Source organism: Monodelphis domestica, chromosome 3, assembly GCF_027887165.1.
Source record: "Monodelphis domestica isolate mMonDom1 chromosome 3, mMonDom1.pri, whole genome shotgun sequence".
Classification (NCBI taxonomy): Eukaryota; Metazoa; Chordata; class Mammalia; order Didelphimorphia; family Didelphidae; genus Monodelphis; species Monodelphis domestica.
In genome coordinates this window covers 163,790,717-164,079,074 of record NC_077229.1, presented here as the reverse complement: position 1 = coordinate 164,079,074, position 288,358 = coordinate 163,790,717, and positions in this window count along the sequence as shown.

Below are 288,358 nucleotides of genomic sequence, written 5' to 3'. Positions count from 1 at the left end.
TAATCTGGAAAAAAGCAAAAATTTATTATTAAAATGATTTGCTCTTTCTGCAACACTGTTCTGCAACAGTCTTTCTATTATCAATGTCTGAACTGATATAATTCTGATTCTAGAGCTGGAAAGCACAGATGAGGAGGATGGAAAAACTCACAAAAACAGGATAGAAGTCAAGAAGATGGCTGTAGTGAAGATTTTTCATTCATTGATTCCATAATTAATAAATTCTATTGTGGTAGGTTAAAAAGAGAAGACATGATGAATATAGAAGTCAGAGTCTCTCCTTCAAAAGTTTGTGATCCATTTGGAGAACACATTCATGAAGCAACCAGAAAACAAATCCCTTAGTTTACAATATTTCACATTTGTATAACATTAAAATTTATAGTTAGTTAACTGGAATACTGGTAGATATGGTTGTTGTTATGAATATTGTCTTTTCTTACCTAATTATTTTTTTCTAGAGATTTAATCAACCACACCTTATTACAACAATTAACTCATTATTTTTCTAGCCTAAGGACAAAATAGTGGCTCTTCTGGTTTGTGTATTTTCTTCCTCTGCTATATTACTGAGTTCATATTAGACAAAAAAATAAGAATACAATCATAATCATAATAATTTCTCAGAGCCTCCAGTTAGAAAAAAAAAGACCTAACATTCTGGCAGAGCATTGGCTATTTGCCTTAATTTAAATATATATTTATATTTTGCTAGCCTCTGGCCTTTTTATGGTTGAGCAAGAAATTATGTTACTGGAAATGTTTGGATAAAGATAATATGCTACATTATCTGTTAATAGACAGGTAGTGGGGGTATTTGAAGAAAGAGCAGATCATTTCTTAAAATTTCTTTCAATTGAAGAGGTAGGAATAACTGGTGGCCTCAGTCCAAGTCTTCCTTCCATCCATTCCACATCCAATGTGCCAATAGAATCAATGACTCCCCTTAAAGATCTCCCTCGTTCCTGCCAAAGCTTAGTCATACTTGTTCTTTTTCTTTTCACCTATTGTCACTCTTTTGCTAATTCTTTCTTACTCAGCTTTTTTGGTGCCCACTCATTCCTCTCAATTAGTAGGTTACTCTCCAATGTTTTATCTCTCTTCAACTTCTTCTCCCTATTCCCCTTTGGCACTTGGCTGGAACTTCTTTCTCTCCTGGCTTGCCACCAGGTTTTGACCAGGTTTTGAGTGACTTTCTATTTTATACAAACCCATTAAGTGTGAGTGTGCATATATTAATGTAATGCCTTTGACTGGTGGATTCATTCAATAGAAGCATTCTCACCCAATGTAGGTATTAGGACAAGAGTTAGTTACTTAAATGGGGGAGAGATGATTGGTTGACTCTCCCAATGGCCCCCTTTAGTATCATTGTTCTGAGTTTAATATGTGGAAGCTGAGGGTCATTATAAGGGGTTATCTGCTTAACATCCTGATGTAATTTGGTACCAGGTATAGGTTCTGACCCCAGGTCTTTCATCCCTAATTAGAAGGCCCTTTCTACTGCACTTCCTATACTGTAGAAAAAAATAGAAACTGTCTGCCATAATATTTTCCACTAATCTCCTTTACCTGGTAGAAGATCCTTCAATAACAAGGATAATGTATGTGCTGTTTGGTGATGAACATTTTGATGTTACTTCTATGACTTATTAGACCAGTTTTAATACCAATTGTAAAGAACCTGTCCTGTTTTGCTTCTTTTAAAATATTGCTATGCTTTGTTGGGTTTTATGCATTCAAAAATGTCCAACAACTCACAGAAGAGAAATCTCCCTGAAGAAGCATGCTGAGGTTCCAAATAAAGCTGTTAGCAAGGTTTATAGGCAAGAACACTAGACTATCAGTCAGTGAAACTAGATTCTTACCTTTAGTTGTCCACTAAGTGACAAATTGGTTGGCCTTGAGTATCACTTCATGGTGTTGGGTCTCAGTTTCTTCAGCTATAAAATGAAGTGGTTGACTAGATGAATTCTGAGATCCCTCTGATTTCTAATACTCTCAACAAGAATACAGTTTCCTTTATCTTTTGATGTGTAGATTTATAGGGAAAAAAGGAAAGGAAAAAGCATTTTTATATAGCCAACAATGTGCTGTGCACTGTGCTAACACTTTTTTATTACAATAATTTTTTCCAGATTACATGTCAATACACTTTGAAAATATTTGTTTTCTGATATTTTGTGATTTATGTTCTATCTCCCTTCTTCCCCTCCATCCCCCCCTAAGAAGGTGGGTGATATTACATGGGTTTTGCATATATTATATTTCCATATTCAACATGTTATGGAAGAAGATACATGCTTATGCTAGAGAAAAGTTCATAGAGGAAATAAAGTAAAGAATGGTATATTTCAAATTGTATTCAAATTCCATCTATTCTTTCTATGGCAGTGGATATACTTTTTGTCATCATGAGCCTTCTTGGAGTTGATCTGGATCCTGCGCTAAACACTAAAAAAATTATTATTATCTCATTTGATCCTCACAATAGCACTGTGATGTAGATACTGTTATCATTCTTATTTTACAGTTGAGGAAACTGACACAAACATATGAGTAATTTGCCCAGGTTCACATAGCTATCAAGTATCTAAGATGGGATTTTAACTCAGGTCTTCCTCATTGCAGACTCAGCACTCTATCCACTTTGCTATAAGCTGTCTTTATAGAGTTGGAAATGGGAATGGGATGCTAAATCATAGGGCAAAAGATGAGAAAGATGGGAAAGGAGGTTATGGAACTTCATGCTTTTATTCAAGAAACACAAACCAGATTTTCTTCAATAAGGCAAGTGTTCTTATGGAAACTGGCAGGAGATATAGAGCTGCCATATTTCAAATGATCAGTAAAACCTCCTAATGATTAAAGTTGATCATGGACTTCTCTGTTTTACAAAGTAGTGAGTACCCCATCACTAGAGATGGTTACGAGGAGGTTGGATGGGGTGCTTGTTGGCCTAATATATATATATATATATATATATATACATATATATATATATATATATGTTATTGGTTGGAGTAGGTGGCCTTTGAGATCCCTTCCAACTCTGAAGTTCTATAATTCTAGAATTCAAACATCTTTCTGTCCATAAAACTGGTAATTAAGTACATAGGCAACTAAAGAGAGAGGGATGGTCTTACTTCATCAAAGGCTCTTCACTAAATGCAGCAAACATTTACAAAGATGAAGGTAAATACACCAGCTTGACCATTTGGACATTTTCTTCACCTAATGGCCCATGTTACAGCAAATGCTGTTGCTCAGCAGCTGAACAGGGGACACAGTACTGGGCAGAATAAATGAATTTGATGGTTGCTGACCAGAAGGGATAAACTAGTGTAAGCAGCACTCTTTAGAGATAAGGTAAATATTAGGGATTTATTCAGAGGAAATTGAGTCAGATAATTCAAGAATTATCTACTTCTTTATTGGTTACATATTTTGGTAGACCTCTGATGTCCCTGGTGTAGATATTCACTCCATTGGTAAAGACGACAATCCATCCCTGCCTTCTAATCCAGTGTGATTCTTTCTTTTCTATAAATCCTCTACTGAAATTTGTTCCAATGTAGTGAAGGCCTTCTTTAGTCTTCCTGAGATTGCCCAGATAGATGATAAAAGGGAAAGGTTTATAGGATCATAGATCTAGAGCTGTAAGGGACCTCAGAGGACATCTACATGAAGTCTTTAATTTACAAATGAGGAAATAGAGGCTCAAGAAAGATAAATGACCTTCCTAAGATCACATAAATGCTGAGCATGCTAGGAGACCAGATAGGGCATCCAATTTTACAATATGACTGGACCAGGCTTTTGGTTACATAATTATATTTAAATAAAGATCTACTTTTCTAGGTATTATTTGAGAACAATTTCAAATTCTTGTTTTTTCCTAACTGAATACATTAATAACATAAACTGTTGTAGTGGAAAGAAATCTGGGCTTAGTATCCATATGGTCAATGATCAAGTTTCACTCCTGTTTATTTTTATAACATTTGGTAAATCTTTTTCACTCATTGAATTTCAGTGTCATTATCTATAAAATAAGGTAATCACTTCACAACTCTTATGACTGGAGTATCAAGCAAGATAGTATTCAAATAAATTTTTTGTTGTTTTGGGACAGTAATAGACTATGAAAAATGTAAGGTATTAGTATTTACAATGAAAGACAGAAATATCAACAATATGTTCATATTGAATTGGCTCCTCATTCAGGAAAATTTGGATTCAGGTCATGCCTCTCATGCATATTGACTGTATATCCCTGAGGAAGTCACTTAATTCCTTAGTTCCCCAGGAAATTCTTTAGGCTAAGTTGTATGTACACAAAATAGATCCAGAATAAATCCAAAGTAGATTTTTGATGGAGGGTACTAGCTAAAGGGTGGCAGGGATTAGGAAAGATTTTAGTGTAGACATAGTATTTGAACTGAGTCCTAAAGGAATAAATGGATAATAACCAGGGAAAGGCACAGACCCAGGAGTGTCATGTATGAAGACCATCTGCTGTCCTTTGATAGAATGATAAGTCCTCATGGTCAGGTATTAGTTTGTCTCTGATTTCCTAGAGCCTAGTATTGTGATTGACATAGAGTAGAATCTTTTTAATTGTTAATATTTTAAAACCTTTAGCTTCCTTTTTGGAATTAATACTAAGTTTTGATTCCAAGGCAGAAGAGCAGTAAGTACTCGGCAATTGGGGATAAAGTGACTTGCCCAGGACCACACAGCTAGGAAGTGTCCAAGGCCAGTTTTGAACCCAGGTCCTCCCATCTCTAGACCTACTTCTTTATTTAGTGAGCCACCTAGCATCCCCAACATAGTAGAACCTTAATAAATGCTTGTTGATTATTGATTAGTAATTATAGCTACGTTTAACCAGTTCAACTATTTGCTACTTTCATCTTATTGGCTATCTTGGTAAAATGAGCACAAGTTTAGGAGTCAGAGGACTTGTGTGCGAATACTTAGCCCTACCTCTGGCTATCTTTGTAAGTAATGTCCCCTTCCTGGAGATTTGGACTTGCTTTCTAAGTAGCCTCGAGTCAAGTCTAGAAATCAGTAGGAATAATGTGACTGTTTCCGTGCAGTCACTTTCCTGCACTGCCCTTGTTACAGTGGCCAAACTACCATGAAGTGGTCCTCTTCACATTTTAGATGGGGAACACAAGTTCAGGATATGAGAATTCTTTATCCTTGAAATCAGGGAAGAAGAGTCATTATCTCAAAGGCTGAGTTATTTCCATGCAGAATGCTATCAAAGTTAGCTAAAAATTGTTGGTAACCTTCTTGCACTGCTAGACTTGGACTTTATAATTACTTGTGATATGTTTTTTTCTTTGTCTCTTTTTACAGCCTTAGCATTTTTAAAAATGTTCATCTTGTGTGCAAATGAGAGAAGCAAGAGTTAAGGAATAGGACTTCGATGCCTGGCCACAGCTGTTCAGAGCAATTCAGCATGTCAAGCTGAGGTCAAATGGATAGGGAATGTCATTACTAAATGGTAACATTTCTGAGGGCTTTAAAAAATTCAAGTCCTTTTTAATCTGCATTTATTTTATCTTTTTTCCCCCGGGGTGATAGGTTGCACTTCCAGTTCTTGTCAGGCATTTGTACACTGAATGATTTTTTAAATGACTATGTTAGAAATCAACTTTCAAAATAGTTGTTGATAGAGACTCCGGGAATGTGCATCCTGTGTTAATTGGGACTCAGATCTGTCTTCCCTATTGTTTCTTATATGTACTCTTGATAGATTAGATTTGTTTTCTCGTAATACAGGGTTTCACTCATAGACACTCGTTGGGATGCTAACTACGACTAAATCCAGAGATGCTTCTGGGTTCTATAAGCTTACAGGACTACAGCTGTCAATTCTGTCCTCTCAGACATTCAATGGAAACTGCTGTAGTGCCTGGGAAGTTAGTTCTCATAACTACTAAGTAGGTATGGCCTGCAAATCTATAAAAGGAACAATAATTTGTGTGGATTTTGTGCAATGTATGTAGACATTTGGAGAGGACAGAATAAATCCCTCTATGAAGTAAAGTGTGCGTATCTTCATCATGTAACAATAAATTCCAGTTGTTGAATATATAGTGTAAAGAGACAGGAATGAGCTTCTGGATTCTAGTCTCAGATATTATGCTTTCCAAGAGTGTAGCCACTTAAATATGTTGTTTATCTTCTTTGAGCCTCAGTTTTCTTATCTGTCAGTTGGGCAAAAGTCTTAAGTATCTCCTAGGATTGTTGTGAGAACCCAATGAATGATGGCTGAGTCAAATGTAAATAATAAAGGAAAATGCTTTCCTTTTCTTCTTTCTCATTTTGAGGAGTACAAAACCCATTTGATCAACAAAAGTCTAGTAGATGGAGGTGCTGGGCTTGGATTCCAGAGGAACTCTGACCACTAGGTCAAGGACTGAGCAAATCCATTGTCTTCCCCAAGTCTGTTTCATTACATGGGAAGAATAACCCACTGATGGAATTTACTTCAGAAAGAGCTGCAAAGCTCAAATGACATCATCTACAAACTTTAAAGAACTCTAGACCAGTTATTGTGGTCAGCATTATTATATGCTATAACGTTTATTTTGTTTGCAAATATGGGTTCAGGACAAAATTTGATAATTAAGGCAAAACTGTTAGCTGCTCTTATTCTATTTATTAAGAAATGAAGACTCCTCACCTAAGGATAACAGTAGGTAATAATAATAGCTAACATTTATATGATTCTAGAGCTTTATAATTTTTATTTCACAACCCTGGAAGATAGCTACTATTATCATCCTTAATTACAGATTAGGAAACTGAGGCAGAGTGGTAAAGTGAATTGCATGGGGGGTCACCCAGCTAGTAAGTATATGAGGGGAGATTTGAATTTGTCTTCTTGACTCCAAGCCCAGCAACCTATCCATTGGATAGTTACTGCCCCCAACAAAATATAGTTAGCTTTTAATTATTTGTATTAATGAAGATAAGCAGGGCGAGTCCCAAAGAGGAACTGATAAAGAACAACTTATTTCTTATGTGTACTTTTGCATTTGCTTTTAAATGTACGTATGTCTGATATGTTAGTAAATTCAAATAAAGCCTAAGAAAAAATATGTTTCTCTTGTAGAGATCTGCCTCAAATCAACCCCTTGAAGTGTCTATATTCTGATTCCTCTTAGCTCTTATCTACTGGCTTTGAGTCTCTGGTTCTGTCACTGACTAACTCTCTGGCCCGCAGGCAAGTATGTACCACAGTGAATGGAGTCAGGAAGATCTCAATTCAAATAAGGCCTCAGATACTCACTAGTTATGTCAGCCTGGGCAAAGTCACTTAATCCCTATCTGCCTCGATTTCTTCAAATGTAAAATGGGAATATTAATAATAACTACTTCATAGAGTTCTTATGAGGATCAGATGAGATAATATTTATAAAACATGTTAGAACAACAACTGGCACATAGTAGGCATTATGTAAATGCTTATATCTCCATTCTCTTTCCTTTGCCGAGTCACTGATTCTTTCTTAATCTTTCAGCCGTCTTCTCTGTAAACTGATGTGATTTGTCTTGGTACTCTAAAAGAATCATTTTAGATTTATGATTATGTAACAAAATGATTTCCTGTGTTCATTTTCAGCTCAAAAATTTTGATTTTAGTTTGTCTAGGGTGAATATAAAAAGCAAGGACAAGAAGGTAGCAAAGTAGCTAAATACTGAGTCTCAAGTCAGAAACACTCATCTTCATGAGATCAAACCTGGCTTTAGACATCTACTAGCCGTGTGACCATGGATAAGTTATATAAAACCACTTGTCTCAGTTTACTCTTTTGTAAAATGAAGTGCAGAAGAAAAAGGCAAACCATTCCAGCATCTTTGCCAAGAAAATCCTAAATGGGCTCACCAAGAGACAGGCATAACCGAAGACAACTGAACAACAACAATAACAATAACTATATATATATATACATATACATATATATATATAATTATTCTTTGCTATAAGAATATTCTGTATAATATTAATAATATATTATTATAAGTATGTACATATATATAATAGCTACTGTCTGCTGTTCTGTGCTAAGTCCTTTTAAAAACAAACATTATTTCACTCAATCCTCAGAACCCTGGGAGGTAGGTGCTATAATTACCCCCATTTTACAATCAAGAAAACTGAGGCAAATGGAGTAATTTGCCCAGTGCCACACAGCTAGAAAATGTCTTAGACTAAAATTGCATTCAAGTCTTGAATTCAGTTACCTAGATGGTGAAGTCAATAAAATTCCAGGGATAGTTAGAAAGATTCATCTTCCTATGTTCAAATTGGGCCTCGATCCTTCCTAGTTGTGTGACCATGGGCAAGTCACTTTATCCTGTTTCCAACTGTAATGGAGAAGGAAATGCCAAACTACTCTGGTATCTTTGCTAAGAAATTCTCAAAAGGAGTGACAAAAAGTTAGAAGCAATTCAAAAACTACTGATCAACTTCTTGACTTTGGGCTTAGTACTCTATTGTGCCACCTCGCTGCAATGAGCAGACATTTAATAAATGGTGAACATATAAATGAAGAGGCTCCCTATCTACTTCTCAGCAAGAAATCTACTTTTTTATTGTATACTATATGGGAGGGACAATTGATTGTTTCTCAAGGTTATTTATCAGAGAATCATACTGATGATACTTAGAGTAGTCATTATTACAAAGTTCTTAATCCAGAGCAACATTATGCCTTCTTTGATTCAAAAAAGTAATCACTTAGGTTGAATGGATTAAATAGAAAGAAATATGCAATGTAGAAACATTGCTCTCCCTTGAAAATTTATGAAGATTTAAGGGAAACTATCACTAATTTTGTGATGTCAATTAACATATATATATATATATATATATATATATATATAATTGCATCCAATGCCATTCAATGAATATTTATAAATGCCTTTGAAGAACAAGGCACTCTGGTAAGCACTGAAGACAAAAAAGGGAAAATAAGAAATAGTTACTAAATTTTGGGGTCTATTCTATTTGTTTTGTAATTGAATGAGATTGTACAAATTTATCTGAGGGGGAAGAGAACATTAATACCCAAGGGATAGGAACAATTTCTTACAGAGGGTCACCCATGAACTGAACCTTGAGGGAAGTCAGTGTTAATTCTAAGAGATTTAGTTGAGGAGAGAGTGCCTTCCAAACATAAAAGAGCATCTGTGTAAAGGCTTGGAGGTCTTTGATAGAATGTTAAGTTTGGGAAACAGCAAGGAGGTAGGTTGGCTAAACTGTAGAATATTTGAAAAAGAGCAATATTCAATAAACCTGGGAAATTAAGATGGAGACTCAGACTGTGAAGAGCTTTAAATTATTAGATGGAGAGGTTGTGTTCCATTCTCTTGGTCAGAGGAAGTTACTGAAGATTCTTGAGCAGGCTAGGAGGCATAAATAGATGAATGTTTTACAAAATTTTTTTTGACAATTGTGTTGAATAGATTAAAAATTAATAATCAAATTTCAGTTATTTAATTAGTGAGGTTATTTAATTAGTTCAATGAGAGATAATAAGGATCTATACCAGAAAAATGGCCATATGAATGAAGAGAATGTATTGGATGGGAGAAACCATGAAGAAAAAATATGGAAGATTTCCAAAATATTAGATATATTAAATGAGGGAAAATGTCATCAAATTTATGAAGGCATGAAACTGAGTGACAGAAAGGATGAAAGTATCCTCAAGAGATATAGGAAAAATTGGAGAATGAATGGATTTTTTCTTCATGGAAGAGAATGATGAATTCTTTTTTAAAGTTACTGAATTTAAGATGTTTATAGAGCAGGTAGAGTTTTCTAGCAGGAAGCTGGGGATGTGGGACTAGAATTAAGGAGAGAAATTAGTCCTAGGCATATGGATCTCATATTTGTCTACATAGAGATCATACCTAAAATATAGATGGTTATAAGATCTTTAAGGGAGGATGTAGAAACAAATGTCCAAGTTAGAGCTATGGACAAAACCCTGGATTAAAGCACAAATCTTGGTTGATGATTTACCCATGGAAACTGAGAAGTAGAAGTCAGTTGGGGAGGAGAAAAACTGAAAAGGGGTAGTGTCACAAAACCAATGGAAAAGAGAGTCTAGGAGCAGATGGGCAACAATGCCAAATGTAATAGAAAGATGAGGATGAATGAAGACAAAGAATATCAGATTTAGTAAGTAAAAGATCATTTGTAACCAGAGAGAGAGAGAATCATCAGTAGAGTGGTGAGGTGAGAAGCTTCACAATCTGTTTTGGAACAAAAACTAAAAAAAAATATGGAATTTTAGCCTTCTTTGTTGGGCATTAAAACATGGATGACAGAGTGATATAAACAATGATAGATATAGTTTGAAAGGACCGATATTTGGGTTCACATCTTGGCTTTGTAACTTCAGTAAATCACTTAATATCCCTCTACCTCAGGTGTCTCATCTGCAAAATGATGTTTGATTAGAAGACCTTTTAAAGTTTTTATTGCTGTTTTAAATCTAAAATTGTATTTATATGAAGAGTGAATAGAGAGATGAGCAAAGGTAAATAAGACAATGTAAACAATGAAATAGAGAACAGCTTGTTTAATTTCAAAAGTGATAGTTGTTATAGAGTTAATTATACCAGATAACTCAATGCTGCCCTAAACCTTTTCTTATCTTTCTTTCATGAAATCTCAGTAAGGATTCTAAACTTTCACAAAGTAATACAACTTTACATAAGTCTAGCAGGAAATGGGGAGGGGGGGAAGAGGCAACATTGGTCTTGCTTTTATAAGCAGTCCATATTTATTATTTGTATGTAATTTTTTTCTTAATATTAACAATAAAATATATTTGAATGATATGGAGGTCAAGTTTAGGAATCAGGGACACATATTTTTGGGGTACTTCAGTTTGGGTCTTTTGTTTTTGTCATTTTATCAATTCAAAGTATAGTATAATGAAGAGAAAAGAAAAGAGAAGGAAACAGCATGGTAGGGAGAGAAAGTGGGCAAGAGGGAAAAACAACACAGAGACTTATGATGAGGTGTATTTTTTACAATGTGAAAATTGTTGGGAAAATACTACCTTTTCCAAGGAGCTGTCCACAGCTAAAACTGAAGATCAATGACAGACAGCATTAGCCTTAATATTAGAGATCCAAAAAATGGTAGGTGCCAAGTGAATGAAATTTGACTCTAAACATTTTGGGGTATGAATTTAAACTCACTTGATTACCACTTTCTGACCTTACATTTGCCTATTTATCATTTTGAAGTCTTCCACTCTTGCATTACCAACCTATATCTCCAGACCTTGGACTTTTCTTGCCCCTCTGCCTTCTGTTACCTGCTTCTCATTGGTGATAAGCAAACTTTTGGCCTTGTACAATCATAATTGTTTTAAATACTTAATTTTACAAGCTGGACTAAGTTGTCTATTGAGAGTAGTTGATCACTTTGTTTAAGATTTTCTGCTTCAGTGTCTTTCTGGTCTTGATATTCTTAAAAAAAATAGGATAAGCATATTATTGAGAGATAGAAATGAATGTAAAAGTCACCAGAGTAGGAGTCAGAAGGCTTCCGTTTTAGTCATGGCCTTATCACTATTTGTGAAATGTTCAGCAAGTCCCTTAACTTCCTCAAACCTAATCTTTCCTCATGGAAAAAAATCACAATGTTAGCTAATTTTTTCATGATTCTAACTTATCTAATGAGTATGGAAAAGAAAATATACAATTAGCTAAAGTTGGACCCAGAAAATTACATGTCCTTTTTAAGAAGTAAATTTTGTGGAATTGAAGATGAAAATGCTTGGGATAAAATGAAGTAAAAATGATTTGTGAGACAGTTATGGTTTAGTAAGCATTGGGTTCAATTTTGCAAGTGATCTCCAAAATAATATCTCTGATTAGTTTTGTCTCATTCCAGACTTTCTTCTGGGAATGAGGAACTATAACTCTTATCTAGATTTCCACAGATGTAGATAAAAAGACAAACCAGGTCCTTTGCAAGTACTTAAGTTAACAAAGCATATCAGATATAGGACAGTCTTAATTTTATAACATAGGAATTCAAGAAAATAAAAAAAGGATTTATAAAAACTAGTACATCAATGATTGGTACAGCTCTCTTTCCTCTCTAGTGACTAGCCCAATGTATACTTTCACTGCAGTTTTGATTTCTTTCAGAAAGTAAAATAGCTTGAAGCTTCTAGAGAGACATTCCATTCAACATCCCAGTGAATCTCTTTTTATATGCCTTTTACCCCTACATCTATATGAATGGGTTCAAAAATCCCAAAGTTCAGAAATTTCTCCTTCTTTAGACTTGTAGGTGAGATTATATGCAATTTCATTGTATCTCTCTTCCAAGACTGACACCAAAAGCCACTTAGAGTGGTGAAGAATGAGGTTAGGGAGTGCAAATTTATAAATTTTCAATTCCTCCAATCCCTGGGCCAAGTTCTACTCAGAGTTTTGGTTTCTTGTTAATCTTCAGGTTGAGGGAGATGGAGAGAGACAGATATACATATAGATAGACAGAAAAGGAGAAACAGGGAGAGCACCCTTAATCAGACATTGGGCCAAAGGCTGGTAATACCAAAACCAACAAGAGCTTCTTAAGAGCTTATATTCTAATGGAAAGGGAAAAGGAAATCTGGAAATCTGGGTGGGGGACAGAGGCAATATGGCACCTATGGAGAAAGAGAGGTCTGGGTAGACTCCAGGTATAAGTGAGGTGATTCATAACTGGAGACTTTTCTAAAATGGTGGTCTTAGGGAGCCACCAATCAGGAAAGAAGGCTCTTATGTTGGAAGGTTTCCCAGGGTGTCTATTCAATATGCATGCTATATATTTAGCAAGTCCAGATGTATTTCCTGAAAAATTCAAGACATAGTTATAAATTACAAAAATCTGTCAATTGATTTGTCCCTATTCTATCCATAATGATTGATTCATCCTCAACATCTGAGCCTACAGAAAAACATATTTCTCTGTAGTCTCATCAAGCTGATCAGGGAATTCCTTTGATTAGCCCTCTGTGATGGTTAAAATCCTAAGAATTTTTTTTTACATTTAGTAACAAAATACTGAACATATTATCCCTTCTGCCTTAATATAAGTGGTACTCATTGAGTTGTATCTTTAAACCAGCATGCTTAGGTATGCTGTTGGCTCACATTTTTTTTTTGTTTATTTTTGTACTTTTTTATAAAACTGTTCTCAAACATACAGAAATCCAATACATCATTAATTAATAAAAAATAATTGTCTTTATACAATGTTTATGGTCATAGCTTGATCTTTGTTACACATAAAGCTGTTACCTCTTTAAAAATATTTTTAACTTTTTCTGATAAATTTTACTTCCCAATGACATGTTTGGGAACCCAATGTTTGCTTTTACCTGCCACCAACTCTTACTCTTCAGAGATCATATTTCTTGTTCATATCTCCCTGCTGGTCATAACTCTGGTCTGCAGACCTATTGGTTTTTCTCCCTTCTTTCTCAAATAATAGTCTCCATTTTCCTCCTTCTATTCCTAGGGTGTTTTGTTTTTTCTGTACTCATGATATCAGTATTTAGTTTTTGATGGAGCACTCTCAATCTCTCAGCAATATCCCACATTTGTGTGCAATGTATGGCAGTTGAAAAAAAACTTAATGATATCTCTACTGGGGAGGTACACTAATGTAATGGAAAGACAACTACACTTGGAGTCATGAAGATCTAGGTTTAAATCCTACTCCATACATTTATTAGCTAAATAACCATGTCCAAATCACAATCTCTCTGAACTTCATTTTCCTCATTTACAAAATGGAAGCAATAATACTTACAATATCAACCTTAGAGGCATGTTGGGAGTTCCCAGTGAAATAATACATGTAAAGCATTTTGCAAACTTGATATTAGTATAGAGATTCAAATGATTATTTATTTATTCTTGACCTCTGCTTTCATTAGTAAAAATGACTTTACCAATGTATATATAACCCATCTTAACAAAAGCTTACAAGCATCCTCAATAATTTTAAAGAATCTAAACAGAGGTCACAAGACCAAAAAGTTTGAGAACCCATTGTGCAACTTATGGTCATAAAGAGTTGCCTGGAGTATTTTAAGACAAAATGATTTACCCTTGAGTCACTTGGTAAATATGCATAGGTCTTGAACTTAGATGGTTCTCTATTTGCTTAGCTACTTTGCATCTCAAAAAAATAAAAAAGTGAGCTTTTTATTAAGCACTACCACTATGCTTAGGGCAGAGGATACAAATTGAAAAAAATAAGTCTCAGCCTCTCAAGAAGCTCATACTAAAAGACAAGAAAATACTTTTAGAGGAGTTTTTTGCTGGAGCTGGGGTTAGTAAACATAAACTAGGACACATTTCAAAGCTTAATCTGTGTTTTGAATACTTTCCTAGGCCTAGACAATAAAAAAAGAATCAAGATCAGATTTGTAACATTATCTAGTTTCCAAGGTGTAAGAGCTCACATTGAAAATTTAACAATTGATTCTGCTGGTACTTTTAAGATTGTTTCAGCATATCCCCTTGGGGCTAGAAGGAAGATAAAATGCTGGAGGGTCCTTTGGGTGCTGACATAGGGTAGGTGGCATAGTCTAGATGTCAATTATTATTTAATAATAATAATACTGCACTTATAATCTCGATCTTGAAGATGATCAAAGAATCAGCAATATTAAAATCATTTTCCCCTAAGGTTCCACAGCTGAGAGGTAGAAGAGCCAGGTCCCAAGCCAGTCTTCTAACTTTTTCAAACCCAGTGCACTTCATGCGTCCCATGAGATTTCATTTACAGAATTTAATATAAAGTGATTTCATACTGGCCCAACTAGATGTCTATGCCATGACAGGCTGATTCCAAAGTCTAAGTTATTACCTTTTCCGGTGGATGAAGTAATTGAGAACAACCTGCTTGCTTTAGACCTTGAGGGCAATGGAGGTAAAGACAAAAATAAATGTTGAATATGAAAAAGACTCCATCTTAAACATTTATTTATTTTATCCAAATGGAAGTCTTGTTCTGCATGTGTTGCTTGGCTAGTCGGCAGTGGGCTGCCTTGGGTTTCCTGGGCACCTGCTGCTCCACAGTCTGTCTTCCTGGCAGCCAGAAATGCTTTTGAATTCCATGTGTTTGTTTTCTTTTGCTTGCAGCTATTCTTGGTGGAGAACTATCCATGTGAATAGATCGAGTTCTCTTTGCAGAGCCATATGGGGCCAATATAGCATCACTGTCATGGAGAAGGGGCTTCCTGCAGAAGGACTGTCATTGGTAGTGTTTTTCAGGTGGATTAACTCGGTTTATCGGGGCTTTGGCATCTAGAGCCTCAGGAGCATAGTGACTGCAACAGACATCTTGCAGTCCAAATGAATGTACTAATGTATGTGGATATTTTATTAGATCGACAGCTTGGCTCTGGAAATAGGAAAATATCACCTGCAGATATGGGAATATAATTGGGATTCCTAAAGGGAAGTCAGGATATACCAGCAAGAAGACACATGGAACTCCCTGACCCTCCAGGGGAAAAGAGACATGCACTTGATATCAGCAATGTTTCCAGTTCTGGGGGTAATCCTTCCCCTACTCCAGTTTCATGACTTTCTGAGCCATATGAGAGATGCATATACTAAATAAACCCCTGGTTAATTGTCCTCAGTTAATTCAATTCAATTCATTAAATATTTATTAAGTACCTACTGGGTGCCACGTACTTTGCTAAGCAATAGGGATACTAAAAGGGGCAGAAACTTCCTTTGTCCTGATGTCTTTTAATTTTACTGCCATTGGAGAAGGCTTCCTGTATCAGATGGGATTTGAGTTGGAACTGAAAGCAAGCCAGGGAAATCAGTAATTAGAAAGGAAGAAGGAGAGCAATCCAGGCTTGGGAGATCAGCCAGAGACAATGTCCTGAACTAAGAAATGGATTGTCTTGTTTCTAAAATAGCCAGGAGGTCAGAGAAATCCGAGTCATTGTTGGGAGTAATATGTAAGAAGACTGGAAAGGTAGGAAGGGATAGAAGAGCTTTGGATGCCAAACAGAACATTTTGTATTTGCCCCTGGAGACAATAGTAAGCTACTGGAATTTATTGAGTATGTGGGTGACCAGATCAGACTTTCCCTTTAGGAAAGAACTTCAGTGGTTGAAAAAAATGGATTGTAGTAGGAAGACGCTTGAGGTAGTCAGGACCCACTAGGAGGTTATTGTAGTAATCAAATTGTGAGGAGATGAGAGCCTACCTTAGCTATTTGGAAGATTGTTTCAAAGATAAAATTGACAGGCTTTGGTAAATGCTTGGATGTGGTGGAGTTCACTCAGAGGTAGCACCTGTTATATTGGAAATCCTTTGAAGCTTAAGTGCTTTAGTTAAGAAAGGGCAAGGGACAGTTTCAGACTGAGGGGATTTTTCTGAGTCTTGACCATGTCAGATTTTTAGAAGTTCTATGGGCTCTGATGCTACCTCAAGTTCTGGGGAAGTGCTTCAGGAGAAGGACATATAACCTGTCCATACCATTTGTGCTATAGGTCACAATAAAAAGTCTCATATTTTTCTGTACATTGGCTATGTATGAATGCAAGAGACTATGAAGCAGTTGAAAAAGGGGATACCATCAAAAATTTTCATGAGAAAGGGAAACAAACCATTTTAACAGTTTGTTACTATGAACAAAAGCATAGAGAAATTTACCTGTAGGAAGAGGAAAAGAACAGATACTATCAAATAAAATATTTGTTTTTGTAAAAAAAAAATAGAATTGTATTGGTATCATTTGTTTTTATATAATTTATATTTCCCTTATTCATGGAGAAATTTTTTTAATAAAAAGAGAAAGAAAATAGCATCAAAAACCGATTAATCAAAAAAAAAAGAAATATGATTTTATATGTGATGTCCTACCTCTGCAGGTGAATGAGAGGTGTTTTCTCATATCTCTTCTTTTGTGCTGATTTTTTCAACTAATTTTATCAACTTCTTTTCTATTTTAAGTCTCCCTGTACGTATCAAATAAAAGCCAGAAGAAACCACACTTCTGGGATGTTATTTCAAATTTGACTCAAATATCAAGTTGATGTTCTGGAAGAAGGGAAAGGAGGAGGAGTTTCTTCTAGCGTATCTTGCCTAGAATATTTTCCTTATGCCTTTGTGTTTGTGAACTCTGTGTTGTGTGTTCCTAGGAAATTCTTAATCATTGGTCTTTGCCGACCAATTGATAAACTGCTTAAAACTTTAAGCATAAAGCATAGGAAAAGAATGGACAGCGATAGCTTGGTGTTAGGAAGTCATTAACATCTGAGTACTTGATAATACCTTGTCATGTACAATCCCAAGATGGATCAAAGTGGAATCCTTACTGGTGGCATAAATGGCAGCAGCTGATATGCCAGATCCACAAGAGATAGATGACTCACTGCAGGTAATCTGCAGTGTAGAGGATCTTTGGTTAAACTGAACAGGGAAGTTAGCTGTAAATCAGAAAGTTTAGAAACTGCAAGAATATGCTGAAGATTTTGAAACTAAAATAGAGGGAACACATACTCTTTCCAAAATTATTAATGGTCATAATTGTCAACTCTAATGGCTTTTTTTCTTAGTTCTTAACTTTCTTGACTTCTCTGCACCCTTTGATGATACCAGGCACTCTCTTCTTGATTCTGTTTTCTCTCTACATTTTTTGTGGCACTACTTTCTCCTAGTTCTTTTCCTATTTGTTTGACTCATCCTTTTCAGTCTCCAGTGTTAGAATGTGGTTATGCCCACTAACCATGGAAATACCCCAAGACTCTATGCTAGGCCCTCTTTTCTTCTCTTGTACTGTTTTTCTTGGTGATCTCATCAACTGCCATGGAATCACTTACCTTTTTTTATGTAGGTTATTCTCTGATCTAGCCTAACCTCTCTTCTGACCTTCAATTTAACATCTTCAAGTGCCTGTTGGTATATTAGAAACTGTATGCCACATTCATAGATGCAAATTCTGGGAAAAATTGAAGACAAATGGAGAAAGGGATGGGTAAGATGAGAGAGATAGAAAGATTCATGGAAGCGATGAACATAAACTTGGACAGATTCTGGGAAATAGTAGAGAATAGTAGAGTCTGATCCATGGAGTTACAAAAGAATTAGTCATAACTGCATGACTGAACAACAACAAATACTACCGTCATTTTAAACTGACCATGTAAAAATACCTCATTCTATTCTCTTTTTAAAAATTTTATTTTATTTTTCTTATATGTAAAAACAGTTGTTTAATATTTTCTTTTTTTTAATATATTTTATTTGATCATTTCCAAGCATTATTCGTTAAAGGCATAGATCATTTTCTTTTCCTCCCCCCCACCCCCCATAGCCGACGCGTAAGTCCACTGGGCATTAGATGTTTTCTTGATTTGAACCCATTGCTTTGTTGATAGTATTTGCATTAGAGTGTTCATTTAGAGTCTATCCTCTGTCATGTCCCCTCAACCTCTGTATTCAGGCAGTTGCTTTTTCTCGGTGTTTCCACTCCCATAGTTTATCCTTTGCTTATGAATGGTGTTTTTTTCTCCTGGATCCCTGCAAGTTGTTCAGGGACATTACACCGCCACTAATGGAGAAGTCCATTACGTTCGATTATACCACAGTGTATTAGTCTCTGTGTACAATGTTCTCCTGGTTCTGCTCCTCTCGCTCTGCATCACTTCCTGGAGGTTGTTCCAGTCTCCATGGAACTTCTCCACTTTATTATTCCTTTTAGCACAATAGTACTCCATCACCAACATATACCACAGTTTGTTCAGCCATTCCCCAATTGATGGGCATCCCCTCGTTTTCCAGTTTTGGGCCACCACAAAGAGCGCAGCTATGAATATTTTTGTACAAGTCTTTGTGTCCATTATCTCTTTGGGGTACAGACCCAGCAGTGCTATGGCTGGGTCAAAGGGTAAATATTCTTTTGTCGCCCTTTGGGCATAGTTCCAAATTGCCCTCCAGAATGGTTGGATCAATTCACAACTCCACCAGCAATGAATTAATGTCCCTACTTTGCCACATCCCCTCCAGCATTCATTACTTTCCTTTGCTGTAATGTTAGCCAATCTGCTAGGTGTGAGGTGATACCTCAGAGTTGTTTTGATTTGCATCTCTCTGATTATAAGAGATGTAGAGCACTTCTTCATGTGCTTGTTAATAGTTTTGATTTCTTTATCTGAGAACTGCCTATCCATTTCCCTTGCCCATTTATCAATTGGAGAATGGCTTGATTTTTTGTACAATTGATTTAGCTCATTATAAATATGAGTAATTAAACCTTTGTCAGAGGTTTCTATGAAGATTTTTTCCCAATTTGTTGTTTCCCTTCTGATTTTAGTTATATTGGTTTTGTTTGTACAAAAGCTTTTTAGTTTGATGTAGTCAAAATTATTTATTTTACATTTTGTGATTCTTTCTATATCTTGCTTGGTTTTAAAGCCTTTCCCCTCCCAAAGGTCTGACATGTATACTATTTTGTGTTTACCCAATTTACTTATGGTTTCCTTCTTTATGTTTAAGTCACTCACCCATTTTGAATTTATCTTGGTGTAGGGTGTGAGGTGTTGATCTATTCCTAGTCTCTCCCACAGTGTCTTCCAATTTTCCCAGCAGTTTTTATCGAATAGTGGATTTTTGTCCCAAAAGCTGGGATCTTTGGGTTTATCGTATACTGTCTTGCTGAGGTCGCTTTCCCCCAGTCTATTCCACTGATCTTCCTTTCTGTTTCTTAGCCAGTACCAAATTGTTTTGATGACTGCTGCTTTGTAATATAGTTTTAGGTCAGGGACTGCAAGGCCCCCATCGTATGTGTTTTTTTTTCATTATTTCCCTGGATATCCTTGATCTTTTGTTCTTCCAAATGAACTTTGTTATGGTTTTTTCTAAATCAGTGAAGAAGTATTTTGGTAGTTCAATGGGTATGGCACTAAATAGATAAATAAGTTTGTGTAGGATGGTCATTTTTATTATATTGGCTCGTCCTATCCATGAGCAGTTAATGTTTTTCCATTTGTTCAGGTCTAGTTTTAGTTGTGTGGCGAGTGTTTTGTAGTTGTGTTCATATAGTTCCTGTGTTTGTCTTGGGAGATAGATTCCTAGGTATTTTATTTTGTCTAAGGTGATTTTGAATGGGATTTCTCTTTCTAGTTCTTGCTGCTGAGCTGTGTTGGAGATATATAGAAAAGCTGATGATTTATGTGGGTTTATTTTGTATCCTGCAACTTTGCTAAAGTTGTTGATTATTTCAATTAGCTTTTTGGTTGAATCTCTAGGATTCTTTAAGTAGACCATCATGTCATCCGCAAAGAGTGATAACTTGGTCTCCTCCTTGCCTATTTTGATGCCTTCAATTCCTTTATCTTCTCTAATTGCTACTGCTAGTGTTTCTAGTACAATGTCAAATAGTAGAGGTGATAATGGGCATCCTTGTTTCACTCCTGATCTTATTGGGAATGCATCTAGTTTATCCCCATTGCAGATGATATTAGCTGTTGGTTTTAGATATATACTGTTTATTATTTTTAGGAATGACCCTTCTATTCCTATGCTTTCTAGTGTTTTTAATAGGAATGGGTGTTGTATTTTATCAAAGGCTTTTTCTGCATCTATTGAGATAATCATGTGGTTCTTGCTAGTTTGCTTGTTGATGTGGTCAATTATGTGGATGGTTTTCCTAATGTTAAACCAGCCCTGCATCCCTGGTATGAATCCTACTTGATCATGGTGAATGATCCTTCTGATCACTTGCTGGAGTCTTTTTGCTAGTATCCTATTTAAGATTTTTGCATCTATATTCATTAGGGAGATTGGCCTATAGTTTTCTTTCTCTGTTTTTGACCTTCCTGGTTTTGGAATCAGTACCATGTTTGTGTCGTAAAAGGAGTTTGGTAGAACTCCCTCTTTGCTTATTATGTCAAATAGTTTGTATAGTATTGGGATTAACTGTTCTCTGAATGTTTGATAGAATTCACAGGTGAATCCATCAGGCCCTGGGGATTTTTTCTTAGGAAGTTCTTTGATGGCTTGATGGATTTCAATTTCTGATATGGGATTATTTAAGAATTCTATTTCCTCTTCTGTTAGTCTAGGCAGTTTGTATTTTTGTATATATTCATCCATTTCTCCTAAATTGGTGTATTTATTGCCATATAATTGGGCAAAGTAATTTCTAATGATTGCCTTAATTTCCTCCTCATTGGAGGTGCTGTCCCCCTTTTCATCTTTAATGCTGTGAATTTGCTTTTCTTCCTTCCTTTTTTTAATTAGATTGACCAGTACTTTGTCTATTTTGTTTGTTTTTTCAAAGTACCAGCTTCTTGTCTTATTTATTAAGTCAATAGTTCTATCACTTTCGATTTTATTAATTTCTCCCTTAATTTTTAGGATTTCTAATTTGGTTTTCTGCTGGGGGTTTTTAATTTGATCGCTTTCGAGTTTTTTCAATTGCATTTCCAATTGATTGATCTCTGCTCTCCCTTGTTTGTTAATATAAGCTTTCAGGGATATGAATTTGCCTCTGATTACCGCTTTGGCTGCATCCCAAAAGGTTTGAAAGGATGTTTCGCCATTGTCATTTTCCTTGATGAAATTATTAATTGTTTCTATGATTTCTTCTTTGACTAAACGGTTTTGGAGTATCATATTGTTTAATTTCCAATTGGTTTTAGATTTGGTTTTCCATGTACCATTACTAATCATTATTTTTATTGCCTTGTGATCTGAGAAGGCTGCATTCATTATTTCTGCTTTTTTGCATTTGTGTGCTATGTTTCTGTGACCTAATATATGGTCAATTTTTGTGAATGTGCCATGTGGTGCTGAGAAGAAGGTGTATTCCTTTTTATCCCTATTTATTTTTCTCCATATGTCTATTAATTCTAATTTTTCTAAGATTTCATTCACTTCTTTTACCTCTTTCTTATTTATTTTTTGATTTGATTTATCTAAATTTGATAATGGTTGGTTTAAGTCTCCCACTAGTATGGTTTTATTGTCTATTTCTTCCTTCAATTCGCCTAGTTTCTCCATTAGAAATTTGGGTGCTATATTATTTGGTGCATACATGTTGATTAATGATATTTCCTCATTGTCTAGAGTCCCTTTTATCAAAATATAATTACCTTCCCTATCCCTTTTGATCAGGTCTATTTTTGCATTGGCTTTATCAGATATCATGATTACCACTCCTGCCTTCTTTCTATCAGTTGAGGCCCAGAAGGTCTTACTCCATCCTTTAATTCTGACCTTGTGGGTGTCAACCCGCCTCATGTGTGTTTCTTGAAGACAACATATGGTAGGGTTTTGGATTCTAATCCATTCTGCTATTCGTCTATGTTTTATGGGTGAGTTCATCCCATTCACATTCAAAGTTATGATTGTCATTTGTGGACTCCCTGGCATTTTGATTGCCTTCCCTAATTCTAACCTTTTCTTCTTCGGCTCTACCTTTTAGTCCAGTGATTTACTTTGAATCAGTGCCCCTTGTCTCCTCCCTTGATGTTTCCCTTTTTAGTCCCTCCCTTTTTCTTCCTTCCCCCTCCCCCCTCTCTTTCCCTCCCTTTTTGTTCTCCCTCTCCCCCTCCCCCCCTTGATTTTCCCTTCTCCTTACCCTTGTTGGGTAAGATAGAATTCAAGATCCCAATGGATCTGGATGTTTTTCCCTCTCAGAGTTGATTTCCCTGAGATTGAGGTTTAAGTAAACGCCCCACCCCTCTCTTCCTCTCCTTCTTATAGGAGTTTTCTTCCCCTCCCCTTCCCATGTGAATCTTTGTGTGAGAACCATTATTCTATTTGGTCTTTCTTTACCCCCTATTTATACATTACATTTTCCCCACATGTTAGTATACATAGATTGATATAAATGTAGTCCTTATAGAAGAGAGTTTGAGTAAAAGAAGAAGATAACATTTTTCCCCTTTCCTTAATATTTACCTTTTCAGGTATTCCTTGCTCTTTGATTTTCGGTATCAAACTTTACACAGAGCTCTGGTCTTTTCTTTGCAAAAAGTTGGAAGTCTTCTATTTTGTTGAATGCCCATACTTTCCCTTGGAAGTATATAGTCAGTTTTGCTGGGTAGCTGATTCTTGGTTGGAGACCCAGCTCTCTTGCCTTTCTGAAGATCATGTTCCATGCCTTACGATCATTCAGAGTAGAACTTGCAAGGTCTTGTGTGACCCTGATTGGCATTCCTTTATATCTAAATTGTCTTTTTCTGGCTTCCTGTAGGATTTTTTCTTTTGTTTGATAGCTTTGGAATTTGGCAATTACATTCCTGGGAGTTGTCTTTTGGGGGTTTAGTGTAGAAGGTGTTCTGTGAGCTCTGTCAGTGGCTGTATTGCCCCCTTGTTCTAGAATCTCTGGGCAATTTTCTTTGATTATATCTTGTATCACCATGTCCAGTTTGGTGTTTATTTCTGGCTTTTCTGGGAGTCCAATTATTCTTAAATTTTCTCTTTTCCCTCTATTTTCCAGATCTATCACCTTGTCGGTGAGATATTTTATGTTCTCTTCTAATTTCTTGGTGTTTTGGCTTTGCTTTATTAGTTCTTGCTTTAAAGCCTGGTTTTCTTTTACAGTTTGGTCAAACTGGTTTGTAGATGCGTGAATTTCTTTTGCATTATTTCCCACTTTTCCTCCCAGAGGGCTTCCATCTTTTTGGTCATTTCTGATTCAAATTCTTCATGGGTTTGTGGAGAGTTTCTATTTCCTTTGGAAGATTTTGGAGAATTTTCTTGTATATCTTCTTCTATCTGCTCTGTATTTTGTATTTTGGCTCCATAGAATGTGTCCAAAGTCGCCCCTTTCTTCTTATTTTTCTTGGTATTTTGGGGCTTCTGTGCTTCTGTGGAGTTTGCCATCTCTGAATGTGGAGGATTAGCTTTTCTTATCTCTGTCTGGTGTTCAGAGGCTTTAGTCCTGGGCAGATGTTGGTTCTATGAGCTTTCCCTGGGTTAAACTGAATATGCCTCACTGGAACTGGAATGGAAGGGTTGGACCACGAGGCCACACTCCCCCCCCCCCCCCCCCCCCCCCCCCCCGCTCGCTTTCCGGAAGTTGCCTTCAGAATCGCTGGCCGTGAGGCTGTTTTGTTGGCCTGCGGGGGGATGGGCTGCAGCTTCCCCAAGCTCCGAGGGCGAGGACTTTCACTGAGACTTGGATAGCAGGATCCAGCCCGTGAGGCTGTCTTTCCCGCCCTGAGGGTTGCTGTTGTTTCGACCAGCTCTCTGCAGCGGAAGCCCCAGGCAGTAACTTTCACTGGGACTTGGGTAGAAGGCCCTGGGGGTTGTTGTTCTGAGGACCCTGCTCTCTGAGCCCGGCCGGGCTGTGGCTTCCGGGAGCCTTGGACTCTGCGCTCCTACCCCTGAGGTCCGAGTGATCTCGGGTTCTGGCTTTTGAGGGGAGCCGTACCTTTTGAACCGGGTCCAGGTCCAGGAGGAGGGTTCCCAGGGTCTGTGCTGTTGATCGTTTTGAATTTCGGCGCCTTAGTTGCTTATAGTTTGAGATCAGCCGGGAAGGATTTTCCGGAGATCTGAACTTTAGCTTTCTCTAAGCCGCCATCTTAACCGGAAGTTTGTTTAATATTTTCAAAGAATATTGAGTCTCAAATTCTTTCCCTCCCTCACTCCCTCCCCTCTCCCCTTACCCACATCACTCTGATGAGATGGTAAGTAATCTAATGTAGATGTTACATGTAAAATCATGTAAAACATTTTTCAATATTAATCCTTTTGGTGAAGGGAACTCAAACAAAAAAAAGCTAAGAAAGAAGGTGAAGAAACTTTTCTTTAGTCTATATTCAGACTCCATTAATTCTTTATGTGGTGTGGCAGTAGATGACATTTTGATCATGAGTCCTTTGAGATTCTTTTGGATCATTGTATTGCTGGGAAAAACTAAGTTAGTCATAGTTGTTCATTGTATACAATATTTCTGCCACTATGTACAATATTCTCCTGGTTCTGCCCATTCTATTCTGTTTCAGTTCAGATAAGCCTTTCCAGTTTTTTTCTGAACTCCTTCTTGTCACTTATTACAGTACAATAATATTCCAATGTAATCATATGCTATAGCTTAGTTTTTCATTCCCCAGTTGATGATTATCTCCTCACTTTCTGATTCTTTGCTCCCACAAAAAGAGCCACTTAATTATTTCTGAACATTAAGATCCTTTCCTTTTTTGGTTTTGTTTTATCCCTCTGGATACAAACCTAGTAATGGTATTGCTGGTTCAAAGGGTATAAACTTTTATAGACATTTGAGCATAGGTCCAAATTCCTCTCCAAAATGATTGGATCAGTTCACAACTCCCCCAACAATAGTGCACCAGTGTCTCAATTTTCCCATATTCCTTCAAAGTTTTGTCACTTTCCTATTCTGGCCAATAGTCAATGATAGGTGTGGGTTGGTACCTCAGAGTTGCTTTAGCATGCATTTTTCTAATTAATACTGATTTTGAACATTTTTTGCATGACTATTGGGAGCTTTAATTACTTTGAGAATTTCCTGTTCATGTCTTTGAACAATTTATCAATTGGGAAATAAAGTATTCTTATATCTTCAGCTATTTTTCTATGTATTTGAGAAATGAGACTTTCATTAGAGACCTGTAAAGACTGTTTTGCACTATTATGATTACTGTGTATTACTCTCCATCCTATTTTCCCCATTTTTGCTTCTGACCACCACCTCCCCCAATTTGTCCTCTTTTCTATCAGCCCTATACCCCTTCTCTTTTGTCTTTCATTCCTATTTTCCTGTAGGTTAAGATATATTTCTATACTCAATTGATAATGTCTATTCTTCCCTCATTGATCCAATTCTCAGAAAAGTAAAGTTCATGTCCTCTCCTCCTCCTCTTCCACATATCCCTCTGCACTGTAAATGCTCTTTAATGTCTCTTTTATGTGCAATATTTTATCCCATTCTATTTTTCCCTTCCCCTCCTACTTCATTCCTCTGTTATATGCCTTAATTTTATTTTTTATGTTATCTCATATTATTAAATTCATGCTCTTGCTCTCTGTATATGAATACTCCTAACTTCCCTAATAATGATGTTCTTAAGATTCATGACTCATCTTCCCATGCAGGAACATAACAGTTTAACCTTATTGAATGTCTTGGTTTCTCTTTCCTGTTTATCTTTTTATACTTTTATTGAGTTTTATATTTGAGTCATATTTTTTATTCAGATTTAATCTTTTCACAAGGAATGTTTGAAAGCCCTCTATTTCTTTGAATACTCATTTTCTCTGAAGGATTATGCTTAATTTTTCTGGGTAAGAGCTTTTTGGTTGTAGTCCTAGCTCCTTTGCTGCCTGCAATACCCTCCATTCTCTTAATATAGAAACTGCTAAATCTTGTGTTATCCTGACTGTGGCTCTAAAATATTTGCATTGTTTCTTTTTGGATACTTGCAATATGCCATAGCTCCTTTTTGCCCATGGATTTTAGGTAGTTCAATTTTCTTAGATTATCTCTTCTGGATTTATTTTCTATAGCAGTTGCTTTTTTGAGATATTTCACATTTTATTCTCTTTTTCATTCTTTTCACATTGATTATTTCTTCATATGTAATTAACTTCCACTTCTCCAGTTATAATTTTTAGTACATTATTTTCTTGAGTGAGTTTTTGTACTTCTTTTCCATTTGGCCAATTTTACTTTTTAAAAAGTTCCTTTTTTCAAATAATTTTTATATCTCTTTTCCCATAAGGCTTATTCTGACTTTTAAGATATTGTTTTCTTCAGTGAATTTTGTATATATTTTTACATTTGCCCAATTATGCTTTTTGAAGAGTTTTTCTCAACCAGGAGAACATTATACACAGAGATGGATACATTGTGGTACAACCTAATGTAATGGACTTTTCTACTAGCAGCAATGCAGTGATCCAGGACAATTTTGAGGGACTAATGAGCAAGAACATTATCCACACTTCGAGGAAGAATTGTGGGATTAGAAACAGAGAAGAAAAACAACTGCTTTATCACATGGGTTCATGAGTTTATCAGCTCTAAACAATCACTCTAGTGCAAATATCAATAATATGAAATAGGTCTTGATCAAAGACACACGTAAAACACAGTGGAATTGCAAGTGAGCTATAGGAGGTGAAGGTGGAGGGGACGAAAAGAACAGGAATCATGTAACCATTGAAAATATTCTAAATTATTTAATTAAATAAAATTTTCCAAATTGAAAAAAATAGAGTTCTCATTAGATTTTCTTTTCCTTTTTTTACCAAGTGACCTACTCTATTTTTTATTTTAATTTTTTTTCAATATTTTTATGCCTCTTTTACCAAGCTGTTGACTCTTTTTTTCATGATTTTTCTCCCTTTCATTTCTTTTCCAAAATTTTCTTCTATCTCTCTTATTTGGTTTTTAAAATCCTTTTTGAGTTCCTCCATTAGTCATTTTTGGGCTTGAAACCAATTGATATTTTCTTTGGAGGCTTTGAGTAAAGCAGTATTTACTTTGCTGTGTTTTCCCAAGTTTGCGTTTTTGTCTTCCCTATTATCAAAATAATTTTCTATGTTAAGTTTCCTTTTTGTTGCTCATTTTAAGTCTTTTTTTCTTGTAATTTAAAATAAACCATGAAAGTTGGGCTCTGTACCTGTAGTGAAAAGGAGCACTGTTCCTGCTTCAGGTTTTTGTGTGTGTGTGTGTGTGTGTGTGTGTGTGTGTGTGTGTAGCTTCCTTTAGAGCTAACTCTGGGGATCTATCTGCTTTCAATTCTTTCAAGGTGGTATGATATGAGGAGATGTATGTTTAATATGCTCCCAGCCTGTGCTCTGTTCTGTGAGTAGCCACAAACACTCTTTTTCCCTCTTGGAACTGTGACTAGTCCCCTGTCCACCCCCACCCCGCATAGCCACAAATGCTGGGGTATGCTGGGATTTCAACCTAGTTCTGTGTAGGGTAGTACAACAAGAATCTTTTACTCAGAGCCAACAAAGGGACCTTATTATTTCCTTCTCAGCAGTTATCCATCCTTTAACACTTGTGGCTGGCAGCTCCAGGAATGTCTGTTGCCCATTCAGTTGCATCCCAAGTATATTGCTGCATTGGGGTCTACTTTAATCCACTTCCTTCCTGGTCCATTAGATTTTTTGCCAGCTTTTTAAGATTTTGGGGGGATGAAAAGTATTTAACCCATTTTTATATGGATTATGCTCCTCCAAAATTTGTTTTGAAATTTCATATTACAATTTTAGGAAGGTAATTTGTTACATATCAGGTTGGTGTCTGTATCTTCTCCATCATCTTGCCTCCACCTTCTACCTCATTATATTTTTGTTCAAAATTTTCTTCTCTTCCCAAATTTCAATAAATATATTTTACTCAAAATGATTTAAAATTTCAAATGTTAAGTAAAACTTAAAAATAACAAAACCCTCAAATTTCTGAAACATGACTTTGGCTCCACTATAATGCTAAACTTGTATACTTAAAGGTATTCATTGAACTTCTTGTCTTATTCAGTGACCTTTTTTCAGTCCATTTTCCTTTACTTTTCAGGTTTACTCACTTCTTGAAAATACCTTCTTTTTTGACTTATGTGAATTAAAATTCTTTTTTCTTCTGTTCCCTATCTCTCATGCTGTTCTTTCCTGATCCCTCCTCCAAGTTCTCTTGACTTCTAGTTCTTTGCTTTCTCTTAGACTCAGTTTTTAACTTTCTATTCTTCACCCCCTAAATTTTCTCTTGATGATCTGCTGTCACTTCTATGCTGTTAATTCAAACCATTATATCTATTTTGGAACCCTATAAAGGGAGTTTTAGTCTCATGCTACCTTAATGATTTTGGTCATCTTAAATTTAACATATTAAAACTGAATAATTCACCCCCCCAAAAAACCAACCAAACAAAAAACAATGAACCAAATAAACCTTGCTGTCTCTTCAGATTACCTTTTCCATCAAAATGTATGTGACATTCTACTTACCCAGGCTCAAAATCTTAGTGTCATCTATGAGTCTTTTCATTCTCTAATTATATGTACCCAGTTATTGAATCCTGTCAACTATTCCTTTGAAATTCCTTTTAAACTTGCCTAGTGTCTTCTAAAATCCATTCTACTATCCAAAGGTACTTATTTCATTCTCAGACTATAATTTTAAACTCTTCTCCCTGCCTCTAGTATCTTCTAGCTCTCAAATCTATCCCATTTCCTTAGAACTTGATAGATCATCTGAACGCATTCTTTAAAAAAAAAAATCCTTACCTTTGTCTTGTAATCAATACTGTGGTTTGGTTCCAAGGAAAAAGAATGATAAAGGCTAGACAATGGGGGTTGAGTGACTTGCCCAGGGTCACAGAGCTAGGAAGTGTCTCCACTGCTTAGAGACAAAAATAATTGACTTGCTGCCAAGTCTCTCCTTATATAGGTTGAATAGACTTGATTCCTTCAGTAAATCTTCATATAGTATGAACATGAAACCCTTCATTCCTTGTGGCTCTCTTCCATGCTCTCTGTAACATAGAAAAATCTAATCTAAAATGAGCCAATAAGAATTGAGAGCAGTCCTTAAAATATTTTCTGACTAGGGTATAGTTCAAGTATATGTTTTAATCCATTTGTGAAACCTCTTGGGAGATGATTATTAAATTTTCAGTGGGAGCATTAATATCTCAAAAATAAGTAAATACTGTGAATCATGGTTTGGTTTATTGCTTGGTTGATTGTCTAGATTTAAGAAAAGCAGTAAATAAAATCGTAATAATATAGATTAAATTAAAAAATTAGTAGTGTATATAGTTTTCCACTTTGGTGAACTGGTTGTTGAACATTTACCAGTATACCTTATTCCTGGAAGCAACGCCTCTCTTTTAAAAAAATGAATTATTCTTTCCTCCATAAATTATTTTTATTTATTTTAAAAATTGATAATTTCTAAATATTCAAATGAAATATGCAAAGTATTTTTACATATTAGCTATTTTGCACCTAACTGTACTATACTCTCTTATCTAGTCCACATATTACCAACTTCTTCACAAGACAAATAGAAGTCTTAGAAGTCAGGAAGATGTAAGTCCAAATACTGCCTTAGTCATTTACTAGCTGTTAAACCCTTATTAAGCTCTACTTGATAATAGTTAAGCTCTCTCAGTTATAGTTTCTTCATCTGTAATGCAGAACACAATCTCTCAGGGTTCTTGTGAGGATCAAATGAAGTAATATGTGAAGTTCTTTGAAGACCTTATAGCTTTCTCTATAGGTTAACTGATATTTAAAGAACAACATGGGAGATTTTGTGAAATATTTTGCTTAGATGTAGGAAAACTTTTCCTATAGTATTCTCCTGAGAGAATCTAATTAATCTATAGGAGAGGGAAGAAGGTTAGCCATGAATGACCCTTTCTTGAAGTCATTCAAATTATTGGAATCACTTTTTTAAGCCAACATATTTATTAATTATCCCTTTTGGAATATTTTCTAGAATCTTGCCAGGAATTTATGGTCAAGCTGATTGGCCTATTGTGTTTTATGTCTAAAATCTTCCCAATTTTGAGGGAAACACTAGGATAGCATTTTTTTTTGGTAATCCTATATTTCCTCTCTCATTCTTGTTTTTTTTTAGTTATCTCATTCTCTAGAATTTTTCTGACATAGTGGATCATGATCAGAAGGAACCACATATGCCAATTCATTGGGTTCTAGAGGATGTAATTTATCTGAGTACAATAACCCAAATGCATCAAAGGCAACTCAGTGGTCTCTAACCATATTTCTACTTGCCTCAGGTTTTAGTTCTCTAGTAGCTATCTTTGCTATGTGTAATATGGGCAGATAGCTTAGGGATTTAACTTGGGTTTTCTAGAGAAGCTTTAGTTGGCCTATGGTAGAGCTACCATTCATCTTTGATGTTAAGAAGTTAGGAACTGAGAAGGTGACAGCTGTCTCTTGGAGGAAGTTGGGGGGGTATCAGCTGCATAAAGAACCTGATGTTGGACCACAGAAAAAGAAACTGTATGCAGAGAATGTACGTGGAATCAGAATCAAATAGCATATTCAACTCAAGTAGTGAAGGGTTCCAGAATCATGTGGGGAGAGTTGTATATACCTGAACAACTGAGTACACATAATTTGGGGAATGACTAAAACAATTTTTAGCATATGATTGGGTTGGAGTACAATTTTGCTATAAGAAATGATGAGAAGAGTAGTTTTGGGGGAGAAATCATAACATGACCTAAGTTAATTGATGTGATGAGAAATGAGAAAAAGTGGAAGATCATTGTGCTTAGTAAGGGTGATGTTATAATGATGATGACCTGTAAAAGACTTGGATACTTTGATTTAAAAAAATGATCCAAGACAATTCCAAATGACTCATGATGAAAAAATGCTTTCCCTCTCCAGAGAGAAAATTGATGAACTCAGTGCAAATTGGATTATAATTTTAAAATTTTATATATTTTTGATGTTGCTAATATAGAGATGTTTTGCATTATTTCATATACATGATTAATATCATATTGTTTGCCTTCTCAGTTGGTGGGGGAAATAATAGGGAGGAAGACAATATGAAACTCAAAATTCAAAAATAAAAGAATGTTAAAAATAAACAACTTTATTTTTTTCTTTTTTGGATGATATTTTGTTTTACCACTTACATGCAATAACAATTCTCCACATAAGTTTCCTGAAGTTATATGATCCAAATTGTTTCCTTCTCCCCTTTCATTACCCCTTTCCAGAACTGGTAAGCAATTTGATATGGGTTATACATATATTATTATGAAAACATATTTCTGTATTGTTCTTTTTTGTAAGAGAATATTCATAAAAACCAAAACCTGATATTAAAACCCAAATAAATTAAAGTGAAAAATCATATACTTTGATCTGCATTTGTACTCCAACAGTTCTTTCTCTGGAGGTGAATTTTATCCTTTGTTATATGTCCCTCAGAACTGTCCTGGACCATTGCATTGCTGTGAAGAGCTAAATCTTTCACAGTTGATCATTCCACAATATTGCTATTACTATGTACAATGTTTTCTTGGTTCTGCTTATTTCACTGCATCAATTCATATAGGCCTTCCTAGCTCTTTCTGAAAACACCCTGTTCATCATTTCTTACAACACAATAATACTCCATCACCATGATATGCACCACAATTTGTTCAGACATTTTCCAATTGATGTACATACCCTCAATTTCTAATTCTTTGCTACCACAACCATGACAAAAAGAGGTGCTATAAACATTTTGTACAAGTAGGTACTTCTCCCCTTTTATTTTATCTCTTTGGGATACAGACCCAGTAGTGGTATTACTGGTACAAAAAAATTACAAAATTGTTTAATAGTCCTTTGGGCATAGCTCCAAATTGTCCTCTAGAATTGTTGACATCAGTTAACAACTCCACCAATAATGCATTAGTATCACAATTTTGCCATACCCCCTCCAACATTTATCATTTGCCTTTACTGCCATATTGGCCAATCTGATAGGTGTGAGGTGTTACCTCAGAGTTATTTTAATTTATATTTTCCTAATCAAGAATTATTTTGAACATTTTATATGATTATTGATAGCTTTGATTTCTTTATCTGAAAACTGTTTATATACTTTGACGATTTTTCAATTGGGAAATGTCTTGTATTTGTATCAATTTGATTTTGTTCAATATTTGAGAAATAAGACTATTACAGAAATTTGTTATAAAAATTTCCCACTTTCTTGTTTTCTTCAAATAATAATTTAGAAATTGTTTGTCATGGATTACCCTGGACAAACTACAGTGGCCTCTTTAGATGGCTCCAGAACCTCTTTTTCTCCTCTTAAGAATTAATACTCTTTGGGTATTCAGAATTTCATTTCTAGCTCTCCTCATATGACTTTTTCTTTAGTCTATAATATGAATGGAAGAGAATGGATAGGTGGATGGGTGGATGAAGATATGGATGGTAGCATATCTGAACAACTGAATGAAAAGTATATATTTAATCACTTATTATATACAAAACATTGTTATATGCAATTGGAATATGAAGAGAAATGTAAGATAGTCCCTGTTTTCCACTAGTTGATGTCCTAATCTATAGTAAACATCAAATGAAGACTTTCCTCTTCTTTATCAAAATTCTAATATATTACAGTTACTTCCCCACACATATCTTTATTTTTCGCCCAAATTATTAGTTTTTAAATAATAAAATCAGAAAGGACATTAAAAATTCCAGAATCATGGATTTGGACCTAGAAGGATTTAAATGTTATCAAGCTAAATCCATTTTACTTATGAGGAAACATAGGTTACAAGAAGTTAAGTGACTTGCCTAGCCTAATACGGATAATAATTATCTGAGAACAGATTGAAACCTAGATCATCCTCACTCCAAGAATAGTACTCTATTCATTATACCATCCTAAATATATATTATTTTTCCAATAAATGGTTATTCATCCTATAGTGATCTCAATAAGGGAGGCTTTAGTGCTCTGTTTTACTTGAATTATACACTGAAGAGTTTCACTGCATTCTGTTGTTTGGTTGTTGTTGTTTTCTCAGAGAAAACGGCACTAGGAGACCCCCCAGTCAGTGGATGAGCACATTTCCAAGTCCCTCACCATTTGATTAATCATACCTTATTGAAAGAGTTAGAATAAAAAAGTAGAGTTAGAATAAAAAAGTAGAAGTAGCAAGATTTATTACATTAGATTAAACTTTTTCCTTATAAAATATAATTACCAGAGTTCTATTAGTATTACTGTAATTCTGTTAATCACTAATCAACCACTGTCCCAGATTAATCAGTTCATTTGCATATATACTGATTGATTGTGATGACTGGAATCTTATTTAGAGGGGTCAGGAATTCTTATTCTCTTCAACTGGTTTCTATGGGACATTGGAGAAGACAGGACATAGTTTATGAAATTGAACACAATCTCATAAAACATTCAATGATCAACAATCATTTTTAAACATGTCTTTTTTGTATAAAATAAGACATTTTATTTCTAGATAGCTTAAATAGGAAGTTCTTTTTAGTTACAGTCTTCTGCACTATGAATGCTTTATCTTGATGCAACTTCTATATTCTCAAGGCACAAAAAATAAATTGAACCTTTTTTTCACATACAACCATCAATAGTTTGTTATCATTTCTATCTGCTCTTCAAATCTCTATATCAGTTAATATTTTCAGTCCTTTCAGCTGCTCATATGTCATGATCTGTTTTGCTTTCTTCCTTATTTTCTCTTTCAAAAATATTTTCATTTTCATATTTTATTTTTATCACATAAATCTTACCTTATAACCCTTACCTTTGTGTCCTTTAGAGAATTGTCCCATATAAGAAATACTTCAAGAAAAATCAAGGACAAAAAAACCCAGCAATTTTTTTAAAAATTAAAAAACATTAAAAATCTGAACTATATTAATTATTACACTTTCATGCAAAATTATTCCCTGTTCTATCCTGTACCTCTCCAAAGGAGGTAGAAGATATCTCTTCATATTATATTCTGGGAGTATTTTTGTTTAAAATTTAAAAAATAATTTCTTACTGTTTTATGATTATTGTTTCCATTTATATTATTGTAATCATGCTGTTTTCTTGACTCTACTTACTGTACTTTGCTTCAGTTCTTATAAATATTTCCATGCTTCTTTACATTTATCCCATTAGTGACTTCTTACAGAATAGGAAGTTCATGTGACATGACCTATAGCCCTTCTCCCACCTACCTTGTTAGTCTTTTGGATGCTTTATTTATAATCCTTCTAAAATATGACTATCTCTCTCAGCCTCTAATATTAATTATTAATAATCCTCAAACTTAGTATCCCAGAGGTGATCCATTCAACATTTGGTTGGATATCTCTAATTAATAGAAATTTCCCCCCCTAAAACCAAGCACAGATCTGTATTTTTTCAACTTCCATATATTGTACCTAGTTCCATGCTTTGGATCCAATCTGAATAAGACACATGCTTTTTCGTTTTAACAACTCTTCAAACATTTGAAGACAACTTAGTGATTATTATCCTGACAGGTTTTTAATTGAGGTGGAGGAATGAATCTGAGTAATCCCATGCTTGGTTACAGATGGAAGAAGGAAAAGAGTACAGAGGGAGAGCCTGAAATGACTGAATAGAAGATGGTTCTTAGGATGGTGGACATCTGTCATGATGTTATTGCCACATGCATAAGGGTTGGAGAAGAGACAAAACTAGCAAATGATTTTCCATTGAGTAACAGAACTAAAGGGTCCTCAAAGTGGATTGGATATGGGAAATTGCCTGTACCATTGCTTTCTCCCTGTGTCTTTTGGCTCTAAGAAAATAATATCGATGCCCTGACTTATTCCCATTTGATTGGTCAAAAATCCTCATAGAATCTGTTCTAGGAGCAGAACAGACTCATTCTCGACAGAGATGTCATAGATTGACTAGGCACTTAGACTGCATGGTAAAGTTGATTTTCCAGAGCTGCTAGCCAGGAAAATACAGTTCAGTGCCATTACTCATGGTGGGAAATCTCACATTATCCATGCCTTAATGCATCCTAGTTTTGGATATCAGTAGAAGATTCTTGTTACTCAACCTATCAATCAGTCCTATTACACCAGTTTACATTTACTAAAAAGAGTGTCTCACTAGTTGAAATAGATAGCTTGGCCAGTCTTAAAAATGTATGTGTGTGTGTGTACATACATATATGTATGTAATACAAATTATTGAATATGCATACACTTATGTAAATTCCCCATTGAAATGCATTTTAGTATTGGTCCATCTCTTTGACAAGAGGTCATGATTTTATTAGTAAAAGGACAGAAAAGCAAGGTTATATTTTGACACAATAGATATATAGAATAGATATATGCTTCCTGGCTCAATGGCTTAAACCACAAAGACCTATTTAACTGGAAAAATTGATGCTCATTACCTCTGGAGTTAAACCCTACAAAAGAAAACAATTCTTTTGAAAATGATTGTGAAAGTGCTAAAATATTTCACTATAGTACTAAATCATTTGTGAAAACTCATGAAAAGAATTTCAAAACATGAAGGTCTTTGAGTTCTTGCTTCCATTCTAATAAATGAGGGTCACTCAGAGTCCAATATGATGCCCTCATGACATTTCCTATATTATAGTTTTGGGAAAAGAAAAAAAATAGCCAACAAACATATTTTCTTCTCTCTCTCTCTCTCTCTCTCTCTCTCTCTCTCTCTCTCTCTCTCTATATATATATATATATATATATATATATACTGAGGTCCTTTTAGGTAAACATACTTATAATTTCTTATTGCCTTTTTTCTTCTATAAATGCCTACTAAATCTGATCACATCACATTGTGCAAAATAACTTAAGGATGTTTTAGATTATGACTTCCACTATATTTAATTTTACATCCTATCCTAAATAGTTCTTTGAAAAATAAGCAGTGAAGATGCATATTTTTGTTATATATGTATAGTGAGTTTTTCAAGTAATTAGTGATTAGACCTTGGCAAATATATCAACTCTGCCATTAAATATTTTGAACTATTATCTATCAATGATTAGTAAATTAGTATATTATTTTTCGTCTATAACCATTATTATCATTTAATGACCATTTAACTGATAATGACTGATTTTCTTATATCTATTAGTAGAGTAAAATAATATTTGATCAGTTTGACCAAATGATAAATTGTGCTAATATTTACCCTGTTTTCCCCAAAGCTAATTGTCTTTTGAACATTCTTATTCATGTTCTCAGAAGCTTTATTGAAAGTAGTTGTAAGGAAGGCTGATAGGTGATTTAGTAGAGAGCCAGGCCTAAAGATGGAATGTCATGGATTCAAATCTGACCTTAAACTTGTGAAGATTGGATTTGGCTCTCCCCAGATTGTAACAATTGTGGAAGAGGCATGAAGAAAGAGAACTTCATGCTTGCAAAACAAAGTGAGGGACATCATCTGTCAATCAAGGTGAAGATTCCAAATGGAATGTTCCCAGGAAAGGCAGTTGGAGCCTGGCCAGAGGAAATGAACTGCGAGACTTCTTCTCTGGGGTTCTGGATTTGGCTCTCCCCAGATTGCAACAATGAAGGTACTTAGCTCTTCCTTTATTGTGAAGATTAAATTGTAATCCCCTGACTACTTTTATATTTTAATCCCTAAAGTGTAAACCCAGTACTTAAAGCAGATCTACCCATTTTAACCACAAAAAAAGTATGAACTAACCACAAAAGGTGTAAACTAACCACAAAAAGGTATTAAACACTCATTTCATACATTGAGTGGGAAGTCTGTGACCCATGTGTGAAAGAGTGGACAGTCCTGGAGAGGAGCATCTGCTGTGATTGGTAGACATAAAATTTAGGGGAGGTAACACAAGAGAAAAAGGTCTTTAAATAGTGGAAACAGAGACACAAAGAAATACTGGGGCACTTGGAGTTGGATTGGAAGATGATCAGTCACTCGAACTGGACTGGAAGATAGACTCTCTGGATGGAGTAAAGAGAAAGAGTAAAGAGAGACTCTTGGACTTGGAGTGAAAGAGGCAGTCACTTGGGCTTGGAGTGAAGAGAGTCACTCAGAGTTGGAGTGGAGAGAGACACTTGAGGGGAGACTGGAAGACAGACACTCAGACTTGGAGTGAAGACACTTGGCTGTGGAACTGGACCCCTGGAGGAGCACACGCAGGAGACCTCAGACTGCTTTCCTGTTAGATGGTTATTTTGGTGAGTGAAAAGGCTGACTTTTTTCCTTGCCCTTTTTGGAGGTGTGAACCTCTGAGGAAGGTCCATCGACTTGAGACTTCTTTCCCCTGAATGATACCTTAGAATTTCTAACTGGTTCAGAGGAAACAGGAGCGTGCTCACTCTCTCTCTCTCTCTCTCTCTCTCTCTCTCTCTCTCTCTCTCCTTTTTCTCTCTTCCTTAATATCTTCACTCTATTGTAAAATAAACTACAATAATTCCATTTACTTGAGTAATTCATTTTGGGATTTAGAAATTAAATACATGGTGACCACCAATTAACTATTCAGTCCAACCATATAAAACTAACAGACTCTTCCTAGGTCTGTGACCATGGATAAGTCAATTAACCCTAATTGGATAGCTCTTACTCTTCTTCTGCCTTAGAACTGATACTTAACATCAAGACTAAGATAGTAGATAAGGGTTTACAAAAAAGAAAGTAGTGATGAGGTTCTTCCTTGTTATTGATCTTATTTTCAATCCCGAGTTCCTTACTTAGAGCACACATATCTTTAGTTCCTGTATAGGTCTCATGCCTTTATAAGTTGTTCCACCCGAAAGTGTTTTCTTATCTCCAAATTTGCTCCCCTTCCTTATTGCCTTGATACCACAGTATGAATTAGAGGAAAGAGGGTTGAATTTGGAGTCAGGAGATTCCTCTATGTGTGACCATAGACAAGTCACTTCACTTAGCCTTAGAGTCCATGTCTGTATTTAACCACTAGATGGCACTGATGGTGACTCAATCAATTCTGTTTAAACAAGAAAGATCAGGGGACACAGGGAGTCTCACAGCTTGGAAGACTGGTTGCTTGAGATGCCCCTCTACACTACATAGTTAGCTCTTAGCATTGTGTCCAAACAGAAGAGGCCAAAGAAGAGACTGATTCCAGAGCATAAATTAACTCTGGGCAGACGAAGACTTGCTGTTGATAATGTGATACCACTGTCTCTCCTCCCTCTTCTGTTCAGCATCTTCCCCTCATGGTCTCACAAGAGAAAATATGCCACAGCCAACTATATAGCTGGAATAATAAAGAATTACCAGCTTTTATTCACCCTGTGCAATCTAATGCAACCTTGTTGATTTGGACAGAGATATTTTCAAATTTAAAAAGTTCTAACCTAAATCAGAATTGTTGTCCTCAATTTTTAGCTGAAAGTTTAAACAATTGAGAGTAGTTGCAAGGATCCAAGATAGGGTGGACTTCATAATACCAAGAGCACTTATGCTTAGGAATTAAGAGCTGAGGGACCTTAGCGTCTAATTCCTTTATTTTACATATAATAAAACTGAAGCCTCAAATCATCACATAGGTGATAAGTTGCAAAGTGACAATGTGAATCTAGGTACTTTGAGACTCTCTCTGTCTCTGTCTCTCTGTCTGTTTCTCTCTCTCTCTCTCTCTCTCTCTCTCTCTCTCTCTCTCTCTCTCTCTCTCTCTCTCTCTCTCTCTTTCTCTTTCTCTCTCCTTCTCTCCCTTATCCCTTTGATTTCATTGATATAGAGATCTTCTGGAAATGAAAGGAAGGGAATAAGCACTTATTTATATAACATCTACCACATACCAGGCACCATCACAAACACTTTATAAATTACAAATATTATTTCATTTGATCCTTACAAAAACTTTTCAAGATTGAAATTTGCTTTGTAAACTTACAATATTGTAGAGATGCCTGGGCATTAAAAAATTAAGTAATACACCACAATTCAGTAACAGAGCTCAAAAGTGGGACTTGAATGTAGGTCTTCCTATTTCTTATACTGTCCACAACCATACAAAGTAGCTCAAATTTATATAGTCCTTTATTGTTTACAAAACACTTTACCCACAGCCTGGGGCGGGGGGGGGGGGCATTTCATTATTTCCTAATTGCTTTCCTGGACTTCATCAAGATCTCCAGAAACTTTGGGTACAAGCTCAGTACCCCATGGCCCTGATAATCCTAGCCCCACCTAATTAGAGAAAGTAGAAGGTAAACAATGGAGAGTTTTTCTTCAATCCTCCATTTAAGAAGAGTGCCCAGGCCATTGTCCATCTCCTCCCTTGCTGCAGGACTTCATCAAACCTCACCTGGGTTCCTCCACCTTGTCTACTTTTCAGATTCTTTTTAATACATTAGCTTTCACTTTTAGCCTGTGAGCTCCTTGAGGGTCTGTGCTATCTTCTGTTTTTCTTTGTTGACCAGAATTTATACAATACCTAGGACATATAGGTGCTTAATAAATATTTATTGACTGATTTTCTAGATGAGTGGAGGACAATTAAAAATTACAAAAATTTATGACTCTATAAAGATGTTAAAATCTCTTTCCAATTTCAATTTAATAACTTTGAGGTAGATAATATACATACCATACATTTTACAGATGAAAAAATAAACTCTGAGAGCTTCAACCATATGTTTATCTAGGGGGACAGAGATAGTAACTAGAGATCTGGCACCTATATAGCACCTATGTCAAGGGGTTTATGTGTGGATTAAATGAGTTAATATATGTTGTACATTGGCAGACTTAAAGCATTATATAAATATCACTTACTGTTAAAATGGCTATAATAAGTGGCAGATACAGGACTGGAACTCAGGTAACTTTCTACTAAGAGGTATTGGCATCCAGATTATTGTATCATAAGAAATGACATACAAGATCATAATTAAAAAAATCAAAACTTGAAAAAATAGTTATAAAATAATGCAAAATGAAATGAGCCAAACCAGAAGAACATTGTACAGAATAACAACAATAAAATAAAATAGTCAGCTGTCAGTGACTTAACTATTATCAGCAATGCAAGGATCCAGGACAACTCTAAGGGACTCATGATGAAAAAGGTTGTCTATCCACTGCTACAGAAGGAATTTGTAAATTTTAAATTTACTCCACCCTGCTTAGTCTAACAAAAGAGGAATGTCTACACTCCTACTTAAGGATTAAGTATTGAGGAGGATGGTCTATGACAGAAATGTGCTAGCAAATGACAAATCAAAAACAACTGACAGACCTCTGGGCTGTCCTAAGTCAAGCTTAAGCTACCATTGGTACATGTGAGATGCAGGAAAGTGATGTAAAAATGGTCTATATATTTCGCGTCACTTCCTCTCTCTGGCCTCTTTCCATGGAGAGGTGGTTCTGGTAGCAGCTTGCTGAGTATCTTGGCATCTTGGCATAGCAGAAGCTGTTGTCCAGGTTTGGCAGTGAGTTTTCTGTGATACTATACTGGAAGAAGGTTATGAGGTATCATCACTGAGCTCTCTTGGAGTTTAGGCTGATTCTTTTCTTCTTTACCTTCCAAACACTGTCCTCTTAGGAAAGCCTCTAATCTTCTTCAAAGACCTCTTGGTGGAGGTCTTTGAACTCCCTCTGGCAAAGGCCAGGTGGGAGAAATCCTATACCCCCCCTCTCTCTCCCTCTCTCTCTCTCTCTCTCCCTCTCTCTCTCTCTCTCTCTCTCTCTCTCTCTCTCTCTCTCTCTCTCTCTCTCTCTCTCTCTCTCTCTCTCTCTCTCTCTCTCTCTCTCTCTTTCTCTCTTCTCCATAATTCCTTCCCTCTATATTAATTAAAATCACCATAAATTTCCAACTGACTTGTGTATTTTATTTGGGATTTTCTCTAGTGACCAAATTAATTTAGATTAAGTCACAACCCTATAATTACCCTTTACAAATTGCAAAATGGAGCATGCCTTTCTTCACTTTATTTCCTCCATAATTTTTTTCTCTAGTGTAAGAGATATATATTTTTTCACAATATGATGAACATATGTTTCTTATTCCACATGATTGCAGTATGTATTATATAATAACATATGTATAACCTATATAACATTACCTACCCTTTTGGGTGTAAAGAATAATTTTAGCTTTGTGACTTGAAATCTAAATAATTGGTCACCAGGGAAAATTCCCAAATAATAAAATACCCAAGTCAGCTGAGAATTATGGTGATTTTAATTAATATAGAGAGAAGGAATTAAAGGAGAGAGAGAGAGAGAGAGAGAGAGAGAGAGAGAGAGAGAGAGAGAGAGAGAGAGAGAGAGAGAGAGAGAGAGAGAGAGAGAGAGAGAGAGAGAGAGAATTAATTTTAAACTGCTCTGGCTCAGGCTGAGCCAGGCAGTAGTTAAAGGCCTTGGACAAAATGGCATCCCTGAGCCTAAGGGAAAGGGAGTCAGTCTTATCACTCATCATGAAACCATCTCCAAGGAAGCTGTCTTAGTAAGATCCTCCATGCTGGGCTCCAGTCCTGAACTGAACTCCCAATCTAATTGCACTCTGAACTGAATTCAAATGCCTGAACTGAATTTTTAGCCTCCTTTTAAAGAAATTTTCTCTTATGCCACCTCCCCTAAATTTTCACATCTACCAATCACAGTAGACACTTTTTCCAGGGCTGCCTATTCTTTAGTTCTCACATTCTTTGATTAGATTTTCTCCAGGACTGTCCACTCTTTATTTCTGACCTTCTCTGGTTAAATTATATCTTCTGAGCTACTTCACACTTCTTTGTTAAGCTTACCTTTTGTGAGTTACTTGACCTTTTTGTGATTAATTTATCCTTTATAGGTACTTAACACCTTTTTATATTATATCTAAAAATAGACTTAGCTTAAAGTTCTAGCTTCACTATAAAGTATGAGTTAAGAATCTTCATTGTTCAATCAGGAGTTTAAAACTGTATCTTCCCCTAAAGTATGTCTAATTAGGGTGGAGTAATTTTAAAATTCACATGGGGGTAGGAGAGAGGGAGAGAACATAGATTACAAATTTACCCTTGATTTGGGACAAAGAGATATCCTATGTTCTTAGCATTTGCCCACACCTCCCAAGAAGCCATTTGCGTTAATCCAATTTTTAAATGCTATTATGAAAGATTTTTGTTAAATGAACCCACTGATAGAATTATACAATCAGATTTCTAATTTGTAATTGTCCCAATCACAGGGAAAGCAGAATTTAAAAATGGTTGCCCTCATTTAAACTTACTAATGAAAAGGAATATCCCTTTTAGATTTTGAGTGCCTTAATTCACATAATTTAATCAAGGATCAGATACGGCACAATATTACCCTCAGGATTTAGGTATGTAACCAAATGGGGTCTTATTGACATCCATATAGCATAATAATCTATAGTACAACAAAGATCTTCCTATTTTTCTTGCAAAGATACACTTATTGTCCCCAGATGGAGGAAGTGCATAAGGTTTTAGGGGTTCTGTGAGGTCTAAGAAGCCAAAAGAAGAAGAATGGGCCTTATAATGCTTCTTAACATGCCCTTCCCTCTCAGCTGATGTTTATAGACAGTCCTACTCCTGTGCCTTAGGTCATCTTTCTGGAGAGGGTTCCTTATTGCTTGCCTCAGTATCATCTTGCTTATTTTCTAACTATATCATTCATATCTTAAATCAGTTCAAGATAGAAGGAACAGAAGATCATTTTATACTTTGGAGAGCCTAAGTTCTTTGATAATTTAATGTAACAAATTAATAATTAATAAAAGTAAACAAATTAATAAAAAATAATAAAAAATAAAATTGAATAGGAATGATGATCATACCCCCTTTGGCTCAGTCATTCAATGTTATTTAAGCATCTACTTTGTGCAGGTCCAAACAGGAGACAGATTAGGGCAATAGCAGGAACACTGACCTCAGGATGGTTAAATTAAAAAAAAACTATGTACATACCAAGCTATGTGGAGACAGAAGTTCCTAGCAGCTGGAGGGTGTGGAGGTGGGAAGACAATTTTATGGAAAGTGGGATTTCAGCTAATTTTTGAAACTGGAATTGCCTTTGAACCAAGTATATTTCTTTATTATTAGTCCATGTATTTACTTAATCACTTAAAGAGATTTAGAATTTAAAAAATAAAGCCACCTCTAACCACAGGACTATCTGGAAAATTGCAGGCAAATTATTATTTGATTTGTAACCTAGCCTAAAAAGAAAATTTGTGGAGTGTATTGGACTTCTTATCATAAGCTAGGATCATATGTTTGAGTGAAGTAACCAAGGTAGAAAGAAAGGGCTAAGTGTAAAAGCATTAGCTATTGGAATGACCCTTCTCTTTGGTCTAAAGAGAGTGGTGCTTGAAGTTAAAAATATCCTGATCTAGAAATGGGAGGCCTCAGAACCCAGTTTCTAGGGACAGAAAATAGAAGATGTTTTTACTCTTCCTGGAGTTATGTTTCTTATTCATTCTAAAAGAGTACCTTTACTAAGGATTTCAGCAAAACCAGAAGCTGGAGTCAAAGGAAATGATAGTCAAGCAATTCCAAGCAGCCAACAGGAGACAGCAAATAGCAGGAGGAGGACAAAGACAACATGGGCCCTGAATATCAGAAGCACTAGTTTTTCCTCCTTGGAATTTTTTTTACTACAGCCCTTTCTGTGTGCTATGACTGTATATATTACCTAAACGTGAGTCTCGAGGTATGTGACCACTTTTCTTGATGATGCTATGTATACTTAGGAGAGAATGGACCCTAGGTTTATGGGGAAAATATTTGGTTATTTTCTTAATATATAATTTCAATCAATGTCTTTGCTTTGACATAATTGTATTTTCTGGAGAACTATTGAAGGTGGACATAATAATGTGGGTCTTATGAACAAATTATTTGGATTGTATACCTAGAGAGTACTTTGAACTTAGAAAACTGTCCTCTGCAAGTTGTTGGCCTTTATTCCTAGATATTATCTTAGCATTGTAAATGCAACCAGAGGACACCAGAAAGTGCTTGAGGAGCTGGTTCCACGAGCTTTGTGGATATCAGTTATCCTAGGTCTTCCCAGGAGACACAATTATGTTCCCTTTTTTCATTTTGAAATGTGGACACCATATCAGAACCCCACTCAGTATGCATATAGGCACATCTTAAATTGTTTTCTGTCATGAATTGAACCTTGCTGTTTCAGATGCTGTAACTAATCTCTTTCTGAAATCTCCAGTATATGTCTCTTTGAAGCTGAATAACAAATACATTTAAAAAAATAAATTTAGTTTCAGCAAAAGAAGTCAAAATAATTTCCAAAATACATTGTAATTTCATATTGGAAAATAATTTGATTGAATGCTTCATGCTCCATTGGTTGACAAGTCTATATTAAAGTGCTATAAAGTGGAGAAGAGCATTACATTTATGAATAGGGAGTTTGAGGATTCAATTTTTGCAAATGCTTTTCATCACATATTTTTATTTTAAATTTGAAATAGTGGGTTGATCAGTAGCCTTAGTGAAACATCTTAGAGCAGTTTGATTGTTCAGATTTTTTCAAGATACATGTGTATCTTTTACTTAATACAATAGATGAATGCCCATGAAGTTTATTGTAAATTAATTTTTTGTAAAGCAAATCAGATTGTATCATGAATTTCTATTATAAAATTTGAAATACATCCTTTTAGTGGGGATTCCTGGGTTGATGAAGGTGAAATTAACAATTCTTTTGGACTTAGTGGTATGGATGGTGATCTATCCTTTGGAATATCTATAAGGCACCAGTAGCCAAATTTTAAAGTTTTGTCTTTATTTAGTGCTGCATAATATATAAAGTATTTTGACTCCCTTTGATTCTTACAGTCATGAACGATGGGTAATAACAATGATCATACATTTCTAGTGCACTGTATGGTTTACAAAATACTAGCACTATAACATTGTGAGATAGACAAAGCAAGTATTATTGTTTTCATTTTAAAGATCAAGAAGCTGAGGTTCAAGGACTTGCCAATAAATAGTACATGGAGGAGTTTGGTTTTGAAGCTTGGTCAATGGAGTGCAAGTGCCATGTCATTTTCCCCATACTTTGCTTCCTCTCTGTTCAGATGATATATTTGTGGTTTTATCTGGGGGCTTGTTTTCCCTCTAGAGTATTGACTTGACTTCTTGACTTGATTTGGATCTCCATTTTGCTAAATAGTCACCTGCTATTTCTTTACTCCCACTTCTGCTACCTCACCATAAATATTTTTCTTCTGCCTTGTGAGCAGGCTTTGATTTCATATCCACACCTGTTGTGTGGTAGCTTTCCTTTCCTTTCTGTTTAGGTTAGCTATTTACAATATTAAATAAATTTGGGCAATGACATTTTGCTTGGAAATAAGTTTTATACCTTCTCAGATTAACACAGTGTCTGATACATAGCTGGTTCTTAAAAAAATCTGACTAACCTTTAGTATATGCATACCTCCATAAGATAATTAGGTTCAAGGCTCACCTACATCAAACAAATGAGTTTATTACTTCATCCATTTCATAAGTCTAAATTTTGTTACAAGATTTATTTGCATAGACCCCTATTCTTACAAATAGTACCATTGGAGAATTGTAAAAAATTTGAACTTTCTAACATTACAAATAGCTTTTATTCTGTGCTTTTTAGTGTCTTAGTGATGCTCTTAGCTGAGTGTTCAATGGTGCCCTCATTCCAACTAGCTAGCTAGTTCTTCCCCCTTTCTAATATTTTATATCCCGCCTTTTGCCTTCATACACATGATGCCCTTTGTCTAGAATGTTTTCTCTCCTCACCTCTGCTTTCTGGAATTCCTAATATCCTTTGAAGCACATCTTTGGTGCCACAAGGGCTTTTTTGATTCCTGCCTCTTGGGATAGTTTAGGCTGGAAAAGATAAGACTGTGAGTATGAGTCTTACAAATAAAGGCTCATAGATAGCTTCCATTCTCATAGTTAGCTCTCTTTAAGTTGTTGAGCCTAGCCCTTACTACTCTTCTGCCTTGGAACCAATACACAGTATTGATTCCAAGATGGAAGATAAGGGTTTAAAAAAAAGTTATTGAATAGTTATCATGTGGAAAAAGGTCTTAGGCTTTAGCTTGGCCCCAGAAAACAGAATCAGGAGTAATGGGAGTAAGTTGATAATAGATAAATCCAGGTTTTCTCTAAAAAAAGATATTCTTCTAGCATGGTTAGAAATAAGGAAAATTGCCTAATAATTTAAATGATCTAAAAGTGGAATAGATTACTTAAACAGGTGATGAGTTCATTGGAGGTACTCAAGAAAGACTAGATGTTCACTCATTGAGTGTTCTCTAGAATTGCTTCTTTTTCATTTAGGAATTGGATCAGATAGCCATGAGATCCCATCCAACTACGAAACTATCTGATTCATTAAGAATTAACATGCATATATATAAATTTAAGGAATTGAAAAACAACTAACATTTTGTTCTTACATAACCTCTCTTGCTTACGTGTCCTTCCCCTTTCCAGAGATATATCTCCCAGAGAATAAATGGGGGAGGGAATAAATAGTCCAGTAAACCCCAATAATAGAATGAAAATGTTTTGCAGTATACGCAGTATTCTATACCGAGAGTCATTTAGCTCATCAAAGAAACAAGAGAATGCACCAGACAACATTCTAAGACTATAAGCTGTACATAAATTGGTGATCTATATAGTTGGAAGGAGAGTCCATACTAAGATTTCTCCCCAAACAATAAACTCACCAGATCTGTCCATTCTTGCTTCTTTCTGCAAGGAAGAATCATGTGAAAAGGATTATTAAGTTTATTGTTATACTTATTAGCATAGGGATTACATATGTACAAATATTCTCATATGTACTTGACAAAACAGATTCTTAGCTCCTTAGATAGACCATACTTACTTGGGCACATACATCATCATCCTGTAGAATGTAAGCTCCTTGAGGTTAAAGGATGTTTCATTTTGTCTTTGTAACCTTAAACTTAATGAATTGTTTAATAAATATGAATTGATTTGAATGGAACTAAGAAAACTAGTTTTCCACTAGTAGTTCCACTAGAGTGGAACCAGGAAACCAGAACTAAGGAACTAAGTTCTTTATTTTCTGAGGGTCACCTGCTGTTTTTTTCCATGAAGGAGGCCTGATAATGGCCTAGGGACCATTCTGTCAGAATGCGGAGCTGGTACATTGAAGTCAACAGCTCTGCATTTCAAAGGTAATTTGCTTCGGGCTTCAAACATGAAATGTACCAAAGGTTTAAACAGCATCAACTAAATTGTAAATGGGAGAAATGTTAGGGCATAGATCAAGACCGAAGAATTACACACGAGGAAACAAAAACTAATGGCCCTAGAACAAATATTAAATCACAGTTAAAATAATTTTTGTATATAGAGGGAAGAATTGAATTCAAATAGGTTGTTGAAAAAGCAAGGGTCAAAGTTGAAATAACTTATTATTTTAATGGACAATGGCGTGAAATCATGTTGAATTCCATAGTTGCAATGGCATGAAGGGGAAGGACAAGTTTCCAGACAGCTGTTATTGAAAAGGAAAGCTGTAACTTAACTAAAGAATAAGGAAAATGCCAACAGAAATGAAGGACCCTGAATCTAGGGGACAGCTACCGAAACTGTATATACTCTCCCACACAAATTGAAGCAATCAAAATAAATGCCAAGGACACCAAGAAAATGAAAGTAACTTATCAGAGGTTAATGCCTTTTATGCTTTGTTCATATGGCAACTTGCTCTGGTAGTTAGATAAAAAGGATTGGGGACCAAGAAAGGGCATAAGGTTTTTCTAATCCACACTGAGCTGCTGGCTTTGGATGACCTGACAACTCACTGGAGTTTCTCGTGCTTCACTCAGCCTTGCTATAGGTTGATAAAAGAAAGCACAGCTTTAAGGGGGAAAAACATATGAGGAAGAGAAGATGACTTATTCCCAGTTCAGAAGCCCAGGTATTAAAAAAAATAATCACTGAGTGGAGAATGATGTTATTAAAAAGTTGAATCAGGATATCAGATTGAATTTGATATCTTGTTTGTGACAATTTAGAATCATCTTTGGTGGTAAGAGAGAGAAAGGACCAAGAAACGTGCCTGAATTTCTATGTGAAATTGAAGATTCATTTCTTTGTTTTTAGCACAAAAAATCCTAACTGAAGAAAATGGATTAATTGACTTCAATTTAAAAAGTATTTATTAAATATCTTCTACATGCCTGATCCTGTGACATATATTGGGAACACAAAGACAAGCTCAAAACTGACATAAGGCAATGAGGGCCTGCACTAATTTATTAAAGTACATCATTATTGTATTTCCATTTCCTCAGTTAGTCAAAAACATTTCATGAATGTCCACTGTGAACATCCCATTAGACTGAGCTGTGAATGTTTAAATGTCATGAACATACAGATTTGATCTACTTGGGGGCTACTGACTCTATGGAACTATCTAGAACAACAACAAATGGTTCTGTCTTTTGCCCCCTTCCTTTTTTTCTGTATATCTTTCTAAAACCCTACTTAGGCATTCTCTGCTCAAGTTTTGACCCCTAGTTATCTATCTGGTACTATGAAGGTGAAAATTAATGGTTGGACAATAATTTTATGAAATTATGTGGTCACCAATATTTATTATATCTCAAATCAGAAATTTATTTACAAATAGAGAGGAAACAATAAAGTAGAGAAAAGTGTAGGGGAGAGAAAAGTTATCTATCCTATCTTAATCCAGTCAGAGATTAATTAGCTCTCAACCAGGTAGGCCTATAGTGAGTAATCATTAGGCCTCCTCCAAGATGGAAGCTAGTCTCTCCAGAAACTAGGAAAGGAGTCAGTCTTTCACTCAACCCACAAAGTAGTCCAAGAGTCAAAGTTCAAGTTGAAGCTGAGCTCCAAGCTCACAGTCCAAGCCTTAGTCTCCAGCTAAGCTCCCTTGAAGACTCTCCAGTCAGGAGACTATCTCTACAAGACTAACTCAAACTTCAGAATTCGTGGCTTTTTATAGTGATTTCTTGTCCCTACCCCTCTTCACAGGGACCAACCATAGTTTCCAATTTGTCTAGCACTGCCCAGGGGGCATTGTTTATGGGAACCAGTTCTCACTTTCTGGAGTGGTGAATACTCATTAAAAGGGTTCACAGATTCCTGACTGACTGAGTTTCTAAGGGTACAAACTCTGATCATAGGATTCACAAGTTTGGGACTGAGGTAAAAGAGTGGAGCTCTCTAAGTAAGTGACTTGTGAGATCTCTAAGTATATAGCTAGCTTCTCACCTAGTACTAAGTAGGGTGTTCAATCTTTTGTTGATTCAATTCTAAAATAGACAAAGGAAAATTAATCCTGTCTTCACAATCTAAGTAGGAATACTTAGGTTAGTTTTAACTAAAGATAGACAAAGGTAATAAAAGATTCCCTTTCACAACTGTAAACTCAGAGAGAACAAAGAATTCCCTTTTGCAATATTCAGATCTGTTGAGAATTGTGTTATTTTTTTGTGGGGGGGATACAAGTTTTCTGACTGTTCTTCCAATTCATTTATGGTAGAGACTGTTTTACCAAGGGGAGGGGCTGTTGAGATAGGGAAGGGAAATGAGTCTAGTCAGTGCAAGGGTGGTGCCTGGGAGTGGGAAAAAGCCCCCACAACTAAGAGGTAGAAAGAATTTGTAACTCATTTGTTAGGCTATTAGTGTTGAGCTTCTCCATATTTAGTTATGTGGATTTTCAGTAGCAAACTCATATGTTCACTTAGACTACATTAGAAAGTGTGAACTTTAGATTTACTCCACCCTGCTTAGCCTAGCAATCAGGAATGTATACACCCCTACTTAAGGATTAAGTGTTGAGAAGGAGGGCCTACGACAGACATGTGCTAGCAAGTGATAAATCAGAAACAACTGACAGATCCCCTGGGCTGTCCTGTCAAGCTTAAGCTACCATTGGTACATCTGAGACACAGGAAATGATATAAAAAATGGTCTATATATTTTGTGTCACTTGCTCTTTCCAACCTCTTTTCACAGAGAGGTGGCTCTGACTCTCTTTTTTTTTGCAGTGGAGATGTGGCTGGTGGCAGCATGCTGGGCATCTTGGCATTTTGGCATGCTTGCAGCTCTTGTCCAGGATTGGTGTGAGCATGCTAGGTGAATGAATTTAGACTGATTCTTTTTTTCCTTTACCTTCCAAAGCACTATCCTTTTAGGAGACCTCTCATCTCAGAGGAGACTTTGTGGCTGAAAGCCGAGTTAGTTTTAATCTTGGAGGAGTCCTTGTAGCTGAGGTTTCTGAACTTCCCTTAGCTTAGATGAGGCCAGAAAATTCTTATACCTCTTTCGCTCTTCTTCTTAATTCCTTCCCTCTATATTAATTAAACCACCATAAAATTCCCAAGCTGACTTGAGTATTTTTATTGAGATTTGAATTAATCTCTGGTGACCAGTTAAATTTATATTCAGTTAAAAAAACCCTAAATTTACTCCTTACAAAAGATCTAGGATGTACAGTGGATAAAGCATGAGGTTTACAATCATGAAGACCACAGAGTTTAAACACTTACTCAGATACTAACTGTGGAACCCTGAGCAATTCACTTAACTTCCATTTGCCTTAGTTTCCTTATCTTCAAAATGGGTATAATTATAGCATATAACTCCAAGGATTGTTAGGATAAAATGAGATAATATTTGGAAAGTGTTTGTCAAACCTTAAAAGCACTACATAAATGCTACTACTAGCCTTTTCAATCTAACAGAACCTGTCAAAGCTTGTACTCCAGTTCTTTAACTACCAAAAGTTCAATCATCTCTCTAAGTATCCACATCACATAAAGGTATTAAAAACAAATGAACTTAATGTTTTTAATGTTCGTTGACCCTTTTAAAATATAATTTAGCTCAATAAAATGAAATATAGGCTAAAATCTCTCCTATAATAAGGTGTCTAGCATGAATATGTTAAGACCACAAAACATTTATTGATACCATTCAAGATCCTTTGTTTCAAAATTGAGGGATATATTCAAAGGGAGATGCATGATCATTAAAAGGGTTTACCATTGTCATGGAGCTTAATAAGGACAAAGTCTAGATGGAAGATTAATTCTCTATTGATGCTATCATTATTATCATCAAAAACAGCAATATTATACATTCATTTGGAACTTTGAGGCTTGCAAATAACTTTACATATTGAATCAAATTGATTATATTGATGGTGTGGTTTTCTTAATGTTGTTTTTTCCCAAGATTTTGAGGATCATATCAAATAATATTTACAAAAGTCTTTGCAAACCTTGAAGTGCTACTACATAAGTGACAGTAAGCAGCATCAGTATCATTATTATTATTTTGTGGCTGATGGACTGATTGGATAAATCCCAGAATATTTTAGTCTCTTTCATTAAAAAGACTTCAGTTTTTTTAAAGGAGGGAGGAATCTTCCAAGCTATCTAGTCTAATCCTTCATTTTTCAGATAAATAAAGAAGGATCAGAGAAGTTCAATGATAAATCAAATATTAAAGTTAAATGCCAGATAAGGGTTTTGAACTCAAATCTGCTGATTTCAAAACTATGTACATTTATCACCATATTATACTGACTACCACATCAGTAATTCATGCCAAGTACTTAGGTAGGCATCCCATTGAGTTAGCCTATAAGTAAATGAATAAACAAAGAAACAAACAAATAAAAAGCATAAATACATATTGCTATTGTTCAATCATTTCAGTTGTGTTTGACTTTTTGGGACCCCATTTGATATTTTCTTGGCAAAGATACTTCTTGAGGGGTTGCCATTCCCTTCCCCAGATTGTTTCATAGATGAGGAAACTAAGGTAAACAGGGTTAAGTGACTTACCAGGATCAGATAGTTAGTAAATGTCTGAGGCCAGATTTGAACTCAGGAAGATGAATCTTCTTAACTTCAGGCTTGTAACTGTGTTAGTTACACATACATGCATACATACATACATACATACATATATACATACACACATAAACAGATATACATATACATCTATGGAGATATGGAAAGATAGATAAATAGGTAGGTAGACAGATAAACATAGAGGGTCTATTGTGCTTACTGAAATTCATTATGTTTTCCCATGTCCAGTTTCAATCTGCTCTCCTTTTTATTTTCAGTTCTGGATGCAGTTAATTGTCCACCCAGGCTTTGTCCAATCTGTCTCTATCTCTGTCTCTGTCTCTGTCTCTGTCTCTGTCTCTGTCTCTGTCTGTCTGTCTGTCTCTCTCTCTCTCTCTTTGTCTGTCTATCTCTCTCTCTCATTCTATCTATGTCTTGAACAGCATTTATCTATGTCTTGGACAAACTCTGAATATGGATAATTAAGCTGAGTTGAGAGTTGAAAAAGAAAGGGGAGAGAGAACAGATTGGATTGCTTGTTGGAAAATGTGAAGCATTCTCAGCAAGCCCAACATGCTTCCTGAAACAAAAATCTATTGTTTTAACACGCATTAAAAAAAATGTTGGCAAAGCTATATGACTGCAAAACCTAGAACATCAGAAGTCCTGAAAAAATATGAATTTTAAGTGATCCTTGAGGTCATTTAAATTGAATTCATCTCAATTTAGCCAGCATTTATTAAGCATCTACTAGTGCGACTGGTGCTATGAATATGTAGACAAATAAGAAAGTCATCCATGTTCTTAAAGAACTTCCATTTTATTGGGAAATGAGAAGACATATGGTGGATGTCAGTAAGCTGCAATATATTGTCACTAATATTTAGGTTTGAAAAGTACCATAAAATAGATTCCATGAAACCCATTACTAACCCCATTACTAACAAATAAAGTGGACAAATACTGTAGTTAGAATTAGGACTGTCTAAGTGAGGCATTCGTTAGGAAATATTAAAAGAACAACCAAAAAGTCTTCAGTGTATTTCCTGAGTCCTTATTTTGAATATTGATAGAAAAACATGGTCAAGAATCATAGATAATGTGAAGGTGTGGATCAGGTACAGTCTGCACCAATGGAGAGAATACTATCCATATTAATTAAATCAGAACCATCAAAGTATTAGTGTTTAGAATAAAAATGGCAGGACCTGCATAAAGAAAGACTACCTCTTTTATCTGAACTAACAAAAATAGGATAGAAATTGAACCTCTGTCTGACTGAAAATTAATATGAGATGAAGAATTTACATGTGGTTTCACAGATATGTCTACATTTAAAGCTAGGAAAGGTATTGTGACATATTGAATAAAGAACTAGTCTTAAGTCTAGGAAGACTTAGATTCTAGTCATGCTTTTTAACAGATATTTATTATGTGACTCTGAATAAGTAACTTAACCTCTGAGTGCCCTGGCAAATCTCTACGAGTTGCAGAGAAGGTATTATCCTATAATAGTAGAGAGTTTCCTAAGTCCATGAAACTGTAGGTCTAGTATCTGTCTCTTAAAGTTGAAGCCTGTGAAATGAAAGAAATCTGAAGATGGTAAGAAAGTGTAAGAGGCTCCTTGCACCTATTGCCCTGGTCTAAGAACTTATAAAGATTCCAAAGTTACTAATGTTCTCATGAAAAGAAAAGTAGATATTGAACAAAACAAGATGTTTGCAAATCTAGGAGAAACAGGAAAGCATGACTGCCAACCACTCTGACTTGCCAGAGCCCAGTAAAATCTACTACAGGTGATGAATCAAAGGGTTAAGAAAGTGGGAAGATTTCTTAGAGCATAGGGAAGAAACCTTTTCCCAGTAAATCTGATGATATGCCTGTAATTAAGTCAAATAGGTTAAAGGCTTGTTATGCTAGCATTAACACGTAATTCATCCATTGAATTACAATGAGATTCATGTAAGGATTACACGTAAAATTCCATGTAATGAGATGTATTCATCATCAAAAAGCTTTTTGCCCTTTAAGAAAATGTTACAATAATTATCCCATGAACGTGAAAAGTCAATAGAGGTGAAAATGCATGTCTTTTTATACCATCATTCTGATTGTATTTATATTGGCAAGGCCAAACCCTGCTGACATTTAGCTATCCAGAGAGAGAACTGGCTATGCTGCTTTCTCCTCTCATCTTACCCTTTCCTCTTGGGGTACCCAAGAGATGCTCTTTGCCCTCATATTCATCCTTTCTACTAATGCTGCAGAAATGAGAATTTTGTTTCCAAAGATGTTCTCTCCATTATATTTGGTTGTTAGCTTCTCACACTTATTATTTCCTATAACTGTGGAGGAGGTAGTGGAAGTATCTTTAATTAAAATATGTTTTTCTTGATATCAGTGTCCACCAGGAGTGAGGAGTTCAAATTCTAAGGAAACTTTTCTTTTGTTATTGTGTATTGAAATCTCTTTCTCTTTCTCTTTCAATACACAGGTTGTGTATTGAAATCTCCATTTGTCCCCACATAAGTTTGGGAGTATATGCAGGAATTCTCTTCTTGCCAAATATAGATACTCTTTATCCAAGATGAACTATCTCTCAAATATATTAATTTATAGATAACTTCAATTTCTTTACCATTCACCTGATGGGATAGATAACAATGCAGTAACTTCCTTCCAACATTTGTCAAAGTTTATTTTGTCACAGCAGCCAAAAGACAATGAATTGAAAACATGAAGGTTCTTCTCTTACTATTGAAATTCCTGGAGTGGAGGAAGTGTGTCTACTCTAAAGGGGCAAGGGATAGATGATTTTTCTTTGTTTTCACTCATTTATCAATTATTAGAGTTTTTTCTATTCTGGTAATGGTCAGTGAAAGATATTCAAGGAAAGTACATGTATCAATAGCAATTTTTATTAAATTTTTGAATGAATAAATGAAAAATGAAATATTTATAGATTTTCCCTTCTTTTTATGAGGAATAAAAACTTTAGAGATATTTATCCATGCCAATAGTATTGTTACCATTGAAGAGGAATAACATTTGAGCTGTGAGAGCAGAAAGCAGCAACAGCTGTCAGTAACCTTAATAGTTTTACATCCATACTTATGTTGCTTAAAGGTATTAGATAAAAGTAGGGTCTATACTGGACACGTGATTGTAAACTGATTCTTGAAGTGGGAATGTTAGGCTTACTGCATAGACAGGAGAGGGAGCAAGAGAGCTAGGTCTGTGTCTCCTTTGAAGAGCAGTATAATTCTTTAGTAAGAGGTAGGGCATGGGCATGATGTTCTTAAGTGGATTTCCCAATGGGTTTGTGTTTGAGTTTCTTTGTATTGTGTGTGGTCCAAGGGAAGTCTGTGTAACAGGCTGCACTTTAAACTGCTTGAAGTGTTGGAAGCAGAAAAATTGATGAGTATTGGGAATAATACTGTTTAAAGTTAATGAAAGCTGTGTCATTGATAAAACTCTCTTACTCCTTTCTTATTCTATTAGTTGTGCCTTTGGTTGAGATCACATATTATCTAGTAATCTAATTTGACTTGAATATTGAGTGTTTAAAGAATAATTTTTATGAAATAAGAATAGAAAGTTAGGCTAGAGGGGATTGCTAGGCTAAGGAGTTTGTATTTTGTATTGATCTTTCCTTCTCTCAGCATAGGCTTTCCACCATCCCAAATTACTTTATATTTACTTTGTACATATTTTGTATTTACTTACTTGGGTACATTTTGTTTCTCCCCAAGATTATAAATTGCCTGAAGGCAGGGATAGATGAATCTTTTGTTTTTGTATCTCAGTTCTTGACATATAGTTTCTGCTTGATAAAAACTTATTTAACTGAACTGAGATCCACCAAAAAGTTTTTGAGCCTGTGGAAGATATAAAGAACTATGTTTTAGAAAGGTTATTTTGATACTGTGATATGGATGCATTCCAGATGGCAGAAGCAAGAGGTAGGGAGACTAATTAGAAAACTATTACAATAGTTTCCATGAGATCCTAGATCCCAAGTTGAGTAATAGAAGGAAACTTAGTCATCTTGCCCAATCCACTCATTTTATAGATCAGACAATTAAGATACAGAAGGGTTGAACCTTGATTAAATTCAAGGATATAATAAATAGTAGATTTGGGTTTCAAAGTCAATAATTCCCACTCTACATTGTCCTACTCCAATCGCAAATGAAATATAGTGCTTTGTATCAAGTATAATACGAAGAATGATAGATTAAAACACTGTCCATAGTAGGGAAATTGGAGTGCTGAGGAGCATTGAATCTGGGACATTTGAGGATCTGTTTGAGGAAATGGGCTGTTTAGTTTATAGAAAAGAGAACTCAGCAGGAACATACTGTCTTCAAATACCTGAGAGAGGCATTAGACTTGCTGAGAAGAGAAATGTAAGCTTTATTATCTCTGTATACTACTAAGGTGGGTCCTTTCCAATATATTAATACTTGTCTGACTTTTTGTGCTGTTCTTGTATTCACTGTGAATATTATTGTTTTTATGCTTTCTTCCTCCTGTATCACATTTTCCCATGTTTCTCTGACTTCTTCACATTCATCATATCTTAAAATAAATATTCTATTACCTTAATTTCATGCAATGTGTTCATACATACCTTCAATGAATACATATCCATTCTCATTCAGTTTTTGCTTCCACAAAAATGTTTGTTGTATTTAAAATAATTTGTACCACTGAAATCCTGGGATTATAGGTTCAGTAGTGACTTTCATCATACTGTGCTTCTCTGAATTTCTTCATAGGTCTCATCCTAATAATCCAGTGTCTAAGACCCTGGCTGCTCAATTGTTAGCATCTAGGCATGTTCTCACTTTGAATCTACCAGATGCCTAATGAATTGGAGAGTCCATAAGGATACTCTGGCCAACAGGATGAGAACCCAGCAATAGGGATTGATAATCCTGATTTTGAAGGCATTTCAGAGGACTCTGGAAGCAGCTATAAAAAACCCTCATTCTTATAATTGACCCTCTGAAGTAATAAGTAATCTGGTCTAGATATTATCCTGCCTTTACTAAGGAGAAGGGTGGAGTGTCCTACTATTTTGGGCCAGGACCCAGTCTCTTATTTATACTCCCCAACACATACACTTCACTTCGTCCCATCAATTAGCAATCTCTGCTTAGCCCTTAGAGCTAGATTTGGGTCTGGATTTTCCTTGGGCCATCTGCTACCCCATCATAAGATGGGCACATGCTTTGCTTTGTGTTTTTTTTAAAGATTGTTTTGTACTTTCATATTATTTCTTTCAGAAAGGAGATTATTCTGAATTACTTCCTGTTTGTCTGAATGTTTACATTAAAAGCAATTTTTAAAACTTTGAAAAAACCCTATCAGATGTTAACTGTCTATGACTTACCTATTATCAACAAGGCAAGGATCAAAGACCACTCCAAAAGATTCACATGATAAAAAAAAAAATACCCACACCAAAGAAGGTACAGATGGAGTCTGAATGCAGATTAAAACAAATCATCATTTCTTCCATGAATTTTTCTCTAATGTAAGCAATATATGTCTTCTTCCATAAAATTATGATCATGGAAATAATATTATATGAAAATATATGTACAAGTCTGCCTTCTTATGGAGGATGGGAGTTGGGAGGAATATTGGATTGCAAAATATCAGAAAAATATGAAAAAATTACATTGATTTGTAATTTAGAATATATATTCAGCTATAAGTAGATTTATATCTATCTATCTAGTAATTGTGAAAGTTTTATGATCTGCTGCCTTCCTAATTTTTTATAGTTTGATCATTAATCACATGGCCAATTAGAATAGATTATAGAATTTAATTTAAAGTGTTGGTCTAAGCATAAATTTCTGCTAGACAGATTTCCAGTTTTCCTAATAATTTTTTTATCAAATAAGGAATGTTTTCCTAAAAAAATATTTCCCAGTTCATCAAAGATGAGATTATATCATTTTTTTGTTTTTGGTTCTTTCATAGCTAGTCTGTACCACTAATCTTCTTTTTCTTATATTACTCGACTTTTCTCATGACTATTTTCTAAAATAGAATTTGATCTAAAAGTTCTAATTCTCTTTGTTCTCACTTCTTGTTGTTTACCTTGATATCTGCTATATCTTTTTAAAAATAAATTTTGTTATTTTATCAAATTTTGTAAGGTATCCCTTTGATATTACTATACTTTATGGCATTAAAACTATAAATTAATTTGAGGAGTATTGCCATTTCTATTTTGGCTGGACCTAGTCATGAACACTAATTATTAATCCAGGTATTAAAATTAGTCATTTCTTTCAAGGAATATTTTGAAATTGAATCTATTAAAAATTTCTTACACTTTGGTAAATTTAGTCCACAGATATATTTTGAATTTCATAGCAGTTCAGTGGTGTATAAGATAGAATCCCATGCTGGAGTTAAGAAGACATCTTCCTGGGTTGAAATCTGTCCTCAGACACTTACTAGCTGTGTAGTCCTGAGCAAGTTCCCTATCTCTGTTTCTTGTCTGTAAAGTGAACTGGAGAAGAAAACGAAAAACCACTTCAGTATCTTTGCCAAGAAAACCCTACATTGCATCACAAAGTGTTGGGCATGACTGAAAAACAACAAATTGAATTAATTGGAATGAAATTTCACATTCTATTAAAGCTTTTTTGGATTTTGTAATTATTATATAGAAATGAAGTTGATTTTTGAGGGTTTGCTATGTAGCCTAGAAGTTTCCTGAATCTATTAATTATCTAACTTGCAATTTAAGTGATTACCTTGGATTTTCAAGCAAGTCATCATATTACCAGAAAATGAGGACAGTTTAATGTCCTTTTTACCTACCCTTAAATATTTAATTTTTCCTAATGTTATTGGCATAGGTAGCCTCTCCAGTAGTAGATAAAATAATAGTATGGAGACTGAACAGCCTCTCTTCACTCTTTTATTTATTGGGAGTTTGTGTATTTATTTAAATTTCCATGCTTACATGTGTAAGGAAAGGTACAAGAGGGAAAGGTGGAATTTTGCAAGAGGAGCTTGAGTGACAGCGGTGTGGGTTGGAAAGCAAGGCATCCTGAGAGAGGAGGAGAGACCTGGGAGAGATCTGTATGGAATTCTTGGTTTTTTGAACTAGGACCTCAACCTAGCAGGGACTGATTTCCTTGCTGAGGACCTCACCAAGAGCCATAAGGAGACTTAGCTGTTCAACAGTCAAAATTTCTTCTGTCTAATGATATCACCAGTCTGATACCTCAAGGAACATCACAAAAGAGGATCAGATCCCTCCGACCGAGGAAGTCGTGGGCTTCTGGTCAAAAAGAGCCGGCACCCCCCTTGCAGCCCTCGTGCACCTGTTCTAGCATTCCCTAGGCTAAATATATAATAGATAGTTGAGGAAAATTTAGTTGGGTTCCGGACGGTGAAACTCAGGCTGGTGATACAGCTACCTGAGCGAAAGACCATGGTTAGGAAATAAATTAGGGTCACCAAGTCCCTCTTTCCATCTCCCCTACCTGCTTGTATTCAAGCCATTAAGCTTTTGTTTTGCAGTCAGATTTTCTATCAAGTGATTTAGTTTGGGAACCTTGGAAAGGGTTTCTGAAACCAACTTTAACACGGAGCAATCAAAAGCTTCTCCTGCTGAGTCAGGGGAAGGTTTGTTTACAGATCCTCTCAGTGCCAGGGAATCTGGAGTTACCTTCGGGTCTATCGGTTTGGAGAAATCTCCCTTCAACTCGCCATCACCCTTTCACATCAGGGAAGCCCTTAGTACCTGTGCAGCCCCTTAGCAGCCTCACTCAGGGGAGGTGAAGAGAGAGTAGAGCCAACTCATCTACAAGCTCCCTTTTGAAATCCACTGAAGTACCATCAAAATATAGTGAGAAAGTACCTTTATTCCACGTTTTGACCTTTTATTGCTTAGATGATTTTTAAAGTAACTAAAAAGTCAAAATACTTTGTTTACAGCAGAAGAGAGGGAAAATTACAACTTTAAAAAGACCCCAAAATTAGAGGCAAATGAAAGGAAACATAACCCTAACTTTCATGTCTTTTAATCTATATTGATTAAAAATTTTGATAAAATTAAAAAGTCCCAAGAGTGGATAAGAAAACAAAAGCTCACAATCTATAGCCTACAATATTTTTTTTAAACAAAGAAACAATAAAAATGAGGGGCTGGAAAAAGTTACAAGTAAATTTATAGTATGAATCCAAAGAAACAAGTTGTACTCATGCTATCCAACAAAGAAAATATTCAAAAAAGAAGAAAACTACATTATGCTGAAACCATTAGCCATCAGTATTAAACTTATATAGTCCAATTATCTTAGAACCCAAATTAATAAAGGAAATATTAACAAAGCTATAAGAATATATAAACAATAACAGAATCTTAACAGGAAGATTTCAGTGTCTTCTCTGTTTTTAATAAGTCTAACAAAAAGATAAGAAAAAGAAAAATACAGAACTGAACCGATTGTTGAAGTAAATTGAACTAAAAGCTTTATGATATCTTCCAAATAGGACTGCAAAATTATATATATGTATATATATGTACCTATGTATTTCAGTATCGCAAAGAACTTTTGTGAAAGATTGATCATGAACAGAGACATTTGAAACAAATGTAAAAAGTCAAAAATGCCTATTATTGTTCCTGGACTGGAAAAGAAAGTCTCAGATGTTTCTCCTTACCCAGAGATGCTTTGTTTCTGTGACTCCAAATCCAGTGCTCTTCCATTGTCTTTCAGCTCAACTCACCTAATAACAAATGACCTTTACCAAACATCTTGTCTTTTCTAGTTCTGACCATGACCTAAGATCCACACATCTATCTGCTCCATTGCAGTTTCCTAGCTATTGATAGATCTAGATTAATGATCCTTCTGAAATATTCCTGCCAGTCATCCTAGGAGTGTTCTAGCCTACCAGACTAGAAAGAACTCTGACTTGAACAAACACTAATTTAATCTCCAATCTGAATAGATGGTTATAAAACCTTTTTCCAGAGCCATTCTCTACTCTCTAAGCTTTATTTGTGAATATTCATTTTCAAAAACTTTCATGTAAGAAAGGGAAATGATGCCCTATTTTGGAATATGACATTGAAATTAATCCCATCCAAACCATAACATCCAAACCTAACAATGGGGGCCCATTAGGGTTGGTCCTAATACTATGAGATCATCAGAAGACAGAGCTAGGCTGGAGTAGTAGTTCCAGTTTGCAAATATAAATAGTCTTTAGGCTAGACCTTCAGAGTAGTGAACTTTTTTTTTCCTTTTAGGATATCCCATAACATAGAGTGTCAATCTAGATCTACTAGGTAACAAGAATAGTCAAGGCCACGTATTTCTAAAACATGAATTGGAATTAAAGGGCTTAAGTGATTTCATTTGATACATTACAGAGTAAAGGTACAAGGCATGCCACTACACATTACAAAAATGAATAAGTATCTGGGTAGGTAGATAAGGAAAAACATAACACAAACAACAAAAAATGTTTTCCTTATAATCAACCCAAGGGTTCATAATCAGGATATTGCAGTTTCTGTTAAACAGGATGTTGAGAAACCGGATGCTGTGAATAGTTTTCAAGGCAGGATTCTTTAATTACATTAGAAATCCTTGCATAGAACAACCTCATCCCACAATCACCTCTGTCCCTCTAGGAAGTAGAGTGCATGGTACAGAGGGAACACAAATTTTGTATTTTCCATTAACCTCTCACAAGCTTCATTGGCCATTTGATTCACTGGAGGGTAAAGCACCAGTAGCAGGAAGTCCAATGTAACCTTAGCATCTCTTCAAGTAAACTCAAAAAGCATCAGAAATCAAGAGAGGAACTCTTTTAGTTGAGAATCTTGGCCATGAAGTTAAAACGTTCTTTAGTCTTTATTTCAAAGACAAAATTAATTCTGAGTTTGATAGATATCACTCCCCAGGCAACTTTTGGTGACCTAGGACATTTTTTAAAATTTAAATTTATTCATATATTTATTTGTTACATTAAAATACCTGGGGAACTTTCTTGCTCTCTCCCTTCCCTTTAACCCATTAGAGAAATAAAAAGATATGTGTAAATATAAAACAGTATCTTGATTATTTATATTTATCAGTTTCTTTCTCTGAAGGTGGATACACATGCGTCATTCTTTAAACAATACTTGCAGATCCAACTGAGGACTTTTAACACTACTCAGGGCTTAGTACATTGAGATCAGGGGGTGCTGTGGACTAGACCTGCTCAGGTAGTTTAGGTTTGAAAATTCAATGAAATTAAACACTCAAAATATCTTTAACAGAAAAAAGGACATTTACTTAAACAGAGCAGGGAAAAGATACTCAGAACAAGGAAGGAAAATTCATCCACAATATAGCTTTGAACTAACTGGGCATAGCTATTCAGTGTTGACATTTGTTGTCTGGCTAGTCTGAAGTCATTGGTGTATTTAAGGATCTCTAACTGTCCCCAAGTGACCAGGAAGCTATAACAAGGTTCATAATCTTAGTTTTCTGAATCAATAAAGTCTCCAGCAAAACTTCAATATCTCTAAAGGAAAAAAGTTAGCATAATTTAAGAGAGGGGATTGTTAAAGTAGTACACTTCCTACAGTTAGTATGAAATAATCAATTTAATTGGAAATCAACAGTGAAAAATGTGTTAGCCTAAAAGTGGAATTTTAAAACAGGAAAAAGTTTACATCTTTATAAACTGAGGAATTATCATGGCAATTCTTTTTATTTGTGTTCTAAGTGGATGATATTTTTAGTGTCCCACTATTTTTTCCTTAAATTATTCTATGAAACTTAAGATACATGAGAATGATTTCCACAAAGAAAAGTTTCTTTGGACATTGGTCAAGAAACAATCTGGGCTTTCTAAGAAGAATTGATTACCCTCTCCCAGAGGCATCTTAAACGAACAAACAGTCAACTGGAATATCATATACTCTCTCTCCACCTCCCTGCCTTCAAAAACCTCCTACTCACAGCATATACAGTGGTTAGTACATAGAACTACATAAAAACAGACAGTATCAACTTACTGACATAAAATGATCCAGAATACATCCATGGAACTTGGAAGACAAATTTACTTTCAGAAGACTTTTAAACTAGAAAACTTTCCACCTTTCCTATTTCTCTCTATATTAAAAAAAAAAACTTGACTAATAGATGGATAGAAATAGATAAAAATCAAGGCTATTTTATGGAAATTCAAAAGATAATGGCTATTTCAGGTTTGGAGAATGAGGGAAGGCATTATGTAGGAATTGAAGAAGATAAGGGAGAAGAAGACTGAGGCCAGATTTTGTTGGACATTAAATGCTATGCTAGAGATTTTAAACTTTATTCTAGTGGAAAAGAAAAATTATTTAAAAAATTTTAATCAGGTAAAAGAAAACATTTAAAGAGAATTTTAGAAATGTTAATCTTGTAGTGCTGCATAGGATGGGTTAAATAGGGGAAAATTTAGGGAAGGGAAGAAAATTATCTATCACCAATGAATACTAGCAGATTGCTTATGATATGTGATGCATAGTGAAAAGTCTCTGGGGAGAAATTTTCAATTCATCTGTGAAGACAGGGCATGCATACAAAATAACAAAAATATTGTTAATAAAATAAAAATATATGATAATATTAAATTATAATTTCAATTAGTTAAATTAAAAACAATAAAATAAAATAAGAAAAATTAATACAAATGAAACTAAAACATGAGATAAAAATAATAAATATAATTCATTGTATTCATAATAAATAAAAATTAAAAAAAATTAAAATCACAAAATGTCAAAAGTGCCACAGAAAGAAGTGCCACAGAAATCCAAGTTCTGGTATTTACTCTGTGTGTGTGTGTGTGTGTGTGTGTGTGTGTGTGTGTGTGTGTGTGTGTATGTGTGTCCACGTAAGACAGACAGATAGAGAGAGACAGAGAGAGATGAAGAGACAGAGGACTCTGGACAAATTGCTCAACTTCATTTTAATTTATTTTCTGTAGAATTAGAGTGTCTGTTTTCTATTTCTGCATCTATAAAATGAATGTATCCATTTCCTTCTTCTCCTCCCAGCTGTAAGTAAACATTGTCCAAAGTTCCCTCTTGGATTTTTCTTTGGTGCTACATTCTACCCTCTTAAACTTACCCGAGAATTAACTGAGCTTGGCTAGAAACATTTCCATTGTCATCTCTCCAATAAGTCTAACTTGAAGTTATAAAAAAGGCTATGATACATAAAAGTAGTTGAGCTTTGTCCTGGAGGAAATTTGAAGCCAAGATTTTGAGCCTCCAGCACAGGAAACTGTTATCATTGAAAGAAAAATGGAAATCAAGGTCAAGATCCAGTTTTGGAAGTAGATGTTAGATTGCAAATAAAGGCTTTATAATCATGTGGAAATGGGAAGCTTGTAATTTGAGTTAATGGTGTTTAGGAAAGAAGATATAGTCAGAATCTTCTTCTGTAGTTGTAAATATTTCCTGAATGAAGGAATTTTCATCTACTATTTCTTTTGCTAGATATAGACAGAAAAATTAGGAAAAAGAAATCATGATACATGGTTTTGATAAAATGTGAAAATTAAATATATTCTAACTGGTATGGCGACATGTGGTGTGGGAAGGAGAAATGGAAGTGGACATTTTCTCCTTAAAGTTACACTTTTCATCCATTTCATTTGAGTAGTCTCTCTCATCTTAATTGGGAAGTTCATTTAATTTCTATTTTTGATCTAAAATATTAAATAACTAAAAATTCTGTTCCTTGCTGTCAGTGTTATATTAAGCTTAACTATGATCTTTTGTCTGGAAGTTTAAAATTCCAGGGTTATAGTCCTGCCTGGAAATGCAGCTGCCTTTTATGGAATTTAAAAATAGGCCAAGTTTTATCAAGGGTTTTCCTTTCATGCTCTTTGATTGTTAAGCTACATAAGTTAACCAAAAGATAACTACGCATTAACCCATGTTGCAGTTTTTTTTTATCTTCTTTGGCAATCCCATGGGTTTAGTAAAGTACATTAAATAGAGCATAAATCTTTACGTTGTTTTCATTAAGTCACATATTTAGAATACATCTCCCAGTTTATTTGATCAATTGTAAAATATTAGCTGTGGCCTCGAAGATCTGTGACATAGTCTGAAGCAAGTGAACAAACATTTCAAGGGCTTACTGAGATGGGTGTGCTGGAATGTAAGGATATATTACAGTGATAATTAGAGTTTGGAAGTGTCATATTATTAATTTTATTCCAAATATACATCTAGAAGAAAAATATATTCAATTTTAAAGATAATTTAAAGAATTAATTATCCTTTCTGTTTGTATCACTGTTCTATTCCATAACTTTTCCATCACTTTATTAGCTGTGTGATACTGGCCAAGTCACTACTCCAGTTTATTCATCTATAAAATGAGGGCAAAATGGCATCAAATTAATAAATTTTATGAGGACAAAGTGTAAAATACTTTGTAAACCATATATAAGTGCCATATATAAATATGGGCAATTATTTTTATAGTAATATTCTTTCACTTCCTCTTACCTGAATCTAAGAATGCCACTTAACAAAATCACACACTGAGAGTATCAGACATAGAAGCCAATTTTCAAGAACCTAAGAGGATAGTTCTGGGTTTAATTAGTATTCTGTAAGCTCCTTACAGAAAAGGGATGTCTTATTTTCATCTTTGTATATCCATAACTTTGCAAAATACCCTTTTCATAGTAGGCATTTTAAAATGTTTGTTAATTTACATAAGTTGAATTATTTCATTCTAAGGTGATGTAGTATTGTTATAAAAGCTATAAACTTATTCCATATCATCTTCTCAATGTGATTCTTCAAAAAAATTTACTTTAAGAGACATAGGTTTTAAACAAATCCTTGCCTTCTGTCTTAGAAATCAATACTGTGTATTGGTTCCAAGGCAGAAGGTTGGTAAAGGCTAGGCAATGGGAGTCACATAGTTAATAAGTGTCTGAAGTCAAATTTGAACTCAGGACCTTCCATCTTAGGGCTGGCTTTCAATTCACCAAGCCTCTTAAGTTATATTTTTCTACATAGCTAATGTGAGAATCTATTTCTCTTGGATAATATTATTTATTATAGTTTATTAAATATTGATAACAAACCATATATATTATATATTTATGTTATATATTACATGGTTATATATAAAATAAATATATATGTTATAAGAATTATCATGAGAGATATATAAAAGAGCAATCTATAAATAGGTGCCACATTTTGAGCTATAGGACTCAGAACTGGTTAATTTTTTCTCCTTCTACTGAGTTCTATGAAGTGTTGAAGTGATTCATTTAAAATTATTCATTTCTTTTTTCATTCGTGATTGAGAAACTATTGTATAAAGAATGTTGTGCTAAAGTCTGAGAAAGAGAGGAAATTGAGATAACCCATGATCCCTACCCTATTGGTTCTTGCTGTAGGGATTCACAAAATATGACTACTCAGTGTTCTTATTCCCTGAACACAAACAACATAAACATTTAGCTGAACCTCAATGTGATTTGGGGAGTGGGGAGGGAATAGTAGAGGTGGGGTGGGGAAGAGAGGAAAGAAAAGGAAGAGAGATGGAGAAAGATAGATGGAGGGAAAGGAGAGGACAAGAGAGAACAAGGCAGGGGAGAGGATAGAAGATGAATTTTTACTCCAGATATTTGAGGCAAATTCTCTCATTAAGGATCAAATGAGATTAGTGATGAAATATCTATATTTAGACAAAAAGAAATGGGCAGCTAGGTAATATAGTGGATAGAGTTTGGAGCCTGGATTCAGGAAGACTTATTTTACTGAGTTCAAATCTAGCCTCAAACAGCTGTATGATCCTGAGAAATCGTTTAATCTTCTTTGCCTTCATTTTCTCATCTGTAAAATGAGCTGAGAAGGAAATGTCAAACTACTCCAGTATTTTTGCCAAGAAAATCCCACATGGAAACATGAAAAGTGATAAAACAACTAAACAACAAAATATGGAAATATTGATTTTGATGTTTATTGAGTGCTTAATGCCCATTTCCTCATTCTCATTCTCAACTTCCTATAAGGTAATTTTAACCATTATTACTTGAGTACAGATGAGGAAGCTAGAGATCTGAGAAGATAAATGACTTGTTTTGGATCATATGCTATAAGTGTCAGAGGAAATTTTTAAGCTCTGGATGTCCTGACCCAAAGTTCATTGCTCTATCTGCTATGGCACATAGTCTTTTAATGTGTGTAATATATTTTGTAGATTCCAAAGCCCTATCTAAATGTCAGCTGTTCTTATAATTATTGTATAGTAGATCGAGAGCCAGCCTTGGAGTCAGGAAAACTTGGGTTCCAGCCCTGTCTCTGACATGTGCTAAGTCTGTGAGCTTGAGCCAATTATTTTACCTTTCAGTGACACTATACAACTTCCTTAAGAATAAAAGTTATAAAAATTGCTGATTAAGATTGATTGAAGAAGCTGCCATCCTGAAAGTTCCCTACTGAGATGATATCACTGACTTAGTCATATGCATATTACTATTTTAAACATTTCTGTTTAAATGTTACAGATTCAATTTCCTAGCCCCTTCATTCTTAATAATTATTGAAGTAAAGGAGAGGAAAAACCCAAATTGGGATGTTGAATTTGCCTCCCTGGATAGGTAGGAGGTTTCACACTTGGTGGTAGATTAGGGATTTTTATTGAAATATTCACATTGTAGTTTATAGCTTTCTGATTCTGTTCTTCATTTCAGGGATAGGTTTTGGCCTGATGAGAACCCCCTGCCAGGAAAGCCCTCCTATTGTCATCAAAGGAATGAGTAAAAACAATCATCATAGAACCTGAAGGTAACTGGGATTCTTAAACCTCTGGAACTTGAATTAATTGCCATAGTTCTATGAAATTGAACTAGGGGTTCATTGGGGAAGAGGGAACTATTCCACTGACAAAATGACACTTTAGGCTAAAAATAATTCCTTTTAAAAATAATTCCTCAATCTGTTCCTAAGACTACTACTAAAATGTAATGTTAGACACATTTCTCAGAATGTTCCTTGTCAATGAAACTCAGCTCAGTTCATGCTTTGAATGGATTTGACAGTAAACTCAGACCCCATTTTCTGGTTAGATTTAAAACTTGGGGGTCTTTGTTTTGAAGTAGTTAGAGTGGTCAGTGAAATACATTTTGTCATTTTCACCAAGAAACCTTCTTGATTTTGCCTTAGTGTGGTTCTGACATCTACTAAAAAGAAGACACTCAAAAAATGGTTGTTAAAGGAATGAATGACACTTATGTCTAACCCTCACTGAGACCTAAGGAAAGTTATTTTACTATTTTCTCCATAGTTTAAGAAAATTATATAAACATTCCTGGAAGCTCAGTAGTAATCAATGGTAATGCTACAGATAAAAATACATTTAGCTAGGCTAGTAGAAATTAGCATTTAGTTGGCATAATGTAGAGAGTGCTAGACATGGAGTCGAGAAGGCTCAAAATAGAATCCTACCTCAGACATTTATTAGCAATATGATCCTGGGCAAGGCATTTAATTCCTCTGTGCCTCAGTTTCCTCAAGTGTAAAATGCAGATAATAATTTCACTATTAAAAAGAACACTTTTCAGGGTGGTTTTGAAGATCAAATGAGTTAACATGGAAAGCAAGTTGCAACCTTAGGATTCTATGTAAATGCTTACTATCATTCTTATCGCATTATAGTGTCTAGAGTACAAGAAATGGTAGTCTTGCTGTGTTCTACCCATGTTACGCCACAGCTAGAGTTCTACATAAGGTTCTGGTTACAAATTTCAAGAGGGACTTTGATGATCTGGATCATGTTGGAAGGAGAGTGACCAACAGTGGGAGAATTTACATCAACATCATGTGAACACATATGAACATTGACAGAAGGAATTAGGTTTATTTAATCTGAAGAATAGAAGGCATTTAGGACATGATGGGTATCTTCAAGGATATGGAGGGTGGCTATATAAAAAAGGGAGATTTTTCACATCCCACTTGGCCCCAGTGTAATAGAAGGATTGGGAGGGGATCAGGGAGAATGGAAGGAGAGAGAGGAAAATGGAGAGAAAGGGTGAATGAAGAGATTCTTCTGCCCCTCTCTTTTCTGGGATAGAGGTAGCCAAGTCTTGTCTCCCTGACAGAGGGAATGTCTCCTCAGAAGATAGTTCTGGGAGGTGGAAGACAAGATCTGGAAAGATTAGCTTTGGTAAGATGACCCACTGCCGCCCCTTTGGTCCCAGATATTGCAGAGGGGCAGGATGGATTCTTCTGCCTCTGGTCTCCATAGAGATACCCACTGTCACTTCCCTTCAGAAACCTGGGGTCACCCCACTATCAAGGAGAGATGTTTTTCCTTGGGTTAGGCAGTTTGGATCACTGGGATCCTAAGCTAACCTTCCCTTTTTGGGGAGAGATGTGATTCTCCCCAAATCTTCTGCTCCCTTTCCTAGTATCAGAAACCAGCCAGACCTAATTCTAACGTAGTAAACAATTTATTTGGGTTCACACAGGGAAGGAGAGGTAAAGGTGTCAGGCAAGGAAAGTAGGGAAGTAGGAAACCCTAACACTTGTCCCCTCTGGTGGACTGGACCCCCAAGTTTTCAGGGTTCAAGGCTAAGTGCTGCTGATTGATCCCTATTCCTCAGCTAACTAGCTTTTACTTCAGGAGTCCAGGAACAGGTCAGGGAGAGAGAGAAATCTCAGGGGAAGATCTGGATGGCTCTGGCCAGAGTGAGTCCAAATCCAACCCCCCCTTGAGAATTCAGGTAGCTGTTCTTGAAGAGTCTTAGTGGAGGTCATTTTGGGTCCCAGAAAGTAATAACAGATCCCAAACAGATGGGCTCTTTCTCAGCTTCCAGGAAAACCACCCTCTTCCTTCACTTCCCAGACTGGAAGACAGTTGACAGTTGGCTTCAGAGTTCTAACCCCTTTAGAACGCCCAGGCTTCTCTCTCTGCCCCTCCTCTGCTGCTCTTTAGCTGCTCTCTCCTTCATCCTGGCCTCTCATTGCAACCCCCTCAATCTCTCATTCCTACATTAAAAATCCCCCTTTTCCTCTTGTGCATTGTTAACCAGACAATGCACCAGGGTTTAACAAGTAACTCAATATGTTGGTTCTTAACCCTAGTTTAACTATCTGTTTATCTATCCCACCCCCAAAAGAAAAAAAATCTCTTTTCCCTCAACTATAGCTTACTCTTATCTTACCTTAGCTATCTAAGCCTATACTAAGACGAGGTTCTGGGAAAATATTCAGAATAGGTGTGGTTTTGTTACAAGGAGTTGATACAATTGAATAACATATTTTGGACTTGCAGTGTCCCAGAACAATATGCAACAATATTGGCTTGAAACTACTTGGCAACAATATCTTAATGATCTCTAAACTATGGTAACATTTTTCTAACTCTTATATTATCCTATGTTTTCTTAACTTCTCTAGCTATTACAAATTCTTTAATATTTAAAGATATTTAAGTTGCCTATATTATGTGCCCTATTCTTTCCCTGTCACTGGCTCTCTAAGCTTTGAACTACCCTTTTCAGTTCTAACTATTCTCTTTCCCTGATCTAAGTAATGTTAAGATTGTTAGTTGATTCCTTCCCTATGTTAATATGTTAGTGCTCTAAAATTTACATTATATACATGTATTTTTACTGTACAATCATTACATATGATACATATATACATGCTTATTACATATGTACATGAATTCTGCTTTGGAGTCAAGCAGAAAGAAAAGGTTTTTTTAGTTCGTTTCTACCTGTTTGAGTCTTGCAAGAACTTTATTTACCACCATATACATTTTTCATTACCATGGGCCTCGCTTATTCATGACAAGGCCCCTAAATCAGTGTGTTTTGTGGTTGTGTTCTAAATATGTTGTGTGGCATGTACTTACTCCCTGCTGTAGTAGATACCCCTATTAGGGGAATTATGGTAATAGGGAAATGTTAGAGCAGTAACACCAGGAAGTAAGTTAGGGGAAAGACTGGATCTTGGGCTCCTCCCCCTACACTACTTCCTGTTTCCTTTCAAATGTCTTGAAATGTTCTTCTCAAAAATGGTAAGCTTGAAGATTTCCCCTAATAACTCAATCCCACAATCAAATCTTTAACTAAGAGGTCTTTTATTCTTTTGGATAGAGGAGGTAAGAAGAGGGAGGGGGTGAGGGGAAACTAGGTCTCCCTAAATTTTCTAAGTTATCCCCATTGATTGAAGATTTCAAGATGTATTCAAATTCAGGAAACAAAGTTATCTTTCCCTAAGGAGAGATATTGATAGCAAATGCTGACAGATTTCTTCTGAACTAAATCCGAAAGTCTTCTCAGCACTCAGTCTTATGGATAAGCAATGACCAAAGAAAGAGTTTGTCTTCCACCTTCTCATCCAAAAGCCAGAGAAGGAAGTGAAGTTCAAACAGCTGGACTTTTCCTAAGTGCTCCCTTCAAAGTTCCATTGGAACACAGTCTCTCCTCCTCTGCGGATTGGCGTTCCAAGAGTTGTGAGCTTCTTGCTTTTTCTGCAGATTCATTTTTTTTATTGCCATATCTCCATTTACACTGCCAATGGATCCTCTTCCCATGTTGACTGGCATCTCTATCTTCTTTTTAGTCTGGGTTTAGGTGTATGTTGCATGCATGTCCTTAATGTGAAGCTAATAGGTATAGCACTTCATCTTATGTGACATGTTCCTTAAATTTATTTGTTCTACATAGTTAATGAGTTAAGGTTCTTTTGTCTGCCTCTTACTGTTCATTTAAAGTCCATGATGGTCCTAGAAGGATTCTTTCTGGTTGGTCTTTGTTGAACTCTTCATCTGTGCATGAAACATGCTTGACTGTCATCTCACCTTCATTGTAGATTCTTCTATCTTCTTTTACAGGAACATGTATATGGGTAAGATTTGTGTCCAGTATGGTAAATGTCTGTGTAAGATTGGTCAAGATTGTGTGAATGTTTGTATGCTATATTTCTTGTCATAGAGAGATAGTGAGTGTGAGTGAGAGATAGAGAGATAGTGAGAGATTCTCTTTTAGGTTTATAATCAGTCTGTCCTGTCATTATTTATGTTTCAGCATCCCTTTGTTCTGGATTCACAGTAGCTTGTTTTTCCCTATTCATGTCAATTTCACTTTGGGTCTGTATATCTTGTGTATGGTCTGGGATGGTTTCTGATCTCATTTCATCTGGGCTAGTTGAGGCATGATATCTATTTTTGTGTTTATCCCTCTTTTTCTTGAAACAGTGGACAAAGTCTGATTTCCTAGGCATTGGTTCTTGAGGGCAGCTTTTGTCCTCCTCTTTGGAAGCAGTTTGCAATGATGTTTCTGATATCAAAGGATGGGGCTTTTCTTTCTCAAGAGTCTTGAACTGCCTCAATGGGCACCTTGCGGATGGATGTTGCATTCATTTGGCTTTCCCTTTAAGCTTGGCCGAGAAGCTACAAGCTGTATTTTGCAGATCCTTCATTCCTATATGTGGAGGTTGCTGGGCCTATATCTTGATGGGGTGCCATCCCTCCCTTCCTCCACCTGAGGAGAATTTATTCTGGATGGAGGATAAGGGAAATTGGTTACATTTGTGGTGATTTTTTGTATTCCCCTGGGTGAACTGTTCAGAGTGCCCCTTGGAGTATTTGAGGTTACTGCAGGGATGCTAGGTTGGAGTCTGGCAGCTCCCTTTTGGAAAGGAATCTTCTAGGTACCTCAGGCTGCAGTGTCAGAAATGTTAAGGATTTGTGATTATATTTCTTTCTGACCTTTGCCTTGGCTTGGCTTTATTTTTGCTTTTCCCTTTTCCTATCCCAATGTCTTAGTTCTTTTCCCTTGGGTGCCCTAGAACTTCTCAGATAGTATTGTGCTGGTCTGATTTTCTTTGCTGACAACATGGGTTCTCAGATCATTGGTACAGTGCAATGAAGAAATCATATTGTTTTCAGACACAAAGTCATGTTTTAAACTTTGCCCTCTTCATACTTATAGAAGTTGTAATCGTTTATCTATGCTCCAATGCCATCTTTAGTGTTGTTTGACTTTAGTGTTTGAGGACTGAGTGAGGTAAGTGATCATTCTTATCCTTTCTGGTCACACTTGTCTCTTAATGTCTGAAAAACAGTCGACTTGCTGGAGATTTAAGGACACAGCTTAATCTTAGCAGCCAGGGTTTGTTAACATGGACTCTGGGGTTGCAGTCAACAGCAACCCCCTGGATCTCTATTTCTTATATTACACTGGCTAAAGAGAAAGTATGGGTGGATGTTACAGGGGGAAAAAGTTTTTAGCTAAGCATGAGGAATAATTTGTAATAATTGTTGTTGTTATTGTTTAGTCATTTTTCAGTAACATTTGTCCCTTCATAACTACATTTCCTTCTCCAGATGATTTATAGATGAGGAAACCGAGGCAAAAAGGGTTAAGTGACCTGTTTAAAGTCCTACACCTAAGAAGTCTGATGCTGGATTTAAACTCAAGAAGATTCCTCTTCCTCTCTCTAGGACTGGCATTCTATCCACTGTTCCAACTAGTTGCCCCCTCTTAACACTAGAGCCATCCAAATTTAGAATGGGTAACGTCATAAAATAGTGAGTTCCCCATCACTAGAGGTATTTAGGATGAACATTTATTGGAAATTTTGTTGAAAGACTTCATGTTTTAGGTAGGATTTTAACGAGATGACTTCAAAGATCTCTTGAAAATTTAAGATACTATGAATTTCCAAAATATTCTGCCTGAACTAAGAGCCTCCTCTTCTTTCTACTGGAGGGTGGACCCCCAGCCTCTGAGAGATGAGTTTTTATCTTATCTTGTCTAAAATGTGTTCCCTTTCATTCTACTTCCCAGGCATCTCCAAACCATTCTACTTCCTCCACCTTTTTTACTTTAGCTCCTTTGTTAGGATGTAAGTTCCTTGAGGTAGGAACAGTCTTATATAGATATATAGATATATATCTTCATACCTAATACTGAAATGGACAAATAATAAATGCTTAATAAGTGCCTTTTTCCTTCATTCATGGTCCTCTTCAAGGTATTGTCAGACAAACTTTTGAAGTGGCCTCCATGCACAAGATAAATAGAGCAGAGGAGCAATGCCGGGGTGGATTTCTGGAGGTTCATAGCAAACAAGGACATAGGTTGCTGGACAAGGGCTGAAAGGTTGATAACGTAAAATATTTACTAGTTGAAAATTCTAGTGCATTTGAAATATGGCTATTATAACAGCAAAAAAATAAAAATAAAAATAAAAGTCAGGCAACCCTCTGTGGGGTCCATCATCCCAATGGAGGATTTACAAAAGGGATTTATCAAAGTTGAATAAACTGCATTTATATTACTACATTAAGGAAAGCCAGGGCAGCTAAGCTGTGAGGCCAGCAAGCAATGTCTGTGGGCAGTGACCCTGAGGACTACATCAGCTTTTCTTTCACTCTGAGCCTGCCTACTGGCAGAAGATAAAAACAGGAAGAGAGAGAACATCTGTGTTGGCATTTGTTGTAAGTTGGTCTATTATATTGTAGTTGCATAGCATATTTTCTTGGAAGTAAGTATAACAGGAGAACCAGTGATGACCTCCTTAGAGTGAAGTAGGGCTGTTTTGCCAGTCTGTCATTTATGGGCAACTTTTTTTTCTTGTTTTTCTGTGTTGTGTTTATCTCTGTCGTCTTGTGTGCTGTGCTTGTATGCTTATGTGACCAGATACCTGTGGTTGTAAGTTCAGAGAGTACCATTCAATTTGGGGATAGTGACTCCTTGTCACAAGGTCAATGACAACTAAATCTTTACTAGGTACTTAGGTACTTCCTCTTAGATATGCCAATGGCAGAGGTATAGGTACTCTGGTAGTAAGATCCCAGAACTCTGGCAATTTGTGTGAAAGGAAATTTTTTCAGGTGACCTTTGCTACCTAGTGATTGAGGATCAGTTTTCAAGCTAGGCATATGACTCCAAGTCTCTGGAGAGCTAGATTAAGCAGAAACATTATCATCTAAAGGCAATTTATCCATCCCAATATCACTGTGAAAGAAGAGAGGGAATTTAAAAGATGGAAAAGGTATTTCAAACATAGATGATGACTTTCACAAAAGCAAAAGATGGAAGCACTTAAGATAAGAACAAAAGTTGATGGACAATCTAGTGTTATTGGAACACAGAATTTCATGAAGAAATAAGACTCAAAAGCTACATTAGCACTGGATTGTAGAAAACTTTGAATTCCAGAAATTTAAACTTTATACAATAAGCCCAAGAGACTTAGGAGTAGAGAAAAGATATGATAAGAAAGTAATAGGTTAAAACAAGAATGTAATTGGCAAATATTTAACAATTAGCTCCTTGAGAAAAACAATATATGCATTACATACTTTTAATTTAATCTATATTATTAACATTTTATCCATCATATTCCTACATATGGAAGATACACAAAATAAATAATTAATTTGTAGAGTTTCCTGATTTGGTGAAAATGATCACAACTAAAATTGAATAATTGGTTCTCACTAGCCAATTTAACATGATTTCAGCATATCCCTGTTGGAAAGATTATATGAACAACAGTGTGAATGATGAACTGGAGATAACATAAAGAAAAGCATCAGTTAGAAAGCTATTAAAATAGTCTGGGTGACAAGTGATAGTGGTAGTATTTTCCAGAGAAAGGAAGGTAAAAGTGAGAGACTTAGTAGAGATAGAATTCTTAGAATATGGCATTTGGTACGTTGTGGAGGGTAAAAGAGAAGAACCAATTTAATTCAACAAACATTAGTTAAATGTCTACCATATTCAAGGTACTACATTGCATAGTGAGGATCCAAAGTAAATATTAAGCAATCTCTAATTTCAGACTTTATATTCTTCTATGGGAGCAAAGGAAGTAGTAGAAATATTTATAAACTTTCCAGCCTGAATTGAATGGATAGATGGTGCTACTAACAACAGAAATGCTGAAACAAGGGAAAGGGGCATGTATTCTGAAGAAGATGACGAGTTCAATTTTGTATTACTGTTCTAGCCAGATGGTACACTTGCTATTTGAAAGTCCTAATTACATGAAAACACATTCCCCTTGAGCTTTTGCCCACATATCACAAATCCATAAGAAGTATAATTAAGTAGTATAATATTTATTCTTTCTCCAACTGTGGAATTTTCCATTCTTAAAGTTGTACCCTTAAATAATGCTGGGAAAAAAATCCATCTTTTGTTAATGTGCTGTCCTTTAAGCCCTCAAACAGAATGATTATAGCTGAATTGTTTTATAATCAGTAACATACCATTTGGGAATCAGTAACACACAGTTAATAAATTGTGTACTGCTGTCTTTTGTTGGAACTGCAATAACCCTTTTGTGCTAACACACACTGTGGCACTGTTTGTTTTAAGTGCGTCATACATTAGGAAGATAGGAAAAGTTGGTCTTCCTTGATGAATTATGTGCGTTGATTAGTAATCTGAAATCTGCATGAGTCTTCAATATGTTTTTTCATGAATGCTATGGCTAAAAAGTGCTCCTTAGATAAAAAACATAAGACATGAAAGGAAGTGAAGACTGATAACCTTCCTTAAAAAGAGCCAAGCCATTAGTAAGTACCATTGCTTAGCTGTCTAGTAAACACTTGAATTGCTTTTGATTGCTATTAGCTTATCCAGTGACAGTTTTAAAAAATGACATGCAGGATGGGGTGTGTGCACTTGTAATATTGCCACACAAGTGATCTGCTAGCAGGTTTAAGCTTATTGAATGCTCTTCAAGCCCTCAAATTTAAATTCAGTAATGTCCTCTGATTTTCACTGAACTGATCACAAAAGAATACCATAGTGCTAAAAAAGAAATTTGAAAGGTAATCAGGTCTAGTTCTACAGTATTTATAGAATCACCAAATGTTAGTTAGAATCTACCCTAGAGATATTGTTTATCCCCTTAATTTTACAGATGAGGAAACTAAGGTTTGTAATGGTGAAATGATATTATCAAAGTCACATAATTAGTAAATGTGATCTTTTGGACATTAATCCTGTTTTCTGACTAAGGCTTTTTAAAGTTTCATCCTGTTTCCTTGACAATTCCTTTTGGCATAGGTAGACTATCACTTTCTTTGTAGTCTGTGAATGGATGTTCCAAGATACACTAATTCATAGTGGTTAAATGAGTGACAGGCAGAGCTGAACAACTGATAAAAGAGTTGAAGGTAGGGTTTGAGTGTCCAGAAAAAGTGAATAAATGGAGGTTCAAATAAAAGAGTTACCGAGAAATGAAGTAAATAGATGCTTAAAGTTCTGTAGATGTTGAGAACTAAGGTGAGAAAATTTAAGCTACTGCCCAGGAGTATAGTTTGTTCCATTGAGGAGAATGGGAAGGATAAACAATAAGAGTTGTCTCTTTCTAAAGGGACAGGATGGGTTGCTTCCTCTAAAACTATTTTTTAAAATACCTGACCTAAGAGGGTAGGAAAGCATACATTTAGAATTAGAAAGAAACCTTGAGGTCACCAAGTCAGACCCCTTCACTTTGCAGATAAGGCATCTCAAGCCAGGAGAGGCTCTAATTAAGTGACTTATCCAAAGTGACAATTCAAACTAAGCCTAAATCAAGATAGGCAGAGTAGCCAGGATTAGGACAGATTGGTCTGTTGTACTCTGTCCTAGTCAGACAAGCTGGTGGAAATATATGTTTGGTACTTGGAACCATACTTTTAAAAGTGTATAGATTAGCTAGAAAACATCCAAAGGAGAATAAACAGGAAGGTGAAGATTCCCTAAACTATACCATAGGAAGGTGGGTTGACTTGATTCCTTGCACAGCACTCCCAGGTGCCTACTAGTGAAGGAGAGTTCAAACAGAACAATCAGAGAGAAGTATCTAGAAGTAGGGGACCTCAAAATGTGACAGTTTCTAAGCTAAAAAAAAAGATGGATCTCTGAAACCATCCTGGGCGCCTATAATTGAGGGTCTGTATAGTCAAGAAGCTTTTATGGGTATTAGCATATTGAGGAGATCAAGGAGGGAAGGCTTTGGTTCCAAGAATTTCCAAAGGAGAAACCCCAGTGTCTTTCATAGAGACTATGAAATTAAGGAGAGCAGGATTTGATTACTGTTTATAAATGTAGGCTCATGGTCAATAGGTACATTTTCAGAGGACCAAATATTCTAAAATTTCATTATCTTTTAGAGCAAAATGGGAATTTGGGAATTTGTGTGTAGGAAAGAGCCAGGGCATTTCTGATTTCCAGGCACCTTCATTACCCCTGAGTATGTGTTGCTTCCTGCTCTCACCAAAATCACAGCATCTCAGGTTCTCACATCAATTTTCATTTAACATGGAATACCTTCAACAGCATTCCCCTTGGATATTCCTTTCACTTTTATTTACAGACTGCCAATGAGAGGGGGTCCACAATGACAGGGAGTCTACCAAGGCAGCCCTTTCCAATTTTAGATAGTTTTAATTTTAAGTTATTTGCTTCTTACGGCCAGACTGAATCTCTCTTTTTGCAGTTTCTACCTGAAGTTCCCAGTTCTGCCTTTGGGCCCAAATAGGAAAGCTTTAATTTCTTTACATTCTTGAAAATAACAAATAACACTACTTTATCTTTATTTGTTTCTTCAATCCATATTTCTAAAGTGAGGTTTGGAATGCTCTCACCTTCTTGGGTATTCTCCTTTGGGTGATTTTAAGCTTATTCTAACTTATCCTTTATCTTTTTAATTTTTTAATTTTTATCTTCATTTTATTTTAATAACAAATTTACACATGAGTTTTTCAAAGTTATTTGATTCATGTTGTCTCCCTCTCTTCTTTCCTCCTGCTTCCTAGAGTCGACAAGCAATTCAATTTAAGTTGTAAATATATTATCACTTAAAACCTATTTCCATATTATTCATGTTTATATAGATTATCCTTTTAAAAGAATAACTTCAAGAACTGAACATATTTCCACCATTGTGGTCTGACTATGACAGAGTTCAGCAGATGAATCTCTTTCCTAATCCTGGATACATGCCCCCTCTTTATTCCAGAATCATATCCCCCTTTTTAAGGATTGACATATTGTTCTTTGACTTCATATGGTACTTGAAGTTCACCAAACTCCAATATCTTTTTCATGCATACAACTGTTTAGTCACCCTACCACCTTACAGTTGTGAAGTTCATTTTTTGGACCTATATCAAATGTTTTATTTACCTCTATTAAATTTTGTACTATAAGATTTAACTCACAATGCTAGCTTGTGAGGATCATTTCTGGATACTGATTCATCCTTTCCATATCTAAACTGAACTTCTCAGCACTATGTTTGAAAGTTGAACCTATTATTACTTGGAGTGAAATTCATTCAGAGTAATTTACTTGAACTCATCAGAATAGATTAGGTTTCAATTCTTCATTAACTATTTTTTTTAATTTTCCCCCCAGGGGTAGTATGATAATCTTGACCTGGAAAACAATAAAAAAATCCAAGGAATTTTTGTCTACTCTCCAAGATCCATTATCACTTCCCAGCCACCTACAGTATCCAACATATCTCCTTGATTGTCTTTGTTTCCAATTTTAATAGGAAATGATTTTTTAAGATTTTTGTTATCACTAATGTTACTACTGGCACAATTCTTAGAGGACTAACCATATCATGCTTTTTGTATTCATCCCCGACTATCTAACTTTCCTTCCATCATATACCTGTTAAAATGTACCTGTTAAAAATGTCTGTTGACAAATGAATTCCCTAGGTAAATACATTATTCTCTTCTGACAAGTTCACTTTTTCTGAATATTTCTTATTCTTCTTTTGCTGGCTTCTCTTTCATAATTTTAGGTCATAATAGAAAGGTCAAATTTTCCTTATGCCCTTTGAAATGAGCTCTTTTGGAATTTTGGAAACAAGTCAGATAATGCCTTGATTTACTATCTTTCCTCATTGTAGATTTTGATATTCAGAAATTACTAACAAAGATTTCCATCCCCTCAACTTGTGTAACAGGTTGATGGAAATTTGGTCTAATTCCCCAAGTCATTTTCACTATTTTCTGAAGGCTGTAATTATCTTTTTTAAACCCCTTACCTTCCATCCTAGAATCAATATTGTGTCTTGGTTCAAAGGCAAAAAAGATTTAAAGCATCTGAACTATTGCCTATCTATGTCTTCGGTCCATGTACTGTATAGTACATTCTCTTAACATAATCATTTTTCCCTCTTTGCATCTACAGCTAGATATTATGTACCTCTTCCCTCACTTTTTCCTTATATTAATGTCTTTTTTAAGACAGAAAAATTATTATTGTCTTACTTTTCTCTATTATTTTCTAATTAAATATATTTCTGCAGTCATTTCCCATCAATGGTGGTCAAATTTCCCTAATTCCATCAAGTTCTTCATGGAGTTAGTTTTTCTTATTACCTATGCTGAGTGATTTTGTTGACAAAAACCATTTGAGGCTATGCATTTTATTCCTGGCTCCTCTAGGATTTTGTCCTTTAATAGTTATATAGTACTTTAAGGATAATAATAGGATATATGTATGTATGTAGGTTGTATATATATATATATATATATATTTGTTTATATATGTCTATATATATGCACACATGTCTGCACACATTTATGCATGTGTGCATATATACATGTAGGTATGTGAGAATAGGTGTGTGCCTATGTATATGTACATATACATATGTATGCTGTATTTATTTTAATATGTGCATAATATATAATATAATATATAAATTTCCTTGATACCTACAACTTACCTTTGAGGTGGGTGCTAAGCATATATTTGTATTATTATACAGATGGTTGAAAGAATGAATAAATACATGCATGAATGAATAAAAATAAAATATTCAGTGCCCTTTAAGTATCAAGAATGGTCCTAAGCACCATGAATATAAATGGAAAAGAGAAATACACCTTGTCTTTCAGGATCTTACATTCCAATGAGGGAGACAACTCAAATAGGGAAATGGTGAACAGAGAAAGAGGTTTTGGTAAGCATTTTTACTTACAAGTCCTTTGAATTATCTTGGATCATTGTATTGCCAAGAATAGCTAAATCATTCATAGCTGATAATCATACAATATTGCTTTTACTGTGTACACTGTTTTCTTTTTTTGTCCATTTCACTTTTTATCAGTCCATGTAAATGTTTTCAGGTTTTTTTTTTTTAAAACATACTGCTCATCATTTCTTATGAGCAAAATATTATTCTGTTAATCATATGCCACAACTTGTTCATTTATTCCTCAGGTGAGGAATAGTCACCACAAAAAGAGCTACTATATTTTTGTAAATGTAGATCCTTCCTCTCTCCTTTTTCAAAACCAACTTCTTTGGCATAAAGAGCTTCTTTTGTTATTGCTATATTAAAGGACAGGTATGGTTTCATAGCCCTTTGGTCTTATTTCCAAACTGCTTTCAAGCACAGTCAGATCAGGTCACAATTGTTTTGGTTTCTTTTTCTGGTGGGAAAGAATTAGAAATTCAGTTTTCCTTAATTTCTTGAAAGATGATGTCAATGATGTTTAGGCTCTTTTTTATGATGGCTTTTAGGTAACCTAATAATCCTTAGTCTATCTTTCCTAGAATCTATTTTTGTGTCAATTGTTTTTCCAATGAGATATTTCATTTAATCTTCTATTTTTTTCATTCTTTTGATTTTGTTCTATTTTTTCTTGGTGTCTTATGTAGCCATTAGCTTTAACTTCTCCAATTCTTTCTTCAGTGAGCTTTCTATCTTTTTTTTTGCATTTGACTAATTCTACTTTTTAAAGAGTTCTCTTCAGTGAATTTTTTGATATTTCACCCCCCACATTTGTCTTATTGATTTTTGTATCCATTTTGGCATTTAACCTATTCTGGTTTTTAAGATGTTGTTTTTTAAAGTATTTGTTGTGTCTCCTTTACTATGATGTTGACTGTCTACCCCACCCCACCCCACCCCCATAATTTTCTTGCATTACTCTAATTTCTTTTTCCAATTTTTCTTCTATCTCTCTTATTTGGTTTTTACAATTCCATTTGAGCTCTTCCAGAAATTAATTTGGACCAGAAACCAGTTCATATTTTTGGAAGAAGATTTGGATGTAATTGTTTTGGCTTTGTTGTTTTCTTCTGAGTTTGTTTCTTGATCTTCCCTGTCATTATGTTAAGATTCTGTGGTCAAGTAATTTTTTGTTGTTTGCTCATTTTTATGCCTTCTTTCTTGAATTTTAACTTTATGTTAAATTTGAGTTCTGCTCCCAGGTTGGAGCAGTCACTATCATCCCAAGATTCTCACCTTTCTTGTTGCTTTTTTCAAAGTTATTTCTGTGGGTCTGTAAATTTTTAGTTCTTCCAAGGTGGCATGATCTAAAGAAATATGTGGTCATTGCTCTCCTGACCTGTGCTTTGGTCTGTGAATGACCCACAAGTATTTTTTCTATTCTGGAACTAAGACTAGAATTTCTACTCCCTTGTTGCTATACTCTCTAGTCTGCTAGTGCTTCTTCTTGCCCTGGGAATGAAACCATGGAATAGCACATGAGCAACACAAGAGAGTCCTGAATACAGTGCCATCAAAGAGTTTCTTGCAAACTCTTTCTGGACATTTGTCCAACACCCTTATTAGCTGTTGGATGAATTGTAAATTATTGACTAATTAATTTTAGTTAATAAATAGTTACTTTGATATTCCACTGCAATGACTTATCAGTCACCATTATTCATCCATCCTTCATAGAGCACTTATGAAATAATCTCTCCTAAGGACACATTGTTCATTCATATTATTCTTCCTTAGAGTATGAAAAATAGCATTTCTTCTGTATAGGAAGTTGTATATACATTATTTATCTCAAAATATTCATTCAGGTGCTTCTTCCCTTTGCCATCTGCGTCACATCTTTTCTACCACAGAATTTCCTGGCATGTCATGATACCTTTCTATCTCTTCAGTTCCTTTTTCTTCATTGTTCTTTATAACTTTAAAAATGTATATCCTAAATAAAACAAATAAGATAAAAACATTTTTAAATAAAATATAAGAGTGATAAAATACCACAAATGCCAAATAAAATAACATAATCATTTCTGTATACAAATAAGAACAGAGGATTATACATAAAACTGAGAATTAGTATCATGCTTTTAATATTTTTATTTTACATTAAAAATAAATTTGCCTTCAAATTTTCAAAGGCTTTTCTACTTATCTATGTTTCTTTATAGCCACCATTCTATTCTTTTGTTCATTTAAAATGTTCAACAACCATCCTTTCTTCCTTTCCTTTCTTTTTTTTTTGACCAATCTATGAACAACCTTCTCTCTACTCCTCAAAGAAAAATAAAGAAAAACAAAACAACTATTCTATGTACTGACATTGATGCTCATGTCCCATTTTTTTCATTCTTCCTAATAAAATGTATTGTGGGTAATTGGCCTTCTTCCTAAGAACATACCTTGCGAAACTAACTGTATTCAGTTTTTGATAGTATAACTTCAACTTGGCCAGGTTTTTTTTTCCCCTCTGCTTTTACCCGCTATATTTAGGTACCAGAGAAAGATAAAGAAGATGGAGTTTGTTTGCCCAGGATATTTAGAATAAAAGCAGTTTCCTATGTTTGTCCTTACTTCTTGATACCATACCTTATCATTACTTTCTTTTTTAAAATGCTTATAAACAATTTGTTGAATAATTAAAATAGAATGTTGCTGGAGATTAATATTGAGCTTGTTGGTTGTTCATTCCTGGAGATCTACATTTTTATCCTTTATAAAATTAAAGCAATAGTTTTTATGGTATGTCTCCCATTATCTATCATTCTTATAAAATTAAAGCAATAGTTTTTATGGTATGTCTCCCATTATCTATCATTCTTAAGCTTCCTAATAATCATTGTAAATTTTTTAGTAAACTTTATGAAATTAATATGAGTTTACAGACATGAACATTAAGTTTTTTCTTATCATCTTATGTAATTTAATTATTTCTTAATTAAATGGTTTAGGGTTCCTTCCAAACTGCTTCAATCCCATGAAGCATACTCAGTTCCCATTCCTGTTTCCAGGAGACTTTGTGGAATCTTTTAGTGGGTGGTGGGTGGAGGGGCTACTTCTGGCCAGGTACAACTCATGGTTAAAGGACTGTCAATGTGAGACGATGAAGAGCCATCACATTGGCATATGGATATGAGAAAATCTGATGATTCAGAAGATGTGTAACTCTCCCCTCTGCCTTTTCCTGGCTGTAATTCTTCTGATGTCATCATGTTACCCAAGTGACAGATGGAAAAGAATGGTTCCTCTCCTATCCTGGTATCATGGCTATCTCACATATGCCTACACCTCAAGTGGAGAGTGGACTAAACTAGGCTTGTGACTCCAAAACAGAGAACTTAACAATGTGAATAGAAACCCTCTTTCTTTTTTTCCCAGAGGTGAGCTCCCCAGGTTTGGACCACTTCAAACCCTAGAGCTGGGCATAGGACAAAAGATGGTGAGTATCTAAGCCCTGTTGGGACCAGCTGAGTAACCTAAATAGGAAACATGTTTTTCCTACCATTTGTAGCCTGAAGATAATTTTCCTTGATGGATAATATGGGACTTGAGAAGGTCTGCTTTTTTCTACCATTTGTTAACAGTATCCAGCCTGCTCTGAGCAATGGACCCATGCTTGCTTTTTATTTGCTCCACAAGGTCCATTAATAAAAAGGTGGCCTTTCTGACACTATTTTCACAGATTTTTTGTTGCATTTTGATATTTATGCTTGGTTATACATTTCCCTTCCATTTTTTCTACATGCCATTTTAAAGTCAGAGCATACTTGCCTACCCAGTCACAGTAGGTTCTTTACATATTATACCTTTTATTTCTCATTGTGATCATTTGAGATGATATTGGCAGAATTTAATTTTTTAAGATTCTCCAAATTCTCTGAAGCCATGATCTTTTTAACAAGCTTTGGTCATTTGGTTATATATACCCAAGTTTTTCCTCTGAAAATTTTGGAATCTTCCTCCTGAAGTCATAGATTATGACTGACTAAATCAAATGTTATCCATTCTAGAGCTCTAAAAAGATATTGATTTCCTCTGCCCTTTTTTTTCATGTCCACTGTAATCACCCCCAACTCGTTTTGTATAGACTATTTTAATGGTCTATAAATTGTTCTTCCTATTTCCATTTCTTCCCCCCTCTTATCCATTCTTAGTACCAGCAATCTTCTCAGCTCTTCTCTGATCATCTCACTCTTTTACCCAAATATTTTCAATGGTTCCCCAATGCCCACCAAATAAATGCCTTCCTGACCCCAGCAATCAAGGCCTTCTACAATCTCACTCTGTTGACATTTCCAGCATTACTTGAAGCAATTCTTCTCTTTTACATCCAGTTTAACTAGACATTTTAACCCCTCTGTTCTCATCCTGCCCAATCTTATTTTTTTAACTCATGCCTCTCTATTTGAAATTAGCTTTCTAATAATTTCCATCTATGAATAATCCCCAGTTTTTTCAAGGCCCAATTCAGCTGCCATATCCATAAAATTCCATCTACAGGCAAAAGTGACATCTCTTTCTTCAAAAATGATATGCTTCCCTGGAACTCTGCTTTGTATTCTATCTTATACCTTATTTTTATCTATTTCTTTCTGCTCATCAATTGTTAAATTTATGGTTGAATTAAAAATTTAATTTTTGGTCACCAGGGATTTAATTTCTAAATCCCAAAATGGAATTAATGGTAGTTTATTTTTACAATAGAGGGAATATATTAAGGAAGAGATAAAAGGGGGGAGAGAGAGAAAGCTCTGGCTTCCTCTGAGCCAGGTAGAAATTCTAAGGCATGGTCAGGGGAAAGGAGTCTCAAGACAATGGACCTTTCTTAGAGCTTCACACCTCCAGAAAGGGCAAGGAAGGAGGTCAGCCTTTACACTCACCACACTGACTGTCTAAAAGGAAAGCAGTCTGAGGTGTCCTGCAGGAGCTCCCCCAGGGGTCCAGTTTCACAGCCAAGTGTCTTCACTCCAAGTCTGAGTGTCTGTCTTCCAGTCTCTCCTCAATCTGGAGTCTTCATTCCAGTTCTGAGTGACTGTGTTTCACTCCAACTCTGAGTGACTGAATGATGAATCCAACTCCGAGTGCTGTTCTCCAGTCCAACTCTGAGTGACTAAATGAATGAATCTCTGTGTGTCTCTGTTTCCACTATATTTAAAGACTCTTTCTCTTTTGTCACCTCCCCTAAATTTTATGTCTACCAATCACAGAAGATGCTACTCTCCAGGACTGCCCACTCTTTCACATGTGGGTCACAGACCTCCTACTCAATGTATGAAATGGGTGTTCACACCTTTTGTGGTTAGTTCACAACTTTCTTGATCAATTCATACTTTTTGTGGTTAGAATGGGTAGATCTACTTTAAATACTGGATTTACACTTTGGGGATTAAAATCTAAAAATATATAGGGGATTACAATTTAATCTTCACAATTAAGGAAGAGCTAAGTACCTTCATTGTTACAATCAGGGGAGAGCTAAATCCAATCTTCATACAATATACCTCCAAATAAGTTCTAAGATTCTTCTGAGCAATATCTATGCCCTATATATCTTTATATCTCCAGTGTCTAGCAGAGTACGTTCTATAATGTAGGCATTTAATAAATTTTTCAAATAATTTAATTGAAGAAAGAAAATATAGTAAATGAAAATATAAGGCTATCTGTCCCTCCAGCTTTACTATTCTAAGAATATCATCATTTTATCTCATTTGTATTCACCTTTTTCATATTACCAAGCTGTCTATTTTATTGGTCTGAAATATATCCAGAATAACAGTTCCTCTCACCATTTTTTTACCATCTGAGAAGTGCCATTGTCATCAAGGCAATTTAAGAATTAATTAGAAGTCATGATCTTTAAAGAAGGAGAAATTCAGGAAATGTCTACAGTTAGAATTCCCTTTCATTATTATCACTTACTTTTATCCCAAATGTTTCAAGCAAGCATCATCCATACCTTTGTGTGAATCATTTTATTTGCTTTTGCCTAGAGGTTAGGAGATTTTTCTCACACAGCTATATGTTTTATTGACATACAATGCAAATTTGTTGCATCTTTGACTAGATCTCATAGAAGCAGAGAATATTAAATTTTGATGGTATTTTTGAGATCATCTAGTCCTCACTCTTCATTTTACAAGTGAGAAGAGGGTAGCTTAAGGGAACTATGACTTGCCCAGGGCCACAATATTATGGAAAAATTAGAATTAAATTTCAGGTTTCCTTGCTCCTAATTTGTTTTTGTTTTTTGCTCTGCTGCTGCATCCTCTTATGTTTTCTCACATGTTCAGGGCTTGTACAAAACTACATACTCACATGTTAAAACAGATCTGTGATCTCATCCATTTGGAACTTCCCTTCAACAACAAAAAATGTCACCCACAGATAAGCCTGCCCATCCTGTATCATTCATTTTCAAATAGTATGTGTGCCTAATAATCTGGAGGGTTTCCTTGCCATTTCCTAATGTCATATAAATACCAGAAGAACATTTTGACTGCTCACAGTCATCCTTCATCCTCTCTATATGACTGACCTATTCATTTCCCCCAATTTTACAATATGCTCCTTGAGAACAGGAATGCTTTTTGTTTCTTCTGTTTTTGTTTTATTTTGCTTTTCTTCATATCTTTGTTGATTAGTACAGTTCCTGGAAATATTAAGTACGGAATAATTTTTTTAAATCACTAGTTTTTTCTTCTCATACTCTCAAAATATGATCCTTTACTCCTTTTAAAATTTCTCACTGGTCTTATTTCTCAGACTGCTTATACCCATTGTGCATCTCTCTCATGTGACCTACTTAATCCATTTAATTCTTCAGAGACTGTTGTATTCCTGCATACAGCAATATAATTAAAATATTGATATAAAATGGACCTTTGTTTCTGAGAGAACCCTGTCAAATGAAAGAACTTTACAATTTCCTAAAGGGAATCCAGTCTGATTGCTTACTTCTATTGAACTTGAGTCCAACTTGCTGCCCATTTGCACTGTCTATCCTGGATATACATACTGATGGAAAAGTTCTACTGATTCTCCATCTAAATACTTGTCATAATCTGGACAAAAGGATTATTTATTGGCTTAGTCTTTAGGATGTGAGTGGTTAGGCCAAACTCTTATTAGTGGTTATGCAATTCTTCTAGGAGGCTCTTCAGTGCTTTGGAATTTAATGCAAATAGTCCAATGTTATGGGCAAATAGAAATATCAAGAGGACATAGCTATCCATGGAGAATCTTTCTTCAACTTGGATTTAACCTGTTCTCTAATATGCAGTCTAGCATAATAGATAGAGTGCTGTGCTTTGAGTCTGGGAGACCTAGTTTCATATCCTGCCTCTAAGTCTTTTCAGTTCTCTAAGTGTTAGTTTCCATTTTGGGCTCAATCATCTTAAAAGTTGTTTTTTCCTCTCTCTAAATCCACAACCTTACAATTCATCACAGTTGCAAATATGCTGAGGCTCCAGGAAATTTGAACCTTTTTTGACTATTGGTTTATTAAACTGATTTTAAACAAATGAATTAACTTGAATGATTTGACAATGAATATTTATTTGCTGCCTTCAATTCAGAGTCTTTCATATGACCTTTCAAGTTGGGAAGTCTCCTCTTTCATTTTCACCTTCCATTCTTCATTTCTTTTCATTCGTATCTCTTTTAATAACATTCCTCTTTCCTTCATCCTTTCCTTTTTTTCTGCTTGAGCATTCAAGTCTATGAAATGTTTTCAAAGAACTTGATATGAACTTGTAGGCTTGAACTCTGGCAATTCTATCTTATCAAATTACCTGGATGATTTCTTTTTTTAGGTCAAAAAGTAACTTATAAGGCCAATGCTATCTTCATTCATTTACAAGTGAAGTTTGGCAACCAACAAATTCATTTTTATTTAAAAAAACTGATGAGGTGAAAGGGACACATATTAGATTAGAAAGTGTCAACCATTAATCAGGAAGGCGAATTGTTGGCAGAATACCCAATATCTGAAAGTCAGCATTTCAGAAATCCTTGTCATAAGTGCCATATGCTTTAGCATTTGGGATACTTTCAGAACATCCAGATTATTGTCAAAGACAAATGATATATGTGGTCAACAGAGACAATAGGTCAGAGCACGGCTAATTACTATAAAATAGGCAACCACATATTAAAAAATGAACCCAGGGCTTGAAAAAAAATAGTGGGGATATTTAGTTGGAAAATCATTTAGATAGTTCCATTAGAGAGTATCTGTGATCTTAAAACAATGATTTGGGTTTATTAAAGGATTAATATCATTTGTCTAATATTTTAAAATTTGAGAGTCCTTTACAAATATTATTTCTAGTCTCATATTTATAGCATCAAGTGCCACAAAAGGCTGTCTAGTCCAACCCATTCAAATTACCTGGATTTAATTACCATCTTTATGTTGATGATTTTCAAATCTACCTATCCTGCCTTAACTTTTCTGGTGACTTTTAATATCTTATCTCTAATTGCCTTTCAGACATCTCAAACTGGATGTCTAGTGGACATCTTAAACTTGACAAGTGCAAAACAGAATTCATTATCTTTCTCCATGTTCCTGTCTTCATAATTTCCCTGTACTATTAAGGACATGATTATATTCCCAGTTCCTCAGACTCTCCACTTTGGTTCTGTCATCCTCACTATCTCTCACCAACTCTGATCATATCGATCTGTTGCCAAGGCTAACCATTTAAACTTTGAAACATATCCTACATATTCCCCCTTCTCTCTTCTGATACTACCACCACCCTCATTACCTCACCTTTAGCTCCCATCCTTCCTCTCAATGCACTAGAGTGACTCCTTATCATCTCCAGGTTCAAATACAAAACCCTCTCTTTGGCATTCAAAGCTCTTCATAACCTTCTCTCGTCCTACCTTTCCAATCTTCTTACCTTCTTACTCACTACCACATAGCCTTTGACACTGGTCTCCTGGATATTTTACAAACAAGACACCCCATCTTTCAACTTTAGACCTTTTCTCTGGCTTCAGTCCTCCAAGATTGGATTGGTGTCTCTCCTCATTTCCACCTACTGACTTTCCTAGCTTCCTTTAGGTGCCAACTAAAATACATTCTCTTAATGCCTTCCCTCTGTTAAATATTTCCATTTGTTCTACATATAGCTGAGTTGTACACATTGATTTGTTTACTGTCTCCTTCACTAAATTGTGAGTTCCTTCAGGGTAGGGACTATCTTTTGCCTCTTTTTGTATCTCTAACACTTAGAATATTGCCTGGCTTATGGAAGGTATTTACTAAATATTTATTGATCAATTGATTATTTCTGGAAGACTGAATTTTCATACTGGTTTTACGCTATCATTTTCAATTATCTTGTAATATATTAAGTCCATTAGAACTTCTCAGCTTCTTCATTAATTGGCTTAAATAAAAAATGGACAGTTGTTATCTTTATTGTGTTGACTGGGAAGGCAATAGCTGAGAAATGTTGACACATTAATTCACATCATAGGATCTAGAAATTAAATTTGTGAGTAATGAATCATTGGTCTTATGCCTAATTCACTAAGTTGTGTTGATTCCTTTATCTTTACATATTTTCTCAGTTTAATTTAGTAACTTTTTCAAAAGTTATGTTCTTACCTTTGATCAGTATTAATGGAACAACTTTATCAATTAATAGAGGCTGGTTACTTCTTTAGTTTTTTATTGTGATATCTATTTCCTTAAGGTGTGTATATGTATGTATATATACCTATATATGTGTATAAATATATATTCATAATTTAGTAACATGATATTGTGAATAGAGGGCCAGTCTTAAGCTCAGAAACATTTGAATTTGAGCCATACCTCTGACATATACTGGCTTTCTTACCCTATGAAGAATTATGGCAGGAATACAGCTGATTTTTCTAAGGTGAGCGTCATGAATGGGTTGCATATGGTTCTTTCAAGAGAGTAAATACATCATTCATGAGATGGCTGATATATTGCAGTATTATAGCAGTGATATATATATATACACAATATAATATATAAATATATAGTTAATGTATGTATATGTTACACATATACATATACATGTATATACATATGGTCTACACAGGTTTTATTTTTGTGTATATAGTCATAAACACACAACCATGTATATGTTCACACATGCATGTGTGTGTGTGTGTGTATGTATGTGTGTGTGTGAAATTATGAGAGGCAGCATAACCTAGTAGATAGAGGCCTGGCCTAAAAGTCAAGATAACTTGTTTTCAAAGTTCTCCTCATAAATATTAGGTGCATGATCAACATGTAACCATTTCTCTGTGCCTTCGAAAACTCTCTGAAATTTCAAGTTATAGTCTAGTTGCCAAGCTGTATCAGTTTAAGAAATTTCCATACTGGAAATTCCCCATACCAATGAAATGTTTATACATCCATCTCTGTCTGTCTGTCTGTCTGTCTGTCTCTCTCTCTCTCTCTCTCTCTCTCTGTCTCTCTCTCTCTCTCTCTTTCTCTCTCTCTCCCTCTCCTCTTCCCCCACTGTCTCTCTCTATTTCTCTGTCTCTCTCTGCTCATCTGTATCTCTTTGTCTCTGATTATGTCTATCTGTCTCTCACACATACGAACACTCAATTCCAGTGGCTACCAATTACCTCAAGAAACAAATAATCAAATATAAAAGTCTGATTTTTTTAAGTTCTTCAAAATCTTCTCATTCCCCATTTTTTACCAATCTTCTTATCCTTTGCGTCTTTCTATGTAACTCTCCAATGTAGGTATACTATTTCTTTTGCTGTTTATGACACATGATGTTCTATTTCTCTACTATACTTTTTCATGGTTTTGACCCTTTGCTGTAATACTCCTGTTTGCCTCTACTTTCTGACTTCCCTCGCTTCCTTTAAGGTTACTCAGCCTCAATTCCATCTTCTATAGACAATCTTCTCAACTCTATTTACCCTCAGGACTCTTCCCCTGAGATTTCTCTCCTACTTATTATGTTTGTTTCTTGGTGTATATTTATATAGACACACAATTCTTTGTTATTCTCTTCCTTCCTTAGATTGTGAGCCACTTGAAGGCAAAGACTTTATTTTTTTTCTTTCTTTGTAGTCACAGTGCACACCACCACTATAGCACATATCTCTATAATATATTTTTCTATATAGTGACACACCTATATGAAAACAGACATTTCTTGATGTGAAAGCTAGAAAAATACCACATGGTAGGGGAATCATTCCCAGTCACCATAGAACTCCTTATAGACTAGAGGTTGGTGAATGCCGTGTGCGTTCGATTTGCTAATACTGACTCTGCTGTGAAATAGCACCAGGCAGCTGACATGAGACCTTCAACATAAACTTTAGGGAGGAATTCTGAAGGAATGAACTGTGCTCCCATTGTGGGTACCATAAACTTAGTAATGAATAACATTCCTTTGAAAGTCTGTACAAGAAAAGACAGCTCACTCCAGGAGGGATGTTTTCCTTTCTATAACTAAACTGTGCTCAGCCGATATTTGAAGCCTGACTTAACGCTTCTTGGAGTTATCTTTGATCCAGTACGGTTTAGTCAAATTGACCATGATATGTTTGTAGACTGGGCATGGGGCCTAAAAGATTGTGAGAATGTATGTGCTGGGGGAGGGGTAGGAAAGTAGTAATGGAGGTATGGCCCCATGTGTTTCTCTTGAATTGGGAATTTGCCAGCATTTCTCCAAAAAAGGCAGCAAAATTTCTTCCCACCCTCTACCTTTGCCCTTTAGCGATCAATGGTAAGAAGGGTTTTAAATATCCATGTTGGTTATTAGAGAGGCCTCGTGTTACAGTCAAAGAATTTTTGACTTTCAATAGTATTTGAGAAGTCTTATTTCTGATACTTGCTAAATGATCATGGAAAGTTTTCTAAATCTTCCTATGTGTCAGTGCCTGGATCATAGTGGGTACTTTAATAATGCCTTATTCATTCATTCATTCATTCATTCATTCATTCATTCATTCACTCATTCATTCAGGGTTAGTCTCAATTTCCTCACAAGGAGAATAATGAAGATAATGCTTATAGTACCTCTTTCACCAGGTTATTAGGAGGATCAAGTGTGATAATATGAATAAATAATTTTGCAATCTTAAATCATCACTTTGATTTTGACTATTTTCCCCAAATATTTTGGAGAAGGCTCAGAAGTTAGCTCCTAGATTTATGGAAGATATTGAAAATAAGACATATAAAAGGAGGTGGAAAGAATTAGCCTCAAGAAGAAGCACTTAAGTAGAGATTATTCATCAAATAAAGGAAGAGAAGGGGGAAAACAGTTCTTCATATTTCTGGACGACAAAACAAGAAAAAAATTAATGATCTCTGACAATGCATTTCAATCGGGTATGAGAAAAAATGTATTGTCAGTAAAGCATCTCAATGCTGGGAAAAGATGATCAACTGAGAATCTCTTATTTTGAGTTTTAAAAAATGGATAGATTCTCATTTCTTGTCTGTCAAATAGTTTTGGTTACTCTGAATAATGATAGAGGGAAAGACTCTGGTAAGAACACTTTGCTTACAGTAGGTGATTAGTAAATGCTTATTGAATAAGTATTTACGGATTATTTATGTGGAACTGGCCAATCATATATGATGACAACGATCATTGTTGGCATATATAGTGCTTTAAGTCAGCAACAATAATGATGAAGTTATGGTTACAGTTAACAAACAGAGTTCCTATCCATTATGTTATAGTAGTAAGAGGATAAACCATGTAGTCATAGGATTAGAATTCAAATTTCACTCCTGGCACCAACTACCTTGGAATTCACAAAGTATTTTATGTACGTTGCCTCATTTTATCTTCATAGCAAGAAGCATACAAAATTTTGAAAAAAAAATGATGCATAGAGGCTCTTCAAAACTTAATTTTAAAAGACTAAAATATATTTTGATGAATTGTCAACATAAATATGGAGAGTTGGTAGCTAAGGTCAATTTTTATACACATTATTAATCTATGGTGTATGCTATGACATGCATTTATTATCAAAGGATGCAAAGGAACAATGCTTTTTTTTTTAGTGAAGGGAACTAGAGAGTGGAAAACATGGCAGATCTGCCACCCATTTATGACTTTGTTGATGAATTCTAGAGGATTGTTTGAAGCACAAAGTATTTAAATGACTTTTCTAAGGTCTTACAGCTAGTAAGTATCTGAAATGGGATTTAAAGTTGGGACCATTTGACTCTAAGCTCAGCAATGTGTATAACACAAGACTCTCCCTCTATGTATTCCAGCCACAGTGCCTTAAATGTGTAAATTTACTCATAGTTTCATTGATATAGAATTATTTTTTGTTCTTTCTGAAATAAAGTATTTAGAAGCTAGGTTTCAGTTATTCAGTTATTGACTGTGTCTTTTGTATGGTGTTTGTGTGTACACAACCAATTTTATAGATTCTTCAATGATTAGCAGAAGAGATTTCTAACTATGAAATGAAGCTGAAAAAATTGTTTAATTGAAGAGATCAGACAGAATAAAGTCACAGATAGTACTTTGAAGAAACCTACATTGTATAATTGTTAGGAGAAGTATTGAAACCCATCAGACAAAAGGGATTGAGTTTGGAAAATGGCAAGAGGAGCAAGGACTAAGCAGAAAGCTCCTATTTCAGTCCTAGAAATGATTATGACATAGGCTAAGGTTGTGATTTTAAAAGAAATCAAGGTTGAACCTGGCTTCTGTTGACAAAGGGAAAGTCTTTTGAGAATACTGAGTTGCCATGTAGCTTTTAAGATTTCTGAAGTGTTTTATATATACTATCTCATTTGATACTCAACCCCTATTTTGTACCAATTTGACAGATGTGGAATGGGGTCTTTAAGTGTTTAAGTGACTTTACTTAAGGGTCACATGGCCACCAGAAATCAAAAGTAGGGCTTGAGCCCAGTTGTTCCTGACTTCAGGGTAAACTCTGAACTTGTGTTTCACTCTCTAGCATCATTCCCTAACAACGCAGTTTTGTGGAAGAAAGTAGGTACAAGAAAGCAATAACTTTAGATCACGAATTCTAACAAATGCTGCACTATATTACTTTTAATGTACCCAAGTTTGGCAAAAGCTTTGTCTAGTAAGTCTATGCTAAGGTGCATTTGGAAGTGAAAGGGGAAGGGGTGTAAGAACCAGTGTGAGAATCCTTTGCCTTTTTTTTTTTGGACCAAACTGGAGAATTGTAGAGCCTCTACTTCTGATCTCAGAGTTACAGCTGACACAAAGCATGTAGCATTCGAAGCATCACAAATATGTTCTCTGACTCAAATCTTCCCCTTCTGAGTTCTTTTCTTTCTACATAAATGCTTTGGCATGTTTGGAGAATGTCTGTTTTTTCTTTGTTACTTTCCCCATGTCAAAAGCAGCCCTTGGCCGAAGGGTTGTTTTCGGGATTTCTCCTTTTCACAGAGTCCTCAGAAAAGTTTGAGAATGACTTTCAGTGAGACATTTTTAATTGTTTCAAATTTATCTAAAAACAGGCTAAAAAGTTTAATTAACAAGCTCTGAGTAATAGTTCTACCATTTTTCCTCTGCTATCAGCTTTCACTTTTATTTACGATGGGTGTCCCCCTCGTAGCTCCTTTCCCACCGGACTTACTATCACTAATATTTCTGTGATCTGCGAATAAGCCAAAACTTAAAGTTAGCCCTTGCAATCAATGCAAATTAATGATTTTTTTAAAAAAAATTTTCAATCAGGAAAAGCAGCTTTGTAGTTGAAAATCCCATGCTGGCCTTAGAGTGGGAGTTTTTCCAGCCTCTGCTTAAATCCAAAAAATACTGCAATCTTCTGGCACAGGCTCACTGTAATGCTTTAAAAACAATTTAGCAACTGTCATTGCTGTAATTACAGTAACTAATTACCATCCTTAGCAAACAAATAGCTTAACATAATACGCAAGCCGAATCAATTTTGAAGAAATGCAAATTCCAAAAGCGAAAAAGGGCATTTTGGCAAACCTGAAAGAGAAGCGGGAAAATAATACACTTTGTTTTATCTGCACATAATTCCCAGGGAATATCATATCATAAATATTTGCATTCAGTTCTTATCAGGACATTTGCATTTGCTTCTTATCAGTCTGCAGGCCGGACTCTGCCAGATAGAGAGTGGAGCTCTACACCATGCACATATTTCTAATGAATCACGTCTCAGGCCCAGAGAATATTTTGGCTGGAACTTTATCACCCAGATGAAGAGGTCATTTACTCTGCGAGTTGGTTCATCTTGGAATTGTCTTGAGATTTTGATGTGATTCACCCGACCTGCTCATTTATTTATTTATTTGTTTTTAAAGACAAACACCAGGATTCTGTTGATTACTGGAGTGTTCTTTTCCAAAAGCAGCTGTTGAAAGGACCCTTCCTCCCTGGCTCCCCTCGTCAACGCCTCCCAAACCCCCAACACCAATGAAATCATATGTAAATAATGCTGATTCCAATTATTTCAAATGCTATAACAGGCCTTTCCATCTTTATTTTGTGGGAATCAATAAAGAGAATAAAAGCAGGACAAAGGATAAATCAAGCCCCACTCGACAATCATTATCGCAAAATTTAGTGCCAAATCCAGTTGTAGTTCTTCTGGAACACATTTGATTAGTGTCAGTTTCTTCCATAATAGGAAGGCCATGTTTATGGCAAGGCAGCAACCTCACTAATGAGATCATCAGATTTCCCTAACAGTTTACCAAGATAAATTAATTTTTCAATCTTATTATAAGTACCAGGACATCTTCCCCTTGAGAAAGAAAAAAAAAAGAAAAAAAAGATGATAAACATGGGGATAGGGGTTTCTTCCTTTCAGATGCAGGCAATAGTTCAATCCCTTTTTAACCCTTGAATTTCACTTCTGATAGGGCACCTCACATAGCCTTCATTTGTCTGGACAGAAAATATGGAAGGAGACTATTTCTATGGGAGAGAAAGGCAAGGATATTTTTCACATTGATTGGAGTCGTTCTGTTGGGTCTCAGCGGCTTAATTAAACTCAATCTGTATTTTAGTTCTTTGGTTACAGGCAGGTTTGAATAGTGTTAGATATATTATAATAAAGGGAGTCAGATTGGTATCCCCAAACCTCAGTATTTCATTCAAAGATTCCTAAATTCATACCATTATTACATCTTTTTTTCCCAGTGTAATTTTATCTTCCACTTGATATTGTTGTGGAAATTTTAGAGTCAAATTTAAAAGTAAAATTCTGGGAGGCATCAATATCTGGACCCAGGATTTCAATTTCCAATTATAAATTAAAATTCTGGTATAATGGTGAGAAATAGTCATTTGTGTTAGTGTCAAAATACATCTAATTACTATATGGTGATTTTATTCATGGAGAGGATTGCTTAAACTTAGTTTCACCTCCTACCCAAATAGAATTCCATTTTGGTTTATTGGTTTAGTGCAAAGCACAGTTTCTGGTTTATTATTATTCAAATGATTGACACAACTCTATTTGGACCCAGAAAATACTGTTTCCAATATCAGAAGAACTTTAAATACCTTATGAAACTTTATTCCTAAGCCTGAAAGTGTTTCTGCCAGAAATACCTCTCAAGCTTTTCACAGTTTTGGATTCTTAGCATTTCCCCCACATAATGTAGCATTAGCAATAAATAGCAAAATATAGGCCCACACTCCATGTTTTTTGAAATTTTGAAAACATTGCAATGATTGGCACATTGATATGTAACTCTGATTTAGGACACACTATGCAGGGAAATTTGCTAGACTTGGAACATCATATAGGCAGGAATTTTGTCTTTTCTTTTGTGTCCCCTAAAGCACCAATAGCAGTCCTCAATATGTGGTACTCAAATATGGCATGTATTCAGTAGGATCATATGGTGACTAGGCAATGAATGAATGAATGAATGAATGAATGAAATGATTGGTGGTGGCATTGATAATTCCACATACCAGGAGTAGTTCTGATATAACCATGTAAGATATTTCAAGAAATGCTGGGATAGTAAACATGATAACTTTGTGACATTTCATTGTTATGAACTTTGAATGAATTTGAAGCCTCCATATTTTCATAAAGTTTTCTTTTAATATTCAGTTGTTGTATATATTCACATTAGAAAAAGATGTAGCATAGCCAAGATTTTATAAATGTGTCATATACAACTGTAAAATTATAGGTCCAGTCTGAAATAATGTAATATTATTCATGTTTACTATTATATGGTTTACAAATTGCATTATTTAAGTATATAGATATATTTAAAACAATGGCCTTTGGTAGAAAGGAACTTGATTCTAATGAAATTTTAAAACGTGAAAAGAAATCAAATCTATCTTTTATGTCTTATCATTGTTTTTAGCCTTTTCTTTGAGGTGAAGAGGAGTTACAGTTAAGAGCCTATTATCAGGGTGAAGGATGCAGGAAACCCAAAATATTTATGTTTATTCATGGCACACAGACAAAAGACAGTACTCAGGAAAAGGGTTTTGTGATTAAGTGATTGAAAACACTCTGGTGTATTTTAATAGCTTCTTCTGTCCAAGAGATAACATCATATTCTTCCTTATCGCCATTCTTAAACTTATTTTAAACATTCTCCAATGCTCTTCCAATTAGATACTTTGCTCTCTTGGCATCCTGCTTCCCAACTGCAACCCATATCATTTGTTTGCTTTCTAACTTTTGTCAGCAGGTTGAGTGTCAAACTAGGCATTTAATAGATAATTGAAGTGAAATTCTTTCTGGGTTAAAATTCATTTCTGTGGTCCCCAGTTATATAGTCTTTCAGGAAGAAGCCTCAAGAATATTTTTTAAATCAACTTTCATTTTCACAAAGCCCAAACTAATGGGTGAAGAGCAGCATAAAATAAATCAAAGAAGGTATAATCATTATTAATTAAGAACATATGGCATTCAATAAGATAAAAATCAATTCACATCCTAGCCTTGTAGTTGGGGAAAATCTAGGAAAAAATCAGAGCTGTATCATTGAATTAGGCACACATTGCTTAAGAGAATAGTCCTTGTCAGGAAAATTATAGAATTAGACTCGATTGTATTCAAGGACTCATCCAATTCTAAATTTTATGATGCTCTATACTTAAATATGTGTGCATATTTTAATATAAGAAGGCAAGATGATGCTTCTGGGAAGAGGGGCAACTGTTGCAACAAAATAACTATGTCATTTCTCTTTCCTTATTTGAAGGCATACATCCTTTCAAACTGGGATCCCCCAGTAGGGGGGAAATGATAGATATATAGATGCTTTGGGGAAATCACCTGAGAGCTAAGCCTTAGCATAGAGGGTCCTATGTCATCCCAATAAAACAGAAATACTATGATTTGTCCTCTTGGTAAGAATAAGAGGAGAAAATTGAAATGAGAATATAGAAAAAAAAGAAAAAGAATATAGGAAGAACCTTGTATAACTGTCTAAATGAGATATGGATAATGTTTTGCATATTTATTGGATATCTACTAAGAGCAAAACCAAAAATAAACAGGACAGAGATAAAAACGTCTTTAATTACAAAACATTTTATTGAATCAATATTTCTTTAAGGACAGAGTATCTTGATAAAATATTTGTAAATTTTTGCAAACTTAGCAATCAACAAATTTTTAAAAATCCCTTCAATTCACAAAGAAAAAGAAAGCCTTTTATAAGAAAAGGTAGATTTCTATTATATACAATTTTAAATATACATGTATAGAAATATATACACATGCCATTTAATCAGGTAGTAACCAAAATGTTCTACTTATGTCTCACTCTTTTTAAGTTTTTGATGTATATTTTAAAGAGATGTTTAATTGATTCTTTTTTTTTCATATCTAACACTACTTTCTAATTCACAATTTCCTCAATAGGGAAACTAAGCAACATAAATATCAAAAAAGTATTATAAAAGAAAAATGGACAATCTCAGTTATGCCTTATTAATTTTTGACTTGTTATCAATTTGTTTTGTTAACAATTTCATCTCTCAGAAGGCAGAAAAAGTACTGTGACAACTGAAATATTGAGAGGTAGTATTTCTGGGTATTAAATTAATTTATTAATTGACTAGAGAAGACAAAAATCTGGTCAAATTATTCTCTTGATAATCAAAGACCTCTGGTACAGATCCCTAAATAAAATTTTGTGACCTCATTATTCAGCACCTCCCTTTAATATCTCAAGACATCTTTAATTGTTGACTAGTTAATTGAGAGATGGTCCATCCAAACTCTCAACCCCAACTTACCCCATAGGTGATTGTGTGTGGTTATGTAGTTAGTTATTAGGAAGGGCATCATTGTCTCCTTTATCTATTAATCAGATTTTATTGATGGGAAATATTCCTTGGACTTCATAAGGACAAAAGAATTGTAAAAGCCAGGGATAGGGATAATATTGTATATGAAAAATAAATTCTCACAGGACCAAAGTTAACTTATATTTAATTTAGACCAACAAGGAAGAGAACTAAGGGAAGGAAGAAATTCAGAAAACTGTTCCAATCTTGTTTATCAAATTGAAGGAAGGAAAAACTGGGTTTTATGAGATATAACATTCAGTAGACACAATGGATGTTTAATTAAATTGGCCTATGTGTTTAATGGCAGTGCTACTGATGAAAGAATCAGGGGATTTTTAGTTGATTAGAATAAAAACTATAATAGCTAACATATATAAACTGTTTTAAACTTTGCAAAGTGGTTTACTTATATTACTGTACTTGATCCTCAAATGCTGCAAGGAGATGCTATTATCCCCATTATACAGATGGAGAAACTAAAGCTGAGGAAGGTCAAGTGACTCAGGCCAACACAGCTAATATATTCTGAGGCAGGTTTTGAATTCAAATTTTCCTAAGTCCAAGTTAAACGTCCTATTCCCTATACCACTTATTTGCCTAAAAGTTCCATGATAGTCAATATTGATGGAGTTGTTTAAATAAAAGCTATGTAATTCTTGTAACCAAGGAATAATGTTCTAAATTGACTAAATATATTAATTTTTAAAAATATCTTCATCAATAAAAATTAAATTTGTCAGTACAGACACCATAGACTTAGACATTGCCTTTATCATTCTTCAAAAGCAATCTTAGAGTAATGACTTTTACTGAGTTCTTTAAAAGCACTTCTATAATAATAAACTTTATCTGGAAAAACAAAAAATCAAGAATATCAAGAGAATCAATATAAAAAAGTAAAAGAAGGTGGATTAATAGTACTAGAGTTTAACTGGATTACAAAGTGATAATTATGAAAATAATCTAGTACTGACTAATAAATAGAGTAGTATATCAGTGGAATAGATTAAGTATACACTATATCATATTTAATGTCCTTAGTATTCTAGTGTTTGATAAACCCAAAGATTCAGGCTCTTTTTTTAAAATAAGAACTTACTATATCACAGAAATGATGGGAAAATTAAAAATCAGTTAAATGGAAACAAGAATAGCTCAAATATCTCACATTGTATATACCAAGGTAAGGTCAAAATTAGTACATGATTTAGACATAAATGGTGATATCAAAAACAATTGAGGGGATCATGGAAAATGTATCTGTATATGAATATGGAAAAGAATAATAATTAAATAATAAAGAGAACCACAGGTAGTTAAATGATAATTTTGATTACAAAAAAATGCACAAACAAAACCAATGCAACTAAGATTACAAGTTTCTCTGATAAAGGACTCATTTTTCAATATATAGAAAAGTGAGTCAACTTTATAGGAATACATGTCATTTCCTAATTGGTCAAAAATATGAAGAGGAATTTTTTCAGGTGAAGAAATCAAAGTTACTTATAGTCATATGAAAAATGCTTCAAGTCATGATTGATTAGAAAAATTAAAGCTAAAATAATTTTGAGATACCACTTCATGCCTAACAGATTAGCTGAAATGACAGAAAGGAATAATGACACATTTTGGAGGGGATGTGGGAAATTTGTGGTACTAATGAACTGCTGGTGTAGTTGTGAACTGATCAAGCCATTCTGTAGAGCAATTTAGAACTAAGCCCCAAAAACTACAATGCAGTGCATATTCTTTGATTCAGATATACCACTAGTTGGTCTGTATCCCAAAGAGGTTAAAGAAAAAAGAAAAATATCTATATACACAAAAATATTTATGACAGCTCTTTTTCTGATGGCAAAAATTAGAAATTGAAGGGATCCCTCTCAATTGGGGAATGGCTGACTTAGTTATGGTATATGATTATTATGGAATACTGAACACTGTACACCATAATAGCAATATTCTATGATGATCAACTCTTAATGACTTAGCTATTCTAATCAATATAATTATTCAAGAAAATCTTCAAGGACTTATAATGAAAAATTTGTCCATTTATAGAATGAACTGTTGGAATCTCAATGCAGATTGAAGCATATTTTTTTACTTCATTTTTCTTTTTTTTTTGACATGATTAAAATGTAAATATATTTGGCATTATTTCACATGCATTATTGAATTTTTGGAACTTAAAATGTTTAAAATGGACATTAAAAATAAATGAGTCTATTTAGAAAAAAAATATGGCTGGTACATACCATATATCCGAACTGACAATACTACAAATGAATGATGGAAGTCATATGGAAAATATTGACTAATTCTATGATGTATAACAATATTGACTAAAGAAAGTTATTGCTTTACATGTCCATAATTTAAAAAGAAATTTTCTAAGGACCAAGCACAGGTTAATATCTTTAATGTAGAATAATTAGCAAGTCACAAATCAGGATCCATTTTATATTTTTAATATAAAGGGTAGTTTGACAGTGACCTAGTAGATAGAGCTCTGGGCCTACAGTCAAAAGACCTAAGTTTAAATCTTATCTCACACATTTAGTAGCACTATGACCCTGGGGAAACAATATCACCTCTATCTGATTCAGTTTCCTCACCTGTAAAATGAAAATAATAACAGCACTTTCTTCACAAAATTGATATGAGGTTCAAATGAAATAATAATTATAAAGCACTTAGCATAGATAGTGTCTGGCAAATAATATATAAATATTGTTTATAATGATGGTGATGATTAATGATATTATTATAGAATGAGGATAATTATAATACTTTTCACACAAAGTTGTGAAAATTAAATTGTTAATATTTGTGTAGTTATTTACTAAGGTTTATATAGGGCTTTCTAACTTTATAAGGTACCCACTATGATGCTTCTTGATAGGTGCTTTATAAAAGCCAATTTCTTTCCTTCTTTAAATTAAATTAAAATTTAGGTTGGTAGCACAAGGGAAAACCAATGGGAAGTCCATGTGTTCTGAAGATGCCTTTAAGAGGTTGGAAAAAGCATGACAGGTGATTTCCTGCATCTTCTCCAGGGCCAAACATGTATGAAAGCTACACAGGATAGATGTATGAAGGATTTAAGATTTGAATATCTGGAGAGAATATCCACATCAATGAGATCATCGGTCCATTTGATTATTACCTGGTTGTGAAGGATAATCATTGGTATATACAATCAAAATCACTGATTAGTTTTTACCTTCCATCCTTACTTTAACTACTTTCTTACAGGTTGTTTACACTCTAACCAGACTCAACTACTTGCTGCTTCCCAGCCCTACTACACAATTTTTTGCTTCTGTGTCTTTGTTGTAATATGTTTTATGACTAAAGGGCTCTCTACATTTAAGACATTCGTTGAATTCCTTAACAACTTTCCAATGACCAACTTAAATACAACCTTACTAGATTAGTAGGTTACTAGATCACCCCAATTGATGATGATTCCCTCATATTGTACTGTGTGACTTTCCTACCAATTCAGATGTCATTTTGTATTATAGGACAATAAGGCAGCTAAGAGGTACAGTGAACAAAGCATAGAATATGGAGTCAGGTAGCTCCAATTTCAAATCAGTTCTAAGACTTACTAGTGGTGTGCCTCTAAGTAAGTAACAACCTCTATTTACCCAATAAAATGAGGATTATAAAAGCACCTGTTTCCCAGAGTTGTGGCATATATCAAAATAAATAACATTTATAAAATAGACTTTGAATCTTTTTAGGGCCCAAAGTATTTTTTTTCTTGCTAGTCCCATTGTCTAGAGAGGCAGTGTGAAAATAGGGATAGAAAGCTGACCTTGATTCCAAGAAGATTGGGGTTCAAGCCCCATTTTTTCTACCTCCTAACTGTATGGACCTGGGCAAAAAACATATTTCAGTTCTGTTAATGTTACATTCATATTTCAAAAATTTTTCAGCTATTCTTGAATTAGTGAGTATCTACTTTGTTTACCTTTTTATCCTAATAAAAATTCTTATTAGTATTTTGAGACATGTGGGCCTATTGCTGCTGTCTTTGTCTTCGTATTGGTTGTGATTTCTCAATGCTCATGGACCTCTCTTCAGCTATATGATGCAGTAGATAGAATACTTGACCTGGAGTCAGGAAGATTCATCTTCTTGAATTCAGTTATGGTCTCAGCCACTTCCTAGTTATGTGACCCTGGACAAATCACTTTACCCTGTTTACCTTACTTTCCTCAGCTGTGAAATGAGCTGGAGAACTAAATGGTAAACCATTCTAGTATCTCAACCAAGAAAACCCCGAACTGGGATTACAAAGAGGCAGAAAACTGAAAAATGACTGAGCAACAACAGTTGTCCAACCTACATTGGTGGAGGGATGTTGCTTATCAGAGAATCCCCAAACCATATAATCACAGATAGACAGCTCATTCCTATCCCCACTCTCTACCATAGTACCTTAGAGGGAAGTGAGAAAATGTGGTAGAATGAGCATTGGATTTGGAGTGAGAGAACTGAGTTTCAAATGCTGGTTCTGCTGCTTCCTAGCTATGTGATGATAGGCAAATGTTTTAACCTCCCTGAGATGTTTGTCATATAGAAAATGCAGAGGTTGAAGAAGATGAACTTCAGGATATCTTGGATCTCTTTTAGTTCTAAATCTATTATTCTATCAATATAATATATACTATAGAATTATTACTACTACTTTTTTTGTAGCATGTTGCTGTTGTTGAGTCATTTCAGTCATGTCTGACTCTTCATGACACCATTTGGGAGTTTTGTTGGCAAAGTTACTGAAGTAGTTTGCCATTTCCTTCTCCAGCTCCTTTTACAGAGGAGGAACTAAGGCAAACAGGGTTACATGATTTGTCCAGTATCACACAGTTATTAAGTGTCTGAGGCCAGAATTGATCTTACGAAGATGAGTTTTCAGGATTCCAAGCCCAGTGCTCTCTCTATCCACTGTGCCACCTAGCTATCTCTTGTAAGTGCCATACCCTTTAACTAAATTATAAGCTTCAGAGGGGCAAAGACTATGTATGTCACTTTATATAGGGCCCTGCTTTCTATAGACAACAAATAGATGTTTCTTGAATTTATCTTATTTAGATGAAAAATAAACAATATTTCTCTTTTTAAAATCAAGGCAGTTTCTTTTGATTATGTCCTTGTTAGAGAAGAGCTTATTTGTGTTCACTTAACAGAAACCTTTAATATATTTAAATATGGTCATTGAAATATCCTTTCCTCAGAGATGTTATTCACTTGCTGTTATTAGCAATAGTCTCTTATTTTCTCATATAATTTAAAAATTATTTCATAAAAAATTATTAATTTATTTTGTTTTTCTTCAGTAACTTTGCATTATATCCCATTAGGTTCCTGCTTACTAATAAAAATAAAATATAAATTTGTTGATTAACTGATATATCCCATTTGGTTCCTGCTTACTAATAAAAGTAAAATATAAATTTGTTGATTAACTGACTTGGCATTATATGCAACAATCAACTCTGTATCCGTCTCTTTTGAGAGGAGTGAGGCATACCAACTCATTTGTTCTCCAGAATCAAAACTGCTCTTTGAAATTAATCAGAATTCTCTCATCTTTTAGCATGGTTTCATTTGTGGTATTATACCATTTAGGTACTACTATGCCCCAGCTCTTCATCCTGTCATTCCAGTCCCAGAATTCACACGATGAAAATAAATCTTCATTAGATGGCTTCTCCCAAAACCTCTATTTAAGGAGTATGCTTAGACTAGTCAAATTTCATTCCCCTCCAATGTATACTCTGGGTTTCCTATACTGTGCCCCACAGCTGGGTACTTTTGGCTACTTCCTCTTCTTGCTTTTCAGTTTCCTTTTCAAATTACAACCCCCCTTTTAGATTAAGCTTATTGAAGGCAAGTAGTGTCTTTCATTATTTTTTGTGGTATTTTGCACAGTGCCTGACAAATAGCAAGCATTTAATAAATACTTATTGAATGACATCTTGACTGACTGAGATATTTTGTTCTTCTAATGTATTTATTTTGCATCAATTCATATGAGTCTTGTCTTGCTTCTTTTGATCCTTTTTTATGCTTTAAGTTGCTTAAACCCCAATTGATTTTAGGAAACCCTAAGCTGTTAATTTGAAAAGCAAGTGATATGCAAAATAGACAGAGGAGATCTCCTTGCTTACAAGTTCCCTAAATGAGCGAATTCCCCAGGCTAGTTTAATACCCCTATTTTCTATCCTTTATGGCACAATATTTTGTTATATCTATGTAGTTGTATATTCATCATCATAATAATAGTATATTCAATGCATCCATACTTTGAAATATAGTATATTATATAATATATCATAAATAATATCATAGAATATATTAATTAATTATTTTAATAAATAATATATAGTTTATATAATATATAATTTAATAATAAATAACTAATTAATATATAATGTTTAGTATTTTTAGTAGAGTATGACATTAGCAGAGGAAAAAATAAGGTAGAAGGAAAAATAAATTATACAAGAGAGTTGGAAGAGATGATGAGAAGAGAAAGAGATCAAGAGAAGAAAAAAGATTTTAAAAAACCCCAAGATGGGGAGGTTTTATTTCCCCAAAATTGCCTATGCCATATTGGCAGTACCATACCAGTCTTACCAGTGCCATCTTTGGGTAGCCCAATATAGGGTCTAATAATAAGTATATTATCTATGTCAAAAAGATTTGATAAAAACAGAGTCTAGCACACAAAGTAACTGATGCTATTGGTTATCTTTTGGTATTGGTGACTAAATAGATTGGGCAGGAAGGTATTGACCCCAATCTTACTATAATATTACAACTCTTAGAGGGTGCTATTTAATTAGGAGGTAGATGAATTTACCTGAGGTGTCCACTGGATTAGAAGTCGCTAAAGTCAATGCTCACTAACAGTTATAAGTATTTTAAGATGATGCAATAATTGTATAGAAGGAGACTTTATGTTCTCTGAGCCTATGCCTTCTGGGCATTGTGTGGTATGGTAGAATAAAAGCATTTTGCCATCTCAGGACCCAACAGTTTATAAGAGTTTCAAATTTCTAAGAACTCTGGTCTGGGTTTTGAAAAAAAAAAAAAAAGTTGAAGCCTGTCCCAAATATCACTTGATTCCCCAATGGGCAATGAATTTTTTTCCTTTGGACTATCTACTTTAGATAGATTAAACTGAACAATTACTACATTCCTACTCTACAAATAAGGGACCATATTCTGAGATATAAAGACATAAAGGAAGAAATCCCTACCTTTGAGGCAGTTATATTTTATATTTTTATATTCACAGAACACTTTACACCTCTTTGAGGAAGTTAGTCAGTAAAAAATTTATATGTTCCAGGCACTGTGCTAAGCAATCGGCATACAAAGAAGGATTGTCTATATTATATTGACACAATAATTTGTGTGTGTTTTGTCTATCCCCTTCCAATCTGTAAATTCTGTGAAATTTGAAGCCCTGTCTTATCTAAGATTTGCTTCTCACCCAATACCTTGCAAAGGTGCTCTGGACCCAGAAGGTACCTGATAAATATTTGGTAACTGAATTTTACTAAATGGTAAGGTAGATGCCACAAAATTTCTAGTCTTTTTAGTCTCTTTTTCTTAACTCTTTAGAGATGGTGATATTTAGAAATCTTCTTGAATTGAGAATCAAAGACCAGACCTGAATTGGACTACAAGCAAGCATGTTTTCAGAGAGCTAGACTCAGAGCCAGGAAGGCATAGGTCCAAGGACTGACTCTGATCCACACTGGGTTATACTCTCAGTGTTTCAGGAAATTCTTTATTATGATAAGTTACAGATGTATTGTCTATCTGTATTATCAGAAGGAGTTTCTTTTACCAGAGAAATCCCATGACTCTTCCCATTTTCCTATACTGTAGAAAATCGAGTATAGCTATCTCAACCAATGGATCTCAAGGGCTATATCAAAGCATATTAACCTGGAGGTGCACTTCAAATTGTATGTGACCTACATTTGGGACACAGTTGTGTGTGTAAGTATGCCAACTATGCTTTACTATGATGTGAGCAAAGACATTTGTAAACCTCTGATCTAGTTGGACCTCTTCATCCTATTTGAAAATTTTATCCTTCTGGCTATAGAGACCTGTGATGTTAAGATACTTTTTCATTAAAAGTTGATGCAGAACCCACATTTATTGCTATTTTGCTTGTTCTGAGTAGATAGTAAGGCCATGTTGGAATGTTCATCAAAGCACCTCCAAAAAAGTGATATAGAGATATAACAGAAAAGGTTGCTAATTTATAGTCCAGAAGACCCGAGAGTTCAGATCCTGTCTCAGACACTTATTACCAACTGACCCCTTTCCTCACCTACTAAATTGGGATAATAATATCTAACTCACAGTGATGTTAGTGGAGTACAAGTGTCATAAGATATAAAAGTGCTTTGTAAACCCTAAAGTGTTATGTATCATCATCATCATTATTATTTGCTAGCTCTCCATTGGTTATAAGACTGAGGTCATCTTTGTTTTTAAGTAATGCTACAGAGGTATGTCCATGGCTATTCAAATACTGTATATTTGGCTCCTTTCACCTTTTTATGATGCTAGTTTCAGCAAATTGTCAGCAAATTGCCACCTCAGATGATGAGCATATTTATGCTTAAAAGGCCACAATTTGCTTTTGGTATGTTTCAGCATTTATTCTGAAGAATAATTCATTAAACAGTCTGAATGAGGACTCAGTGGAAGATCCATGAGTGAGGCTGAGGTGTATTTCACAGAAAAGTTTTCATTTTTGGTTCTGAAAATGACAATATATATGCATTGGCTCATGGTCCCTCTCCATGCACATGCACCGTTACCCCTATCAGTTTCAACAGCACTAGAAGTTGTCCTATTTCCTACAGTCTGAAATAATGAAAGAGGGAGAAAAGAGGGCTCTTTGCATCCAGAAAATATACTGATTGAAATATCATCTTTTGGAAGTTGTTTCTAAAGACACTAATTGATATCGTTGGAGGAAGTGGAAGTGTCTGTCATGAAAACCATTCTAACAGGCAACTTGTTTTCCTCTTTAGTTTGCTTAAACTTGGCACTGTGTTAACTTCCCCTTTAGAAAACCTCCTGTTTTGATTTATGAATGTTTTCAAAATTTTAAGATTCTCCAAACCGTTGTTTCACCTGTAAGTAGAGAGATAGCTTGTTTGGCTAAATGCCTTTCGTGACTCAGTGCCAGGCCATGAATAATGCCGTGTTCAATATTCTAAATTTGCGTTCCAAATTCTGAATTTCGAATGAGCTGCATGGAACTCAACTGATAAGTGACTGATTTTTTTTTTCTCCTGCAAGGATTGTCTTATTTCAAACTTCAAATTTAGTTGCTTGCCTTTATTCAAAGTAATTTGGAATGTAAGTAAATAAAGTAAGGCTAAAGACCTTCCATACTTTTCTAAGTGTAGAAAGGTAACAAAGTAAACTAATGAAGAAGGACGTTTAATATAGGTGAAATACATGTCTTCAAAGCAGAATACCATGACCTCCTCTTCCTTGATAATTAAATCTCTTCCTTTAGACAGCAATTAAAAATTTTTTTTCTTTCATTATGGATCACTTTAGCAGTTTGGTAAAATCTATGGACTCATTCTCAGAATAATGTTTTTAAATGCATAATTTGAAACATAGAATTGCATTGAAATAATATTTTTACCATTCAGTTTCAGACTCCCTGAAATCTGTCCATGGACCTCTAGGTAAAAAATTACTGCTTTAAGTAAAAATTGCTTATTAAAAGAATTACCAAACACATTAGTATCCGCCCTAGCTAGAATTTACCAAGTGCACCTAAAAATGTTCATTGATTAATTGAATGAAGTCTTAGTTCAAGTGCCATCTTTTATTGGAAGCTTTTCTGGATATCTCTATTTAATGGTATTTAAACTATTGTGGTTGTTCCGTATCCCCCTCTTCCTCATGTTGAATGTAATCTACATGAAGGCAATTACTTATTTTGTATATCCAAGTGCCATGTACATAATAGATGCTGAATAAATATTGCTGGGTTTTGATTTGCTTATATGGGATTCACTTTAGTGCATTCTTAAATATATTTAACTGATATTATAAAAAGTCAGGGATGGGAGTGGGTTATGGATCAAGAAAGGACTCATAGAAATGAATCAAAGTATTTATATTCAAAATAAAACTAGACTACCTTTGGAAATCAAGAATTCTGATGAACCTATTTTTTTTTCCTTTTTCTCTTTACCTGCAGTTTTCCAGCTAACATAGCACACATAAGTACCAGGATTATGTGAAATATATTTTCTCATAGATTTTCTAGCTTAAATGAAAAGACAGAATTACAGCAATCTTTAAGGTTCAGCTCTGTGATATTTCCCAACCAATATCGTACTTCCATATGAATTGCTATTACTTCTTTTTTTTTAACAAGACTACTGTGCTGTGAAGCCATGTCCATGCTGGGCCCTAAAAGGGCCTAAGTTTGCTAGTGCATCTAGTTTATTTCGATGACTTTAGGTGGACTAAGGACAAGGACTGAAGTAATTCACAAAGCTGTCCAGACTGACCCGAGTTCACTGGAAATCACCTCCATTTCCCTTTGGCTCTGAAAACCTGTTAAGAAAGTGAGTAGGGCTGGCCAGATTAATTTCATTATTCATTTGTGAAAGGTGTTTGATATCATTAAAAGTATTTCTTTGCTTATTTCATGCATAGTATGTGTCTATGTATCATTTTAAAGCTGAAAGATATTACATTGATATGAATTGCATTCAAATTAGATTTAGAGACCACTTTAAGAGAAAAGATTGGTGATCGGCAATTTATTTTCTGCCAACAAAAAAGCAAGTGAGGGTGCAATCCCTTTGTAGCAAGATCTATAACTGTAGAACTTGGATTTCTTCCAGAGTCTACATCATGACCAGGAAGGGCCTTATAGGAAATGGCACTGGTATGTGATATTTGTAAATAATGTTAAGGGAGAAAACAAATAACACAGACAGCTTTGGTTTTGTGGTTTTTAAATGGAAAATGACTAGGAGTAATAGTATCAATTCCACAGCCATTTATTAAATAAGCAGCATTGAATCTGGCCTCAGATACAACTGAGCTGTGTGACCCTGGGCAAGTCACTTAACCCTGTTTGCTCAGCTAATGCCTTTTGGCTTGGGGGGGGGGGGTACTAAGAAAATAAGGCTCCTGAAACCAGCTATGTTATATACCAAGTAACATACAAGACTCTGGGCAGACAAAGACAGAAATAAAATCATTTCTGCCCTCAAATGACTTTACATTCTAAAATGACAATAAATCTCTAGTGTAACTGAGAAGAAAGTGAAAAATTGGGTTGTGACAGGGACTATCTTGGATTGAGACAATGTAGAGTCCATTTCTCCAGATAACGGAATGCTTCTTCATAAGTCTGTCACAGTTGTCACCAAATTCTAGGATTTTCTAGAATTCTAGAATTACCTTTTTGTTTTGTGGAGTTTTGAGCAGTTTCGTGAAATCTATGGATCTACATCCCATAATATTTATTTATAAAAATGCACAGAGGCCAGGGCAGCTAGGTAGATTAGTGGATAGAGAGCTGGGTCTGAAGATGGGACATCTTGGGATCAAATATGACTTCAGACACAACTGAGCAGAGTGATTCTGGGCAAGTCACAATCCCAAATGTCTAACTTTTGCCTCTCTTCTGCCTTAGGGCAATTACTTCACATCAGTTCTAAAATAGAAGGTGAGTTTTAAAAAGATACATGGAGGCCAAGGAAAAGGTTTGCACAAGTCAGTGCCTGACACATAGTATATACTTAACAAATACTTATTGATTTGTTTGACTGAAGTTTCTGTTCATCCTTAGTCTGACTTGGTTTAGGATGAGATGATCAAATTAATGCTATATTATTAGTGTATTATGATATAAGATAAATAATGCTTTCAGAAATTTGAAGTAAATGACAAATAGATCCATAATTAGTAATTTTTGAGGCAGAAGAAATGGGAGTGAAATGGTATCTGAGCTGTTCCAAGGAGGAACTGTCTGCTTTCATATTTCCTAGGTAAGAAGCTCTTAGAGCTTCTAGTTTGAATAAATTATCCTTGCTAACTAGATACCAAGCTCAGCTATTTCTATATTGCTGAAGGACTGTATAGGTACGGTTACTACTAAGTTCTAAGATGTTAGAGCAAAGTTCCAATCCCTTCTCAGCTGCCACTATTGCAGATCTGGTTATAGAGGGGAAAAGTGTTAATGGACTCAACAAGTCTGATTGAAATCCATTGGAAATCCAATACTCCACTTCAGCCAATCATTTCAACCTCCACACCCACCAATCCTTTTACTGAATTACTACTAAGGAGGAGGGAAATGGACCAAATTGGAATTATTGGTGTTTAATTTATTTCACTTCCCATGCCTACCCTCTGGTGGAGGTGCAAAAGTAGTCAAGAGCTATCAGAACACTCAGAAATTTCCAAGTCCTTATCTCAGGATTTAGTGGAGTTAAAGCACTGCTCTGCTGTGAATGAGATGGTCAGTGTGGAAGCATCCCTTGTAATGCAGATATGTAAATCATATCTTAAACATGATGAATAATCCAGATGTGTATATATAACAAATTCATGAATTTTGGATTAAGAATATATATATAAATGTATGTGTGTTTCTATGCATATACACATATACATAACCTATAAAGATATATATTTATTTCAAGATAATTATTTTCTTTTGTAATTTTTAACATTTTAGTTTATGCATTTAAAGAGTTTTGTGAGAAGAGATCTATGCTTCACCAGATTGCTAAAGGTGTCCATGAAATGACAAAAAAGGATTTAGGCTCCTTGATCAAACCTTGAAGTGGAAAGGTGATTTATTAAGTAAAAGAAAGATATCTAGTGGTTTTTAAAAGACATAAACTTGGAGTTTTATCCCCATTTCTGAGTTCCTCTGCTCTTTAAGAAGCTCTGTGACAAAGAAGGCATTTTTTTACCCATGTGCATTTATTAATATGGCTCTGTGCTTGTTCTTTCATCCAGAATTTAAGCTCATTGATCAAAGTATAAGCTGAATTTGTTATCTTATCAAGAGTCATCTAAAAGCCAATTTCAAGGAGGTGGGGGTGAGAGAATGGAAAGAACTCACAGAGATAAGATCAGTAATTTTCATTACTGTCATCAAAAAGTCAGTACCCACTGTAGACCTGACAGACAGAATTATGCTGCTCCAGGGTTTTCAGAGACAACATATGTTGTCCCTTCCCACTGGGTACTTCCCATCCAAGGGGCAGATAGGACAAACAAAAGCATATTGTGGGCATGGGAAAATGTTCTCGTATGACAAGTGCTAAGTCTCTGTGAGCAAGGTTGGTGGCTTGGTCTGGACTCCTTTGTCAGGTGAGTTCAAGAAGCCTTCTTGTAAGAGGAAGTATTTAAATCATATTCTTGATGATTAGAGGAATATAGACACTATGAGGCAGAATTTTTTTTCCTAAAGGATAGGACAACTATTTCTAAGGTTCAGATGTAGCAACAATGACAGATAGTAAGAGAGAATTCAGGAAACTGGGTTTCTTTAACTAATTAAGTAGTTGTAAACACTGCAGCAAATTAAAGACTGCATTCATCCAAAAGATAGCATCATCTCAGGGAAAGGAAAAAAAAACCCAGCAGATGGAGTAGAACATTCAGGGAAGTTAAGGGGGTTCTGAGAGGGCAGGGAAAGCCATAAAGAGGAATTTAGAGTAGTGTCCTGTTGAGAAGCAGTGTAGTGGAGATGACATCAGACTTAAAGTTCCCATAACTCGGGTTTAAATTCCACTCTTACTGGTTAAATGACCTAGGCAAGTGGATTAACTTATTCGTGATGATATTCTCCCTGATAAAATGAGGGTGTGTGGAAGAGATGCCCTCTAACGTAGGGGTTCTTAACCATTTTTGAATGTCCTGGATTCCTTTGTCAGTCTGGTGAAACCCAAGGAATCATTATCTTGGAATAATGTTCATAAATGCCTAAAATAAAATACACGGAATTAGAAAGGAAACCAATTACAATGATCTCTTCCATATTGCAGCTCTCCTCATGCTAGTTTTGATATATCATAGGTTAACAGAAGAAATTAAATGAGAATTTTGAGGGAGTTTTGTGGAAGCTATAGGTGACATGTAAAAGCCAGCAGATATCACACACACACAAAAATTAGAAACTCAAAAATGTGTACTTAACTCAAAATTTCAAAAAGGTACTCTAAACACCCCATTAAAGAAACAGAAAAAATTCTGACTTCTTCTCTGATAAGAAGGGAGGGCTAAAAAAATTTTACATGGATTTTCCAGATCATAGAGGGTTTGCATCCCTAACTCCCATGATGAAGAAGGGATAACTGTATATGGGGCATCCTCAAACATCTTAGTACAATGTTAAATTAAAGCTTAAAACTGCATGTAGACTTTTGGGATATCTTATATTGAAATAGTTAATGAAACAATTATAGTGATAAAACAAGTTCATGGACCCCAGGTTATAAACCTCTGCTCTATAGTCTTTTCCAGATCCATGTCTAAGAGCCTATTAATAAGATAAAGAATGAAGACAGTGCAAAAGACCCTTGATAAACCTTTGTTAAAGGCATGGTGATAGCATGTGAGGACAAGAACACAGAACATGGGGTGAAAACACATGTGAGGACAAGAACACAGAACATGGGGTGAAAATACTTTGGTTGGGGCTCCATTTCTCTGTCCCAAGTCTAAATCAAAATGATAAGCTAACTCCTTTACCCAAGAAGCCTGCTTTATCCAACTCAGTTTTTAACTTTCTGTTGAATTAACTTTTTTTCTCATTTTCTGCCTTTTGGTTCCCACTTCCCATTTCCTTTTAGACCTATTGTCTTCTTGAACCCATCCTCCTCTAGTCAACCCTGAACAGGTACAGAACCATGTGAGATTTTCTAAATAACAATCATTCACACATTGCACAGAGAAGGCATTCACAAGAAGGATTACAATGCTGGGCTGACTTCACCAGGAGCACCTATTATAGTTTTTGCTGTGATGACAGCACTAGATCTCAGCTTCATATTCTCTCCCCACCTCCTCACCCTCCCACTTAGGATCTGGTTTAGTTGAATATGAATCTTCATTCACTATCAAAGGGAATATAGCATGTTATTGATTTGCTATCTTTTTCAGGGACTGGAGATCTCAAGGTAAGTAGCTTGTCTCACATCAGATTTCACTTCTCAGAATTCTGGATAGGTGTTTTGCCTTTGTTTGGGAAGCCTGTCAGGGGTGGGAGAAAGATGCATCTTGTGAGTTTTTGATAGGTGAAATATTTCATCTCATTCTGCTTGGGACATTTGCATTCTGGTTTGGGTTTAGATCCTTTTAAAAATTGCTCTGTTGTGTAACTTTTGGTTGCTATGACAGCGAATCGATTCATTTCACGTGCTGTTAATGAGTAGATTGACTTATTCTGCTTTCCTCACTGGATGGTATTCTAGTACAATAGGCAAAATGTCAACAATGACCAACAGAAGTCCAGTTAGGGAAAAAATGGTAGAGTAGTCTGGAAAGAAATGATACAAGTTATGATTCATTAAGCCTTTTGGCATTTAGGAGCTGAGACAGGTTAATTCATTTTCACAGTCATGTACCTGAAAATCTCAGGTTTTAGAATGCTGATTAGAGCAGGTCCTGCTTCATTTTGGTCTTTGTACCTGAAACATTTAGCACATGCCTGAAAAATATATGTTAGTCTAATGAATGAGTTAATTATAATCAGGTCAAGTTTGGTGAAAGTGATGCCATTACATAAGATATACTTAGTGTTAGAGGCATTGTTTAACACATTTAAGTAGCAACGATGCAAATTTTATAGTAGAGTCAGGAGATGCAGGCTCAATTCTTGGCTCTGTAGTTTGAAGATGGACTCAGAGACCATTGGATGTATGTCCCTGGAAAAGTCACTGAACCTCTTTTAGTCTCATACTCATAGTCAATGGAGAGATTTAGAATAGCTGGCGTCTCAAGTCAACCAAATTTAACAAACATTTATTAAGTATTCATTTTATACAAGTGCTTAGAGTACACTAGGTACCCCATGTACAATGGCACTTTTTAAAAAATTCAATGATAAATTGAGGAATATTTGGAGAAATTTAATAGGGATGGTGAGGACTTGAGTTCATGTCAATGAGTATTTTTTCAAGGGCTGTTAGCCTGGAAAAGAGAACAGTTAGGGAGGATATGATGGCTATCTTTTAGAATTTGAAGGGCTGTCACACAGAAGAGGGATTAAGATTGTTCAGCCAGGACCCAGAAGGCAGAACCAGGAACAATGTGTAGAAGTCGTGAAGAGAAAAATTTAGGTTTGATGTAAGGGAAACATAGGGGCAGTTAGGTGGTACAATGGATAGAGCCCTGGATCTGGAGTCAGAAAGGCCTGAGTTCAAATATGACCCTAGACACTTTTTAGCTATGTGGCCTTGGCCATTTTCTTCATCTGTTAAATGATCTGGAGAAAGAAATGGCAATCATTGTAAAGAAAATCCCAAAAGGTTATGAAGAGTCTGATACAGATGAAAAATGAAAGCAACAATAAGAAAGGGAAATATTTGTAACAGAGAGCAATCCAGAAGTGATTCCCTTCCATCTCCCTCTTCCTTTTTGAACTGCCTTCTTATGAAATTTCACTGTAATTCAGCCGGTAGATTTTACATTCCTTCTTTCCCTCTCCCTACCCTGACATCCTAGGAATTGTCAAATCCTGTTGGTTTTATTCCCAAAATATTTCTTGGAATTCTTTCTTCATTTCCATTCCTTTTGCCACTCAAGTGCCTTAGACTCCTATTACTGCAAACTTGGAAAGCTGTATTAGCTTCCTACCTGATTTTCCATTCTTCTTGCTTCTTCATTAGTCAGTTAATCTATAACACTACTGTCAAAGTAAATTTCCTAATTAAAGGTCTGATTACATCCTTCCATTGGTCAAAAACCAGAGGGTCTCAATTTGCTGCTGGAAAAAAATAAGAAAAATCCTTAGGCTGGCATTCAAGGCCTTCTAAAACTTCACCTTAAACTCTCTTGCTATCCTTATTTAATAATGTTCTTTTTCATTCATTCAGCACTGTAGCCAAAAGGGTTGTTTACTATATCCCAGCATTGTCTTTCTCCACCCATGTCTGCTTCTTTACATTCCATCCACCGTACCTGTGATACATTTCCACCTACTTCACTCCACATTTTGGCCTAGGCTCATTACACTAAAATTCACTCCACACAAAGAATTTACAGTCTCTTTCAACCCAAACAAAGCTTAGAGAATACTCTATCCACCCAGCCATTTTGTAACAATTTAGTCAACTCTGGAAAGTTTTCTTTATTGAGATTGATCCTTGAATAGAATGTCTAATTTTTTATTATTGTTTCCTCTCTTTCCCTTATTGCTCCCATACTTATTTGAATCTTCAATTTCCCCTTATCTACTTTTGCTTTAGGCCTTTTATAATTTGGCTCTAATTTCCTTTATTCTATCATACTATACACAACTCCCCTTTATATATACTAGCTGTGTGACTTGGGTAAATTACTTAATTCTGTTTCCCTCAGTTTCTTCATCTGTAAAATGAGCTGGAGAAGGACATGGCAAACTACTCCAGTATCTTTGTTAGGAAAACTCCAAAAGGTAATGAAGAGTCAGATATAGCTGAAAAATGACTAAACAACAAAGGGGAATATTTCTAATAGAGCTATCTAAAAGTGATTCTCTCCTAGTTCCTTCTTCCTTTTGGCACTGCCTTCTTATGAAACTTCATTGTAATTCAGCCTAGTCATGTCTAGCCAAACTGGACTTTTATTTGTCCCTTATACACTACATCTCCCATCACTATGCCTTTGTATTAGCTGTGCCCTGTGTCTGGAATAGACCCTTCCTCATCTCCACCTTCACATCTTAGGATCCCTAGCTTCATTCTAGGTTCAGTAGCAACTCTATCTTATCCATGATTCCTTACATGATCCTACTCAGATAGATACTTCCCTCCTTGAAATTCTCTTGTGAGCTTACTTGATTTCATCTTTTATTCATCTGTTGTAATAATTTTAATATGTATCTAATTCCTTTAGTAGAATATAAACCCCTTAAGGACACAAACTATATAATTTTTCTACCTAGCACCCAGCACAGAACTTTAAACATGGGAGAAGATTAATAAATGTTTGTTGAATTAAAATTAGTGTGTTATTCCAGGTAGTAGCTAATATTATGTGCCCTATGGATATTTTTTTACTTTATATAAGTAATGATTGTTGAAATTAACATATTACTTATGATGATAGGTGGTTCTTCACAGAATCATATAATTTGAAATTTGCCCTTTAATCATTCAAACAGAATGCCCATGATAACATATTCTACATATGGTTGTAGAGCCTTTCCTTGAAGACTTCCAAAAGGCAGAGCCCTTCTTCCCTGGAGGTGGTCTAAGTATTTTTTCCCTTGATATACAAGACTAAATTTCCTCCCTTTAACCTTTTCTTCATTGCCTATGTTTCTGATTTTGGGGGCAAAATAGACTAAGGCTAAGACATCTTCCACACAATAGCTATTCAAACAATTGGAGACAGATGTCATGTCTCCCTGAGTCTTCTTTTCATCAGATTAAACATACCCAGTGCCTTTAACCAATTCTCATATTTCATCAATTCAAGGCTCTTCACTCTATAGTTGCCCTCCTCTTGGTATTCCAGCTTTTCAGGATATTTGTTAAAATATGATTTCATAAAATAATACAATCCTCTTGATAAGATTTAGTAAGGTCAGAGGATAGTGGGATAATCATCTTCCATTCCTAGAAGCTATAATCTTTTTAATACATTCTAATATCATACTCTATTTGTGGACTCCCATATGAGTCTTCTGGTTGATATTGAATTTTGTACTCCTCTAAAATACTTTAATATTTTTCAGAACCTCTACTATGTCTTCTTTGTCTTAGATCTAAATTAATTGGTTTGTACCACAAGCACACAAGTCAACATTTATCCCTTTTAAATTTAATTTAATTAGTGCATCAATATGATGAATCAAGTTCCTAACCTGTCAATATCCTTTTGGATTCTGATGGTTCACTACTGATTTAGATGTTCCTCCCAGCTTTCTTCCATCTGAGCATTTGATGGCTAATGTTTTCTATCTACTCTTCCTTGCTGTGGTTTTACAATGCAAAGCTGAATGTATTCTGAATATATGGAGGGGTAGGAAATGGAGATAGTGGAGTCATCAATTAATGATGGAGAAAACAACAATCCTTTAAGAATAAAATAGTTATGTGTAAAACTGAAAAGACTTCCTAATCCCTTTTAATGTAACAAAGCTGATAAACCCTCTTCATCTGGGGGTAGAGGGCATTTATAGCATAAGTAGTGGAATCAACACAAAGCAGCTCAATTCTCTTTTAGCTTCTGATTTCTAGGTCTTCTTTCATTAGACTGTTTACATGATTGCTTTAAGTAACAATGTTGGCTGATTTTTGAGTTCCTTCCTTCCCAATTTCACACCCCAGGGGACATGGTAAGCACAATAAAGCAGTTGAAATCAGGCAGCAGGAAGGAGTAAGAGGAATGAGGGGTCTGAAGAATCCAGAAACTAGACAATCAAATTTCAAGTAACTCAGAGTTGAATAAAGATAATTCTCTCTAATGATAATGGATTGATCTCATTCTAAATGAGAGGGAAGTGGCTCACTCTTAATCATGCTAGACTTTACAGAAGCAAAATCTTAAAGAGGAAGAATGAAAGGCATAAAAGATCTTGTGATTTTCAAGGGCATGGCCATGTTTCTTTCTCATCATGGAACTATCCAAGGAAAATGACACAAAACTTCATATTAGATTGCAAGGAGAGCCAATTCCTTTACTAATTTCTAAACATATAATAGAGTTCTATCCTTCTCCACTGTATGGTAAAAGGTGAAAGAGGTAAAGAGAGAGAAAAAACTAAATGAAATATTTTGAGAATTTGCATTGGTATTTTAACTCCAATCTACTGAGCCACCCTTTCTCATTGCCATGGAGTTCTAAAGTCTCCTCTGACTTGGACAATTCTAATCTTGCTGGAAGATGCCTTTCAATATTCCCAATGGGAACTAGAAACCACAATCCATCTTCCTGCCTATGTAGGTTGAAGTGGCCAGGAGCTACTGAGACCTTCCCATCATATGCTCATTTCCTACTCCACATTTCCATTTTGGCCTATGCCCATTACACTAAAATTCGCTCCACACAAAGAATTCTTTGTGTTGACATTCTCTTTCAACCTAAACAAAGCCTAAAGAATTCTCTATACACCCAACCACCTTGCAACAATCTAGTCAACTCTGGAAAGTTTTCATTATTGAGATTGATCCTTGAGTAGAATGTCTAATTTTTTATTGTTTCCTCTCTTTGCCCTTATCATTACCATAGTCATTCTAACCTTCAGTTTCCCCTTATCTACCAAATCCTTCTCTGATTCTTGTACACATCCACAGATATCTCCCATCTTACAAAAATTATTAATTGTTCTGACGGTACTTTTTCAATCTTTTCAAAATATTGCAAAGTAGTTCTAATGAAAACTACCTGGTAGTGGACAAAAAAGAGAGAAATGAATCAAAGGAATAGAATAACTAGAAGAATCCAAAAATATATTTGAAAGATTAATGTTGGATAAAACACAAAATTAAAAAATAGACAAATTCAGAAACCATGCCACATGATTTTTTAGGAAATGGCAGTTATTATTTGAAGAAGAACTCAAAGAAGAGTCAAATGGATCTGTGGTTTTATCCATATGGGTAAATTTTACAATGATGTATAGTTCTCTACCCATCCTAACTTGCTTATCTAAGAAGATTATTGTCTGTATTTACTCTTGACACTGTGAATAAACCAATGGATTACATGTTCTCTGGTTATCCCTTGGCCTCTCTTCCTAATCAATCTACCATCATTTTTGCTCATATGATCTGTGTGACTATGTGTATGTTTGAGTGTGTTGATGGATGAGTTCCATAGTTTGTCTATCCAGTTTCATATCATAAACCCAGACAATATATATGTATCCATTTCATTTTCCTGCATGAAAAATTAAGGCAAACCTTTCAGAAATTAAATGTTTTGTTGAGAAGACTTTGTCATGCACCAAATTTTAATGAAATCAGCAAAAATTCATTCACAAACATCTGGAACATCTTTAAGTCCTCATCATTTATTTAAAAATATATTTCATCTTGGACTATATTTTGGATTATCTCTGGTTAGCATATTTTATCTCTGTTTTATCTCTCATTTAATTTTAATGATAAGAGTCGTCAAAAAGAATCTGTTATGCCTTAAAGAATCATATATGATTTTCAAATATATGAGAGATACCTTGTTGAAGGGGAACCTGGAAGTTACACTCTATCAAAACAAATGTTTTTTGATAGGGACCAAACAAGTAGAGATTCATATTCTCGACAGCTACATGACTGTAAAGATAGAGAATATAACTTATTAAAACTTATTACCTTTCATAGCAACCCTGTTATGCTTACTCTCTCAACTACCACCATCTATTGGCAAGCTGGACCCCTAAAAGGCAAAGCCTACTGTTTTATTACCCTGCAATATTTGTATTTCTAGTACTAACACTCATGAGCCCTTGTCATGTGTCATTCCCATTGTTCATTAGCTTAACTTAGCTTGTTAATTTTGAAAAATTAATTTTTATTTTTCAAGCAATAAAAATCTTTGTCTAACCTTCTATGAAATCCAACAAACTGCCTCCTAAGTCAGCGGTTAAATGCTTGTTTAAAAATACTATGAGTTTGTTTTCTCAGTATACTAAAAGGTTCTCATTAAAATAGCTTGTGTTTAGATATCCACTTGGCCCACAGAGACATTATGCTTTATGCATGAACTGATGCTTCTCCCCATCTTGGCTTGGAAAAAATATAAAATAGTTAGATTTTCTATAGCATTTGAAAATTTTTACAAGGTACATTCTATATGTTAGCTCATTTGCTACTCACAAAACCCTATGAGATTATCCACATTTGTTTTGGTGTGGAAACTTGGGCATAGAGTGGTTAAATGTCCACAGTCACATAGCTAGTAAAGATTTGAGATTGGATTTGAACTCAAATCTTCTGATTACAAGTCCAATACTCCATCTACTCCAACTAACTAGTTGCTTATACTCTATACAGAAAACAAAACCATTTACTGGCATATTTTAAAAGGTAGTAAAATAGGTTTCCTTGCTATGAGTTTTTACAATATAATTTTTTCACAATATAACTTGGTGTTTATTATGTCCAATTCTCCCAGTTCTTTTCTCAATGTATTTGCTATTCAGAAATAAAGCAAATGTGTAGTCTACAGATTTTTTACCTTCTACTACATATTTTATAATTTTTGCCATTTTTTTCTGATTCCTACCTGTACATTGAAGTTACCAGGTGACAAAGCACATGTTAATTGAAATTGGTGGATCTCATTGAGTTTCTAAAATTTATCTCTCTCTTTTTGTTTTCTGCAAAAGATGTTAGTATATTAGCTAAAATTATTTTCTTTGTGGACTTTTTCTAAATAGTTATCATGAACATGTTACCATCCTTTTTAATATCAAGGAAACCACCATTCTTCTAGAAGTTTATAAGGGCTTGAACATTTGAAATCATCCTGTACACATTTGTCAGACTCACTCTACATATCCAATTTGTTGCCAAGTCTTATCAGTCCAACTTTTACAACAGGTCTCCTATATGTCCCCTGTTCACTATTTACACAGCCACCAACTTAGCTCAGCCTCATGGCTTGTTATCTCAATCCTGAAGTATTGCAATACTTTGTTGATTGGTTTCCCTGACTTGTCTCTTTCCATTCCATTCTATCTTGCACTCAGCTTTCAAATTGATCTTCCCAAATCACAGTTCTGACCATAATAAAATCTAGTGACTTCCTATCACTTCCAGGGTTAGAAATAAAATCCTTTCTTTGGTACTTAAGGACCTTCACAACCTTCCCCACAGCCTTCCTACCTTGGCAGTTTTCTTGTATTTTATTCCCCTACACATACTCGCTATTAAGAATACAATATTTTTCAACTCAGGAGATCAAATTCTTTCTGTTATGAAACACATTAATCTTGAATTTTATTTTACTTTTAGGGAAAACAAAGCAACAATGAACAATGGAACAATGTTGCATACATCTAGGGATGGATGAGGGACAATATAATCATTACATCATTTCATGATATAGTGTATATTATTCCTATACACTTATGAATTCAGCATATTCCAAAAGTCAAAGAACAATTTTAAATTTTAATAGTTCTAAAGCTTTAATAACTTAAAAGTATGTTAAGGCTTTTGAAACACCCTGCATACAGGTTCAGGAAACATTTTTATTTATTTGTTTTTTTTATTTTCCACTCTCACTACAAGAAGTTGGGCTGTCTTATATCAACTAGGCACAGAAAAGGGCAATCCATTGGTGCTATAACTGGAATTGTCTGCTTTTAATTTTTAGGATTATTATTTACAATTCGTTTTACTTTATGTAGGGAATATAATGATGACCTATTGCTACTGAGTAAAAAAAAAAAATTCCCCAAAATTCATGTGCTTGATTAGTTTCAACTTGTTAGGATTTTTTAAAATGGATAATTCTGACTCTTTCTGAGAGGGACAGAGAAAGAGAGAGAGACTCAGAGAGAGAGACAAAGAGACAAAGAGAGAGACAGACAAATAGACAGAGAGAGGGACCTAGAGATAAAGAAACAGAAACAGAGAGATAATTATGATGGTCAGTGTCTTCCTTAAAATCTCATCTGTAAAAAGAGGGGATTAGATTAAATAACCTCTAAGGTTCCTTTCAACTGTAAATCCTTTTATCCAATGAATTTTGGATATCCAGAAGAGTGGTCTGCTAAGTAGAAGTAATTAATCTATAGAAATCATGTTAATTTAGAACAATCATCTGAATAGTAAACCATCATAAATGTTTTTATTCTCAATAAAGTTCTAGTCCATGCCTAAACCAGTGTTTCAAGTACATTTAATTTGCCAAGGTTTTCCTTCACAATCTAAAGATAAGCTTGTATTGTCCCAGACTTCACACACCTAGTCTAGGTTCTGCATTATTAATTCTGAGGGAATGGAATCCAAATTAATGGGTTGTGATTGCACAATATTTTAGTAGCATGATTATTTGGGGTTACTAGTCTAAGGGTTCAACATTTTGGTGGTTTGATGCTTCATTATCAAAGAAATTGCTTTAATGAATATTGTGTTTCTTGAAGATAGGAATATTAGGATCTGTTGATTTTTAGTAAAAACTGGGCAGAAAATAATACTTTGGAGAACAAAATTTCTATTCTTGGACAAACAAAAACTAATATTTTAAATATTTCAAATGCAATGACGAAAGCCAATAAAGCTTTAGGAAATTAGAATCTGGAAGTCATAGTATAGGACAAGAAACCAGTTCCAGTATGCAGCCCAGGTAGAGAAAAAATAACTGACTTGTGATTGAAATCTAAGGATCCACCACCAACATGTGTTCCACAGCTGGAACACTTTGCCATTTATTGAATGTTTTTCTTAAAACTCCCACATTTAGATAATTCTGTAGTTGTGACACGGGCTGGCAAAGTCTGTGATTAGCCTCAAGGTCAAGGCTGAACAAGAACAAAGAGGATCTTTTATCAGGTCTTGTAAACTTATTTTGATTCCCCCTAGACACCAGAACATCCTGGAAACATCCAATTTTGACTTTTAAAATGGGTGTCATGTACAATCTCCATGCAGCCACTTAATCTTGACCTATTTATATGCAGACAGAGAAATGTTAACTAAATAGGGCAGAAATTTGGGTTGTGAATTGTTAACTCTGCAGGTGCAGGGGAAGTTTAAGATTTCAATTTCTTTCAGTATTATTTAAAAGGCAATAATACACAACCCATATTGATTGTGGGCTTTCATTCCTAAAATGAACTTTTGAAGAACAAAAAAATCTGTTTAAAATTAGCTTTAAAAATGGGGCAAGAACTGTGACTCATTGGTAAGCTCCAATTGAAGAAATCCAGAGTGAACTTTTAAGGCTGAGCTATTTTTAAATGCTTGAAAATAAGGGAACTATAAATGGAAATTTGAACACAGCTTAACCTGAAGCCATACAAACAGTCCCCTATGAAACCAGATAAGTCCCTAAATTCCACAATGCATTCAAGGCTTTTTACTCTTTATTTTGCTGAAATGATAATCCCAGATGTATTGGTCAGTCTTTGGTTAAGGAGCCACAAAAAAAATGCATACTTAACTGAACTGGGTGGGTGACACTGATAGAAAGGGATGAATGGCATATAGACAAACCATATCTCTAGAATATTGAGATTTCCTTGGTGGGCACAAGTAAGTTTACATAAACATACACATTACTTAGGAGTTTGCTTCTACCTTTTCCCCCCAAGCTCTTTCTAGTCAATGTCACTCCAAAGATGGTCTTGTCTTGGACTGCATCACATTTTAAATCTTGGCATGTCAGAAACTCTTGCTGTTGCCATCTTCCTGGTTGAAAGTGCTAAAAAAAAAGTTACCAGGTTTTCTTTGGGGATTTTGTCAGGTTGAAAAATGAATATCCTTGGCTATCTTGCCTTTCTTCCTTTTTGCATGTCAAAATAGTTTTCCATATTGTCTATGTTTCCTGTCCACTCTCCCCCACCTTTTGACCCTGTGTGTCTCCTTTACTTCCTCCATTTTCTGCCATCTTCCCCTCACTCACATGCTTACTCCTTTTTTTTCCTAATAAAATCCCAAGTGCTACAGCTATACAAATGTCAAAGGAGTTAGCAAAGCAAAACTACTTAGAAAAACAGAAATACTTCAAGTGCCCAAGTTCAAATAAGCATAGCACTTGAGATTTAGAGGATGATAACAGAATTGATGAAAGAAACAAAAACATTTTAATGCAATTATATATGTATCTGGTACTCATTTAATGTTCATCTGTTGTATTTTCTATGGGTATTATACCATAAGTGAATAAATTTCATTAAAAATGTATTTCATCCAAGAAGTTATAAATATTAGATCCAATTTAATAATAATTTATTAAGCACCTATTATGCATGAAGCACTCTTCTTATAGGCAATACAAAAACAAATGAAATAATCCATACCTTTAAATAACTTATATTCTACTGTAGGAAAAACAATATGTGCCTTGATAAGTATATATGTATAAAATATGTGTATACATGTAGAAATGTATATATATATATGTGTGTGTGTGTGTGTGTGTATGTGTGTGTACATATATCTTTTAAAAACAGATTATATGGGAAAACACTAACAACTGGGGTGGGGGGGATTAGGAAAGTCACTAGGACTTTAGCTGGGCCTTGAAAGAAGGGAGAGTTTCAGGGGCAGAACCAAGATGGCATAATAGAAGAAGGAAGTTTAGCTGCAAAAGATGATTCTTATTTGGAAGATCAAGTTAAAATATCACATTGAGTCATACTTCCAATCCAAGTCAACATAGAGAGACCAATAGAGAAGTCATGAGTCCCTTGGAGTTGTTCTGGATTCTTGCATTGCTTATAATAGCTAGCTTATTTGCAATTGATCATCACACATTATTACCATTACTGTGTACAATTCTCCTCCTCCTGGTTCTGCTCCATTCATTTTGTATCATTTTGTATAAGTCTTTCCAGGCATTTTTGGGATCATCTTGTTCATCATTTCTTTCTTTTCCTCTACTTTTGTAACAGTATCATCCCTCTACTTTGGCTCTTAACCTTAAATGTTTTTACCATTATTGAACTAAACTCACCCCATGTAAAATTCTAGTAAAAGTCCAGTCAATAAGCCTTCATTGAATGACTACTATGTGCCAGAGACAGGTGTTAAGTTCTGAAAATACAAATACAAAGAGAAAGACAATCCCTACCCTCAAAGAGCTAGATATTGAAAAGTAGAGGGTGGGTGGAGGAGGTGGAGGGGCAATGATGCTGCTGAACATGGTGGAAAAGTATAAATGCCAAGAGTAGAGCCAGGAGAGAGTGAAGAAGTGAACATGGCTAACTTGGGAACTTTCTTAAATTGGAGGTTCCAGAGGAAACTCATCAATCAAGAGAAGTCCTACTAGGGCAGAGGGATCTTTCAGGTAAGGAACCAACAGGGTAGAGGCATCTGTCAGGGTGAGAAAGCCTCTGAAATATGGCAGAGAAGTCTTGAGAATTGAGTGGTCTTTCAGTATTTTTGTTATTCTTGCCAGTTTGGCAATAAATGAATACTATATCAGATTATTTCATCTATGGTTGAGGGGAAGCAGAACATCAGTGTAATAATGATGACAAGCATTAATTATCTCAAATGGTTTCTTGGGGTTAGACTAAGTATTTAGTCATTCTCATTCAGTAATATTTCCATAAAAGGAATAATTAAGAAATAGTCAAATACCATCTTCATGGCTCTCTCTCTCTCCTAACTAGAAAAAATGGTGCAGTGAATTAAAGAGAAAAGGAAGAATTGTTTTAACTGTTGGGAAATGAACATTTGCCTAATGCTTTCTTACCATTTCATCCAAAGGAAGACACAGTACTCATATTGTCCTGAGAATGAAACATCAAGATAAAGCTCTATAAATAATATAGATATATGTTTATATATCTATATGGCACTTAATTGGGTGTTATTTTTTCTTTTTGAAAACCCTTTTTGTTTTAATATTACCTTTATTTTCCAAAGGTAAAGTCACATCACAATATTCCTTGCCCTTCTCTGTTGGTTTTAGAAAATGTATTGCCATTATTCAGCAACCTTACCTAATTTGAGGTTTCTACTATCCAAATATACCTGATCAAGATCCTGGTGGCTCTTACCTACCAACCCCCAGGCATTCTTTTTCAATGACTTCACTACCTGCCTCATACTTTCCTGCTGAGAAAGAAACTTCAATAATAAGGTTATGTTTACTTCAAAATAGATTTTTCTCTTTGGATTATTGTATGTGGTGACAGTATAATAGAAGTGACTCTCCTTATCACCATATCTGCCTTCCTCTGAAAAGACTTTAAAATATGTTGATTGTCTCTCAAATATGTCAACTTTCCCATTTTCCAAGATACTTAACTGCCATTACCTCCTCCTCTCCTGTACCTCAAACAAAGGAATTATCAGACCTTTACCTTATCATCCCTCATAAGTGGTCATGGCCATGAGCAAAAATTTAAAAAAATACTATATCTGAGTAAAATTTCTATTATTCTACTTCTTGTGTCTTTGTCCTCTTCTTTATTCTTTATCCTTACTTTGAGCATCAATACCTCCACCTGTCAGTACTTTGCCAGGCCATCCCCACTGTTCTGGGTGTCCTCCCTTCCTTTCTTCCCAAATTTGATCACTTATTGAACCAGTACAAATCTACCTAATCCTCAATTTTTAAAATTCTTTGCTCCTTAGTCCTATCACCACTCACATATTGCCAAATTATAATTTTGATGACTCCCACCCTATGCCTCCTTTGCTCCTAATATTATATTCATAAATGAACCTGAAAGATGTCACACTAATGTGTGTCCACTGCAAAGTTCTTCTATCTAATCTTAACTGGACCTTCTCTTCAGCAAATCAATCATTTTATTCCTCTCTAATTGATTCCCAAACTCATTCTCCTTAATGGTTATTCCAAATCTGTTTCTCTCTCTTAAAGCCTCCCAAAGTATCATCTTACCCCACTTCTCAGCTGAGGAGTTTACTTTCAAAGTGTTACAAGAAAATCAAGACCATTGGCCCAAAACTCTCTTCTGCCTTGTTCTTTTCCTCCCAACCAAAAGAGATAATAATAAAAAAAACAGCTAATGTTTACATAAAAATTAAAGTCTGCAAAGTGCTTTCCATAAGGTGGATGTGTATTGTGTAGAAAGGTTATGTGTGTCCATATAGGTCTGTCTAGATGTGGCTTAGAGAGAGGCATAAATAGATATCTTTATAGGTTCCTCCACACACTCTTCTCCAGGGGAGATTTTTATTCCTTCCAGTCAAGAGTATTGAAACTGCTAATATTTATAATCTCATTTGAATCCTCACCTAAAGTAATTGTTATTACAACATTTAATAAGATATTTTTTTTGTTTATTTTGTTTTCACAAAATTATTGAGTTGGAAGGGACATCAGAGAGCAGAACAGAATTCTCTCCTATAATTCTTTACAAGTCTTTATTAGGGTAAGTAGGTGGCTCAGTTGAGAGAGGCAGGCCTGGAGATGGAAAGCCCTAGGTTCAAATCTGGCCTCACACACTTCCTATTCATATGACTGGGCAAATCGCTTAACCTCAATTGCCCATCCTTTGCAACTCTTTTGCTTTGCAACTGATACTTAGTAATCAGGAAAAGATGGGAGGTAAGGGCTTTAAAAAAGAAGGGGTGGGGGGGCTTCTGCTTGAAGTCCTCCAGTAAAGGGAAACAGATCATTTCCCATTGCAACCTTCTCTGTGTATATCTCTAATAATTAGAAAGTTTTGCCTTCTAACAAGTCTAAATCTTCCTTTCTGTAATTTCCACCCATTGCTTTGAGTTATATCATCTGTTAGTAAATGTAATAAGTAGATTCCTTCTTCCATATGACAGACTTCAAAAACGTGAATGACATTATCATGTACTCCACCCCGTCTTCTTTTTTCCCTTTCTAAAGATCCCCAGTTCTCCTAATTGATTCTTACCCAGCATTACCTGTAACTATCTTACCATCTTGATTATATCTTTTGGACATTCTCAAGTTTGTCAATGTTATTCCTAAAAATGAAGTTCTCAAAGCCTAAGGCAATATTCCAAACAGGGTATGACTGTATGACTGGGTGCTTTCCTCCCCAAACATGCCAAGTTTCTTCTAAAATAATTACAAGCACATTTTGAGATGGCACCAACTATTTCATCATAAGTTTCAACATTTTGCATGGATCATGCATTTATGTAATCAATACTCTATAAGATACAGAACATTTCACTGAATATATGAAGAAAAGATTTATTAGACCTAATCAAAGTCACCAAAACAAAATATATGCAAGAATATGAAAAAAATAATGATTTAGAGTGTACAAAATGGTAAAGTATTATTGCAATTGATCTATTAAATGACTACACCATTTGTGAGCCAAATCTAATGTAGGTCATATAAATGTAGGTATGTTTTAGTGACTAGTTGCCAAATGTCATATATTGTTACCAATTAAATTTCATAAATATACATGGAAATTTTTGCCTCTGCAAAATTATCCATGCCATTGACTTCTATTCTTACTGAAAACAGCTTGTTCCAGAGAATTAGGACAAGTTTAGGAATATCAGTTCTCATGGCACAATGACATATTAAGGTCATAAGACAGAAAGACAGGATGATTGTCCAAGAAAATGTTTCTGTTAGTTCAAGAACATAATGAGAAACACATACTTTTTCTTTTAACTTCATCTATATTATATCATTATTAATGAATGGAGCTGATACTACAATTTTTGGAGTTTTGAGAATATCACTGAAACATACCATTTTCACTTAACCTTCACAAACCAAAAAAATAAAGATATGGAAGTACAGAACATTAAATCTAGAAAAAACATCAGAGGCCATCAAGTCCAATAAATTTCTGAAAGAATAATTGCTATGGCATATCAATTTTTTTAGCATGAACAATTTTTTTATATTTTCCTGGTTTAGGAAGTAGGACTATATTTGTCATATAAAAGGATACTAGTAGGGTATTTTGTTATCTCAAATTTTAAATAATTTGTGAAGCACTGTTACTAATAGCTCTTTAATATTTGATAGGGGGACTCCATCAGAACCATGATCTTTTTTCCTTTGGTAGTTTCATTACTTTTTTAAATTCTATTTTACTTTTTTGATATTGAATTACTGATCTCTATCTAGCTTCCTGAAGATTTTTGCTATTTTATATTTTTGTTCCTTTTCTTAGGCTTTAAAAATATATAACTGTGTGTAATATGATACTCATTCTTTTTATATATTCTAGTTTTGTTGTGGTTTCATCTTGCATTTTTGCTATTTTATTGATTTTATATTCTGCTCTTTGTTAAACACAGTAGCTAAAGGTTATTAATTTTATTAGTATTTTTAAAGAATGAACTTTTAGCCTGATCATTTCTATGCTATTTTGGTTTGTAATTTATCTACTTCTAATCTAATTTTAACAGCTCCATTTTTGCTCAATAGCTTTCATTTTATTTTATGTATTTTAGGTTCATTTATTTGTTGGATTTCTATTTTTAAATTCATATTCAATTCATTGATCCTCCCTTTTCTATTTTGTTAATGTATATTTGTACTATGATTTTTTTTTTACCTTAGTACTATTTTAGATGCCTCCCCAAAGGGTCATGTTGTTTTATCATCATTTTCTTTCTCCTTATTACTTGTTTCTATAATATCTTATTGAATTTTATTGGCAAGCCTCCATTTCAGTGTGTGTGTATAGATTCTGAACTAGTAACCATTTTAATTGTGTTATGATATGCAAATGATTATTAATTATTTCTTCTTTTTGGCATTGGTTTGCGATCTCTGAGCTCTAATATAAGGTCAATTTTTGTAAAAATTCCTTGTAGTTTTGTGAAATATTTATGTTTTTTGCCATCCCTTTCAGAAAATTCTATAATTCATTCAACTCTAGTTTCTCTAAAAAATTTTAGTTTCAGATTTTCTCTTTTGTGCATGTAGTTTTTTCAAATGTGTTTTTGTAAGCAACAAATTGTCTGTTTATTCTTTTTATTTTCTTTTTAACCCTTACCTTCCATCTTGGAGTCAATACTATGTATTGGTTCCAAGGCAGAAGAGTGGTAAGGGCTAGGCAATGAGGATTAAGTGACTTGCCCAGGGTCACACAGCTGGTGGCTGAGGCCAAATTTGAACCTAGGACCTCCTGTCTGACTCTCAATCCACCGAGCCACCCAGCTGCCCCTGTTTATTTTTGTAGTTCAGTTAATGTTTCCTTTGTGAATTTGGATATTACAGTATTTAAAGGCTATACAGTTATTACTAATACTGGGTTGTTTTTAATAGTCCCTTTCACCATAATGTAGTTTGTTTATCTCTTTGTATTTTTTAATGTTTGTTTTTGCTTTGTCAGATAGTATGACTACAACACCTGTTTTCCTTTTTCCTCTTGATTCATAATATTTTTTCTATACTCTCAGTTATTTTTGTGTATGTAAGTTTTTTCAAATACATATTTTTATAAACAACATACTGTAAAGTTTTATGTTTATGTCCAATTTGAAACTCTTTTTTTGTTTGTTTTTCTGGACCATTTGATCCATTTACATGTAAAGTCATGGGAATTATATTTATGTTTTCCTCCAATTATTCCTAAAATTGGTTTTTTAATTTAAAATTATTATTTCTCCCCCACTTCTGCTGTAAATATCACTATGTTCCTTTGTTTCTTTTGCTACTTCTTTTTAAGGCACCTCCATTTTCCAAGGTTTCATACCCTTACCCTTGACCTCTCCAAGTATTTTATTTTTACATTTTGCATATTGTATTCTTTTTCTTATCCACTTTTTTCTGGTTATCTAATTCTTACTTTGTATTTACCTCTGAGGGAAGGAGATTTTTTCTTTCCTCCCATTCAGCTAGTTCTGATCATTAGTATTTAAATTTTATTTTTGTACCATTTTCCAGAAAAATGTTTCTTTTATTCTCTTCATTACCCATATTATGTTTCTATCTATTTTTGACCCTCATTCTCTTGTTTGTGGCCCCTAGAATTATTCATTTTCCTTCTATTTTCTGGATTCCTATATATATAGTATATCTATGAAGGATCATTGAACCCACTGGAAAAAAATATCAGAAAGGGATATAATACAGATTGAAAAGAAGTCTCAGAAAAAGATATTTGGGAGACATAACTGATATATCAGCAAAGAAGACTGAAAAGAAGTAGAGTAAGAGAATGAAATCTGAGAAAGAAGATTGTCACACAAAGTAAGGGAAGATAGAGCATCTGGGAGGGGTTGGTCAATAGTGTTAAAAGCTTCAGAAAGATTAAAGAAGATGCCAAAGGAGAAAACATTTGATTTAGCAGTAGAGAGATCTTTGATAACCTTGAAATGATCAGTTAGAGTAGAATTTAGAGGTCAGAAGCTAGTAAGGAAAGGGTTGAAAAATGAGTTGTTGGTGAGGAAATGGTGGATGCAAGCACACATTCATCTCTTTAGGAATTTTACTTGTTAAACAATAAAGAACAGGAGACTAACAGTATGATAATTTGATGAGATGCCAGGTTCAGGTGAAGGTCTTATAAGACTGTGGAAAATTTGGGGAATTTATAGACTGGGAAAAGAAAGATTCATGATGAAAAAGAAGAAAAGATTAATCTGTGATCTAGTGTTTTTTATAATCATTGACATGGCCAACTACAAGAAAATTGATAGATAGGGTTGGGAATAGGATCAAAGGTACAAAATATTGGGTTAGCCTTTTCAATCAATTTTTTTTTTAAATTAGAGCAGGCAGTTGACAGCTGAAGTTGTGAATTAAGTGAAGTATGGAGTAAAAGAAGTGGAAAGATACAAAATGGATAACCTGCTTTTTTGGGGAGAGGAGGGCAAAATAGGAAATAGTCCATATGTTTAAATTGTCTTATTCTGGTTCCCTGACCACCCCACCTTCTATTTCATATAGTAAGTTTCTAAGTGGCCAGATAGTGATAATAGCAGGAAATAAAATTACAAAGGAGCATAATTACAATTCTATCATATATTTGCCTAAATTCACATCCTGGTAATATTACTGAATCAGTACTTTTGTCAGGGCCTTCTCATCCTATGACATATAGATTCTGGACAAATCCCAGACCTCCACAGTAAAAACCAATAACCCCCCCACCAATGGTGTTGATCTGTTTGAAATGACATGGACAAATTTCCTTTAAAATTTTACTGACAACTTTAAATGATTTGGATATGTTTATGAACTAAACCCAAAGTAGCACAGATAAAAGTTAGTCGATTCCCTACTTCCCCTAAAAATATCCCCAAACTACAAATGAGATCTTATACTCCTGTCCCCTGAGCAAACTTCCAACTGCCAAAGGTCCATGGAGCTGCCATGCTCCCAAAGCTAATCTGTGGTTACATAGGTGACTTCTCACCCTGCCTTCCTTCATCTACCCTAATGCAGTCTGCCACGCTGCTCCTTTTGCCACTTGTCTCCATATTTTCCCCACATCCTCTGTATCTAATTAAAGTGTGATTGCCATCATATTTCCCACTTCTAGTCATGACCTTACCTAAAGAACAAGCCATGCCTGCTACTATTTCATAACTTACCTGAAAGAAAGAGAGAGAGAGACAGATAGACAGACAGACAGACAGACAGACAGACAGACAGAGAGAAAGAGACAGAGAGAGAAAAAGAGAGAGAGACAGAGACAGAGAGAGGGAGGGAGAGAGATGTAACTTGAGGAAATGTCTATAAATAGGCTGCCTCAGTGAGCATGACAAAGTCAGTTATAGGAGAGTAAAGACTTGCCGTGCAAGAGTAAGAGCCCTATTATGATTAGATAATGAATTCATATTAGCATATATTTTAATAATTTTCAAGCTGAGAAAAAGTAAGGAAGAAGGCATATGAAAAAAGTGATACAAATGACTCCAAACTGAAGACTGACTAGGGGCATGCAGCATAGAGAAATGTAAAGGATGCTACCACCAAGAGGGTTGTGGAAAGGAAATAAGACTGACAGTTTGTGGGGAAAGGGGCAATTGGGAGTGGCAGTTGGGTCTTGTGACTAGCACTTTCTTCTTGCCATGGGACTTGTTTCAGGATGTTCAAGGAAAGGGAGGCTTGTTCAGCCCAGTCTGGTTTGGTGTGCCACCTCTTCTTGGTTCAGCCTGAAGATTCAGGCCCAATCACTTCTGAAGGTTAGACCTGTTCTTGTTTGCTTTCTATCTACTGCTAAGATTCTGAATTCTGAAGCAAGACTGATAAAGAGTAGATGGGAGTGGGAGAACCCTCCAACAGCCTCTGGCCTGGCCTCAACACTGAAGCTGAGGAAAGAACTCCAATCCCAACTGGTTATTAAACTTTATATTATTTGAATTCGCAGTCAGGTAAGTGGACTATCTTTTCTGGTCATAGAGGGAGCTGAACTTCAGTTCAGTCATTCAGCGACAAACAGTCCTTATCGGACCCCTGCTGCTTCCTCTCAGCAGGGGGAATCTCCCTCCCTTGCCACACCAAGCTATATTCCCTCTCTCCCTTTTACTCCTCCATACCCCTGCTACACACCTCCCATTATCCCCCTGTTTTCCAATTCCCATTTCCTTTCCCAATAAATATTACAGGGTCCTACTTTTTTCTTTTCCTTTATTTGGGATGTTCTAATGATTATGCTGTCTGAAAAAGATTAAAGTCAATAATTCCTTTCTTTCTGAGGAGATGGAAATCCACCAAAACTTACTCTTTGTCCACCATCTTCCCTGTCCCCATTATCTGTAGTTCTCTCTCATTAATTCTCCCACCATTGCACATTTTTACTAATTCAAGTATCTCTTGTTCTAAGTGCTGAAATGTTAGGTCTTCTGGATCTTTCCATTTGAACTTTCTTTTATGTCTTTATCTCCCCTCAATTAGATTGAGCTTAATGAGAGTGAAGAGTAAAATTTTTCAACTATGTGCTTAGTATAGTATTTTACATATAGTACGGATTTAATTTTCATTCATTTATTCTGTTTTCATAGCACTCAAGTTTCACACTTGCCTTGTGAGGTCGATACAGTAGGCATTTTATACCTGCATGACACATAATAAGCACTTAATAAATGCTTCTTCCATCCTCCTACCTCCATTTTATAGATGAGGAAACTGAGACCCAGAGGGGCTAAGACTTGCCCATAGTCACACAGCTACTAAATTTGAGATTGTTGTTCAGTCATTTTCAGCTGTGTCTAATTCTTCTTGACTCCATGTAGGATTTTCTTGGGGAAGATACTGGAATTGTTTGCCATTTCCTCCTCTAACTAATTTTACAGATGAGGAAACTGAGGCAAACAGGGTTAAATGACTTTCCCCAGAATCAAACAGCTACTAAGTATTTGAGGACAAATTTAAACTCACATCTTCCTGACTCCAGACTCAGCACTCTATCCAGTAAGCCAACTATTTGCCCTTTAGAAAAGCCTTATAGAAGTACAAAATTCAAGATAGAGGGGGATTCAGATACCATCTAGTCCAAAGCATAGATGGACAGGACTCTTTTCTGCAACACTTGTTGATATAGTCTCTCTCTGTTTGAACATGTTCATCTAATAGAAACCCTCACCTCCTACAACATCCTATTCCATCTGGACATTTTCAGTTGGAAAGTTTCCTTATTTTATTTTTTTACAACAAGCCCAGGTTAGCCTCCCTACAGAGAGAGTCAACTTATTCTCCTAGTTCTCCTACCCAAGTTTAAACTCCTTCATATGGCAATCTTTCAAACCCACAAAATCAGCTACCATGCCTTCCCCAACCGAACTAAAACATGTTTACTTTCTTTCCTCAGTCTTGGAATGACATGGGTTGTGAGACTTCCTATGTTTCCCCATCCATGTTGGTGTCATGTTTAACAATGGACAGCAGATGCTTTCTCAATTGTTTAGATCCTAGTAATGAATTGTACAACTCACAGTATATTATCTCATCTGAATGGGAGTGGGAGTCATTGATAAAAATCTTAAATAGCAGAGTGTCAAGCATTGATCCCCAGGTCACTTCACTGAAGATCTTCTTCCAAGATGGCTTCAAACTATTTGTAACTACTCTTTGGTTCCAGCCATTCAAATGGTCTTAAATATGCTATCTAATCCATTTTTTCCATATTTCCCCCAAGAATAGCATGACAGACTTTGGCAAGTGTTTTGCTAAAAACTAGAAAAGCTTTATGTATTTATTGAATATTTCTCTGCTTGATCTAGTCACCTTGTCCAAAAGGGGGGTGGTGAGGGAGAAATATGCTTTTATTTCCCATGTTCATATTTGTTTACTAATATATTATCTTGACGTTGCTATCATTTTACATTATACTCCTCCTTTCTCCACTTACAAACTCTCATTTTTAAAACCTTTATATTCTATCTTATTGATTCTAAAGCAGAAGAATGGTAAGTGCTACACAATGGGGGTTAAGTGACTTGCCCAGAGTCACACAGCTAGGGAGTGTCTGAGGCCAGATTTGAACCCAGGACCTTCCATCTCTAGGCCTGACTCTCAATCCATTGAGCCACCCAGCTTCCCCCAAAAAACTCTCACTTTTAAACAAGGACATAGAATTAAATGGGGTAAGGTGACACGATGACTAGGCCTGGTGGCATATGCTTTATTACCCACACATAGTCTGCCATCTCTCTCCTATAAGGATAGAGTCCTGTTTTGTTGTCAATCTACAGAAATCAAGATTCATGAGAAAATTTGAATCCAGCTTCCATTTGATAGTAATGGCACATAGACTATTTTCTGTTAGGCATCTTCTCGAAATATATATATATATATACATATATATATATATATATATATATTGAATTATAGAATAAGAGCTGGAAGGGACCTTGTAATCCACCAAGACCAAATATGTCACCTGAAATATGAGAAACTGAAGTCCAAAGAGATGAATTGATATGTCCAACATTGATTTGTCCATAGTATGAGGCAGATTGAGGACTCTAAGCTAGTTCCTCTGGCTCTAAATTTAGCACACTGTACCAAACCACCAATTTTGTACATCCTCAAATTCTTTCCTTATCCCTGACCCGTTCCTCTGTTATTATAAAAAAACATTTTAATCCTTCTCAGCATATATAATTAACTATTAACATATGACCTTGCTTCTGGGTATCAAAAAGCCCCCATATTGGATGATCTCTTAGCTTTTCCTACTTAGTGCATTGAGGCAGTTGTCTTCCCTTCTCTTGGTATAATTCTGAATACCTCAGGTCAAATTCAGGCAGGTTCAATTCTCTTTAATGTAACAATAAGTAACATCCATCATCTTTGCCTAAGTCATGTTTCCTTCCTTTTAATCAGTGAATACACAATAACTTTATCTTCCTCAAAATTCAGTTTCCTTAAAAGGGTTCTGAGACAGTTAGTTTATATTGTTCAACTGTTTTTATTGCATTTTTTTTAGCCCCAAGATAAAGGAGATCAAAATTCTAGTCCTAATATTAAATCCTCCTTAGTGCTCATGGTGTAAGGACCTAATTCTATCCTAAATCTGGCATGAAGAATGTTATACTGGCTGAAAATCTTGAATGAGTGCTGTAGACCTGGGCTCAGGTCCAGGGACATAAAAACCTGATCAAAAGCTTGTGGTTTACAGAAATTGTTAGAGCTTCTCTCTCCTTTCTCACCTTGTCTTTGCTTATGGAGGTCTGAAGAAGAGAGAGGGAGAAAAAGGTTGTTCTAGTCATGGAAGCATAGACTCTTTAATTTGCTACTGCAGTATTATATTGTTGCCTAAGTAAATACCATATTTCTTCCCATACTATTGGTACCATGCCCTCTAACTGTCATCTATATCCTCCAAACAGTGTTACAACTCTTTCAGAGTGAGCTAAGCAAAGCCCGCATGCCTTTGGACTAATTAACAAAATTCCAGTGAAGAACCTAGTCATTCCAAATCAGCATGGAAAAAAGTTAAGTGGGCAACAGGACAATTGAAGATATTTCTTGAAGACATCTTAATTCTTCTTTTTCCTCTAAAGGTCCTTAGCCCTAATACCTAGCTGAGTTAGGGCAAATAGATTCTTTCATTTTTAGTGGTGCAATGCAGAGAGTACTGAATCTGGAGACAAGAAGACCTAAGTAGAAAATCCTAGTTGAATTTGTCAAGTTACTTAATCTCTGTCCACCTCAGTTTATCTGCGAAATGGGGATCAAAATAATTCTTAACATCCCATGTTTTTGTGAGGACAAATTGAGATTTAAAAGGGGTTTTGAAACCTCAAAACATTATATGAATGCTATCCTTGTTCCTGTTGGTTTTGTTCTTCCCCTCTTCTGCTTCCTTCTCTTTCTCCTTTTCCTCCTCTGTTTTGTTTTCCTTACTTCCATTGTGTGTGTGTGTGTGTGTGTGTGTGTGTGTGTGTGTGTGTGTGTGTGTTTATCTATCTTCCTCATGTGTGTTTCTTGTAGACACCATATGGTAGGATTTTGGCTTCTAATCCACTCTGCTATTTGCTTGCATTTTATAGGTGAGTTCATTCCATTCACATTCAGAGTTATGATTACAAGTTGTGTTTTTCTGAACATTTTGATTTCCACTCCTAGGCCTGCCCTTTCTTCTTTCACTATTTCCTTCTACACCAGTGTTTTGTTTTTAATCAGTCTCCCTAATTCCTACCCTTATTTTATTTCCCTTTCTACCCCCTCCTCCCTTCTTATTCCCCTCTTATTTTCTTTACGGTCTTTTTAAACTACCCTCCCAACCTCTCCCTTCCTTGTATTGCTTCCCTCCCCACCAGTCCATTTATTATGCTTCTACTTCTCTATAGGACGCAAATCAATTCTCTGCCCCAATGGATCTAATTATTCTTCCCTCTTTGAGTCAATTTCAATGCACATAAGAATTAAGTAGTTTCTATCTCCAACCTCTTTACCCTTCCAGTGTATTGGTGTTCCCCACTCTTGCCATGTGCTTCTTTATGACATATAAATTTACCCCATTTTGTTTCTTTTCCCATTTCTCTTAGTGTTAACCTCTTTTTCTACCTCTACCACACACACACACACACACACGCATATATATATTTATGCATACATATGCCTATATACATATTTATGTCTTGACATTTCATCCTATACAGTTTGACACTGTTCCTTCTAAGTATGATTTCCTTCCTTTCCTTCTTCTTCTTAATTATTATTATTTCCTGCTTCAATATACAGTGTGCCTTTAGATCCTCACGTGGTCAGGACTTCCTGCTGGTTCTTTTTGAGATTTGGGTAAAATACTTGTTCTTCCCATTTGCCTTTCCAACTTTAAGTTGCTTTTTTATCTCTTGGGTCCATGATTATGACAAATATTGACTCTACCCTTGACATTAACTTGTAATTCATGATTGTTCTTATAACAATCATTCATCTCTCCTCACTCCAACCAAGATTTACTAACCTAAAAGTAATGATAAGAAAGATATTTGATAGTTATGTAGTCTAACATTTGTATTCTAGGCAATACTGTTACTAAATGATGCTAGCCCATATATATGAATCCATCCCAATATGTTATGAAAGGCAACATGGTGGAATAGATTAATTAGTGAATAATTTCAAAGAAAAGACAGGATTTTAACTCTATACTTAGGAGGAGAGGAAATGGTTGTTGGAAATAAGCATATATAGTTCCTACTGTAAATCCAGTCATTGTGCTCAGTGCTTTAAAAATATTACCTCATTTGATCCTTACACCAACAACTCTGGAAGGTAGTTCTTGTTATTATCTCTTTTACAATTGAAGAAACTGAGATAGAGGGAATTAGTGACTAGCACAAGATCACACAGAGAGTATCTGAGGTAGGATTTGAATGTATATCTTCCTGACCCCCAAACAAGTCCTCTAACTATTCAGATATCTATAGAGAGGGCCATTGTGGTGGAGTGAAAAGAATATATGCTTTGTAGCCAGAAGATCTATGTTTCAATTCTTTCTCTGATGCTTACTATTTGAATGACTTTGGATAAGTCACTGAAGTTCTCTGATCTTGGATCTCTGGATCTTGGTTTCATCATTTGTAAAGTAGGAGAGTTGAATGAGATAGTCTCTGAAGCTTCTTTCATTGAGTATCCTACACTGTATGACTGTGGATAAGTTACTTAAGTTTTCTAAGCCTGTCTCCTCATCTGTAAAAGATTAATAATGGCACATAACTCCCAGTGTTTTGTGAATATGAGAAATATGGATAATGAAGTGTCTAAATTGCTTTGTAAACTTTAAAGAGTTGTATAAATGTCATTTATTATTCGAATGGAAAGAATCACTTTAAAGCAAAGCATTTGACCAATACTAATGAAAGTGATGCCATGAACTATCTTAGGATTTAGTTCTAATATTTAGCACTCTGCACTTTGGGGAATTTCACTAAGTCTGGGGAGCTGCTTGTCAAGTCCTCTCTTCCAGCATATTTATTGGTTTGCCATCAGTATGGCATAATTGTGCCTTGGCAAAAGTCACAGGCTTTTCTGAATTTACCCAGATGATGGTTTGCTATTTTTGCAAGGAAACATTGCCATTTTGCCAAAAGGCCAGCTTCCCGTGGGGAAATAGGGTTTCATTTGAGCCTTCTGTTTTTTTTTTTCTACAACAAATGTATAAAACTGCTTGGGTCTAGAAAATGGGCAAATAATGGAGATATGCATGAAGTGGAAATTAGAGAAGTTCATTCAGACTGAGTCCCTACTGTCTGAATGCCTATTAGTATCTCCGGGGTTTTCAGAACCAGGTTGGGTGTCTTGCAATAACAGGTTGCCAACCCTGTTTTCTTGGGCTGCAAATAGGGCAACAGCTGTCCCTTTTATACCAGACTGCAGCTAGGAGGTTGCCAGAGAAGCATTGTTGTGTAGACTTGGATGCTGTGATAATAAGCACATCAGAAATGGATCCATGGATGGATAATCTTCAGTGTTTTCTCTTTGGGGGAACAGGACAACATGAAGAAATAAAACATAAATGATTATAAAATTTTAAAGAATTTTTATACTTCAACATTCCTTTTTGTAAAAGTTTCAATAGGAATGTGGAATCTTACCTTAAAAGTTTATAATGTGGACATGCAATATCAAAGAATCAAGAATGTAGAGATTTAGGGTCCAGTTTTGTCTTTGCTTCTAACTTGCTTTCTGACCTCATTGTAAATCAATGGACCTCTTCTCATTGGATGTCACTGAACAATCTGTCAGGTAATTTCTGGTTCTAAAAATCTGTGATTCTGTGAATGGCTGCATCCAACTTTGGAAAAATGCAATCTTCATTTTTTCCCTGGGTTTCCCCAGAACTAAAGGTTGAAAACTTGCTAATTCATATAATAAATCCTACTTCAAGCAGAATTCAATCACTGATATGAAAATATACATTTTATTAGTAGAATATCCAATAATAATAGTTTAATTTGGTATTAATTCATATTTTTCCTCATTCTTATTTGGATGGAAAATTGTGTGCTCAATGTGGAGTATCTTCTTCCAACAAAGGCATCTGTCTCTTTGGCACAAGTTCTCTCAAATTCTCTTTCTCCTTTTGTGTCTCACTCCTAAATCAATTCTGCAATTTTGACATTTGTGCATATGGATTTTGGGGGTCCCAATTGGTGCCTCCAATAATTGTCACATGTAATATTTTGAGGGTGAAGGAGGTTCTAGCTGGGGATCATATGAAATATCTCTATGTGCATTCATGAATCTTGGATGGAGAATCTAAGTCATTATAGTCATTGAAAAAGTATGTTCTTGTTTACTACTCTAAGCCAGTAAAAGTTCCAGATGGGCAAGGGTCCAATGTGAAACCTTGCCCATGCTAACATTGTGTGTCTCTGCCCAAAATCTGTGCACTCACTTACTTGCACACTCATTAGGCTGAAGGATAGCCTTATCCTGCAACAACAACAGCACAGGAGTCTAATTTGTGCGAATTCTATTCTGTCTGCATAAGTCTGAAATTTTTGTTATTATTGAGTGGAAGAATGAAGGAAGAAGAGCGGGAGGTTTTTATGTTGTTCCCATAAACTCAAGGGATGTCCTTTGGAGTCAGATTTAGTAAGTTTGCTTACCCAAATGCCAAAGAATACATAAAATAACAATGTTTTATAAGCCTCTGGGGGTGCTTTTTAGAAGTTAAACTATAGTATTATTTCTGGATCCCCCCCCAAAAGTAATAATATTTTCTGTGTTTTTCTTCCTTTATGTGTCTTGTTGCTTTAACACATTGCATGTTATAATGTAATCTTCGAGATAGAAACAATACCAGGAGTCCTAATTAAATTAAAAGTAATTACCAGTTGTACAGATACGACTTCCAATTGAGCAGCAGGAAGTTGATATTTTGTCATCCCTAGTTTATCTCCATGCACTGGGCACGATTCTTTGTACCAGTTATTAATGGCATTTTCTCTCTGGTCATGAAGAGTGTGGGAAATGAGGAAGGAGAAGAGAACAAAAGAAAGAGAGGAATTAGAAGAGGCTGAGATGGAGACAGAGACGGAATTTATACTTTCCATTGCTGTTTCTCAACATGGATCCTCGGAAATTTGTCATGCACCACAGGGTTTATTGCTGTCCCTCACTCACCTATAAAAGAAATATTAGCCCAACCCATTTCTGGAGCATATACTAATTTTTCTTGACTATAAATGGATTCTTTTTTAAAAAAGAATCTAACACTTTAAAGGCTTGAGATTTGGTTTATGATGTGACAGATTTTCCATTTTCAGAGCAGGAAAAATATTTCAAGCTCCTAACTGGGATTTTTATTTGAGAGAAGGGATAAAGGCAATCTGTAAAGATATCCTCCTCTTCTATTTCTTTTCTGCCTGCCTTGCTGCTTGCCATCTTTCCCCAACTAGAAACAACTTCTGTCCATGTACAAAATACTCGGTACAGCTATTTAAGGGCATAGCAGAGGGATGTCCATTTGATTGACCATTATCTTTCTGGCATGTTCCTGCTGCAAACATGAGCAATTATTTGGAAAGCAGTCAAATTAAATTTTCATAACTATAAAACTGCTTTTTACCTCAGGGTACTGCTTGCTGCCTATGTCTTCAGCCTTTTCTCTGCTCTATATTAAATCTAAACAAATGAATTGTTTACCAACATTAATATTTTAGCATATCATGCCAGTGTCTGCCCTTTTTCCAGACACGTTTTTCTCCTTCTTTATTGGGAATGTTTTACATTAGAGTTGAAATTTCCCCACAATAGATAGATCACAACTAACCAGTATCTCCAGGAGTATGTGGACAAATATTTAACAACCAGCTTTCAGAAAATTCAGGACACACTTTTGTTTAAGCTGCATTATTATTAACATATTCTCCATGTCTTTTCTCCATCATCTTTGTGACATTTATATCCTTTTTATTCCTAATACAAGACACTATCTCTCAATATTTCTATTATCTGTCCCCCATGTATGGAAGATTCTCCCTCCTCATCTCTGCTTTCTGGCTTCTTGACTTCCTTCAAGTCTCAGACAAAACCTCGCCTCCTACAGGGAGCCTTTACCATTCCTTAATAATTATAGTGTCTTATGTCTACGTATAATTTCAAAATTATATTATATATAGATTTTGAACACTTGTTTGCCCTTAAATAACAAATTCCTCTAAGGCAATAACTTTTTGTTTTTCTTTGTATCCTCAGGAATTAGCACTGTGCCTGGCACATCATAACCATGTTATAAATATTTACTGACCAAATGAATGACATTTTCTTAAGTCTAAACAATCAATAAAGCAAGAAATCAAACCCTGACTTAATTTGCTGATTTCAGAAATGCTTACATTAAAAATGATCATTTGAGTCTCTGAGTAGATTTGAGTAGGACTAGCACAGTTTTGAGTAATATCCACAAAAACTGTACCTTTAATGGTTTCTTTCAAAACTTTTAGATTTTTTTCAATTTGATTTGATTCAGTTCAATAGATATTTTTATGCACCAATCATGTGCTAAGCTTTGAGGCTTCAAATAAGGCAAAAACCCATCTTAAGTGAAAACTAGTTCTATTATAATTGTAACTCATCACAGGAAAGTTCTTAATTCTTGAAAATCTCCCAAGTATATTCTAATAGATCCTACTGTTTTCCCTCTGTTTTTTCCTAGAATGTCCTCTCCTCTCTTGTGCTACTCAACTATATCACTGCTCTCCCATGTTCCTCAAGACTACCCTCCTGTAGAAAGTGTTACCACCTCTACTTTCTACTAGTTCAACTTACCCATCATACTGCTAACCTACTAATCCCTCAGAGGTATATGAATATGATCATTTCCATCCTCTTTTCAATAGAACCGACACTCTAATGACTCACCAAATTATATTCAAGCTGCTTTTGCCTGACATTCAAGAATCTCTGTAATCTGGTCCTGCCCTACTTTTCTATTTTCATTCTACTCCTCTTCATGTCTTCTCTGCCCCAAGAAAACCACATTTCTTTGTGTTTTTCAAGTGCACTCTGCATTTTTCCATGTCCTTATCTTTGCTCAAATAATTCCCTATGCTTAGAATTTCTATATTTCCATTCATTTCTTACAGAACCTTTGAAGCCCAATGCAGAAGTCACTTCATTTATTCAATTGTATTTATTTTGTCAAGCATTTATTAAGCATCTACTCTGTGCCAGACATTCTATAGACCATAAAGATCCTTTTCCCATTGGTGTTTCAAATAATATAATTCTTCATATTTCACTAACATACTTGTATTTTTGGTATTATAGTCCTCTGTGGAGTTCTTTTTTGCATTATACTTTTCTGTGCAATTTTCTCTTTTTATCTTTAAGATGTTTAAAGAAATGTAAGAAGGTCTCTAGAACTTTAGAGAACCCTTAGTGGAAAACATTTGGGTGTTTTAAAATCATATGAGAGGAGCTGAGATGAATGAATTATAAACTGCATATGGAAGGGACTTCCAGATGATAAACTCGTAGGCCAATTTGAATATTTCAGGCTAGTTCTTTATACATAGGTTCTATATCTCTACTAGACTCTGAGCTAGACTACCTAGATAAAGCATCAGGCTTGAAATCAAGAAGACCTGAGTTCAAATTTGACCTCAGTTATGTGACCCTGGGCAAATCACTTAACCATTTTTGCCTCAGTTGCTCATTTGTAAAATGAAATGGAGAAAGAAATGGCAAATCATTCCAGTGTCTCTGGCCAGAAAAATTCCAAATTAGTTCATGAAGAATTGCACATAACTGAAGTGACTCAACAGCAAGATTTTCAGTTCCATCTGGGCAACTTACATGTCTTATGTAAACTTACTGTCTCCCCTACTACTATGAAAAGAAGATTGTTAATTATTTTTAAATCAAATATTAATTGCTTCAAATTGTATCTTTGACAAAGCCACTCAATCTATTGGTAAAATTATCTGAAAATTAGCTAATTTGTCTTATTGAGCCTGACCATCTATTTAACCCAAGGCTTTCTTTCTCACTTAGCAAATGGGATTTTGCACAATACCTATTTTTAATTAGGTAATTGTAAGCCTTATTTACTTATATTATTTGATTATGGTTTTCAGAAAGCTACAGGAAACTCTCATTTATCTGTAGCACCAGCTCACTCTCTTTTATTTAGGGGGTAAGCTATTTAAATTGTGAATTTGGACAAACCTTGAGACAGTTTTAAGAACTTTTTATGTCATTTTCCCCACCTTTCTTATTCCTTGAAATACCTGGGAACTTCTTGCCAGCCAAGAAGGAAGTGAGGTATGAGTTTGGGGAGATATTCCTCATTTGAATTAGCCTAGAACCAAGTTGTATGCAAAAGAACAGATTCTAGGAAGTGAGATGGATGTTGGCATGGGGCCAATTAGGGTCTCATCCAAAGAACTGGCAGCTCAGACTGACTCCATCCTGAGGGAACAGAATATACCAATACATTAGCTTGTAAAAGAAGCAAGTAAGTAAGAGAGATAAGTAAGGTAAGATAAGGAGGGTGGTAGGGTAAGGTGGTAAGGAGGTAGGGAGGCTAGGTAAGGGTTTTTCAGAAATACTTTTTATATTGATTAGTTACTAAGGAAGGAATCATTTGTTTGGTTGTTGCTCTGTTGTTCTCAAAGAAATGATGTCACTTTATCCATGTCCCACTATGATCCATGTGACTTTATTCATGATTTATCCTGTTTGCCCACAATGAAAGTAGGAGGCCGGTGATATGTTAAATACACAAGGGCACCTTTAGATCAAATTTGGCTCTTTTCTGCACAGACTCTTAGGAAGGCAGAGATTGTAGAAGCTCGGCATTGTTTGAACCTAGTCCTGTGTGCCTACGAATCTGAACCCCCTTAAACAAAGAGTTAGGTGATATGATGTAAAAAGTTTTGTCATAATTGTAGATCTAAGAAACCCACATGTCTTATTTGAAAGGTGGCCCAAACTAATCAACTAGTTATTGTTTCCATGCTATTTTTATTATTTACAGCTAGTTGGCAGGGTTTGTGGGACATTGCAACTCACATCAAGACTTTTCGTGATTTGGGAAGTTCTGCAGTCTTTAGGCCCCATTTATATAGCTTGGTTTCAGTGAACATGTTTAGAAGAGAGTAGAAGAAATTAATGGGGGGGATGCAAAGCAACATATTATTTTTACTTCAACAATCAGAGGGACCAACAAAATGCTCCTTTGCAAAACTGAGCATTAATTATTGAGGTAAATTTTTTATTTTCTCTGCATTCTGACTTTAAATATTGGATATTTTCAAGTTGAGAAACGCATGCTGGACAGAGAGGTTGATAATATTCAGTTGTAAATTACCATGGTTGGTCACATGTATCCTTCATTCTGCATCTGATTTTCTGAATTAAGATTTCCTACTGGGAACTGGGATCTAGAAGACATCTGTGAAGCTCAGGGGATAAAGCCCTGGAGTTAAAAAGACCTGAGTTCAAATACAGCTTCAGAAACTCTTTAATGTGTGTCTTTGAAGAAATCACAACCTCTGTTTACCACTGGGGAAGTAAATGATAAACTAGGCTCATGAAGAATTGGAAATGACTGAACAACAAATGGGAACTGGGCCACTATTTGAAGATCAATAGGTATAGGGAAGGGAACAACTATTTGCTAAGCATTTACTATGTGTCAGACACTGGGTTAAGTGCTTCACAAATATCTCATTTTAGCCTCATAATAAGCCTAAGAGAGAGGTGCAATTATTCCTGTTTTACAAGTGAGAAAACTGAAACCTGCAGGAGTTAAATCTCATGTCCAGGATCATACAACTAGCATCCGAGGTTGGGTTTGAACATGGGATTCCAGACCCATTGTTTTATCCACTGACTGCCATTACAAAGAATCTTTATTAAGTGCTTATCCTGTGCCTGACATCATGCTAAGTAAAGCTGCTGACCTGCACTGATAAAGAAGAATGTCTTCATAGTCACCAAATCACCAGTCTGTTCCATCAATAGCCACATGTGACTCCTGAATAATAAGCTTTGTTTTTTTTAGGGGATCCAAACATAAACAGGAACAAGAAAGAAATTTTACAAATTTGCTGTAGCTTTTGTTGAGTCACCAGTAGCTTCTGAGGTTTTGCTGATAAAATTGCAATAGAGACATTTGAATCCTAAAACTCCTTTGTAGTATATTTTTAGAAATCAATAGGCCCAACAGCTTTCTGCTTTGACTTGCCAAGCGCCAGGTCATCAGTTGCCTTGCAGCCATTTCCAAGCCATACTTCCTATCCCTATCCTAATTCTAGATCATCTTTTTGAGCTGTGTTTTGCTATTAGAAGGTAAGCCCTTTGAAGTCAGGGAACCTGAGCTTTAAATGAAAATATATGTGAATCTCTTTCTCTCTCTTTATATATATATATATATATATATATATATATATATGTGTGTGTGTGTGTGTGTGTGTGTGTATACATAAACACATAACCACATGTAAATATGTAGAGGTATATACATACTTGTATTTATAGATATATATGCATACACAAACATACTCACAAACATATTTGTCAGAATTATTTATTTTGATTCATTGAAAGATTCATTATTTCATTTTCTTGGAGAAGAGAAAGAATGAAGAAATAGAGAAAGAATTTGGGAAACATAAATGTAAAACAGAGGTATGCCAGCTGCTCTCCTCTCCTCTCCTTCTTTTCCGTCTGTTCAGACATCTTCTCTTCAAAATCTTTGCCTGTAGACCAGAATACATTCTTCAGATGATTTTATCCTTTTACATCCTAAAAATCAAACCCTGTGATCCTACTGTCCCTAGTGGTGGTTGCTTCAGGCTCCCATTACATTCAGGCAACTAGATGCGTATTCAGGTTTGTTTCACTTCACTCCTGGCAATCTTCTCATCAGCCCTCTTGCATACCTTCAGTATTTCTATCCCATACCCTCCTTTTCAGGTCTTCAGTTATCATAACAACACTATAATTATTCTTGGAAAAGGTGTAGTATTCTTCTCTTCTGTGGATTTACTCACTATCTTTTATGTTTCCTACTTAAAATATCCCTCCCTGGTCACTACTTCTTTATATATGCTTTCTCTGCCTTGAAATAAGGTATTATCTTTGCTTTTGTACTTGTTGAGGCACTAAGGATTTGTTAAGCACTACTATGTGGCAGGCATTTTGCTACATCCTGGAAATACAAATACAAATGGAGAGAAAGAGAGTTACTACCCCGAAACAACTTACATCATAATAGGGGAAACAACACAAGAAATGAAGTTTTTAAACTTGAGATAGAGGAATGAAGGTACCCAGTACAGGTACATGGTAGACAAGGTACAAATAATCTGGAGTGAAGGCTAGAGAGAAATGATGATAGATCTTGAATCTCCTGAAAATATTAGCTCTGTTCATAATAATTAACATTTATAAAACATTTATTCTGTTCCAGGCACTAGGCTAAGCATTTTACAATTGTAATCTCATTTGATTTGCGTAACAACCATGCAAAGTAGGTACTAATATTATCCAAATTTTATAGATGAGGAAACTGAGGCAGGAGTTACATGTTTTGCCCAAAGTCACACAGCCAGTATATGGTGGGGATGGATTTGAGGCTAAGTCTTCCTTTTGAGCCTGACATCCTGTCAGAAGGAGAATCTACAGGGGCAGAGGATATTTCAATGTTAGAAGCAATTCAGGGGTGGAGTAAGAGGAGAAAACATATCTATGGCATAGTAGAGAAAATCCTGTGGATGTGAATCAGGGGCTCAGTCTAGATAGGAAATAATGAAGCCCCATAACTTACTTAGCACAGTACTTGATATATAGTAAGTACCTAATAAATTTGGCTTTTAAAATGACTCATTCACTTATTCATTCATTCAGGAGAAGAAAGAGAAGGAAAGTTAAATAGAGCATTAGTATGGACTCCACATTGAGTTACATTCTGAGAGCTAAGATAGTGGGTGGAATAAGGACTCTATGGTCTCCCAATCCCTCCAAAAAAAGAAAATAAATCACCAGAAAACAAAGGAAAACCAGAGGAAAATGTCTCACTGGAGTAAGAGGAGAAAGGAGCATCTATGAGAAACAGTAGAACATGGAACAGCCCACAACTCTGTCAGAGGCAACAGAGTTGCAGAATGTGAAAGGACCCAAATGGAGCCACTCCATACAGGTAGAAAAGGCAGAAAACCTATAAACTCTCATGTGTCACTAGAAGCCTGAAGCTGCAAGAGAGAGTGGAAACTGGAACTATGCGAAGTAACCTGCTCACTCCCATATGGTGGCAGAGTGCCTAGCGTAACAACCCAAAACAGGGAGCCTGCCCAGTCCAGGCCAGTTGGTAGGGGCATGGATGCAGCAGAGTGGGGACCAGCCCAGCCCAAAAAACAATGGAGTAACTGATAGCACAGGGTGCTGAATATACTTGGACAAAATAGCTGCAAACCTCCCAAGAGGAAGCCAACAGTCAACCCCCTTGACTGACATTCTGTGAGAAACAAGGGAAGCTAGTCCTACTTCAAGTACCAAGAAGAGTGATTTGGAAGCTTGGAGCAGAGTGCTTCTCTCCCCCAAGGAGAGAGAAGAACCTCAATATATAGAAAATGTAATGGAGGGACAACTAGAAAAATGAGCTAAAAATTACAAAAAAAAAAATTAAAACATGTGAAGCTTCAAAGGAAAATGTGAAAGGATGATAGACCTCAAAAAACTCCCTTCATAAACTTGAAAAAGGTTTAAAAAAACAAATAATGAGATAATTGACAGAAAAACTCAACAGTAGGAGGAAAAATCCATTGAAGAAAACAACTTCCTAAGGAATAAAATTGGTCAAACAGAAATAGAAGCAAAACAACAACAACAACACTGAAGGAAAACCATTCTTTCAAGAGTAGGATTAGCAAGATGGAAAAGGAAACACACAAACTGAAAAAAAACCTCCCCCAAATTTAGAATTGGACAAATAGAAGCCAATGAAATCATAAGAAAGCAGGAAATAATAAAACAAAATTTAAAATGTAAAAAATAGTAGAAAATCTAAAATATCTCACTAGAAAAATGTTCAACCTTAAAAACAAATGCAGAAGAAATAAATTAAGAATCATCAGTATACCGAAATACTATAATGAAAAAGATCCTGAACACCACATTTTAAGAAATGATCAGAGAAAACTGCCCTCATATCCTTGAACAAGAGGGGAAAATAGAAATAGAGATCATTCTCTGATTACCTCCTAAAAGGGATCCAAGAATAAAATACTCCAGAACGATTGTAGCCAAATTCCAAAAACATACTAGAAGCTGCTAAACATCAAAGAACCACAGTCAGGATTACATGGGACCTAAAAACTTCTCCATTAAAGAACCAGAAGAGATAGTATATAGCATTCTTCAAAGCAAAGGATCTAGGAGTACAACTAAGAATTAAACACCTACCAAAACTGTATATAATTCTCCAGTGGAAAAATTGCTTTTTAATGAAAAATCAAAGCCTAAAAGAAAATTTGCTGAAGAAATTTGACACTCAAGAGAAGCATAAAAATACAAAGTGAAAACTTTAAGTTTTTATTAAGATTGAACTGAGCACATTCATACCTGGGAAGGTGCTAATTGAAATAAATATAATATCTATAACATTGGAGAATTGGAAGGTACTTAAAGTAGATAAGATACTTAAGAACTTTATCACTATTGGAGCAATGAAAAAGAAAGAAGGAAGAAAGCAAAATAAGATGGGCTGACATAAAGAAAAGGGATGGGAAAGAGGAACATATGGGAAGAAGAAAAAAGGTGAAATCAAAGGGGCCAAACAATCTTTCATTAAGAGGTGCATAAGTGGCAACTGCACTGGCAGAGAAGATGATATGGTGGTGACAGTGATTAAGCCTTACTATCATTTGAACTTACTCAGAGTAGCAATAATATCCACACTCAGTCATCAATAGAAACCTATCTAATTCTCCAGGGAAATAGTAGGGTTTGGAGAATAAGGGAATGTGTGTGGGTGAACAAAAAGGAGAGCAAATTCAGTAAGTAGCCATCAAAAATGAAACATCTGAGAACAAGAAAAGGTAAAAAGGTGAGAAAGTGTAGAATAAACAGGGGAAATTAATTTGGAGGGATGCACACAATTAGTAATCAACTATGTAATTGGGCATAAAAACCTCCTATCCAAATGTAGAACAGGAAATATATTAAACACATAGTTATCATGCCATAATGCAACAAAAATCACACTTGAGTAAGGGCAACAGAAATAAATACTAAAAATTAATTGGAAAGTTAATAATCTTATCATAATAAATGGGTCAAAGAACAAATCATAGAAACCATCAATAAGATCATGAGGTTACAATATATAAAATTCATAGGATGCAACCAAAGCAGTACTTAGAGGGGAAATTCCCATCTTAGTGCTTATATCAGTAAATTAGGGGACAAGTAGATAATTGACTTAGGCATGAAACTAAAAAACAAACAAACAAAAAAAACCTGAACAAAAACAATTGAAAACACTCAATTATGCATGAAATTAGGAATCCTGAAAATCAAGGGAGAGATTAGTAAAATAAAAAAAATTTGAGCTAATAAATAAGGAAAAGAGTTGATTTATTAAAAAATAAATAAAATATTTAAAACATTTGTTAACTAGATTAAAAAAAGAAAACAAAATTTCTAATATTAAAAAAGAAAAAAAGGTGAAATCACAACTAAAGAAGAAGAAATTAAAACAATTATTGGAAGTTTTTTGCCCAACTACATACAAATAAATCTGACAATCTAAGTGAAATACCTGAATACTTACAAATATATAAGCTACCTAGATTAGCACAAAAGGAAATAGAATAACCCCATAAAAGAAAAATGAATTAAGAAGACCATCAAAGAACTACTTAAGAAAAAGCCCCAGGGCCAGATGAATTCACAAGCAAATTTTACCAAACATTCAGCATATATTCCATATTTGGAGACATATATTAAAGGAATCATAAAAAGGAAAAGTAACATTCCAAAGAGCAAGGCTTTACAGAAATAACACAAGGGAGATGAAAAAGGTAAGGGAAATAGCCAGTGAAACTGTTAAGGAAGTTAAGTTTCTCTAGATCAGAGACAACACATAAAGGGAATTAAGATAAGAGTAACAGGGGGAGAGGAATAGAAGCAGATTATGAAGTGCTTTAAAAGCCAAAAAGAAGATTTTTTATTTGATCCTGGAGGAGATAGGAAGATAATTAAATAGGGGGGTGACATAAGTCAAGTCTGTACTTTAAGAAGACCACTTTTGATAAGTGAATGAAGAATGCATTGGATTAGGGAGACACTTGAAGTATTCAGACCAACCAGAAAGATATTCTAGTAAACCAATAATCATGAAGTAATGAGGCCTTGCATAAGGATGATATCAGTGTCCGAGGAGGGAAGGGAGTATAGATGAGAGTAGTTGCAAAGATAATATCAATAGAACTTTGGAAGTTATTTGGTAGGAAAGAAGATAGGAGTGGAGAGTTGATAACACCTAGGTTGTGAAAGTGAGTGCCTTGTAGAATGAGTGTACCTTCAACAGCAATATGGCAGTTAAGAAGAGAGGAATATTTATGGGCAAGAGAGCAAAATCAATTTAAGATGCTTTTAGGACATCTAGCTAGAAATATCCAATAAACTGTTGGAAATAAGACATTGGAGGTCAGGAGAGGTACTGGAAAAGCAGATCTGAAGATCATCTTAACTAACAGGATTACCGGATCATTTAGCAAAGGCTTCTTTGGTGTTTACTTGATCCAATTCAATCCAACACCTTTTATAAGCTATTAAAAAAAACTGTCTTTAGAATCATTTCCATACTTCCTCCAGTGGCAGCATACTCAGAACTGTAGTTCTACAGTCCTTGATGGTGAAAAGTTTGTTGTAGAAATCCCTACAGGTATTTTCAACCTTTAATTTGTTAGTGTCCTTACAAATTCAACCATAAATGTCCTTGGAATGATTTTGCTCTATTAGATGTCTTGTCAATCCTCTTTAAACTGATTTTTCTCTCCACTGCTTTTTTTTTCTTTTATAAGCTGATACAGCTCATGATATTCCATCATCATCCTATACAAAATTTTATAAATTGGCAAGAAGACCAAGTGTTTTCCATCACAATATTTTTAGGGTTTTCTTGGTCTCATAATGGTTTTTTATTTGTTTTCTTTAAGCTTCAGTATGAGATTCTTGTAATCAGTGTCAATGTCCTTTATGCAATCCATGTACCATTTCTCAGTATTAATTCATTTAAATCGGTCAGGTAGTTATTTTCTTTGCATGCTCTATATTTTCTTCATTTTTATTCTCAGTTTTTCTGTGATTTTGATCTTTTTAATAATAAATTGGTAATCTAATTATATAGACAACTAATTCAGAATTAGCTCCCACATTAATAAGGCATTGTTTTCTGTATCATTTTTACTTAGTGTTTTGGAATATTTTGTGCTTGCCATATATAGCACCTTTAAATTCTTTTTCTTAATGAAACAATATTCAAATTATGAACCTGACAGGGCTTTTATATAGTTATTTCAAGTCTTTAGAATTCATTCCTTACTACTTAACTATATTTTCCAGCATTCTTTTTAATATTATCCTTTGTCCATCTTTCCATTGAAATTGCAAAGACACACCAAAATAGAAAGACATATATTTATTTAATTTACAAGTTTTTATAAATTTTTTCAAAGTATAGTCATCCCTCACTATATCATGGTTCACTTATCATGGCTTCACTGTATTATAGGTTTTTTTTTTAATCTAATTCTTTATCACAGAGTTTTCTCTATATCTCAGAACCAACCATAGTACTGTGTTCTATATCTTGGGCACTGATTGGCTTAGTTTTTATAAGAATGTGGGAAAAGTTAATAAGAGTGTGGGGAATGTTTATAGGAGAGTGGTAAGGAGTTATAAAGCCTTAATATATATATATGCATATATATATACAATAAATATAACACCACTATGCTGATTTTCATCTATCATGGGGGTCTCAGGAACATAACTCCCATGATAAGTGAGGGATCACTGCATATGAAACAGATGTTGGCACACTTATTTTCATAGTATTGTAGAAAAAGGATGAGATCTGTCATAGTATCTGTATTCAATATCTTAATTTTTACTAGTAGTAGAATAAGATGATGATAGAGAGGATATGATATATTTATAAGTATAATGCCCAAACTGGAGTGATTATGACAGGAAAGAGATCCTGAAAATACTCTAGAAAAATTTTGAGGAGAGATTGGACACTTTTATGCTCAGTGCATCAAGAAAGGCTACCCAGAAAGGTCACTTCTTAAATAAGCCTTAAAAAATGATGAAGCATTTTGAAAGGCATATATGATGAGGAAGTTCATCAGAAGTTTAGGATATGTATGGCCTGATGACTTCCATGAAAGTTCAATCAAGCATTTTAAGTTCAAGAAAGAGTTAGTAGGATGTTTTGTATAAATCAAAAAGTAAATGAAGGCGATTAATGTGAAAACACTAAAATGGTAGTATTGAGGACACAAACTGTGAGATTCCTTGAATTCCAGCATGAGGAATTTATCTTTTATCCCTTTAAGAACAGGAAGTCACTGAACATTTCTGAGTGTGGCAGTGGTATGGCCAGATCTCAGCAATTAGATTATTTTGGCAGTTATTTGAAGGGTCTGTTGAATAGAGGAGAGACCAAAGATATGGAGATCAATTATATTACTATTATTATGGCTTTTGTAACAAGTGATAACAGAGTACAGAGTATGATGGACATGTGAGTAGAGAAAAAGGAAGGGAGATTCTATGAATATTATATATATATATATATATATATATATGTGTGTGTATATATATATATACACACATACACATATATATGTGTGTGTGTGCATGATCATCAACCCCTCAGCACCCTTAGGTACATTTCCCTCTGATTATAGGGCAGAACAATAAGCTACTCCCAAAGCACTCCTTTAGAGAGGGCCCAAATTTTCCAGCTAAACTCTTCTTGATTCTGGGCTACTTTGGTGGCTTCTACCTTCTTTTTTACCCCTGTTCAGCTTCCTTTTGTGTATTGTCTTTCCCCAAAAGATTGTAAGTTTCTTGAGGGTGAAGACTGTTTCTTTTCCTTCATTTCCCAGTGCATAACCCAGAGTTTGGCATCTAGTAGGAGCTTTATTGACTTTGACTTGAGAAACGACACCAAAAGATTAAAGGAAATTACAGCTTTATAGAAGAAGGAGAGTTCAAAGTTAGAATTCTTATTATCCAAAGGCACAAAGAAACATAATTTCTTCATGTTTATCTCATGGTCTCATGTTGCTTTGCTCATAATAAATATTTCCCAAAGACCATCATTTAATTTATTAAGCTCATGGGCCAAATACTATTCCAGAGGTCGAATAGAAATAGAATATCATACAACTTTTCTCTCTCTCTCTCTCTCTCTCTCTCTCTCTCTCTCTCTCTCTCTCTCTCTCTCTCTCTCATATATATATATATATGTATATATATATATGTATATGTATATGTATATTTCCATGCTCTTTGATTTAAAAGCAAAGGTGAGCAGAGATGAGGAAGGTGAAATTTTGGGAAAATATGGTTCAATTATTAAGAATGAACAAAGCTGAGGAGTTGTAGACTGACTACACATAAATCTCATAAATCTTTGCAAGAAAATAATCTGCAGGAACTGGGCATGGTGTGCAATGAACAATATTAGACAAAATAATATTATATTCTAACAAATACTGACTGACTCATTACTGGTGTGGGAAACATTTCTGAATCATCTGTCCATATACTATCAGACTGCTGACTTAACAGAGCAAAGATCAAAATTAACATGCAACTGGATGAAAGAGAAAAATGAGAAAAAAAGATCATAGAATCACAGAATTTGAAAGTTGAATCATACTTTCATGGCCATGAAATCCAAATCACAAAGAAATCTCCATTATACCATACATAAGAAGTGGTTATCTATCATCTCTTTAAATATCTTGAAGAAAAGTTTTCCCTTGCTTTTAGTAATTTTTAAAAATGTAATTTATAAATCTACTATTTTAATAAGTTCTTGATAACTGAAAATTTAGAACTAGCTGGATAAAAATATAGTGAAACTGATTGTCAAATTTTCATACAGAAATTTAAACAATGAAAATTAATTGCCATAATGAGATAAAATAACTAAAACACTTTAGTTAGCAACACTTGACCTATGTCTTAAACAGAAAACTACAGTGGGCAACAGTGATTTAGAATATAAACTAATTTGTAAAATCATATGGAGAAGGATGATTATGGACAATGAAGAGCATAGTGTCATAGTATAACAAGAAATAATATAAAGACAACCAAGTAAAGAAAGCTTGGTGAGAGATTTAGTGAAGCAAATTTATCAAAAAGGTAATTAAGGATGAAACCAAAAGGAAAAAAGGAAAGAAATACAAAATATAATGCATAGTGTAGTTTAGACAACAGACATTCTTTATTCACTTTTTTTTCAAAAAGAATATTTTTTTATCCAAACCATGATGTGTAGTTGGAAGAAAAACCTAAAGAGCCCATCCCTCTACATCTATATCTATATCTGTATCTATATCTATATCCTAGGAAGACTGCAAATAGATAAAATGTTGGGATCAGAATTGAATAGGAAAAGAAAACAGTCAGTCTGTGATGCCTTAAGGAGGCAGGAAAGTTATTTTAATCAAAAGAAAGACCACATTTTCAAACTACAAATATATTTCCAGTCATATTTTCTAAGTCTAGATTATATTACGGTTGTCAAAGAATTAAAATTGAATATAATAGTAGACAATAATAGAGATGTTGTTGGCTGTTGGGTAGGATCAGCCTGCAAAATGTTCCATGTAAGGATTTGCAAAGGAGCATTGTAAAGAACATTATCAAAGTAATGTAAGATTGATTGAGAAGGAAAATGGTGTAGAAACAAAGATGATTAGGTGGCATAATTGCCAAAGTGTACTAGAGATGGACAGGAAAACTTTCAAATCTGCATCACACACATGCTATGTGCTCTGAATAAGCTAATACTCTCATTTTTAGATTTCTCATTTATAAGATGGTTTTTACAATAATATGTATTTCAGAAAAGGTTGTGAAGATAAAATGAGAAATCATTTTTTATGAAAACATTAGTTATTATAGCCACATAATTTGACATGAGGATAACCAATATATCTCATGCATGTGACTGGTATCCTTTCAATGTTTAGAAAAATCATGGGAAGGTACCCAGCATTAGATGGATCCCCTATGATGAACTTATGGTGTGTATAGGTATAAGATTTACACAGAATGGACAGGTGTAGATAGTTACATAAGACTTTACATACAGGGTAGAAAGCCACACTTCAGCATTGGAGCAGCTGGATTTAATAGTCATTTTCCCCTTGTACTCTAGAGTTACTCCTGCTTTCCTTGGATGTCACAGTAGTATACCATATACAGAAGAACTTCATGACTTCTCCTTTCCAGAATGATTACCATGATGATAATCTTTTTTCATATTGATCATCAACATAATCTGGAACAATTCCTTAAAAATGTAAATTTACATTTTTTCGTAATTGGAAGCTACTTTAGTTTGATAAAGAAAAATTATTATTTATAACCTACCTATGTGCCAGTCACTATGATAAGTGCTGAGAATATAAATATGAGTAAAACGACAGTCCCTGCCTTAAAGGAACTTACATTCTAGGAAGACAACACACAAAAAAAGAGTTGAAAGGTAGAAGGAGAGGAAGAGAAAGTGCCCACATAGGGGGGCTGGTTCTGAGGTCCCTAAAGTCATAAACGGGGCCAAGCACAGAATGAAGGTTGAATGCAATAGGCCCCTCCTCAAAATGGAGGCCCCAAAAGTAACTCATAAATTGAAAATGTTGGCTAGTATGGTAGAAAAATGTTCCAGAGAAGGAAGGCCACATGGATTGATGGGTCTCCAAGGTTGAAGAAGACTCAGGCACTGAAGGAAGTTCTAAGATGAGGAAGCAACTGGAGCATAATGGAAAAATATGGGAAGACAGAAGAAGACAGCAGAATAGTTTGAATAAAATATTTGATTATTATTGTCGAGATCTTCACCCCATCCATTCCTGCTTCATCCTTTGAAGCCAAATTCTATTTTATAATGTGATCACTATAATTTTTGTATTTTCCTTTATTCTCCTTTTCTTAAATGGAGTGTCCCTGTTGAAAGTTTTCATTTCATTAAGCTGTCAGAATACACTATGAGGGAGTTCTGGCATTTTAATAAGGATTCATTTCCAGATATCAATTTTCTCTTTTTGGAGGCATCTGAAGCAGGATAAACAATCAAAAAAATCTCTAGCATTTGAATTAATCAAAAAGCGAAGGGATTATTATTTGTCAGTGATGTTGTACAAATAATTTCTTTTTAATTACAATATAGACTTGGTGGCTTCAGCATTCTTCATCCTCTGAGATTCTTTGATTCATTTATTCATCAAAATGAAGATACTATTTCCACCAAAAAAAGGCCATGAAACTTAAATGCCCTGCCATTCTAGGTGATTCTTAATTATGTTTTTCTGTAGGTCCTTTGTAGAGGATCTATGGGTGAGGCCTTCCTTGTATTCATTAAGTGTCTCAAGTGTATTAATATATAAAACTTGAACTATTTAACTATTGTCTCTTTTTCTCACTCTGTAACCAACTCACCTACTCTTTAATTTATAAATATACTCAATATCTACTAGACCACTTATTTCATGCTAGTCATTTATGGTGATATGCTAGGTAGAATACCAGGCCTGGTATCAGAAAGACTCAAATTCAAATTTGATCTCAGAAACTTTCTAGCTATGTTACCCTGGGAAAGTCACTTAACACTGTCCACCTCAGTTTCCTCATCTATAAAACTAATGGTAGAAGGAAATGGCAATCAACTCTAGAATTTTTTGTAATTTGTAAAAAAAAAATAATCTAGAATTTTTGTAAGAAAAATGGGGCAACAAGAAGTAATACACTACTGAACACAACACTTTGTAATTCAATTGGAGACATTTATTGAGTACTTACTATGTTCAAGATATGGTACTAAGCACTAAGGATGAAACAAAAATGAAGCTAAAGCCCTCAAGGAACTTATGTTCTACTGCAAGGAAATGATATGTGGACAGATGAGTAAATGTAAATAATGGAAATTAATCTAATGTGGGAGAGGGATTTCACAGATGAGGGAGTGGATAATCAGTAAAGTTCTTATGTAGGATTTAGAACTTGAGCTATATTTGAAAGAAGCTAGCTCTTCCAAGCGAAGAAGGTGGAGAGGGTGTGTTCTAGATATACCATATCAACAGAGTTAAAGCATAGAAGTTGGAAATAGCATGGGGGCCAGGAGGAATAGTTATCTGCTCTATCATACTAGAATAAAAAGTGAGTGAAGGGAAATAGTGTGGTTTAAGATTGCAAAGCAAATGGTAAATTTGGTAAATTTGGACTATGGAAATTTTTAAACAACTGAGGTTTTGCATTTATAGACAATAGTGAGCCATTGAATAATTTTTAAGTGGGAGGAAGATAATATGGTTGTATCTGTGTTTAAAAATAACAAATTTTTGAGTGCCAGGAGCATTTGAGAGAAGAGAAAAAGAAAGAAGGAGGACCAATGAAGAGATTATTGCAGTAATGTGGGTAAGAGCTGATAATAGCTATAACAGAGTCAGTGGATAGAAGAGAATGGATTGCAGAGGTAGATTTGGATATGTTGGATATAAAGGTCAATGTTGTGAACCTGTATTATTGGAGAGATGGTAATGCCTCCAATGGAAATGGGAAAAGGTTAGATAAAAATGGTTTTGAGTAGAAATATAATAGATTTTGTTTTTGATACATTGTGTTTAAGGACATCCGGATGTCCAGCCAGCAGTTTGATGATGTGGCAAATTCAAGTGAGGGCTACTATCTCCATCTTCAGAAGATATATTCATACTAATAAAGTCATGAGTCTTTGAAGTGCCACTTTGTATATTCTGAGGTCTGCCTACTTACACAAAAATACATAGAGCTCAACAGTCTTGACACAGCTTCTAGAGTGAGGAGATAGTTGGAAAAATCTAATAATTAGCATTTAATCATCATATCCTCATTTCTTTTTCATCATCATCATTACAGTTATTATTATTACCATTATTATTGTTGACAAATCCCAATATAAGCCTTTTTGAGGGATGTTTTTATGTAGCTACCATGCCCAACTGCACTGGAATTTTGTAGATGAAAAATAAAATGATGTGAAATAGGCTTCAATTTCTGGCTGGTTACTTGACTCTTCTCCACCCCTAGCTTCAAGGATTTTTCAAAATATATTTTTCTGTACCACAGATCAGAGTTTCTAAATCCAGAAATTGAAACATTCTGAGAACCAAATCATTTCAGGGTGAATCAAAGCTCTTGGAACATTGCCCTAGATTATGAAGATTGTGTTTTATAGAGAAAAATGGTCAATATTTTAAAAGAAATCCCAATTATGGAAGGTTGCACCATTCACATTCATGATATAAGAAAAGAATACCTGTAGGATGTATAATATAGGGAATGGGTCAGACCTTTAGCTAGATGAGACAAAGCCCCTGAAAAAAAAAAGTAAAATATTTGTATTCTCCCTGTTCCTCTTGTCACATATATACAAGCCTGTTAATAATCTTGACATAATTTCTGTCTAAATTGTATGACGAACAATTGATGGGAGCCTAATGTCCCTTACTCCATCTTAAAGCTAGATGAGAAACTGCTCTATATTTATCTAAATGCTTTGCTGCCATTTTACTTAACATAATCACAAAACCTGAAGATTAGAAGAAACTTCTAGTCCATCTAGTCCAATTTTTGTTTGAACATCTCCAGTGAAAAAGAACCCACCACCTCTCTAGGCAGTCCAATTTTGGAATGCTCTAATTGTTAGGAAGTTTTCCTGACCCAGTACATAAATCTTCCTCTTCAAATAAGCCTATTTTTGCTTGTTCTGAACCCTGAGGTCAAAGCAAAATAAAACCAAAACATTTTAATATGACAGTTTAAAATATTTGAAGATAGCCATCACCTCTCCCAACTCTTTCCCAATATAGAATGCCCTTTTCTTTAAACAAGTTACATTAGGCATAGATTCAAGGGCCTCCATCATCCCAGTTGCACTTATCTGGATGCTCTTTAGTTTATCACTTTATTTCCTAAAATCTGGCATCCAGAATTGATCATAATATTCCAGAAACATATGGGGGAAGGTAACATATCTGTTGAGCTTATTCATCCAGGTTTTCTGCTGCCTGTCTTTCATGTTCTGACTATGCTCAGAGAATGAAAGGGGTGTTTTTTCTTCTAATTTATATCCAGATGATATCCAAAATGTTTATCCATTACATACTAATTCCTGGAAGTTATACCTCTCTTAAAGAAATTCAATATTTACACTGTCATGTTGGGCACTTGACTCACATATAGCTTGAATAAGATCGCTAGATATTTTTAAATCCACTTAATTATGACTAAAAAGCATCCATATCTTATTTGTGAAAATGATTTTAACCCAACATTAAGATTTATATTTATAATAATTAAATATTATCCCATTAGACTTGGCCCAGTCCAAAATATCATTAATATCTTAAGACTCTACATAAGCTAACAGCAGAGCACCCTCATACCATTCCTTAGAGTTCCAAACTCTCACACAAGCAGACAATGAGGCTCTAAAGCCCCAGTACAAGGCAGTCTACAGTGTTCCAAGCCTACCAAGAAGCCTGAATACCCTGCTCAGTGCAAAGGTGAGGCCCTGAGCTCCAGCCAAGATAGACTATTTCCTGGACCTGAAAACCAACAGCAGACACTAAGGAAGACTGATGGGGGGGTGGGGTTCAGAGCTCTCAGTTCATAGGTCATCATACTATCTTGGTTTAACTAAATTTGCAGACCCTTAGATCTGCAGGAAACAGCAAGGAAAAATTAAAGTGTAAGAGAGCACCCCCTCTACCCTGAGAACAGAGCCCAGTTTTAAGATAAGATAAAAATAAAAGTCAAAATAAAGCCTGGGAAAATGAGTAAACATAAAAAAAATAAAACACCTTTCTGTGGAAAAGCAAGGCCAAAATTCAGAAGAAAATAATGAAATCAAAGTAACTACATGCAAAATTTCAAAGAAAAATGGGAATCGATGTCAGGTCATGAAAGATCTCAAAAAAGATTTTATAATGGAAATGAAAGTGATGTAAAAAGGTAGACAGCTTGAAAAAGGATACATGAAAATAACATCTCAAAAGCAAAATTGGCAAAATAAAGAAAGAGGTACAAAAATCCAATGAATAAAATAATTTTTTAAAAAGTATACTAGTCCAGATAGAAAAGAAAGTTCAAAAGCTAAGTACATAAACTATTTCCTTGAAAATTGGGATTGAACAAAGGAAGATAATGAGTCTGTGAGACACCAAGAAACACTTTTTTAAATTAAAAGAATTTTAAAAGCATAAGAAAATATATACTACTTCATTGGGAAAACAACTGACCTGGAAAATAGATTGTGAAGAGATGATTTAATAGTTGCTGAGTTACCTGAAAGCCATGATCAATAAGACATCATATTAAAAGAAATTATCAAAGAAAACTGACCTGATGTTCTTTTTTAATATAATTTTTATTTTGTTTTTAAAAATAGTTTTCTATGGTTACATGATTCATGTTCTCTACCTTCCCTCTTGCCTCCCCGCTCCTAGAGCTGTCAAATAATTCCACTGGGTTGTACATGTGTTATCACTCAAACCCTATCTCCTTATTATTCATTTTTGTAATAGAATATCTTTTAAATTCAAAACTCCCAAACACATACCTATATAAACAAGTGTTAAATCTTATGTTTTCTTCTGGATTTCTTCTCAAACTGTCCTTTCTCCAGATGGGCATAGTATTCTTTCTCATAAATCCCTCAGGTTTATTCTGGATCATTACATTGCTTTTAGTAGCAAAGCTAATTCCATTTGATCATCCCACAATATTTCAGTTATTCTGTATAATGTTTCCTTGTTCTGCTCATTTTACTCCACATCAGTTCATGTAGGTCTTTCCAGTTCTCATAGAAATCAAGCAGTTAATCCTTCCTTATAGCACAATAATATTCCATCACCATCATCATATACCACAATTTGTTCAGCCACTTCCCAATTGAGGAAAAATCTCATTTTCCAATTTTTTGACATCAAAAAAGCACAGCTATAACTTTTTCTGTACAAACAGACCCTTTCCCATTTTTAAAAAAATCTCTTAAATCCCTTTGGGCATAATTCCAAATTGGCTTCCAAGAATGGTTAGATCAATTCACAATCCTACCAGCAATGCATTAGTGTCCCAATTCTGCAACATCCCCAACCAACATTTATTATTTTCCTTTATCGTAATATTGGTCAGACTGCTAGGTGTGAGGTAGCACCTCAGAGTTGTTTTTTATTTGTATTTCTCTAATGAGGAGGGATTTAGAAAACTTTTTCATATTATTATTGATAGTTTTGATTCCTTCATCTGAAAACTGCCTATTCATATCCTCTGACCATTTGTCAATTGGGCAATGTCTTGATTTCTTGTATATTTGACTTAGTTCCTTATATATTTGAAAAATTAGATCTTTGTTAGAGAATTTAAAAAAGTTTTCTCAGTTTGTTGCTTCCCTTCTAATGTTGTTTGAAATGGTTTTGTTTGTACAAAACCTTTTTAATTTAATATAATCATAATTGTTCATTTTATATCTTGCAGTGCTCTATGTCTCTTGCTTGGTCCAAAATTTTTCCCTTCCCCATAGATGTGACAGGTATATTATTCTACATTCACCTAATTTACTTATATCAGTCTTTGATTTTACGTTATAAACCCATTTTGAATTGATCTTGTGATAGGGTATGAGATATTGATCAAAACCTAATTTTTGCCATACTGTTTTCCAATTTTCCCAGGAGTTTTGTCAAATAGTGAGTTCTTATCCCAAAATCTTGGATCTTTGAGTTTATCAAACATGAGATTGCTCAGGTCATTTACCCCTAATCTATTTCATTGTTCTACTCTTCTATCTCTTGGCCAGCATCATATTAGTTTGATGGTCACTGCTCTATAGTAGTTTAAGATCTGGTACTGCTATTGTTCTGATATATAAATGGAAAGAATCCACCAATTATCTCCTAAAATAAATCCCCAAATAAAAATTCACAGCAATATTATAGCCAAATTCTTGAACTCCCTGGCCAAATACAAAATACTACAAGTAGCCAGAAATAAACAATTTATATATCATGGAGCAACAGTCAGGATAACCCATGACTTAGTAGCTTCTAAATTAAAGGATCAGAGGGTGTGAAATATGATATAAAGAGGCAAAGGAACAAGGTTACAACCAAGTCACCTACCCAGCAAAAATAAGTATATTCTTTTAGGAGAAAAATAATCATGTAATGAAATGCAGGAATTTTAAGGAATCTAGATGAAAAGACCAGAAATGAAAAAGAAATTTTGATATTCAAATTCAAGACACAAAAGAAGCCTAAAAAACTAAACAAAAAAAGAGAAAAAACTTTTCATCATTTCATCATAATTTGACTAGGTTGATATGATATAAAAAAATCAAGACATGAAAAAGAAGAATTTACTGAGAGAATGGAAAGGAGAGAGAGTATATTAAATTATCTCACCTGAAGAAATGAAAATAAAAGCTATTAGAGTAGAGGGGAGTTTGAGGGTGGTAACAGAAAAAATATAAATCTTACTCTCATTCAAATTGGTTTAGAGTAAGAATAATAACCATGCTCAGCTGGGTATAGAAACCAATTTTTCTCTACTTAGAAATAGGAGTGGAATAATAAAGAGGTGTAATTGAAGGGAGCATGAATTGGGAGTGGTGGTAAATAAAGCGAAACACTTGTTAGGAGGGAAAGAGTGAAAGGAGAGAGGAAGAGCTGGATAAAAAGTAGAAAATAGGACAGACAGAAATGTACAGTCAGTAGTCATAACTGTGACTATGAATAGGATCAACTCACCCATAAAAGGGAAAAAGATGGCAGATTAAAAACTATAATCCTTAAATATGCAGCTTACAACAAATGTAAATGAATCAGGGAGACACAAACACATAAAATAAAGTTAAGCGGCTAGAACAGAATCTATTATGTTTCACCTGAAGTAAAAAAAAATAAATAACAGCAGGGATAGCAATCATGATCTCATTAAAAAGTATAAGAAATGAAATTACATTCTGATTAAAGATATCACAGTTAATAATTCATATCAAAACTAATCATATTTGCACCAAATAGTCTCCAACTTTTAAAGAAGAAATTTAATGAGTCACAGTAGAAAATACACAATAAAACTATACCAGAAGCAGAAAACAACTTTCTTCTCTCAGAACTAGATAAATCAAACAAAAAAAAGAAATAAAAAAAAGAAACTAAGGAGGTAAATTGAATTTTTAAAAAATAGATTTAATAGATCTCTGGAGAAAACTGAATGAGAACAACAAGAAATATACCTTCCTTTCACTGGTATGTGATCCTACACAAAAATTCATCATATATTAGGAATTTGCCATCAAAGACAGAAAGGCAGAAATAATAAATGTATTCTTTTCAAATAATAATACCATAATATTGGAATCAATATTGGATCATGGAAAGATAAATTAAAAATAAATGTAAACTAAATAATCTAATTCTAAAAAGGAGTAGAAGAAAGAGCTAATCACAGAAACAAGAATTTCATCAAAGAAAATGACAAAAATAAGGAAGCATAAATATGTTTATGAGATTCAGACACAACAGGAATAAGGGAAATATTTTATCTCTAAAAATTTATATCACCAAAATAGAAAAAAAAGGAAAAAAAGGAATTGAGAGTGCAATTAAAAACACTAGGGGGGAAAAACAAATTAAAAATACCTACTTCAAGACCACATCTGAAATTCTGAAAATCAAAGGATAAATAAATGAAATTGAAGGTAAGAAAATCATTAAACAAGGTGCTGATTGTGTGAAAAAAATTAATAAATAGATATAGCACTAGCTAATTTCATTTTAAAAAGTAAAGAAGAAAATATAATTACCAATATAAGAAATGAAAAGGTTGAATTCACCACCAATGAAGAAATTAAAGCAATTAGTAGGATCTAGATTATCTAATTATATTCCAATAAATCTGACAATCTAAGTTAAGTCAAATGGGTTTTTGTAAAATTATAAATTGCCAGGATTAACAAAAGAGAAATAGAATACTTAATCCAATTTCAGAAAAAGAAATTGAACTAGCCATCAATGAGCTCCTTAAGAAAAAATCCCAGGGCCAGGTGGATTCATAAATCAATTCTACCAAGATTTAAATAACAACTGATGGCAATATTATATCAATTATTTGAAGAAGAAACAGTCCTACCAGATTGTTTTTATGACACAAATATGATAGTGATATCTGAGCCAAAACAGAAACTAAATTATAGAATAATTTCCTTAATGTATATAGATGTGAAAATTTTAAATAAAATCCCAGCAAGGTGACTACATCAATATATCACAAGGATCATTCACTATGACAAGGTGAAATTTATAACAGGAATGGAGGGATGGTTCAATATTAGGTAAAGTGTCAACATAATGATTGTATCCATAACAAAACTAACAGAAATTACATTATTGTGAAAATAGATAGACCACTCTTCCGATTAAGAACATTAGAGAGCATAGGATTAAATGAAGCTTTCCTGATAATGAGTAATAATATCTATCTGAAACCATCAAAAAACCAAATATTACTTGTAATAGGAGTAAGCTAGAAACCTTCTCAAAAAGATCAAGGGTGAACCAAGAATCCCTATTATCAATATTATTATTGAATATTGTTCTAGAAATACTATAGTATTAAGCTATGTTGCTTATAGTAATAAGAGAAGAAAAAGGTTGAAGGAATTAAAAGTCAATGAGGAAAATAAACTATCACTCTGCAGATGACATGGTGGAATAAATAGGGAATCCTAGAGAATCAACTAAAAAGCTAGTTGTGGGAGAAGCAAGATGACTCAGCAGATGGAAAGCCAGGTCCAGAGACAAGAGTTCTGGGTTCAGATATTGCCTGAGACACTTTCTAGCTCAGTGATCCTGGACAAGTTACTTACCCTTCCATTGCTTAGCCTTTACTGCTTTTCTACCAAGGGAACAATACATAGTATTGATTCTAAGAGGGAAGGTAAGGGTTTTTTAAAATATTAGATGAAATAATTAACAACTTTAGCAAAGTTGTAGTATGCAAAATCAACCCATACAAATCATCAGCATTTCTATAAATTACCAACAAAGTCTAGCTGCAGAAGAAAGAGAAATTCAATTTTAAAATAACTCTAGACAGTATGCAATATCTGTGAGTTTACTTGCCAAGACCAATACAGGAATTATAAAAACACAATTACAAAACACTTTCCACATCAATGGAATCAGATCTAAACTACTGTAAAAGTATTAATTGCCAATTAATATAATAAAATTATAATTCTACCTAAATTAATTTACTTATTCAGTGACATACAAATCAAACTACAGAAAATTATTTCTTAGAACTAGAAATTCACCTGGAAGAACAAAAAGTAAACTATGTCAAAGGAGTTAATGCAAAAAAATTTGAAGAAAGATGACCTATCTGTACCAAAATATTCTATATTCTATATTTGTACATATATATAGAAACTATTCTATTCTATATAGCAGTAATCAACAAAACAATCTAATACTCACTACAAAATATGATGGTGGATCAAGAGATTATATATGTGTGTGTGTGTGTGTGTGTGTGTGTGTGTGTGTGTGTGTGTGTGTGTGTGGTTTTCAGTAACCGCAACAATCAAGTTTTTGATAAAACTAGGATCCCAAATTTTGTTACATGAACTCACTGTTTGACAAAAAAAAAAACTGTTGGGAAAACTGAGGGAAAAATATCTAGAAAATAGGTATAGGCCAGCATCTCATACTTTTTGCTAAGATAAGATCAAAATGGGCATATGATTTAGACATAATGGAAATTATCATAAGGAAATTGAGGAGCATATAATAATTTAAATGCCTGCTGTATGGATAAAGGAAGAATTCATGACCAAACTAAATAAAGTAAACATTACAAGATAAAAGATGAATAATTTGAATTACATTAAAATAAAAAGATGTTATACAAACAAAACCAGTATAACCAAGATTAGGAGATAACTAATAAACTGGGGGAGGGGAGGAATTTACAACACAGAACAAGGAGAATTTTATACACAGTAACAATGATGTATGATTGATCAACTATGAATGACATAACTATTATCATCAAGGCAGGGGTCCAGGACAACTCTGAGAGATTTATGACCTCCCCCCAAAACCACCACAGAAGAAACAAAGTCCAAACACAAATTGAAATACCATTGTTTATTTTATTTCCTTCATGAATTTTTCTCTAGTGCAAGTAAGGTGTATCTATGCAAAATGATGAATATAGGAATATATGTATATATATATATACATATAACTTACTATACTGTTGCCTACCTTCTTTGGTAGAGGAGAAGAGTGAGAGGAGAGAGAAAGAGAAAACATGGATTGAAAAATATCAGAAATGAAAATTAAGAAATTGCATTGATATGTAATTTGAAAAAACTTATAAAATAACTGCAGTAGATATCTCTGATAAAGGTCTCATTTCTCATATACAGAAAGGGCTGAGTCAAATTTATAAGAATACATGTCAGTCCCCAATTGAAAAATGGTGAAAGGACATGAACAAGCAGTTTGTAGATGAAGAAACCAAAGCTATCTCTAATAATAGGGAAAATGTTCTAAATCATTATTATTTTGAGAAATACCAATTAAAACAAATTTGAGATATTACCTATCAGATTGGCTAATAAGATAATGAAGGAAATTGATGAATGTTGGAAGGGATGTGGAGAAATTGGTACACTAATGCATTATTGGTGGAATTGTGAACTAATCCAACCATTCTGGAGGGTAATTTAGAACTATGTCCAAAGGGATATAAAATTGTGATGACCCTTTGATCCTATAATATCAAAAATATGACTGTATTTCAAATAAATAAAAAAGAGGTAAAGGACTTATTTGTAAAAAAAAGTATAGCAGTTCTTTTGTGGTGGCAAAGAATTAGAAATTGAGGGGATGCCCATCTATCAGGAATGACTGTACAAATTGTGGTATATGATGGTGATGGAATATTATTGTACTATAAGAAATGATGAGCAGGATGATTTCAGAAAAAGCTGCAAAGACTTACATAAACTGATGAAGAATGGGAAAAGCAGAATTGAGAGAACACTGTACATAATAAAATCAATATGGTATATGGATCAACTGTGAAATACTTGTCTAATCTCAGCAATATAATAATCCAGGAGAATCCTGAAGGATTTATAAAAAAATAATTCTATTTATTTCCAGTGAAAGAATTGATGGAATCTGAATGCATATTGAAGCATACAATTTTCACTATATTTTATTTATGTTTTCATATTGGATTTTTATTTTATATTAATATTCTGTTGGAACAATGACCAATATGGAAATATGCTTTGCATGCTGCATATACATAAACTAGATTAAGCTGCTAACCATCTAAAAGAGATGGGAGGGGAAAAGAGAAAAGGAGACAATTTATATCTTATAATGCCAGAAAACATAATTGAAAATTATTATTACATGTAATTAAAAATAGAATATTTTTTAAAGATGGCCCAATATTCTAGCCAATAAAGATATTTTTGAATCCTGACTCTGTTGCCTGCTGTATTCCTTATTCCTCCTAGTTTTTTTTTTTGTCATTTGAAAGTCTAATAAGCATGCAATCTAGGTTTTTATCCACATGATTTATTAAAAGCAAAACAACTCAGGAGCAAGCAGATTCATGTGTCAATTCAAAGGACACCTTCTTCCAAATTGAAATTGATATATTAGTGACTATCCTTTGGGTTTGATCATTGAAGACAAGTTCAAATTTTCCTAACTAAAGAATTGGATCACCCACTTCTCTTGATTTTATATGCATAAATAGAATGAAATTCTGCTAAGATCTGGACAAACTCTCTTCATATTATTCCTTGATCTAGCAAATCTGTGAACAAGGAGGGGATTAACTTGGAATAATCAACTTGAAATGAAGCCATGTTGGGTTATTATCATGAGTTCCTTCTCTAGACTTTTCATTAACAATCTCTTCCATACTATTGGTCAGATTTTGCTAGTAATTGAAATTAAATTAGCAGCCTATAGTACATTTCCCTTTCCCCTCACTTTTCCTCTCTCTCTCTCTCTCTCTCTCTCTCTCTCTCTCTCTCTCTCTCTCTCTCTCTCTCTCTCTCTCTCTCTCTCTCTCTCTCTCTCTTCTGCCCCCCCCTCCCCTCTCTCTGTTTTGACAGAGATCACCTCATTTTCTTTGCTTTTCTTCCTTCCTCTCTTAACTGTCCTACACTCCCCTGTCCTTAGAGTTCAATGAAAACCACATCTGCCACATCTTTCAAAATTAGAAGGCATTATGGCATTATTCAATTAGGGTAGCTGACTTAGAATTAGAGTGACTAGGTGATCTTTTATTGCTCTCCTTTTCTGGGAGATCAGTTCCTTATTAAGACATTTTTTGTTCTGCCCTTTCTAGTTCAAAGGTCATTCTCATTGGCAGAGATAAGGAGACACACTGAAAGAACTCTCACTTTTCTTTTGCATTGGCTATCATTGTGCCATGCACCTTTCTTGGGTCTTCTTGTTTTCAATAATATAGCATTAAACATGAACCTCTTGGTTATCCCTTAGCAGTAAATGGAAATTATATAATTAGGACTACCTGCTTTTCTCCAGTGGAAAGAGAATGATTTGATTTGCAGTTCCTTTCATATATTGGTGATTAAAATACAATTGGACTAGAATGCTATGCCATTTGGAAAGAAGAGGTTCATGGGAAATTAGGCTATAGAAATGGAAAAAAATCTTACCTGTCTTCTAATTCAACCCCTTTTCTTATATATAATGAAAAGAAGGCTCAGAGAGGTATAGTTAGTTGCCTTAGTCCACATACATTAATGAAGTAGAGTGGGAATTCAAACTCTCTAAATTCAGTGTTCATTCTCATGACCAATAGCTTGGGTACAACCAAAAGTTTTAAAATAACTGTATAAAATATTCATTCTCAAATAATAATATTTTTAAAGAAGGGGAAGGGGAAAATGAAATAAAAGGAGATTGAATAAGGAGAAGACTCTCCTTGTTTCTTCCCTGGGCCACATCCAGCTTATAATTGATCTAGTCATAGCTCTTCCAAAAATAATAGTATTTTTAGTAATGACAGCAATTTTAATGACAATACCTAGCAATTATATATCATATTAACATTTACAAAGTGTTTTATATTTGTTATCTTTCCCTCTCATCAACACTGGGATGTAAGTGCTATTATTTCTATTTTTCTTATGAAGAAACTAATACTGAGAAAAATTAAGTGACTTTCTCAGTTTCATCTCATTTGAAAAGCTGGATTTAAACTCAAATTTTCTTGACAAGTCCAGTATTCTATTACCTTCACCTAGATACAAATAACACTTACCTCTCTATGCTGGTCTAGATAATCTCTTCCTTCTCTAAGCTTGTTTTATTACCATGCTCTACACATTTAGACATTTAATCATGTACTCCTTGGTTTGTATTCCTCTCTTTGTGTTTCATGCATGTTCCTGGAGAAGAGGAAACATAGGTTATCCTTATTGTGTGAAGTGGGCCTCTTATAGTAGAAGGAAAGTAGTAAAGGAGAAAAAATACTGCTGTCATGGTCCTGGTTTTGTTAGTTTAGTTACTTCAAACAAGTCAAGTCATCCCTAGACCACAATGTTCTGTTTTTATTTTGTTTTGTTTTAATCTATCAAGTGAGGGTAACAATCATCCTTGCCTACCTTGCTTGACTGGTTTTTGTCCTTCTTATTTGAAGAGAACCTAAATGACATCACTGGGTGATATCTTTTGATTCAAAAATAATGTAGTTAAGTGAAGCAGAGTTGAGCAAAGTTGGCAGCCTAACTCATCCAAAATTATCAAAATATGGGACAAAACAAAAGTCAAGTTTTGGTGATGGCTTGGGATACAGTAGATGACACTGGCTTCTCTAACCAACTCTAAGTGCCCTATGATACCTGCTTCCACCCCCTTTGTGGCCATTGAAACAAATTTCTCATCCATCCTTCCTGGGAGTGAAGTCTTTTCATGTTCCAGATAGACACCCTCCTAACTCACCTAACTAAAAAAAAAAAAAGGTTTGTGGTCCATTGGTCACCCTCAACCTGGTTTAGCTTGCAAGCCAACATGGTTTACTGGGGTGTGTCCACTGAACATTCTATAGCTTCTTGGATCCACAGGTGAAAACTGGGTGGTAGTTGAATACCAAAAGAGGAAAGTAGCCTTGAAAAGGGCTCAGCAAGCCCCCACATTAGAGGTTTTAGCCTTCCCTGAACACTCTGTACACCTGGGTCAAAGAACTATTATTGTCCTCAAAGAAAATATTTTAATTACAGTATCATACAAATGTAAAAGCTTAACCATATTGTATATTATACCCATTTTTAAGATAGATAAAAAGGGAGTTAGGGAATACATACGGAATTGAACATTAAGAGCCAGGAGATATAGTTGGCCTTATTAGGTACAAGAAAGAGCTTGATGTTTCTGCAAATACCTTGAAAAACTTTCATTTCTTTCCCCATTAGATTGCAAAGTCATTGGGAATAGGAGTGGTGCCTTGGGCTTCCTTTTAAATACCCTCCAGGGTTCACATTAAGAACTCTGCACACAGTTGGCATTCAATGAATGTTCACCTGACCTTTCTCTTTATTAGCTTCTCTTTAGCCTTCTAAAACAAATGTTATTTCACCAGGCAGACACCTGTGACATCTCCTTCCCTTCCCCTTTGGAGGCTTTCAGAATTTGTTCTCGGAAAGATTCACATTAGGGACAGGTGTGCTTACAATAGGATCACTGAACTGGGGCTAATGTCATTGAAGAAACAGGAATCTCTAAAGTGGGGGTGTTTTCAAGCTGTATTTCTGGTACAGTGGAAAGAATACTCAATTCACAATAAGAGACGTGGATTTGAATCTTGACTTTGTATTTACAATTCAATTTGTATTAACTTGTCCTCAAAGTTGAATATCTGTCATTCAATATCTTTGGCACTCATTGTCCTCAAGGAAAACAAAAAGGAGTTGAACTTCATGCCCTCTAAGTTCCTTTTAGCTCTAACTGTGTGTGATCTTTGGGGAATGTTTTTCAAGTAGTTTTAGAAAATTTTAGGAAATCTAGCACATTAGCTAAGCAGGTTGGTTGGTACCTCTTGATTGGGGACAGAGGAGATGGTAATCTATGGTAATCCCTTTCCTTTATGTGTTATCATGGTTCCTTAGAGGTCTATTTCAGGGAATGTAGGCTCCCCAGGTTTTACATTGATTGGCTTATCACTCACTTTTCAAGGAAATTTACTAATGACAGTAGTGTTACCAAAGCATCATAAATCATAAGACCATAGATTTAGAACTGAAAGGGTCCTTGGAGATTTTTGAGTTTAGTCCCCTCATTTTGCAAGTGGAAAAAAAAATACCTTAAATACCTTTCCTGGGGTTGCACATTTGGTAAGTGCTTAATGCAGAATTTGAATGAAGAGCTTCTTGATTCAAAACTCAGTATTCTATTGTGCTATGTAGCTACTACCTTTGACTACATACTAGAATATTTCCAAACCATGAGAAAAAGAATAAAAAGGAATTCTATTTTCAAATTTGAATCAAATATTAAGTTTATCCCCACCCTAAAAAGGCAATAATAGGCATAAAAAACAGAGTATAAAAATACAGAATGCTTCGAATTCATCGCTACTAGTAAAATCAGTTTGGATATTTATAGTCAAGTTTCATGAATGAAAAAAGTTTTTGCAATACTGATAATTTGCCATTTTATATTCCATCTCTACTCAGCCAACCCAATCAAATAATAAAAATATAATATATATCTTTTTTAGGGGTACATCTCAGTGCTATCACTTCCCACGGCACCTGTCCATTTCTGTAGCTTCTGCTTCAACCAAAATTGTTTTAATAGATGCTCCTGCTTTTTATCAGGACTTGAAGGCCTTCAAGAACTTTATAGTGTTCAGAAAGTTGATGGTTTGCCATAGTTCATTCATTTTTACTACATAGAGTTACCGATGTTTTTCATAAGATCATATGAATGTATCACATCTCAGTCCACTTTCCTTCTCCCACTATCAAATTATACTATCCTCTTTACTTTTTGCATTAATGCCAAGGTGTAAAATGGACATACCAGAAAGGAGATAATCAACAATTCATTCAACATTCATTAAGTTTCAGTTATGTGTTAAGAGCAACAAGGTGACATAGTAAATAGAATGCCAGCCAGGTCAAGAGTCAGGAAGTCTCATTGTCCTGAGTTCAAATCTAGACTCAGACTCATTAATTGGGTGACCCTAGGCAAGCCACTTAATCTTAGAAACGTTAATTCCCTCATATATGAAATAAACTGGGGAAAGAAATAGCAAACCACTCCACTTATAATCAGAGAGATGCAAATCAGAAGGTATCACCTCACACCTAGCAGATTGGCTAACATGACAGCAATGGAAAGTAATGAATGTTGGAGGGGATGTGGCAAAGTTGGGAAATTAATGCATTGCTGGTGGTGTTGTGAATTGATCCAACCATTCTGGAGGGCAATTTGGAACTATGCCCAAAAGGCACTAAAAGACTGTCTACCTTTTGATCCAGTCATAGCACTGCTGGGTTTGTACCCCAAAGAGATAATAAGGAAAAAGAAGTATAAGAATATTCATAGCTGTGCTCTTTGTGGTGGAAAAAAATTGGAAAATGAGGGAATGCCTTTCAATTGGGGAATGACTGAACAAATTGTGGTATATGTTGGTGATGGAATGCTATTGTGCTCAAAGGAATAATAAACTGGAGGAATTCCACAGGAACTAGAATGACCTCCAGGAATTGATCCAGAGTGAAAGGAGCAGAACCAGGAGAAGATTATACACAGAGACTGATACACTGTGGCACAATCGAATGTAATAGACTTCTCCATTAGTGGCAATACAGTGATCCTGAACAACTTTGAGGGATCTATGAGAAAGAACAGTATCCACATTCAGAGGAAAAAATGTGGGAGTAGAAACACAGAAGAAAAACAACTGCTTGAATACATGGGTCGAGGGGATATGATTGGGGATGTAGACTCTAAATGAACATCCTAGTGCAAACATCAACAACATGGAAATAGGTTTTGATCAAAGACACATTTAAAACCAGTGGAATTGCACATCAACTACAGGAAAGGGGGTGGGGGAAGAGGAGGGAGGGAAAGAAAATTATTCTTATAACCAAGGAATAATGTTCTAAGTTGACTAAATAAGTTAATGAGTTAATTTAAAAAAAATAAAAATAAATAAATTTCTTAAAAAAAAAGGTATTGAACATTATATAATCAATGTCCAAAAATAAGGGGAAGCCTATGCAAATGGGCTTTGAGCTTAAGGTTACATAATCATTGCTAATTGACATTTAGATTGGGAAAAATTTATGACATTAGCTTTATGAAGCAAAGTCATGCCAGACTAGCCTTAAGGAAATACTTAGATGTCAGTGAAATTTTTGATAAATACTTTCTTGCTATCTTTGTGAATTTCAAAGTGAAGTACAGCCACGTTTTTGAAAAACCAGAGCCACCAAAGTATAATCACAAATTTCTAGAGTAACAATTAAAGTTGTTATGGAATTCATCTCTCTAATTTTACAAAAAAAAAAAACAAAAAACTAAGACTGAGAGAACTCAAGTGACTAGCCTAGAATTACTCAGGAGCTAATATTCAAGAGTTTGGAACCAAATTCTTGCTTCCAGTTCTAAAGCCATGGTTCCCTCCACTATATCATATGACCTTTTATGAATGGGTTATTCATCTTAAAGTAAAATCTCCAGCAATAATAACCTAAGATTCTGTCGTCATTCTCCTTCTTTTTAATTCTGCATTTTAACTGATTTTCTTCAGTGAATTTTTTTGCCTCTTTTATTATTTGGCTTATTCTGTTTTATTTTTAAGGTAATTTCTTTAGCATTTTTATTCCTTTTTAATCAAGCTGTCAATTCTTTTTTAATAATTTTCTTACATCATTCTCATTTCTCAAAGTTTATCACTATATTCTGGAAATTTTAAATGGTTTTGTGTCTAATTTGCCTTTTCATCACCTTTGTGGCTTTCCTCATTGCTGTTTTAATATTGTTCACTTCTGAGTTTGTGTCTTCATCTTGATCTTCCCTGCCACCATATTAGATTTTTATGGTCAGGTTATTTTTTGTTGTTGTTGTCTCATTTTACTATCCAATACATTGAGTGTGAATTTTATGTAATGTTGGGCTCTTCTTAAATGCTTATTTCTTATTGGGAAGACACTGCCACAAGCATCAGATTTTTTTTAGCTGTTCATAAAGCTATATCTGAGGGTCTACAAGTTTTTATTACTTCCAATGTCGTATGATCCTTACAGAAATATCATCATTGTTCTCCTTGTCTTTAATTTGGTCTTTACCTAAGACAGAGTCCCTATTACCCAGCAGGCATAAGCACAATGTGGCTCTTCTATAGCCATAAATCTGAATGTTGCTCTTTACCCTGTAACTGTGACAGAAAACTATGTATAGGCAATGCAGTTGTTAAACAGCATCCTATCCTCCACCCAGTATCAGCTTGGGTTCCTATAATCTCATTCTGTTTAGTTGCCTTACCCTTTACCATATCTGGGCTGAGAGACCCTGAAGATGCTAGTATTGCTGCTATTACTACTGCTGCCTCCAAGGCCCATCACTGGTATTGCTGTTACATCATCCTGGTACCATAGACTTCTATTGATGACTTTCTAAATTGTCTATGGAAGGAAAAATGTCTCACTCCAACCTTTGGTTGGTTATGCTCCTCCAGAATTTAATTAGACAGGTTATTTAAATTTTTGTAGGTGAATGTTGTAAGAGTTCAGCTGGGTTGCTGGATCTACTTGACTATAATTATCCTATATTTGGATTTAAAACATAAACTCTGGGACTTCTGGGTAAACATGGCTGCAATCTAGATGTGAATCGCTTCCTCTCCCCAGCACCAAACAAAATAGACTACCTCAAAAGAGCATAAAAATTATCCTTGGAAGAATGGAGGGACTCTCCAGTAGGCCACAGTAATGAAGGTACATGGGGTTTGAACATTTCCACATTATAAGAAGGAGGAAAAGCTTGCACACAAACGTGAGCTACCCCTCCCCCACCCCACCTACGGGGGCAGCACGCTCACTGGAGAAAGCGAGTGAGTGAGGAACATCTCTGGGGGGGGCGGGGAGGGGGGGCGGCACACCAGGGTCCTTGGGATCTAATGAAAACTGCCAGGGAACTAGCCCTCAGAGCAGTTTCACTGGAGAATCTTGCACACTAGAGAGCACACACAGACTGTGGGGGCCCTTGCAAACTGCGAACACTGGAGACTAGAAACTGTAAAAACTTCCTGAGGCAAAAGCTCCGCTCCTCACTGTAGTGAGGGGAGGGGCATGCCAAGGTCCCTAGGAACTGACAAGTGCTACCAGGGAACTACCCCTCAGAGCTGTATTACAGGCGACTCGTGTGCACCGGAGAGAAGAGACCACAGAGCATGGGGATGGGCTTACTAACAAACAGTGGAGGCTGGGAAGAACTAGTCTGAGCCAAAAGCACATCCACTTAAATCCACAGAAAACCCACCCATATCACCCAGACCTCTAACCAAAAAGGAAAGGAAAAACCACCAAAGGAATGGCTCACACTGTCCAAGATCAACCAATCCAAGAAGAAAGGGAAAAAAGTGACTATTGAAAACTTTTACAGAGGGAAAGCTCAGGCAACAGAGGAAAAAGAAGATGAAATTCAAACAAAATCAACACATGCCCCCCAAAATGGAAATTATCCACAAGCTCTGGAAGAACTCGAAATGGAGATTATCCAAAAGATGGAAACTTTCTGGCAAGAAAAATGGGGAAAAATTCAGAAAGAGGTCAGCAGCCTGACAGACAAGAACTCTGAATTGGAGAAAGATCTGGAAGCCTCAAACAGAAGGGCTAACCAAACTGAAAAGCAAAATCAGTCCTTAAAGATCATTAAGAAACTAGAAGACAATGATCATGCAAAACAGCAAGAATTAATAAAGCAAAGTCAAAAGATTAATGAATTAGAAGAAAACATAAAAATATCTCACTGAAAAGGTGACAGACCAAGAAAACAGAGGAAGGAGAGAAAACTTGAGAATCATTGGTCTACCTGAAAAACCAGAGATTAACAAAAATCTCGATGCCATACTACAAGAAATCATTGAAGAAAAATGCCCTGATGTTCTCTAGCAAGGGGGCAAAATAGAAATAGAAAGGGTTCATAGAATGCCCTCTATACTAAATCTCCAAAAGACAACCCCCAGGAATGTAATCACCAAATTCAAGAGCTTCCAAGCTAAGGAGAAAATCTTACAAGAAGCTAAGAAAGGAAATTTCAGTTACAAGGGAGCACCAATAAGGGGTACACAAGACCTAGAAGCTAACATGCTAAGAGACCTCAAAGCCTGGAACATGATATTCAGAAAGGCAAGAGAAGTGGGTCTTCAACCAAGAATCAGCTACCCATCAAAACTGACTATATACTTCCAGGGTAAAGTATGGACATTCAACAAAATAGAAGATTTCCAAGTATTTGCAAAGAAAAGACTAGAACTCAGTAGAAAGTTTGGCATCCAAATACAAAGAACAAGAGAAACATGAAAAGGTAAATATGAAAGAAAGGGAAAAGGAGAAAAGTATTTTTTCCCTTTTATTCAAACTCTCTTCTATAAGGGCTACAATGAGATCAAATCATATATACTAACATGAGGGAAATGTTATCCGTAACTTTCAAAAATTGCATACATTAATACAGTAATCAAAAGAATCACTCATAAGGAAAGATCGGGGCATTGACATGATTTGGAGGGAAAAAAACAAAAAGACAGAAAAAGGGAGGAGGGGATCAATGATGGTACTAAAATATAATTGAAGAAATAGAAATAAATTAAATAGAATAATCTTTGTCACACAAAGATACACACTGGAAGGGGAGGGGAAGAATTCTCTTATAAGAAGGAGAGGAAAAGAGTGCTAATTGGTATTACTTAAACCTTACTCTCAGTGAAATCAACTTTGAGAGAGAAGAGCATCTAGATCCATTGGGATCTTGAATTCTATTTTATCCAACAGGGTAAGGGAGAAGGGAAAACTAAGGGGTATTGGGCGGGAGGGAGTACAAAAAGGGAAGGAAGGGGGGGGAGGAGAAGGGAACAAAAAAGGAGGGGCCAGAAAGGGAAGCATAACAAGGGAGGGGACTAGGGGGACTTATTTAAAGTAAAGAACTGGTTTAAAAGGTTATAGCAAAAGAAGAAAGGTCAGAATTAGGGGAGGATATCAAAATGCTGAGGAATTCAAAAATGACAATCATAACATTGAATGTGAATGGGATGAACTCACCCATAAAACATAGATGAATAGCAGAGAGGATTAGAATCCAAAACCCTACCATATGTTGTCTTCAAGAAATACACATGAGGCGGAGAGATACTCACAAGGTCAGAATAAAAGGTTGGAGTAAGACCTAATGGGCCTCAACTGACAGAAAGAAGGCAGGAGTAGCAATCATGATATCTGACAAAGCCAAAGCAAAAATAGATCTGATTAAGAGGGATAGGGAAGGTAAATACATCCTGATAAAAGGGAGTATAGACAATGAGAAAATATCACCAATCATCATGTATGCACCAAATGGTATAGCATCCAAATCTCTAATGGAGAAATTAGAAGAATTGAAGTAGGAAATAGAAAATAAAACTATACTAGTGGGAGATCTGAACCAACCACTATCAAATTTAGACAAATCAAATTTAAAAAATAGATAAATAAGAGGTAAAAGAAGTGAATGAAATCCTAGAAAAATTAGAGTTAATAGATATATGGAAAAAAATGAATAGGGACAAAAAGAATACACCTTCTTTTCAGTAGCACATGGCACATTCACAAAGATTGATCATATACTAGTTCATAAAAACATGGCATACAAATGCATAAAAGCAGAAATACTTAATGCAACTTTTTCAGATCACAAGGCAAAAAAGATAATGTTCAGTAAGGGTACATGGAGAGCAAAATCAAAAATCCATTGGAAATTAAATAATATGATGCTCCAAAATTGGTTAGAGTACAAATCATAGAAACAATTTATATGACAATGGTGAGACATCCTTTCCAACCTTATGGGATGCAGCCAAAGCAGTACTCAGAGGAAAATTCATATCCCTGAGTGCATATATTAATAAATTAGGGAGAGCAGAGATCAATGAATTGGACATGCAAATCAAAAACCTTAAAAGTGAACAAATTAAAAACACCCAGAAGAAAACCAATTTAGAAATCCTAAAAATTAAGGGAGGAATTAATAAAATTGAAAGTGATAGAATTATTGAACTAATATATAAGACAAGAAACTGGTACTTTGAAAAAAAACAAAATAGGCAAAGTACTGGTCAATCTAATTTAAAAAAGGAGAGAAGAAAAGCAAATTAACAGTATCATAGATGAAAAGGGGGAATTAAGGCAATCATTAAAAACATCTTTGCCCAATTATATGACAATAAATATGACAATCTAGGCAATATGGATGAATACCTACAAAAATACAAATTGCCTAGACTAACAGAAGAAGAAATAGAATTCTTAAATAATCCCATATCAGAAAAAGAAATCCAATAGGCCATCAAAGAACTCCCTAAGAAAAAATCCCCAGGGCCAGATGGATTCACAAGTGAATTCTATCAAACATTCAAAAAACAGCTAACCCCAATACTATACAAACTATTTGATATAATAAGCAAAGAGGGAGTTCTACCAAATTCCTTTTATGACACAAACATGGTACTGATTTCAAAACCAGGCAGGTGAAAAATGAAGAAAGAAAACTACAGACCAATCTCCTTAATGAACATAGATGCAAAAATCTTTAACAGGATACTAGCGAAAAGACTTCATCAAGTGATCAGGAAGGTCATTCACTATGATCAAGTAGGATTTATACCAGGAATTCAGGGCTGGTTCAATATTAGGAAAACCATCCACATAATTGATCATATCAACAAGCAAACCAACAAAAATCACATGTTATCTCAATAGATGCAGAAAAAGCCTTTGATAAAATGCAACACCCATTCCTATTAAAAACACTAAAAAGCATAGGAATAGAATGGTCTTTCTTAAAAATGGTAAACAGTATACATCTACAAACATCAGCTAACATCATCTGCAGTGGGGATAAACTAGATGCATTCCCAATAAGATCAGGAGTGAAACAAGGATGACCATTATCACCTCTATTGTTCAACATTGTACTAGAAACACTAGCAGTAGCAATTAGAGAAGAAAAAGAAATTGAAGGCATTAAAATAGACAAGGAGGAGACCAAGTTATCACTCTTTGCAGATGACATGATGGTCTACTTAAAGAATTCTAGAGATTCAATCAAAAAGCTAATCGAAATAATCAACAACTTTAGCAAACTTGCAGGATACAAAATAAACACACATAAGTCATCAGCATTTCTATATATTTCCAACACAGCTCAGCAGCAAGAACTAGAAAGAGAAATCCCATTCAAAATCACCTTAGACAAAATAAAATACTTAGGAATCTATCTCCCGAAACAAACACAGGAACTATATGAACACAACTACAAAACACTCTCCACACAACTAAAACTAGACTTGAGGAATTGAAAAAACATTAACTGCTCATGGGTAGGATGAGCCAATATAATAAAAATTACCATCCTACCCAAACTTCTCCATCTATTTAGTGCCATACCCATTGAACTTCAAAAAAATTTTTTTTACTGATTTAGAAAAAACCATAGCAAAGTTCATTTGGAAGAACACAGGATCAAGGATATCCAGGGAAATCCTGAAAAAAAAAATACAAAGGAAGGGGGCCTTGCAGTCCCAGATCTCAGACTATATTATAAAGCAGCAGTCACCAAAACAATTTGGTACTGGCTAAGAGACAGAAAGGAGGATCAGTGGAATAGACTTGGGGTAAGTGACCACAGCAAGACAGTCTATGACAAACCCAAAGACCCCAGCTTTTGGGACAAAAATCCACTATTTGACAAAATCTGCCAAGAAAACTGGAAGACAGTGTGGGAGAGATTGGGTTTGGATCAACATCTCACAATCTACACCAAGATAAGCTCAGAATGGGTGAATGACTTGAACATAAAGAAGGAAACTATAAGTAAACTAGGTGAACACAGAGTAGTATACATGTCAGACCTGCGGGAAGGGAAAGACTTTCAAACCAAGCAAGACAGAAAGAGTGACAAAATGTAAAATAAACAATTTTGATTGCATCAAATTAAAAAATTTTTGTACAAACAAAACCAATGTAAGCAAAGTTAGAAGGGAATCAACAAACTGAGAAACAATCTTTATAACAAAAACCTCTGACAAAGGTCTAATTACTCAAATTTATAAAGAGCTAAATCAATTGTACCAAAAATCAAGCCATTCTCCAATTGATAAATGGGCAAGGGACATGAATAGGCACTTTTCAGCCAAAGAAATCAAAACTATTAATAAGCACATGAAAAACTGTTCTAAATCTCTTATAATCAGAGAGATGCAAATCAAAACAACTCTGAGGTATCACCTCACACCTAGCAGATTAGCCAATATGGCAGCAAAGGAAAGTATAAATGTTGGAGGGGATGTGGCAAACTTGGGACATTAATTCATTGCTGGTGGAGTTGTGAATTGATCCAACCATTCTGGAGGGCAATGTGGAACTGTGCCCAAAGGAAGATAAAAGACTGGCTGCCCTTTGATCCAGCCATAGCACTGCTGGGTTTGTACCCCAAAGAGATAATAAGGGAAAATACATGTACAAGAATATTCATAGCTGTGCTCTATGTGGTGGCAAAAAATTGGAAAATGAGGGGATGCCCTTCAATTGGGGAATGGCTGAACAAATTATGGTATATGTTGGTGATGGAATACTATTGTGCTAAAAGGAATAATAAAGTGGAGGAATTCCATGGAGACTGGAACAACTTCCAGGAAGTGATGCAGAGTGAAAGGAGCAGAGGCAGGAGAACATTGTACACAGAGACTGATCCACTGTGGTACAATCGAAGGTAATGGACTTATCCATTAGTGTCAATGCAATGTCCCCGAACAACCTGCAGGGATCAAAGAGAAAAAAAACACTACCCACAAGCAGAGGACAAACAATGGGAGTAAAAACATGGAGGAAAGGCAACAGCTTGACTAGAGGGGTGGAGGGGATATGACTGAGGTGAGACTTGAAATGAACTCCTTAATGAAAATACCAACAACATGGAAAAGAGTTCGGACTGAGGGCACATGTGACACCCAGAGGAATCACGCACCGCCATTGGGAGGGGTTTGGGGGGGGGGAGAAAAAGAAAATGATCTTTGTTTCTAATTAATAATGTTTGAAAATGATGAAATAAAATAATGTTTTAAAGGGAAAAAAAGCATAAACTCTATAAGTATTAGTGTAGTAATAAAACAAATCATATATTAAAAATTAATCTTGGGGCTTAGTGGACCACATACACAATGTGCATCATCAGTGTGCGATGGCAACTAAAAATTGAAAGAAACTGAGCACACAGAAGAGTTTCATTATACTTTGTACTCATCAGGTAGTATTAGAAGTATTTTTTTCCGTGGGGAGAAAAGATATATTTAGGAAGAATGTAAAAAGAATGATCAAGATTTAGAGAAACCTTGAACAATCATACCAAAATAAGTCAGAGACTGATGATGTTTTGCCTAAAGAAAACAACCTTTATCAAGATACAACATCTGTCTTTAAGTTTTAACAGAGAACAGAGAGAAAACTTGGGCTATTTTGTCTCCAAAGGCAGAAAAAGGAACAATGAGTGGAAGTTCTAATGAAGAAAATTTAGGCTTGATGTAAAGAAAAACTTCTTAGCAAATAGAACTGTTCAAAAGTGAAATAAGCTACCTATCATGACACTGGGTTCTCTTTATTGTATTGTGGATCACCATTTATTTGGTCTAATGATTTTGTTCTTTTTATTGTTCAAGGAAAGACTGGACTAGATAGCCTTTAATATGCCTTCTTCCCCTGAAATTCTGTGATATATTTGAAAAATATTATTTACTTCTCTGATTCTCATTGTAAAATGTAAAGGATTTGGTTGGATGAGCTAGAAGATCCTTTGTTCTAAATCATGTCATATTATGATCATCATTATTTTTCTCTTACTCTGTTAGAGATTTTTAGCTATATACTCATAGCTTTTATTCTATTGAGAGGAAGTTTGATGTAGTGGAAAGAACTGTGGCTTTGAGTTAGGAGAACTGAATTTGAATAGCACTTCAGAAAAGCTGAGTAACTTTGGGCAAGTCACTAATCATCTTGGACCTTACATTTCCTCATCTATAATTGGACATAATAGCTACACCAGCTAGGCCTCCTTTCCCTTATAGATATTTTTTCCACTTGAGGATAATTATGCTGATATAGAGACAATATTTTTGATGATAAAAAGGGAATAGGCAGGTTTTCAAGCTGATATTCTATGGTAGTTCACAACTTTATAGTCACAGAGTTCATTGACAAGTGTACAGAATATATCTTTACATAAATTATATATATATATATATAGTTTGTTGAATATAAAAAAACAAAAAAAATTTTGTTTGTGAAGAACAAAATACTGCTGTATCATTTGTCACATGTCAAAATTAAGCTGGATAGTTTTGATACTTTTAATAAGAGACTTTTTTTAGCAATTAAGACTTCAACCAATCAGTGCACATTTATTAGATACCTACTGTGTGCCAAACTCTATAAATTAACCCCAGGCTATATAAATACAAAGACTGAAAAAATCCCTACTCACAAGGAGCTTATATTCCCATGGAGAAGACTTTTATATGTTTGAGTATTTACAAAATAAATATAAAAAAATAAAATCATATTTAATTACTAGATAGAGAGAAAGAGTGCTTCAGTTGAGGGTGTACCAGGGAAAATTTCATATAGAAGGTGGCTCTTGGGCTGTATCTGAAAACAAGAATTCATTTATTTGAGGTAAAGGTAAAGAAAGGATATATATGTGGGATGGCCAATGGAAAGATATCTAGAGGAGAGTTTAAGACTCATAAGAAACAGTAAGGCCAACATGACTGGGTCGTAGAGTTCAGGAAAGATAATAAATACAATTAAGCTAGAAATAAAGCATAAGGCCATGCTATAAAAGTCAAAAGGAGTATTTTTTGTTTATATTTTGTCCCAGAGTTAAGAGAGAAGCACTGGCGATTACAGAGGAGGGAAGTGACATGGCCATATCTGCACTTACGGAAAATTGTGTTGGCAATTGTGTGGAGAATGAATGGAAAATGGAGAATGTGGGGCAGAAAAACCAATTAAGAAGACCAGTAGTTTGTGACTTCTTTTCATGATCCTAAGATGCTCAGTGGAAACAAAGGCCTCTTATTAACAAAATATTTGGTGCTATGCTTTTTCTTCAATTTTTAATTTTGTATTAAACTTAATTTTTTTCACCTAACAAAAATGCAACTGCCACCACCATGAAAAAAGATGAAAAATATCATATTGTTGTAGTAAATATGTCGAGTTAATCAAAGAAAATTGAAATATTGATGATGTCTCCCATATATGTTTCTGTATGTCTTTTGACTCCATTATTTTTCTGTTAGGAAGTGGGTAGCAATTTTCACAGTAGGCCCTCTAAAATTATAGTTGGTCATTGCACAGATTAGAGTTCACAAGTCTTCTCAATATTGTTAATATTGTATAAAGTATTCTGGTTCTACTCACTTCACTATACATTATACATCTTTCCAGGTTTCTTTGAAATCCTTCCTTTCATCATTTCTTAAAGTAAAGTATTCTACTATATTCATATGCCATAATTTGTTCAGTCATTTCAATGTTGATTAGCCCACCCTCAAATTCCAATTCTTTGCCTCTACAAAAAGTTGGAAAACAGTTTGGCAGAAACTATAATAGACCAATATCTTACATAATTTTCTAAGAAAAGATCAAAATGGATACATGATCTAGGCATAAAGGGAGATATCACAAGCAAATTAGAAGAATAGGGGACATATTACCTATCAGATTTATGGACAGGAGAATTTATCAATGAACAAGAAACAGAAAACATTGTGAGAGGATCATTTTGAATACATTAAATTGAAAAGGTTTTTGCTACAAATAAAACTAATGTAGCCAAGTTAGAAGGAAAGCAGTAAATTTTGGGGGATAATGTTTCTCAGTTTCTCAGAAAGGAGTCTCATGTCTAAAATACATAAATTTTCTCCATAATGAACTTTGTTAAATATATGATAATATGAACCATTCCCCAATTGATAAGTGGTAAAAAATATGAACAGTTTTTGGATGAAGAAATCAAAACTATACATACCACATGAAAATGTTTTAAATCATTATTAGTTAGAGAACTATAAATCAGAGCAACTCAGATATTATCTTATGTCTTTTAAAGAAGATAAAATAATAAAAGGCCAAATTGAAAAATGTTGGAGAGGACATGGAAAAATGGCAATCCTGATACATTGTTGGGAGAACTGTGAACTAATCCTACCATTTAGGAGAACAATCTGGAATTATGTCAAGGATTTATAAAGTTGTATTTACTTTTGGACCCACTAATAACACTATTAGGTGTGTTTCCTAAGATAATTAAAGAAAATGGAAAATAAAATATTTTCTAAGATATATATATATATATACATATAGCAATTTTCTTTTTTTATTAATTTATTTAGTCAATTTAGAACATTATTCCTTGGTTACAAGCATCATATTTCTATCCCTCCCTTCTACCCCACCATTCCTGTAGTTGATGTGCAATTCCACTGGGTATTACATGTGTCCTTGATCAAAACCTATTTCCATGTTGTTGATGTTTACACTGGGATGTTCATTTAGAGTCTACATCCCCAATCATATCCCGCTCAACCCATGTAATCCAGCAATTGTTTTTCTTCTGTGTTTCTAGTCCCTCAGTTTTTCCTCTGGATGTATATAGTATTCTTTCTTATAGATCCCTCTAAGTTGTTCAGGTGGAGAAGTCCATTTACATTCTATTGTACCACAGTGTGCCAGTCTCTGTGTACAATGTTCTCATGCTTCTGCTCCTTTCACTCTACATCAATTCCTGGAGGTCATTCCAGTTCCTGTGGAACTCTTCCACTTTAGTATTCCATCACCAACAGATACCATAATTTGTTCAGCCATTCCCCAATTGAAGGGCATCCCCTCATTTTCCAATTTTTTGCCACCACAAAGTGCAGCTATGAATATTCTTGTACAAGATTTTTTTCCTTATTATCTCTTTGGGGTACAAACCCAGCAGTGCTATGGCTGGATCAAAGGGCAGACAGTCTTTTATCATCCTTTGGGCATAGTTCCACATTGCCCTCCAGAATGGTTGGATCAATTCACAACTCCAGCAGTAATGAATTAATGTTCCACCTTTGCCATATCCCTTCCAGCATTTATTACTTTCCTTTACTGTCATGTTAGCCAATCTGCTAGGTGTGAGGTGATACCTCAGAGTTGTTTTGATCTGCATCTCTCTGATTATAAGAGATGTAGAACAGTTTTTCATGTGCTTATTAATAGTTTTGATTTCTTTGGCTGAAAAGTGCCTATTCATGTCCCTTGCCCATTTATCAATTGGAGAATGGTTTAATTTTTTTGTACAATTGATTTAGCTCTTTATAAATTTGAGTAATTAGAACTTTGTCAGAGGTTTTTTTTTTATCAAGATTGTTACTTCCCTTCTAATTTTGGTTGCATTGGTTTTGTTTGTACAAAACCTTTTTAATTTGATGTAATCAAAAGTATTTACTTTACATTTTGTAATTTTTTTCTAGGTCTTGCTTGGTTTTAAAGGCTTTCTTCTCCCAAAGATCTCACATGTATACTATTCTATGTTCACCTAATTTACTTATAATTTCCTTCTTTATATTCAAGACATTCACCCATTCTGAGTTTATCTTAGTGTAGTGTGTGAGATGTCGATCCAAACCAAATCTCTCCCATACTATCTTCCAATTTTCCCAGCAGTTTATATCAAGTACTGGATTTTGGTCCCAAAATCTGGGATTTGGGGGTTTATCATAGACTGTCTTGCTGAGTTCACTTACCCCAAGTCTATGCCATGAATTCTCCTTTCTGTCTCTTAGGCAGTACCAAATTGTTTTCATGACCACTGCTTTATAGTATAGTTTGAGATCTGGGACTGCAAGGCATGCTTTCTTCACTTTTTTTCAGGATTTCCCTGGATATCCTTGATCTTTTTGTTCTTCCAAATAAACATTGTTATGTTGTTGTTGTTGTTTTTCTAATTCATTAATAAAGTTTTTTGGTAGTTCAATGGGTATGGCACCAAATAAGTAAATAAGTTTGGGTACAATTGTCATTTTTAGTATGTTAGCTGGTCTTACTCATGAGCAATCAATGTTTTTCCAATTGTTTAGATCTAGTTTTGATTGTTTGGAGAGTGTTTTGTAGTTGTGTTCATATAGTTCCTGTGTTTTTCTCGGCACATAGATTCCTAAGTATTTTATATGTCTAGGGTGATTTTAAATGGAATTTCTCTTTCTAATTCTTGCTGCTGAAATGGGTTGGAGATATATAGAAATGGAAATTCTAAAAATTCTAAAAATTCTAAAAGAAATTCTAAAAATAAATAGAAATGGAAATATATAGAAATATATAGAAAAACCGACTTATGTCGGTTTATTTTGTATCCTGCAACTTTGCTAAAGTTCTTGATTATTCCTATAAGCTTTTTAGTTGATTCTCTAGGATGCTTCAAGTAGACCATCATACCATCTGCAAAGAGTGATAACTTGGTCTCCTCATTACCTATTTTAATACCTTCAATTTCTTTTTCTTCTCTAATTGCTACTGCTAGTGTTTCTAGTACAATGTTTAATAATAGAAGTCATAATGGACATCCTTGTTTCACTCCTGATCTTTTTGGAAGGCTTCTAGTTTATCATCATTGCAGATGATGTTTTATGTTTTCTATGTTTGATGTTTTCTATACCTATACTTTCTAGTGTTTTCAATAGAAATGAGTGCTGTATTTGTCAAAGGCTTTTTCTGCATCTATTGAGATAATCATGTGATTTTTTGTCAGTTTGCTTGTTAATATGGTCAATTATGTTGATGGTTTTCCTAGTATTGAACCATCTTTGCATTCCTGGTATGAATCCTACCTGGTCATAATGAAAAACCCTCATGAACACTTACTGGAGTCTTTGCTAGTATCCTATTTAAGATTTTTGCATCTATATTCACTAAGGAAATTGGTCTATAGTTTTCTTTCTCTGTTTTTGACCTACATGGCTTTGGAATCAGTACCATATTTGTGTTGTAAAAGGAATTTTGTAGAACTCCTTCTTTGCTTATTCTGTCAAATATTTTATATAATATTGGAATTAGTTGTTCTTTTAATATCTGATAGAATTTATTTTTGAATCCATCTGGTCCCGGGTATTTTTTCTTAGGGAGTTCTTTGATGGTTTGTGTAAAGGATAATTTTAGGGGAAGGGTCATGAGGATTAAATTCAGTCAAGAGTTGTAGACCATGAGAGAACCAGGCTGTTAGCTGACCAATAGGGAAGGTGTTTTCCATCTCTGTTTCAGGGAAGGAAATTTCCTCATTTAGAGGTTCAGAAATAGGTCTGTCATGTCCAGATCTGTTTCTGGCGGGGTGGATGTTTGCCAATTGATCCTATAAGAAACATTTTAAATTGTCCAATTGGGCTTGCATGTTCTCCTGCATTTTAGCCTTACATTTTAAAATATTTTCCTGTGTTTTATATTGCATTTTTTTATGTTTTCCTGTGTTTTATCTTCAGATTTTTGCATATTTTTTTTGTATTTTAGCTTCACATTCTTGCATAATTTCTTGTTTTTTAGCTTTGTAGTTTGGGTGTTTTTCTGAATTTCAGCTTCAAATAATTTTTTTTTTTATGTTAGCATCTCTAAATACAGTACTTAGGAGTACAAAAATGACATTACCTAAAAATATTAAAAATTGGAGGTCTGCTAAATTCCTCAATGTCCCTAATTCTTCAACCACCATACAAATGTTGAAGAAGGTAGTATTCATTTACATATATATATATATATATATATATATATATATATATATATATATAATTTTTCTACGGGCTTCACAAAACACATGGGGAATAGGACAAGGCCAAAACTCTCGTTAGGTCCCTTTCACTCCTAATTAAGAGTAATCTATGCAGTTGTTCCCTGAGGGAAAGGGGATTCATAGCTAAACAGCTTTCCCAGTCCTGCCACTTTGGATTTAAAAAAAAGGAAAAGAAAAACCAAATTTACTTACCTCTACAGATGATCAAATTAAGCTATTAAAAGCTGAACTTAGTGATAGTCACAGTAGAAAAAAGGCTTAGGAAATTTAAGAAGATTGAGGGTATTTTGTCACAACCGACAAGGTTCCTTTGTGGTCGCCAAAACTGTAAAGAATAATTTTAGTGCTGTGAACTAAAACTATATTAATTATTGGTCACCGTGGATATCCCAAATAACAAAAAAAATTTACCCAAGTCAGTCTGGACATTTATGGTGATTTAATTAATAGAGTGGAAAGAAATTTAAGGAGAAGGGAGAAGGAAAGAGTGTAGGAGTTCTCCCACCTGGCTTGTGCTGGGCGGGAAGATTAGAGGCTCTAGAATGTAGGATTTGGGGAATAAAAGAGGAAGGAATCAGCCTGACCTCCAAGAGAGCTCAGCCAAGATTCCTGAACTTGAATTAGCTCAAGGGCAAACTCACTGCCAAAACCGAGACAAATATCTGCCACCACGCCAAGATGTCAGAACGCTTAGCATACTGCCAGCCAGAGACGCCTCTCTGGGAAAAGAGCGCAAAGCGAAGAAGTCACGTGTCTTTTATATTCGGTTTTACATCACTTTCCTGTGTCTTATCTGTACTAATGATAGCTTAGCTTGACTTAGGACAGGACAGGGATCTGTCTGCTATTTTTGCACATTACTGTTGAAGGCCATTTTCTCAGATACTTAGTCCTTGAGTATGGTGCAGACATTCCTGACTTTGTTAAACTAAGTAGGGTGGAGAAATACAGACTTCCCAAGACTTGATTCTGTTAGACCAAATATCTCCATTGTTACTAATCAGGAAATAGCTAAATCAGATCTTCTAAAGTATGGTCTGAGTAGGGTGGAGTAGTTTTAAAATTCACAATTGTTTAATTTCTTTTTATGATATGGGCTTGTTTAGGTATTCTATTTCTTCCTCTGTTAGTCTAGGCAATTTAATTTTTTGTAAATATTCATCCATATCACCCAGATTGCCATATTTACTGCCATATAATTAGGCTTAACAGTTTTTAATGATTGCCTTAATTTCCTTGTAATCAGAGATGAGGTCTCCTTTTTCATATTGGATACTGTCAATTTGTTTTCCTCTTTCCTTTTTTAAATTAGATTGACCAGTACTTTGTCTATAATATTTGTTTTTATAGTGTACCAGCTTCTAGTTTTATTTATTAAATCAATAGTTCTTTTGACTTTCAATTTTAATTTCTCCTTTGATTTTTATGATCTCTAATTTAGTCTTCATCTGAGGATTTTTAATTTGTTCACTTTCTAGTTTTTTAATTTGCATACCCAATTCATTTACCTCTGCCCTCTTTAATGTGTTAATATATGAATTCAAAGGTATACATTAACGCCTGAGTACTTCTTTGGCTGCATCCCATAGATTTTGATAGGATGTCTCTTTATTGTCATTTTCTTTAATGAAATTATTAATTATTTCTATGATTTGTTCTTTAACCAATTTTGGAGAGTCATGTTGTTTAATTTCCAATTAATTTTTGATTTGCCTGTCCATGTACCATTACTAATTATTATTTTCATTTCTTTGTGATCTGAGAAGGTTGCATTTATTATTTCTGCTCTTTTGTACTTGTTTGCAATGTTTTTATGCCCTAGATTGGTCAGTCTTCATGAATGTACCATGTGCTACTGAAAAGAAGGTTTATTCCTTTTTGTCCCTATTTATTTTTCTCCACATATCTACTAATTCTAATTTTCCTAAGATTTCATTCACTTCTCTTACCCCTTTCTAATTTATTTTTTGATTTGATTTATATAATTCTGATAGAGGAAGATTCAGGTCTCTCACTAGTACAGTTTTTCTCTCTATTTCATTCTTGAGCTCCACTAGTTTCTCCTTTAGAAATTTGGATGCTATGCCATTTGATGCATACATGTTGAGTATGGATATTTCCTCATTGTCTATGCTGCCTTTTATCAGGATGTAATTACCTTCCCTATCTCATTTAACTAGATTTATTTTTACTTTGGCTTTGTCAGATATAATGATTGAGACCCCTGTCTTCTTTTTATAAGTTGATACTCAGTAGATTTGGCTCCATCCTGTTACTTTTACCCTATGTGTATCTACCTTCCTCATGTGTGTTTCTACTCCTCTACCTTCTCCCTCCCTTGTACTGCTTCTATCCCCACCAGTCCTTTTGTTACCCTTATACTTCCCTATAGGGCGTAAATCAATTCTCTGCACTAATGTATTTGATTGTTCTTCCCTCTTTGAGTTAATTTCAATGCACACAAAAATTGAGTATTTCCTATCTCCAACCTCTTTACCCTTCTAGTGTTTTGATGTTATCCCTCCCCTTCCACCATATGCTTCTTTGTTATATATAAATTTACCCCATTTTGTTTCTTTTAGTACTAACCTCTTTTTTTAGCTCTAGTTGTGTATATATGTACACACAGATATGTATTTATTCATACATATATCTATATACATATTTATGTCTTGGCATTTCTTCCTATACAGTTTGTCACCGTTCCCTCTAAGTGTAATTCTTAGAGCTGCCCAGGTGATAATAACAATTTTTTTTAATCCTTAACTTCCATCTTGGAATCAATACTCTGTTCTGGTTCCAAGGCAGAAGAGTGGTAAGGGATAGGCAATGGGGTTCAAATGATTCCCTAGGGCCACAGCTGGGAAGTGTCTAAGGCCAGATTTGAACCTAGGACCTCCTGTCTCTAGACCTGGCTCTCAATCCACTGAGCTACCCAGCTGCCCCTGATAATAACAAATTTTAAGAGTTACTAATGTCCTCTTTTTTCATAGGGATACATATCATTTTAAGTTATTGGGTCTCTTAAAAAAAGGGTTTTGTTTTGTTTTGTTTTTCTTTTTTCCCTCTTTCTTAATTATCTTTTCATGATTCTCCTAAATTCTGTGCTTGGACATCAAATTTTCTGTTCAGTTCTCATGTTTTCTTAACAAGTGCTTGGAATTCTTCTATTTTGTTAAATAACCATACTTTCCCCTGTAAGAATATAGTCAGTTTTGCTAGGTAGTTAATTCTTGGTTGTAGACCTAGTTCCCTTGCTTTCCGGAATATCATATTCCATGCCTTTTGGCCCTAAAGTATAGATGCAGCCAGATCCTGTGTTATCTTCACTGTGGTTCCATGGTATCTGAATGACTTCTTAGCAGCTTGTAATATTTTTTCCTTGGTCTGGTAGTTCTTGAATTTGGCTATAACATTCCTGGGTGTTGTCAGTTGGGGATTGAGTAGAGGAGGTGATCTGTAGATTCTTTCAATATCCACTTTTCCCTATTGTTCTAGAATGTTTGGGTAGTTTTCTTGGATAATTTCCTATAGGATGATGTCCAGGATTTTTCTTTTGTCATGGTCTTCTGGTAGACCAATGATTTTTAAGTTGTCTCTCCTGGAACAATTTTCTAAATCTTGTTTTGTGACTGAGGTGCTTCATATTCTCCTCAATATTTTCATTCTTTTGATTTTGTTTTCTAGTGTCCTGCTTCCTTGTGAAATTACTTGCTTCTAATTGTTGTATTCTGGTTTTTAAAGACTGTACTTCATCCCTGCCTTTTTGGTCATCCTTCTCTTTTTGTTCTGATTTACCTTGTAGGTCATCTTTCATCTCCTTTGCCTCATTTTCAAGCTGATTAATTTTGGCTTCAAAGACACTCTTTTCTGTTTCCAGATGACTTATCTTGTTTTTTAAGTTCTTTTGTCAATTTTCTTCAGTCTCTCTTAATTATGTTTTGAATTGTATTTATTTATTTATTTTATTTTAAAAAAAATTTTTTAAACCCTTACCTTCCATCTTGGAGTCAATACTGTGTATTGGCTCCAAGGCAGAAGAGTGGTAAGGGCTAGGCAATGGGGGTTAAGTGACTTGTGCAGAGTCACACAGCTGGGAAGTGTTTGAGGCCAGACTTGAACCTAGGACCTCCCATCTCTAGGCCTGACTCTCAATCCACTGAGCCACCCAGCTGCCCCATATTTTTTTAAACCCTTACCTTCTATCCAAGGCAGAAGAGTGGTAAGGGCTAGGCAATGGGGGTGAAGTGGCTGAGGCCAGATTTGAACCTAGGATTGAATTGTATTTTGAATTCTTCCAACGCCTGTATCCAATTTGCTGGGGTTTCTGTTTTTTTGCTTGGTTTTCCCTCATTCTTCTCTATTCCATTTGCTCTTTGTTCATTGCCTGTATAGAAGCTGTTGATTGTAATTTCTTTTTTCTTTTTCTGTTTTTTTTTTCATATTTACCCCTTCTTTACTCCCTGCAATTGCCTGTGCTCTTGCTCCTCTTGTTTTTTTTCTGTTGGCTCTGTGATTTTGGGCTTTTCTGTCAGTCTTCACCCTTGGAGCTTAGTCAGCAAATCTCTCAGTGCAATCTGTGGGTGAGGGGTGTTGGAACTTGAGCTTCCCTGATCTCTGAGGAGTTTGATGGGATTAAGTCCAGCTGGTTTGAGCTGAATGTGCCCAGAGACCAAAACCTCTGGAAGGGGGTTGTGGGCAATATGGAGTGTTTCCACTGCTGCAACTAGGCTGCCCACTCTGTGATTCTTCTCCTACTGCTTCCCCACCACTTGTGTTCAATGCTCTGAGCCTGGCACAGCTTTGCCCATAAGGTACTCTCTCCAGACCAGCACCCTTGTCTGCCAAGAGGTTCCAGCAACCACTGGAGGCTCAGCACTCTAGGTGGGGAAGGAGTCCTGGGACATTCCTTCTTCCTTACCCTTAAACCTGAGTGCTCTTGAATTAAGGCTTTTGGTGGGTATACCTTTTAAGTTGAGTCCAGCAGGAAGGTTCCTTGTCTCTGTCTTGTTGTTAGGTTTGATTTTCAGTCCCCTAGGAGCATTTAGTTTGTAATTGGTAAGGAAGGGTTTTCAGAGGTCTGAAATTTCACTGCCTCTACACCATTATCTTGACTCCACCCTAGAACTTTTCTTTATAGTGGTAAGGAACTGGAATTTTAAGGGAAGCCCATCAATTGGAGAATGGCTAAACAAGTTGTGGCATATGATTGTGATAGAATACTACTGTGATGTAAGAAATGATGAACAAGTTAATTTTTGGATAAAAACAACATTGAAACACCTACATAAAATTATTAAGATTGCAACAAGCAGAAACAAGAAAAACATTATATTCAGCAACAAAAATATTGTTTAAAGAACTTGTATAAACCCTACCTCCAGAGAAAGAATTGATAAATAGAAATAAGTAAGACATAGTTTTATATATACATCTTTTTTTTTCAAATGATGACTTCTCTAATTAGGTGGGGTGTGTGGTAGGAGAGAGAGGAAGGGAGTTAACTGGGTATTTAAATGTAACCAATTAATTAATTAAAATTAAAAAGATAATTAGAAGATCTCCAGTACTATCAGTGAATCCACTTTGAATTAATTGTGGGACAATCCTGAAAACAGATGAAGAGTAAGAGGGGACCTTGTTAGGTTATAGTTTGCATCATTAGAGGGAGTACCCATATTAAGGAGATCACTAATTCATCAAAACTCTACCTATCTCACAAAGTCATTGAGAATACTCTACAGAGCTTAATATTAGAAGTAAACATAGTTTATTCTTATTTATTGACATTTACCAATGTACATATACAAATATACATTTCTCATAACTTTGATTCTTCTTTAAGATTCTATAAATTATTTTTAATTAAAAAAATTATCAGTTGAAGAAACTGAGAAACCCTGTTCCACAATAGAGTTGGCATTGTTATTAGGCAGTAGAGGGTGCTCTGAGTGTGTTCTGTTCTGATGTTTTCTTCATGGAAAAGAGATTTGGAGGGATGGTTTTATTGTACTTGTCACCATGTGACTTAACAAAAACAACTTTGAATTGCCTCCTTGTTTTTTTAAACTCTTATTTCATAAGTAGCAACAGATAGTTTTTTCCTCTCTTTTTTAGAGATTTATCTGTATTCTTTAAAAATTCATCTTTTATTGTCCCCTTGCCCCAAAGGGCATAAGTAGAAACAATAGATGAAAGATGCAGAAAGACAGACTTAAGCTCAGTCTGAGAAAATATTTAATAATGACAAGATTACTTATGTGTAAAATTTTATATAGCATTTTATGGTTAACAAAGTGTTTTATAAACATTATCTCATTCCATCCTCACAATAATCCTGGGAAGTATAAGTCATGGTTAATTGCATTCTATAGATGATGAAATCAAGACAGGTAGAGTTAAGTGAGTTGCCCAGAGTTATACTAATAACAAGCACCAGAGGCTCTAACTTCAAAAATTAGAGCTGCCCAAATATATGAACTGCTTTGAGAGGTAATGTGCTTCTCTTGGTGAAGATCTTCCCTTGTTGGCCATTATAAGGCTAGCAGGTAAGCATTTTGAATGGAGTATTAAACTTAGAGTCAGGAAGAATTGAATTAAAATTATGTCAAAAGATTTGCAATGTATAATTTAATTTAAAGACTGGGTGATCTTGGGTTAGTCATTTAATCTCCTCCTTTGTCAGTTTCCTTATCTGTATAATAGCATAACTACAGAACCTACCCCATAGGGTCATGCTGAAAATCACACAGGCCAGTATTTGCAATTCCTTTGCAAACCTTAAAGCAGTAAATAAATTTTAGTTATTATTTTATTATGATGGGGTTCCTTCCATGTATGGGTTGGATGAGCTGGTACCTGGGATTCCTTTTAGCAATCTGTAAGTACAATATTCTGTGATTCTGCATCTTTGTGGTATACTCCCAGTCTCTTTATGCTTTATAACCTAAAAGTCTTTAGCAGACTCTTTCAGCTCTCAAATGAATTGAAGAGTTCATTTTATGTCAAATCATTTCACTATATTGTTGTGCCTTCTTAGATTTCAGCATCTCTATTCTGCAAGATAAAATCAACTCTGACACACACTTCTAAAGCATCCTTTATCCCTGAGTCATCTCCCTTTCTCTGGTTGGAGTGGACATCTGTGAGCTCGTTCATGACCTTCCACCATTTAAGAATGGCACAAAGGAATTCCCATCATTTCCCAATGAGATTTCCTAAACTTCATCTTCAGAAACTCATCATTCTGCAGAATGAAGTTAATTTGGGAATTTATTTTTAACATCCTTAGATAATTTCCCACCCTGATTGTATGGCTTCATCAATTACTAGTGAGGTAAACCTACCCTCTTCCCCTTTCCAGATACTTTTGATTTGTTGTTTACCAAATTAGATTCTTAGCTCCTTGAGGTTAGGCACTATCTTATGCCTTTCTTTGTATTATCAGGATTTAGAATCCTGCTTGGCATATGATAGGCTCTTAATAGATGTTTACTGCCTCCTGGTTATATTTTTATTGGCCCTGACCAATGACTCTGAGAAGGAGGCTAAAGTTTCAAGACATCATGATACTAATTGAATGTATAGACGGTGAGTGAAATAACATTGTTTTTATGCTATTTTTTCCCAGATAAGAATGTTACTGATTGAGAACATCACTGCAGATACCTGTCCTTTGCACAATGGTTTATCTTAGTAGTGTTGAGTAGTACTAGGAGTTTCCATGACCAATATTGACTTAGATGGAAAAGATGAGAGATAACATCCTCCAATATCATTTAGAGGGTGATGAGTGTTTAGTGGGTGCTTATGAGGGGACTGTTATTTCTGTCCCTGGCTCTTCTCTGCTTTATGATAAGTGAGATTAGCTTCTGCTATTTCTGAATAACACTTTTACCAGGTCTAGGCTTTTGTTTCCCAGATAATTTAAAAAAGAAATTAAATTTTGATGAACTTGCTGTTGTAGGTAGACATCCCAAGCTGAGAACATTAACTTCCTTTTTATGTTAGGCTCTCTGATAAAAGTCTGATATCAACAGAGTCTCAACTACAACATTATTTCTCAACATATATAACTTGGGCTTTTCCTTAAAGAACAACAGCAATAATAACATTTTTTAGCTAATGACTGAAATGTGGAAATTTTTTGATAAATGAAAGCTTTGGTGTTTCATGCTTCCTAACATATAAGTAATATTTATGGAAGAATTTAAACAGGCTTTTTCTTAATTTTCCAGGACAAAACCAAGATTGTCCTCCACTAGAGGAAACAAATGATCTGTAATTCTCTGTCTCAGTGGCCAGGGGGTAAACCAAGACACAGAGCAGCTTACTCTCATCCCCCTTCAGAAGCCATGGAGAGGTGAGTACATTAAGATCTGGAGATGGGGGCAGAAATCTTCTCTTCTAAATGGGGCCTATTTTCAAATATGACATTTCAAAGAAAATTTAAATGTCAAAAGGTGAAAATTAAAAGGCACATATCAACATATAAATAACAACAAATAGTTCCCATGTACTATGCGAGATTCGCTCTGGGGCCTTGGTTCTGTTCACAAACTGTGTGAACTGTGGTTATTGTGCACATTCCCAGTGATAGAAAAAGCTAACTTCTGTTTCATCTGAGTGCACCTATTGTTGTTGAGCATTGTCAGAAATGAAGAGCTAGGAGATAGGAATTTCTGTACATTTCACATTAAGATTGAACATATGCCCAACTAAAGAAAATTAAGTAGTTTTCATGTTTCCAAATATTCCCATGCTTATATTCATCTCTTTAAAAATAATAATAATGAACCCTTCAAGGATTAGCTGAAAAATCAGATATCTTTTCTGGGTACTTTTTTTGATGATTTTCTTCTTTTCTCTGGCTTGCCACATTATAGTGAATCCCCAATAGTTCTGTAAACTGACAAAAGGTGTTACTTTGGTGGAAGTTTGGTTTATTATGTCCAGCTCCCCAAAGAATAATGAGAGTTTGATCCATGAGAGTAAACAAGATCACTGAAAAAGTATAGAGAGAGCAGTGTCCAGGATAGAACCCTGAGATTTAGCTAAACATAATAGAATAAGGATGGAGATCCAAAGATTAGAGGGAGAACCAACAGAGAGCAAAATCATGAAAACACAAAATGGAAAGACTATCTTGAAGAAAGGGAAGAGTAAACAGTGTGAAATGTTGCAGGAAAGGCAAGAAAAAGAAAGTACCAAATGCTTCACAAATTTGCACTGGTTAAAACTTTATGTTGAGGAAAACAGAAAGAAATAGATGTGTTTATGCTTTTTGCAAATACCAAGGATAAAAAGAAAAGGAAGTTCTCAGTCATTGCTTTGCTTCTCCTTTTCCTACCAAAGGAAATAGTCTTTGAATTGGAAATGATAAAACAAAAATGACTAACAGGGAGTTGATCCTCAATATAATGAAAATTAGGAAAACACCTAGCTGACTGCTCTAAGTGAAATCAAGTCACTTGCTACAAATGGACTAATTGGGAGGCAAAGTCAAAATGATCACTTAGACACAGCAAAAATCCAGACCTCTGTGAAAACCCTTTCACACCAATCAAATCAGAGTGCTTCCAGGGGCCAAAAAAACAAATATAACAACAGGACAGAGCTGGGGACTCGCCTGCTGGATTTAACTTAAAAGGTACGCAAAAAGGATTGAATTCTAGAATTCTTGGGTTTAAGGAATAGGAAGAAAGAAGGTGCCAGCACCCCTCCTCCAGCTACTGTGCTGAATTTCCAGCAGTGGCTAGAATCTCAGAGTGAGGGCTCTAGCCTGGAGGGAGTGCTTTGCTGGCACAGCTGTGCCAGGATCAGGGTGCTGACCACAGTTGGCAGGGAGTCAGTTGGAAGAGAAGCACAGAGAGGGCAGTCTAGTCACAGTCAAAACTCTCCATCTTGGCCCCCACTTCTCAAGATTTTGGCCTCAGGGCACATCTAGCTCTTCAAATAAGCTCTACCCTGGCTTATTTTTTATCAATAGAGCAGATAAGAAGCCTTCAGAACACAGGGAAGCTCAATCTCCAACACTCCTTCCCCACTGCTTTGAGCAGAGAGTCACATTTACTGCTAAGTTCCCTGGGCCAACACTGCTGCTACTATAGAATGCCTTGATAACAAATCAGAAAGTACAGCTCCCTTGAGCCTTCACACTTTCACCTACACCTTTAGCTTCTGCTGCCAGCTGGGGAAGATCTGACCTCAGGGCTCATTAATACTCCATCAGTCTAATCTAGTCAATCAGCAGAGCAGAGAAGAAATCCCTTCAGGACAGAACAGCCCAAAACCACAGATCCAGCAAATAATCAGAGGAACAAGATTATAGCCAATGACAGGGTGGAAAGAAGGAAAAAATATGAGTAAACAACAGAAAAAGGAAAAAAAAGAAATTACAATCAATAACTTCTATCCAGGTAATGAACAAAGAGCAAATGGAACAGAGGTGGATCAAGGAACACCAAGCAAAAATTCAGAAATTCCACTGAACTGGACACAGGTTTGGAAGAATTCAAAACATAATTTAAAAAAAAAAACAATTAAGAGAGGCTGAAGAAAATTGCAGAAAGAACTCAAAAAGCAAAATAAGTCATCTGGAAACAGAGGCACATTAACTAAAATAAGAAAACAGTTGCTAGAAAGCCAGAAAGAAGGTGAAAGATGACTTACCAAAAAAATTAGACCAAAAGAAGAAGGATGACCAAAAAGCCACGGATGAAATTCAGTCTTTAAAAATTAAATTCTACATTTAGAAGCAAATGACATCCAAAGGCAGCAAGAGTCCATAAAACAAAATCAAAAGAATGAAAAAATTGAGGAAAATACAAAACATCTCATTGATGGAACTACAGATCTGGAAAATAGATCCAGGAGAGGCAATTTAAGAATTATTGAACTAGCAGAAAATCATGACAAAAGAAAAAGCCTGTACATAATTCTATAGGAAATTCTCCAAGAAAACTGCCCTGACATTCTCAAACAAGAGGGAAAAATAAAGATTGAAAGAATACATAGATCACTTTCTGCATTTAATTCCCAATTGACAATGCCCTGGAATGTTATAGCCAAATTCAACAACTACCAGATCAAGGAAAAAATATTATAAGCTGCTAAGAAGAAATCATTCAGATATCATAGAACCACAGTTCGGATAACACAAGACCTGGCTGCACCCACATTAAAAGACCAAAAGGCATGGGATATGATATTCTGGAAAGCAAGGGAACTAGATCTACAACCAAGAATCAACTACCCAGCAAAACTGAATATGTTCTTATAGGGAAAAGTATGATCATTTAATAAAATAGAAGACTTCCAAGCATTCATAAAAAAAAGATCATACTTAAACACAGAACGCAAGAGAATCATCAAAAGGTAATTAAGAAAGGGTGGAAAAAACAAACTTTTTTAAAGAGACCCAATAAGTTCAAACAATTTATATTCCTATAAGCAAGTATGATATTTGTAACTCTTAAAAATTGTTATTATCATTAGGGTAACTAGAAGAAGTATACTTAGAGAGAACAGTGAAAAACTATACAGGATTAAATGTCAAAGTGTATATATATATATATATATATATATATATATATATGTATATATATATTATAAATGTATAAATTAGGGATAAAAAAGAAGATAATACTAAGAGAAATGGGAAAAGAGACAAAATGGGGTAAATTTATATTTCATAAAGAAACTCATGGGAGAGGGGGGTAGAAGAACAATATAACGGAGGGGTGAAAGAGGTTGGAGAATGGCAATACTTAATTCTTACATGCATTGAAATTGACTCAAAGAGGGAAGAACAAGTAGATCCATTGGGGCAGAGAATTGTACTGTGCCCTATAGAAAAGTAGAAAGTAATAAATGGGCTGGTGGGGAGGGAAGAAATACAAGGGAAGTAGAGGGTAGGGGTAGTTTAAAAGGCACTATAGAAAGAAGGGAATCAATAAGAGGGGAGGTACTGGAAAGGGGAATAACATTAGAGAGGGAAAAGGGGGGAAACTGACTAAAAGCAAAAGGTTGGAGGGGAAGGTAAGAGGGATAAGAGAAAAGGCAGAACCTAAGGAGGTAGTAAAATGGAGAGAAATACACAGATAATAATAATAATTGTGAATGTGAATGGGATGAACTCACTAATAAAAAGGAAGTGGATAGTAGAATCAATTAGAAACCAGAATCCTAACATATGTTGTCTACAAGAAACACACTTGAGGCAGGTAGATATACACAGGGTAAAAGTAAGAGGGTGGAGAAGAATTTACTGGGCTGCAACTGAGACAAAGAAGGCAGGAGGAGCAATAGTGATCTTAGACAAAGCTAAAGCAAAAATAGATCTCATTAAAAGAGATAAGGAAGATAGTTACATCTTGATGAAAGGCAGTATAAATAATGAAGAAATATCAATACTCAACATATATGCACCAAATGGTACAGCAGTCAGATTGCTAAAGGAGAAACTAAATGAGCTTAAGGAGGAAATTGATAGAAAAACCATACTAGTTGGGGACCTTTACCTTACTCCATCAGAACTAGATAAATTGAACCAAAAATAAATAAGAAAAAAGTAAGGAAAATAAATGAAATGTTAGAAAAATTAGAGCTAATAAATATTTGTAAAAAAAATAAAAAGGAATAAAAACAAATATACTTTCTTTTCAGCAGCACAAGACATATATACAAAAATTGACCATGTAGTAGGCCATAAAAGCATTGCAAGCAAATGTAGGAAAGCCAAAATAATCAATGCAATATTTTCAGATCATAATGCAGTAAAAATCATAATCAATAAGGGCTTGTGGAAAGGCATATTTGAAACTAATTGGAAAATAAATAATCTAATCCTTCACAAATGAACTAACTCTTTTGATACTGAAAGAATCAGTGAATATAATTGTTTAGTCACTTTCTTTATATGAAAATCTTGAAAGGTCACAAAGAATGAAACAGGTACCATAGTATGGGAGAAAAGCATTCTTTTTTTTCTTTTTAAAGAGGAGAATAAGAACTATGAGGAATTTCTACCAGGTCTCAATTACTGATGAATTCTAAAATATATTGTAAAAGGTGTAAACCTCAAAATTCCTTAGACTTATAAATGTTGGAAATTTCACCATTGGGATATTTCATACTTGGAAAATTTCTTACTGATAGTCTATTGGAATGGGAACCCCATTGGCATGGGAGGTTCCTTCTCTTCCCTTCTTAAGATTACTTTAGGACAGAAACCCTTTGCTGAACAATGGAAAGGACTTTGACCTATGCTTAAGCATAGAACAGGAATTTCTTTGAGTCTTGATTGATTTTAGAATTGATACAATGGAGATACTTGGAATAAATCTCCACCCTATTCAGTCCTAACAGGATTGAGTAAGGGCTGCAGCCTAGATCAAAATTTAATTATTCCAATCTCTACCATACTCAAGTTAACAGGATTTAGAAAGGGCTGTAGCAAAGGAGTATAGATTTAATCATTTGAAAAATATGACCTTCAACAGACATGTGCAAAAGCCAGAAACCTCTGGGCGGTCCTGGGTTAAGCGAGAGCCTCCATTGACAGGGAAATTGATGAAGAGTGATTGGTAGATGTGAGGACTGAGGGGAGGCAACTTGGATGGTGTCCTTAAAGATAGGAGGGGCTGGAGACTCGGGGGAGAGGATTGAGTTTTTGGTGGGTGTGGTTCCTGGTCTCGGAGGAAGCTTGCTCTGAAGGAAGCTGAAGGTGGGGGCCTCTGAGACTGTTTCTCCATTTTGGACACGTGAGTAATAGGGACTGATCTCCTTTCTTTGCCCCAGCTATCTAAGGGCTTGGGCCTTTTGGCCCAGCCTAAACAGAAGGGGTATTTAAGCCCTATTCCCTTCTCTCCCCTTTCTCTCTCTATATATATCTCTAATTCCTTTCTTGCTCCTATTGTAATTAAACTCCAAAAAAGGCTGACGGCTGACTTGAGTTTTTCATTTAGGAATTACATAGCTGATTCCTTGGCGACCTTAAATTAATATATATCAGTCTTTTAAAGTGATTCCCTTGTAACAAAGGAATGGTACTTGACCATCTAGAAAAGGAATCAGTGATCTCAGAGGCAATGTGGCTGAGGAAAAACAAAGAATACCAGGATAAAATTGTAGAGTTTTTTGAAAGAGCTGCTAATTTGTTAGAAGAGGACAAAATTGTAGTGTACTTAGATTTTAGCAATACATTTGTTCTCTCATTTTATTTTCTTTGGATTGGAGAGATTTGGGTAAGATAATATTGCAATTGTAGGCAGACGGAACTGATTGCATAGCTGTACCCAATGAATATTCTTTAATGGTGGGATGCCATCTTGGAAGAAGGTCTCTAATGAAGTACCTCAGGCATTTTTACACTCATCTATGTGCTGTTTACCATTTTTATCAGTGAGTTGAATGAAAGTAAAGATGACTTGTCCTTCAAATTTTTAGATGACAAAAAGCTATGATGACTGCCAAGATTCCCTCAACTTAGAATAGGATAGAATGTTAAGACAAATGCAATAAGACAAAATTTAATAAGAAAAATGTTGAGTATTGTACTTGTGTTTAAAAAAATCCAAATATAAGATGAAAGAGACATTGTTCTAAAACAATTTATCTGTAAGAGAACCAGATACTTCAGACAACTGGCAGCTTAATATGTCAATCATGTGATTTGGCAGTGAAAATGTTAATGAGATATTTATCTGCCTTAAGATATTAAGAGAAGCATAGCTTCCAAGAATAGGAAGGTGATGTCACCTTTGTACTTTGTCCTGGTCAGTCCACATTTGGTATATTATGTTGCTGTATTATGCTCAGTAAGTGGTGCTATGTTTTAGGAAGGTTAACCATAAGATTTTAGTTTTAGATTTCATTGGCACCTTACAAGACACCTAGTACTTCCCTTAACTTTACAAATTAGTAAATAGAATCCACTAGTTACTTGTCCATAGTCATAAGGTAATAAATAGGAAAGCAAGGATTTGAACTCCTGTCCTCTGACTCCAAATCACATGTTCTTTCCCCATAAAACAAAGTTGGAATCCTTTCATAGAAGAACAACCAAGAGGGTGAAAGGCAACCAGTTCAATCTATATGAAGATTGGTTAAAATACATATAGAGATAGTTAATAGTGAGGGGGAAGTACTGCAATATATGCAATGTTGCACGCATTTTCAAATGAGATCACTCTCAGGTGCAAATCCTAATTTCCCCTTCTTCCAAGAATAATGTATATAAAGCAAACTGCCTTTTTACCATGATTTGAGTTAATGTTGAAAAAAATATTCTTATGGGAGTTGAAAGATTTGTAAGTCATTGAATTAACATTTATAAATATACACAGATAATATATTCCTATTTTTTTGAGAAGTAAAAAAATGTTTCATTGAATCTCTGAGTTGGAAGGTAATTTAATGGCTATCCAGATCAACATTTCTTGAAAAGAATCCATCTTCCCATTTATAGTAAATCTACAAATGGTCCCTAATGAAGGGAGACCAATAACTTCCTTAATCATTCTGTGGTTAATCCCAGTTCCTAAGGAGACTTCCCTTTACTTTAAGTTTAAAGCTACCTCTCTCCAATTCCCATCTATTTTTCCTGAGTTTGCCCTCTAAAGACAATCAGAACAAGTCTCATCTGTCTTCTACATCCCAGCTCTTCAGACTTAAAGATAGCTATCATATGTCCTTCTCCCACTTAAACCCATTTTTCTTCTGCAAATGAATGAAATATTTTAAAATCCTTCATGTGATATGAATGTTATCATCTGAGTCTTCCTCCAAAGACCTTTTTGACAAGTGACACTGAGAATGGAGCATAATGTTCCAAATTCAGTTTCACCAGGAAATATTAATAATAAAAAGTGACTATTTAAGTGACTATTTATTTATATGACTATTTAAGGCTTTCAAAGAGCTTTAAGATATCACATTTTATTCTCACAACAACTTTGAGAGGTAGGTATTATTAATCTAATTATATATACAAAGAAACTGGCATAATCAAAGGCTAGAATGACATGACTAGGGTCATATAACTTATGTCTGAAGTCACATCTGAACCATTTGAACTCAAGTCTTCCTGCCTTCATGTCCAGCACACCAATTTCTGCACCACATAGCTTCAGCAAGATTTATAACTATTTGATCTTGGAAGCTATACCTCCCAGTGCAACCTAATATGTCATTTACTTTCTTTGGCTACGTTATAACTCTATTGACTTATACTGTGTGACAAAATTTTCTGGAGGCTTTGTTTTTTAAATAATAAATAATATTTAAAAATATTTTAATATTAAAATAACATTATTTTATTTAAAAGACTGCTCAAGATTTTGAAACTAACCAGAAAATTCCCAAGGATAAGAATCTACATTTATGCTTAGCAAATTACATCATATTAAAATCACTACAAAGTTCTACTTTTTTGGAATCTTGACTCTATTTTCTAAAGTACTATTATCAAAAAATTAGTAGGTACCTCTGAGATCTGATTGTTTAATTCTTGCCCAAACAAACAAACAAAAACCATCTTTGAAACAACCCTTACAGGTAGTTTGTCCTACTTTCAATCAAAGATCTCTAGCAAGATCTCCATTCATGATTATAATTTTTTACCTAAACAATACCTTTTGTTTAGTGGACCTTTGTGTGTCTGCTTTTTAACTATTGCCTCAGGAGAAATGTGTTAGAATTTCTTCTTTAGGCTTTTCTTGTATTTTGTTGTTTATGCTAATTAAAGCATGTACAAAGGAGTTCCACATATGTTTACAAAACAAACCCTTACCATACTTTTGTAATTACAAAGTCTGCCACTAAATTAGCGTTTCATGTGTTTGTGTTTCAATTATTAACTGTGGCAGCATATAACTAAAGCTGAAAACATGTCATTTCTATGATAATAAGTGAACACAATTAGCAGCATATCTTTCTACAGGCACAAGAAAAAATATTTTCATTTGCATTCTGTCTCCTTGTATTATTTAACTGCATTTAGGCCAAGTCATGTCATTCCTCTGTGCTACCTTGCTTCAATCTAGAAGAACTCTGTCTTATTTTATAAGTACTATTATGATGTCTAAATAAACAGGATTGTAAGGGAGGAGTTATAGGTTTGTATACTTGATGCACTTGTCTGCCTACTTGGTATAAAATGTCCAATAATCTCCAACTTTTCAACATTTTCTCCATTTTAAGAAACATTTTATAGCTTTGCAAGTAACCCAAAATAGCTAGCCTCCTCTTCTTGCTAGGAGAGAATAAATGCTATTCAGGGATGCCCTATGATTCAAATGAGACAGTGGATATAAAATTGACATAGAAGAGACAATGGATGAAAATGCAAACCTTAAAGCACTATATAAATACCAATTTGTTATTGTTTTTGTTCAGATATTTTTCAGTCCTGTCTGACTCTTTATGATCCCATTTTTTTTTTACTTGGTAGATACTGGAGTGGTTTGCCATTTCTTTCTCTAGTTTATTTTACATATGAGGAAACTGAGGCAAACTTAGTTGCGATATGTCCAGGTCACAAAGGTATTAAATGTCTGAGATTAGATTTGAACTCAGAAAGATGAGTATTCCTGAATATTCCAGGCCTGATACTCTACTACATGGACTAGCCCCCATTATTATTATTATATTTAATATTAATTAATTATTTTTATTCTATGATCACTAAGTCTCCAGTCTGTGGTTGACTTCATTCTCTAAATCTTTACTACTTTTCTGCTGAGCTCAAACAATATTTACAGAGTAATGCAGGAATGTGATCGTAAATGTTTAATCGATAGACTCTCTAGAAAAAAAAAAGTTTAAAAAATAATGCACTCAGACTTTTAAGTTTAATCTGCATTATTAACATTTCCTTATCTAGAAAAAAACAGTAAATCGATCATCCATAATAATTAATTATTTTTGAAGTTTAAATGATTACACTGAAAATTTAAGTGACCTAGCAAATGGGCTAGGATTTGTGGCACACCCTTGTCCTTATCCCTTTCCTGACATGTTAAAATGAGCATGTGGCTATTTTCTATACTAGTCAGTCTGTCAGTATGCATTTATTAAGTACTTTTAATGTGTTAAGCACTGTGATAAGTAATGGAGATACAAGGAAAGGAAGTCAAAAGATAGTACCCTACTTTTAAGGATCTTAGAACTTAATGAGGAAAGACAACATGCAATGTATATGCAATGTGCAAATAAGCTATAATGTAAAAATGAAAATTAATGTATAATAATTCAAAATGTTATATTTTAAAAGATTTATTAATGATCATTAGACATTGAGGAATAAAAAGGTAACAAAATAAAAAACCACATGCCCATGACTAATCAACCTATTCAAAAATCCCACTTCCCACCAAAGTCGAGACCCAAGAAGCAAAAAGAGCGAGACCAGGAACCCCACCCAATATACCACTCTATCTACCTCACCATGTAACAACAGGAAGTCAGTGGGCTCCTGGAAAATGCAGTTTTTAGGATAACAGATTTCCAAATTACACAATAGACAGGATAAATGGGAAATGGTCAACAGAGGGAAGACAATGGAAGTAAGACAGATTGAGAAATGAGTATAGAAGATAGGATATTACCTTTGATTTGAAAGAAGTCAGGGAAACCAGGAGGCATAGATGAGGGGAGGCATTCTATACATAGGGGACAACCAGTGAAATGCCCAGGGTGGGGAAATGGAGTGTCTTGGGCTAGGAACAGTAAGAAGGCCAGTGACTTTAGATCAGCGAGTATGTGGGAGTGTAAAAGGTATATGAAGACTAGTGTAATAATTTAAATGATGAGGCTGCTTGTAGCTTTATAACTTTATTAAATCAAATTTATAGCAATAAAGAGAGGGGAAAGGTAGGGGAAAAGTAAAGAGAGACTTATCTTACTAATCTATTAGCCACCATGATAGATTGAAGCTAACTATGGGCAAGGTTCCTCAGCTCTCCACAATCTAGCCAGAAGTCCCCAAAGACCACCTGATCTTCACTTATAAGCTCTTTTCTCCATCCACTAGCTCTCACATGTCACATCTGAGGAGACAACCAAAGTTTCTTCATTTGCCTGGGCCACCCATGGTGACAATCCCTGTAGAATCCGTTTCCTGTCTCATTGGTTCCTTGGTTCTTTAACTTCCTTTCTATGAGGGCTTATCTATACCTGAATTTACTCAGTGGTCTTTGACCTCCAGGTTATTGAGAGATGACATTAAAAAAGGTGATATAATGTAGAAAGAAATTTGCTTCCAAAACTAGAAAAGTATGTGATAGGTAGTGTTATGAAGGACTTTGAATACCAAATGGAGTGTTTTATATTTGATCCCAGAGATGATAGGGAATCACTGGAGTTTGTTTGTTTTAATAGGGACTGATAAAGTCATATTTACTCATCAGAAGAATCACTTTGACAGCTCTGAATCACAGAGACAAAAAGTGATAAAAATCATTTTGACATCTCTTTGAGTCTTCTAGCCAATGCAATGGCTTAAGCCTTATCTTTGATGCCAGGATGATCAGAGCTCAAATTTGGTCTGAGTAGGGTGGAGTAATTTTAAAAGTTCTCAATACATTCTTGATCAAGTACCTCCATTGTTAAAATAGGGGAATAGCTTAATCAAAGCTTCTGAAATAGAGTCTGAGTAGTTTTAAGATTCACAGTACTATAAAAACAGTACCATTTCTAGTATTATTAATTATTATCATTTGAAAGGATCTGAATTCAAGGTTTTGTAAACTCTTGACCCTAACTCCTATCCATTCTATGCTTATTTATTTTGCTCTTTGTAGGACATGAAGTCTTGTGTCCTGCTGAAAAATAATGGTGGCAAACTATATCTAGTCTTTGCATCTGCCATCACCTTAGAAGTTATTGTGATATAGAAGAAAGATCACTGTCTCTATAGTCAGAGGATCTAGGATCTTATCCTTCACTTCTGTCACTAACTCTGTGTTTTTAAGACAGACACTTTTCCATGAGTCTTCATTTCCTTGTCTGTTTTGGCTTAAAAATAGGAAGTGGGACTAGATGGTCTAAAGTTTCTTCTATCTCTATATTTATGATTCTCAACTTTATCAATAAATCTAGCAGTGCTAAACTATTTCGCTGTCTATATCCATCTTTGAGGAGGAGAAAGAGGAAGAGAAAGAGGAGTCAGAGAAGGAGAAAAGAGAAGGAGAAGAGAGGTAGGAGAAAAAAAGGAGAAGAAAGAAATAGTATCTGCCCTCTTAAGGTGCTTACATTCAATAAATAGCCTCATATAGCCTCTTGGTCTTTGTGTAGTTCACTCATAACAGCTACTACAGATTCTTTTTACATGGCTCCCTACCTTCATATCACAAATCTTTAAATTAGTTCTTTGATATGAAACTAGGATAGTCATTATACACATACCAATGACCTCAAAGGTTATCTTGCCCAAACCTTTCTCAGAATATGAATTCTATCTCTAAGGGGTCAAACAGACTTAGCTTGTGTACTGTCATTGGTGCAGATCTCACTATCCTAAGAAGCATCCTATTCCATTTCCAAAAGGCTCTAGTTATTATGAAGTTTTTCCTTATGTTGAGCCAAAATATACCTCCCTGTAACTTCCACCTTTTGGTCCTAGTTCAGATCTTTGGGGACAAACAGAAAAAATTTAATCCTTCTTCCATATGATGACACTTCAAATATTTGAAGACTATAATCCTTTTCTGCTTTGACTCCTGCCAAGTCTTCTCTTCTCCAGGCTAAACATTCCCATTCCTTTCAACTGATCCTTTTTAATATACCAGGCATATCAGTTCAACCACATTTTGCCCATCCTCAGTTCCATCCTGGGGTTTAAATTCCTGAACACAATCCAATTTCATCCCTCACTATTCCAAGTCAGAAAAAGAGAGATCTTCTCTCCTCCAAGAATAGCTTTCAAATGAATACAATTTTTCCATTCTTTGTTTGCTGTGCATAAAAATCTAATTAAACTACTCATTTATAGTACACCAGTTACCTTACTTTTCACCCATTTGGTTCTAAGCTCCTTGATTGGAAGATGTATCCTGACCCAAATTAAATGGTCTGTAGAGACTTTACTCTTGTCTGTTCTTATAAATTAAAAAAAAATGACCATAAAAAGTCTTTCTCCATGGTGGATAATCAGATATCAGGCCTAGTGAGACACCAGAGGAACTGAGGATGCTCCATTCAACCATACCATTCTTAGAATCTTGGAGTGTCAGAGGAAGATTTCACTTCAGTGGCCATCTTGTCCAACTCATCACATTTGAAAGGAACCTTTCACTTGTACAAAAATATTCATAGCTGTGCTCTTTGTGGTGGCCCAAAACTGGAAAACGAGGGGATGCCCATCAATTGGGGAATGGCTGAACAAACTGTGGTATATGTTGGTGATGGAGTACTATTGTGCTAAAAGGAATAATAAAGTGGAGAAGTTCCATGGAGACTGGAACAACCTCCAGGAAGTGATGCAGAGCGAGAGGAGCAGAACCGGGAGAACATTGTACACAGAGACTAATACATTGTGGTACGATCGAAGGTGATGGACTTCTCCATTAGTGGCGGTGTAATGTCCCTGAACAACTTGCAGGGATCCAGGAGAAAAAAACACCATTCATAAGCAAAGGATAAACTATGGGAGTGGAAACACCGAGGAAAAGCAACTGCCTGAATACAGAGGTTGAGGGGACATGACAGAGGACAGACTCTAAATGAACACTCTAGTGCAAATACTATCAACAAAGCAATGGTTCAAATCAAGAAAACATCTAATGCCCAGTGGACTTACGCGTCGGCTATGGGGGGTGGGGGGGAGGAAAAGAAAATGATCTTTAACGAATAATGCTTGGAAATGATCAAATAAAATATATTTAAAAAAAAAAAGAAAGGAACCTTTCTACAACACATCTGAAGATCAGTTATTCAATATTCCCTCAAGGATCTTTGGTGAGGAAAAAACCATAACCTCAAGAAACACCTGATTTCCCTTAATTGTTAATAAGTTGGACTTTACATCAAATCAAAATTTGCCTTCTCCCTTGCTATATATACATCACCCTACTACTATCATCAAGTGTCTCTATAATAGCTAACACTTCTTTTCCCCACAGTCTTGTCTATTTATCTCCAATCTAAATATTCTTAGTTCCTTCAAGTGATTCTCATATGTTGAGGTCATGGGGGTACAAAGGAAAACAGCACCTGCCCTCAAGGAATTTATATATAATGTGTCTGTGTGTGTATACATGTACACTCTATATATAGAGAAAGAAATAATTCATTATATAATACACATACAAATACATATATATACACATATACTTCTATATATACATATAATTTGCACAACTCTGCCTCACTTGAATCCAATTTATTTGTGAGTCAAAAGACATCATCAGAAGCTACTAACCATATACCTATATAAGAGTATGTTAAATATAGACAGGGTGATTATAGGGGCACACTAGAAGACAGAGAAATCAGCAAAAGCCTTAGGCAGATGTTGATTCTTCATCTTGGTCTTGAATGGAAATTGGGCATTCTAAGACACATAGGTGAGTGAGGTGACACCTGGAACGCCCATTGCAAAGTTAGGAAAGGAAGAGATGGAGCATTCTTTGTGAAGAATATAACAAGAATGCCAGCCTGGTTAGGTTGGACTATTTGTTGAGAATAGGAATTATAGTTAGAAAAGAGCCAGCTTGTAAAGGGTATTGAATATCAATATCTTTCCTAAAATATGTCACCTAAACTAAAGGCAATATTTTTTGTATTTCATCAGCTATACTCTGAACTTCTCCATTAAGTTCCAAGAACCTGTGCCCCTGGAGCCCTTGCTTCCTTCTTCCTGGAGAAAAGATATTTCTCTTCCCTGAATTTTCATTTAAGGGGAAGACCAGATCAGTTATCTCTTCATTTCCTACTCTGCTGTACCCATGGATTTTAAGTCATGCCTTCTCACTAAATATTCACTCCTCTCCTCCTTTTGTTTCCCATTAGAATGTAAATTTCTAGATGTTAGGGGTTATATTTTGCCTTCTTTTTATATCTACAGATAGTGTCTGGCACATAGTAAACATTTAATACATATTTATTGACTGACATATTCTAATAATGTCAGAAGACAGTGGTACTATCACCTCTCCAGTCCCAAGCACCATGGTGAAGCCACAGCTTGAATTTTTCTTTTTCTTTTTTGGCTTTTTGGTTTTCTGGGTAGGTGCAGTTTCTGCTTTTTTTGTTTTTATGGCCAATGTGATATGGTATGGGGAAATCTGTCTTTATGGAGGAATATGTGGAAATGTGGATGACACATGCCTATTGATATAAGCAACCATAGATAGAATCAGGACTGGCTTGCTATTTTGAGTGAGATTGAAGAAATTTTTTTTATCTGATGATTATGGAAAGCTGTTTTTAAGATTGGTAGGCTATGTAAAGCTAGAAGTCCATGAGACAAATCTTCACCTTCCTTGTCTCATAAAAAAGGTAGACTCCTGACCCAATTGTGTAAATGTTGCCCTGTGTAATAAATGGAGGGTAAGTACCACTTCCTTCTTTAGCTCCCAAAAATAATTCAGTAAAAAAAAGTATTTTGGTAGTTCAATGGGTATGGTACTAAATAAGTAAATAAGTTTTGGTACGATTGTCATTTTTCTTATGTTAGCTCATCCTACCCATGAGCAATTCTTTTTTTCCAATTATTTAGATCTAGTTTTAATTGTGTGGAAAGTGTTTTGTAGCTGTGTTCACATAGTTCCTGTCTTTGTCTTGGCAAATAGATTCCTTAGTATTTTATGTTGTCCAGGGTGATTTTAAATGGAATTTCTCTTTCTAATTCTTGCTGCTGAGATGTGTTGGAAATATATAGAAATGTTGATGACTTATGTGGGTTTATTTTGTATCCTGCAACTTTGCTAAAGTTGTTGATTATTTCAACTAGCTTTTTAGTTGATTCTCTAGGATTGTTTACTGCTTAGGCTGTATCCCATATATTATGAAAGGATGAATCATCATTGTCATTTTCTTTGGGGAAATTATTAATTGTTTCTATGATTTATTCTTTAACTGATTTTGGAGAATCATATTATTTAATTTCCAATTAATTTTTGATATACCTCTCCATGTAGCCTTACTAATTATTATTTTTATTGCATTATGATCTGAGAAGTTTGCATTTATTATTTATACTCTTTTGTACTAGTTTGCCATGTTTTTATGCCCTAATAGATGGTAAATCTTTGTGAATGTACCATGTACTACATAAAAGAAGGTGTATTCCTTTTTGTCCCTATTGTAAAAATTAAAATCAAGTCAATAATAAAAACATTATACTTTAAGAGGTTTATTAAAGATCATTAGAGATCAAGAAATAAAGAGTATGAAAAATAAAGACCATGTGGTCATGGCTAATTAGTCACTTCAAAATCCCCACACAGCTTACCACCGCCACCATGTTTGCTGCATCATGCCAAAAACTAGAGAGTAGGACTGCCCACTGAATATTTATTCCCTGTCTACAGGAAGTATGTAATAACAGGAAGTCAATGGGCTCCCAGGAAATTTAGTTCTTTTTAGGGTAACAGATTTTCAATTATACACTATTTATTTTTCTCCACATATCTACTAACTCTAATTTTTCTAAGATTTCATTCACATCTCTTACCTCTTTCTTATTTATTTTTTGGTTGGATTTGTCTAGATCTGACAGACGAAGGTTCAGGTCTCCCACTAGTATAGTTTTTCTATCTATTTCATCCTTGAGCTCCACTAGTTTCTTCTTTAGAAATTTGGATGCTGTACCATTTGGTACATACATGGTGAGTACTGATATTTCCTCATTCTCTATACTGCCTTTTGTCAGGATGTAATTAACTTCCCTATCTCTTTTGAGTAGATCTATTTTTACTTTGGCTTTGTCAGATATCATGATTGCAACTCTTGCCTTCTTTTTATCAGCTGATACCCAATAAATTTGGTTCCATCCTCTTACTTTTACCCTATGTGTGTCTACCTTCCTCATGTATGTTTCTTGTAGATGGTATATTGTAGGGTTTTGGATTCTAATCCACTCTGCTATTCACTCACAAATCAATTCTCTGCATATTTGATTGTTCTTCCCTCTTTGAGTCAATTTCTATGCAAGTAAGAATTAAGTATTTCCTGTCTCTGACCTCTTTACCCTTCCTGTGTATTGGTGTTCTCCCCCACTCCAGCCATGTACTTCTATGGCATATAAATTCACCCCATTTTGACTCATTTCCCATTTCTCTTAGTGTTAACCTTTTTATTATTTTTTAAATTTTAAAATTTTTAGTTTATATTATATATATATATATTTACATTTATATTTATATATAAAATTAGAGGTAAAAAAGTGGTGTATATATATCTTATACAGTTTGTCACTGTTCCCTCTAAGTATAAGTCTTCTAGATACTGTGAAGATTAAATTTAACTCTCCCCTGATTATAAAAATTAAATTAATTAACTCTTCCCTGATTTTGAAGATTAAATTGTAACCCCTGACTATTTTTAGAGCACCCTACTTAAATCTGAGTATGGAGATCTGCCCATTTTTAGATCTAATCATCAAATGTGTAAACATCCCACTTAATCATTTAGTGGGAGGTCTGTGACCCATGTGTGCAATCAGAATTGTTGGTAACAAATCAGAATTGACTGATTGCCTTCTGGGCAGTCCTAGAGCAGAGCATAAACTGTAATTGATAGACATAAAATTAGGGGAAGACACATGAAGTGACAAAAGAGAAAATGTCTTAAAAAGGGAGAGACAACTTCCTGAAGGAATTCAATTCTTCATGTTTTTGAGTTGAGGCTGGTGAAGAGAGGCAGAAGAATATGCTGACTGGACCTGAGACCCTGTTGTTAGACTAACATGTGGTGAGTAAAAAGCTGTCTCTTAACTGCTTAACTTTTTTCTGAAAAGATTTCCCCATGTCCTGGTCTATAAGGACTGAGGCCTATTCTGTTGAGGACTAAACTCCTCTACCTAGGTTGAGCCAGGGGGCCGGAAATAATTTACTTAGTGTTTTGGCTAGATATCTTACCTTATCCTCTCTCTGATTTCTTATTTCCCTCTTTCTACGATTTGTAAATAAATCTCTTTGGATTTAATTAATTTCCTGGTGACCATACTCTTAAACAATCAAGTCCAACCCTTTAAAAAATAACCCCTTTTCCCCCTTACACTACCCAGGTGATAATAACAATTTTAAGAGTTACCAATATCCTCTTTTCTTGGAGGGATACAAATCATTTTAATTTATTGAGTACCTTAAAACAGTTTTTATTTTCCTCACCTTTCTTAATTAATTACCCTTTCATGATTCTCTTTAAGTTCTGTGTTTGGACATCAAATTTTCTGTTCAAGTCTGCTCTTTTCTTTATGAATGCTTGGAAGTCTTCTATTTTATTAAATGACCATACTTTAACCTGCAAGAATATAATCAGTTTTGCTGGGGAGTTGATTTTTGGTTGTAGACCTAGTTCCCTTGCTTTCCAGAATATCATATTCCATGCATTTCAGTACTTCAGTGTAGATGCAGCCAGATCCTGTGTTATCCTTACTGTGGTTCCATGGTATCTGAATGACTTCTTCTTAGCAGCTTGTAATATTTTTTCCTTGGTCTGGTAGTTCTTGAATTTGGCTATAACATTCCTGGGTGTTGTCAATTGCAGATTAATTATAGGGGGTGATCTGTGAATTCTTTCAATCTCTACTTTTCCCTCTCACTCTTGAATGTTTGAGCAGTATTCTTGGATAATTTCCTGTAGAATGATTTCTAGACTTTTTCCTTTTGTCACGATCTTCTAGTAGTCCAATGATACTTAAGTTGTCTATTCTGGACCTATTTTCTAGATCTTCCTTTCTGTGGATGAGGTATTTCATATTTTCCTCAATTTTTTTCATTCTTTTGATTTTGTTTTATAGCTGCCTGCTGCCTTGTGAAGTCATTTGTTTCTAGTTGTTGGATTCTAGTTTTTAAAGACTGAATTTCTTCCCTGGCTTTTTGGTTATCCTTCTCCTTCTGATCTTTCATTTCCTTTGCCTCATTTTCAAGCTGGTTAATTTTGGCTTTCAAGACACTGTTTTTTGTTTCCAGATGTCTTAATTTGCTTTTTAAGTTCTTTACCAGTTTTCTTCAGCTTCTCTTAATTGTTTTAAAATTATATTTTGAGTTCTTCCAAAGCCTGTGTCCAATTTGCTGGAGTTTCTGTGTTTTTGCTTAGTGTTCCTTGATCTTCTTCTGTTCCATTTGCTCTTTGTTCATTGCCTGGATAGAAGCTGTCAATTATAATTTCTTTTTTCTTTTTCTGTTGTTTACTCATATTTTTCCCCTTCTTTCTCACCTGTAGTTGCCTGTAGTCTGGCTCCTCTCATTATGTGATGGTTCTATGGGTTTGGGCTGTTCTGTCCTGAAGGGGCTTCTTCTCTGTTTTACTGATTGATGAGATTAGTCAAATCTTCCCCAACTGACAGCAAAAGATGAAAAGGAGCTAGGGCTCCCTGCCCTGTTATCAAGGTTGTTGCCTGTAGTTTGTTGCGCTCTTTGCCCCTTGGAGCTTAGTCAGCAAGGCTCTCAGATCTGTTTTTGTGGGAAGACTGTTGGAGCTTGAGCTTCCTGTGTTCTGAAGCTTTCTTAGATGCCCTATTGATGAGATTGATCCAGGTAGGAGTTGATCTGCAAAGCTGGCTGTGTCCTGAGGCCAAAACCTCGTGGGGGGAGTGGGGGAGGAAAGATGGAGGTCTTGGCTGCGACTAGGCTGCCTGCTCTGCTCTTCTCCTCCACCTGCATCTGTGCCATTTGTGTTCAACACCCTGATCCTGGCATAGCTGTGCCAGCAAGGTACCCCCTCTGGACTAGTGCCCTTGCCTGTTCAGAAATTCTAGTCACCACTGGAGGCTCAGCACTGTAGTTTATGGAGGGGTCCTGGGACCTTCCTTTTTCCTTCCCCTTAAACCCACAGTTCTAGAGTTCAGGTTTTTTTGAGGGGATGTACCTTTTAGATTGAGTCCAGCAGGAGGGTTCCCTAGCTCTGCCCTGTTGTTAGATTTGCTTTTCAGTCTCCTCAAAGCTTTGTGGTTTTGATTCAGTGAGGAAGGGTTTGGGGAGGTCTGAACTTCTGCTGTCTCTAAGCCTCCATCTTGACTCTGCCTCTGGCTCAGACTCTAAGGCGAACTTTAAAAGAAACTTAACTAAACTTCAACATGTACAAACACATGTATATTTAAAGCATAGGGATATCATTTTCTCTCCTGAGAAATGAAGTTGTATAAAATCATATCTGATAACCATTTTAGCCCTAACTTTTCATGATTCTTTGTCTGAGGCATAGGATAGTGTACAAATCAAAGCTGGCATTTATCTTTTGGACAAACCTTTTGACCACAAAAACCTCTAAGATTATAATTAATCAAAGTATTTGAACGTTAAAAAAATCTCCCATTGAAGCCTAGTATATTGCTGTAATGAAGCTTCTATCACCTGGCACAATGCCTAGCATGTAGTAGGTGTTTAATAAAAATGTGTTGATTGATTTGCTCTCCCTCTACAGGAGACTTTTTCTAGACCTACCCTAGCTCTTTCCCCTCCTAAGTATCTTCTCTCAGAGATGACCTTACATTTACACTGTATCATGTATATACATTTTTCCCACCTGTTATGTCCCCCTTTAGAATAGGAACTCACTGAGGCCAGGGACCATGGTGTTTTTTTCCCCTTTTGTTGTATCCTATCTTTATACTCTGTTCATTTTTAATCACTTAGCACAGTGCCTGGAACAAATAGTAATCCTTTAATAAATGCTTGTTGACTGACCGATTAAAGACAAGCCATCCTCATTCCTAGAATTTTAATCATTTTTTAGAACACAAATTGGATGCCATCTCCTTGATGCAGCTTTTTCCAGCCTCTATACCTAAAGCTTTAACCATTGTTAAAGGAATCCATGCAAACGGATTTTTATAATTAAATGTATTTTCTTTGAGACAAGGGAATCAGCCATCTATCCAGATATATTCAACAAGGGACCAAGACAGTATATGTAACTATCCCCCACAGAAGTTGCATGTCTGTGTCCTCATGTTCCATGTTAGGCTACCTGATGGGATGGGTACAGTTCACTCTTTCTGGTTAGTTGTTTATAAAGAGTTCAATCATAATACAGTTCATTCAACCCAGATTCCACCTATAATCTCAGCAATAGGAACAAATAACTTTTTGTTCAATGTGTTGCTCTTTCAAAGCTAACTCACACAGCAACTTTCTTTTGGGGCTCCCCACCAACAATATCATTTATTCTCTTAAAGTATAATTAATTGTCCTTTTAATAATCCTAACTTCAGAAGCCAGGGTAGTCTTCATGGATTTAGGATTAAAAGAGTCTTTATATATTGTCCTGTACTCTCCCTAGCCAAATCATGAAAACCCTGTATTATACATGACCATACAGCTTGTTTAGGGAACTCGGAACCTCAGTTAACCATAATACAGATAAATGCAGGCAGAACGGAGTAAATGATAAGAATATCTGGGTTGTATAGAGATTGACAGCAACCCTTTTCTTTATCACCTTTTTTTATACATGAGCCAAGAATATTGAATACAGTGTAGGAGAGGGGGAAAAAAGCTTTATTTTAGGAATGCTAAGACTTTATAAGCTCATTCCTGTGTTATGTGTGTCCATCTTTGTATGTGATTTCCTATAGATTGCAAGGCCCTTTAGGCCAGGGCCTGAATTCAAACTTGTGCTTAATATGGGCATTTATTTATTCAATTCTTAAAACTGCACCCTTGAATAAGCTGCTGTGGCGCTAAGGAGATCAGGAATCCTATTTTTTTTGAGGGATTATCTTATTTTTTAGTACTTTTGATGGGTGTCCTGAAAAATCCTTAGAGTATGGCAATTTCTTCTCCTTTTCCATTTTGCAAATATGCTTACCCTAGTGTAGTAGGCTTGTCATTTCTGAGTTCAGACACAGGTACTGTAGCCAGTACTTTGTCAACAGTATAATTAATCCCAGGCACCCACAAACTATCCACACTTCATGTCTTCTTCAAATAAAAACAGGCAGATCTAAAGACGAGGGACCACAATGTTATTCAGAGAGAAGAAATCCATTATTTCCATTATTCTTCCTGGTCTAATTACTATTGATTTTATAAATAAACACATATGTACTACCCTATGTCTATGACTTCAACAGTTAAAAATCTGAAGGGCCAAGAAATCCTGAGTGTTAGGATAGACTGCCTCCTCCTGTTCCTCTGTATCACCAATAAGCTGGAGGGTGGGAGGGGGGTCTCCACTTGCCAATCCCCCACCTTCCTCCCAAAGCCTGGTAGGGGGGCTTCATTCTATAAGGGTCTGGGCACTCCTATCATGAGGGATGGATGGAATTTTTCACCTCTCTCTCCCCTTCCCTCTCTCACATCCTGGGAATTCTAGGACCCCCTCTAAAACCAGACTCCTTTCCTTTTGTCCCTTTTTAATCCTACCCCACCCATGCCTGACGCTGTAGGTCACCCACCTAAATCACCACCACCACTGCCACCATCTTGGAATCTGGCTGGAATAGGGGAGGGAGAAGTGGGTTGGGAGAGACACGGGGTTGGGGAGGGACTGATAACCTTTTGGATGTGTGGGGAGGATGTGGGGTAGGAGTGATGGGAGAAGCAGTTTGTATAGTCGGGAACATATATTATCATTGTGGCATGACTCCAAAAAAACCCAAAAACAAATCAAAGAGCCTAGGTAGTACAGCCATTAGAATGCTAAACCTGGAGTTAGGAAGACCCACAAACGAATTCTGCCACAGACACTTACCAACTAGGTGACAATGGGCACATCACTTAACCTCTGCTTGTCTGTATTTCCTCGTGGAAATAATAAAAGCAGTTAACTCTCAGAGTTGTGAAGATTTAATGAAATCAATCTATAAAGCATTTAGCAAAGTGCCTGGTACATAGTAAACTTTTAATAAATGCTTTAAAAGAAAGAGGGGGGGGGAGGAAAACCTGGAATCAAGATAACTGATTTCTCTTTCCATTTGTCTATTAATTTTATGTCCTTTGGTATGTCTTTTAACTCATATTCTATGTCTCCTATCTGGAAAAGAAAGAGATGAGCTCTAAAGTCTCTACTAGCTGCCCAATTTTATGTGAATAATTCTGAAGCTTAGAAAATGGATATATGCTTTTAAGTTCTTATATAAGGTATTGTATAGAAGATGTCTTTGCATGAACTTTAAGAACACCTTTAGAAATGTTTGTAAAATAGAAGGTACGTTGAAAGATGAATTTGATTAAATATGTAAATAATTAGTATAGCTGAAAAGTCCTTAATGTTTTCAAGGCACCCAGAATTCTCACTCAGAACATTTAGGGTTTTTTTTTTTACTTTTATTTTTTATTTTTAAATTTGATTTAATTGATTAATTAAGAAAAATTGTCCATGGTCCATGGTTCATGTTCTTTCCCACCTCTCCTCCCACCACACCCTGTCCTTCCATAGCCAAGGAGCAGTTCCACTGGGTTTTACAAGTATCATTGATCAAGACCTTTTTCCATATTACTGATACTTGCACTAGGGTCATCATTTAGAGTCTACATCCCCAATCATATCCCCATGTGATTCATGTGATCAAGCAGTCCTTTTTCTTTTGTGTTTCTACTCCCACAGTTCTTTCAGTGGATTCAGCACCTACACCACTCTCCCAGGATGCATTTCCCTAACCCTGTGGTCACTGTAATCTTGTCCCTTCAGTGATTTGATGCCCTAGTCTCATCCCAGGAAACACTTGTACTCCTCACAACCCTGCCCTAGCCCAGCCCTCAATTTGCCTCTTCAGCTCCACACTTGACGGGGATACAGTAAAGGACTTGTTTGGGCACTGCTGGAGAGGAGTGGCACTAAGAAGGGGGATGATACTTGTTAAAGTTATCAGTGAAACAAACAGACAAGGTTGCCTCTAAATTGAATAAACCTAGACTCAACTGAAACTGAATGAATTTTTGTCTTCAGATCAGAATTGCAGCTGCTATAGATTAAAAGCACAGGGGTAAAGAACAGAAAGCTTCAGAAGCTCTGGGAAGTCTTTAGTTACCTTGCATAGAATTCCCTCTTCCCAGATCCTTCAGCTCACCTAGTTTTTTGGGGTTTTTTTGGCAGCAATTAACATAGGTGAAGTCTTTCAAAGTGACTTCTGAAGCCCCCCCTTTTTTTTTCTTCTGAAGCTTGCTGCTTCCCCCCCACCCAAGCACGGACTGCTGACACAGGGGTCTTCCAGACTTGACTCTCTGTAATTCAGATGCTGTTTGAGAGGGTCCCTTATCACTTCAACAGTTAAACAGGCTGTTCACATAGCCCTTCAGACTCCTCCATAGTACTCTGAATATATTGGGCTCAATTTGTTTCAGTAACATGATCTATAATCATCAGATTCTGTAATGAAAGATTTTTCTTACCCAACAGAGAGCTTCCTCCTGGATATAATGTGTTTTTCATTTTTAAGAATCTTTCACTGGAAAGGAAGTTCACTTTTAAGAGTCGGCACATTTTGGCTAACCTGATTTTGGAGTGGAGTTTTTTGCTCTCTTTAGCTTTAAAAGATCATTTTATGTTAACAATGGGAAAATATTCATATTTTGACAAAACTAGGCACCATATAAATTCTAGAGGTTATAAACATGATTTTCTGAAGATGAAATTGATTATTCTTTAATAAAGCTGATAATAGCTATTAAGGGCTTAAAATAAAATGTCAATTTATGCTGTTATATTTTAATGAATCATTTTGTTTTGCTCTTAGTGTGTAAGGAAATAGTCCCATGATGCATTTTAGTATGTAGTTTAGCAATCTCATCCCCTAAACAGACATTTTTAAAGCAGTAATCTATGACTTGTCAACCTAGAGTAAAGCTGATATTAAAAGTTTGTGGCAGGGACCCTAAATGTTTTATCACCTGTCAGAAATTTCAATGATAATAAAAAGTAACATCCTTTAAATTAATTAGACATGATTAGGACTTCAAGCCCAGAGGCCACTTCATTATGCAAAAATTATAATAGTTAGCTATTTAAATTACCATTAAATTGATTCTTATGTTAATTGATATCTCACTTATAACCCTGGATTTTAATTTCTGTAGGATCTCAGGAAATAATATTAAGGTAAAAATAAAATGTTACATCAGAAAAAAAGACTTTTTACAAAGAAAATATACTGAAAAATGATTTAGGTTTATTTGCTCCTAATTAGAATTTTTGTATTAGAATGAACTGAGTAATAGCAATATAGAATGGGGGTCAATTCTTCTCCTATGCTTGTGCTTCTCCTCCCCCTCCCAACCCAAGTGGGAATTGTTTCTTATCTTCTGCTGTCTGACACTAGAAACAGACTTTAATTTAACAATTTGACTTTCATCAACTCTTGTCCCATGTTTTGGAGAGGGTATAGTGCTTCAGTATGTAGGAAAATTTTCTTATTTTATTTTATTATTTTAATGTAGGAGACTTTTAAAAAGATGATGATTTATGTTTCAGGAAAGGATATAGAGCATGCAGGACAATAATGCAATACTTACTCAGCTCTGTGCCCAAATAGTACTCACATACTCAGCTCTGTGCCCAAAGAAGTTCAGTCAGTAGAAATGACTATAAGCTCAAAGGAGAATATTTAATGTTTAAATTCATTTATTACTATTTATTATTAAATTATTTATAATTAAATCAGTTATGGGGAAATTTGGAATAGAGTGCTCTTTCATTTCATATTTTATAAATTATGCACTAAGTCAAATATAGATTATTCTTTTTGACTAGAAAAGGGACACTAAGTTTTATTTGGTGAGCTTAATTTTTAAAAATGGTAATTCTATTTCAAAATTATTGACTTCCTTTGTAATCCTATGTATTTTATGCAATTAACATAATTCTGAGAAGAAATCCATAAGGTTCTCTAGACTTCCAAAGGAGCCAATGACACAGTCTATATCTGGATGTAATGAAAACTCTTTTTCAAAATAAATAAATGAACTAAAGTTCTAATTTTCAACATCTTCGTAAAATGACAAAAGTCATGGTTCTCCTGTCCTTTCTTTTATTTCCAACTTTATCCTATTTTGTGTGTGTGTGTGTGTGTACATGCATGTAGATCTATGACTTTATCATTGTAGAGAATTCTGACAAGAGACTTTCTCCTCTTTTCAGATTAGGGACTTATCTGTAAGCATCATCTTGAAGAATTTCCTATGGGATACTGAAAAGTTAAGTGACTTCAGTGATTCACCCATAGATACCTGAAGTTGAAATTGAACCCAGATCTTCTTGACTTCAGGGTGAGCTTTTTCTCAAGGACTATTCTGGTAAATGTTTAAGAAGTGTCTCACCAAAAGGAAAAAAAAAGGGAAAGACATGAAAAACTTTTAAGCCTAATCCACATTGTTAAAGTTTTCTCCATTATTTTCTTAAGTATAATCAACAAAACAATGAATTAATTCCTGATTAGCTGAGTTTACTGATTTCTGAGCTATAAATGCTTATTTTGAAAATTTGACAATTGCTTTCAAGCTGGATGCAGCTAGCCCCAGGATATCACTGACTCTGTTTACTATACAATACTCCTTCTCTTATATTTTATATTTATATGGGTAAATATTGGCTTCCTCTTAAGTTCTTTGAGGGGACTTAACCATATATAATCAATAGAATCCTGTCATCTCAAACCACTGGGCATTCAGTAAGTGCTTTTTCTGTTCTGTCACAGTTTCTAAAACTGATTTTTTTCAGTCACTTAAGAATTTTCCAAATAATATGCTGTTTTCTTATTTTCTCTTGATTACTTATAATATTTATATGACAAATTAGAATTATAAAAAGCATGATTTGTCAGAGCTAAAAGCATCCTGAAAGTTCCATAAGAATGAAACAATTAATTTTGAAAATTGAAAAAAAATTAAGAGACTACAATGTGCCCCAAACTTTATTTGTTGAAGTCCACCAGTCAATTTTAGCATTTATTAAGCACCTACAATGTGCTAATCACTCTGCTAAGTGCTGGAGATACAAATAAAGAGGGGGGGATCCCTTTTCTTGATGAGCTCTAAGTCTAATGAGGAAGATAAAATGCAAACTAGGTATAAACAAAATATAGACAGAATAAATCGGTGGCAATCTCAGAGGGAAGAAAATGAGATTCAGTAAGAAGGACTAAGTAAGACTAGGTAGACTGAGGTCTTAACTGACTCTTAAAGGAAGCCAGAGAAGCCTGGAGGTGGAAAACAGGAAGGAGATGGAATATTGAGTGTTAAGTTCTAGGAGCTGCAAAGAGGTTAATGCCACTGGAAAGCCGAGAAGAGTATGGTGCAAAAAGACTTCAGTAGTAGAAAGAAGCCAGTTTATGGAAGGCTATAAAAAGTCAATGGAGGATTTATGAGATGTAAAAGTATTACTGTAATACAAACTTGTCCTCTTGCATATGATAGTCTAATAAGACAAGGAGGATACAAAAATGAGAACTCAACATACAATGTTCTAAGAGGACTCATCACAAAACAAAGAATAACTGTGTATTTTCTTCCATGCTATCTTCCCTTCCCAGTTCATCCTATTCTCTCTTTTTACCCTGTCCATTCTCAGCCATGTTTTCCTTCTGATTATGGCCTCTCCCAATCTGCTCTCTTCTATATCAGCTCCCCCCTCATTTATCCTCTTTCCTTTCTACTTTTCCATAAGATAAAATAAATTTCTATGGCAAGTGAGTGTGTATGTTATTCTCTCTTTGAGCCATTTCTGATAAGAGTAAGATTTAAGATCATCTCCTTCATCTTTCCCTGCACTCTGAAAGTTCTTTCACACCTCATTTATGTGAATAATTTACCCTATTTGATCACTCCCTTCTCCTTTCTCTGAGTGATTACATTCCTTTCTCACATTTTAATTTTATTTTTTTTAGATATCAGCCCATCATATTCAACTCATACCTGTGCCTGCTGTCTATGCATATTCCTAAGGTTCTTAGCTGTTACAAGTATTATCCTTCCCATGGAAAAATGAGTAACCACATGCACTCTTTTCCACCCTGAAACTATGACCAGGGTCCCACTCCCTTGTAGCCACAAACTTATGAGCTGGTGCTCCTCCTCCCACTGGTACTACAACCCAGGACTGCTATTTAGACCTAATGGCCAATGCAATAGAATTCTGCACGTACTGCTAGTAAGGGGACCCTGTAATCTCCTTCTGACTAGTTGTTTTGCCTCCTTGCCTTTGGTGAACTGAGAGAACCAAAAGTCCCTGTTGCTGATTTGGTTGTCCCTAAGGCCTGCACTCCCTTGCCTAGGTATGACCTGCTGTTGTTCAATCTTGTTATTACCTGAGCTGGACTGTGCTCTGCTCTCCCCCTGGTATGACCAACCTTTCCTACCAAACATCTTAGCTGTCTTAGGTTGGAAAAATATCCTTTTATGGATTTTGCTGCTCCAGAATTTGTTTTCAGACATTATTTTCAAGTCATTTGGAGGGATAAATAAATGGGAGTACTTAGGAAAGTTCCTTTCTTTTCTCTGACATTTACTCCATAATGTTTTAAAACTATTTACAAACATTATCTAATTAGAACCTTTCTGTCAGATAAGTATTATGGATATTATTAGGAAACAGAGCCAACCCAGGGATCAGTACAGAAGTCTATCCAATATGCCACACTGCTTTAAGCTTAAGCATGGAAAGAAGGAAGTTCCAGACAAAGGAAATAGTATGAACAAAACACAGTGCTGTAGGAGCATAGCTTTTTTGTTTTTTTTAAGAGGCTGAAATTTTTTCAAGTTTGTCTGGAGCAATGAATAAATGAAAAGGAGTGATAAAATATATGTTAGAAAGGCAGGGAAAGCTGTAGGTATTTTAACAGGGTTTAACATTTACTCAGTATGTTAGGGAGCTACCAAAGGTGTCATTTTTTTTAACTAAATTTTTTTTTAACAGAGTGGTGTCATGTCATGACTCTGTATACTAATGAGGATTCTGACAGTGATGCTAATGTGCTGGGCATGTGAGAAAATAAGAGTGGGAAGATTTATAAGGACTGGCAAGTAGAAAGAACTAGGGTATGAGCTAATGCAGTATCAAAGAGAATAGAGAGGAGGTAATAGATGAGAGATGTATGTCCATGATATTCTGGATATTGGTCAGCTAGCCTTTACTTAAAGGCCTGCAGTCATGAAAAGCTCACTTCCTCTTGAGGCAGGATATTTCACTTTCAGAAATCCTAACTATTATCCGGAACAGCCCCAATTGAGGAAAAGAAAATATACTTTGAATGAGGCTATGCTACGGGAATAAACTGATTTTGAAATAGAAATGCAATATGAATAGTGAATAACTTTGGCTCAATATATATGAAGTGCATTCTGATTTTTGGTTCAGATATTTTCGTTGAGTAATAGGATTAACATTTTATATAGCGTGATTGAGGCAACTATCATCTAATTAATTTTACATACAAATTTTCTCTCTGCTGCTGACCATATTCAGTCATTTGCCATATGTTTCTGTCATGATGTCAAAATTCCTTTTATTAAATAATAATATTTAGATATAGTGCTTTAAGATTTTCAAAGCACTTTATATATGTTAACACATTTGATAAATTTGAAAAAATAACACATTGCACATAGGCAAGGCTATTTTGAAGGCCTATATTAGGGGTTTCATTTATGTCAGTGATCTGCCATAATCATGTGGAACATTAATAAATGAAACAAAGGAGAAAATAACGCTTACACCCTACTAAATAACTGTTCTAATATAGTTATAAGTGCATATTTATACTTACATCTATACACAGAAATTTTTCTATATATTTTATGTATATCAATGTGTATATGTACATTTATATGTATGTCTGCATATAAATGCATGTATGTATAAATGAAGTAGGCCATGCATTTCAAAAGTGAAAGAAAATTACTTCAAACAAATAATGGATTTTCTGTCATTAGTAGTCTTCAAACAAAAGTTGAATAGACAGTATTTAGTGACAAGGTGGAAAGGATACTTGCTCACAGATGTATTGGACTAGATGGCCACTGTTAGATTAAAAATTAACATCCAAATATTCCAAGTATTATATTTTATAAAGTTTATTAATACTAACTTGAAGCAAAAGGAAAATAATAGCCTCAGTAAAGAAAAGAAGCCAGGAGAGGGCAGAGAGCCCTCTGAAGAGAGAGGAAGGGCAGGGCTACACACACCCTTATCAATACAACTTAAGCATGCAACTTGGGGAAAGAAAAAGGATGCTGGGTAATGTGGTTCAGGGGTACAAAATTTCTATTTACACACCACCAAGGCCCTTTCAACCTTCGATCCTATTGAGAGTCAAAGATGTTAAAGTTTGTGGCTATGGCTCAAAACATATGAAATATTTTCTAAAACATTTTGAAATATTTGTGGCAAATGATGTGGATAGATAACCAGGATTGCAATCAGGAAGGCATGGGTTCAAAGCTCACTTATAACTCAGCCTGCCTGTTTGACCATGACTTCAGTATTTCAGGCAATTATCTAAGATCATAAATTGTAGAATGGTTGCCAAACTACCCTAGAAAAGATAATGTTATTTATGAAATTTCTCTATGCCAATGAAATCACAGGTCTAGTTCCCTTCTTACCTCTCACTAACAAGAAATTCAATTCTATTCAACAAACATTTATAAAGCACCTACTGGGCTCAAAACATTGTAATAATACTAGAAATGATCCCTGAGTTCCTGAAGACCAAAGTGTAAAGGGTTCTAGCCCTGACAAAGCTTAAAACAGTATCAGACAAATCACTTTATAAAATTAGACAATTATGTATATATTAAAATTTGTGTTATGTTTATATATATTAAGCATTAATTATTTTCATTTAATTAATTTACAGCAAGAGAAGTATTTGTCCCCCAAGGAGGAGCAAAACTAATTCAAACAGTAGTTTTCATTTTACATTATTTTATGTTATATATATATATATTTTTTTTTTATTACCCAATTTTTCTGATGTTGAGTAGAGGTACCTCACAATCTGGACCTCTAGAGAAATTCCCCACTGGTAAGATCACAATTAAGTCAATGTATGAAATAAGTACAAATCACCTATATTGCAAATGTTAACAGGTCTAATCCTTTTTTCCTGTTGTCTTGCATTACACAATTGGAATAAGTTTCTCTGAAATAAATTTTAGCATTAAAACCTAAAATGGTAATCCTGCTTTTACTTAAGATGTAATCCTTTTAGCATCACATTTAAAGTGAAAACATTTTGGAAAGTTTTTAATATTGCTCAAAATATCACAAAATGAACATTAGATTGGTTTAATTTTATTATGCCACAAAATAAAAGGATAATTATTCCTTAATTGAATAGTACACAATAGTACTTAAATATTAACCATAAAGTCTTAGATTTAGAGGAACCTTAAAAATCATCCCATTTATCTTCTCTCACTTCAGAAATGGGGAAAATAAGGCTAAATGCCCTAATCAGGGTCACACAGCTAGTTAAGGGTATTGGAAGAAATTTGAACACAGGTCCAAGTCTTTATTTACCATTTGGTGTTGTCTGTTTTTCATATCTGCCTGTCCTCCACTGCCCTTATTCATATTCTTTAGCTGAATAAAATAAAGGCTTTTTAGTTCTACAGAGTCTGTTTCCCAGCACACTGGGGAAGCTGTTGGCTTTTGGAAATGAACAGATTGATTTGGGCTAGAGGGAAGGGGAGAAACTCAGCCGAGACAACAATTTGGAAAACAGCACTAAATAAAGACCGATTCACATATGAGTACACATCCAGAACTAAATGAAGTCATAAGGGGGCATGTTTATGGGATGCACAGTGTGGAGGTGGGGAAGACCCTAAAGCTGTGTCCATCGAATCATTAAGCAATAGTTTATTCATTTATTATCCCTCAGTAGCAATTTTTTCCCTCTATTACTTTTCTGTTTTAAAGTGTGTATCTCTAAATGGTGCAGACTAGGAAGTTAAAACAGACAATAGCTGTGCTTGTGCCTTCTAGGTTTTCATTTTCTAATGGAGGAGGCAGGGACATGCAAACACATAATCAGAAGTGAGAAAAATCAGGACTAACTGCTTTTAGAGATACTCATATACCATTGTATTCTTCCATCCATGTGCAACCACACATCAACCAACAGCTTCTTAGGGTCCCTCCCAAGATTATTTGCCCTCATTTTAATTCTGAAAGAAGACATCTGGGTCATTGTGAAGGCAAGGGCACCTTAGTCTTCCAGACTTCCTGTTGACTGAGGTTCAGGCACATGACCAAGAAGGGTAAAAAAAGAGACGCAACAATAACAAAAAAATAATGTTAAACTTGTATATTTGGGCTCCAGTTCTGCAGTCATTATTCAGCCATTATTTCTTCTTTGATGAGAGCAAGGATGGTTAAGATTCAGTCCAGAGAGAGGCTGTATTTAGCCACCGTCTGTAGAATCACTTAATGAAGCAAGCAGACAGTATAGGGATCAGCAAAGATTTTTATTTTCTTTTTTGAGTTGTTTGTGTTTCTTGCCTTTGGCAAATATTCCAGTGGTAATAATAGTAATTCCATTTCTTTAAGAGGAAATCATTATTATCATGGTCTTGCATTAGTTTGTATTAGCGTTTACAGATGACAGTTTTCAGTCTGCCAGTATTAGTGCTCCCATAAACACAGTAGCCACAGCAGCAGCATCACCACCAAGAGATCTCCTCAATAGTTGTTGCTCAGTGATACTGCCTCTGGCTGGCTAGAAGCAAGGCCCTCTCAGGGGAAATCACTGATATTACTATTTTAATTTGCAAGCTACATTTCTCTGGGTGTTGATGAGTTTTCACAGAATAGAGCCAAATCAGACCCGAACCTAACAAGCTGATAAAACTAAGGAATGCTGGAGGAAAGTTGTTTGGTTGTTGTTAGGGGAGATGTTTCTGGTAGTCCTTTACACAGAAAAAAAATATTGTCAGAAGGCAAAAGTCTAGGTAGTATCTCATGAAGGCAACATTATGGATGAGCAATGCCATTTATTCCAAGACCCAATCTGGTCAATCCCTAAATTTAGTGTGATTCTTCTTACCAATTTAACAAGAGCTATAACTGTAGCTAGAAAAATAACATTTTTAACATATAAGAAATAAGGAGGAGTTTTTTGCCTTTTTTTTTAAACATTATTTTATTTGGTCATTTCCAAACATTATTCATTGGAAACAAAAATTATTTTCTTTTCCTTCCCCCTCCCCCTCCACCACCTCTCCCATAACTGATGCATGATTCCACTGGGTATCACATGTGTTCTTGACTCGAACCCATTTCCGTGTTGTTGGTATTTGCTCTAGAGTATTCATTTAGAGTCTCTCCTCAGTCATATCCCATCCACCCCTGTAGTCAAGCAGTTGTTTTTCCTCAGTGTTTTTACTCCCATAGTTTATCCTCTCCTTGTGGATAGTGTTTTTTAGATCCCTGCAGATTGTTCAGGGACATTGCATTGTCCCTAATGGAGAAGTCCATTACCTTATATTGTACCACAGTGTATCAGTCTCTGTGTATACTAATTTCCTGGTTCTGCTCCTTTCGCTCTGCATCACTTCCTGGAGGTTGTTCCAGACTCTATGGGATTCCTCTACTTTATTATTCCTTTTAGCACAATAGTATTCCATCACCAACATATACCACAATTTGTTCAGCCATTCCCCAATTGAAGGGCATCCCCTCATTTTCCAATTTTTGGCCCCACAAAGAGTGCAGCTATGAATATTCTTGTACAGGTCTTTTTGTCCATTATCTCTTTGGGGTACAAGCCCAGCAGTGCTATGGCTGGATCAAAGGGCAGACAGTCTTTTATCGCCCTTTGGGCATAGTTCCAAATTGCCCTCCAGAATGGTTGGATCAATTCACAACTCCACCAGCAATGAATTAGTGTCCCTACTTTGCCTCATCCCCTCCAGCATTCATTACTTTCCATAGCTGTCATGTTAGCCAATCTGCTAGGTGTGAGGTGATACCTCAGAGTTGTTTTGATTTGCATCTCTCTGATTATAAGAGATGTAGAACACTTTTTCATGTGCTTATTAATAGTTTTGATTTCTTTGGCTGAGAACTGCCTGTTCATGTCCCTTGCCCATTTATTAATTGGAGAATGGCTTGATTTTTTGTACAATTGATTTAGCTCTTTGTAAATTTGAGTAATTAAACCTTTGTCAGAGATTTTTATGAAGATTGCCTCCCAATTTGTTGCTTTCCTTCTGATTTTAGTTACATTGGTTTTGTTTGTACAAAAACTTTTTAATTTGATGTATTCCAAATTATTTATTTTGCATTTTGTGACTCTTTCTAGTCATGCTTGGTTTTAAAATCTTTCCCTTCCCAAAGGTCTGACATGTATACTATTCTGTGTTTGCCTAATTTTCTTATAGTTTCCTTCTTTATGTTCAAGTCATTCACCCATTCTGAATTTATCTTGGTGTAGGGTGTGAGGTGTTGATCTAAACCTAATCTTTCCCATACTGTCCTCCAATTTTCCCAGCAGTTTTTATGAAATAGTGTGTTTTTATCCCAAAAGCTGGATTTTCTGGGTTTGTTGTATGCTGTCCTGCTGAGGTCACTTACCCCAAGTCTATTCCACTGATCCTCCTTTCTGTCTCTTAGCCAGTACCAAATTGTTTTGGTAACCGCTGCTTTATAATATAGTCTGAGATCAGGGACTGCAAGGCCCCCTTCCTTTGTATTGTTTTTCATTGTTTCCCTGGATATCCTTGATTCTTTGTTCTTCCAAATGAACTTTGTTATGTTTCTTTCTAAATCAGTAAAAAAAAAAATTTGGAAGTTCAATGGGTATGGCACTAAATAGATAAATGAGTTTGGGTAGGATGGTCATTTTTATTATATTGGCTCATCCTACCCATGAGCAGTTAATGTTCTTCCAATTGTTCAAGTCTAATTTTAGTTGTGTGGAGAGAGTTTTGTAGTTGTGTTCATATAGTTCCTGTGTTTGTTTCGGGAGATAGATTCCTAGGTATTTTATTTTGTCTAAGGTGATTTTGAATGGGATTTCTCTTTCTAGTTCTTGCTGCTGAGCTGTGTTGGAAATATATAGAAATGCTGATGACTTATGTGGGTTTATTTTGTATCCTGCAACTTTCCTAAAGTTGTTGATTATTTCGATTAGCTTTTTGATTGAATCTCTAGGATTCTTTAAGTAGACCATCATGTCATCTGCAAAGAGTGATAACTTGGTCTCCTCCTTGCCTATTTTAATGCCTTCAATTTCTTTTTCTTCTCTAATTGCTACTGCTAGTGTTTCTAGTACAATGTCAAATAGTAGAGGTGATAATGGGCATCCTTGTTTCACTCCTGATCTTATTGGGAATGCATCTAGTCTATCCCCATTGCAGATGATATTAGTTGATGGTTTTAGATATATACTGTTTATTATTTTTAGGAATGATCCTTCTATTCCTATGCTTTCTAGTGTTTTTAATAGGAATGGGTGTTGTATTTTATCAAAGGCTTTTTCTGCGTCTATTGAAATAATCATGTGATTTTTGTTGGTTTGCTTGTTGATGTGGTCAATTATTTGCCTTTTTTTAAAAGTGTCATTGGGTGGTGGAAAAAAAACTTGGTCCATAGCCAGGAAGACCTAGGTTCAACTCCTCCCTCTGAAGAATACTGGCCTGTGATGCTGGATAAATCACTTAACTAATTGTGTAATTCATAAAGATTATCAAGTGGTAAAAAACAGGCTTGTCTGAATGAGCAGTTTTGAGTATAGGCCTTATGATGGATTATATGTCCCTGCTACAAGTATCGGTGAATACGCTCATATAGGCAAGGATTGGCTATGAACTGATAATTTTTCTCATCATAGGTGGAGGGAATGAAACAACTTCTACTAAGCAATCATAGAATAAAAGATTTAGAGCAGAAAGGGACTTTAAAAACCATCTAATCTAGAACATCATATTCAGCTAAGGATGTAATTTAAAGAATGACTTGTGAATGTTCACCACCAGAGGATGAACTGAAAAAAAGAAAAAGGAGAGATATGATCTATATACACATATCTATTTACCAGGTGATGCTTTCTGTCTTATGGTTGAGATAAAGAAAAAAGAAGCCACCTAGTCCAACCACCTCTTTTTCTGGATAAGTATGCTAAGGCTCAGAGAGATGATGTTATTTCTACAAAGTCATAAAAGCCTGGAAAAGTTCTGATCTATCCTAATGGAGGACATACCTATACAGTTATGGTAATAGACACTTGAGATGCTGAATTAGATATGAAAATGTGTCTGTGAAAATGTGAAAATTCATTCACATAAATATCATTATGCATGTATTGGAAATACAAAGTAAGTTGCAGATATATAATCTAAGACAGTTTACACCAAAGCCAATGAAACCATAATTGAAGTATGTATTCACATTCATCAGGTTAGGAAACGTCTCAAGAGACTTTTAAAACCATCTGTTCAAATTTTACATTGAATAATCTTTTGAACACAGTACAGGATGAAAATATTTTTAACTCAAGAAGAAAAGAGCTAAATAGTGGGGAAGTACAAAAATTAATTTCCTGTTAGCTTTGAGGTGAAAGCTTTGGCTTATACTGTACTCATTATTTATTCATAATATAACTGATCTATAAAATAAATACTCATAATGGAAATGAATATGCCACTTAATTATCATGGTATTGTTGGTGCCACTCAAGTTCATGATGAATTTCTGAAAGTATATACAGAAGTGGAAGTAAGTAGTATCCACCTATTGTGTACATCATCATTCAATGGGTGAGGGGTGGAGAAGTCATACCATTTTTTTGCCTTTCTTTACACATACAAAATGCCAGCTGCCATTGCTAATGAGGTTGATTTTATTTTCTTCTTCTTTGTGAAGCAGATTGTGTTTTCCCCATGTGAAAACAATTTCCCCAGGTACTTGTAGAAGGCTTATTTGCCTGTAAGGTAAAGTTAGTTCCACCTTCCCTTCTGTTCAGCTAGAGACAGTCTGGTGCCAGGAGAGGAGTGGAAAGACTTATTCTAGACTATTTCAATTCTCATTTTTTGCCCAGGCACATGTCCAGGCAAAGGGAATATTCTGCTCATTTTTTTCTAGGAGGTTTATTCCAGGAATAGGACTATTATCATATTGGAACTTCCATTATTTTTTGTTTCTTTGTTTTTATTCTGAGAGTAAAGGGCTCTTTCCCTACAAATGAACTATGATACTTAGGTTAGTTCTAGGAAATCTCTTTGCACATCTCAAAATTATGGACTTTTTCATTTGTCTTTGCAAGGTTTGATCACAATAATTATAACTAGCATTGTTAGAGACAGACAAGTATACAGACACAAAGGGACAGACAGAAATAGACAGAGGTGTAGAGATGGTAAAATATAGGCATAAACAGAGAGGGCGGGGGGCACATTGTACTAAACACTGATGATATAAATATAAGGAAAAACAAAGAAGACTTGGCCTCAAGGACTTTAAATTCTAATCTTATCTCATTTGACCTGCACAATACTCCTATGAGATGGATTCTCTAATAATGCCTATTTTATAGATGAGGGAACTGAGATAGTGAGAGGTTAAATGACTTGACTAAAATCAAATAGTAAGAGTGTTAGGCAGAATCTGAATTTCAGGTTCCTGGGTCCAGGATAACACCACCCTATCCACTGGAACAACTAACACAGGTATACCACTAGAAAAGAAAGGATATAGCAGGAAGAGGAATGGATAGAGAAGAGCAGATCTGCCTCTTGGCTGTGTGATATTGAATAAGCCACTTTCATTTCCATTCTGAGCAATAGTTTTTTAGCTATAGAAGGAAGATGTCAAACCTAAAGAAGATTGAGGTCCTTTTCAGCTCCAAGATTCTATGATTTTGTGAAGGTAAAGGTTGTGAGAACCATGACAGTGAAAAACGAGGATTTGTGTGTGTGTGTGAGTGTGTGTGTGTGTGTGTGTGTGTGTGTGTGTGTTAAAGGCAGTAATTATGACTTGGTTAGTTTTACTAAGGAGTTCATTGCCTTTTCTTTAATTACTACTTTTATACTTTCTCACAGCCCATCCTTTAAGTAATCTGTGCCTTATTTGTGCCCCTCATTTTCTTAAGCTATTCTACCTAGGCTGGCTTTTCTAAGCCAGTACCCTATGCTTCAGGTCATTCCTCACTCCCTTTATCACCTCCAATCTTACTTATCTGTTCCCACATTCCCTTAAGTCCTTGTGGAGTAGCTGCCCTCCTCTTATGGAAAACTAACTTTTGCATAGACATCAATGGGAAATCATGACTTTATATTAGGGCAGCATCAATTGGTAATTGAAAGCCACTCTCAGAGTCAGGAACTCTTGGGCTCAAGTACCAACTCTGACTTATACATCATGTAACTCTAGACAAGTCACTTAAATTCTTACTTACACCAGGAAATTCTCTAGGATTACAAGTGGCAAAAATAGTTGTCAATGAGTATTGGTAAAGGTGATTTTTCCACTATAAGTTCCCAATCTTAATGAAATCATAGGTCCAGATTTTCTATTCACAAAAAAATAAGTGGCTTTATACATTACCTGTGACAGAAGTGTATATAAATTGGCAGGGGATGGGGTGGCCCTTTATAACTTAAAATGGAAGTTTCGGTGACTGGGTCAAGACAAATGAATAAATGGAAAAACTGACTTTGTTATATTCTTCAAATCATACCTATAAGCTTGTAGACAGAGTATCATAAATTTAGAGCAAGAAAAAACTGTCTAATTTTACATTTTATAAATTATAAAACTGAGGCAATATAAAACTGACTATAAGTTTTCTGAGGGGTGTATGGGGTGTTCAGGGAGGGATAGTATCTCTGGTATGGAGGGCTTGTCGTGCCCTTCTAGGGCAGCTCTCCAGCCTCTGACCCTCACCTGATACCCAGCTCTCACTTGTGGCTCTAGGTAGCTGCTAGCATGTGGCAGTGGCCACACCCTGGGCAACGGCTTCAATAGGCCGGCTAAACCTTGTGAGAGTAGCTATCGGGTGGTCAACCCCTGGTGAACTAAGGCTTTGCTCACCCAGCATGTGAAGACTGCTTTGGCTGAACAGGCGGAAGAAACCAACAAGAAGGTTCAACGGCTGAGATGGCGATACAGCAAAGCACTGTGGAGTGCTTAGGGCATGTTGGAGCACAAAGGACAACATGGCCATCCAATGCAGCTGAGGAAGTCTCCAGGTGTAACGACTTTTCATGCCACTGGACCCAGGCTTCCAATGCAGAGTGGGACTGTCTCTGTCCACTGACTTTTCCACTTCAATCTCCTTCACGCACAAAGTGTCTTTGTGCACACTCATCTATCATAGATGAAAATGCACAAAGACAATTGTCATCCTCGGTTACCGAGAGACTACTACTATAAGTTTTCTATGTAAATACATTATATGTGTGTGTGAGTGTGTGTGTATCTGATATAAAGGAGATGTAACTTTATGATATTATGTAGACAGATGCCTGGGTAGACTTCATAAGATAATAGATTCTGGAAGGGATCTAACAGGGCCTCTGACTACTCTTATTGGGTTAACCCAATACTTCTAAAGGATCCCATTTAAATTTTGAATAGCTTTAATTATAAGATGATGTTTGTCTTCACATAAAACCAAAATTTGACTTTGCAACTTATTTCTGTTTTTTCTTCTTCTACATATAATGACATCTGGTGCCAGATAAAACAAACACTTTACTTGGGGATAAAAATCTTCAATTCCTTCAAATTATCATAGGGCATGATCTTTAGACTCTTCACTATCATGTATGTCTGTCTCCAAATAATCCACAGATTACATTCTATCAGAAATAAAAGTATGAAAAATTGAATACAATGTTCCAAATGCAATCTGATTAGAAAAAATATATAAGATTTGAAGAAATGTTTCTTTAGATTCAGCCTGAGTCCATGTTTTCTTGACTAGCATATTAAAATATTGCCTTGTTTTGTGTTTGTATATCACTAAAACTCTAAGATGTCTTTTTTTACATGAATTACTATCTAGTGATACCTCCCTTATCTTGTATTTTAGAAGATGATTTTTTGCACACAAATTGATCTCATCAGTTCTGAAGGTCCATCCAATAATAGTTTGCTACCCATTTATACTTGCCCATCCTATTGCAACTCTAGTTCATGTTCTCCCAGATCATCAGTGGTAATTTACTCTATGTAGCAGAGACCTTCTTTACTTAGTGCTGATATTACAAGAATATCAGTAGAGTATTCTGGTCTCCATCTTATATCCCTCATTCTTGCCACATGACAAGTCTCTCTTTCTTTGATATACAATTTATTTTTTAATGGCTATAGTAATATACTTTTTATTTTTAAATATTTTTGATAATATAATTTCTTGATGACATTCTTTGTTCTTTTTGTATTGCTGTTTCAGTGTAGCAAACTATTCATAAATGCCATGAACTTCTCCAGTGATCTCTGTGTACTACTCCCCTTTAGGTCGTTAGACTCTAAAGTACTCCACCTGTCCCTGCCTTATAACAACACTGATAAAATATTTGTTGTTGTTGGTCTTATTCATGTCTGACCCTGTGATTTCATGAAACATACCATACCAGCCCCTTCTGCCCTCTGTTTTCTCTCAAAGTCCCTCAGAGGTCATGTTCATTGTTTCCATGACATTATATATCCATCTTTTCCTATGTCATCACCTTTTCCTTTTGGCTTAAGCCTATCCAAACATCAGGGTCTTTTCCATTGAGTCCTGGATTCTTACTGTGGCCAAAGTAATTAAACTTCATTTTATTGTTTGAACTTCCAGTGAATAGGCTGCATTAATTTCTTTAAATATTGATTGATTTGATCTTCTTACTATCCAGGAGACTCTCAAAAATTCAAAATCACAATTCTGTGGCACTCAGCTTTCCTTATGCTCCTACATTGCTACCAAAAAGACCATAGCTTTGCCTATACAAACCTTTGTTGGCAAAGTGTTATCTTTGCTTCTTAGTACACTTCCCAGATTCGTCATAACTTTCCTTCCAAGGAGCAAGAGTCTTAATGTCATGGCTGCAATTGCTGTTTTAAACCAATAATATAAAATCTGACACTGTTTCCTTCTCTTTATCTTTGTCAGGAAATAATAGGACCAGTTACTGAGATCGATTTTTTGTTGTTGTTGTTGTTGTTGTTTTGAGGCAGTTTTTATACCACTCTCCTTTCACTCTCATCAAGATGCTTCTTAATTCTTATTCACTTTTTGCCATTGGAGTGGTATCATCAGCATATCTGAGACTTTTGACATTTCTCTCAGCAACCTTAAGTCTGGCTTTTGATTCATCCATTCTGGCACTTCACATGAAATATTCTGCATATTAATTCAATAAAATGACATTATATAGCTTTGCCCTACACCTCATCCAATCTTAAACCAATCAATTGTTGCATGTTTAGTTTTAATGGATGCTTTTGGCTTTCTTACAGGTTCCTCAGGAAAAAAGTAAGATGATCTGGTATTCCCATCTTTTTCAGGACTTGCTATATTTTGTTGTGGTCCACAAAGTCAAAGACTTCAGTATAGTCAATGAAGGAGAAGTAAATCCTTTTTTTCTTCTGTAACTCTCTTGATTTATCCATAATCCAAAGAATGGCGATTTGTTTTCAAGATCCTCTTTCTTTTCAAAAAATAAAACTCTTCTAGTAACTCTTGGTTTCCTTGCATATTGTTGAAGCCTGGGTTGTAGAATCTTAAATATAAACTTTTTGGTGTGTGAAATAAGTGCAATTGTTTGATCATTGAAACATACTTTAGCAATGCCCTTTTTTAGGACTGGGGTGTAAACTGGTATTTCCCAAGAGTCTTTGCTTTCATGGTAATCTTGGGGTCTTTAAAAGTGCTTTATGTTTTGGGGGCAGCTGGGTAGCTCAGTGGATTAAGAGCCAGTCCTAGAGACGGGAGGTCCTAGGTTCAAATCTGGCCTCAGCCACATCCTAGCTGTGTGACCCTGGGCAAGTCACTTGACCCCCATTGCCTAGCCCTTACTACTCTTCTGCCTTGGAGCCAATACACAGTATTGACTCCAAGATGGAAGGTAAGGGTTTTAAAAAAAAGTGCTTTATGTTTTGACAGAAGCATTTCATCTCTCTGGATTCAGCTCATTGTCCTATGATGCCCACCTAGATACACATACTCTAAGATATACTTTACAGTAGGGATTCTTAACCTGTGTGTGTGTATATGTTTATGTGTATATGTTAAGGACCTATTTGGTAGGCTGATAAATCCTATGAATATCTTCTTAGAATAATATTTTGGATACAAAAATTTTGATGGATACCCTATATTTGCTGGAGAAAATTATTAAAATTTTTTCTGAAAATCTTTTTTCTTATGTTAGCAATTCTCCTTCATCCTTAAATACCCTTAGAATGACTTCATTTTGTTGGTTGTCTCCCAAACTTCCTTTAAAGTGATTTTACTTGACATTACTTCTTGACATTTTATGAGATGATATTGCTCAAAGTCATACATTATCATTTTTCATAGGAGTTTTCACACTAACCAGGTGGTTTTTGCCTTTGGCAGCCATATCTCTGTTTGGCAAGTAAGTCAGATGCTTGATGACTAAGATAATTTCTGTTCTTTTTTTTTATCTTGTTGTGCCAATTATTTTACATTAGTCAAACTTCTGGATGACTATTACAGTACGTATTGATGTCATTTCTGCTTTCTATTTTCCATTTTTAATTTCTTATTTATCTAATTCAGTGTTGAATCATTTTCCTTGTATGTAACATTTTGGTCATTTTGCATTTTTTGTTTATTTCTATATATTGATTATATTTCAGTCATTTTTCAATCATGCCTGACTGTTTGTGACTCTAGAAGGGACTTCCTTGGTAGAGAAACTGTAATCATTTGACATTTACTTTTCTAGCATATTTACATAGAGGAAACTGAAACAAACTATGTTAAATGACTTTTCAAGGGTGGACAGATTTGAACTTGGGAACATCAGTCTTCCTGACTTCAGGCTTGGCACTCCCCCCTACATATAACTTCATTGAAATATCTACAGCTTTCAGGTATATTTGACTCCTGCTTTCTTGATATCCTTTCCACTTAGCTTTAATGAGTCTATTCTCATAGATTTCTTTCTATCCTTTGGATTTCTTTGTCACTTTTACTTTTTTTTCTCCTCCAGTTCCTCTTCAAATATGTCCCTCAACATTTTGTTTTGTAAACTTTTTCCTTCTCACTCTATGCAGTCTATCTTGGTGATTTCATCCATTCCTAAGGTTTTTACTACTATCTTTTTACCAGTTTACTTCCTCAAAACTTCATTCCAGTGTTTCCAACTGCGTTTCTGTTATTTTATCTAATAACAAATCCCACCACAAATTATTTTTTTCAAAGCATCACCTCATATCCCAAATGTGATTCTAAATTCCTTATTAATATGTCTTATCCTACAAATAAAGTAGGCTTGTGTTCTAAAAATCCTATTTTAACTTTTCCTTTCTTTCTTAATTGCTCACATTCAGTTAGTCTCTGTCATTTCTCTTCTTTCTTTCTTTTTTGAATTTTTTTAATTTATTTAGAATATTCTTCCATGTATACATGATTCATTATTTTTCCCATCTCTCTTCCCTCCCCACTCCTGGAGCTGATAAGCAATCCCACTGGGTTATACATGTATCATTTTCATGATATTCATATTTGCAATAGTGTGATCTTTTAATGTCAAAACCCTAATCATATCTCCATCAAACCACATGACTGATCATATGTTTTTCTTCTGCATTTCTGTTCCCACAGTTTTTTCTCTGGATGTGGATAGTATTCTTTCTCATAAGTTCCACTGGATTGTCCTGGGTCATTGCATTGCTGCTAGTAGAAAAATCTATGACATTTGATTATGCTATAATGTATCAGTTTCTGTGTAAAAGGTTCTCTTGGTTCTGCTCCTTTTGGTCTGCATCAATACCTGGAGGTCATTCCAGTTCACATGGAATTCCTCCAGTTCATTTCTTTCAGCACAATAGTATCCCAATACCAGCAGATACCACAATGTGTTCAGTCATTCCCCAATTGATGAACACCCTCTCATTTTCCAGTTTTTTGCCACCACAAACAACGTGTCTATAAATATTTTTGTACAAGTATTTTTCCTTATTATCTCTTTGGGCTACAACCCTATCAGTGGTATGGCATGGATCAAAGGATATGCATTCTTTTAAAGCCCTTGGCACATAGTTCCAAATTGTCCTCTAGAATGGTTGGACCAATTTACAACTCAATCAGGAGTGTATTAGTGTCCCAATTTCGCCAAATCTCCTCCAACATTTATCACTTTCCTTTACTGCCATATTGACCAGTCTGCTAGGTATTGTTCTCTTCTTTCTTGAAAATATCTTTGGCATCTATCTCATCCTTTCCACTCTCCCTACAATGATGCTAGTTCGTGACCTCATTTCATCTCACCTAAGTAATTATAATGTCCTTCTACCTGATTTTGCTTCTTCAAGATTATTGCTTATGTATTTACGAACTTCTTAAGGGCAGGAACCATCTTTCTTTTTATTAAATACATCCCTACCTCTTAGCACAATGCCTATAGGCACATGAATAAATGTTTATTAGATTGGATTTATTGGATCTAGTCCATCCTTCACACTTCTATTGGACTAATCTTCTTAAGGCCTTAATCTCATTGTGTCAGTCTTCAACTCAAAATTCTAGCAAATGAAGTAAAAACTACTGAAAATGGCATTCCAGGTTCCTCTAAGTTTATAGTCTCATAATATACTAATTCTCTTTTTGCTCTCAGGTCCCATTTCTCATCCTTTCTTTTCTGATGATTTTGATCATGCTATGCTTAAATTTGTTCTTTTCTTTAAGACCCAAATTCACTGCCCTGTTCTCTATGAGGTCTTTCCTAATGACCTTTTCCCAGACTCCTTTCTCCCCATCCCCATCCACTGTAAACAATTTTGATTTCCTTCCTTAAATACTTCATAACATTTTGCCATAGAACTCTTAGAAGCACTTGATTCCCCATTCTTAGTATTATAGTTATTTGTCCATAAATCTAATTTACTACCATAATTTCTTTGAAAACTGAGGCTATATTATTACACCTATCTTTAAGGTATCCAGTCTATCATATTCAATTATGGGAGTCATGGTTTAAGAAGGATGTTGATAACCTTTAGAATTCCAGAGGCAAGTAACCAGAATGGTGAAGGGCCTTCAGTATATGACATAGGAGAATCAATTGCAGCAACTGTATATGTACAGCCTGTAGAAGAGAAGACTCATATGGCATACAATAGTTGCCTTTAAGTGTTTGAAAACCTGTCTTGTGGAGGAAAGATTCAATTTGTGCTGTATGACCTCAAAGGGAGAGACAGAAACAATGGACAGAAATTGTAGAGACAAATTTTGACTTCATGCCAGGAAAAGATTCCTAGGAATTAGAGCTGATTAAAAGTATAATGGTCTACCCTAGAGAGACTGTGGCTTCCACCTTAGGAAGGTCTTCAGTGAAGGCTGGTCAATCACACTCATCAGGTAAGTTATAGTAGAGATTCCTTTTATGCATAGGTTGTGTTAGAAGTCATCTGAGATCTCTTCTAAATCTCAGATTCAGAGATTATCTGACTCCCTAGTCTCTATAACAGTGCCTTTACTATGTTAAATATATTTGCTAAAATGAAATATTTTTATTTAAAATTTCATTCATTATTTAAAATGAATGCTTTTTGAAGGATTTATTTCTTTATATGCTCCATGAAGTGTTAGATAAGCATTTATTATGTACCTGTTTTGTGCCAGGTTCTGTTCTGGGTGCTGGAGATACAAAAGAAAGTAAGGAACTAATAATGTATTTGGAGAAGACAAGATACAACTAGGTGCAAACAAAAAATGGAAGAAGGGCAGGGAATAAACATTTATATAACACCTACTATGAGTCAGGCACATCAATCAGCTGCCTAGAACTGGGAATGACCTCAGAAGTCATCTCTTCTTGGCCTCTTCATTTACATTTGAGAAAACTAAGGCCTAAGAAGGTCAAGTTATTGACCTGCAGTCCCACAAATTGCATATGTCAGAATTGCAACTTGAACTCAAGAACCTTCTAAGTCAGAGCCAGGCCTTTATCTCTCCCACTTTACCCTGTCTTTTGATTGTACTTTGTGAACAACTACATGTTTCATGTTCTGAATCATTCTTAATTTGATTTTTATGTATTTCTAGAATATTATTTTCATTTCTATTTCCAAATTATTTTATGACAGCATTGTGTCCCTTGACTACCATCACTTTATTAATCATACAAAAACTCCCACTGTAAATTTTATCACTTGGAAAATACATATATGCCATGATGTGATATTATAAAGCATCATACATGGAATCTGGAATGATCTGGTCTTGAGCCAGTCCTCCAACACTGACTGACTAGCTGTGTGATCATACCAAAGTAATAAATTCCCTGAGACTTACTATCTTCCACAATGCAACATGTTATAATAGTAGCCCCTACTTTGCAGGGTTGGTATAAGGATCAATTGAGATAATACTTTTAAAGTGTTTGTAAAACTCAGTATGTTATAAAATTTCAGCTATTATTTTTAAAGTCAGAGGAGATGACACTATACATATATATGTATATGTGCATATATGCATATTTGAATGTCTGTAGTAATCACTTAACCTCTCTAGGTCTATCTTATTGTGTCTATGTATGTACATATATGTATATGTATGCATGCATGTATCTATCCAATGTGTCTATAATCTATCTTTCTGTCTGTGTATCTACCTATCTATATATGTATCTATTTATCTATCTGTGTATCTGTGTATGTATGTATGTATGTGTATATATATATATATATGTCTTTTTGTCTGCCCATCTCTCTATTATTATTATTATGAACCCCACAATTATGTCCATGAACATGATTGTGGTGCTCCTTCCTTCTGATTACTCATTATTAAGGCACAAAAGACTCTTTCACCTACGTGGCATTTGTACTACTACCTGGAAATGAGGAATTTAAGTAAATTCCTTTATATAATGACAGAAAGTATGACAAGATATAGTCAGAAGTGATTTTTGAAATTATTTTATTCAAGAAACATTTATTAAATGCCTACTATGTGCCAGGCAGGTGGAATTTCTTGATCCATTGATCATACAAGTCAAGACAGCAAGGCTCATATTTAAACCCAGTTTTTTTCCATTCTAAACTTGGTATTCTTTTCTCAATATTTCCTATGTTGCTATTTTAAATGATGAGACAGCATAGACTAATAGAAAGAGTACTGGCTTTGGATTAAGCATTTCTGAATTTTGGCTCTGCCATTTAACACTCATGTAATTATGGACAAACATTCTAATCCCTCTGAACTTTGGTTTATATATCTATAAAATAGGAACCATAAGAAAGGACCTACCTCACTCCATGAAATAATTTTGAGATAAATCTCCATAAATCATAAAGTATGAGCTATTTTTTCTATTCCTATTCTAAAGGATTAGAGGGGCTTGTATTTTATGACAATAATTATTTTGTTTTGCTATTATTGCTACTCATACTTCAAAGGATTTGAGGGGGTTTGTGCTACATTATTACTCAAAATCATAATTATTATGTATTTCCATTATTAACACTCATACTTTAAGTGATTTAAGGGGTTTTGTATAACTATTATTACTTAAAATCATAATTATTATGTATATTACTATTCATACTTTAAGGTATTTGAAGAGTCTATGAATTTGGTTTATGTAATTACTACTTGAAAACAAGTGCTATTTTACTTATTTTTTAGAGTAATGATTGAGAAGGTACTTAGTAAATATTACATGATAACAATAAAGAGATGGAGTATGGCATAGATAAAGGGTTACTAGACATGGACTCAGTAAGATCTCAAGCTTAAGTCCTGTCACTGAAACTTTCCAGCTGTATGACTTCGGGAAAATGCCTCAATTTCTTCATCTATAGAATGAGGAAATTCAGGTCATTGTACTGACTTCCCAGGGTTTTCATGAGGCTTATATGAGATCATGTTTTGAAGTATCTTTCAAACTTTAAAGATGCTTTATAAATGAGAACTATGACTCAACAGTGCTTCCCTTCCATTTTTGATAGTTTCCCTCAATGCCAGATCATACAATAGGTAAGATAATAGACTTGGAGCTAGGATATCTTGTTCAACTACTTCCCCTTGTAGATGAAGAAACTGAGGCTGAAGGACATTATGATTCTCTCAACTGCATACAGGTGGCAAGAGAAATGGTAAATTAGGAGTTAAAATTAAAATTTTATTTTCATTTCCAAGTCCCTAGTTTCTCTGTCTATTAAGAATAATTTTTTTTCAAAGACTTACAGCATTTTTTTTCATCCTTTAACTGAGTCCAAGATAAAGATTTTGAGCTTTTGCTTAGGGTCAAACTTCAGGGAGTTTGATTTAAATAATGGTTGAAGTTAAACTGCATCTGTCAGGGAGTGCTACATTTTTGGCAGTTAGAGGCCATCTTTATCCAGTTTAATGACGAAGGTTTGACTTAGTTTGATTTTTCCTTCTTAGGAGAATGAATGGTGCATCTTTCTTTAATTGTGATCCTCGCCAACCATTTGGCCCAGTAATGGTATGCAAATTGAACTCTTTAAAAATTAATGCTAACATTTATTAAATAATGCATCATACAATAAGTTAATTTGAAATTCCAAGTTGAACTCCCTGTCTGCTCATGAGGAAGTGTTTTTTTGTGCCATCTTCATAAAGCATCTTTATAGTCTTTCTAAATACCTTGAATGTTTTTTTTCTGTGTTTTGCAAAATTATCACTATGGAGACTATTCGGCAGGATAGATTCTTTATGCTGTGCAATTTTTGACTTGTGTAATCTCTCAATTTTTGATTTAATATCACAGCTCCGACTTTCTAAACTTGAAAGGGGCCAAGCCCATTCTTCTTAAACTAAGGGGGAAAAAAGTCTTATTAAGTACTATCTCTATAGATGAACATTAAAAAGTAGAAGACTGCTTTGCCTGTTTCTTCTGTCAGTTTGTCATATCAGATTCCTGTAAGCTTGTAAATGGCCCATGAGTCTCTCTCATAAGAACCCTGTAGATTTTCCCTAACAACAAAATCACAACTAAGAACCTTGCAATAAGGAAAAAAAATTATTTCAGCTGAAGTGGGAGGCAGTCCTCCTGGCAGACATTATGAAGGCAATTATGCTAGAAGAGGAGTCAGCTTGTCCTTTTCTCTCCTTTCCCAACCTCCAACTTCCCATGATCTCTCCTTTTCCTTTACCCTTTCTTACAGCTCACCTTGCTACCCAGCACCTTAGAGGCCCAAGTCAATAGAAGAAACCAGAGTATGGGATCTATGCAAATGCAGCACCTTGCTAAAGAAGGAAGCCCATTGGACTTTCCTGTCAATGCCTGGCCATTCCATTCTACTTAGTACTCTGACTCATATACAAATCATCCAAAGTGAATGTTCAGTTTTACCTAATGGTGACCATATAAAGTTGATATTCAATTTCAAGAAGGTTTTAATATAACTTGAGCAAAGCTATATCCTAGGCATGTGCCTTTCATCTCAGCAAACTCCCAATTTAAATATACCTTCAAAGGATTAATTTTTTAAAATTCAAAAATAAACATTAATTATATTCTGGTTTATTACCATGAAGAAATTTTAAAAATAAACCTTCTTTTTCTTAGTACAGTAGATTTTCAAAAGTAATGTATTGTAAAGTTCTTAGAGTATTGGAACTGAAATGGACCTCATAAATCTAGTTGAATTCTCTTGTTTTATAGGAGAGAAAACCAAGGGCCCTATGGGTTAAGCAATTTGTCCAGGATTACACAGGTAGTAAGTGATAAAGTCAAAATTTGAACTTAGGCCTTCTAACCCTGCCACTTTTTCTACTATATCTTGTCTTTGTTATAATCATCACTCTTTTCCTACATCTTATTTAAACTTTGTAGCTTCTCCAGCAACTAGCACAATAGAGCCTTGAACTGAGATGAGAATAAGAGAGAGAAACAGAGGGGAAAGATAGACCCCGACAGAGAAAGAGAAGGAAATGGCAAGAGACAGAGAGAACAGAGAAATGGAGATGAAGAGACAGAAAGAGAGAGACAGAACATTTATGAAGTGATTATTATGTGACAATATGCCAGGCCTTGTGCTAATATAATTGTACTAATATAAATATAAGAAAGCATGACAATGTCTGCCTTTAAGGAGTTTATATTATAATGAAAGAATTATAATATAATTCTGAAAAGAGGAGTTGGAAAGTTGGAATTGGAAAGTCCACTTGAGTACTGTCTGGAGAAGCCTGAAAGGACTTGGTGCAACATAAGCCAAAAGCTCACCTCTCTGAGTAGGGATAGAAGCAGCGTCCAAATGGCTGGAGAGGAACAGTTTTCCTTCCTTTATAACCATGAATGAATGAGGCAGAACAGGAGACCCTTCAATCATTTCCATCTCTATCATTTCATTCTTTCATGTGATTATTATTATCTAAACCATTAAAATGTTGTATTCAATAGAAGCAAAGAAACAATTTCATTTAGGGTAAGTGGTTGTTATTCCCAAGTACTTGGTATATAGTGAGTGCTTAATAAATGATTTTTAGTTTATTATTCACTATAAGGGTAATCACATAACAATGCATGCTATAATTCTAACATTTATTATACAGTATATTATTGTTATTAAAAATAGGGCATCCAAATAAATATTCTAAATGATGCTTTTAAAAAAGCAACAATATAATTTAGTGATAAGGAAGAACAATCCAAACCTGCACAGAAACTTGACTTTCTACTTTTTTATAATACAATTTTCATTTTTTCCAGATTTCATTTCAATACAATTTCTGATATTTTACAATCCATGCTCTCTCTCCCTCTCATTCCTCCGACCTCCCCAAGAAGGTAGGCAGTATGATATAGATTGTGCATATATAATCATATAATAAAATATAATACATACAATACATGTTACTTGTGTAGTAAAAGAAGACACTAGAGAAAACTTATACTAGAGACTTATACTAGAGAAAAAATCATGGAAAAAATGAAGTAAGGAATGCTGTTTCAAATTATATTTGGATTCTATCTAGTTCTTCTATGGTGTTGGATAACCTTTTTTGGTCAGGAGTCTTTAGGAGTAGTCCTAGATCTTTGCCTTATTGATAATAGTTAAGTCATTAGTTGATTATCATATTTTATGGTTGTTACTTTTTATAATGTTTTATTAATTCTGCTAACTTCATATAAATCTTTCCAGGTTGTTTTGTGTGTATGTGGTGTGTGTGTGAGTGTGAGTGTGTCTGTGTCTGTGTAATTATGTAGTTTGTCATTCTGTATGTTATTCCATTACAAGCACATATATCACAACTTGTATGAACATTCCTCATGGACATCCTTTCAGTTTCCAGTTCTTTGGCGTCATCCAAAGAACTACAATAAAGATTTTTGTACAGGTAGGTTCCATTCCCCTATCTTTAATCTCTTTGACATATAGATCTAAAAGTAGTGTTGCCAAGTCAAAGGGTACTCACAGTTTGATTGCCCTTTCGGCATGATTCCAGATTGTTCTCCAGAATGTTTACATTGGTTTACAGTTCCATCAGCAGTGTATTAGCATCCCAATTTTTTCAACATTTGCCTTTTTCCTTTGCTGGCTTTCCTCAGTGATTTCCTTTTTTTCTTTCTTTCTGGAAAGAGCTTTGAAGATAATTGGCAGTGTATTTGGTTACACTGGTTCAATCCTTAAGCTTCTTGAGGGCAGGTATCATATCATATACTTTATCTGTCATTTCCCTAATGTTGATCCACTTATAGCAGATGTGTTTAATAAATATTTAGAGTGTATAACATTTTGGGCATTCTTCCCAATTCTTTGTTTCAATTGCTTCCCATCAGTACTGCTTATGATTCTAGACTCATCTTCAGCAATTTTCAATAATTGTTTAAACTTTTTAATTACTTGCTGATTATCATAGGAAAATAAATCTTAAATTATCTGTTATCTCAACTTCAATTCCTCTTCAGTGCAGACAGATGGCCCTTTCTCCTGAGTTTAAGAACAGTGCCATACTCTTATTCTTAAATGCCTGGTCATTCTTACGTATCCTTTTAACTTTACCCTCAATCATGGCACAGGAATTTATTTGGATTCACAAAGGCTATGCCAAATGTTCACAAGCTCTGTCAGCATCTATGAATCTGAAAAAAAGTTCAAGCCGCGACCTGGCAATGCATTTGAAGCTTCATTCAGGTTCATTACCAAAAGACTGTCTACTAGGAAATGATTTCATTTTTCCACAATAACTCATTACATAGTCAACAGAAAGGTCGTGAATTGCACCAGTAGAAAATTTATCTACAAGGGAGGAATAGCAAGTACTTTAAGTAATGAATGGTTTTAAATGTCTCCATTGCTCTCTTAGTTGAACTCTTGGCTCTTTTGGATTTTTTCCACAATGCCCAAGAAACTTCTTCAACATGAAAGCTTATCTCAGCTTCATATATTGGAAGCTCCATCTGCCCACCACGCCAACTCTCCTTTCTCTTTCTCTCTGTCTCATTCTGTTTCTGTCTCTTTCTTTACATATCTCTTTTTCTCTCCCCTTTCCTTTTTTGATCTCAAATCTGCCACCATTTCACTAAATGACTGTGCCCAAGTTAAATAAAACAATAAGTACAATGGTCATAAGATAATATAAAGGGAACTAGGTGGTATGAAGGATAGATGACTCAGGAAAGCCTGAGTTAGAATCTCAAGAGGTATTTACTAACTGTATGACCCTAGGAAAGTCACTTAACCTCTCTCAGTTTTAATTTTATCATCTGCAAAATGGAAATAATACTTGCACAAGTGGGTTATTGGGAGAATCAAATGAGCTAACACATGTAAGGAACTTTGAAAATCTTAAAAGTTTTACATGCATGCTAGTTCTTATTACTATCATCTGTCATATAGATAGATGTAGAAAGAAACTGAAAAGTCGTCTCATTTATTTGGATGGCTTCTCCTGGACCACCATTTTAAGAGGAGGCTCAGGTTAATTATGTATTTATTTCTTGCAAGATTGAGCATGTGACTTTTCTGTTGTTTTTTTTTTCCTACAAAACCCCAGAAATCTTCATCTTTCTCCCTACCACTTTTTCCATTTCTTTTTATATGTTTTTATATGTTTTCTTCCTCCTTTAGAATGAAAGCCTTTTGAGGACCAAGGATTGTCCTTTTTTCTTGCTTATATTTATACTCCTACTTTTTACATAGTACTTTTTGCCTTGGCTTCATGACATCTATATAAATATTTAACCAAAATGCCAGAATGATCTTTCAAACTGTACTGAACAAAAAAACTCGCTAAAATATCTATGTGTAAGATTATTTTCATTAGAGTAACTTATTAGTCCAAATATTACCTCATCTACAACCTTCTGCAATCACACTGTTTCACAGTGATTTCTTCCTATTTTAGGTGCCCTTTGGCAATTAATATTTTAATACTCTTAACCTGTGCCTTTCCCTATTGTGGTTTATCATTCTTTTTTATACACTTTCCCTAAAATAGTTTGTAAATTCTTTGAGACAAGGTCATGACTCAAAAAATGAAAATCTGAAGCATGTTATATCCCCTAAAAAAAATAAGATCTTGGACTGTATTTAGAGAAGTAGCTTTCAGGAATAGGAAAACCACAGGCCCTCTATATTCTGTCCTCATTTTAATACTCCTTTTATTGAGTTTTAAGTACAACATTTTATTTCTATTTTATTTTTTAAACCCTTACATTCCATCTTAGAATCAATATGCTGTATTGGTTCCAAGACAGTAAGGGCTAGGCAATAGGAGTTAAGTGACTTGCCCAGGATCACACAGTTAGGAAGTGTCTGAGGCCAAATTTGAATCCAGGGCCTCCCATCTCTAGATTTAGTCTCAGTCCACTGGTGGGTACTACTTTTTAAATAGGACTTTTATAAAATACAGTATGTCTAGAAGAAGGGAACCAAGATGGTGAAGATTCTTGAGACTATATTCAGTGAGGATCAGTTTAATGAACTGGGGTTGTTTTTGCCAGAAGAAGAGAACATTCAAGGATATGATTGCATTCTTCAAGTATCTAAAAGACAATCAAGGGGGTGGCTAAGTGACTCAGTGGGTAGAAAGTCAGACCTGAAAATGGGAAGTCCTAGGTTCAAAACTGGCTGTGATTCTGGGCAAGTGACTTAACTCCCATTACCTACCTCTTACTGTTTTTCTGCCTTTTCCTAGTTATTAATCCACATAATGTATTTTGCCTAGATCTTGATTCACAACATGATGTTCTGAGATAGTGTTTGGCTGCTGCAAAATATTTTTTCCCTTAACTTAATGTCTACCCAGTGGGAGTATAAGCAGAATTTTTTGGTGCAGTTTTTTAAAAGTTACACAAAAATCCTCTATATGATTTAATTGTGAGGTAAGATTATAAGTTAATAGAATTTTAAGGACTGGAACACATAGCTCAAAGTCTGGTAAATCCTATGGATCTATTATCAGAGTAGTATTATTTTTAAAATAATAATTGAAGGAAATTATAAATTTCTGTTATGTGACAATAAAAATAAAGATGCAATATTTTCCCATCCAGTTTGCGGATACCCTGAAATCTATACATATAGCCCTTGAGAGATCATGGATTCCATGTTCAGAACCCACGATCTATTTTCACACCCCTATATTTTAGAGATAGAGCATGATGAGTAATGAAACAGGATACTTTCATGATTAGGCACCAGGATAAAGGAATTATTTTTTTTCAAGAGGCATAATCAGGGATTCAAACTGTATCACAGAGGGGAACATTTTAGCAGACTTTCCTCAAGGGGGTTAAAAACAAAGGCAACAGTTTCCTTTCTGTTTCTTACCTCATCAAGGGCAAAATCAGTGCCCAATATTTAGTAAACACCAATCAAATAATGCAGGGCAATACAATCCATTGTTATAGTCAAATAAAAATGGAAAATTTCAGACATGAAGAACCATATTAATAAGCACAGTGCATGTTAATATTAGCATCTAAATACCCTAGATTATAAAAACATAATGCAAAGCAATGTTTGCTGAAGGCACATTGCTTGAATTTTTATGTGGACAGCAAGAATTTTACCACACAAATATGATCCCTAATAACTGAGCCCTCATCGAAGTCAACTTAAAAAAAAAAGTAAGATAAAAATGGAATGCTTTGTTTGCATCCTTTAGCATCTTTAGCTTCATTTTGTCAGTGGTTTTACTTCACTTCCCACACCATATGCTGTTCAGTATCCCTATGAAAAGCCATAAAACATATTTGATTTAGAGGCCAGGAAGTGATAATACCCGATGCCCTGGTTGTAAAACCGTTTACATGGATGTTTATAGACTTTTACAGGGAAACAAGAGGTTGTTTACTAGGGAAGTTCAGGTATTTTGTTGGAATGACTCTCCTTGGTGTCAGTAAGATGTCAATGCTCCTGTGCTGTTAATTTATTTTTGCTTCACTCTCTACTTCAACTGGAAAGTCATCTTGATTGAATTAATAAAAGTATTAAGTCTCATTTTCCAGTAATAACCTTATCCCTAAAATTCACATGAGTGATTGACAAAGTACTGGTTGCACCATTTAGTGTCATCAGGAGTTGTCTTGTCAAAGAATTGCAATCTAATAATAATTATAAACAGATTCATGCCTCTTATTTACATGACAGAGTCAAAGAGGCTGTTAAAGTATCTTTCTAACTTCTTTATTTTTTGATACTCCATGGATTGATCTGTGACCTTATTAAAGTAGATTTTCTTTTCAAAGATACAAATCAAAACTCACCTGCCTATGCTGTGGAACTTTAATTTATATCCTCACATAAATTTGCCACCCAACAAAATTAGGTCTTCCGCAAGATCCCTTGGCATTATCTGAGTGCCAATGAATAGTTCCTAGACTATTCTTCTCTTGTCCCTCATTCTTCTTACATGGCCAGAACATCTTTATTTTTTCTGACTCTACATTTGTCTGTTGAGAACATTATGATCATTTTTCCTTAATAGGTAAACAGCTTCCTTCCACATACAATTTAGTATATTACGCTAAAGAGTCATATGGCCTAAGCGACTGCATCTTAGAATTTGAATGAAGCCATCTGCTGTGGCCCTGAAGGCCTTTGATATAGAGCACACATGTCAGAGGGTGAGAACTGAGGTGTTTTCTTTAGGGAATTCTAATAGGGCACTCCTATTGCTCTTCTTACACAGTAATCCAAGAGAATAATCTCACCAAATCACATAATGAAACTGCTTTTTTTTTCTCTTAGTAGTCCAAGGTATCCTTACTATGAAGAATGTAGACTTTTAAAAAGTATCTGATTTTATAGCCATGTAGTACTTTATAAGAAAATCACCTTTTCTATCACCAAAAATAAGTGATAAGACTTTCATGATAAGCCAAAACTTCCTTGTTTAGGCTTAGTTATTTTTTTCTGCATTGACACTTTTTATCAGGAAGATGATCCAAATCCCCATATACCACCTCAAAAGTGTGCTTCTTTGCTACCATGAGTTAGGTCTCCTTGTGCTAGAGAGGACTGATGAAGTCTAGTCATGAACTTTATGGCATAAGGGTAAAATAAGTCATTCTTTGTGTTTTACTGGGTATATTGGAATGCTAGGACTTCACTAAAGGGAAGCTAGAGCATAAAAAAAAAAATCCCTGAATACTAGGTGACACAGTGGATAGAGAACTGGAACTTGCAAGAATAATAATAATAGTAATAATAATAATATGACATAGGAGTAAAATAAGTCATTCTTTGAGTTTCACTGGGTTTATTGGAATGCTGGGACTTCACTAAGGGTAGACAGCATAAAAAAAACAAAGCAAAACAAAAATCCCTGAATACCAGGTGACACAGTGGATAGAGAACTAGACCTTGCAGGAATAATAATAATAATCACCATTAATATTTATATAATACTGTTTGGGGTATGGTGCTAAGCACTTTATGACTCTTAACTCATTTGATCCTTACAAGAAACCTGGGAGGTAGATGCTGTTATTATCTGCATTTTATAAATGGGGAAAATATCTGAGGGAAGTAGCACTTTTAAGTATCTTGTCCATGGTCATGTGACTAGAGCTGGAGGCTATATTTGATCTCAGGTCTAATTGACACCAGACTACTGGCACCACTGGTGCCACCTGGCAGTACCACCTGAAGTCCAAATTTGACTTAATGAATTTACTAGCTATGTAACCCTAGACAAATCACTCAGTATCACCCCAGTTAACTTCTATAAAACCAGGGCAATAATAGCACCTACCTCCCAAGGTTGTTGTCAAGATCAAATGAAATGATATTTGTACAAGGCCTTTGCAAATATTCAAGTGTTCTCCCTTCTTTTTTAAAATCCCTTACCTTCCATCTTAGAATCAATAATGTGTATTGGTTCCAAGGCAAAAGAGTGGTAAAGGCTAGGTACTGAAGATTAAGGAACTTGCCCAGAATCATACAACTAGGACGTGTATGAGTTCACAGTTGAACCCAGGACCTCCTGTCTCTAGTCCTAGCTCTGAGTCAGTTGATTAGATTCAGATTAGATTAGATGCTGAATCTAGAGTTAGGAAAACTTGAGTTCAATTGACCTCATATACTCACCAGCTATGTGCCCCAAGGCAAGTCAATTAACCTCTATTTTCTTTAATCCACTGGAGAAGGAAATGGCAAACCATTCCAATATCTTTGCCAAGAAAATACCATATAGGGTCAAAAAGACTCAGCATGACTGAATACCATTTCCTTTGATCTATACATTGAAACCTCTGTCCTTGGACTGACTGATACTGATTGTGGTGGCCTCGTTCATGCCATTAAATCTAGCAAATTTCAATCCAGCCCTCCAGAGGTATCATAACTTCCCACCCCCTTTTTCCATTAGAGGTTAGGTATGAAACAGATGGCCTCTGAGGTCCATTTAAACTCTGTGATGACAGAGACTTTTTCATCCCCACACCTATATTTCTCTGATTGACTAAATCTATGAATTCTTTAGTGTGGTGTGGACCTCTGAAAATCTGCCACAAATACAAATTAGAAGAGACTCAACATCTTTGTTACTTAGACTTAGAGATTTGTGTGGGACAATATTTGTATCAGAAACAACACTTGAACCTATTTCTGACTAATGTCAAGTTCGGATTTCCATCCTCTTTTCTATGCTATTCCTTCATTTCTTTATACATAACACATGTTTAATAAATGCTATTTTTGTTTCATTTTGTTTTGAAAAAATGATTGAATGAAGAAAAAGGTTATTTTTTAACTCAAAGAGACAGAAATTCATAGTGCATATAGTTACAGGTTGCCTAGATTTTCCATATTGTTTTTACCCTTGTTTACAGGATCACTAGAGGTTGGGAGTTGGGGTTAGGATGATATAATGCAAAGAAAGTTGAATTTTAATCAAAGGATCTTGTTTTAAATCCTTGCTCTTGATTGAATCCCAGTTCTGTCATTTGTCACCTTTGTGGCTGTGTGTGAGTCACTTATAGAGCCCCTTTGGGCTATCCCTCAACTTAGACTTGGGGGTTAGTTTTCCTGGGGGATAATTGCCCCAGATCCCACATCTTATGTGGGTCTACAACAACAACTACATATCCCAAGTCCTCAATGACATATTTATCTAACTAGAATGTTACTACAGATAACAGATTCTTCAGACCAGAGGTATTTGCTGAAATGGTACTATAAATTAAGCAGGTAATTAAACATATCTCCTTTGAACCTGAAGAACATCCTACCACAAATATATACATCATCTGTAGGACATACATAGAAGTCACAAATGCAGGAGAGAACACCTGTGGGAAACTCACTTAGCCTAGACATTTGTCCTTGTACTGTTTTTTTTTCTTCCTAGCCAAGACATTTGTGAAGACAGGCAACTCATACCCCTTTTGCTATAGACTTTCAGGATAACGAATGACCCTGTACTTGGGATCAGAGATCCTGCTAGATGTTTCATTGGTTACCACCATATACCACACTATTGGATATTCCTTTATGGTTTGGTTGTGGTCTCCACTGTCTCCAGCTTCAGGCTCTGTTAAAATCCTAGCCTAGGGTACTGCCAGGCCATTTCAGAAAACAATCAAAATCCATATCCTCCAAACATCTAGAGTCTCACATCTTAGGCCTACTAAGCTGTAGGCACTGGATCTTCAAGGTCTCTCACCAGCTTGACTTCACATCTGGACTCTCTCTTAGGTGTTCTCAAGTGTTTTTGCTGCAAGATGCCATTACCAATTAGGAATGGTGGGATGAAAAATTTCCTCTTTTCCAGTTGCTGTGCTTTCTCAGAGACAAAAATTAGAGGACATCCTTTTCTTAGAGCCAGTTATTGTTTGCAAAAGCTATTTATTTTTCCTTTTTTTTCCTCCAGTTGTATTTGACTTATTGTACCACCATTTTGGGTTTTCTTGGCAACAATACTGGAATGGTTTGCCCTTTCCTTCCCCAGCTCATTTTACAGATGAGAAAATTGAGGCAAACAGGTGTAAGAGACTCGTCTGGGGTCACTCAGTTAGCCTCAATTTTGACTACAGGCCTAGTGCTTTATTCACTACACCACCTAGCAACCCATTTAAAAGCCACTGGGTGAATGTCTAATCTTCAGCCAATCACCTTCATCCCATAGCCAAGATCCAGTAATGTTAACAATTTGTTCATAAGCTGTTTGGTTGTTTAGGTAAACCCTTTACCTAGGGAATAGGGAAACTATTAAACACCTTCTTACCATAATTAACCACTCTTGAGTTTCCATTTACTCATCTATAAGATGAGATATTTGTAGTAGATGATAGCTGAAGTCCCTTTTCCCCTTAATCTCTGATTTTATATTCCCATTCTGCTTTCCATGACTAAAATAATTCACTGTTGTCCTCTCCATATCTCCCCTACTCCATTTGCTTTTCAGTTTAAATATGCAATACAGAAATGTTAATTCAGTGATGCTATTAGATCAGCCTCATAGTGCTCTGCACCAGCATTTGAGAAGTGAAAATAGCCATTGAATAACTTAGTAAGAGTAACTCTTTTGCTGTGGATGAACAGTAATCATTTGATTATTTATGCCTCTGAACACAGAACTTAATCCACCCATCTTTACCACCATCGATGTGGTAATTATAAAACACTGCAAATATAAGTGCCTGGGATCTCTAAGAAGGTGTGATTATTTTGCATTCCTTAGCTACAGCATGATGATTTGGGGATGGCTGAACTGCCAGTTGCTCTGAGCCAGAATCCGCAGAGCATCCAGAAATCTGGATACCTCCATGAAGTTCATTTTATCTTTCTGAATTTTCTCCTGCCTGTCAAGTTGCCTGGAAATTGTACACGAAAAGACTTTCTTGAGAGATGGGCAAAGCCTTTGGTAATATGTTTAAGGGTCATTATAAGTTTGGGTTGGCATTGATCCTCACAGAGGGAAAAGTTTGAGTCCAGAGGGGTTGTTGGCTTTTGGCAGAAAGTCAGCCTGCCCCTGTCACCGTGCATTGTTTATTGCTTTGTAAAATCCAATTCGTCGTAGGTTTGTTCGTCCTGACTACTACCCTAGATCCTCCTGGTAGCAGTCCGCTTCTGTAATGAGCATCACCATTGTCAGTGAGAGTAATGTAGGAAGGACCCACATTCTGGTCCCCAGAGGTTTTTAACATGTTGATGGGGAGCCAGGTGTCTCCTTTCCAAACAAAATTTATAGGATTTGAAAGCAGAAAAGCATCACTGATCATAGTGCCTCACATTAAGCAGTATCAGAAGGAAAAGCTAAACCTAAACAGAAATTAAAGGTTTCAGAGCCATTTTATTAACATGAAATATCCAGCCCTTCATGTGATTCAATTAAAAAAACATCAATAAAAATCTAATTTCAAAAGTCACAAATGGAGTATCCCCATCTCGCACATGCCACAGATAGAAAACTGCTCAGCCACCTCCAACTCATCGCCAGCTTTAATAAGTATTCAGAAATTATACTGAGACTTCAAAAGAAATTGTAAGGAATTGTTAGCAGGTTTATTAATGTTTTATGTTTTATTAAAAGTTGGGGTGTACATTTCACAATGAGCAACATCAAAAATCAGACTTTCTGCCTGTAATTCTGCTTTCCTCCTGTCTTTCTGCCTTTGGGATTCGCTCCTCTCCTTTCATCGGCTGCCATTTGCAGCAGCATGCAGTAATTTCATGGCTCATTGCTAGCGCTGAAAACCTTTGAAACCACAAATGCTAACCTACCTGGCCTGCAGCCATTTAGGAAGAGATTAATTTAGCAAACAGAAGCAAAACACTTTCTACTTCTAGCCTGTGCATAATTTCACTTCTATCTATATTTATTTTACAGTGAGCAGCGTAATGACAATTTCAGTAATTGCAACTCTATAAAAATTTGCCTACCTAGCTTATCTCCCTATCACAAGACTGTGAGTCAGTCAGATTGGGGGTGGTTGGGGGGGAATGGGGGGACATCGAATGGAACTGCTCAAGTTGCCTTCCAAAAACATGGACCTTGTGTAAAAAACTTAAGCAAAGCCTGAACCTATTTGTGCTCTTATCTATTGGACAATGGAGTCTTTCTGATGTTTTGATTGGGGCACATGTGTGCCTCTTTAATTCTCTGTGATGGATGGGGGCCCTGTCCTCACAAAACAGGCACTTGGAAGACTGAAGGTGCCAGCCCATTCCTGCTGACTTTGTGTTGAAATGGCTGTTAGGGTGCTGTCGAGCAATCTGAACAGCATAGAAAGGCCATCTGGGGCAAATTTCAGCGATTGGGCTTGGAAAGTTGTCAAGGTCTAAATTAGCCTGCAAACTGTTAGCAAAAAATAAAAAAAAAGTTTTATTGTTTTCCTACTCCCTTAACTGCAATATTGCAATAAATACCAATTTTACCTGCTGTCTATGGACCAGTGTCCTTGCCCCAAGTTTTTTTTTTGTTTGGTTTTTTTTTTTTTGGTCATTGCTGGTTGTCGTTGGTTGTTGTCGTCTGTGCCTTTTATTCATTCTTGCTGGCCTGAAGAAAAATTGCTAGGCAGAAAATGAACCTAGGGAGAAATAATGAATCCAGCCCAATACTATTTAAGAATTAAGAGAAAGTGTAATGAAAGTTGACATCATCTAATAGATCAGACAAAATCATTTAAGTAATTCAACCAATAAGAATCATTCAACAAATAAAATCCTGGAAGGCATTCAGCCTGAAGCCACTTCTGTCAATCATGGTCAGGGAAGCTATGCATTTGGGGCTTTGGGGGGAAAAGACTCCTATAGATATGTTGCATCTCCCTGGGTGACTCCTCTCTGGGATCAGTAGCCATTTCCTTCTAAGCAAATAAAATGTTTTGTGTTCAGAGTCAAAATTTAGAAATCTAAATGAAGCTGATTAAATATCAGAAGCTTCCCTTCTAGATCTCTTCAGGGGTTACCTTTTGGTAGGAAGAACAGCATTTGAGTGTCTTTGAATAACCTTGTGGTACAAGGTAATTGCATTAGTCACTAGAAAAAGGATGGGATAGCAGGATTATGCAGTAGTCCTTCTCACCATCATGGGCTCTAAGAGCAAATGATTTGAGTGGAACTGGATGGTTTAGTTAAAAAAAAAAGAAGAAGAAGCCAAAGCTATGCATAAGGTATTTCTGTTTGGATGCTGTGTCTTTTTCAATTTTATATGTTACTTGTTCCGAAACAATTGCAACTGAGCATAATTCTTTACTTGCTTTGCACAGATTTGAATACTTTGTACCCTATAAAGGAAAGTCTGTGACATTAAACTTGTTTATGCACTGTTTTTATATTAGCTGATTCATCTAAGCATACAGATACACAGACGGCGGTGGGATGACTGGCCAACCCACACAGATGTACCCCTCCAATCTGGCATCCCCTAACATTCATAAAATATGTCAACACAGCCTGGATTTTTTCCATGGTTTATGTTATACTATTGGTGTTCATACCACACTGGCAAAATATTTCATGTTGAAATTTGTCTCTGGTTGTAAAAAAGAAAAAAAGTGAATTCCCTCTACATTTTTAGGCCATTTGTAACAGTATTTGGGCAGTATCCTCACAAAATAATATGCATTCAAATAAACAGAAACAGAACATGAAATCATATCCATGGGTCTGGATTTTCTATCATAAAAGACTGTTCTTTCTGTCAATAACTGACAATGGTCCTCTTCTTTAAGTGTTACTTCTTTCCATTATTGCCCAAAAAAACGAAAATAAAGATCCCCTAATGTGGGTGTGAACAATGTTGTAGATGATCTCTTGGAATAATTATGAAGAAGAAGAAGGATGCTTAGTAAATGATGACACCAGAAACACGAGGTTGCTCTGGAAGGAAATAATTCAATAAATGTCTGGCTGAGTTAGTCTCTCTGGAAGAAAAATAATGGTTAGTCTGTCCAAGATCTTCAGATCTCAGGAAGCCCCAGGAAGAGTTATAACTAGGAATTTTTGTCTCTGGGACAAATGCTTTTATTTTTGGCTTTGGGGGTAATGCAGTCCACCCAATATACCCCCATATATATCTACTTTGCACAGTCCAAATCCTTTAATCCTCCAGTTCCCAAGAGGAGGTAGATTTTGAAGTAGACTGTGGGAGAAGAGCATTGTGTCAAGGGGGACTAAGATGATATTGAATTTAAGGGAATTCTAGAGTTGTTGAATAACTGGAACCAATATTGATTACTGGAGTGAACTTAATAATAAGGGTGCATCTCTACTGGAATGCTACAAGGCTCTGTGCTTGACCATGTTTATTTCAACATTTTTATCATGGATATCATGGATGAAGGAATTGATAACTTGATTATTAAATCTTCAAATTATATAAAGTTGGGAGAGGTAAGATCCCAAAACATATGAAAAGGCATAATGATGGGCCAAATATTATAAGATTAGATTTCATAGACTTTCAATAACATAGAATCAGAGTTTCACAGACAAGAGTTGTCAGAGATTATGTGATTAAACCATAACTGAAAAAAGAATCTCTTCTACAAGCAAATGATGACACCAGAAGCAGGTGGTTGCTCTGAAGGGAAATAATTCAATAAATGTCGGGCTGAGTTAGTTTCTCTGGGAGAAAAATAATGACTATTTACCTGATGAATGGTCATTAGGACTTTGCTTAGAACATTTTGGTTTATGGTAACCTGTTCCTCCAGAGGAAGTCTATTCTACTTTTGAATAGGAAAATCTTCCTTAGAGCAATCTAAATTTACTTCTTTGCTACCTCCACCCATTGCTCCCAGTTCAGCCCAGTGGGTCTGAACAGTTCAAGTGTCATTTCTCTTCCATGGATCAGGCTTTCAGATACCCGAAAAGAGCTAACAGGCCTCCTTTGAGTCTCTTCTTCTCCTGGATAAACAGCCCTAATTCCTACCACGAATTTACATACAGTATGACCTTAAGGTTCATAACTATTCTAGGTTTTATGTGGCTTATCAATATATCTAACTGCAATGCCTGCCCATCCCCACCCCATCCCAAAAAAGGAATATAATACTTTACATATGATCTCATCAGGTTAAGGTACAGCAATACTTCTTTATTTAGAGGAGCTACACCCTACTTAATGTAGTCTGTGATTGAATTTTTTGCTGCCATATCATATTGTGCAATTTAAAAGAAATAAATGAAAATTTGAATACATACCTTAAAAATGTCAATTATTTTTCACTTGTGTCTGACTTTTCATGACCCCATTTGAGATTCTATTAGAAAAAATATCATTTGCCATTTCCTTTTTTAGCTCATTTTAAAGATGAATAAACTGAGGCAGATTTAAGTAGTTTTCCCAGTGGCACATAGTAAATTTCCAAGGTCATATTTGAACTTATGAAGATTAGTTTTCTTGACTCCTGGTTCAATATTCTATCCATTATACTGCCTTGCTACATTGAAAAAAAATCAACTGTCCAAATACAAAATTGGGAAGACTTGGTAGGAGCCCCTACAGTGGAAAGGGCTGCCTTCAGTTCATAGAAAACATTTCATACAAAAAAGAAAAAGAAAAGAAATCTGGGTGAGAAATACATCAAATATTTATTTAGGAGTCAACTACATAATTGGCCCTTCATAAAGCCAATGCAATCTCAGTCTTCAAAGATTAATACAAGTCTAGTATATACAAAGGGAAGTTAAGTTCCACTATACTCTGCCATGGTGATACTACATTTAGAGTAATGTGCTTGAACACTAAAATTTAGGATAAGTACTGACAAGTTGGGGAAAGTCCATATGAAGATGTGGATGGAGGAAAGACACAAAATTTTAACATACAATGATTAGTGGAAGGAAATGGGAGTACTGTGTGTGTGTGTGTAGAAAATGATACCTAGGAAAACATAGCTTCCTCCAAGTATTTTAAAGACTTTCATATGAAAGAAAAATTACATTTTTTCAGTTGTTCCAAGAGGGTAAAACTAGAATAAAAGGCAAATATAAGGAGGAATATTATGGTTTGAGGAACAAGGAAATATTTCCCAACAGTTAGTACTCTGCCCCAAGTAGAAAGGTCTAGCATCAGAAGGCAGTAAGATGTCTACCACTTAATACCTTCAAGAAACAGATGTATAATCATTATTTGATATTTTAAAGGGCTTGCCTACTCAGTTATAGGTTGTTCTAGATGTCTGCTGAGGTCTATTTCAACTCTAAGATGCTAAGACTCTTTTATTAATCTGGTATATTGTTATCTCTATGTGTGTCTCTGTCTTCTTTTCTCTCTCTATCTCTGTATGTCTTTTTCTGTCTGTTACTTTCTCTCCAAACATATTCAGATCTCTACAATCCTAAAAAAGCTATCCTTTAAAATTTCAATTCTTCACTCTTCCTGACTTCAGCCTTTTCTGTTAGTGGTCTAATACAGTCATCAAACTTGAAACCTCTTACATCTTTTGACACTTACCACTCTCTCATTCCTTATACTTCAATGTATCTGTGATGGAATAAATGTGATCAATACTTTAATAAGTGCAAATCACAATCAATCCACATCTTCTTATCTTTTTTGGTTTTTTAACATATTTTATTTTTCCCCATAGACTCTTCACATGGTATTCTACCCAAAAAAGCTCTATTCTAGGTCTTTCATATTTTGTGCATACCAATACAGCTTTACATCTCTTCCCATATGTCATCATTCACTCCATGACTGGCTAATCTCATTTTATGATCATTTATTTTCTAAATGATGCTCCTTATACTAATTCTTGCATATAGGAAATCATCAGAAACATCATTAGTTAGCTTTCTTGTATGCGACATGAATCCTACACACTTGAATCTCTCTCTGGCTTCCTTCAAGTCTAATCTAAAATCATACTCTCTCCCAGAAGCCTTTCTAAATCCCACTAGCATCTTCCCTCTAAGATTATCTTTAATGCTCTCTGTCTCTGTCTCTCTCTGTCTCTCTGTCTCTCTGTCTCTCTGTCTCTCTGTCTCTCTCTCTCTCTCACACACACACACACACACACAGATCTGAAATATATTTGCTCACATATGCTATATATACATACATATATGATATATATATATATATACACACCCATTTTCATGTTCTGTTGTTTCCATCATTAGACTGAGATTCTTGAATACAGGTATTGTTTTTTTATTTTATTTTTTCCTTTTCTTTGTATTCTTAGTACATTAGCATAGTGATTGGTACAGTAATAGGTAGTTAATAAATATTTTTTGACCAATTGACTTTGGGCCACAATTTTGAATCTTCATAAATTATGTTATTCCAAAATTGATACTCACATTAGTGTTCATCTTTCATTCTCAAAGAGAACCAATGGCAACATGGGGTGATATCTTGATGTGGGTGTAAAATGGATTTAAGTGAGGCTGGTTGTACAAAGTTATCAGTCTCATTTTCTCTTCTGGAGTCATCTACATATAGTAGCAAGACACAATTCAATGACTGGCGATGGTCCCGGATTCAACGGATGACCTGGGAATTTTCCGTGTCTGACCAAGTTCAAAGCACTCTACAGTGCCTCCGTCAGCCACTTCATGGTGGAACAAATTTTTCTCATCTGCCCCTTTCACAAGAGTAGGTTTTCATATGCTTGGAGTAGACAACCTACTAAGTTATTGATAGGTTTGAGCACTGTCAATTATGGTTAAGCTGGTTTAGCTCTCCTGTTGAGACAATTTTACTAGCCTGTGTTTGCTGTGAATGTTACAGCTTCTAGGAGCCACAGGTGAGAGTGGGGTGAAAGATGGATATGGAATGTGGATCAACAGCCCTAAAATAGGCTCATCAAGGCCTTACCCCAGAGATACAAGACCTCCCTGAACACCTTATATTTAGTGTCCTCGGGAAAATATTGTTGTTAATGGACTTTTATGCAGAAAATCAATTTTAGATCATTAAAAACACTGTATGATTTTTCCAAAGGCAGTACATTCTAGTTTCTTCCTCCAATTCAATCCTCATTCATTTCATCTGAAGTGTCTTTTGTGGTTGGGGGAGGGTAGAAGGGTATGGTCTAGAAGATTTAAGGAAGCTTCTTAAACCAATGTGAATTGCAACTCTTCAGCACATTATGTTTTTAGAATGGAGGTTCTAAACCTGAGTGTCAATGGGTAAATTTCAGAGGGTCCAAAAAGGAAAAAAAAATAATACATCTTTATATTTGTTAACATCTAATGGAAACTTTGAATTTCCTTCTATTTATTTTATTAATTTTATCATTATTTTGTAAATGGGTACATAAGCTTCACCATATTGCCAAATGGTTCCATAATATATAAAAGGTTATCGAGTAAGATAGAAGTAGGATTTGAGACCACCCTTCTATCATCTCCACCCTCTCATATCTATGTACTGATATATCAATTCACTAATTGACTTTTCCATAGATGATAATTAATTTTCTTCCATTTCTATATGAATTATTAAGCTGATCTCTTTTGAGTATATATGAATTTAATTGAAGAGGTCTTCAATGCTATGAATTTTAAAGCAATTAGAACATTTTAATCCAAAACAGGAACATTCAAAAGACCTCATAATCTCTGGTCAATCTCTCTTCCATTTGGCCTGTACAGATCATCCTCTATGACTGTAGTAAACATCTTTGGCAAGCACATATCTGCTTGTTTTATACCTCACTTGGCATTAGTAATCAGACATTTGTTGAATAGTTCACTGTGGTTATAGTTTTCAAAGAATCATATAAATTTCATATGAACTTGAGCAATTCCTTGTATAAGGAGAAGCATTAAACCTGCATTTTGTTCAACCAGTTTTATCATTTGAAGGAGTTTGTATATTTTGTAATGAAAAAAAATTTATGTACAGTAGTTTCTTGTATTCTTTGGAACTTTTAGGCAAATATGTGAGTGTAAAGATCTATAATCTATAGAAAACATTTTTTCAAAAGACTATTTTTGATCAGAGGGTCATATTCTACTTACTTAAAGAAAAAATCCATGATTCCAAACTGATTTTGACAATGGTTGAAGCAATTGTCAATTTCACTAATAGTGTCTTTATGAATCTGGCTTCCCACACCTGCCCCAAAGTTAACTATTTCCATCTTTAGTCATGTTAGTCAATTTTCTTTTTTTGAGGTAAAACCTATATTTTTAAATTTTTCAACTTGTTTTAGTAGTGTAAGGTTAAATTTAATATCCAGTAACTCTAAGCATTATATTTTATAAGGTTTATTAATAATCACTTCAAGTAGAAGAAAATAAAAAGAACAAAGGTAAAAACACAAAGGTAAAAACCTGAGTAAAATTCTCCTGCCTCTCACCTCACCCCACCTCCATAGTCATGTTTCCAGGAGAAGAGAGTGCAAGGGCGGAGTTACACAAAACATATCTTCCCTACTTTAGCACAGAATGTAAAAAGGAACATGGAAAGCTGAGAGTTCCTGGGGAGCAAATTTCTAATTATATAGTAGTAATTTGTAATATTTTATGTAATTGTTAACTGTTTGATAACTATTCAGATTCAATGACCATTACTCTATTGGTATCTTATATATTTGCCTTAATTGCTCTTGGTATAATATATTTGCCTTTATTTCCTAGTTGTATGTTTCTTTTTTACTCTATACTCCCCAGCTTGACAATCACATGTTTCCATGGGATCAATTATTATTACCTTTATGCAGATAATTCTCACATCTATTTGTATTTTTCTAGCTTCTTTCCTTAGCTCTAGTACTGCATCACAAATTGCCTTTTGGCATCTCAAATTTGATGTCCCATTGAAATCCTGACCTCAACAGGAAAAACTATTTTTTCTAGCATGCTGCACTCCACCTTCCCAACTTCTCTACTACTATTGAAGTCACCCCCCCCCCCACTCCCATCAAACACTAAACTCCTTCACTTGGCATTTAAAATTCTTCATGTTCTGACCCCTTCCTATCTTTCCAGTTTTCCTATACATTATTCCTCTCCATATAAACTATGCTATACTGGCATATTTATAATTCTTCAAGCATAATACTTTATCTCTTGTCTCTGTGCCTTTTCACTACCTGTTTTCCATACCTGGAATACTAACTCCCTACCTTTGACTAAATTCATCTTGTCTCACCTGCTCCAGGAGATTTTCCCCAGTTTTCTTAGATGTTAGTGCAGTCCCTCTCAGAGCTCCTTATTTCCCGTCTACTCTGTGTGGGTACACAAATACATTCATATATAACATGCTTACATACATCTAAAGATCTCTATACACTGTACATACTTATGTATCTCATAGAGAGATAAACATGTAGAAAAAGATTGAAAGATAAAGATCAAGAGGGGAGGGGGAAGGAGAAAGGGAAGGAAGGAGAGAGGGGGGTGGAGGAAGAGAGAGAGAGAGAGGCAGAGAGACAGAGAGAGGAAAGGAGGGGAGAGAGACAGAGAGAGAGAGAGACAGAAGGAAGGAGGAGAAAGAAAGAGAGAGTATTTTACATGCTTTCTCCTCACTAGAATGTATGTTAATTAAAGTCAATAATTGTTTAACTTCTCTTTCTCTCCCCAGAGCCTAGTATTCATACATGGCACAAAATAAGTTCTTAAAAAAACAACAATGACGTTCCTTCGGTCTTAAAATTGATACTAAATATCAATTCCTAGAAGGAGCAGTAAGGGCTAGGCAATTGAATAAGTGACTTGTCCAGGGTCACACACAGCTAAGCAGAGTCTGTGGCCAGATTTGAACCCCTGATGTCTCAACTCCAGGCCTGGCACTCTATTTGTTGAGTCACTTTACTAACCCTAAAACAAGGTCTTAATAAGTATTTGTTGACTTTTTGACTTGACTTGGTTTACTTCAGATCAGGGTTGAGGGCTCATAATTTCCTAAGTTTAAGAATTGTTTTCTAACAATGTAGATAAGCAACATTTATAGTCTAAAAATTGCCCTCAGGGCACTGAGGTCAAATGACTTGCCCAGGGTAATATAGGCAATATGCATCAGAGGCAGGTCTTATTGGCAATGAGATTGACCAACTTTTATTCACTACTGTTTGCTGCTTCTCCAATTTCTTCCTCACAAATACTTTTATTGTAGAAATTTTGAGTGCATTTGAGTTTGGCCACAAAAGTATAAATAAATGTAGCTGTTTTGACTGGACTAAAATATACCTTTCTCTACTTAAAATGTTGTAAAGGCCAGGGTTATGTTTGCTATAAAATTCCCCTTTTGTCTTCTTTTGCATCAGATATTAAGGTATGTGTGGTTTACACAGACAATTCCCAATGAGATAGACAAAAAAATCTTTAATTCTAGTACGAAATTCATTGAGTTCATTTAGGAGTTATGAGTCTGGGCCAAAACTGTGGCTGTGGAGTGAATTCCTCCTGTTCTCACTTACCTTTCCAGAAACTAAACTAGCTGCCTCCTTTCTCATTAGTTGTGCTCACCTCCATAGAACAGTCCTGGAAAATGCGGGCTGTCAGGACTAGAAATGGCTCCACTGGCTTCTGCCATTAGGCTTGTCTATAAGCCTCCTCAAACAACTGCTTCTGAAGTTGGTCTAATAACATTGATTTCCTCTACAAAAAATATCCCGCTGGGGGCAGTTACCTAGGGAGGGAAACCTGAGATTGACTATACTTATGATCCAAACTCCTACTCTTTCCCCATATTAGGTGGGCAGAATAGATACTAAAGTGGTCTGCTCAGTTGCAATTACAATTGCCAATTCTCACTCTGTCTTGTCCAAATGCTAGATGACCTCCATGTTATTGCCTGCTCTTGATTTGTGGTGGATGGCCTGTTATATTGAATTATGTTCCTGTCTCCAGGGGAGAATATGTCCCTTAATCTATAAAACAGGACCCTGAGCTTTCCAGACACATTGAAAGGATGTGGGTGCTTCTGAATAATATTTCTTTTAAGCATATCAACAGTAAATTGTAATGGCAGTTGTTTCTAATTACTGAGTATTTAAATCTCTGTTTTTTTTTCTAAATATCGATGTTGATTGCCCAGAAAAGTTGTTAGCTTAATTTTTTCAAATTCAAGACTATATCAAATAGACAATATACATTTATTTATACACACATGTGTCTCTCTATATATGTGTATGATCTTTACTATTTACATTTTTATATGTTTCACATAACAACAGAGACTAGACTTAAAATGTTCTTTTGTTTCACAGTATGATCATTAAACAATGGCAAAAGCAATTAAGGCAAGCCTGTCTTTGAAAGACAGAAAACCATATGGCCAGTTTCAGGCAGGAGGACATTGTTAAGACCAAGTTATAAACTTCTGAAAAACAGGAATTATAATGGAATCGCTGATACAACCTTAAGTCTAACGGTGTGAACGGTGCTGCTATTATTTACTATGGTAACATAATAAAAGACAGCACTGTTTGGGCCATTATCCTTACTGCTCTCTTTTCAGTATAAATCATTATATTTATTATCTGTCTTCTTGTATAGAGGGTCATGAGAAAGGCCAATCGAAAGCTGAAGAAACCTACTTTTCTAAAAGAAATTGGACCTATTTCTAATTCTTTTTCTTTATCAAATACAAGAGAACAGAGACTTTTTTTGTGGAAAAATTGTTTCATGTAAGATTAAAGTGCAGATTATTGGTGAGAAAATGACATTCACTTCTAGACATCTTGTCGATCCCTGGGAGATATTGCCAGTTTCCCTCTGATATTTTTACCTTTCTTCCTTGGAGGATTTGTTTCCTGGAAGGTTTTGAACAGTAGATGCTGAAGCTTTTATTCAGTACTGGAAGACATGTGTTATTATTTATTTATTGGTGACTGGAGCTATGATCTTAGTGAAATAACTCCTTTTGAGTGAATTTTATTAAAACTCAGAAATGTCTCCTACTCTGTTTTCAAGCTCCTTTTCCTTTCTCCCCTTTATAGAGTAGGCCTTTCAAAAAGCGATTTTGTTTTCTATTTTGAATGGTTATTTGGCAATATTACCTGAAATTTTTAATCATAGAAATTCTGTAATAACTCTTGGAACCATACATTGTCAATTGGGGAGTATTTATTACCTTAAATTCAGTACTACATGAAACATTCCTTTCCCCCCGTTCTCTATATTGAATATTTGTGGACAATGTATTCAAATAATAAAAGTTTTCATTTGTAATATACTAGGGAACAATTATTCCATAGAATGGGATATGTTAAGATGGTTGTTAAGCTAAAATACACTAGAAAAATATGGAATGGATAAGGTTGACAAGAAAATTGTAGAAGGAAAATTTCTATCCCATTTTATCTTGAAAGAAAAATGAAGAGTTGGCTTCAAAAATTATGTCAAGCCATTTCTACAGATTGAATTCTGACCCCAATATGTATTATTTCAAACCTAAATTTAATTTAAACATGATACATAGGCAAAAATTTAGAGATTCATTGGAAAAGGCAATGTGACATAATTAGGAGTTAACAGATCTGACTATGGCACTTAAATGAAGACAAAACTTTTTAAAGTCTTTGAGCTTCAGTTTCTTTATTTGTAAATTTGGAATGGTGATAGTAATATTATTATCATCTAATTCAGATATGTGAGTACTATTTACATTGTTACAATTTATATTGTTGTGACAAAGCTTCATTTTTAAATGTAAAAACACTTAACAACTACGCATTATTTTTCCTTAAATAATAAGTATTGCATTCAGCACAGCAAACATATTAAATACCTACTACATGCAAGACTATGCAAGGTTCTGAGGATACAAAGACTAAAGCAAAATCATTTCTTCTTTCTTCCATTCCACTGAAGGGATACGAGAGCAGAGTGGTAGGAGAGAATTAGTACTAAGTTTAGTCATAAGACTTTATTTGGATTTCCAGCTCTTCTACATTTGTGTTACCTATGTGAATATGAAAGACACTTAAATTCTTTGGGTTTCACCTTTCTCCATTGTCAAAAAGGAGAATTGGAATGGATGAACTCCAAAATCCCATCCAGTTCCTAATTCTACAATCCTATGATCTTATGACATAGACAGAGATAAGTATAATATAGAGAGAGAAGAAAAGAGAAGAAGAAGAAGAAGAAGAAGAAGAAGAAGAAGAAGAAGAAGAAAGAGAGAGAGAGAGAGAGAGAGAGAGAAAGAGAGAGAGAGAGAGAGAGAGAGAGAGAGAGAGAGAGAGAGAGAGAGAGAGAGAGAGAGAGAGAGAGATCCGAGCCCCTTAAGGGAAGAATGGACCATTTTAAAGGCATGAGAAACAATTTATCTACATTCCTAGTAGCTGAAAATAGAATATCAAGTTTGGAGAATAGTTCTAGTTCAGTTTGGCTGGGAAACAGTTTGTGATGGAGAGAAATATGAAATAAGATTGAAATGGTAAATAGGACCCATGTTGTAGAAGGTTGTAAATACAAATATGTATTTATGCCTATTAGCAAGGAGAGTTTGAGAAGTGTTTTGACATAGATGTGGCCTTTGGAAGAAAAATTTGGCACTTATGTTGAAAATGGATTAAAAAAAAAAGACTGGAAAAAGACCTCTCTCTTCTGCCTTTCCTATTGGCAAATTCATCTCTCAACCTTGATTTTGTGGGAGGGTCCAAACTAGACATCTTTTATTTTCTAGACTCTATCACATTACCCATCTTTTCCCCTCTGTCACATTTAATCCTCTTCTCCTATTGGTTGAGTTCCTCCTAGATCCTCCATTTTCAGGAAGGGTTTTGACCAGCCATCCTTTATACTTTATCACCACCTTCACTCTTCTTTTCATCTTTCTTTTATATATTTTTCTTTTTCATTAAACTATAAGCTACTGGTGAACAGGGGTTTTTAAAAATTTGTTTGACTAGCATTTAGCACATTGCCTGGCACATAACAACTAGTTAATAAATGCTTACTGACTTGTTGACTTGACCTAAGGGAACAAAGCCTGAACTTGGGTGGTGGCAATGTGAGTAAAGAGAAAATAGATAGTTGCAAGTCCTATGGCTGATCAAGAATTTAATATTGGTTATGAGTAATAATAGTAAAGGAAGAAAGAATTACTTCTAAGAAGCAATCATGGGTCATTGAGAGGATGGATAGTGGTGCCCACAAGAGAAATGGAATTATTGAGTGAGGGATACATTTGTTTTTTGGTTTTGTTCTTTGAGATAACTGGATAACAAGTTCTATTTTGTATTTGAACTTAGAAAGCACTAGCAGAGAAAGCATCCTGGAGAGATTAATTGTCAAGTTCATCTCCTGTTTAGTGAAAATCAGCAACAGTAGTTAAGAGCCAGACTGTGGTAAGTTTTAAATGCTTGCTTATATTTTATCCTATAAACAATAAGAGCTTTCAGGGGTGTTTTCATTTAGCTATATCTATGCCTTAGGAGAATAATTTTGGAAACTATATGGAAACTGGATTAAAAGGGAAAGAAGCCACAAGGAGATCAATGAAGGCATGATTTTACTAGACCAGGTAAAACATCAGTATAGTACATTGCCCTATTGAGTATTATTCTTTTACTGAATCACAGCAACTTCAGAAACATTCTCTTTTTTGGTGGGTAAATATATTAGGTAACTTACCTGAAGTCACTCAGCTAGTATGTGTCAGAAGCATGATTTGGCCTTGTGTTTAAGCCTTATTATATATTAAAGGTTTAGTTGATTCCAATGTCAACTTTCTATCCACCTTCCCACAATGCCTTTTACTATTCCTGTATGTACAATAAATACCCTTTCTTTTAAAAACTACCTTATGCTTGTAAAGAGATTTCTAATTTCCAAGGCCTTTCTGAATACATTATTGCATCACCTTTGATCTTCAAAAATCATATAATCTATAAAAAAGAAAAATATGAACTAGATAATCTGGATGACTCCTGTCAATATGTTTCAAAGAAATTCAGTAAGCACTGAGTGGCTACTATGTTTCTGGTGCTGTGCTGGGACACACAAAGGGAAAAAAAATCATCTAAGTTCTGAAGTGTGAATTTTAAAATTACTCCACCCTAATTAGACATACTTTAGGGGAAGGTAAAGTTCTAAACTCCTGATTGAACAATGAAGGTACTTAACTCATACCTTATAGTGAAGCCAGAACTTAAGCTAAGTCTATTTTTAGATCTAATACAAAAGGGTGTTAAGTATCTATAAAGGTTAAATTAATCACAGAGCTTAACAAAGAAGTGTGAAGTACCTCAGAAGATATAATCTAACCAGAGAAGATGAGAACTACAGAGTGGATAGTCCTGGAGAAAATCTAATCAAAGAAGGTGAGAACTAAAGAATAGGCAGTCCTGGAAAAAGCATCTGCTGTGATTGGTAGACGTGAAAATTTAGGGGAGGTGACATAATAGAAAATTACTTTAAAAGGAGTCTAGAAAAGTCAGTTCAGGCAATTCAGTTCGGAGTTCAGTTCAGGACTGAAACTCAGCCTGGAGGATCTCCCTCAGACAGTTTCCTGGATATGGTCTCATGGTGAGTGATAAGATTGACTCCCTTTCCTGGCTCAGCCTGAGCCAGAGCAGTTTAAATTAGCTCTTTTATCTCTCTCTCTCTCTCTCTCTCTCTCTCTCTCTCTCTCTCTCTCTCTCTCTCTTTGTCTCTCTCTCTCTCTCTCTCTCTCTCTCTCTCTCTCTCTCTCTCTCTCTCTCTCTCTCTCTCTCTCTCTCTCTCTCTCTCTCTCTCTCCATCTGCAAACAGGCGACCAAAAATAACACTAGTAGTCAGATCAGGGTTGAACTCTGGAGTGGAGGTTTTTAAAAAATCTGGAGCCCTAAACAAACCTGCTATGGTATTGAATGTGGGCCATCCATCTCTCTCTCTCTCTCTCTCTCTCTCTCTCTCTCTCTCTCTCTCTCTCTCTCTCTCTCTCTCTCTCTCTCTCTCTTCCTTAATTCCTTCTCTCTATATTAATTAAATCACCATAATTCCCAGCTGATTTGGGTATTTTATTATTTGGGAATTTTCCCTGGCGACCAAATTAAATAGATTTTAAGGCACAACACTAAAATTATCTTACAGAAGAAACTTACTTTCTATTTCATACGACTATATACATAAAGATATAGATAATGTATAAACACTAAACAATTTTGGAGTTTGGAAGAGAGTAATAACTGAAAGGATTATGAAGTACTGATTATTTTGGTAACTTGTCTATCCCCATCCTTATTAAATTACTACTCATAAGAGATTTTAAGTCAAAGGTCAAAGGAAATTGTCCTTTTCATCCTTTCTCATATGCAAAACTTCATTTCCTATCTCTATGCCTTTGTATAGGTATTCCACTGCTCACCTTTACATCTAAGAAACATTAGATTCCTTTAAAACTCAAGTGCCAACTTCAATATGAAGCTCTTGTCAACCCCCCAGTTTTCAATACTGTACCCAAAATATTTGCCTCATATTTACTTTGCATATGTGTTATATATGTACATATATATGTGTATATTGTAAAGTGTGAAATTATGGTTGAGACTGAAAAAACTCTAAATTTAAGTGGTCACCAAGGGAAATCCCAAATAATAAAATACCCAAGTCAACTGCCAAATTTTATGGTGATTTAATTGATAGTGGAGAAGATTTAGAAGAAGAAAGAAAGAGAAGGAGGAGGTTTTTTCTCTCCCTCTCCCCCTACCTGATTAGTATTGGGCAGGGAGATCAGGAGATAAGAGAATAAGGGTTTGGAGTATGAAGGAGGAAGGAATCAGCTTGACCTCCAAAGGGACTCAGCTAAGATGCCCAAACCTGAAATCAGCTCCAGGGCAAAACTCACCACCCAACACTCCAAGATATCGGAACGCTTAGCACACTGCCAGCCAGAGTCATCTCTCCAGGGGAAGAGGAGGGGCCAGGAAGGGCCATGCCTTACATGGATGTTTTTACATCATTTTTCTGCATCTCATCTGTACCACTGAGGACGTAGCTTGACTTAGGACAGCCCAGAGGTCTGTCCTTTTTTTGCATATGTCTGTTGAAGGCCATCTCCTCAGATAATTAAATCTTGAGTTTGATGCAGACCTTCAAGATCTTATTAAACTGAGTAGGGTGGAGAATGTAGAGTTTCCAAGACCTGATTCTGTTATTCCAAATATCTCCATTGTTACTGATCAGGAAATAGCTCAATCACATCTTCTAAAGAATGGTCTGATTAGAGTTTTGAAATTCACAATATCTATATCTATATATAACATATATATGTCTCTCTATCTCTATCTCTATCTCTATCTGTTTTCTCTCCCAATAGAATGTAAATACTTGTAGGTCAAGTACTTTTGACTGTTTTACTTTTGCATGTCTTTCCCCAGAAGCAAGACAATAACATCTGGCTCAGAGGAGGAAAGTAATAAACACTCAGTTTATAGATCAAATGAACAGAAATTATGTTAGTATGCAATGGTCAAAAGACACCTCCATTGGTCTATCCAAAGGATCTTTGAGTTTTTTGTGGTCTTATCCTTAAGAAATAGCTCATATTTGTGGGTGGGGGGCAGCTTCCTGCAGGCCTGTCATGTAATGGGATTTTTCCCACTGAAGGTTTTATCTTGTATCCTTTGCTCAAATGCAATTCCCATAGCCCAGTCCTGGTATGTAACAAAGAATTACAGCTTATGTATTTTACTTCAATCCTGGTTATTCATCTATGGTTGATAAAGGAAACAGCTAATTGATGGTGCCTTCAGAGGAGGAGGACACTGTGTAGACATCCAGGTTATATATGAGCTCCTTAATTTCTCCTGGAAATGGCTGCCAGAAGGAAAGCTTAACTCTGCAGATGTTTCCATATTATGAACAATACCAAGATTATCAGACTCTTATGTGAACTAGTTCAACTGTATATTCTCCTTTCCTGAGGTAAGACGTAATTTGTTTAAAAAATGTTTTGGAACTATAATGAGTCAATATTAATGCTGATGACACAATGTCATTATCATTTTGACAACTTTGCTTAATTCAGTAAATATTTCCTGGTATGGTAAACATTGGCCACAGTACCTGTTGTTAATACAAAGTAGGTAGACTGATTGACAATGGAATATGTTTAGAGATTCAGGGCTCTTGGATTTTCTAGATCAGAAGCTTGCTGATAACACTAAGAAAGCTCTGACTTCATTGCTGGCCAACAGTTAAATAAATTTTAAAAAATGTTTCTCGATGAAATTATGTTTTGGAGCCCCTCCTCCATAAAAAAAAATAAAGATGCCCACTTGCAACATGTTAGCTAATAGAGGTCTGACAGAGTGAAGGGGCAAAAGTGCAGGAGTGTACTGACAAAAGACAAATTGGATAATTTCATATAAATTTTAAAGATATTTGTTTATTATGAAGGAAGGAATTGAATACTAAGGCTAAGGAAATGTGATTTCATTTTTTAGCCCATCTATTTCTGTCTCAAAGTGTGTCAATTCTAAATGTATGGGAAATATTCATCCACAGACAATGAGATCAAATAGACTGTTTAAAACAAGAAATACATTTCTTGGCAAGGTCTTAATGTTTGGATAGTAGGGATATTTTCATATGGGTCCTTTATTGATGCTACCCATGGCTAAACATTTATTTTTTAAAGCCCAGTATTTTTGGCTCCCATTCAAATTTTTCTTTATAAAAAGTCCACTCTTTTTGTATAAAGAAAGACTTGAAGATGAAAAGAATGAGTTAGAATCTGACTCGGACAGCATATTTGTGTTTAAATCAAATATTAGCATTTTTATTTCAATAATCTGTCATCTGCCTACAAATTACTCCTACTCTTACTTATTTATGTCTTTGGATTTTAAAAATAGGTAACTAGATAAGTTTAGTTCAATATTTTAATTTCATTTGCTTATTTCCAAAACTATGATGAAAAGATTAGGGACCATTGACTGTGTTTTTCAAGTACCAAACCTACAGTTAATTAAAGTCCACTGCAATCACATGTAAGTATAAAAATGATATATTTCAGTTGCACTTTATCTGCATATTCTTGGGCCCATCTGCTAAGTTATTGTCTTAATTTAATTTCACAAAGGCACATAAACATGATTTCAAACAAGGAAAACACTATAACGGATCTGATTAGGGATTACTGCTTTGAAGAATACAAATGTTCACCATATATCTGTTTTCATAAACACTATTTTATTTAATATCTTTTCATTTTATGCATTAATATCATAGTAGTAAGGAGGGAAATGCAGGTTTCAGAAATTCTACTCCACACATGGCAACATGGATCATTGAAAACAAGGCTGTGGGGTGGGGAGATGGAATTATACAGCCTCATAGGAAAGCAATTTATTTTTTTAAGAGAAAAACACAGTATCACTATTATTATTAGTGCTTGCTTAATTACTATTACTTATTCTTTAATATATTGGTGATTTTAAAAAGCCTCCATATGATAACTAGCATTGTTTTATTAATCTTAAGAAACTAGGTGAAATGTTACTTGGGAAGAATAAAACAAGGAAATACACACATTGAAATTTAAAGGTAATAAACTTGTCTAAAAGTCAACAAGGGCTGTGTGACCCTGGGCAAATAATTTATCCCCCATTGTCTAGGCCTTATCACTCCTCTACCTTGGAACTGATACACAAATCATACTTCTGCCATTGACTTGATGCACAAATATTGATTATAAGATGGAAGGTAAGGGCTTAAAAAAGAAAAGTAAAGGCAACAAGATATGATGATTTGAATATTAGGCTTGGTATCAAGATTATCTTGGTATACCTTCTGCCTCATAAACTATAGAGGTGAGTCATTTAGCCTCTTTGAACTTTAGCCACCCAAGACTATAAACTAAAAACTAATTATGATCTCTAAATGCAGAGACTTTCTCTACTTCTTATCCTTTTACGGAAGGAATTTGTGACTAGCTTGGAGTGTGAACCTAGTTCTTCCAATTCTTCTTAGGGAAATTATAGTAGGACCTAGAGAGAAGGACAAACCAGCTTAAGTCATTCATAGGCTCATGCATGGAATCCCAATTGAACTCCAATTCCAATTAATTAAAATCTTAGGTCAGTAGACCTGAGGGTGTTGATAATCAGCTTGGACAATTGTAAGATTTAAAAGTGTTGTCTGCCATAAACTGTAGTGGTTAAAAGAGTTGGTGCCATAAACTGTAAGAGTTAAAATGGTTGAGGTTAAAAACTGTAGTGAGTTAAAATGGTGGAAGATATAAATTGTGATAGATATAAGAGAGAGTAAGTAAATTTGACCGCTTAAAATATGTTTCACTACAGTGTCCTGGTTTTTAAATCAAATATAAGGTGGTCGCCAGGGAATATATTCCCAAATTATGAATATGCCCAAGTCAACTGGGTTTTATAGAGAATTTAATTAATAATACAATGAGGAATTAAAGAAAGAGAGAGAGAGAAAAAAAAAGTATTAGTATGAAGGGCCTTAAGCCAACATGGCTTAGACCTGAGTCTTAAGAGAGAGAGAGAATCAGTCAGTTTTTTATCACTCACCACAAGATTTGTCTTAAGCAAGGATGTCTGGGGAACAAAGTCTCCCCAGAGGGAGTTCCAGCCAGAGTCAGCCTCCCAAGGGACTTCTTCTCAAGAGATCTTCAAAGGGCCTCCTCCAAAAGGATCTATCTCCCAGGACCTATCTCCAAGGAATCTATCTCCAAGGCTCCAAGGATCTCCAAGCCTCCTTTGCTCCAGAGATTCCTTTTCTTATATAGGGTTTTTTTTCCTATGTCACCTGCCCTAAGTTCTTCCATCTACCAATCACCGTAGATGTTTTCTAAAAGACAGCCCATCTGAATTCCTGCTAAGTCGACTAATCACCTCAGTAAGTCTGAACCAAAGAAAATGCTGCTGTGTCAACTAATCCCCTCAGGAGAAAACCTGCCCGACTTTTATAGGTACCTAGCATCCCATTGTATCAATTCTAAAAACAGGCATGGCTCAAAGAACTCCCTGCCTCATCATAAGCATGGGTCCAAGTACTTTCATTGTTTAGCAAGGAGTTTTCTCCCCTAAAGCAGTCTTAAGTACGGGTGGAGTAGAGGTCCTCCCATAGCAAAGAGTTTTCACATCAAAATGGGGAATGTTCCCAGTCCAATGGGGAAATTTTTAACATTCACAAGTCTGAGAAATTTCAAGGTTTATACAATGTACAAGTAATAGAACTGCAGGCTAGGAAAAGGAGTGAAAGTAGAATTGACAGTCAAAGTAGAAATATTGGGACTATTCAGCTGACAAAGTTAACTAATATTTCTTGGGGCACATTAGTAGAGAGATTGCTTACTCCATAATAAGATGACATCTATTGCTAAATTGAGTGCAATATATGATTCGTATTCAATAATATATATATACAAATATGCCCTAGTCTTATGACAATGCTCTGTATATATAATACATATACTTTATTACATATATGTACATAAGTTTATGTACATACACACACACACACATATATATGTATATATATAAATAAAAAACCTGGGTTCTTCACAGACACAATATGAAGATAATTAAAGATAGAAAAGAAGCAAGAGGCCAATGTTTTCCATAAGTAGTGATATATAAAGACAGATGATAGCAATCCTTTTACATTCCCCACCTGGAAGAGTTTAGGAATATCTCAAGTATAATTAATTCTGATCAGTCCTAGTGACCTCTAATCAGAATCAGATCAGAAAAGGTTAAAGCTATTGCAAAGAAAGTGAGTAATCTGAGCTGGTCTTTGAGAGGACTGAATAGTGTAGGATCACAATTCTAATGGTCTGATGTATGCATGTGTGTGATTAAAGAATTGGTAAGAGTTATTATCTCTGCCCTGATTTAGCGCTATATTCATCTGCCAATACTTACCATGGTTCCTTGGTTTGAAATGACTGGGGAAGTTCACTTGTACATTTCACTCACTATTCTTAACTTCCCACCAACAGCTTTGTGAAATTCTTTGCATTGTTCCCAAAGGCTTTCCTCACCATGAAAGGCAGAGAGGGAATATGCTGATGCCTGTGAAACCATGCACTCAGTAGGATCCCCAGGAAGTTGAACAAAATGGAGCAAGACCTAGAAATATCCTTAATTCTGAAAATCTGACTCTCCATCATGATTCAGCATTTCATGGAAGCACAGGAAGCAGACTGACACCAAGGAAAGGATCAGTGGGATACTTGAAATCCTGGAAGAGATTTTTTTTTTCCTTTTCAGTTTTTGGCCAGATTGCTTTATATAAACAGGGACAGTAAGAAATCAGTAAAACTTTGAGCATTGTAATGCTTATTTCAAGTATTTTCATTAGTAATTCAGGACTATGTCCTATAATTATATAGATTTTTCTAAATTAAAAAAATTCTCATTAAAAAGACTCAGTAAAACCTGTTTCTTTCATATCTTTGGCTATTCATTCACATTCTTTACTAGTTGTTCCTTTTATTAGTATTATCCCTGAATTTGTTAGTAAAGGATAAACAAGGAAAATCCTCTAATTTATTTTTTTTCTGTTTGATCCATATTTCTGACATAGGGAAATCCCAGAAAGGAAACTCCCTCCCCCAACCAATGCAGATGGACACCTATTCTACAACTTATAATAGTCTTTTAGTCTCTTGGGACACTAAAAAGAATAAATGATGCCCACAATCAATGTATATCAGAGACAGCACTTAAACCCAGATTTCTTGACTTTAATATTAGCTTTTTATTTGCTATATAATGCAGTCTCTCCTAGATAACTTCAGGAAATGGTGGATACTTAATGGATGTATTGCTATCCTCCTCAACAATTTTACTCCAAAATTTCAACCTAAGTTCACCTAACTCTTCTGCAGTACCCTCTGAAATGCCTCTTCCATAGGCAACAAATTTTCCTTCATATTAAATCCTTTTCCCTCTACTCCTTCTATCTTCCAGCTTTTACTGAAACCTGCTTCCCTTAATGACACAGCCTTACCAGTCACCTTTTCTAGGATTAGCTGTTTTCATTTTCCTCAGTTCACCAGTTAGGGCAGGGGAGTTGGAATATTCCTTGCTCCCCATGACCACTTCCTAGGGTTCCCCTTCACCCATAACTCAATAACCTTTCCTTCTTTAAGATTCATATTATTCATATCAGCCACTCAATCAAAGTCTTGGAAGCTGTTATCTATAGACCTTGAGGTCACTTCCCTCCTTTCTTCAGTACCTGGCTACCCAATTTTTCCCCCAACTTCTCAAATTAGGTTACTTCAACATACACTTTTATTCCTCTTCAAATACCCTAATCACTCAGTTCCTTAACCTACTCACCTCTTGCTAGCTATTCCTCTAAACCACCCCTAGTAACTCATAAAAATTGTCTTACCCTTCTCCTTGCCATCACCCAAAAATGTTTTACCTCTGTGTCAATAATTCTGAAATCTCCCTATCTAAACATAATGTATTGACTTTTTACCTTTCTCTCTGTCTTCCCTTCCAAAACTACTGTTTTTCTGTACTATATGATCTCCTATCTCTTGACCCTTTGATTTTCTTCCAGGATATCTTTCCTTAACTAGTCATTCTCCCCTCTTCTTCCTATCTTGACTCTTGGTACACCAGTTCAGGTCTATGCTGTCCTCTTCTCTTGAATTCCTAGATTTCTTATCACAGCACTGATATTCGCAGCCTATCCTCAGCTTTCTATCACTCTCACAATTCATTGCCTTTTCTCCTACACATAGGCTGCTGAGTGAAGATGGAGAAAATCACACAATCATTTGGACTGGATCCACTATAAATTTAGCTTATGCAACCTAACTTCAATTGGACCCTCACCATTGATAGGTAATCTTACTATACCTCCTTTATGAATTCACTATTACACTTTCCAAAAGGACTCATAACTTTTTCATTACTCCTGAAATGTCCTTTGGATTCCTCTTCCCTATCTCTCCCAGTTGAAAAACTTGCCACCTAGTTTATTGGGGAAAAACAAAAACAAGAAACAAAACAAACAAACAAACAAAAGAGGCCATTTACCATGAGCTGCCTTCTCTTCCCTTTTCCTTTTTTCTTATCACTGTTTTCATCCATTCTTTCCTTCTTCATTCCTTTCTCACATGATAAAGTGGCCTTACTCCTTAGCAGAGTTAATCCCTCTAGTTATTCAAATGATCCCATTCCATTTTGTTTCCTCCAATATGTTATCCTGTCTGTCATTTCTACTCTTTCTCTTATTTTCAATTTCTCCTTGTCTACTAGATCATTTCTTACTGCAACAAACAAACCCATCCGCTCTATGCTGTAAACAATCAAACAAACCTCTCCTGATTCTTCAATTCCCTCTATCATATTTTATGTCTTTGTAGCTAAACTCCAAAGGACCATCTTCAATAGATGTTTCCCTTTCCCTCTTCTTGCTTCCTTTTCATTCCACTGAAACTGCTCTCTCCAAAGTTACTGATGATCTCTTAGTTACCAAACTCAATAGACTTTTCACAGTCCTCATTTGCTTTGAACTTTCTAATTACTGTCTTTTTTTTTTAAACCCTTACCTTCTGTCTTGGAGTCAATACTGTGTATTGGCTCCAAGGCAGAAGAGTGGTAAGGGCTAGGCAATGGGGGTCAAGTGACTTGCCCAGGGTCACACAGCTGGGAAGTGACCGAGACCAGGTTTGAACCTAGGACCTCCCGTCTCTAGGCCTGGCTCTCAATCCACTGAGCTACCCAGCTTCCCCCAATTACTGTCTTTTTGATACTTTCTTCACTCTAGGATTTGGGGACACCATTCTATCCTGGTTTTCCTTCTACCTGACTGTTCTTTGTTTCATTGGCTCCATCCTCATCCAGATCACCCATTCTAACTCTTGTCTTCTCCCTGTATATTACTTCACTTGACTAATCAGCTCTTACATTTAATTACCACATCTAAAGTGATGATACTCAAATTCTGTTTCAGACTCTAGGCTGACCTTCAACCTTACATTTCTGATTGCCTTTCAGACTTCCTGAACTGGATGTCCAGTAGATATCTTAAGCTCAATATGTTCAAAATAGAAATCATTATCTTTCCCCTTAAAACTCTCTTCCCTCCACTCTCCTTCCTCCCCATTTATAATAAAGGGCCATCCCATCCTCCTATTCCTTCCCTCAGGCTCACAGTAGGAATCATCCAGAATTTCTCACTATCTCTCATGCCCCATATCCAATCTGTTTCTAAGGGCTGTTGAATTCACCTTTGTAGCATCTTATGAATACTCCCCCTTCTGTCTTCTGACACCATCATCACTCTAGTTCAGGCCTTTATTACCTCACACCTGGATTATCCTGGTGGATCTTACTGCCTCAAGTCTCTCACCATTCCATTTTATCCTCTATTATGTGATTAAAGTGATTTTCCTAAAATGCATGTCCAATCATGTCACCTCTTCTCTCAGTTAACTCTAGTCACTTCTTTTTGCCTCTAGGAACAAATTCAAAATGGTCAGTTTGGCATTCAAAACCCTTCAGGATCATTTCCCTCCTAGCCTCCCTAGCTTCTTAGATGTTATTCCCCAACATATACCTTTTGCTCTGATGATACTGGCATCCTGACTGTTTCATAATAAGACAGTATCTCTCCATTTGGAACATTTCTATCAGTCCCTCACTGCTGGAATGCTTTTCCTCCTCTTCCTCCCCAGTTTCCCTTAAGTTCCAAGTAAAACCACACCTTCATTAGGAATCCTCTGACCCATTTTAATTCCAATGGTTTCCCTCTAGTAATTATCTTGTATTTATCCTGCATATAGCTTGACTTTGTAAATATTTGTTTACATGTTGTTCACTCCCATTAGATTGTAAATTTCTTAAGAATGGGGACTGGTGGGATGGGGCTAAAGTCTTGGCAAAAATACTAGAGTTTGTTTTTTTTTTTAACTGTTACCTTCTCCAGCTCCTTTTACAGATGAGGAAACTAAATAAAAGGGTTAAATGACTTGGCCAGGGTAACATAGCAAATGTCTTCATCTAGATTTGAACTCAGATCTTCCTGACTCCAAGTCTAATGCTCTATACACTGTGCCACCTAGCTGCCCACTGGCACAAAGTAGGCACTTAAGAAATGTTTGTTAATTATTTGTACAGAAAAGTCACTCAACAAGAACTGGATTAATATGTCCTTTTCTTTGCAATTCATTTATATGAGAAAGAAACCAATTGCAAGAAACAAGTAGATGCAGCAGCAAGAGTTAGAAAGGGAAATTCCATTTAAAATCACCCTAGACAATATAAAATAGTTAGGAATCTACCTGCCAAGACAAACACAGGAACTATATGAACACAACTACAAAACATTTTCTACATAATTAAAACTAGATCTAAATAATTGGAAATACATTAATTGCTCATGGGTAGGATGAGCTAACATAATAAAAATGACAATCCTACCCAAACTAATTTGCTTATTTAGTGCCATACTCATTAAACTCCCAAGAAACATTTTTTGCTGAATTAGAAAAAAAAAACATAAAGTTCATTTGGAAGAAAAAAAAATCAAGAATATCAAGGGAAATAATGAAAAAAATGTGAAGTAAGGTGTCCTAGTAGTACCAGATCTTCAAAACAATATGGTACTGGCTAAGAGATAGGAGAGAGGATCAGGGGAATAGACATGGGATAAGAGACCTCAGCAAGGCAGTCCAAAGATCCCAGCTTTTTGGGATCAAAATCCACTATTTGACAAAAACTCATTGGGAAAACTGGAAAACAGTATGGGAGAGATTGGGTTTAGATCAACATCTCACACCCACTACCAAGATAAATTCAGAATGAGGGAATGCCTTGAATATGAAGAAGGAAACTATAAGTAAATTAGTTGAACACAGAATAGTATACTTGTCAGATCTTTCGGAAAGGAAAGATTTTAAGACCAAGCAAGAGTTAGAAAAAATTACAAAATTTAAAATGAATAATTTTGATTACATGAAATTAAGAACTTTTGTACAAACAAAACCAATGCTACCAAAATTGGAAGGGAAGCAACAAATTGTGTAAAAAATTTTATAAAAAAACTTCTGACAAAGGTCTAATCATTCAAATTTATGAGGAGCTAAATCAATTGTACAAAAAATCAAGTCATTCCCCAATTGATAAATGGGCAAAGAACATGAATAGGCAATTTTCATATGAAGAAATAAAAAATATTAATAAGCACATGAAAAAGTATTCTAAATCTCTTATAATCAAATAAATGCAAATAAAAACAACTCTGAGGCATCACCTCACATCTAGCAGATTGGCTAACATGACAGCAAAGGAAAGTAATAAATGTTGGAGGGGATGTGGCAAAA